At 41.7% G+C, this 288,358-nt stretch overlaps 17 protein-coding genes across 26 annotated transcripts in view; 6 read left to right on the top strand and 11 right to left on the bottom strand.

The window, feature by feature from the left end:
• Positions 1-39,797, bottom strand: part of LOC308326917 (rho GTPase-activating protein 26-like) — a 150,536-nt gene extending 110,739 nt beyond the window's left edge. For 2 of the 4 annotated variants that reach the window (XM_080779992.1, XM_080779995.1), the window contains exon 1: positions 17,580-18,360. In XM_080779992.1, coding sequence (XP_080636118.1) covers positions 17,580-17,733 — 154 coding nt within the window. In that variant the 5' untranslated portion in view covers positions 17,734-18,360. Of the gene's footprint in view, positions 1-17,579; positions 18,361-34,770; positions 34,824-37,044; positions 37,158-39,315; positions 39,408-39,711 lie in introns of those variants that run through there. The other 2 variants (XM_080779993.1, XM_080779994.1) reach the window with 2 other exon arrangements.
• Positions 23,448-31,343, top strand: ska2 (spindle and kinetochore associated complex subunit 2). The gene is made up of 6 exons (XM_080780754.1): positions 23,448-23,486; positions 28,355-28,441; positions 28,927-29,103; positions 29,739-29,805; positions 30,496-30,570; positions 31,089-31,343. Exons 1-5 carry the CDS (start codon positions 23,454-23,456, stop codon positions 30,513-30,515), a joined length of 384 nt encoding a protein of 127 aa, XP_080636880.1. The 5' UTR covers positions 23,448-23,453; the 3' UTR covers positions 30,516-30,570; positions 31,089-31,343.
• Positions 37,102-40,678, top strand: LOC308327569 (low choriolytic enzyme-like; the record flags this gene model as incomplete). Its single annotated transcript, XM_080781090.1, has 8 exons — positions 37,102-37,170; positions 37,349-37,352; positions 38,318-38,395; positions 38,662-38,820; positions 39,335-39,455; positions 39,744-39,922; positions 40,213-40,294; positions 40,537-40,678. The coding sequence occupies 8 exons, from the start codon at positions 37,102-37,104 to the stop codon at positions 40,676-40,678; spliced, it is 834 nt and encodes a 277-aa protein (XP_080637216.1).
• A 5,243-nt stretch (positions 40,679-45,921) lies between these two features.
• On the top strand, positions 45,922-52,775 carry slc46a3 (solute carrier family 46 member 3). 2 transcript variants are annotated; one of them, XM_080780027.1, is made up of 9 exons: positions 45,922-46,087; positions 46,778-46,973; positions 48,532-48,847; positions 49,346-49,497; positions 49,701-49,827; positions 49,982-50,101; positions 50,252-50,335; positions 51,203-51,359; positions 51,809-52,775. In XM_080780027.1, exons 2-9 carry the CDS (start codon positions 46,785-46,787, stop codon positions 51,885-51,887), a joined length of 1,224 nt encoding a protein of 407 aa, XP_080636153.1. In that variant the 5' UTR covers positions 45,922-46,087; positions 46,778-46,784; the 3' UTR covers positions 51,888-52,775. The 2 variants fall into 2 exon arrangements, with proteins under 2 accessions (XP_080636153.1, XP_080636152.1); XM_080780026.1 differs by having other exon boundaries at positions 48,532-49,497.
• Positions 52,776-53,503: 728 nt separating this feature from the next.
• Positions 53,504-66,513, bottom strand: stoml3b (stomatin (EPB72)-like 3b). Of its 2 annotated transcripts, none has more exons than XM_080779996.1 (7): positions 66,356-66,513; positions 62,251-62,357; positions 60,747-60,819; positions 60,322-60,404; positions 56,504-56,707; positions 54,535-54,669; positions 53,504-54,194 (listed from the first exon to the last, which is right to left on the bottom strand). In XM_080779996.1, the coding sequence occupies exons 1-7, from the start codon at positions 66,417-66,419 to the stop codon at positions 54,006-54,008; spliced, it is 855 nt and encodes a 284-aa protein (XP_080636122.1). In that variant the 5' UTR covers positions 66,420-66,513; the 3' UTR covers positions 53,504-54,005. The 2 variants fall into 2 exon arrangements, with proteins under 2 accessions (XP_080636122.1, XP_080636123.1); XM_080779997.1 differs by lacking the exon at positions 66,356-66,513 and adding an exon at positions 63,747-63,817.
• Positions 66,514-79,940: 13,427 nt separating this feature from the next.
• On the bottom strand, positions 79,941-93,541 carry proser1 (proline and serine rich 1). 2 transcript variants are annotated; one of them, XM_080780591.1, is made up of 12 exons: positions 92,828-93,541; positions 92,645-92,710; positions 92,216-92,284; positions 90,921-91,015; positions 90,673-90,766; positions 89,104-89,214; positions 88,804-88,905; positions 88,387-88,465; positions 87,927-88,019; positions 84,489-85,719; positions 82,900-83,044; positions 79,941-82,226 (listed from the first exon to the last, which is right to left on the bottom strand). In XM_080780591.1, exons 1-12 carry the CDS (start codon positions 92,870-92,872, stop codon positions 82,101-82,103), a joined length of 2,256 nt encoding a protein of 751 aa, XP_080636717.1. In that variant the 5' UTR covers positions 92,873-93,541; the 3' UTR covers positions 79,941-82,100. The 2 variants fall into 2 exon arrangements, with proteins under 2 accessions (XP_080636717.1, XP_080636718.1); XM_080780592.1 differs by lacking the exon at positions 87,927-88,019 and having other exon boundaries at positions 92,828-93,540.
• A 270-nt stretch (positions 93,542-93,811) lies between these two features.
• On the top strand, positions 93,812-109,201 carry vps36 (vacuolar protein sorting 36 homolog). The gene is made up of 14 exons (XM_080779511.1): positions 93,812-94,009; positions 95,427-95,495; positions 95,627-95,697; positions 95,958-96,072; positions 97,204-97,293; positions 99,744-99,830; positions 102,181-102,213; positions 102,544-102,621; positions 104,354-104,488; positions 104,617-104,682; positions 105,160-105,224; positions 106,658-106,742; positions 107,772-107,848; positions 108,259-109,201. The coding sequence occupies exons 1-14, from the start codon at positions 93,914-93,916 to the stop codon at positions 108,338-108,340; spliced, it is 1,149 nt and encodes a 382-aa protein (XP_080635637.1). The 5' UTR covers positions 93,812-93,913; the 3' UTR covers positions 108,341-109,201.
• A 6,197-nt stretch (positions 109,202-115,398) lies between these two features.
• On the top strand, positions 115,399-124,154 carry thsd1 (thrombospondin, type I, domain containing 1). The gene is made up of 8 exons (XM_080780009.1): positions 115,399-115,543; positions 117,940-118,060; positions 119,178-119,572; positions 120,142-120,787; positions 121,252-121,413; positions 121,648-122,053; positions 122,215-122,791; positions 123,270-124,154. The coding sequence occupies exons 2-8, from the start codon at positions 118,006-118,008 to the stop codon at positions 123,924-123,926; spliced, it is 2,898 nt and encodes a 965-aa protein (XP_080636135.1). The 5' UTR covers positions 115,399-115,543; positions 117,940-118,005; the 3' UTR covers positions 123,927-124,154.
• A 177-nt stretch (positions 124,155-124,331) lies between these two features.
• fgl1b (fibrinogen like 1B) lies at positions 124,332-129,633 on the bottom strand. The gene is made up of 9 exons (XM_080780060.1): positions 129,507-129,633; positions 129,297-129,394; positions 128,880-129,117; positions 128,499-128,658; positions 128,248-128,345; positions 127,976-128,064; positions 127,465-127,590; positions 127,285-127,349; positions 124,332-127,014 (listed from the first exon to the last, which is right to left on the bottom strand). The coding sequence occupies exons 2-9, from the start codon at positions 129,357-129,359 to the stop codon at positions 126,834-126,836; spliced, it is 1,020 nt and encodes a 339-aa protein (XP_080636186.1). The 5' UTR covers positions 129,360-129,394; positions 129,507-129,633; the 3' UTR covers positions 124,332-126,833.
• Positions 129,634-130,143: 510 nt separating this feature from the next.
• On the top strand, positions 130,144-139,058 carry tpte (transmembrane phosphatase with tensin homology). 4 transcript variants are annotated; one of them, XM_080779421.1, is made up of 19 exons: positions 130,144-130,326; positions 131,042-131,166; positions 131,560-131,646; positions 131,805-131,852; positions 132,047-132,196; positions 133,091-133,210; positions 135,213-135,312; positions 135,568-135,631; positions 135,751-135,815; positions 136,002-136,062; positions 136,315-136,396; positions 136,731-136,819; positions 136,997-137,058; positions 137,237-137,317; positions 137,599-137,704; positions 137,884-137,981; positions 138,123-138,218; positions 138,316-138,386; positions 138,740-139,058. In XM_080779421.1, exons 2-19 carry the CDS (start codon positions 131,117-131,119, stop codon positions 138,843-138,845), a joined length of 1,536 nt encoding a protein of 511 aa, XP_080635547.1. In that variant the 5' UTR covers positions 130,144-130,326; positions 131,042-131,116; the 3' UTR covers positions 138,846-139,058. The 4 variants fall into 4 exon arrangements, with proteins under 4 accessions (XP_080635547.1, XP_080635548.1, XP_080635546.1 ...); XM_080779422.1 differs by having other exon boundaries at positions 130,144-130,403; XM_080779420.1 differs by having other exon boundaries at positions 130,144-130,446.
• A 133-nt stretch (positions 139,059-139,191) lies between these two features.
• On the bottom strand, positions 139,192-151,514 carry smpd1 (sphingomyelin phosphodiesterase 1). Its single transcript, XM_080779419.1, has 9 exons — positions 151,328-151,514; positions 150,908-151,173; positions 149,856-150,176; positions 148,983-149,263; positions 148,170-148,343; positions 147,641-147,812; positions 146,919-146,995; positions 145,601-145,746; positions 139,192-141,822 (listed from the first exon to the last, which is right to left on the bottom strand). The coding sequence occupies exons 2-9, from the start codon at positions 151,157-151,159 to the stop codon at positions 141,410-141,412; spliced, it is 1,836 nt and encodes a 611-aa protein (XP_080635545.1). The 5' UTR covers positions 151,160-151,173; positions 151,328-151,514; the 3' UTR covers positions 139,192-141,409.
• A 567-nt stretch (positions 151,515-152,081) lies between these two features.
• On the bottom strand, positions 152,082-165,457 carry ilk (integrin-linked kinase). Its single transcript, XM_080780991.1, has 13 exons — positions 165,355-165,457; positions 164,502-164,676; positions 160,513-160,678; positions 160,237-160,332; positions 157,556-157,652; positions 157,244-157,327; positions 157,070-157,155; positions 156,819-156,928; positions 156,389-156,516; positions 155,958-156,079; positions 155,447-155,546; positions 153,389-153,519; positions 152,082-153,020 (listed from the first exon to the last, which is right to left on the bottom strand). Exons 2-13 carry the CDS (start codon positions 164,588-164,590, stop codon positions 152,871-152,873), a joined length of 1,359 nt encoding a protein of 452 aa, XP_080637117.1. The 5' UTR covers positions 164,591-164,676; positions 165,355-165,457; the 3' UTR covers positions 152,082-152,870.
• Positions 165,458-168,422: 2,965 nt separating this feature from the next.
• On the bottom strand, positions 168,423-170,820 carry timm10b (translocase of inner mitochondrial membrane 10 homolog B (yeast)). The gene is made up of 3 exons (XM_080780074.1): positions 170,550-170,820; positions 170,335-170,430; positions 168,423-170,157 (listed from the first exon to the last, which is right to left on the bottom strand). The coding sequence occupies exons 1-3, from the start codon at positions 170,586-170,588 to the stop codon at positions 169,327-169,329; spliced, it is 966 nt and encodes a 321-aa protein (XP_080636200.1). The 5' UTR covers positions 170,589-170,820; the 3' UTR covers positions 168,423-169,326.
• Positions 170,821-172,687: 1,867 nt separating this feature from the next.
• Positions 172,688-177,160, bottom strand: LOC308327567 (uncharacterized protein; the record flags this gene model as incomplete). Its single annotated transcript, XM_080781088.1, has 6 exons — positions 177,087-177,160; positions 175,350-175,463; positions 175,022-175,064; positions 174,758-174,867; positions 173,963-174,018; positions 172,688-173,128 (listed from the first exon to the last, which is right to left on the bottom strand). Exons 1-6 carry the CDS (start codon positions 177,097-177,099, stop codon positions 172,688-172,690), a joined length of 777 nt encoding a protein of 258 aa, XP_080637214.1. The 5' UTR covers positions 177,100-177,160.
• Positions 177,161-213,669: 36,509 nt separating this feature from the next.
• mtnr1bb (melatonin receptor 1Bb) lies at positions 213,670-240,166 on the bottom strand (the record flags this gene model as incomplete). Its single annotated transcript, XM_080780101.1, has 4 exons — positions 239,305-240,166; positions 218,149-218,267; positions 214,822-215,166; positions 213,670-214,071 (listed from the first exon to the last, which is right to left on the bottom strand). The coding sequence occupies exons 1-4, from the start codon at positions 239,486-239,488 to the stop codon at positions 213,670-213,672; spliced, it is 1,050 nt and encodes a 349-aa protein (XP_080636227.1). The 5' UTR covers positions 239,489-240,166.
• An 11,812-nt stretch (positions 240,167-251,978) lies between these two features.
• fat3b (FAT atypical cadherin 3b) overlaps positions 251,979-288,358 on the bottom strand; it is a gene marked incomplete at both ends in the record, with an annotated part of 105,817 nt that continues 69,437 nt past the window's right edge. Inside the window, 23 exons of the mRNA XM_080781087.1 lie at positions 251,979-252,736; positions 259,180-259,218; positions 259,377-259,385; positions 259,493-259,552; positions 260,321-260,377; positions 260,900-261,064; positions 263,750-263,981; positions 264,501-264,902; positions 266,485-266,641; positions 271,938-272,091; positions 272,394-272,910; positions 273,147-273,304; positions 273,495-273,626; positions 273,759-274,327; positions 274,558-274,835; positions 277,234-277,431; positions 277,541-277,684; positions 280,397-280,534; positions 284,881-285,095; positions 285,536-285,749; positions 286,556-286,734; positions 287,301-287,534; positions 288,142-288,295. Of these exons, the coding sequence (XP_080637213.1) occupies positions 251,979-252,736; positions 259,180-259,218; positions 259,377-259,385; positions 259,493-259,552; positions 260,321-260,377; positions 260,900-261,064; positions 263,750-263,981; positions 264,501-264,902; positions 266,485-266,641; positions 271,938-272,091; positions 272,394-272,910; positions 273,147-273,304; positions 273,495-273,626; positions 273,759-274,327; positions 274,558-274,835; positions 277,234-277,431; positions 277,541-277,684; positions 280,397-280,534; positions 284,881-285,095; positions 285,536-285,749; positions 286,556-286,734; positions 287,301-287,534; positions 288,142-288,295 (5,163 nt within the window). The remainder of the gene's footprint in view (positions 252,737-259,179; positions 259,219-259,376; positions 259,386-259,492; positions 259,553-260,320; positions 260,378-260,899; positions 261,065-263,749; positions 263,982-264,500; positions 264,903-266,484; positions 266,642-271,937; positions 272,092-272,393; positions 272,911-273,146; positions 273,305-273,494; positions 273,627-273,758; positions 274,328-274,557; positions 274,836-277,233; positions 277,432-277,540; positions 277,685-280,396; positions 280,535-284,880; positions 285,096-285,535; positions 285,750-286,555; positions 286,735-287,300; positions 287,535-288,141; positions 288,296-288,358) is intronic.
• On the bottom strand, positions 283,012-283,491 carry LOC308326915 (sorting nexin-3-like; the record flags this gene model as incomplete). Its single annotated transcript, XM_080779990.1, has 1 exon — positions 283,012-283,491. One exon carries the CDS (start codon positions 283,489-283,491, stop codon positions 283,012-283,014), a length of 480 nt encoding a protein of 159 aa, XP_080636116.1.

Here is a 288,358-nt window from a genome sequence, read left to right as displayed (position 1 = left end):
GTGATGGGCTTAAGCCAGTCAGATCTATCCATATATGGGTTCTACCATATCTCTCTGATATATCTGACTGGCTTAGACTGGCTTAGTCATCATGTTTAGTATAAATAAAGTTAACAGTGCAATGCCAAACAATAAAGTGTCCATTTGTCAGTGCAAGAAAGCGTAAGACACGGGGGGGACGATGTAGCGCGTAAGTAGTTAAGTGGTCTATTTCCAAAAGAGGCGTGCCGAGTGCAAAACGCACCATCATACAGCTTAATTCCCCCTATATTGCTGTCAATATTCACACGCACACACAAACATACGCATGCATGTGTTTCTGTGTGTGCTAAATTATACACTGTCACGGCTCTACTTTTAGCTAAAGAGGAAGTGTGCGAGCGATTCTCGAAGACGCTAATTCCCCTTTATTGCACGCGATGACAAAGTAGTAGTCAAAAACGCTGAGTGCTCTACAAACAAACACCTTGCTTCGTGTGTGCGAGTACCACTTCCTCAATCTGTGTGTTCGTTCGTTTACGAGTGTTTGTGAGGTTAACGCTAGCCTGGAGCAGTTCACAGAGAAACTTTAACAGTAACTTTGACAGTAAAGCGCGAATGAGGGAGAGACAGTAGTGACAGAGAGTATATGCAAGTTCCATGCCAATAAAGCCAATTGAACTGAAAATTGAGAGTGAGAATGAGAGACAGATGGAGGGAAAGTGAGAGCCCGTCTCTGTCGGGCAGAAACCTCGTACTGTATCTCCATTGTTATTTTTGTAAATGAATGCCCTACTTCGTTGTACAACTGTCACTCAAAAAGTAGTAAGAAATTGTCAATATATACAAGCTCACGAGTCACAATTTGTCGCATCACGACTCGCTGCGAGCTCGTTGTAGATTGGCTATGTTTGCCATTTTCAAACAAGTCTTTCTGTGGCTTTTGCAAAATACAGAACTAATAAATAAAAGGTATTAACAAGCACTCGTGACTAAATGATAACTACATTGGGTTCTTTGAAACACACAGGTACTTTCTTATTCCATTTACGGAAGAGTACGTACGAGTAAGTACATAATTATGTACAAAACTGTTACTTTTCAGGATCCAAATTAAAAAAAACACAAAAGTAGCAGATCGACATGCTCAAAATGCGTCGCTTCGATTCTCACCGCGTTTCGAGCTTGTGCATCTGCTACTTTTGAAACCTAGGACGTTTCTGCCCAACACGACAGCAACTAAATAGCAGGCCACATATGTTGTGAGCTTGTACTGTTATGTGGTCGCTACAGTATATTGGTAAATATTTGACTTCCCAAAATAGCGAAGGATGTGGTTAACTCTCTTACTTTGCATCAATAATTTCTGTTAAAACATAGGAGATTTCAGCCCGACAGAGACGATATACTCCAGAGGTATTAAGGTAGGCCAGGGGCATGCCCACAGTAACAGAGTAAAGGAGTGCAGTTTTTGGCAGCCCCCACAGTAGGTATGAGTGGAAACATATTGAGCTGGCAGCAGCCTGGTGTATCTTCAAAGAGCTGAGTCACTAGACTATTACCCATGCAGCAACGTAACTGAATAGCTCCACTTAGCTAAAATATTTACCAGCCACAGTCCAGTAGAACTGTCCAGGCCAGGCGAAACCCAAGGTCTATCTCAATATGTTTGCTGTAACTCTGCAGTGCTCGCTTTGTGACACTATCGGCAGTATGCCGGTACAGAATAACCCCTGTGATCTAAATATGTCAGGGTATTAATATTTGTATTCTACAGACAGAGAAATAATTCTGTCCACAAAATGTTGTACGTTTCCTCTGTGTATTGTGACAAGACCCAGCTAAGTCACTTCACAGTCTATTACATACTATATTGAAGACATACCCATTGATAAGGAAATCACTGAAAAGTTTCATTTGGATTTAGTAGACAAAAAACCTTTTGGCGACAGCCTTTTCGGTTCTTTTGTATACGGTAAGTTCCCTGGGTTTTGCAAACCACAGTGTGATGTAATCAAGCAGTTTGGGGTTTTGGGGACATATTTCATTACTAAGATCTGTCTGCAAGAAGCCCAGGCTCAAACCGCACGTGACATTTCACTCTACCACCGCAGAGCTGAAGCCTCACATGCACAGTACCTGCTCCAGAGAACACAATGCAGACATCACCAATTACAAACCAGCCCTGGGAACCTCACCCAATTCCTGACGAATGGGAACGCCAGGCTTTATGAGGCAATGCAGCTGGATCCCCAAGGGCTCAATACTAGGCACCCTCCAATTTTATGATCTACACCAATATCTTTGAATAGCCTGTGCAGGCTCTGGCGCATTGTGAGCTTGAAGATCTGCTATTTTAGCCGAATGTTCCCCCCGCGAATAGAATGGATGCTAGGGTTCAAGTGGTTAAGCCAAACTGTATAATGGCAATACAATGCTGAACTGTTATTAGAGGAGTTCTCTAAAAGAACAAACGTTTGCTGTCAGGATGGAATGGTTATTCCAACTAGATATAGTGAAGGGAGATGAATCGGAAAACACATCGGCATCGGCCGATTCTAGTTGTCCGGTTCGATTAATCAATCATCCGATTAATCGGTCTGTCTTTACAGATAAACAAGCCCAAAGTAACAGCTTGAACAGATCTACAAGCTCGCAATATTAAATATAAAGGTATTAAAGTTAAATCTGACTTGCCTAAGACACCCTGTTAGATGTATTTTAATTATACATTATGCAATTAATTATATCGGATATCGGCCAAAATGTCTCATCGGCACATCCCTTATATATATATATATATATATATATATATATATAAAATACACCTGTAACAGTGACTTAACCAGTATCCCTATTTTTAACATGTCATTGTTGTGTGTCATTGTTGCACAAAATGTTGTGCAACGACATACATGAAGCAGGGCTTACGTCCATTATAAAAAATGATTTAAATTTTTCCCACCTAGTTTTTTTGGAAACATGCTACTGGTTAATTTGATTAATAGAAAAATAAATCAAAAGAATAATCTTTGAAGAAAAGTGTCTATGGCCGCATCCGTAGACGAAATCCGACCGCTGTGGGATTTGTTTTGACAACAGAAAGATAGCACAGTGCAACCCTCATCACTGTGCACGACGTGCACGTGCAAATGTCTGCACAGCACAGACACTCTGCCTTGACAATGGGGAGGAGACAACAATACCAGCCGAGCCTGGTTCAGTTGTGGCCTATTTTCTTACTATCTCTCTCTCTTCTCTCCACCACTGGAGGCCAGGGAAACCCCATCTCCCAAAACACTACTCCTACAGGCTGGGGGGAGGGGGGAGCATCTGCCGGGAGAGGAGTAGGACGAAAGCTAGCCTACATCCTCCTGGTGGGGATCCTCACTGGCAGGTGAGGATACTACAGCAGTGAGTGACGCATGCAGATCACACCTCAAATACTCACACTCTCACAAGAGATGTACAGTATGACACACACACACACACACACACACACGTCTTTCTCCTCTTCTCTGATTTGTCTCTCCAGTGTCTCCATCCGAAGAGAATGAGAAGTAGATCTTTGAAGCAGGTCCTCCCCCTCCCCCCTCCTCCAACTCATTCTCCATCCCTGTCTTTGTGTCTCTCTCTCTAGCAGAGGGGCACATGCACTTGTGTTGTTGTGTTCTGTAGTTTTTGTAAAGACTGCGTCCCTCCCCTCCTTGGCTGAAAAACAGGGAATTAGTCATGGTCACTGTGTGTGTGTGTGTGTGTGTGTGTGTGTGTGTGTGTGTGTGTGTGTGTGTGTGTGTGTTGACAGCAGAGGCTGTCAACACACAAGTCAACACACTAGTCATTCTCAGAGAGAGAATGACTAGTATTTAACCTTATTACCCCCCCTTCCCCCCAACAGCACTATGGGCGATCTAGAGAGAGAGAGAGAGAGAGAGAGTCAAAGGGACAAAGACTGACTAAAGGCCACAAAGAGGGAGGGGATGCATGAACCTAAAGAGCTGATTATGATTTTGCTCATCCATGTGCGACATTGTACTGTGTATGTCCAAAATTGCTACTATTCAGAATAAAATTCAAACAAATCAACAGAAAAAATTGCAGATCTACAAGTTCAGGATGCTATGCGTTGTGAGGTTTTAGATCGGCCATTTCTTTCTACTTTTGTGAGACACCGTAATGGGAAGAAGAAGTAGGGTATAAATTATAAAAGAAATGCAATAATTTGAAATAATGGAGATATGAGATTTCTGCCCGACAGCAATGATATACTACTGCAATTTGTTGTCGTCTGTAGACGTGCACACATTCAGAACGAGAGCAACACACACACACACACACACACACACACACACACACACACACACACACACAATCTAATGACCTCCTTATTCCACCCAGACAACTGAAGGACTTGTAGTCCCATCATGGCAAGAGAGGCCTTTGTGAGAAGACACTGTCCTAGTTAGCCATTGAAGCGGTTTTGGGCCGCCACAGCAACGAAATAGTGACACTAGCAAATAACAGAACGTTGTGAGCTTGTACTGTAGATCGGCTATTTTCTACTACAGTATTGGTCAACTTTCACTTGCCCAAAATAGGGATGGATGTGCTTAACACAGGTGCATCAATAGTTTCTGTGAATTCCCTGAAGACATTCTAAAACATTACGTTTTTTTATTTTTGTTCCGCTTGTAAAACGACTTAAATGTGACGCATTGTGATGTTCCAGATCGGCATATATTTTTCAACTAAGATATTTAATGTAGACGGAGTGAAAACAGAATAGAGAGTATATTAAAGCTAATATATTAAAGTCTAACTCATGTTGATTAGGTGATGTAATGGTGATATAAAACAAACGGTGCCAACACAAACATTAAACACCATTAACAATAAAGAGACAATATGACGTATTGAGTCACATTATGACATAGATTTTCCATTCATTGTCAATGGCGTTTACAAAACAAACATTGTACTAAAGACAAACAGTAAACCTATATGAGGGGCTGGTCCCTAAAAACATAACATGGACAAACATTTAAAAAGAGCCCCAGCATGTATGTATGATGACGTGCAATTCATATAGAAAGTTAGAAGTTACCAACACCACACATGGATAAAGAAAGTGCCTTGGTGCAATCCTTAAAAAAAACCTTACCAGCACCGTTTTATAAAGTGCTGTTCCTCCAAAGTGCAATTATTGTTCAGTTCAGTCCAACGCTTTTTTCAGTTTGCCGGGTGGGTGGGGGTCATGAGTGGAAGAGGTAGAAAACAAAAACTCCCATTCAAAAAGTCCCATTCATCCCGTGCAGGCCTGCAGTTCCCTGTGGGTCGCGTCCATAGGCTGCTGCGTAAAGGCAGCTATGCCAAGCGTGTCGGTGCCGGAGCCTCGGTCTACATGGCTGCTGTTCTGGAGTATCTGACCGCTGAGATTCTGCAGTTGGCTGGAAACGCTGCCCGCGACAACCATAAGACCCGCATCAGCCCACAACGACGAAGAGCTCAACAAACTCCTGGGCCGAGTCACCATCACTCACGGCGGTGTGATGCCCAACATCAACCCAGCTCTGAGAAACAACTAGAAAGCTTGGCCGAAGTCAAAATGAATCATCGTCATTCATTTTAACGAAACCCACAAAGGCTTTCTTTTAAGAAGCACTTTTGCTTCAAAAGAGTAAAAGGTAAGATGTGTTCTCGCAGCCGTTCACACAAATCTGCATGTTTGTGCAAATTGAGTCTCTACTGTGAGTGAAGACCTCACTGGCAAGACTTGGAGGTTGAGCCATTGTGATAACATTGAGAAATCCAACCAAACTCCAGGACAAGGAACCAAAATCCAGGACAAGAAAGGGATTCCCACCGACCACCAGGGCTTATCTCCGATGGCATATAACTGGAAGATAGACACAAGCTGCCGACTAAAACATCCAGCAGGAATCCACCCTTCGTCTGAGTAAATGATTCCATAAGCTTAAAAGTTGGTTTCTTCCTTTTTTCTATATACAGCTTTTGTCCCCACACGTCTCAATATTTGCCATCGACAATGAAAGGAGAAATTAGGTCAAATGTCCGGCAAATATGACGTAAATTTGTGGCAACACAAACATTAAATGCCATTGACAATGAAGGGAAACTTTATGTCATACAGTATGTGGACGAGAAAATCGGCTAACCAATCACAAATGTTCATGAGATGATGTATGATGATTGATGATGTACAATGATAAGAGCACCACTTCACACGGGTGTGAGTCCTCGCTTACCGTATGTGATATGTCTTGCAAAGATTTAACATGTAGTTGTAGTACAACATGAGGTGTTAAGAATCCAACATGACAGGGAGCCTGGGGAATGTCATGATGACAATGAGCAGAACACAAGTACTGTTTTCCGCTGCGTATGTCGGTGACTGCCTCGGCCAATGAGGAATTGTGAATTTTTGGTGATCCCCTCGGCCAATCAGGGATTGTGGTGGCGTCGCTCAGCCAATCCAAGCAGGGAATGTGTATTTTTGGCATCGCTCGGCCAATCAGAGCGCAAGTTGGGAGCTTGCTGCGTATGTCAGTGGCCCTCTCGGCCAATTGGATTGGTGTAAGCTTTTGTGTGTTGTGTTGACAGAAACTACGACAAAAGATTTGATTGCGCTCGGGTGTAGCCCCACCCTTAGGCGTCTTACTGGTAGGTTGGCTATTCAGAAATACCAGATCTACAAGCTCACAGCGTGACACTTGATGAGATGAGAGCTTGTACATCTGCCAGCATCACAAGGGAAATGCAGTGAAAAGTAAACCCCTGGTAGAATACTGCAGTGATTCCCAAACCTTTTAGCCGTTGACCAGTGGTGTCATGCTCGTAGAACGCAGTACCATGCAGTACCACGATCGAAAATGTTTGTAAGATTTAGAATTTTGGGGAAGAAAATATACCGGTATAGAAATAATAAATAAAAAAACATCACGAATCTTCACTTCTGGGGGTTGCTGGCACAAAACCACTACAGATGGGACCTGCGGTAACATTTTGGGGGGTCCGTCACACTAAAACATTTTAGAGAGAACCACTGCTATGTGACTATGAGTGGTTAACCAACATGCCAAATTGAAGCTCACTTCAGTGACACGCTCAATCATGTAAAATACAGCATGAGCACATCTCCTCTGTGTCCATTTCTCTTTTCTAGCATGTGTGCAGCCAGTGTACTTGTTGTGAGTGCAAAAAGCACGTGTGGACATGAAAGAGACACGGGAAGTATAATTTTACCTCAATTCCAAAACCTCCTATGGGAAAAATAACCAGAATCACTTTGAAGGTAAAATGTCCCTGTGCGCGTGCATTATGCAACTTCATGTATGCATGTACCCCCCCCCCTCAACCACAGTAACACCGGGGCTCCACCGGGCGCGTCAGCGTTGCGTCTCTGTCACCATCAGGGAATGTTCCCTTTTTAATCAATGAAGGGTGGCTCCACTGCCCGCGTTGCGTTGCGTGACTGCATTCAAATTGCCCCGGTTCGTTTTTTGACGCACGCAACAGAGACGCAACGCGCCCGGTGGAGCCCCGCCGTTAGCAACATAAAAAATAAAAATAAGATCTCGCAGAGTGTGTTACATTAGCACCAATCAATGACATCTCACAATAACATGCACGTATTACCAAGAGCTGAATGCTGACCTTCTGACACTTGGGGGAGTATTAATCACCTGTCCTTGTTACTGTGTATTGCAATTTTGCTTTGGGAAAAAAAAACAGATGCGTTTCCATCATGCCACCACAGACCAGTTGAGAGAGAGAGTGAGAGACAGGACACAGAGACACAGAAACGTGAGAGGAAGACAACACTGAAAGACAAACGAGAGAAGACAGAAGCGGACAGAGAGAGGGAAAGACAGAAAGACAGACTTTCTGCGTTTCAAACACAGAGTTCATAGACATCTACTGACCACTACTCACACAGACTGTTGAACCTTATGTTGGCCAAACATTATCTGACTTGGCTATTGTTCACAAGCGCATCCAATTAAAAACAACATGTTTACAAAGTTTATACCAAGCTAACCATTTCCTATGTAGAATAGTAAGCCTATTTCAGACAGAAAATGCAAAACATTTATAGTTTCGTAAGATAGCCTTCCCTCTAAGTTGCAATGTAACACAGCTCTGTACATTTAAATTGTACATGCATTGTTTTGTTTTGATCGCTTTGTTCCACTTTCGCCTTGGCAATGTGAACGTATGAATTCTCATGCCAATAATAAAGCTCCTTTGAACATTGAGTGAGGGAGCAAATGGGAATTCCCTCTCCTGCCTCCTTCAAATTGTACACACACACACACACACACACACACACACACACACACAGTTCAGTTGGGAGTCAAGCGGCTTTAGGCAGGCCATTATCAGGAGTGTAATAATGGGTGCAGGCCCCTCACACATGCCACACACATGAAGCACACATAAGACACATCATGCTCCAACAGGCATATGCAACGTCTTCATCCTGTCTAGTACTGTATTCCACTTCCCAAACACTGGGTCGGGACAGTCGGGACTCGTGACTGACTGGGTCGTGATTTGTGGGTCACGGACACTTTTTTATGGGTCCCTTTATTTTTTCATGTGTGTTTTGAATTATTATTATTAGCATTACTAGAATTCGACCGGCCTTTGGCCGGACTCATTCTAGCGCCATGCCACGCCACGCCATCCAGGTGGCCAGTGTACTGAACCAAACTGTACCATAATGTACTGTACCATAATGTACTGTACCATACTGTACCGTACTGTACTGTACTGCACCGTACCGTCTATGCAGACGTCAGAATGATATGATATGATATAGTACTTTATTGTCAGTTCACACTGAAATTTGTCTTGCGACACAGCAGCCAAGTATGCAGAACATATACAAAACACAAAGAACAAGACAATTTACATACATAAAGACATGAGCAATATCCACCACTTAGATTATCCTGTGGCTACTACATCTCCTGATTAAGCCTCAAGGTCGACTGGTAGACAAAGGACCTCTTTAGATGAACAGATGAACCTATGTTAATCATATCGGCAAGCGCCAATAAACGTAAGTTAAGTTTATTCAGTTGTAGTTGTGTAGTTGTTGATCCGATCTACTCAAAAGGCTACTCACATTAGCTTCGGATGGCTATATGTTGTTAGCCATAACACTGGACTGCGCCATCTTGATTTGCGCGTGCACCCACGCTTTCAGTCGCTTTTATCTCTAATTCCCTGTCACGCATTGCTGGTCAAAACAACGCTTATTGCATGGAGCATAGCGGTCGCTCTAATGGCGCTGGCCTGTACTTCTCATCACCTAATCCGACAACACACACACACCATTCAGTCAACATCCGGTTCGTGTCGCGGTGTTTTGGATCTTCAAAATAAGGGGGGGATATCCTTGCATATAGTAATCATTATTGAATTAATCCTGGTGGCCAAACGGTTAAATATACTAAGAAATGACTGACATTTTTTCTAAATAGCAGAAATATTTCCGCTTTTTTATGTATGAATACCTTTCAACATGGAAAGGATTAGGACAAAAATAATTGATTATCTTAAATAATTGCGATTAGACGATTACGTAATAATTGTGAGTGACACCCCTACTAACTGCCCACAGCCCTAATCTGAGACACAGAACGAGTAGAAAACCATATACCATAATATCATGAGCATTAGTGAGGACCAATTATATGAAGATTAGTGAAGTGAAGTCATTCTTTAAGTGAACTAATAGATTTGATACGATTAAGCAAAAAAAAGAATGGATTCGATAGAATAATCACAAAGAAAATAATGGATAGTTGGAGCCCTATAGTCAAAACACTTCAGTCACCCTCTCACCATCGAGTTACTCCCCATCCCTCTCTCTTCACAATTCTCCGTCTGTGGTCTTGCTATCCTCACCGGGATTAGGGCTGACTCGATGGATGATGTCATCAGCGTCCAGTCGACAGTGATTGATAGCAATCAGCGATGGCTGAGACATGGTGATTGTTTCAATAACAGTGCACTGTGCACTGCAGTGCACTTAAAACAAATGTGAGGTCACATCACCCAACTCTAGCCCGGAACATACATACTGTACGCACTCTCTGGTTACACAAAGTAGAGGCCCCACGCACGCACGCACAGTACAGTCAGGAATGCTTTCTTTTATGTACGGAATAATAAAGAATACACTGCAACACAGGTCAACAGGCTATGACGCGCGCACATACATTGTTTAAGAGGAACATATTAAACCCTTAGACTGGCAGAATACGGTATCCAACAACCCCAACCTGGACAGCAGTCTCTCATGTTTCATGAGGCCAGGCTCTGAAACCATGAGCTCATACAAATGGAAGACAATCTGTGTGTGATGCAAGAACAAATAATGTCATCTTTTTGTTTTCACTTCGCACTGGCCGCACACACACGGCCCACGGGCGCCTGCATTCTGGCATGTGTACGCAACAAGCTGACAGTGTGTGACGGATCCATTCTGACGTCGTGAAAATGTGAAAGTGTTGCGTGTGCGTGCGTATCATGTGCGTGAGGTGTGTATGCTACAATAGGACAGGATAATAATAGCCTGACACTGAATCTGAATTTTCATTTCGTTTCACTTCATTATTCAGACTGAAAGCCCTCCATCATCGTTTGTTGTCTGACGCTGTCGAGTGACGGGGCTGATGGCCAATCAGCTGCTGCGATCAGATTTTCGAACGACACTGACACAGCCGTAGGCAGAGTCACCAGACATGAATCGCCAGAACATATTTTCGGTAATTCTTTTTGGGTAAATGTACACAAAATGAAGAGTATAATAGAGGATAATATCCCAGAGTGTGGTAAAAAATAAAAGAAATACTCTAGAAACTATAACATTCCTCACCCCAGGAAGGCCACGGTGACATCAACCCATGTCATTCTAGACAGTGATGAGCTCACTGTGAAAGGGGAAACCTCTCAATGGCAATCAACCTGCCTATGTATGGACACAGTACAGCCTAGCTTTTTAGAGGTCAGGAAATCAAACGCATTTATAGTCGGAAACTCTGGACCATCTTACTTGAAGAGAGAGACTTTAAGAGAGGTTTAAGTCAGAGACTTTGATGTTGTCTGTTTAAAGCCACAGTAGTTTGGCTCCAGGTCACATTTTGAATGTAGTAATGTTCAGTAACTACAGACTAAAGACAATAAATATTTTGATGGAAAAGAAATCTTCTCTCAATTCTTGTGGAGGAAAATCGAGATTCATATTTCAGCAAGAATCGTGCACGTGCAGCAGTACTGTTGTACTTTGCAGCTAGCAAGCCAACAGTAGAAGACTACTATATGTGGTTCTACTGGGGCCAAGCTCTGAGCGGGCCTGCTGGGCCAACATTATAGGACTAGTACTGGGCACTGTGGGCAGCTCACAGTAGAAGACTCGGTTGTACTCTAAATAGCCGAACTACAAGCTCACAAATCTACGCTTCATTTTGTGTACATTTACCCAAAATAGGGTCACCGGGTCTGTCTGTCTTTGTCAGTCACACTAAAGAAACAAGTGCTTTCCAGAAGTGTTCAAGAGTCTTCTGACACTCACTGTGACTGTCATATAAATGTGTGACTCAAGCAAACCCTTGTGTCCGCTGCTTGAAAACAGATCATGAATATCACAGGCCTTTTCTATTTTCTTTTTCCTTCTAAAACATGAGTTTCCTCACCACCGCGTGGTGTTTAATTTAAACACCTGAGGAACCTATGAACGTGTCTAGTCTGTGAGCAGAGAGACTAGGGTTTCAGCTGGCTTCATAATGACAGGTTCTTCTGAATGGCCTTACATGACATCTGGGTAACATGCATATCGTTGCTGCTGTTGGGCGGAAACCTCTTATCGACATGTTTTAACTTTAAACCGTTATGCGGCTTCCATCCGACAGAGACTATATAATGTAGGCCTACAGCCTGGAGACTGTGCTGCATTTCCTGAAAGCAGAGTGAGGTTGTGTGGCAACATGACCATCCAGGGTGTGTGCGCACGTGCGTGCGTGCCGTGCCGTGCGCACAATGCAGTATGTAATCTGTGTGGGCTAAGGTAATTTGTGCATGCGTCCACAGTGAACGCTCCACATTCATGTGTGGTTATGTCGTCACAGTTTGTTGTATGTACAGCATATTGGGCCTCAAGTTTGTGTGCTCTCGTGCTATACGTGCATGCCATGCTTTAAGGCCTGTCAAAACTATCACCGTACATAAGCATTGACGCAATCATTTCCATTCATCTCTGTATAAATGAATATAACTGTCTAGTTGTTGTTCCAATGTTCAATGATCAAAACAAAATTACACCGTTAATCGCAAATATATGAATGACGATTAAACGTCAACTAAGATTTAATGATCGTGTTAGCCCGATGTAGGCCACATGCAGCCATACCTCCATATTTTCATGCATTTCATGCATTACATGCTGCACACACTCAGACCAATGTGACATCTGGCCCTGCATGCAGTAAATTCACGGCCCAGACGTGGCAGACAGACCACAACGCCTCAAACACCAACCTCCCACATGATGTTACAGTTACTCCACATCTAAATCTGTCTATAGACCATGTACAGTTACAGTATATGTTTCTCATGAATTAGAATAGATTATTATTGCATTACTTCAAAGGCCCTGTCAACCTTGTCCTTTTTTTCTCTCTCTCTCTCACTGTATGATATCTGTCTTCTAATGTTCTAGATCTGCATGTTCAATGTGATACTATGAATGTATACAAACATTACTGGAGAATGCCACTTCTCAAGCCTGTGGGGTTTTTTTAGGCATTCTCCTTCACATTTATTGACTTTGTGTATAATTTTAAAATATTTTTGTATGTGGAAAATAAACAAACAAATATCTATCTAGATGGCTGATATGATATATACTTATCTATTATGAAAACTACAATACACTCTCTTAAACAGTGAAACCGTATACTAGCGCTCTGATGGCAACCATTGGTTATAATAAATCTATTATTCACAGATAAAAATAAAAATAGATACTGCAAACACAGCCTGTGGAACATTGTTGAATTGTGTCATTAAGGAAAGTTTAGTGGAGCATTAATATCGATCATGGCTTATATTATAATAATGATATCATATGAATAGGCGTTACCATGCCAAGACATGTAGATGTATCACTCTAATCATTATCAAATAATAATGTGTATCATGCTAGAGTAATAGGTAGCATATTAACTATTAATAATCTATACAGCCTTACAAGCTTTTTGAATAGGATGTTGGTTGCTGTCTCGTCTCATTGGCATGATCAGTAGTACAAGCATATCATTCTGTATCTGTATAGCATCTCAAAGTGTCCAAGTGTTGCGCCCAATGTTTATGTTTGAGCTTTTCTTTCTGCGGTAACGTGCATGTAGCGGTTACATGGAAAACACATGTCAGGCCTGTCGACGTACTGAGTGATGATCACTCAGCAATTAGCAGGCAGCTAACAAAACCTCATGGGGAGAGAGCCCTGGCTGCAACAGTCACTCCCTGCCTTCTGTCTGAGCAACGGAGTGTCGGTGTGGCACTAGATATCATGAGATGAATAATAATGTCTCTGTCAGGGTGGAAAATGTCCAAAAGTTAAAACTGCTACTTTTCAGGATTCAAATTCAAAAGCTGCAGCAAAAGTAGCAGAGCTCCAAATGCATCGCTTAGCGAACTGCTACTTTTGATGCTTTTGTGTGATGCTGAAGTATGATCGAGTAAGTCAGTACTCAGTAGGGCGTTCATTTTACGCTGAATCATTTTTCATCCATTTTTGTTGAACGTTCGCTTACAGTATTATGTCAAGAATAAGAATACAGCGTGCCAGGGTTCATTAGAATTGTATCTTTTACGTTTCTGTCTCAAACTACTGAATCATGCCAAATATTGTATATAAATCATCGCTACAAAACAGTCAATATTGCAGTTTGGGTAGGGCAGACATACAGTACAGTAACAGTATGACATGCCAGGAATAGCCATTGTCCAAATAGTTGTGTTTGAGCAGTCTGATCTGGCCTATGCTCCGCCCCACGCCCAGGCAGTGGGAGCAGCCAACAATAGTGTGGTAGGGCTTTTTATTGTAACACTTTTATTCAAAGCAGGGCCGCGGGTGTTGCCAGCCATGTACAACACTCGCTTTCAACAACACCCCTGCCACTGTATGCTTAGAACAGCACAATGGACAGCAAATGACTAATTTTCTTTCTCTCTCATTTACTGTCTCCATTTATCTTTCACTCACTTTATAGTAGTACAGTATCTCTTTATAGCTCATTCACGCTTTCTCCCTGTCTTGTCTATCACACTAGCTCTCTCTCTCTCTCTCTCTCTCTCTCTCTCTCTCTCTCTCCCCCTCTCCCTCTCTCTCTCTCCCTCTCTCCCCCCCCCCCCTCTCTCCCTCCCCCCCCTCTCTCTGTCTGACCTCAGCAAATCAGGTCATGCCGTTTAATTTCTAGATCTGACTGATGGACAATAGCAGAATTGTCCACGCAGCTAAAACGTCAGCTGACAGTGCTTTGTGTCAGAGGGCTAAGCCCCAAACCCAACCCAGCCTTTTATTGGCTTTGAGTATTGTTTTTAAACCATCCATCATACCTACAGGAGATAATACAGGCTCGGAAAGTTCAGGTAACGTTGCCAGCTAGCAGACTGGCATTGGACCACCCTGGACTTTTCCAGTGAATGATCCTATTCTGCCGTTAGCTGGCCAGGCGTGTTCCACCACACAGCTGTGTGATTTCCCCCCGTCTAGTTGTAACAGACAAAGAAGTGACAAATCCTTGTTGTGTCAATGTGTCCTTGAGCAAGATGTTGATTTAGGCAATGTGTCCCACCGACAGTTCAAGTCACTCTTGACGAGAGCGTTGGCTAACTGACAACGATACGAGAGGAATAAAACTAAAGTGACTTCAACGTCATCAGTCATTCAATGTAAATAACTGATTTACATGCAGGGAGTTATAACTCCCTGCAACAGACAAGACAAGATGAGATACATAATAAAACAAAGAGACAGATACAGACGATTCCAACTCAAACACCACACATCTCTTTACTGTATATAATATTACCGATGACATTATGTTTTGAAATTCAAGCAGCTATTCAAGCACTGCATTCAAAAGTCATGTGTTGTTATTTACATTATAAGCATTGGTTGAAGTCAGTTAAACACATTTGACTGTCAAATGCATTGAAGGATTCCCAGAATCGTAGTAACAGTGCTTCAAAGGCATAGATTGCATTTTTGTGCAGATTTTTAAATGCTGCCAGACTAGTGCTGGTTAACCACTTGGAACCCTAGCTTCTCTTTTCTGGGCATGTCATAATAGGCAAACATTTGGCAAAAATAGCAGATATACAAGCTCACAATCAGCCTCAACATCGCATGTTGTGAGCTTGTATTTGTTTTGGTGAAATGATTTGGTGCATAGGAAAAAACAAGTAATGATGACAGTCATATTTGTCAGGTGAAACAAGCGCTGTCTCCGTTCTCCCCCCTCCTCCCCCATATTATTATTATTTTATTTATTTATGTTTCTGTGTCCGCGGTGCGCTAATATTGTATTAGTAGGAGACACTTTCCCAGGGACCACTCACTTCTGCGGTTCGGGGCAGGGCTTAGGAGGCAGCCAATCATGAGTCATGACTAGGTCGCTACTATGTGATTGGCTACACAAGTTTCAGACTATACCATTGGCTTAGGGGGCAGTCAATCATGACTAAGTCGCTATTAAAAACGGGCCTGTTATATGTCAGGTTTCACCTGACAAAAAGAAGAGGTTGCCAATATAGAGCCCTGGAGCTATAGGCCTACATTATTGCGTGGGTCTTCCACTGGGTCTTCCATGGGTCCGGAACCCCTAAGGGGTCCTCAGAGTTACTATAGGGGGGGCCGCTAGATCTTTGCTTGATTGTTTTTATATTAACATTACAAACGCATCATCCCTCTTCTTTTGAACATTAGCCGAAAGTAGCCCCTCACATGTTTGTTTGTTCGTTGTGAGCTCCTTATAGATTGTCTATTGTCTATGTAGCACTTTGAGATTTGTTTCAAATGTAAAGTGCGTTAAAAATAAAATGTATTATTATTAGTATTATTATTTTCAGTGTAAAGGGGAAAAGCAGCAAACCAAGTACAGAGCCAAAGGTCAAGTTTAAGTATTGAGGGTTTAAGTGGATAAATGTACGAAATAATAAAAAAAATATTTACACAACAACGATGATAGTCAATGGAGCCATCTATAAACATTTTTATGTAGTGTGGGGGGGTCCCTGCTTCATCTCTGTCTCAAGCTAAGGAGTCCTTGGCCTGAAACAACATATGAAGACCCCTGCATTATAGGTTTTAACTTCAACTGGGGAAACATAGGACAGAAAAGGTGTAGGATGAAATACCCCCACCAGTCACAGAAAATCCGGCCAGTGGCCAACAGTGTGGAAGACTGTGGTTGTACTGGGCAGCGCCCAAAAGGTCAACAGTAGTGAACTGTGGTTGAATTGGGCAACACCAAAGTGTGCATGGGTGTAACGGTATGATCAGGACTTTACTGGCAACCTTTCCTGGCTACACACTAAGGTTAAAAACCACAGAGCTGTTTGGTTAACTGTTTGCTTAGATAGTAGCATAGTGTAAACAAACCCTGAGAGTGGTTCACTCAAACCCTGCATCAACGTTGTTTGGTCACAATTTTAGAAACAGGCTTTTCCTAGATCAAGGGTTCGCGAACGTTTCAGGCCGTGACCCCTCAAAATAAATCAACAGAGACAACAAGCACTTGGAATTGTAGGCATTACATTTAGTTTTTCTCGGTTCCACCGATAATAAACAGCTCGCAGCCTTGCACCACCAGTCATTGTGAGCTTGTAGAACGGCTATAGTTCCACAATGTTTGCCTCTTTCTTACAGAATATTTGACAATTTGGCATTAAAAGGGCTTAAGTCATTAAATTGTAACTTGAACAGGATACCCTGGCCTGTCTACAATTAATAATGTATGTTGGTTTGTTTACTATTAAATAAAAAAACAATCTTGCGTATTAGATTTTGGGAGCACCATCCTAGAAGTGTGTGTGTGTGTGTGTGTGTGTGTGTGTGTGTGTGTGTGTGTGTGTGTGTGTGTGTGTGTTATGGAAGGTGCCAAAAGTTATTAACTGCTGCAGATCATACAGTACTTTCAAAGTCACTATATCCACTATCTGTACATGTTGTGTTATTGTGACAAGTGGCAGTGTACGTAAATTACTGTTATATATTTACATTATCATGATACAACCAAATGCAGATAGCACAGCCCAGCAGATAGTAGAGCCCTGCGAACAACACCACTGCCAGTATGTCATTACAATGTCAATACTTGAATCGGACATGGACCAAATGCACTGGCTGACTCAGAGTATACAAATGGAACTAGTCTAGGACCCACGCAACCTGTCATCATGTCCCTTATCATTCTACTCCACACACACACACACACACACACACACACACACACACACACACATGCACACACACACACACACACACACACACACACTTTACTTACTTTTCAGTGCCTGGATCAGAGCCTTGCCATCTTTGATGAGCTCCTTGATGAACTTGTTGGTCTTGTCCAGCTCCAGTTCGTGAGACTTGAGTCTCTCCCTGAACTGCGGGCTGTCCAAGTAGCAGTCACTGAACTCCAGAGCGGGGAGCCCCATGGTGATGATGGTGACCCACCAACCGGCTTTACACACTGAGCACACACACACACACACACCACCAAGGTGGGGTGTGAGATATTTGACTTGGGCCGCTGCTGGTGTGGCTGGAAAAAGATGTAAAAAAAAATCCAATTACAAGACGTTGTTGCACGGGAGTTGTAATGAATATAGACAGAGGAACTCAAACATTAAAAGTCGCTTGTTCCCTCCTCACCCCAGTGCTAGCTTTATTGTGGCAATGGAACCGAACCACCTAAAGGATTCGAAATCGGGTCTCCTCTCCCGCGTAAGGGGAAACCAAGCTTTTCAGGCAAGAGAGGGGAAAACACTGAAACAGCAACAGGAAAGGTGACAAAAGGGGTCCTTGTGGGGTGTTGGTGGACTTCAGAATGGTAGAAGCCTTTTAACATGCAAGCCCAAACAGCATCTCCCCCCTGGCTGCACAACTAAGCCGAAATAAGTGTCTTTATCCGGGTAGGAGACGTCGAGAGGACCGGGACTGGGAGGGCTGTCAGTGTAGTCCAGGTAGGCTTATACATTCCTCAACGCCGCGTCATTGTGGACCGAGGACCGGGAGAGAAGTCAACGGAGAAAGAAAAAAAAAGCCCAGTTCTCTCTTCCTCCTCCCTGGGCGGTTTAAGCGGCAGCAGCACTGCTTATGCTTTTCCTCTGGATGTCCTCGCTCTAAAGCCTAATTTATTACACTCCGTCTCGCGAGAGCCTCGCGTTGACAAAAAATAACTGATCTACATTGCTATCGATTCAACGACGCGGTCGCGAGGCCAGAGCGAAACCGTGCTTGTAGATCAGTTCTTTTTGGCCACCGCGACACCGTCGTACTGCGGAGGATCAACCCATTTGATCGACAGTCCATCCCGACCAATGGCATGGCTGGAATTCAGTGAAGCTGAGCTGATACATCAGGCGTATGGGGATTCTTGGGGAACCGTTTTGTGCCTTCAAATAGTGGAACTGTATTTCAGTTCAAGTCATATTTGGATGTGACATTAAATTGAGATGGGCAACAGCCACGTGTCAATAAGAAAATTAAATATATACATACCGGTACACAGCAGTATACAACTGTATTACATGTTTGATATCTGAGTAATAATACTAGCAGCAACACATGATAGTTTGAGCATTTGTTTGTAGGCTATACTATTAAGTCTAATCAATTTTCCACTCAAAAATGTGGGTGGTAGTTAAGAACCAAATATCAATTACAATGAACGGGGTGTATAATTGATATTGATACCTTGGGTTTACACCTGACAGCACTTGAATTAAACAGATTGAAGAGAATCCTTAGTAATAGTATTCTATGGTACTGTGCAAGTTTGTCAGACATGTTCTCCGATGAGACATGAATGTATTTTTCTTAGTTTGGGGCCCACTAGTTGTGGAATATTATATGGGCGGATAAGGGGTTTTGCAAATTAAGGAACCAAGACTATATGACCATCAAGAAGATGATGTATGTATACGTATGTACTGTATGTATGTATGTATGCATATAAACAATATATACATACAATATATACATACATACATGCATGCATGCATGCATGCATGCATGCATGCATGCATGCATGTATGTATGTATGTATATATTGTTTATAAGGATCCCCATTAGCTTTTGCCTTGACAAAAGCTAGTCTTCCTGGGGTCCACACAGACAAACATTTAACATAGGCAATACTTACAATTGTTTACAAACACTAACTCAAAATAAAACATAGTAAAATAAAAAATAAAATAAGAAGAGAAAATAAAAAACAAAGAAACATAGCAAAACATCACTTTCAACACATTATACAAGCCAGTTGTATAATAATAAAATGATTGAAAGAAAGTCTAATCAATTTAAATAATATAGCCTAAAACGTTTCTGAGATTATTTCAGATAAGCTTGAGTTGGTTTAACTGGTTGTGTGGTCTTTGCTATAAGGAAGATTAGTCATTCTTTACACTATAATTTAAAGGCAAAACAGCAACCTGAGCCCATGAGCTGGAGACTTGTGTTTGGTTGGTGGGTTGGGTTGATTGCGGGAGGCCTCTGATTTCATTTCAAAGAGGGGAATTTTACCCGCCTTGGGATTCAGTGGGATTCGTTCCATTTCGGATTGCTACACTGCCATTTCAGCACTTACTACAACATCGGCTTTGTTTATTATTATTATTAATACATTTTGCAAAGATGTGTTTTGAACTGACTCTTTAAAGCTCATATCATGTGGATATATAGGCCTATGCACAGTTTTGTGAGATTAGAGTTAGAGATGAGGTAGGTGTAAAAAAAGAAGGAAAAAAAAGAAAAGAAAAAAAATTGTTTGACTATTGTAGAGAAAGAAAGCTTTCGCAGCCAGGAAATAGCAGATTGACAAGCCACAATAACAGAAAATACACTATAGAGCCCTGAGTGGTTAAGGTTTTTACCAAATCAATTGGGAATCACAAAACCGGTTGTTGTTGGTTTGATGGCATTATTATCCATGCAGCCCTATTCGCTATTTATGCTTGCATCGAGGCAAAGTGTGATTTGCCGGTTAAATACACTTGCAGTATGAGCATAGGAGGCATTTGCTGTGTTTCACCAGTTTCAATTGAAATGGGCCTCCACCCTTACGGGGGTCCTCCGAGCTCTGACTGACCCTCAGGTGTCAGTCAACAACCCACCACCCTTAGTTAGCTCCCTCTCGCTCACTCTGCCTTGCTCTCTCCCATGATGTTAAGTTACATCTATTTCCTGTTAATAAATAACCTGTGTAATATGTGTGGCATTGGGAGGTAAAGGGGAGACACTTTATTGTGACGGGAGGACAGGATGAGGACCGGTGTTGTTGCTGTGTAAATGTCGAGTGTAATGGCTGTGTTGTACTGAGTGAACAGTCCAAACTATTTGTATCAATACGGCTGTATCAACATAATTACTATGGCATAGATATATGTGGGGGCCTCATATTTGGTCTTGAAACGGGCCTCCAGATTCCTAAGGCCGCCTGCCCCAGAGTATGAGCTGTTTATTAATTTTATTTTCTCATAATACACATCATGACTGCTTCGTATACCGCTAATGCGTGAGCTGTGGGTGAGGTGTGAAAACTGCAAATAGATGCGCTGCGGCTACACATCCTCTGACATGATATGATCTAGCTGCATGCTCACTGCATGCTCACTTCTGTACTGATATGCAACCCCACTGAGGTATATGATACTGTATATAAACTATCCATCAAACATATAATCAACTGAATTTTCTACCTTCATTACACTAAACAAAAACTAGTAGTAGTAGTAGTAGTATAGTAGTAGTAGTAGTATACCCTGCATATGTACGTTTGGATATGTTTATGTAGCCTATGTATGTTATGTTTCTGTATCTGTGCATGCATTTGTTCACATAAGTATACATACACTCTGAAATTGAATTATAAAGCAAAATATCTGTATTATAACAAGCAGCACTGACCTCTTGTGGTTTCAAACTGTAAATGTGACACAAGCTATATCAAGTGGTATTACAAACTGCTGTATATACACTATACAGGTGTTTAGAACATACAGTATATAGGTTAGTGTTTCTCAATATTATATAGGCTATATCCCACTCAATATACTTCCATGGCATCAAATAAATCCACAACTCAACAGCCCACGAGGTAGAGCAGTCACCTGGGAATTGGAAACGGATTCCAGGCTCCTTTTGGCCTTGAGAAAGACATGGGAATCCATAACTGCTCCCTGGATGCTGCTCAGTGGCTGCCAACTGCTCTCAGAATGAGTTTAAAAGCATTTATTATGACAAATTCCAAGTGTGTGGAAATTAAACTTCCCCTTGACTAGGCTTACAAAACATTGCACTACTTCCTCTTGGCCATGCATACACAATACTGCTTGCATATTACAAGAGCAGGCCCAAACAATATAGTCGTGAGGAGAAAAGAGTTGACACTGACTAGATATCTACCCTGGAAAAGATAGAAGTCCTATCAACTCATCCAATGATGAACAGCAATAAACTTTGCAGAACATGGATACGGTAGTTGAATCCACGGATGTACTGTCTGTATAGTATATAGTTAAATATTTCTCCATCCAACCAAGGGTGCTGGAATGCCATTCTGGCCCATACATACACGTGGAATCACTGGATCTCTCACAATGAACATCCTGTGGGATAACCTGGAGCTTGTGGTGGATGGATAATCAAAACAGTACTGGAAAAGGCCAAGGAACCTAAAGAATCAATCAAATGTCTGGCTGCAACAGCAAGACCATTGGTCAAAATAGGAAAAATGGAAAATGCATTTTCATAAGTTCATATTACTGAAAGAAATAAAGAAGTGTCAAATTAAGTCAGAAATGAAATCAACAAATCTGTCTCTTTTTTCCCTTCTCCTCATTTTAGTTAGTCATCTATGTGGTGGTGGCACTGGGCAGGAATGTGACCCCTTCGCCACCCGGATGCAAAATCAAAATCATGCCCATTTCCCATCTTGAAGAAATAATCCGGCAAAACACATGCCAAATTTGGTGCACAACTGACAACTACAATTATTTTGTTTTTGTTTTTACATAATTACGAATGGGTGAACTAGCCTACAAGTTTAAAAAGTTGTGTGTTTTCTTTATTTTATTAATCACAAATAGGCCTACAACTACAAGTTATAAGACTGTCTCGAATGCAGTCTCAAATGCACGTACAATTTATTTAATTCAGAATATCTGAATTTCAGATAGGCCTACCATTTTGATGACTACATACATTACATATTCTCAGGCTGGTGATAGCCTGAGTGAGAAGACCTATTCAGTATGCATGTGCAGTAGGTCTACACTACAGTGAAAATGAGAGGCACATTTTTCACTGAACGCCCTGATGAGCCGCCATATTAGCGCCACCGTGTTCCATCCATGGCCGTTGTAACTGTAAGCAATGGTGGGAAGTAACTATACTAAGTACATTTACTTGTAGTACTGTAGTCTGTACTTAAGTACAATTTTGAGGTATTTGTACTTTACTTGAGTATTTCCAATTTCCAATACTTTTACTTGTACTCCACTTAATCTCAGAGGCAAATATTGTACTTTTACTCCACTACATTTATTTGAAAACATTAGTTACTATAGGTACTTTGATTATTATTACAAAACATACATGAAACACTTCCGGCTATTTAAAATTGGCTATTTTCAAAATATTTCATTTTTTATACTTGAAAACTTGAAATGAGACATTCTGCATAATCCATACTATGGCCTTTTTACTTTTGGTACTTTAAGACTTAGCCTAAAGTAAAAGTACAAAAGTATCGGCATCTAAATGTACTTAATGTACATTTCGATGCCGATACTTTTACTCAAGTACAATTTGAATTCCGGACTTTTACTTGTAACGGAGTAGTTATATATTGCAGTATTGATACATTTACTTAAAGACATTTGAGTACTTTTTTTGACCACTGACTGTAAGTGAACAACATCTGCTCTTCTGCTCTGCGTTGAAAATACTGAAAGCAACACCGGGCACCAATATGGCGCCCATAGTACACGCAACCACAACCTGGCCCCATCACTTCCTACGTGTAAGGTCACGTGTCGCTTAACTGACCAATCCACCGACGCGTTTCTTGACAGCCAGCCAATCACAGAGCGCGCAGTGGCCAGTGTCATATTTCTGGGACTGCCTGCCTGAGGAATGTCAACTATTCAACATGGAGACAACAGTTGGAAAGCTGGAGGCGCTGGTAAGCGTTTGTACAAGACTGTATTTTCACATTTCCCGAACCGTTCTTAGATAGATCTCGTTGACGCTTTCCAGCCTTTACCGACGATCTAAACGAGCGGTTAATGGCGCAGAGAAGGCGGTGGCGGCTCGACGCGGACGGACGGACCGACAACACGGCATGTTTTTCCTCTTCTCTCGCCGCGGTGATGTAAAACCCGTCCCGGAAAAGACGAAAACCGCCAAGTAAAGCGCTCCATCCGCTATTTTTTACGTAACGTTATAACGTTGCTTTACCGGCCAAAATAGCAACATTTTGTCGTGTGACATGTGTGTATTTAATTGCGTGGCCCGTGGTGGGACTTGTTTACTTTAGCCTGCTAAATACTTTAGCCTGCGTTAGCTCGGAAGGAACTGATATGCCATTGCCCGTGCGTTTTTTTCCCTCAGTTCCAGCTCCATAGCCAGGCACGGCGCCAGTGACCTGAACACCATCCATGACCGCCCGTTTAGACAGTTTCGGTTATAGACTATTGATTCTCAACCTGTGGGTCGGGACCCCCAGGTAGGTCCCACAGGTAACAGTGAGTCAGGTGACAATTTAAGGACCCTTGTCCCTTTTAATACCAAAATAGCATAACAAACTTTGGCCAAATTCTCAAATAATATAAGAAAGGATCAAAAAATGTCTTGCCTCAACTCTTACAGTTCCTATTACAAGTGCAGTCCCCACTGTTAAAATGTGATTATTTTGAGGGCTATGGCTTGAGAAGGTTGAGAACCACTGATTGTACTCCATTTTAGGACTGTGCGTCGCCTGCCGACAAGAACAGATCTGCAAAGTATAACATGGTTCTGGCCGTGGTGGGAGAAGTAGGCCATATCGATATTTGCAAAAGTAAAAGTCTTTGCTTTATTATTTATTATTAAGTACTGGCATTAATATAGTTGCAGTCTCACTTGCAATACAAAATGTTACTACTCGTGCAGAATGGCCTATTTCACGGATTGTAATACTAAAGCATTTGTGTCAATTAATCACTGATTTTGGAGCAAATTAATGAACAATGTTTTTAATTTATGAAAGTTCCTGGTATTACGTAATGAAATGAAGATCTTTGCTTCATGTGAAAATGTTTATGAAGCTTCATGTCTGACTTCCCTCCCCATTTACAGACTGAAAATGCCATTAAGTCACACATTCCTCATCAAGACTGACCATACTCGGAAGAACCTTTTGGATTCCAGGAATCTTTTCTGTCTGGCCAGTGCTCCTTTTATATTGTACTACTGGTGACCCCTCTTGAAAAGCAGTGCAATGTTAAAAGGGCATTGACCAGGAATAGTTTCAGTGAAGAGAGGGTAAAGCCACAAACATAGAGCTCTATTAATAGATAATGTATTAACATTTTCATCCTGTGCGGATCTCTGGACATTAGTAGAGCTGTACGTTTGCAAGTTTTAGCCAGGCCTACCTTATAACTTCACTGTGACTTATTCAGCCCTGCATCGTACCATGATGTTCGTGTACCTGTTAGGTCAACCGGAATTAGTTTCAGCTACAATGGAAAAGTTATGAAACCAAACCATGAGTGGTATGCTGCTAGCAGGTGCTCTGACTTCATTGCACTACTGTATTGGTCAGCTAGCAGTGCAATAGTATTGTCAAAGCATCTGAGAGCTGCACAGACCACAAAGTGTCCGACTACAGGCATCAAAACACTGAGGATTGCATTGCAAAGAGTACAGTATAAAGTGTGAACCATGGATTTTTTTCCTTTTTCTTATTGGCTACTGTGAGGACTGCAGGATTATTGGCTGCAGTGCAGACAGATTTATTTTTTATTTATTTTGTATTTAAAATGTTATGGGGGGGGGGGGGGGGGGGGGGGGGGAAGCCCACACAAATTGGTACTCATTCCATCTGGAGTCATGTGATCGAGGTGTATCAGCCAGTTTCATATTCCATTACGATTGTCTACAATTAGAACATTTTCAGTAGGGGTGCACACATCTTGAGTGCAGCTTCTGATTTCACCCAAATTTTACATTGTGGGGCCTCTAAACAACACGGATCCTATAGTTATTCCCTTAGTTGCAGATTGCAGAACGTTATTTCTTGTTACCAAATTAGATAAAAATGGCCTCAGGATTCATAGGACAATGACCTTCAAGAAGGCTTTTTGTAACTCCATACGGTTTGCCTGTAATTACTTTTTTAAAATGTGTGGGCAGGGCCTATTTCAAAAAAGGAAAAAAAGGATATACCATGAACGGAACATCCAGTCATACCCAAATTGGAATCACATGTTGAGGGGCCTCTTGCCTCCAATGGCGCACACACCTCCAAAGGCACTTTCACTTCTGAGCAAAGAGTGTGGCACAAACATTGCCGTCATACGAACTCTTATTTCCCCTGCAGCTTTGTGTCCTGATGGCCGCACCCCACAGCTGACTGGGGTAGGCAACCCAGCCTGGTGGATCTGTACTCTAAGGAAGGAACTCGCTTTTCTAGTTTTCTAAGCAAAAATATAGTGTGATATATATATGGGGAACCTCGATTGAGAAATCAGGAAACGGAGGCACTGAAGCCAAAGATGTTAATGAGAACCACTACCAGTTAGGTTAGTTAACTATTCCTACTTCTTTGTTTTGAGGCTCCAGGCTTCATTCATTGAACCATCATGGCACCTTGGACGCACTATGGATTGATTGATTGTGAACACGGATGGATTAAAGCAAAATGTTTTAATGTGCAATGCAGTGTTCTCTGTTGTACTTGACTTGCAACAAGGATAGATCCTAGGTCCTGGAACCCTATCAGTATTGCCTCTGCTGTCCACATTGTTCAGAGTAGTGCAATATTGCTTATAGGGTTTCAGTATTTAGGCTGAAACGTCTGATGCTGTGATGGGATGCTTCTCTGGCAGAAATAATTGAGACGGCAAGCCTGAACGTTTGAGAAGAATATGAAGGGCTCCCGTCTTAACCTGGCCTCTAGGGGTAGAAAAGGAGGCATAGCATAGTTTTGGGCGATATTATTGTCATTGTGCATTTAATAGTTTAACATATCTGCAATCATAAATCGTCCTCAGTTTGATCCCAGTGCTTTTTGGATTGCCTTCTGTGAGGTGCTGCTGTGAATCTCTGCTTGTGGTGTTGATGTATGCAGAAAGGTTGCAGTCAGTATTACATTGGCAATTGCGAATTATCTTATGTCACTCACAACTTGAAGAGATTGCCTAATGCCTATTCAGCATAACCACAGGCACAGACTGGGGTTTGAGTTGTTTTTGCACATGTCTTACTCTACAGTATGTTTCTCTTAACATCAATGGTACATTGTCCTTTGTGTTTTGATCAAGAAAGACTGAAGATCCCATCCACCCAGTGCGGGATGCACACAGATTAGACACACCAACGGGCAGACATGCGGAAACAGCGGTTAGGGAGGGTTAGGTTAGGGTTTGAGGTATGTTGTCGGTCTAATGACAGTCTGACTCGGACCAATAGTATGTCTAAAGTTAAAGCCTGTACCCCCCAGTGCTGCTAAAACAATTGCAAGCAAGTGCTAAAATGACAGGCCTGGCTTATGCAGACAATCCAACATCTAATTTACCTATTTGTGCAGAACATCTGCCCAGAATAGACACGAGTTGATTTGGTTAAAGCAATTCAATTGTGCCACTCAGTGGCTGTGCTCTTTTTCCTTTTTCAGATCTTATTGAGGACGGGAACCCCATTTTTGAGGTTTACGGTACCTTTTCAATCCGGGAAGCCCCTTTTGGGGTATTTGCTATGTAGCAACATAATTGTTTTGTAATTGGGTGCTGATGGCCTAAAGGCACAACCACACCAGCAGCCTAACAGCATGTCACAGGTTTGATTCGCAAGCCCGACGACCTTTGCTGTGTGTCACTCCCTGTCTACTATCCAAATAAAAGCAGAAATGCCCCAAAACAAAGTCTAAATGAGTTAATTTTTGCAGTTAAGTTTTGGACGAGAATATCACACTTATGTTATGTATGAACAAATCGATAAATAATCCTACATGTCACTCGAAGCATCGAATTGTTCATTGGATACACAGTTTAGCCAACATGACTACTTTGATTTATTGATTAAAATGGATTAGTCTGTCTCTGTAATTGTATTTAACTGCATGAGCCTGATGAAACTTGTTGGTTTTAAACAAATAAACATACTTTTTGCATCCCATTTGCCTTTCAGACCTCCTTTCTTTCTGTAAGAAATGAAATGAGTCATTATGTAGAAGTTTTATGATGATCCAGTAACTTTCAATCACCACCCATCATCACCATTGTCTGTTTATGCAGCTTCACTTCATGTAATGATATTGAAAGTCCTAATTTGGTTGTTGCTGTGTCCACCTTTGTTGTTGCTGTACTGGAGCATATCTATTGGGCATAGCAAAGGACAGCCACCACCCCAGTAACGACTAACGATCAGTAAACAAAATAAGAACTCAAATGAAACTAATCCTTATCCTACAGTGTATATACTGTATTTACCAAGTGAAACTTCTGTCACAGTCCTGTATTGCATTATTTGTGTGTGTATTCTTCTCATATCCACTAAATGACAGTTTTCAGGACCTTGACACAATAGCATTTCTATTGTGACAAACCTTGTTGGTTTCCTGATTAATAACTGGAAGTTCCAGAGATTTATGAGAGGGGACAACTTTAATCAACTAGGCTAATTCCCACAATAAATTAAGTGTGTGTGTGTGTATATATATATATATATATATATATGATTGAGGTACTAACTATTTGTGTCAGTGGTGTTTGTGGACTGATGCAGCTGGAACAGATAATCAGTGCAAAACTAGCATAGCATTAAGTCAAACTTTGTGCTCAGTTTCAGAAGTCTGAGGCTGATCTGGACTACATTGAGAAACGTCTGAAAGTGGATTTCATCACCGGCGCCACAGAAAGCGGCTCTTCTGTCAAGGTGATACTAATTATACAATTCATCTACTGTAGTGTAAATGGAATACTGTACAGGAGGAGAATTGCTATTCAATTCTATATATAGATAAAATGGTTCTGGCTCACTGTCACGTTGAGGCTGTTGTCTGCTGATGTAGACAGCATTTGATCAGGCTTAAAATAGCCAATAACGATAACGTGTTATTTAATTCTTTTTCATTCTTGTGGATGGGATTGGGACAGCTATTTTTATTTTATTTAAGCCTTAAATAAAATAACATTTTAAATTTTAAGGTGAAGTGACTCCCCCTTCCAAATATAATAATATAGTATAATTTTAAAGAACTAGCCACTTGTAGGTCCTTTATACTCAGGATTTCATTTACTTAAAAAAAAAAAAAAAAAAGGATTCTAAACATGATGCGTGGTGAGCTTGCAGATCTGCAATTTTTGCCTATGTTTGTCCTGCGGTAAACATGTTTTAAATAAGTTGTATGGCTTTTACAGGAAAACCCAGCGAGATTACTGGAAAACCTTGCGGCCATCAAAGCCAAGCACGCAGCCCTGAGCACACAAGTCAAAGAGATCGCTGCTGCACAGAAGGAAACAATGGACTCCATCAGAGAGCAGCTCGATGGCACTCTACACGTCATCGAGCGCTTCCAACAGACTGCAGATGTCAAGGTAGGCTGACCCCCCTCCCCCTCCTACACAACCCGCTGACTCGCAACCAAAGATTTGTGTTAACCTATTTTGACCTGAGATCAGATTCTATAAATGTCTTCTACATCCTGACAGTTTTCTGAAAAGGCTATGTTTCTATGTCAGTCGTTCTTCGATTTTTCAAAAATAGAAGACCTACAAGCTCGTAGCGCGCCACTCGGTGGCGCGCTATGAGCTTGTAGATCTGCTATTTTTCAATAGCTAAAGCATGACATAATGCTAACACCAAAAGGGGTTCCCACGGAAGCACTTATATGAAATAGTGAGCTTTAAAATCAAAGGCATTCTAATATACATAGTGTGACAAGGATTACAAAACTACTCTGTATTGTATTGAGCATAACAATACTGCTGTTCAAAGTGACTGTCTGTCATGTCATTCAAATAAAATTAAGGGTTTTTTTTTATTCAGTTTAATTGCTTCACCCATGTTTGCTAGATTTCATTTGGTCAGGTTGCGTGCAAGAAACATCAAGATAATGCAGCTTACACAAGAGTGCAGAAAAACATCATCTACAAGCCGACATGCTCTGTATATACCTGTTCATGCTACATGTTTTTGTATTATTTATTGCTACAATAATTGTTCTGTTTAGGTCCAGCCGTTGACAGTCTCGGAGCAGGAAGCTACAGAGATGGTTGGTTCAGCCGTCAATAGCAGAGGTAAGATTCCTCTTCGTACCGGTGCCAAATTGCGTAGTCCATCGTACATTTGGTTCAATAAATAACATTAAATGCTTGGCAGTGTTGATTTTGACAGCAAAGATTTATTTTAGTCACCTGGCTGACATTTTTAGTCCACGGTAGTTTTAGTTGACTAAATCTACAGTTGATTTAGTCGACTAAATAAGATTTTAGTCTACTAAATTAACAGTTGATTTAGTCGACAAAATGTATTCTGACGGGCCTTGATGCCATCAAAGGCTGATTTTCATTTAGAAAATAAAAAAATCTACGTGCAGTGAGCTTGTAGATCAGCTATTGAGTTTGACACCTGCACGCAACCATGATGACTTGTTTTAGTTCCACCGGATCTCTTCAATAGTCCCTCACTAAGATTTTAGACTAGTTTATTTGATTGTCAGTATATTTAGTCAAAGCTTAGTTTTAATTTAGTTTCAGTGAAACTAAATTATTTTGATACAGATTGGTGTTGAAAGTGCTTCTGCACTAAGTCACCGTGTCCGTGGTCATGTGTTGTGAGCCACTAACTAAGGGAGGTGGGTCACAAATTATGTCACCTGATGAAGACCAACTGTGGTCGAAACTATGGTCCATGTAACACTTTGTGTTTTAAACTAAACAACCCAAGTTGTATAATTCATGAATTAAATCGAATGTTTTTGTCCCCAGAAACTGTACCTTCATCGTAGAAACTTCCAGACAAGAGCATCCACCCAGTACGTCTACTGGGTAAGACTTACCCAGGTATCTAAACGTTCTATAAAAACAATTTGGACTAGTGATGATCAGTTTGTCTTCCCCCAATTACAATACTTATCTAGACAGATGCAGAGCCGTTTTCAACTGTATTTATTGTGAGTTATGTCAAGGGTACCCCCCCCCCCCCCCCCGATAAGCACTTCTAGGCATTTAGTTTGACTCGGTCCCACAGTTAAATATAAAATAGCCCACAAGATTTGCTATTTTCACAATGTTAGTTTGCCTCTTTTACGTAATATGACAATTTGGTCTTAAGTCACTGTTGCACATTAAAACCAATCATTTTATTCCGATGAAGATAGTATACTCGTGATTTTTCACATCGAACTATTTTTTAATCTAATGACAGATGCTTTCCTGGTTTTAATGGGTTGAGGGATTCTTTTTTTTCTTCAGTCAAAAACGTTTGGGAGATGTTCAAAAGATGTTTCAAATATTTTGTAGTTCCACAGCCTTTTCACCCATGTTGCTGAATTATGTGCTGTTCTTTCCTCTTTTGTCAGTTTGCATAGCAGCTCTGAACACCATCATGGGAAGTGGACAAGATGGGTCATGAAATGTACATCTAACAACATGAGATGGACAGAACTAAGTGACATGAGAGGCGAATCAAGAGACTTGAGGTGTATTATGTACCGTATGTATTAGGGCTGGCCCCGAAGCCATTTATTAGGGTTTAGATGTTCTACTTTTACTTTATTTTATTGTGTTCTCTCCATGGGTCTGAAAATAAAGGATGGAATTGTGGTGTTTTCAAACTAATGTTAAAACCTTTTATTTTAAGACTGGTGTGTGTGGGGGGGGGTGATCCATTCCACGTACCCAGTGTAGCCTGGGGATGGAGGGAAACTAAACTTAAATAGTTCCGTGGGCTGTCCTCTGTGATGGAAAAGTCCCTGTCCTAAATACCGCTAGTTCACTGTCCATTGCCATAATCGTTTAATGTTCATCGCTTGTTACGTTTTAAACCCATTAAGAGCCTGAGGACGATTCTACAAATGTCTTCTAAATCTGAAACAAAGTTCACGATTTTTCAAAAATAGAAGATATACTAGCTATGAGCTTATATCTGCTATTTTTGAATTACAGAATAAATAAAAAATGGCACAGATGTTTTGTCTGTTTTAATGGATTAATGTTTCTGCCCTGTCTTTAGCAAGTAGCAACACATTCGGACCATTTTGGTATCCCCTCAAAACTAAAGGCAGGAAAATGCAGAGTGAGTAGCCATGTGAGTCATGAACCAGAAAAGAAGTAAACATTTTTTGTTTTTTGGGGGGGTGATGGGTGGGGGGGCGATGGGTGGGGGGGCTTGTATGAAGTTATTTGGCAACTGGAATTGTGGAGAGAGAGTGGCACACAGCAAAGGTGGTCTTTGGACGGAGGATTTGAACCCGCCACACGCTGTGGGGCCAATCCCACACGCATGTACTGTAACAAAACTCACAGCATATCAGAAACTCATTCAACAATCTGCATCCATATGCCTTCACTCCTGTCTTCATAACTCCTGTACAAAATGAACAGCTCTAATGTGGATTATTGTAAAGTGTAGAATTTGATACATTTTCAGACACTGTTGGAATAGATGGATTTAAACTGTACAGTGCATTTTATATCTTCAACTTGACTGTTTTAATTATGTAATTAAAAAAAATGCAGTCAGTTCAACATTAAAAAGTCATGCTGTACAAACCCTTGTTTTTATCCTATTCTACTCATAGATTTATTTATGAATGACTCAAAGCAGAAATTCCCATGCAATGCATGCATGCAACCCTGCATGTTTGAGGTGTTGGACAAAGCGGTGATGGCGGCAGCCGGCAGCTCTACCAGTGCACCATCTAGTGGTGATTCCAAATATTTGGCTGGGACGAGGCTACCCGGAAGTAGTTAGTTATTCTGTGTGCATATAACCCATTGGCTATGACTGCCATCCAAAGTTTGTTGGCCTTGTAGGCACCCCAGCCTGGTAGAGACCTACAGGCTACAGTAGACTCTAACTTCACTTATCTAGTTTGAATCATGCAAGTTTAGATAAACCATGATATTTTAATGAGCCCCTTATTTAGGGAGGAGACCTGTTAAAGAATTGAATCACATGGCATTGACTTAAAGGAGAATTCCATACTAAAAGGCTTTATTACCTTTCTTTGTAGTTGTTACGTCCCCACCAATGAGGTCCAGGTGTTATTTTGTGCAAAAGCTCCTTATTGGCTATTTCCCCTACCGTAAGCCCTCAATGAATTGCATTGAATGGGGCTATGGGGTGTTGTGCTAATTCGCTTATTTCCATCGCTCAATTAATCTTTGTATATATCCTCTCTTCATAATGTAAATAATATCCCAAGGGTCACACTTTACTACTTATTTTGATGGAAATAAGCGAATTAGCACAACACCCCATTCAATTCCCATTCAATGCAATTCATTGAGGGCTTATGGTATGGGGAAATAGCCAATAAGGAGTTTTTGCACACAAAAAAAACACCTGGACCTCTTTGGTGGGGACTTAACTACAAAGAAAGGTAAGAAAGCCTACTAGCATGGAATTCTCCTTTAAAACCAGGAACGCATCCACTTTAGATTTTTTTGCGTGGTCTATTAAAAAATGGCAGATATAAAAGCTCACTTTGTGCCGCACTGCCAGCTTGTACATCTGCATTTTTTTTCCTTTTTACATTTTTGAAAAGATTTCTAGCATTTGTAGATTCGGCCTCAATTCTTAATGGTTTTAAAATGTATTTTAAGCAGTGAGTGGCTACTAGCTCAATCAATTTACATAGGCTACTGTTGATGGTCGAGCAGTTTGTGCATGCAGATACTTAGTTGCATGTTTAGCTTTCACATTTCCTGCCTATCTACTCTAGTCATTGATCTACAGTATGTTTGCCATCACCTTGAAAACCCCAAAAGTAGGTATGTTATCGTTATATCGTAGTGAAAGGCAACACATGCTCTGGAATGCTGCCAAGTAAGATGCATTCAAGTTCATTGTGTGAAAGTGTGAAACATGAAGAGTACATTATTGCATATCACCACTGTGGGGCAGAAATCTAAAATGAATGTCATATTTTATACTTTTTATATATTGTCATACAAAACTGGTTGAAATAGCCAAGCTTACAAACTGGCTAATTTCACAAATTCTGAAATCTTTTGAAAACCTTGGCCATTAATGTATGCCCAAAATAGGGAGGCTATAGGTTGAAAGTGCTTAAGTCAGTGTGTGTGTGTGTGTGTGTGTGTGTGTGTTTTATAAATACAAATTTAACCCATTGTAGCAGCTAGGGATTCATATATTATGAAATATTCTACGCGAAACACATTAACCATATACTGTATGCTGGACAATGTACTGAACAAGGTAAGGTTCCCCAATGTGGTACACCGGGTTCAGAATGAACAGGACCAGAGGATGATGTTTTAACGCATCCCTCACCAACCTTAATCCGGTCAAACTAACGGGAGGTTGAACCTTAGGGCAGCTAGCCCCCGGGAAATCATGATCCTAAAAAGTGGGGCTGAGCCCAAGGGCAGTTGATATAGGGTGAAGGCTTCAGGGCCTACTGGGTCCTCCAAACTAAACACAGCAAATAAACCAATCAAATGATCAAAACAATACCAATATGCATAACCAAAAGCAAATAAAGTAATTCAAGTAATCACAGCAAACATAATCTAATTCCAAACCATGCTGGCCCAGTATACACAAATGTCCTTAACATCACTATGGCCCAACAAACAATCTGGTAAACCCAGTCTCAAATACAAAACAGTGAAGGGTGGCCTGGGCCGTGGCTCAGCGGTCCAGGCACCTTGGCCGGTAGTCCAAGTCTGGCAGTGTACCGCGGGTTCGACTCCCGAACCCAGACGGCCCTTACTGCATGTCACCCCCCGCCCAGCCTACTGTCTGTCCCTCTATAAAAAATATAAAATAAAAAGGCGAAAGCCACAAAAAGACATAAAAAAAAAGAAAACGTGAAAGGTTGTATGTTTGGTTAGGTAGGTTAGTTGTCCTCCCAGTCAAATTGAGTCAATATACTCAAGGCTGAGAGGCTCCCATTGAATACACACAGGAGTGGCTGTGGTTAAACCAGGAAAGGACCTGGAGGCTCTGGGAGTACAGAGGATAAATTAACATTGTGCTCATGTCAAATACCCTCTTAAAACCCATTCCCCTACCTTACTGACTCCGGCAGCGTCCCAGCTCCCCCTCACAACACACCTGCCGAACACTGTAAATGGAATATAAAATGTCAGTAATTAAAATATATCCTCATAATCTAAATGAATTATCAAAGCATCAACAATTTTGTTCAAGTACTGTAGGCTGTACACCTCATGCCTCCATGCAGGTCCCCAACAAACACTCGAATCAGGCTTCTGGCCAAACATGAGGCCGCAAACCGGGTCACCCCTTTTAAAGGGGCAGTGCTACACAATGAAAAGTACTTCAAACTATAAAAGGTTTCCACCTGTCAACGATTTAAAGTGGTATTTCAATGTGAAACACTACTGGAGTCATTGTAATGTGTTTTTTTGGTTGCTTGATTCAATATTTAGATATTTGCTGTTCATTTGATCAGCCCATTGTGATGTCAAACGTTATTTTAACCATAGATTAATTAGAAACACGTCCCTGGTTCTGTTGAGTCCCTAATGCAGTGAAGGAACATTACATTTGAGTGCACACACACACACACAAGCACACACATTTGTGTGCATGCACATTTTAAATGTTTATTTATGTCCACATAATGAGAAGTACAGGAATACCTTGTACAAAGGACATAAACACTGCCAGTGCACTTTGACAGCCAGTTACAATGTGCATGGACGGCAAAGCATCGTTACATACAGTACAGCTGACATGTCAGACACAGGACAGCAGACATACATCATGGATAAAGGAAACAACGCTTCCTCCAAATTGAGCGGCTTCCTATAATGGCTGAAAGTGAGCAGTACCTCGCTAACTGCTTGTCTCTCCTTTTGGAAAGGCTGGCCATTTGTAAGCCCCTCACAACCAACTTATGCAGATGCCCTAGGCTGCCAAAGATAAAAACTTAAAGTTTACATCTGTAGCCTAGCTGTGAGATGGTCTGCACTAGCTGCTGATACTTCAAGGTTGTCTTTATTTGTCTCCCTTGGGAGAAATTTGTCTTGGAGACAGAGTCACAGCTGCATACAAATAACACATTCACATACGAAAAGGAAAAAACACCATGAAACTCCCAACATACACAAAACAGAGATATTGCACACATTCCCTTGATAAAGTGCAACTAGTCAATAAAGTGCTTTTGGCAATCCCTGAATCTATGAGTCAGCACTTTGGCACACACACACACACACACACACACACACACACACACACACACACACACACACACACACACACACACACACACACACACACACACACATACACGCACAGGTGCTTGTCTGCACATAAGTGTTATTTCACACGTTAAGGACACATGTCCAGTACGTAGGGAATATTCCTCTCACCTTATCTGCACTGCAGGCCTTTATGTAAGTACAGTACAGTATTTAAACCACCCAGGGGCATCACCCAGACACCTGTTCCTGTTCTGGAAGCACCGAGGTAAGATCTCTGCTGCTCTCTTAAAGCGCAAATAACATGCATTTTAAAACTGCTTTTAATATTTAATAATCATATTGTCTATGTCCCTCAAAGTTATTTCTAATGGTTTGAGCCTCAATCACCACTCTGATATAACCAGCCTTGTCAATTCTTTCTGGACTTTGAAAGCAGTTTTAGCTGCAGTACCACAATGTCCTGAGGTGGAGAGGGTGCTGATATGCAGATTATTTAATATTTGAGTCATTATAATACTCATGCTAGATAAAACCAGGCTTGTTTCCATTCCATGCTAGCTTGGAAAATCAACAATGGTGGACATTGTAAACAAAGTGGAAATGCAAATTTGGAACTGAAGACTGAAGAAAAGGAGGAATTATACAAAGTAGGGTGACATTGATGACATCACGATGAGGCCAAAATCAGTCGAGCTGTTTCTGAGAGCAATTTCCATTAAAACACCCATATGACATGAAGGCCTGATTGTTCAAAATTGGTTCTTTGTGGGGATAGAAAACACACATGGGAGCCCCAAAAACACAAAAGAAATTGAAAAAGTTTAATTTTATGTTATAGGTCCTTTAACTTAACAATGAGAGCTTTTCCCTGTTCTGCGTTTATTTAGTTTATTAGGTGCATTTATTTATACTGACTACTATGACTACTGACTACTACTGACTACTATGACTACTATGATGGCTGGTTTACCGATAACAAGAACATACAACTTCAAAGTAAGAAGACAGTGCACGATGCTGTACGTTTAAAAACTGGGAATGAATCTGATGTTAGCCAGTAAATTATTCCAATCAGAACCAATCTGAGCTTTGAAAAGAAAAACGCATGCTTACCAATTTCAATTGTTGTACTTGTCTGTCTGTCTATCTGTCTGCAGGTCTGTTCCAGTCATGTTTGTGTCGAGGTTCTCCTGGGCTGTGTTGGCCCTGTTGCTGGTCACGTCTGCCTGGGCTGAAGAGGTTCAGTATGAACACACACCCAAATGATTTTAACATAATCACATTATTTCATACACATTTCTGTCTGGAGTCTTGAGTAGGAATTGCAAAAGACACATTTGCACGGTTATCACACTTTTAATTGTGCATTTCATTCATGTATTTCTCTTTTTCCACCCATCACTGTGGCTGTCTACAGGAAGGTAAGGCATCTACAGTATATGTCTCAGTACATCATATCATGTTATGTGCATGTCATTCATAACAAGTACTATATCAGTGGTTCCCAAACTTTTCAGCCATGGCCCAAAACAGAAATTAGATATTCCCCCGGGACCGAAACTAGTGAAACTAGCAGATCGGCCATTTTCACTACTCACTACTCTAATTCATGGAATTTCTTAGATCTTTCTTTTATTTCTTCATGAAATTACTGAAAAACAATCATTGAATTTAGTTTTTAATTCATGAAAAGTTTAGCTTGTTTGGGAATGTTTTTTGAAAATGTTTTGAAATAATCATAACTGAAAACCAAATGTAGGGGAAGCAAGAAATAAGGGGACCCCTTATTTCCCTTATATGTTTGGGAAACAGTGCTGTAATGTACATGATATGAATATTGTAGCTGTAAATATCTTCATCAATTGTGCCTAAAATGTAGCGTGGCATTAGCCAGACTGATGATGTGGATTCACTGACACGTTGCTCCACGTGAAGCCATGTCATCAGTCTGGCTAATGCCACGCTACATTTTAGGCACAATTGATGAAGAGGTAATGCCAGTAATGCCACTAATGCCAGGCTACCTAAAACAGACATGCCAATAGGGATTAATTTCACACTCATGTCATGATATCGATACGTAGAATTTTGAAGTAACTGTACTTTACTGGAGTATATTTCCAATTTTCAATACCCACTCCACTGCATCTCAGAGGTAAACATTGTAATTATTTGAAAACTTTAGTTACTTTGTTGAATGAATAGTTGAATGAGTTTAGTTACTTTGTTGAATTTGATTATTATTACAAGTACCGGTATGCATTAAACACTTCAGTGGATACTTTGGCTAGCTGAAAATACGTGTTGCATTTTCAAAAGGTTTTTATACGTTTTGGAAAACTTGGGGCATTCTGTATCCAGTGCTTTTTTCATTTGCGTTGTGCAGATGCTGCTGTCATTGAGGAGGACACTTCTGCTGAACTATCAGTAGGAGAGATTCTGGAGAGAGCCAACAGAAACCGAAGTATGCAACACACAACACAATTACACACTATGACTTCATTGACACCAGTGGTGGAAAGTACATTACAAGTACATTTACTCAAGTAATGCACTTACCTTTGAGGAATTGTTAATTTACTGGAGTGTTTAAAAATGTCAATACTTTTACAACTACCACTACAATGATGAGTATTATTAACATAAAAAAATATTATCATGATTATTATTAATTAATTATATGTTTGCACTGTCCAATTACACACTTTCCCCCCCATGGTCATGTGACAGTCCGTGACACTGACGAGCCTGAGCTGGTTGAGCTAGACATCGCTGTCTACTCAGAGGCAGAGAAGAATGCTGATCCCTGCACCTCTAATGGCTGTATGTGGGGAAAGTGGACCGACGGAAAGGTCTACGTGCCTTACTACATCCAGAACAACCAATACTGTATGCACCACGTGTTTACTTCCTACCTTTATTAAATGTATTACATATATATATATATATATATGTATGTATGTATGTATTAACATACAATAACATAAGAGACATATAACATGGGAAAAGGATAAAAGTAATAATAATAATAAAAAGAAGTACAGGTAGTGCAATAAAAGTACTATAGTGCCTTCTTACCTAATCAGCAGCAGGCTGCTGAGTCAGTGTTCCTGGACGTGACCCGGTGACAGCTCTTGATAGGGTTTGTTAGTGCTACTATGATGCTGTTGTTACACACTTCCAGGAGTTGCATAAAAATCAGTTGCCTTAACAAAGCCTGACATTGCCAACAGAAGTAAACAACTGAATAATATCTAACAGACTCCAGTGTAGATAATTGTGATAGATTGTGCTCAGTTCCTTCTACAGGTAGTAGGCTATACCAGCTGTCTCTAAGCAGGCATCCCTTCCATGTGGTTTTATAAAGTTGAAGTGAACTTGAACTTGTTCTTGTTGTTGTCAGCCTCTCGTGAGAAGGCCATCATCGAGCGTGGTCTGGAGTCCTTCTCCTCGTTCTCCTGCATCCGTTTCAGACCCTACAGGAACGGAGACAGCGACTGGATCAGCATCGAGAACAAAGGAGGGTAGGACACCACCTTTTCATGTCGTGACACTGGTTTAAAATGGATGAATGTGACACGTCTTCATATGTGGTCTGGGGCGATAGTTTCAAAATGTTCATTCGTTTTTTTAAATGTTATTACCTTTTCACTTTATTTTTTCAATTCCAGTTATTTTTAGTTTGTTTTTAAGTGGGTTTGTTAGTTTAATTTGATTTAGTCCCTGTTAGGCTAGTGGTTATATTAAGATGTTTGGCTTTAGTATAGTATGATTGATGACCAGGTTGTCTGCATGTGTCTGTGTTGCTATAGTTGCTTCTCCTCCATTGGCCGTCGTGGACGTGGTCAGACGTTGTCTCTGGCTCGTCAGGGCTGCTTGTACCACAACACCGTCCAGCACGAGCTGCTCCACGCCCTGGGCTTCAACCACGAACAGACCCGCAGCGACAGAGACAACCACATCCGAGTCGCCTGGGAGAACGTCATCGAGGGTAAGAAATACTGTATAATGACTAAATCATCATTGGTGGTAAGACCTGACACATCATCAGTGGTAACTTAAATGTAATGTAACTTAAACCAATGGTTCTTAAACATTTATGTCAAGGATCCCCAAATGTATTGAGCCACGGACACCCATCTGAAAATCTTTTGTGCCAGAGACCCCCATACAAGACTGTTAAAATGTTTCCAAAATATTTCAGATTAAAAAAAAAAGTCTTACTGTAGAGCATCTGTATTTCTATGCTGCACATCTAGTGAAATCAGTCCTTTTTTTCAGACATGAAACACAACTTCAACAAGAAAAACACGCTGAACCAGGGCACTGGTTACGACTACAACTCTGTCATGCAGTACCATAAGTATGTACTGTATCATTCACTGTTGGCTGAATTGCAATGCGGCATAGAACACGGTTGTAAATCTGACAACATATACATAGGGTTTAATGACTTAAACACTACATAAACACTATATAGTTCATTGGGGGGTGTGTGTGTGTGTGTGTGTGTGTGTGTGTGTGTGTGTGTGTGTGTGTGTGTGTGTGTGTGTGTGTGCGCGCGTGCGTGCGTGCGTGCGTGCGTGTGTGATGTGGTTTCTTCAGGACTGCCTTCTCCAAGAACAACCGCCCCACCATGATCCCCATCCCCAACAGCAATGTGGAAATTGGGAGGGCCAAACAGATGGGCAAGAGCGACATTGACAGGCTGAACAGGCTCTACAAGTGCTGTGAGTACGCTGGCTAAGCCGAACAGTTGGCAGTTTTCTTTTTTGTCCCCGTTTCCTACATTTAGTTTAATTATTATTATTAAAATAAAACACGCCGATTAAAAAAAGCAGATGTTATGAATTAAAAACAAATGTAATGATTTGAGATCATATATATATATGATTGAGAGACATAACATTTACAGAATGTTGCTTTATGTTTTCAAATATGATTTAGGCTAATATATTATTGGCTGTGTTGACTGTACAACTGTAACTACATTGGACTCAACTGTTTCACAGTGAGCAACACCATCACATGTCTCGTTGCTGAACTTCACGTCACAACTTTCTTTTCCGTGTCGTTTAGAAACAGCAGAGAACTTGTGAACTTCCTCCACCATGCAGAGCAGACTGATGAAGGAACTCTGCTTGGAAGTACCAAACGCCACTTGAGTTTTTCATCAACAATAAACCTGACTCATGAAGCATAAAACATTTGTTTCTGCCTCATTATTCAATGAAATGATTTCATCTTTATGAAGCAGTAAACTGTGTGAAAACCTGCCACTGGAAACTGAAAAAACGATGAGTACTCCTTGTATGTCGTTGCTGTCGGGCAGAAACCTATTACTATATCTATATTCTAATGTTTTGTGTCTCTTCGTAAATGAATGCCCTATACGTAATGATCATATACTACAGAGGCACACAAAAGCTTCTTGTTTGATCTGCTTGTAGATCGGCTACTTTTTCTGTTTTTGAATTTGAATCCAGTTTGAAAACAGTTTTGGACATATTGAGATCCAAACATCAATATAACGAAGGAATGTTCAGATATTTGAGGCCAGCCCTAGTATGTACAGTATGTAACAAAACTCACTGCATGAGGAAAGTCACTCATTCAACAATCTGCATCCTTATTTGTAAAACATGCTTTACATAGATTGTGAATTACATTCACCCATTCATGCACCAATAGCAGAGGAAACCATGCAAGGCACCAACCTGCTCATAGGGAGCAATTAAGGGTTCAGCGTCTTGCTCAAGGACACTTCGACATTATTAAATACTGGGGGAGCCCGGGTTCGAACTGGGAACCTTCTGGTTTGGGATCCACTGCCGACCCTTTGTCTTAACTCCTGTACAAAATGGACAGCTATAATATGCATTCTTCCAAAGTGTAGAATTTGATACATTTTCAGACACTGTTGGAATAGTAGCATGGATTTACACTGTACTGTGTATTTTTAAATAACATTTACGAAGTGAACACTTATGGTTATAGATGTGACGTGTAAATGGCTCAATTGAATAACAACATTGCTGTAATTTGCATCAGTTGAGTCCCAGTTTCAATGTATTGATTTATAAACAGTATGCAGGCAAATGGTTTGGGATACTTGGACAGTGGTTTATCTGAGTTGAGTTGCTTAAAGTAACTTTGACTATCAACTTTATCTGACTAGTGACTTTGTCTGTCTAGTATTGTTTCACTGGGGAAACAGAGTCAGCATCATGTGGTGTTTGTAACAATGGCAAAAGAGCTTGTGGGCTGTTCTCTCCTTTTATACTGGTTGGTGATTTTATACTGGCCCAGGTGTGTCACAATCTCCACAACACGCCTACAATCTCTACTGCCACTCCCACCATCCATCATCAGCACTGGAAAACACTAACAGTGGATTATACACAGACCAAAACACCACTAGGGCCACATAGGACCGTAACACAGAGCTCAAACAGTTTTATGATACCATAGAAATTTTGTACAATTATTTTGGCCACAGCATTAAACGGTGGGCCATGCTGACTGGCATAATTTCCACAGAAAAATTGCTCTAATGAGCGTGGTGAAGCAGCGGGATTGAAGAAAGCAATGGAAAATGTAGTTTCATTTTTCTAGTGGTTCTCCAGACAAAAATATTAGAGTGTTAATGCTGTCTCTAAATTACTACAAACCAAAGACATGGAAATGCAGAAGGCCTCGAACTTGCTGGAGAATATGATAAAGGTCTTGTCTGAGTACAGGAATGCTTTTGATGAGGCAAAGACAACAGCACAGACGCTTGCAGACAAATGGGGAGCTCAGAATACCTTAGAAAATACAAGAGTAAGAAGAAAGAAACGTCATTTTGACGAGCTGTGTGAAGATGAGCGACTATCCAATGCAGAAACTATTTCAGAGTTAATGTTTTCAATGCCAATCTGGACATAATCAACCAGCTTTCCCAAAGATCCATTAGTATACGCGAGACCTCTCTCATGTTTGAGGCTCTGCACCCCATGACCCTCCAGCATGCAGGCGACGATGAGCTATATGAAAAGGCAAAACGTCTATCTGACCACTATACAACAGGGACCTAGCAAATGACTTTCCCACTCAACTCCTATCAATCAGGGTCTGTTTTAAAGAAGAGATTGCTAAGGAGTCCTCAGTGTTCCAACTTGCAAAAGTGCTGTTTGTGGATCTAGGCCCTTATTTATCAACGCGGTGTACACCCAAAATTGGGTAATTTTGGGTGTACACCGCGTTGATAAATAAGGGCCTAAGTCTATCTGTCCGCTTTATACCGCTGCACCTTGTCAGTGCAGAGAGCGCTCTCCATGGTGCTGAAACCTTTTTTCCTGTTGTATTCCACTATTCCAGGAATTTACAGAATTGTAACGTGTGAGAGATGGGATCTGTCACGGGGCAGCCCGTGCCCTTAGAGACAATATCAAGGACGTTGCAAATAGACCACACAGTTAAGTCAACTTGATCAATTGACAAACAGCTGGACTGGAAGTAACGGTTTTATATTGTACACATGACATTTTTAGTAATTAACACAATGGTTGAAAGAGTTTTAAATATTTATTTATATTTATTGACACTGAATTTGCATTGGTATGTCTGTCACCCGTCTCCCCTCTGCAGTGCTGGCACGTACTGTAGAGGAGGAGGGGTGTTTGTGCCTGTCTGTATTATGTTTGGTCTTGTTTATGTTAGGTTCTCTAAATGAATTGGACCTGTGAAATAGTTGAGTGTTTGTATATCTTGTATTCCTTTAATGTATATAGTAATGTGGAAGAATTACTCATATAGTTAGCCGTGTGGCGAGTTAACTAATGACCACTTACTTAATTAGAGGATGGTTTGCCCTACCTGTTTAAGAGCAGGATTGCTGCAGGTGGATGCAGTTCAGTCTCACTTGAGGCTAGGTAAGAGACAACAGGGGAGAACTGCCAGCCAGGGAAAAGCCTGTACCAGTTCCTGCTTGTCTCTTGATTGTATATAGTTTTTCACGTGTTTGTTTTGTTTTATTGGAATGTTGTTTTGGCCAGTATTATTTATTTGTTGACTCGCACTGCACTTTCAAGGTAAATAAAAAGCCTAAAAAGTACTTGTGGACCCATGTCTACTCCCTGGAGCCTCCGGCCAACAGCCAGCCTTATCACAGGATCATAGGAGAGAGAGCGATGGGAGACCCATGACCCAGCTTGGCTTCACAGTAGAAGAGAAGACAAAAGCAATTTGATCATTCTTTATTTTCGCCAGAAGAAAATCCCTGGCCATACGACAGAGATATCTATGTCCACACACAAACGCAGAAACGCATTGAACACAGGATAAAATCACTGCAGTAGCAGGTTTCAATTGTAGGCTATATTTATATTTACACTTATGAGGTGCCATATTTTTTAATGAAGGAATAAGTACTTATGAAGGAGTACATAAGTACTTATGAAGGAATAAGTTATTTTAAAAGCAACCTAAATTTTGAGTGGAAGTATCATTGTCTGTCAGCATGTCACACTATGTGCGTAAATCTCCAGATCCCGACTCTCGACTTTTCTCTCCATATAATTTCAAAATGATAGACACTTTACCATTGCTCTGGCGACTTGGCATGTCCTGCACAGAAATGAATAGCTTAGTCAGACCGCTATAGAAGTGTCCACAACCAGAAAAATGTATGTAACAAAATTTGAAACGCAATGTCGATGCCTTTTTTATTTTTTATTTTCTGTTTTTACTTTTTTTGTACGTTTGTGGTGTTATGTGTACTGTAAGTTTTTTTTTTCTGTCTTGTCTTGAAAATCAATAAAAATTTAAGTTAAAAAAAAAGAAGTGTCCACAACCAGTTGTGAGCTTGTAGAGTGGCTATATTTTCGAGCTGTAAAATAAATGTCACGTTATAATGGGGTACACGCTCACCACAGCACAGAGAAGCACAGCACATGCACATGAAGGGTTTGTGGATTTATATGTGTGTGGGGGGAAAACATTATTTGTAGATTAGTTTTTTGTTTGTAAATATTAATATTCTTTGCACAGTTTAAGTGTGCCTTTGAAACTGGATGTGAAACAAAAATACAAAACACATATTTGAAACACAAATGTGAAACACAAATACAAAACACAAATGTATACAAAACACAGATGTGAAACACGGATACAAAACACAAATCTGAATTTGTGGATACAAAACACAAATGTGAACCTGTGAGTTCACTCATGTGAGTTGCAAATCTGAACTTTGTCTGCCTGAACCTGCTCAGCAGGCTTTGCATCATTTGAAAAAACACTGCATACTATAAACACTTCATTGAACTGCATTGTTCGCTCAGAAGAGAGCAGCAGTAATCTCAAGCATTGCAACTACTGTAAATGCTGAGAAGATGGGTGTGGTCCATTATGTCTTAACTTGCCATTTCACAAGTTCAAAATGTGTACAAAATCTATTGAAAATAGCCGATCGGCTATTTTCAAATGGCCGAAATGTATAGGGTTGAAGTGGTTACCGGTAATGTATGTTTTCTAATCAAAATTAAAATCTCCAAAGTAACTAGTTACTAAAGTTTTCAAATAATTGTAGTGGAGTAAAAGTACACATTTTGGCTCTGAAATGTAGTGGAATAGAAGTAAAAGTATTGGAAATTGGAAATACTCAAGTAAAGTACAAATACCTCGAAATTGTACTCAAGTACAGTACTTAAGTAAAAGTACTTAGTTACTTTCCACCACTGCTTAACTCAAAACAATGTGATGGAACACAAACTAATGACTAACTTCATGATACCTAGTTGTGCAAGGATGTTGTGCATTGAAAGTAGCAGATCTACAAGCTCTTAATGTGTTGTTCTACCTTCTATCCATCTCCAAGTCCCTCCCTCTCTCTCTCTCTCTCTGAGCAGTGTGTTCATAGCAGCACAGAAACCTGTCTCTCTCTCTCTCTCTCTCTCTCTGAGCACTTGAGCAGTGTGTTCATAGCAGCACAGAAACCTGTCACCACTTAGCACTAGCACAGGTGTTATGACGGTATAGGTGTACAGGTGAAACACACCGCACACACCTCACCACGGCAACAACATTCCCTGGTGTATCTAGGGGGGGAATCAGTGGCGAGATGGTACATTTTCCACCTGACAAACAGAGACAAGAAGTTGCAGTAACATCCGAGGTAAATTATAATTTTTATAGACCAAATTAATTTCTCTGCTCTGCATATGCTATATTAATCCACCCACCAGTTTCACTTGACATTGTTTGAAGGGAGTCATGTCAATTTCTTAAAAACTTGTATTGTGTTGCTTTGTTTAGCCTAGCCGCAATTTGCAACTCTAGATTTATTTTTACAATGGGATGAATCTGTAGAGTTGCAATACCCTCCATTGCCTCCCCACTCATCCAATTGCGTTTGCGATCTGCTTGTCTTAGACGACGTTAAACCATAGAGCGTTAAACTCACCAACATTGCAGCTGTAGTCCAAGTTTGAATAATCCTCTTTCAATCTGCCGAGTTTAATTTTGTATAGCATAGGCCTAGCCTATGTGAGAAGAGTTGACTTAATGTGTACTATATAGCCTAGTTCTTCTTTAGACCAAATGATGCTTATTGCATGTCAACCAGTTTGGCCACGGCCAGCATCAGGTGTCAGCACCTGTTTACATTTAACATAATTAAGTAGAGAGAGAACACTGTCCCTGACCCTTGCATGCATATTTTGTGCTCAGGCTAAATCGTAATCTGTTGTAACTGTGCTAAACTACAGTATCAAAATATTTAGATATGAATGTTTAGTTTCTGTGCAATAATTATCAGGTATGAAGAAGTAATTCTCTGTTTACTTTTCTTTCTCTGCTGGTCAAGGTGCATCATGGGCTGTGTCTACCTGATAGAGCCCGTGATCGGGATATATGCATTTGCCATGTTTATGACCTACCCTCTTCTGCAGCAGTACGTCTATAGGAGACTGTGGCTGCAGCTCAGTGGTGCCCCCTACCCTATAGAGGAGAACAACACCCACTGTGCAGACAACTCCACAAACCTGACTTCTATACACGTGGTGAGGAAGTGTGTGCATGTGACTGTGTCTGTGGTTCTCAGGTTAACTCAGGTTCCTCATTGCTTGCACACAGGTCACTGAAACACTGCTACACATCTCGATATGTAAACAGAAAATATCGTATCGTTTTGCAATGAAAATAATCGGTATCAAATCGTTTTGCAATACTATTAGTACTTGTGTTCAGTCAAGGCGTGGGTTTGTCCATGTATTCAAATACAATGTCCATCTATTTGCCAGAGAATCGCTGTGTTTACTTATTTATATCCATAATAATTCATCTTATCGTCCATGTATCATATTGTCAACCATGTATCATGATACCTATCGTATCGCTGTTAAAATGTATCGTTATACCCCTAGCTGTTATGCATATTACAAATGGGTGTAGTCTACATAGCATATCACGATAGAACAGTGGAACTCAAAGCGAAGGACATATCAACATAACATATGCCTCTACAGTGTAACTGTACAAACATTCCCATGTCATTTTTCATCTCTGTGATAACCCAGACATCTTTGACAGCTGATACACCAGATGTTGTTCTTGTTGTTGTCCAGGGAAGTGTCTCTATTAGAGATGGCATGCACCTGTCCTTTGACCTTAGCCTAGACTAGAGGAAGCCTTTATGACCAAGGTCATTAAATATCAACCACTCGTACATGCTATCTCAATCTCAGAGCTAGGTTATAGGTGCAGCAGCAGACTATTTGTTTTCACCAAAATGTAGGAATTACAAACATTTCAAAAAGGTAGCACACACCAAAAAGGAGGGGGGCTGTATTTGATCATAATTGTGCTGTACAGTGAAATGTCATGGGGCTATGAAGAAAAACAGTATGGTGTTATCCTTGCTGTTGAATAGAATGAATCGTTGGTCCAATGCCAGGCCTACAATGGTAATCTGAACCTCATCTTCAACAATAGGAGTAGGTGTACTTTACCTTGCTTTGTTACCTGACCATGAGGACTGGAGGGACATTTTTCAGCTTTGTTTGTTCAGTACAGCTGGGAAATTTTGCCCTGGATTACTTTTGAGCCATTATCATATTCATTCAGTAGGGTTCAAAATGGTATTGTCTGTGTGCCTTCATGCTCCTCAGTCTATGGCCCCAAAATGTTTTAGTAACCTTATGGCCTTTCTTCTATAGCACCAACATAGTGGCCAAAATGTCCACTATAAATTATATCTCAAAATGTAATGGACAGACTGTCCAAAAATAAATTAATAATGCAATAAAGTTCTGAGTGCATTATGCTCCATGCTAAATTAACTCTAAACTATCTTATCCTTTAGCACCACACAAAATATCAACTTTTCACACACAACATATAATAGGCAGATTCCAGTTTTTCACCACCACCCTTCAGCAAATTTCCAGTTGGGTGTAAAGAGCAACGGGTGCTAGCGGTGCTTTTAGACTCGTAATAGTCTTGTTCTGCATAGTCTTGTTCTGCATATCCCTGCTTGTCTCACTTGTTGTTCTCACCACAGCTCCGTCTTTATTCCCCTTTTCTTCTAATATTCTCCTCTTTTCTTCCTCCCGTATCCAGGCTGTCCAAGAAAAGACATCTCTCTTCCACCTGTATGCCCAGCTGTGTTTCATCTTCCCCAGTCTGCTCTCCGCTCCTCTCCTGGTGTCCTACAGTGACATCTGTGGCAGGAAGGCCGCCATCATTGCCCCCCTGGTGGGAGACTGTCTCTTCGATCTTTGTTACTGTATTGTCAGTGCCTTCTCCCTCGATCTGAACCTCTTGCTGGGAGCTTCTGTCATCAGTGGGCTCCTAGGGGGCCCCACGGCACTCATTGGAAGCTGCTTTGCCTACGTGGCTGACCGCTGTGAACCAAGACTTTCAGCCGTAGGCGGAGGTGAGTCCAGAGGAATTTCCGAGGAGAAAACTGAGAGAAGTGGAGATATTTATGCAGTGATCGCTAGCACTGAGGGACATGGACGTATAGAAAAGGGAGGGTGTGAAAGTAGAAGGTGCCACGAGTTAAATCCACCATGTGATGAGGGAAGGGTTCGAGTTCGAGAGGCCAATGATGGCGATGGGAGCAGAGACGATGGTGTGGGCCCTGTTTATGCAGGCAGAGATGAAAGGGGTCGCACGGTGAGAATGGCCAGCCTGGAAATGATCATGGGGTTGCTGACTGGACTGGCGTCTCTATGCACTGGCTTCTTCATCCATGCCGCAGGCTTCACCTGGCCCTTCCTCACCGCCACCCTGCTCCACCTCATCAACCTGACCTACGTGCTCTGTGTCCTCCGAGAGTCTCTGAGCCGCACTCCGGCTGCGCCCTTGCCTTCGTCAACAGCCTTTCGTTCCTCCTCCACATCATCTTCATCATTCTCGTTGTCCTCGTCAGGCTCGTCTTCGCCGGAGGCCGGCAGCTCCCGCTTCCCCCAACGAGCGGTGCTGATGCGTCAGCTGAAAGGAATGTACCTGGTGCTCACATCAGGGACTCGCCGGAGGAGCATCACTCTGGGATTGATGCTCACAGCTTTTGCTCTCTATAAGGTAAGTCAGAATGGCTCAATACAGCTGATATTTTAAAACCCACCCACCCCACAAAATATATTTGATTAATTTCCATTATAAATGTAAAGTTAAACATTTCAAAAAGTATTAAACATAATATAATAATTATGGGACAAATAACTTGATTGGCAGTGTGCACAAGACATTTAGCAGTGATTGGTTTATCTCCCTGTCTGTCTCAGGTGTCTGCTCTAGGTGGTATGTCCATCTTTATCCTGTATGAGTTGAATAAACCCTTATGTTGGAGTGAGGTCTTCATTGGCTATGGTTCAGCCATCAGCACGCTTATCTACTTGGGCAGTTTTGCAGGTGAAGTGTTGAGTAGTAGTGACAAAATTAGATGCACACACAGGGCTTACAGAACCAAACTGCATAAACTAATGTTTAATGTGTTATGCTGGTATTACAGAACCCAAAGTGGAATCAGGTGTCAGTGTACTGAGTAACATTCAACCCTATACAGGTGTCACTGTACTGTCCCGCTGCCTCCAAGACACACACATTGTGCTTCTGGGTCTGCTCTCTGTCAGCGCAGGTCTACTCATGGCGTCTTTCGCAAAGACCACACTCCTTATGTTTCTGGGTGAGACAATGTGTGTCTGTCTATCTGTCTGTCTGGTATTTACACATATATTGTAATAGGGAATAAAAGTCACATGGTGTCATATGCTGATGCAAACATGCAGTCACAGTAACAGCTACAGTGTGTTCCCTGTTTGGTGTCGCTCCACAGTGAGGCTGCCACTGGTCCTTTCCTCCATGCCTTCACCTGTTCTTAAGTCCATGATGTCAAAGGCAGTACTGAGCTCTGAACAAGGTAAGAACACTGACTGTACGCTACAGTATGTGGAGTCTGGTTGATCCCTCCACTGGGCACCTCTTCATTGGAACTGAAGGGGAAACCATACAGGGTTGATTCATAGAGGGTTGGTTCTAATCCCACAGGACCTGAGCTGACACCCTTTATTAATAAATAGTATTATTGCGACTGTAGGTCGCAGTTTACTATGAAAATCAGTCGTGTAACCTGCCGTGTCACGCCTCCATATATGCTAAAGTGGTCAGGAGGTGCACGCACATCCCGGGTAAATTCACCGGGTGCTCGAACAAAAAAGAACAGACTGAAAAAGGAAGAATAAGTCTGCACACCGTTTTGAAAGCTCCCAAAAAACTTTATTTACCAAGGCGGAGTAAACACAACGTTCCTCTGTGGCCTTCGTCAGATACCTGATACGATGATACGTGTGTATGAGGCCTGAGAGGGAGAGAGGGAAATTGTGAGGGGACTTTCTTGCACTATATGCCAAGAAAACTGATTGTTAAACAGACTAGAGTAGACCATCCACCTCTAAAACGGAAGGATACTTGCTGAAATAAGTAATTTATGTTAGGAAAGGCTTAACACCTATTTTAATTTCATATACAAATTATATATTTTACAAATTTAAATAGTTAATTCACAAATGCATTTGAGCTGACATGTACTTTTTGTGTTGAAAGTTTCACCACAACAAGTACTTACTAAACTCAAGAGATTATCGTGTGTATGGCTGTACGTTGGCATTGGTATCTATCAGTGCGGATACTGTAATGTACATTAGCATTTATCACATACCCAGCCTTAATTTTCCCTGGGCTTGACATACAGCCTGAGGTAATAACCTTTACTCCCTCTGCGCTTCAGGTGCGATGTTTGCGTGTATTGCATTTGTGGAGATGCTGAGCATTGGAGGGGCATTGGCTGTGTTCAACGGCATATACGCCGCCACAGTTTCCTGGTTCTCTGGGTTCAGCTTCCTCCTGGCTTCTGGTCTTGCCATCATCCCTGCTGTTTTGATTAGGTGAGTGGGATCACATACAGTATATCATCAGTGAATCAACATGGTTGGAGGCACTGTATACCTGTAGGATTTAAGCTTTGTGGGGAAGCAGTCATTGTTCTAGTCCAATGCATGTTGAAAATGACAAAACAGAATCACATTTTCAAAAATATGAATGTATTGGCTGGGTCACTGACATGGCGTTCATTTTTTTGTGTCCATATGGTTTGAAAAAATTAATTACAAACCAATACAACCACTACTGTGTCTGCTGCACATTCATTTATTAGTCACCGACCCGTGGTCAAAAATCCTGCCGTGGTGTACTGTACTGTCTATTTTGGGGACATTCTACCAGATGCATACATTTTCACTTCTAAAAATCGTGCAGAAACAATATCTTGTGTATATAACCTATAGTATGTGAATTGACAGCTCAAGTGATGGATTGACTGTTGTGTTATCTCCAGAGCTCTAATGAGTTTCCATGTGGCTGTGGAGGAGGACATGACCAAACTTACAGATGAAGAGGAAGATCATAAGATGTAGAGGCGGAGAGTGGCAGAGAGACACTGCAGCTCCCTCAGTGGGACACAACAGAACACCAGGCCCAGCACACATGCACCTGGGTGCAACTAACAATGCTTGAGCTGGTGTACTTTGTCTTGGAGTACTGTAAAGGGACAGTTCACCCGAATCACCCCCCAAAAATACTTATTTTCTATCAATTAAACACCCCACCAAGCCTTGAATCATGGAGATTTTTGTTTTTATTTTTGTAACATTCCTGAGCTAATAATTTGATGACTTGCGGAGTATCCAGTAGGAGACTCAATGGCTTAGGAATGTGACAAAAACAAAAAGGCTCCTATGGGGTGAGTAGTCCATAGAAAGAAAAGAAAAATCATTTTTGTGGGTGAACTTCCCGTTAACAAAGGAAACAATTGCTAGATGACACCCAACAGTTGGTGGTGCGTGCCCAAAGGTGCCTTGGTGAGGAATAGTAAATCGGTTGCCTCTACTCAGGCAAGTGTCACGACTCAGACACTACATGTATTATGATGTTCATCTTATAGCCTCTGAAAAACATCAGCAGGACAAGTTTATTTTTTTAGGTAACACCCAACTCACAGAAATTGAATTGATGTCATAGGACTCAAAGCTGCCATCAATCTGAGCAGAAGAACCTCATCTAGGGCCTTCAAAAGGTGCAGGTCTACTAGTGCTCTTGTGTTGTTCTATTGAACGTTAGACTTCAAAGTACTCCAGGAATGAAATGCATTAAGTCTGGAGACTCAAAACTGGAACCTCTGAGCACAGATCTCTGCACCCAAACACCGTCACAGCCAACAGATCTCTCCTAATGCTAATAATGTATTCTTTTCTTCTGTGGATGGACATGTTTGTTTCTATAATAAAACTCATGTGTAGCATTTATCTTTCTGACAGCCTCAAAACTACTTCTACATAGTATGTCGTTTTTCCTGATTTATCAACTTTTTTTTAATGGTTGAAAATCATGAAAACCAACATATATAATATAGTATGTCGTCAAAGCATCAAAAACGACATACTAAAAACTAAAATATGTCGTTTTTCATCATGGCTATCCAGGGTTTGATGAGGTCAGTGTTGTGATCTTCATATGGAGGCTATGGATGGTTGCGTGACGTGTCACGAAGCTTGACTGACTGACAACCATATGGTGGCGTGACGGAACTTTTTTTGCAGGTTTTCATAGTAATCTGCGACCTATGGTCGCAATTAAAATCACGGAAAACATTATTGAACATAAGACCTTTTTCAATATTCATTTAATATTAAATATATTAGAGTAAATCATTTTAAACATGCACATTAAGCAAAATTGTAAAAAAAAAAATTAATGTGCAATGCAAATTGAGCCATGCATAATTTCACATCCAGACTTAAATATAATTTACTCGTATCACTTTGTGACAAGACTAACCTTACAATTAAATAACTGCCATAATGTAACAATTGGTCAGATGGATAAATGTTTACATTATCAAGCTGTTATTAAACTATAATGTGTTACAAAAGATCCTCAGACGATCCTGGGTTCAATTGTAGCCTTTTAACCACTTAAACCCTCTATTCTTAGTAAATAGAGGGCCAAAAATAGCCAATCTACAAGCTTACAATGAGCTTGTGGATCTGCTATTTTGGGTCAAATGTTCTCCGCAGAATAGGTATCCTGGGGTTCAAGTGGTAAGAATTAGCAGTAGGCAATGTATTACAGTAACTCCTGAGCTCCCATAGTTGCTCACAAAATCAGTTTTCTATTTTTCATACAATGGAAATGTAGACACTGTATGAAAGGTGCTATATTATAATTTATCATTTTTATTATTTTCCCCAGGACTGAAGTTGCTGTAGAGCACTGGTGGGGTCTGGGACCCCAGCGTGCTCCTGGGGGTCCCCAGCTAAAGTATTGACAATGAGTTACAGACCCTTACTGGTCTGTAACTCAGATTAACACTGAACATTGTACAGTGTAGATTGGAATGCCTGAGATTAAATGGGAAACAAAATGGGGGTCGTTGATATATAAACAAAAAGTTAGTCACTGCTGTAGAGAATTAGCAATTCTGAGAGGGTCATCATGGCCAATGAGTCTGCAGGATCAGGGCGAGTGGATCATCTTCACTTCTTCATAAAGTGACTTATGACATCCATGGGCAAGGGGAAAATGATGGTGGAGTTCTTCTCGGCCGCGATGGTGGTGAGTGTCTGCAGGTAGCGAAGCTGTAGGCCAGACGGAGACTCTGAGATCACCAGGGAAGCCTCCTTCAGGGCGCGGGACGCGTTCATCTCCCCCTCAGCCGCAATCACCTATACGTGAAGACGGAGAAAGAAACAATTGCGCCAGAGTCATACTTAATTGCGCACAACACGACGCTTTGTGAGCTTTGTAGGCCGGGTATTTTCGTCCGTTCTCGGTGCACAACACCGCCGTGCGACAGAGCATAAATTAGGCTTTAGGATGAGAAGGCTGTGTGGGCTTCTTTTATTTCGATGAGAGAAGTCCAATATTAAATGAGATATCCAATTATTTATAAAGGTCGACACCACTCACAAAATATGGATATTATTCCTTGGTTGTTGGTACTTGGTATACATGTGTGTAATTCTTTGCTGTTGACATATTATGCTGTATATAGTGTGAGTGTACCTTAGCCCTAGCTTCTCTTGTAGCCTCAGCCTCCGCAGCCATTGCTCTCTGAAGCTGATGGGGCAGCTTCACATCTTTAATCTCCACGCGCTCCACCTTGATGCCCCAGACATCTGTCGCCTCATCAAGGGTTGTCTGCACAAGAGAGCAAGAATCATGCATTAAAGCAATAATGTTGAGGTCGTACTTTTGACTTGTTTAGAAAAACAAACTGTGTTGGGTGCCTTGTATTCCAAAAAGCTGGATCAAAACCTCTTGAACTTTAGGCCCTCATTTATCAATGTGATTTTCGCCGAAATCACTGCAATTTTCAACATTTATCATACCAATGTGACTTTGGCATGATACATGAGATTTTGTGGGGGAAAGAATATATTTCTCACAAGAGTATGAATGAGGATGTGGCATGTGTTGTATGGCCGCAATATACAGTAGTAGCTACAGTATACATTACGGTAAATTGATTATGGGATTGGAAAACTAGAAGAAAAAGACTTGCATGCCACAAAAACTTGGATGATCTTTAGACAGAGACTAAGATAATATTGTTTTCCTTTTATTTGATCATGCTCATTAAGTAGGCATACTCAACTACTGTGCTCAAAGTGATAGGTGCAAAAAAGCAGCAAAGGTTTCGGTCGTATGACCTTCGTCAGTGCTACCAGTGGTTTTCTGGTTCCACTGAAAAATCTGCCATTCTAGTTTCCCATAGAGATTTACAAAAATATTTATATCAATTATTTTAAGCCTAGAATGAAGCCATCCAGGATCCTGGTGATTCATGACCATAAAACCTTTGATTCTGTGAAAAAAAAAAAGATTTAATTATATGATACAGGCCTACTACATTTAAATACCCTTTGTTTAGCTGATTCTTATTTTTCACATAAAGGTTTTATGGGCATGATTCACCATGATCCTGGATGGCTTGATTCTCGGCTTAAAATACGGTAATTGATATAAATATTTTTGTAAATCTCTTTGGGAAAACTGAATGGCTGATTTTTCAGTGGAGCCAGAAAACCACACCCACTGCTATGCCCTGTGTAAAATCACAGAGATGCAAATGACAGTAATGTCCAACAGAGGGCAGTGTTATGATTTTGTGCAGTGCAAGGCCTATGTACTGTAGAAACCAATAGACCGTAAAAAACAAACTTTGGACTTAAAACAGGTGGGTGACAGTTCAAAGCAGATCAACATCAAAAGGTGTTAGTTGTCACATGCTTATACAAGTATGTGAAGTGAAATGTTGGCTAACAATGTCCAACATATAATAAAAACGTGTAGTACTTTAGATGTGAACTTTGGATGTTGTGGATACAAATGTAATTTAAGTGAAATGAGTATGTCCACCAATAAAATAAATCCTATAAGATAACTGGTGTCACTGGAGTCAGAAGACTGATTCATAATTTGTGTACGGTTAGGAGAAATACCATTTTAGAAATATTCTACACTGCTTACACTAGCAACTACATTTAATTTTGTTGTAATCTGAATGCATTACACTCATAATTCCTTCCAGGGGCATCATATAGATGTTTTTAGGGGTTCTAGGTTCCAACGTTTTACACTGGTCAGACACAGAGCTTACTCAGGTTTTGATGTCAGGCTTTAGGTCGGTGGTTTAAGTCCAAGTGGTTAGGTCCGGCCGATCCCAATTTTGGAGACTTGGCCAACCGGAATACAAATGTTTTGACCGATATTTTGCCAAAAAGTGCAACATTTTCTAGTCAATTTGAAAAACACATTTTATTAACAACATTCAACCTGCCATCCCTATTTTGGGTATGTGATCATTATACAAACATTTTCACGAACAAATAACTTGTTTTTGAATAGGGTGCAATTAAGCTTATTTAAAAATCACGACACATTGGCTACGTAAGTGCCAATACTGATGTCATTAAAACAAAGTCAAATAATGACTGATGTATCAGTATCGGTTGGGCTCTGTATATTGTACCTGCATACTGTGAGAGATGCTCTCGCGCTCAGACAGGAGCTCAGCCAAGGTCTTTGTTCCCAGGACGTTTCTGAGGGTGGTCTGAGCCAGCAGACGCGTGGAGTAGTCTGCGTTGGCCACGTTGGCCACAGAGGAGATGGGGTCACTGACCCGGAAGTACACCACTCCATCCACACTTACGGTGACAGAGTCCTTGGTCAGGATCTAGGGTGAGACCACATGAGATGAAGGTGTGAGTCTGAGTTGATCAATCTACAGTTGCCAAACTTTTGTAGTGTCTCCCTTGGACCCAAACTTACAAAAACATATTATATTACCCCATTAAGACCCGAGGCCAATTCTACGAATGCCTTCTAAATCAGTAGTTCTCAAAAATATTCAGAAATAGCAGACAGTACAAGCTTGCTAGCTTGCATATCTGCTATTCTTTTATAGCCAAGGCAAGAATCTAAAATTACACAGATGCTTTTCTGGTTTTAATGGGTTATACTATGTAGTCAAATAATGTATTGTAACGAGGGAACTGCCATCCTATGCCCTGCTACTACAGTGTATTGTCCACAGCCTATTGTGTGTGTGTAGTTACTAAGCCTATGTTCTGATTGGGTCTCAGCCCCAGGGGGTTCTGGGTAGGTTATGTTCAGCCCGCCAGTTTAGTGTGTTATGTTCCGGTGTTCAATGAGTGTAGAGTCGTACCGAGGAATCCTCCGTCTCCACCCGACCACCACGGACAAGACTAACCCACCAAAGAGACAGTAGTACTAGTGTGAGTTTACCTGTACTGCTGCTGTATTATTGCCGACCTATGAAGTCCTGTTGTTATTGTGCCAACCTGTTGGAAGTACCGGTACACTGTATGTGCCGTTCTGCCAGTAAACAGCATGCTACTGAAAACCCTTGTTGTGGCATCATTCCTCGCCTCCAAACCACAGAAAGTTAGTCCACAACAAATGGTGACAGAAGTGGGATTTTTGTACAAGGACACAACTGCATGACTAGCCTGTATGCTAGCAATTGGAATTGTTCTGTGGCGAAGTTAGAAGACGTCTGTATACAACAACAAAGACACGTTCCCTCCCTGGAACTGCCTGGGTCACGTGACCGCAGCCCGGTCACTATAATAATTAAAAAGAGCAGATCTGCAAGCCACTGCATCATCTTTCTCACAGAAGACAAGCACAGGCTCACAAATTATCGCCGCCGCCGCTATAGGCCTATCTCCGCCTGGACAGGTAAAAAAATATAATAATAATAATAATAAAAATAATAAAAAATAAAAAAATGGGTGTCTGGAACGAAATCCTTATGTCCTTAGAGAGAACGGCTTGGGAGCATGGGTGGAGCTACGCAGAGAAGCTGGACGAGCTCTATGAGCAACTGAGTGCCTCCGAGTCTGAAATGTGCTTCGTCTACTCCCTGCCAGAGCATGTAAGAGAAGACTACATCCTTCTCACTGACCAGCTGACACTGCGTTACAGTCAGTCTGTCCCACCTTCTACTGTTCGTCATCACCAGGTAGGACAGCTGCAATTCACAACGGCCACGGCTGTGGAGCGGCCTGCTGCTGATGTAGCCCTTCCAAGCCACACCTCAAAAGTTGAACAGCAACATGGAAGTTTCGATTAATGATGCAAGCGGATCTGTGATGCCTCCGCAAGAGGGAAATGACACCAACCCCTTACCAGTCATTGCTAAGTGTGAGACCGGATCTGACTTCATACTGACAGCTGATGGAGCTTTACAAGAGGGAGGAGAGATGTTCATTGAGGGTGAGCCAGTGTCAAGCTACATCACTGGGAATTCAGTGGGGAGCAATACAGTCTCCAAAGTGCTTCTCCTGAACCCTCCAACCTTCCCACTGGAGCCAGCTGACCTGACCGACAGTGTACACTCAGGCCATGGCCTTGTGGACAAGGATAAAGAGATGCCCATTCAAGTCTGTAAACTGCCTCCCCTCAGCACCAACCCACTGAGAGACCCCTGTCTTGGGATCAGGGGAGCCATGGAGAACTCTCCCCCGCCCACCCTGGAATGGCAGCAAACAGTTGATGACATTGCTGAATCCGGTGAGGTGCAGACACCAGACAAGGAACCTCCTGACACCTCTGCTAGACAGCTACCGCCAGACAAGCTTCCAAAGAAACCTCCTCCTGATCTTCCTTTTCTACACAGCCTGCGTCCACCAGAGAGCCTACTCAACCAGCGTCCACCAGAGAGCCTACACAGCCTACGTCCACCAGAGAGCCTACTCAACCAGCGTCCACCAGAGAGCCTACACAGCCTACGTCCACCAGAGAGCCTACTCAACCAGCGTCCACCAGAGAGCCTACACAGTCTGCGTCCACCAGAGAGCCTACTCAACCAGCGTCCACCAGAGAGCCTACACAGCCTGCGTCCACCAGAGAGCCTACTCAACCAGCGTCCACCAGAGAGCCTACACAGTCTGCGTCCACCAGAGAGCCTACTCAACCAGCGTCCACCAGAGAGCCTACTCAACCAGCGTCCACCAGAGAGCCTACACAGCCTGCGTCCACCAGAGAGCCTACACAGTCTGCGTCAAAAGAAACCTCCTGACCCCCATACTGTGCTCATCCTGCGCCCACCAGAAAACCTGCCACGCCTGCATCTACCAGAGACTGTGTCCAGCTTACACCCACCACATACTTCATCCAGCCCGCAGTCAGCTGGGCCGGACAGAGGTCGGTCACGTGACCAAAAAGGGTAGGCCAGTCAACAGGCTTGCCCACAAGGATAGCTCGGATTGAACTGAGACATTGATCTGAGACACAGACTAAATGTTTCATGCACAATTATTGAGTTTTGGTTTTGAATAGGAGGGACATTTTGAGTTTCAGTAAATGACGAGAAGTTAATTTAGATTGCCTAATGAAGGAATTGGACAGTTTGTTTAAGTGAAAGTTCAACAATATTGCATGCCTGCTGTTTATTGTGTTGTGTGAAATGCTTTGTGTTGATTAATTTGAGATGAAGGTGCTGAAGGGACTCAGCACTCTAGAGGGGGGGTGGTGTAACGAGGGAACTGCCATCCTATGCCCTGCTACTACAGTGTATTGTCCACAGCCTATTGTGTGTGTGTAGTTACTAAGCCTATGTTCTGATTGGGTCTCAGCCCCAGGGGGTTCTGGGTAGGTTATGTTCAGCCCGCCAGTTTAGTGTGTTATGTTCCGGTGTTCAATGAGTGTAGACGTACCGAGGAATCCTCCGTCTCCACCCGACCACCACGGACAAGACTAACCCACCAAAGAGACAGTAGTACTAGTGTGAGTTTACCTGTACTGCTGCTGTATTATTGCCGACCTATGAAGTCCTGTTGTTATTGTGCCAACCTGTTGGAAGTACCGGTACACTGTATGTGCCGTTCTGCCAGTAAACAGCATGCTACTGAAAACCCTTGTTGTGGCATCATTCCTCGCCTCCAAACCACAGAAAGTTAGTCCACAACAGTATAATCTTATTAAATACACTATAACAAAGAAAAGCATTCACATTTTAGTGATGTTTTAAATAGCAACTTTTACATGATAAATCACTAAACCAGTGTAACTTTTCAGATCAGATCTGTCAATAGATTCTTCTGTTCTTTAGTAGCCAGTAAACATCGATTTAAACACTTTTAAATACAACCATTTTCACCCTGCCATCCCTATTTGGGCATTATATTGTGACCCCCCCCCCCAAAAAAATAGCAGCGTGGCTATTTTCACGATTCATTGTATGATTAACTATATAGGGTTTAAGTGGTCAAAGTAGCATTCCAATTTGCCTGCAGTGTGTTGTGTGTATTGACCATACTGTACCTCCTGTGGAGGGATGTCGAATGAGACAGTTCTCAGATCCACTTTAACAATGCTATCAGTGCATGGCAGGATAAAGAAAAGACCTGAAAACATCACCGGGAAAAGGTTACAATTATTACAATAATATCCTGTTTATCCCTTATTTAATTCACTAGAATTTATCTGGATAATGTCATAGATAGACCATCTCTGCATATATATCTGTTCAAAAAGTTTAAATTCAAACTGATTAGCTTTGCAGTAATAAAGGAATACAAATATATAAATGATCGCAATAGATTAAATTTAAACACTAAAGAGACTATTACGGTATATCATATGATCTCTCGGTCTTCTGATAGACATACAGTGCAGCCTAAAATCCTCATGCAGTACAAGGGTAAAAGTTCAAGACTAAAGTTAAATGGGTTTTTATTTATTATTACCTGGTCCTTTAGCCTTCCTGTCTGTGATGCGTCCCAGTCTGAAAATGACAGCACGCTCATACTCCTGCACAATCTGTAATACAAAGATTCAAGAGATTCACGATTAAACAAGATTTTACCTTTTAGAGACACAAACATCTGCTTTAGTATACAAACAAATGTTCCCTCTAATGTGCACCCGTGTGGTGCGCAGAACAAATCTTTGTATATAATAACGCACTTGACACCGTGTCCACCACCATGATATTTTTCCCAGAGTGCAGCGCATGTTTTAATTGTTTATAACGAGAGTGCAACGCTTTTGGAAACTCCAGCAGCTTGGCGTTGCGCTGGGCATTTACCTTGCGCGTGGAAGCAAGGCGCTTTCCTCTGCTTGCTGAGAGCTAAAATAATTTAATAATTATTATTATTAATTTCAACTTGGAAGGCTGGAAGCGCTACCAGGCTGGATTTAACTCTGAGTGTACAAATGTCTAAATGCACACATCATATACAATATGTAGACCTACATGCATACATTCTGTACCTTGTTACATACAGTACACACTACACATTGTTCTCCTACATTGGACTAGGTCTATCTTGTATTCATCATAATGCCTGTCACTTCTCAGCCAGGGATAACCAGACATGTTTCAATGTCAACATGTCAGTATACATTGTAATTTTTATTATATTTATTGCTTTTTCTCTTTTTGTAGACATTTTGTCAACATTTATTACTCTAGATGTGTTCACAATAATATATGTGCAAAAACAACATTTATTCATTATTATCACTGTAACCAAGTAATCTAACTGCAATTACTTACGTGACAGTTATTAGATTAGATTAATTGAATAGGCCATAACTTCTGATATGATCAAAGGGTTTGACAGGCGTGCATGGTCAAGGTGACCACAGTTTACCCAGTGTGTAAGTAAGATGTTGCTCTGCAGGTGCTCCAGTTAAGCTCAGAGGGTTTGGAGTGTTTGCTCAGACCAAAACTGTTTAGGGAACATTGCAGTACAACCTGGCAATGGTGTCCAACCGTGTGCCCTAGAGCAGGGGTTCTCAACCTGGGGTTTGCGGCCCCTGGCGGGGGGGGGGGGGGGGCCGCCAAATTATTTTGGGGGTCTGCAGATTATTTTTAAAAAGAAAAACGTTGAGAACCTGCTAAAACTGCTGCTAAAACTCCTGCTAAAAATTGTAGCTTAGTTGGAATGGAAATCTGCATAGTCTTGAAGCCTAATTGTCGCAGGACCGTGACGCTCTCAGAAAATAGATGATCTACAAAATCACAACGTGTCGAGTTGTGAACTTGTATAGATGCTATTTTCAGTGTTGTAAGACAGAGTATAATTGTTTTACTAATGCCTAAATCGTTATGTCATTACCACACCAACCACTTACAAATAATAGTGTGGACAGTCCGTACTACAGATCAGAAATAAATGGGATTCGCCAGTAGTCTGAACAAAGCAGAAAACTGTACAAAACACATGACACAATGAACTGACTCACCTTGAAACAAAACCAGATGGTGATGGGGAAAAGGCACATAGTAAAGAGGCCAGAGAGGATAACGATTATCCAGCCACAGCATCCCAATCCTGATCCTGTCTGGTCAGCTAGATGGAGGAAAAGAGAAAACAAAGTTGTGAGGAGAACTTCTAAAATATATGCCTGTGTGTCCTGAAAAGTTAATAGTGGTACAGAGTGCCAAATCTCAAATGAATAAAACAAATTATACATTTACTATTTTTACATTTAGTATTTGTATTTTTGGATACTTATTTTCCACTCCTCGAAATGCTTTCCAAGCTCACTTAATGGTCAGTCCTCGGAGAGGAAATGCTTTCCCAGCTCACTTAACGTCTTGAACCCCAGGGGGGTCCAGGGGGAAAATACACAACATCGGAGTTGGAGATCGATTGGGTCTCCATAATAATAATCTTTATTGTCCCAAAGGATATTCCATATTCCATATTCCACTCCATTGTCAGTCCTCGGAGAGGAAATGCTTTCCCAGCTCATTTAATGGTCAATACAAAATATATTTTGCTGTGAGATGGATACATTTCCTGTACATGCTTTCATAGCTGTCAGAATGAAAAAAGGTTAGCTGGTTTACTGTTTAAAGCGGGTTCAGTTACAGTAGAAGCAATGGTAAAATAAATAAATTAATTAAAAACTACTCCTTTTTATATCCCACGATTTTGTAACCCATTTTTCACCCCTGTGTCAATCATCTAATGTGATCCTGGGCTCTACACACCCTCCACCAACCTAGTCCCCATATATGGGGGACAAGGGGAGAGCAACGGACTTGAACTCATGCTTCCTTCATGCCTGAGTGTCCAAGTTGCTGCTTTACACCTGACAGGGGGGAGTTTCCCTGGTTGGACGTAGCGCATGGAAGGAACACGTTATTCCAACCAGTTCCTTTCCCCTCCAACAGGCGCCCTGGCTGGCCAGGGGGAGGCAGTTTAGAGACCAGGATTACTGCATGTTTTTTGTGAGGGTACCTACCCTAGGGGACACGGGGAGAACATGCAAACTCCACACAGAAAGGCCCTTTCGCCAACCCCGCCTTCGGGTATGGGCACTGTTGACGCGGAGGAGGAAACACGCCGCCAGCACCCACAGCGTCCCGAGAGGGAATCGAACCCAGGACCTTCTAGCTGTGAGGCGAGAGCACTACCAACTGTGCCACCGTGCCCCCACGTTATGATGTTTGTATTTCATTTGTTTGGTCAATGTTGCAATGTGTTGATACCTATTATTTTCTCAAGGCATGATGACTGAGCAGTATGAGAATAATGCCGTTTATAAAGAACCTAACCTGTGTCGTCAATGTTGTGAGGGGAGCAGTAGATAGGCTACAGTAACTATAATAACCCATTGACAATTTCAAGAAGTACTTTTGTGTAACTAACTTTCCATTCCAAACCATACCAATAAATAAATATAGGTCAATAAAACGTAACATAGGGGTTATAGGTGATCGAAATGCTTACATATTAATTCGTATTAAGTGCTCCAGAGTTTTCTCTTGACTTTCCATTTGCTCTGCCATCATCTGCTACACGAAAATGACAGGGAAAGTGGGCGTGTATAATCACATGCGTGTGTGTGCGCGCGCGCGTGCAGTGAGTCAGTCGTGATCACCTGCTAGCTTTTGTCGTTATGCGCCGATAATGGCTCTATCTTGAATGGGTGTGGCTTTGATTGTTTGAGGCCGAGTTGATTATCAACTAGCCTGGAAGTGGAACTCACCTATGCTTTCTATGGCATAGGGCGGCAGCTCCCGGCAGGATCCGCCGGGAGAAACTGCATTAGAGCGACAGAGAGAGAGAGAGAGAGGTGTGTGTGTGTGTGTGTGTGTGTGTGTGTGTGTGTGTGTGTGTGTGTGTGTGTGTGTGTCAATTTAACAAAGGTGCAGACGATCAGAAATCAGCAGAGAGTGATCGACGTTTGCGCTACTCTATGCCAACTTTGCCAAGGCATGATGCTAATTATTAATTAGCCTCGGAAACCCAGACGTTTTTATTTCCAGGGAGGAAAAAAAAGTCTGGGTCCAAGTCCACTTAAATTTAGCATATAGAGTAGCGCAAACGTCGATCACTTTTTTTTCCTCCCTGGAAATAAAAACGTCTGGGTTTCCGAGGCTAATTATTAATTAGCCTCGGAAACAAAAAAGTCTGGGTCCAAGTCCACTTCAATTAGTAATTATCAACAAACTTCAATGGAGTTCAACTGATCTGACGAATTACTCCATGTCATCATGACGACATGGGTTTTTATTATTGTGCAATTTTAAAGAACAAAAAAAAAAAGAATAGTAGGTCTAAGTAAATAGTCAACAATTTGAAAAATAAAAGTAATATTTGTTTAATTAATAGGCATATAACGTTTCATTACACCTTTCACTGTACTGTAAGCTACTTGTAGGCTACTGTAATTGACAAATTTAATGAAAAATTTATTGAAATTGAAAATAAATTGAATGTGATAATCTATATCTGTGTCCTATCGCATGATACTTACTGTATGTCAGCCATGTGTATTGACACTGTATAATGACTGTATTATGCTTTACTTCTTCGCTATTGTGTTTTTATTGCCGTTTTTTGCTGTGTTATTGTTGTGAAGTGCACAAAGACCCCTTTGGGTGATGTTGCACTATAAACAAAAATAAACTGAACTGAACTGAAACTGAATCTCATTAGACTGTATTTTCCTTAGATGACCAGGGCAGGCAGCTGGAAAACTTCTAATATTGAGGTGTAGGCCCTATAGGAGAGTAAATGTGGATTAAAATATTTTAATTTGAGGGGTAAAATCTAATTATGGCTCTCATAATTTCTACTAATTCCAGACATATTTAAATAAATGAGGGCCTAGAAATGATTTGGTGTTGTGTGATAAACAATGTTTATACAACAACAATATTTATATTGAATTCCATGAAGACAAAAAACTGACTAACATTGATGCGTCATTTTAGGTCACCAGGTCGTTTAGTTAGTGCACTGTTTCTCAACTAACGGTCCATAAACCACTAGTGTTCCATGGCTATGGCATGATTACAGGTGGTCCATGACTGTCTCTAATTATATATTGGTAGACCTGGGACAGAGTATGATGTCATTTTCTGTCTCCAACCTAAGCTAGCCCAATACATATTCTTCAGGTATATGCCAGTGTGGAAATATCAGTCTCACAAAGATACGTGATCACAAAAGATAATAATTTGGCTTTTACAGTAAGCTCTGGGAATTCTGCATGACAATTCTCCCAAGAACTTCACAAATCACAAGGGATTCATACTGTGACTCTTGAAAACATATGTGGACATGACAGTGTCCTTGTAGTATAGGCTACCTTTGGAATTTAAGCATAAGCCTCCAAAAATGACCACTGATAATGATAAACAAAGCAAAATAAAGTAATGGGAGGAAAATAATTTCCTATGTAGTCAAGATATATAGTTCTAATCTACAGTATAGCCTAGGGGCTCAGGCTGTTTACTCTATAGGTTATGGTAGGCTCTTCTTCCACATGACCCTGTCCAACCGGTTCGCTATCTTAAATAAGAAAAATTAATACATATCTGTAGGAAATTGGCTACTGTTACCCAGCAGCAAATGAAAACAGGCAACATCATGTAATTACGCCGTAATCAGCACCACAGCGACCCACACACACACACACACACACACACACACACACACACTCACTGTCACAGATGTGTCATGTGATGTGATATTCTGTATCTGGCACCGCTATAGCCTGCTGCCTTATATGACTATAGAATGGGGTAGCGTAGGCTAGGCTACGGTATACGGCTTCGGCATAATCGTCCGGTCCACACATGCACACTGTCACTGTGGCTATGATAGAGTTGGTAGAGTTCTGTCCAGAAAAGTAAGAGATCACATCAACGCTATAGAACACGATTACTCCTCAACTAACAAGTTGTTGTTGCCTATAGCCCTGTTGACTTGACAATATCAAAAATATTTTGCTGTAACTTTCCGTTCCAAACAATACAAATATAATAGGCTAGGACTAGGTCAATACAACGTTAGACAGGCCAGTGTTAATAGGTGATCGAAACACTTACATATTAATTCCTCAGTGCTCCTGACTCTTCTCTTTTGGCTTTCCATTTGGTCTGCCATCTCCATATGCTGCTACACTGAAACCGCTTCTCGAAAATGACCGGAAAGGTGGGCGTGTGTATAATCACTTAAAACGCATGAAGTGCGTGTGTGTAGCGGTGTGTAGATCGAGTCAGTCATGGTCATCTGGCTTTTAAAGCGTCGTTGTTGTGCGATAATGGCTTGAATGGGCGTGGCTTTGATCTTTGAGCCCGAGTTGATTATCAACAAACTGCGAATTCTATAGGAAGACAAACTGATCAAATTTCTCCATGACGACATGGATCTTGTGAAGAATAGAAAAACGGTAGTAAAAAAAATAGAGTACAATTTGTATAGGAAAAATAAAAAATAAAAGTAATATTTGTTTATAGGTTTACAGACTGAATTTTCCATTGACAATAGTAGGCCTACCAGCTGGAAAGAATATTGAGGCATAGGCCTACTATATAGAGAGCAAATATGGATACAAATAAAGGCCTATATTTTAAGGGTAGATTTAGCCTATGGCTATCATAATTTCTACTAAATTCAAAACATATTTAAATAGATGAGGGCCTATAGAAATGATTTCGTATTGTGTCAGTGTGGACTATAAAAACAGGACTTTACAATTAAAGTCAGAGACAGCAGTAATATAGAAGTCATAAGAGTGGAAAACATGATTTCAGATGGCCCTGTAGGCTTTTTCTGATATAATACCACCATGTATGAAGCCTGCACACCATACAGGTACAAAATACTTTCTTCATTGAAATTTCAGATGTTCCGATATATCTTTGATCTTCATCTGGCCATGTCCCATACTTAATGTAGCCTATAGCCTGTAAAAAAAAGTGTGCAGATGTTAGCTGTGGAAATCAGTATTCTTTTTTTGTAAAAATCATTCTCATTTTGTTTGTTATAGTGCAAAATCATATTTTATTTTAATGTTTTACTCTTAGTATTTGACTTTAAACATGGGGTCATCTTAATATCTAGCCTAATCTGACTTTTGTGTGCACCCCAGAATGTGTTTTAAGTTTCTAGATTCTATGTTTAGATATTTGATTTGGGGGGGAAAAAAGAAAAGAAAAATGCAGACCCAGAACAATATCAAGAGACCAGAAACAGAGAAGACCCAGAACAATATCAAGTGACCAGAACCAGAGAGTCAGGGACTTTTAAAGAAATACATTCTTTGGTAGACTTTTGGGATGTGTAGTTACATTGTCCACATTACATCCCAGATTGACTACTGCAACAGTATCCTCAATGGCACCACCTCCAAAGTCCTCAACAAACTACAACACGTACAAAACTCAGCTGCCCGTCTGCTCACCAGTACATGCAGGTGGCCACATCACAGGGAGAGTTTCTATTTTTGAGTGGTGCAACCACTCCCTTACGGAGCTATGTGTGTGTGTGTGTGGGTGGCTGGGTGCGTCTGAGCATGAAAACAGAATGGTTGTTTTTCACCACCTGTGCGCACGCAACCTAACACACACAAACACACACATTAACTTTATGATTTTGGGTGTCCCAGTACAGTACAGTGACAGTACAGTACAGTAGAGGGACCACCAAACGGTAACTCTGTCATTTCTCAACCGTTCCGGACGCGTTCCTGTGGGTCTGGAACCCCCGCCCCGCCCCCCCGCCCCCCCCCCCCCCCCCCCGGGACCCCCACACAGAGTTGCACCAATCACTTCACATGGGTGTGATTTCTTTTTTTATGTATCCCCTACATGGGCAAGTGGCGGGAGGCCCCCACCTTCACTTAATGCATCCCGCAGGTTAATATCCGAATACTGATTATTATTGATTTCAGCTGTTACAATTCCAAACATGCTAACATGACCATTAGATCAGGCTAGCTATGTTTTACTATCTGCATTGTGCCCTCTCAAAGTTTCCCACACCTGCCTTATCCAAAAACTTTTTGGATAAATTGCATTATGTAATACATGTGGCCCACTGCCCACAGGTGAAGTGGTTTGCCATTGATTGCAGTTGGTTGATTGAATTGTTGGCAATAGGCTAGCACAGTAAAGATGATAATAATATAATATGTGTATATAGAGATAGTGTGTAAGCCAATCAGTGTAGAATCACTCGTCTTGATCACATGACTACAGAGATCATGTGGATCGATTTGGTGAAAAAGTTATAGTATAGTTCTGCAGAAGCCACCCACATTGGAAAGTAATAAATCAATCTTACACTTTTAGGTCATCGTTCTGAGGTTGTGAACCCCCTTTTAGACCCGGACCGGGTTTGTCACGGCACCAATGTACCGGCAACCGGCATTCCAACCTGGCTCTCACACATATTAAGGCAAAGGGAATTCCCCATGGCTCGGGGGAGATATATCAGGCTGAGGTTGAGGATGATTAGATGAGTTATACTTTATTAATCCCCAAAGGGAAATTGAGGAGTTATAGCAGCATAATGTGACAAGATAAATAAATAAACTACTAGAAAGCAGAAACACAACAGACACAGGTGGACATTAACACACAAGACCAGGGCCAACATAGGAACATATGCATTGAGGGAGAGAGTTCTTATACATTTGCATTATACAGCCTGATGGCAGTTGGTCAAGCCAAGAGAGCCTTAATGCCACCTCCCCAGCACAGCACACCGCTGCGATAAAACAGAATGCAGAAGACATACGAGGTTGTTGTTGTGAGATACTCTGCTACATAAGCAAGCATACGACCTCCCGTAGTACCGCTAGTCCGACCGATTATACGAACACTATCACGACCCAAAGATTTTGATATTGTCAAGTCAACAGGGCTATAGGCAACAACAACTTGTTGAGTAAATAATATTATTCCTTACACCACATTTCGACATTGCAGAACGCTGTGACCACTTGGTCATGTTAAATAGTCTCTTGTTCCAAAGTGCATTACATTCACATTCACACACGGATGGCAGAACAGAAACAACCATGCAAGGCACCAACATGCCCATCAAGAGCGGTTATGGGTGTCAGTGTGCGATAAAGGGTGTCAGTGTCTTGTTTCAGCTTCTTCATGGGATTTGCTTTTCACTGCAGTATAAAGAAGCAACATCATCACACTTCACACACCATGCGTGTGCATTGTGAACTTGTAGATCGCTAGTCTATTTTCAAAAGATTTGTATAGATTTGAAAACTTGAAGGGGACATTCTGCATATTGAGTACTTTCTACTTTTGGTACTTTAAGTACTCTTGATACCAATACTTTTACTCAAGTCAATGTTGATTAACATACTTCTACTTGTAACAGTACCGTACATAGTTTCAGTATTGATGCTTTTGCTTAAGAAAAGAACGAGATGTGACACATTGTGAGCTTGTAGATCTGCTATTTTTAAAAGATTTGAAAACTTAATGAGTACTTTCTATTTTGATGCCAATATTTGTGTACTTTTACTCAAGTATTTTTTTTTTATTCCTGACTTTTATTTGTAACAGACTTTGGAAACAGGTGTTAATCACCGATCATGTACGTACATGTACATGATGGTTTTGACTCTTATCTTTCCGTTTCCATTGCCCATTCTCATGCATGACATCACAACTATGTAAGGTCTAAGACTGTCTCTAGGATGTCTCATCAAGATGTCACAAACTATCGAAGCTACCGTAACCATACCAAACCAAATAGTTTTGGCTTGATAGGTAGAACTGGTAGAACTTGATCTCCTCCTGACCTCAAGGCTTACGTCAGTCAGACGGCCCAGATGGGGCAAACCACAACCACATTAGCGGCTTCTCTGCCTCCCTTCAACCAATGTCACAATCACTTTAACCCCCCTATGGACCGGGCCGGCCCAATTCTCTAATAGAGCCGGTGGCCAGGCTGGCAGCCTACCGGTATGTGTTTTTTGTTTGTTTGTTTGTCTTTTGCGAGGGATTTTATTTATCTATTTATTTTTGGCCGCTCAGCCGGCCCCACCCTGCCCGGCCCTTCTGGCAAATGCCAGAATTGGCAGACCGTCCAATCCGTGCCTGTATAGGGCCACTTGACTCCTAGAACCGGCACTGCTCTGCTGTGTTTATATGCTGGTAGAATCTAAAGCAGCAGTATCAAATATTTGCAAGAAAAACTAAATAGGTCAAAATGGGCAGATTGTTTGACAGCCCAAATAGTCTTCCATTGGCCTTCATTGAGTTGAGTGACAGCTGACATGACAAGCCTCTGTTACGGGTCTCAGGCCTGCTGAGTACCTCATTAACAACTGAACCTGAATAAACAGGGATAAAGACGGAGCAATGAAAAGATTTGACGTGTTGCTTTTCTTTCCAGAATGTAACTATGGGGAACCGGAAGCTGCACTCCTTATATTAGGACCCCAGAGAACCCATGGGGTAGAACAAACGTTCCGTCCTCACTGCATGTTACACTTTGCTAGTGCAATTAATTCACAGTATAAAATGTAAACCTTCATAAAACGAAATTACTGGTAATCCAGTTGCAGTGTGCCGCGGGTTCGACTCCCGAGCCCGACACGGCCTTTACTGCATGTCTTCCCCCATCTCTCTCCTGTTTCCTGTCAGCCTACTGTCTGTCCCTTCAAAAAACCAATAAAAGGCGTAAGCCGCAAAAAAATATATCTTTAAAACGAAATAATTAAATAATTAAACAGACTTAGGTTAGGTTTAGGTGTGCTTCCCCGTGGGAGGTTAGGTTAGAGTTTGAGATGGTTAACATCGGTTGACTGCCTGTACGTGCGTTTGTTTTGATTTGTGAGTTATCTTGGCACAGTACCATGGGTATGTACGCATAACAAAACCATGATGCAACGATTGGTATGAAAAACATCATTGAAGCTGAGAAGGGCCATGCCAGTGTCGGCTATGTGGTAGGAGGAGAAGATGAGTTCAGATATGTACCAGTGCCACTGTCTGCTATTTTGTTTAAAGCTGCATTACACCTCAAGCGGACTGAAATTATTAAACCTTTTTGGGTGTCATTTTGTTCATAAAGTGCATGCTATTCTTGTGTGATCCTCAACACAGGATTTGATATATCCAGACTAAAATTATTAATATTGCCGCCACCACCAATAACCATGATAGTACAGCAGCTATCTGCACCCGGGGACATCACTATGCCAGCTTGTAAATGTGATGGACATTTCCATTAATATTTTACTTTTGCCACGGACACGCAAAACAAGTGATCAATGATATTACCAGAACACAAATGTATAGCCTACAGTACTAATTGACTCTTGACATGTCATAGTGTCTACTCTATTACACTGCGCTACACATTTTAAAATAAGTCATTTATCAAAACTTTTGGGGAAAAGCCGATCTACAAGCTCACAACAAATTACGGCATGTTGTGACCTTGTAGATCAGCAATTGTCCTTTCTTCTTAGCCTATAATTACATGCCCAAAATTGGGATGTCAGGGTTAAAGTAGTTAGCTATATAGTTACCCAACTTACCCAGCAAGACTGGGAAGTTATCCACTGTATACTGGCAGGTGGCTGTCCTGAGACAGGCATTATATGGGGCATAATGCATGGTCCAAGTATATTCCATGTTTTGGATTTCAATAAATGGGTCTTATACAGTAAGTAGGCTACAGTTGCAGTCCGAGAAAGGGACACTTAGCTGCAAAGGTGAATGGGTGCGCAGTATACTTCATATTAGGTTATTGCAGATGGCCTTTCAGAGGACAGTGTTACTTGGGGACATGAGGAGACAGGATGTTCTACAAGCTAAACTAGTTGTGTGTTTGTCAACGTAGCTTAAATAGTTGGTGTCAATTAAGGTGTGGTACTGGACTGTACTATTTACTTACCAGTTCTGCCCTCTTTAACAATGATGTCATGCCATGTTCTTTTCCAATGTGGTCATACAGTTGACTTGACTCACACATACCATGACAAATGTGGTACCGATATCGCATACAATACCACAAATCTCCTGCAACATACACACGTATACAGGGCAACTACTGGAAGACAATTTTGTTTTGAGAAACTCAATTAAAATACTGAAACAGGTGGGGAAGGTGCTTTCAGTTCCCGTGCTATATAAAGATAATCATTTTGCATCATTTACTGAGCTGAAAGAAGCATTTTCGCTCCCAAACTCACACTTTTTTCGTTAACTACAAGTTAGACATTTTGTTCAAAATCAATTTAACAATTTTCAAAGTCTACCTCAGGAACACTGTTTATATGCACTATTGAAAAAACATCCCAACTCCAAACAACTTATATCAAAATTTGTCTCGCTGTTCTCCAAACTCTCTAATCCTTCAACAAACCATATTAAGGCTGCCTGGGAGGAGGATATTGGACTGGAGCTGTCAGATGAGCTATGGAGCGAGGGGTTGAGGAGGATCCACTCTGGTTCTGTCAATTCCAGATTGCAACTAATCCAGTTTAAAGTCATCCATAAATTACACTACTCAAAGGTCAGAATGAACAAAATGTACCCAGCTGTTTCCGATATCTGTGGTAGATCTCCAAAGGCACGCTGGGCCACACCTTCTGGTCCTGCCCTGTTTTGTTCTGGCATAATATTTTTTCATGGTACAGCACGGTATATCATATTAATATTGTTCCTGATGCTTTAGCTGCTCTTATCGGATGCTCTGACGCCTCTCTTGCACTGCCATACACCATACAGCAGACGCTTATGCTCGGCACACTAGTAGCCAAATATTTGGGGCCCTATTACTGCTCACCTTGACTCCGCTGTGTAACTGCTGACCTGTTTCCCCTACTGTTCATATTTATATGTGCCCAAGTTCATGTTTATATTTTATATGTGTTGTTATAGGTATGTATATCTGTGTATATGTGTGTATATATATGTGTGTGTGTGTGTATATATATATATACAGATATATTATATATATTTATGTTGTATTATGTATTATATATTTATGTTCTGTTTGGCTACTGATATTCATGCCCTCCTGCTCTACTCTTTTGATGTCTCATGGTTGTGTTCATCCTATGACCTATGCTATCTTAACACGATAGGCCCCCCCACTCGTTTTATATACATTGCCCAGTCTGGTGTATGTGTCCTTGTTATGTATGTCTTGTTTGTCATGTCTATAAAAACCAAATAAAAACGAATTAAACAAAAAACATACACACGTATTAATGAGCATGTCATCCTGACACTATATATTTAAAATTGTGAATATTAAAATATATATACAGACATACGAACAACGTTCACTGGAGTTCACTGTGTTCTTGTGGAGCATTTGCTATAACAAAGTAGATATTCTAGACGCCATGAGTGTCAATGCTGTAACTTGGCATCTGCAATGTGATGCTGTTGCTGCAGGGTGAACTATGGGTAGCATTATAGTATAATTGATGCCTTACAGCCCCCCACCCCAAATCACCACCAGCCCCCACTGGAGGGAACATAGGGTCTGTTTTACAATGAGGGAACATAGGGCTGAGGGAACATAGGCTGAGGGAACATAGGGCTTGGGTACGGTCCAATAGGAAAAGCCCAAAGATGCATTCAACCCTCATTGTGTATTGCCAAATTTCCACAGCAGAAGGCAGAAGGCGTAAAACACAGAAGAGAACAGGTTACAGGTTGCAGCAGGGGGACCGCACCGACTAATCCAATCAGCGATCTCTGCCAGAGTTTTAATGTGCTTAGACAGACTGTAGTGGATTATGTTGTAGTCTGTTTAAATGTTATTCGTTAAGAGGGGGTTGATCGCCCACTATATACAGGTCCTTCTAAAAAAGAATTAGAATATCGTAGAAAAGTTCATTTTCTTCCATAATATAATTCAAAAAGTGAAACTGGTCAGGCCAGTTGGCAGGTCACTTAAGCACAGTAACACCATGGTCAGTACACCAATTACTAGTAGTTTTGGCTCTGTGGGCAGGTGCCAAGTGCTGCTGGAAAAGGAAATCAGTATATCCATAAAGCTTGTCAACATACGGAAGCACACAGTGCTGTAAAACATCCTAATAGATGGTTGTGTTGACTCTGGAATTGATAGAACACAGTGATGATTTGGGGCCATGCTATCTGCATGGTGTTCGTCTACTACTGACAGTGAAAACTTCACACTGGAGTCAACACAGCCCAGACCATGTATTGAGAGCATAAAGTAACATACTTTTCAGATGGTCGACATTTCTGTAAATATGTTCTTTTATTGGTCTCATAAAATATTCTAATATTTTGAGATTAATCTAGAATGTATATTTTTGAGAAGGACCTGTATGTTCCCCTCATGTAGTCTCACTTTGGTTAGCTTGTAAGTACAGTTCTGTTTGTCCTCAATCTTTTGGCCCGAGAATTAGTCTCCACCAGCCGAAGGCATGGGGAGAGAATGTTTTGCACTCCGTCCGTGTGTGTGTTGTGTGTCCGTCCGTCCGTTACCAGCAAATCTCCGGCACTGTTACTTAACCCGGTCGATGCCAAACTTTGCACACACACTCCCTGGATGCCAACGATGAGCCTCTGCCCCAGAACGGCCTGTTATAGCGCCACCATGGCTTTTCACCATTTTGACCTATAACTGCACCAATCTGCGTGAAAAGTTGCATGCACACTCCCTAGAGGCCAAGGACAATCCTTTGACCTGCATTTTTCACATCCGCCTTTTATAGCGCCACCAGGAGGCCGACTTTTGTAAAACATAGATTCTGTCCAAAAATTCCACAAATCGTTACACAGTATCTCTATCTATAGTCATGTGCTCAAGACGGATCTGTCCGATAATTCATATTCTATCCTAATTGGCTAACATTGGCTTTCAAAGTTAGCAGGATTGGCCCTTTTGAACAAAAATCCTCAAATCATGAACGCAGCCTGCAATTTACGTGAAATCTTTCACACACTTTCCTACTAGGCTGAGGAATATATCCCACCATTTTCGCATTGGCCTGTTATAGCACCACCAACAGGTGGATTTTTGCAAAACAGAGAAAAGAAATGCCTCAAATCATCCAATTGCATGATCAAAGCTATGAAATGGCACCCTTTTCACATTGGCCTATTATAGCGCCACACGGAGGCCACAACCTGACCTGGCCTGGTGGAGACCTGTGCCCTGAGGGGCACTTTTTGTAGTTTGTCATATTTTTATGGGAAAAATAAAATGCAAATTTTAAAGAAACTAATCACTTGTCCTGCTGTCTCTCTTGCCGAGCAACTCGGCCCCTGACACTGGGGCAGGAGTTACTACGGTACCCTCTATTAGCTTAGTAAGACAGAGTTCTCACATTCTGCCCGAATCCAACGTCTTCAGGCCGAGCCGGGACGGGACAGTTAGGACTGGGCCTTAATTTTCAGGCCTGTTGAGAACTCTAAGATGAACTGACCCATGCCAAAAGTATTTCATGGCTTGTGAAATTGCAAAATTTTGCTGGTACTAAAGAGGAATGAACCATTTCCTTTTTGTCACACCGCAAAGAGGTATGACATTTAACACGAGTGCTGAGACAGGAACTGAATCCAGGTCAAAGTGAGGCACTCTGTTTCTTAGAAAAAGAGGTTACACATTTGATGAACGCATTAAAGCAAAAGACAACTCCCAATTTATTGTGGTACTAAATGGGCCAAACTGTTTTAAAGTAGTCTATAACAGGAAATAACATTTTGAAGTGAATTGCATGTTGCAGCCTTTTTTGAAAAGCAAACACACTAAGGGCTCTATTTTTGTCAATGCTAAACCCCTTATCCCTATAATAAATATAAATAGCCAGTATACCAGCTCACAACGTGTCGATGTAGATTGGCTATTTTAACTTTAGTGTGGATGAAAATAGAGCCCTAAATGTGTGGGGGGAAAGCTACACTCTTCAGACACTAGGCATTATGCCAGTATGAATGGACCTTTACCTGTGAAAGTTACTGCCCTTTGTGGATGTATGTGGTTGAACCTAAGAATGCCATATTCTCATTGCAAACGCTTTTTTAAAGTCATGTCCAATGCACTGATACTCTTTTTGCACATACCTGCTGCTGTTATTGTTTATACACCTTGGGCTGTATTTTGCGTGTCTTAAGTACCAGGTCTTATTCCCTAACTTGAGTAAACTATAGAGCTGGAGGCGTGATAAATGCCATTTGGCTATTCTGAGTGTCCAAAGAGCATTGATCACGCCTCCAGGTCTTTAGTTTACTCAAGTTAGGGAATAAGACCTGGTACTTAAGACACGCAAAATACAGCCCCTTATGTCTAACCTCCTGCTCTCCCTACCCCTCTTCTTTCCTCTTTCTGAAAATAAGAATGGGGCTTGCACAAAAACTTCTTTACACCTGTAAAATGATGTGACAATAAAGTTGATTCTTATCACTATATGGTACTTCCCCCGAATTAATTTGTTCTCTAGAATGAATAACTGTTTTTCAGCCAGCAGTATTTGTATTATGCAATTACAGATTTGTCACTCATTTCAACAAAAAAAGAATTCATAACCCTTTAGTGAAACCACTGAATGGCAACAGGTTTTCACATACATAACAGCCCAAAAGCCAAAAACATTTTTAACGTACATTCAAGTAGAATGAGGTAGTTAGTTAGTTATTAAGTACTAATGTATCCAGAGACCGAAAATATGAGCCTGCCTACAAGTCACATACTGTATCAAATTTAACTTAATATCATGATACAGAGCCACTTCCCTGACAGATTGTCTGAAATTGTAATTAATAAACAAAGGGGCGTCTTTTTATGCCAGACGTCAGCCTTCTAGCAACATTCACATGACTGACCCACCCTTTACCCTTTATACCGTAACCGTATCTAAATTATTATGGTGAAATCACATATTGTGAAATCACATACATGTGATTTAAGCCACAAGGCACAGCTATGGATTTCGTAATAGGAAATTAATGAACAAAGGGGTGTGGTTTTTACATCATACTTCAACCCTCTCTTTTAAACAACACTCACATGACTGACCGCCCCTTTGCCTATTTACTATAATGGTGAAGTACATAAGCAACAGACACAGCTGTAAGGGCTAAGTAGGTTAAGAGATACTGGAATATTGACACTAGATGCACTTACCTGATAAATGCGTGGTCACATGGAAACAATTTCCACACTGTAGATAGCTATAGTCCTTCAGGTTCTGCATTTTCACTGGTAAGCTTCGACACAAGAGTGGGTGGTTCCCAGGATTGTCATTTGGAAAGGAGGGGGAAAGGGGGCACAACATAATGTAAAATGTAATTTCAATTCCAATTAAATTCATGAAATAAAAACATACTTTACACAGATATATAATTATTGTCAAAGTATTCAAAAAACTAGATTGGCTATTTTAACTAGGTTTTACTGTTGTAAAAGTAATTTCTCCACATTAAGGGGCTTCAGCCAGAGACAGCCAGGTCACTAAGCAATGCAAACCACAAAGATGAACAAGATGTGTGTCAACAGAGCTGTAGTGTACACTTACTTACTCCTCTTCGTCCCCTAAGGCTTCAATGAGCGCTCTCCATTGCATCCGATCCCTGGCAGCATGGTGAGCCTCTCCCCAGGACAGGTTCATCTGTTCCAGCTCCTGCGTCACAGTTCTGCGGCAGGTGGTTTTGGGCCTCCCAGGTTTTCTTTTGCCTGGTGGTGTCCATCTTAAGGCCACCTTGTAGTGTACAGTACACCCCACATTTGTGTGGCGGCCCAAGGTGACATGTGCATGCCCACTTTGCAAATCACTCTTGATAGATGCAGTGGATAGCTGAATCATATAAAATGGTCATGAGTAGAGGTGTGAGCATGAGTGACAATAGTAGAGTACAGGTATGTATGGTGTGCAACAAAGAACCAAACCCAGCCCAGAGGAGAGAGGGAGAAATTAGCTTCCCGTGGTAATTGTAAAGGCTGCCACCCAGCTGGGTACCATCGAGTACTCAGCTGCAGGTAGCAGGCAACAATTGTGACCAAATTGACAGATTTTTATGTCATGTGAAAGCTGGGAATCATAGCTTCAAATTGACATTGTAAGAGCCATGAATTGGAAATTATGTTTGGTCTATGAAATGAGTGGGCTGTCACTGGTGATTAATGTGGATGATTGACAGGCAGAGGGGCGGACCTGTTTCATTGAATACTTCACCTATAGTTCAACTGCTTCACACACAGTGAGAGAGAGGGGGTGTGTGGGAAGCCGCACTTTTGTTGACAATTTTGAGCGACTACGGGAGATTGATGTATAAATAAGTCGCTGAGAGGCGATGGGATGGGCCAGGTTGTCAGACGCACTCCACAAACAAAAGGATCTCGCTGGGTCCAAAACAATGCGTTAAAGGTGTTTTATTAAAAGGCAGGTGCATAACTGAAACGGTGCTCAAACATAAAGTAAAGTAGTCACAGCGATCCAACGTAAATAAATAAAGCAAAATAAGCGGTATAAAGCGGTCAACAAAAGTGCGGCTTTCCACACACCCCCTCTCTCTCACTGTGTGTGAAGCAGGTGAACTATAGGTGAAGTATTCAATGAAACAGGTCCGCCCCTCTGCCTGTCAATCATCCACATTAATCACCAGTGACAGCCCACTAATTTAGACCAAACATCATTTCCAATTCATGGCTCTTACAGACATATTGGTTGTTCTGGAGAAAACAGGCTTGAAAGGTTCACTTCTGTGGTCTCTAACATTACACCTAGCTACATGTTTAAGCATTTATTTCATATTTACATGTCGATTTCAGCTCTGACACTTATTGCAGACATTCTCTAGTATGTGAAGAGTCTACCTGTGTGGGGGCACGGTGGCACAGTTGGTAGTGCTGTCGCCTCACAGCTAGAAGGTCCTGGGTTCGATTCCCGCTCGGGACGCTGTGGGTGCTGGCGGCGTGTTTCCTCCTCCGCGTCATCAGTGCTCATACCCGAGGCGGGGTTGGCGAAAGGGCCTTTCTGTGTGGAGTTTGCATGTTCTCCCCATGTCCCCTAGGGTAGGTACCCTCACAAAAACATGCAGTAATCCTGGTCTCTAAACTGCCTCCCCCTGGTCAGCCGGGGCGCCTGATGGAGGGGAAAGGAACTGGTTGGAATAACGTGTTCCTTCCATGCGCTACGTCCAACCAGGGAAACTCCCCCCTGTCAGGTGTAAAGGAGCAACTTGGACACTCATGCATGAAGGAAGCATGAGTTCAAGTCCGTTGCTCTCCCCAGGTTGGCGGAGGGTGTGTAGAGCCCAGGATCACATTAGATAATTGACACAGGGGTGAAAAATTAGTTACAAAATCATGGGATAAAAAAATAAAAAGTCTACCTGTGCTATAAACACATTTTAGAAAAATAAAGAAAAAAGGTTCTCTCTGGTGAAAAGCTGGAATTTGCACGATGGTAGGCTCTCAGTCAAATCTGGTCACAATTATCTACAGGTAAGATTCTCTAGAGGAGGACAGGGCAAGAACCAGTCGGGGCCCAGCTGGTTATCTCAATGTTCTGCATGAGCTTAAAAACATGAAGGGACATTACTGTACAAATGTATTCTCTTTCACAAACATTTTATATCAGAGTCTGAGAAAATAGCATTTAAGGAGGCGAGCAGCCGCACAATGGCTGTCAACATAAGGAATGAGGAGTCTAACACAGCATTTAAGAAAAAGAAGTATATTGCTCACAAATGATACCTAGACAATGTGAATGAACCTACCGCAAAAAGTCAGTGTACAGTAACTAAATTACAGTAAAGGTTTTAGTAGTTGTTCAACATGCACACAAGAGATTCTTCAAGAATACAGATAAATGATCTCAAGTCCATACATGATTTAACATACGAGAATGGCATCAATTGTCCCAAACAAAAAAGGCTGCATATGTGCAGCCAAATACTGTCTCTATACAGTATTCACAGCTTCAACATTTTCAAAAACAAGTCTGTAAACATACAAAATATAAATCAAAGTAACATATCTCACACAGGTGCTACCGTGTTATTAATAAAAATAACAAACAGATACAAATTTAAAAATCACTTTACGCAACCACTGGGCTGAGACACAAAAATAGGTCAGGTGACGCGGTTGCAGAAAAAGAATTTTCCATCCATGTGGTCAAACCGAAATTTCCAAGGTTCCTTTTTGAGACTAGGACTACTGACCTACACTAGATTCCTCTACACCGCATGCATTCATGGTATGAATGTTTTAATAAGCTATGATGAGTCACTTACAGGAGGGGGGGGGGGGGGGGGGGTACACTGGGGACGGAACAGAACCGTATGAAACTACAGTAGGTGACTGCACCAACAATTTGTGTGTCCCATTGATTATAGAGGTACCCAGTGTAGCCCGGCCCTTCAAATACAGACCAGCCTATCAGACATTCATAACCAAACAAGATGGAATATAATTCATATTGAGAACTTTGCTAATTATTCTCAGGAGTTCAGGTTTACTATTATTTATATTTATTTTTTAAATAAATGTTACATTACTAATTATAAAATAATCGGTATAGTTGTGAATCTTAAAAATCGGTGGTGGAAAGAAAATTAAGGAAACACCACATAAAACGGACAATTAAAAATGTAAGCATTTATGTCACAATTGTGAATAAATGCAGTCAGGTTAGCCATAGTGATGTTCATTACCAGTATGTGTCAAGATGTAATAGGTGATGTCTGAACGATAAGCACCAATTGTATAATTAAACTTTCATTGCAACATAAGGCCAACAGGTTCCAAATGGGTGATTGGTGGCCCAGTGTATTAGCCAGGCAGACTGTCTCAAAAACACAATAGGACAAGTCACAATAGGACAAACCAGGGTAAAATATACCAGGAAAATGTTCAAATGGTAATTGCTGACTGACTGAAAGACAGGAAAGGACCATTATAAGTAATGTCTGAATTTAAGACATTACAAAACCTGATGTAAAGAACAAAACCTGGACACCTGAGCAATGGTAAAAGAAAAAAGGTTAAATAATAAATCTGATTGGATGAGTCACCTTTCATCCTTGCCCCTACATTCAAGTGGGTTAATATGGGGAAAGCCCATATGCCATCTACCCACAATGTCTATTGCCAAACCATATGGACATCGCATGTGAGTAATTTAGTCCAGCTGCACAGTTAATCAATGATCAGGAAATGCAGGGCTTTATAGGACTGGGTAACACTGTTAACTGATGATGTTCCGATGTCACACTTTCAAATTGAGAGCTTAATTGAGAACAAATGCCCCCCGCTCATCTGCTGAAAGACTTAAGTGAGGTGCTGGAGTCATAAAAGTATAATGATGAAAAAATAAGGTCAGTAGACCAAAAACTTGCAATATATCTATTGATTATGCAGATTTGAGTGTGCCTCCCTTAATTTTTTCATCAAATTGAGCGCTTAAAAATAAAAAGTGTACAGCGTTTTCAAGAACACCAGGACGAAGGCCAAAACCTTCCAAACATGGTGGCCTTCATGGCAGGGCCATGTGGAATAAAATGGATAATTCTATGTCTACAAAAGAAGTTGAAAATTCATATAATTATTTAACAACTAAGAAAATGCAACATATATGTATTAGTGATCCTTTAAATGAACGAGTGTTCACCTAATGGCAACAGAAAGGGGCTTTGAGAAAGTTCTCTATTCTTTCCATTGTAGTGTTCTTCTTAACAAGGTTATAGACTCTTATTCAATCTACAGTACTGTCCAGTGCACTACAACTGCTGAAAAAGGCTGAATGGTGGGGGGATAGAGTTTGCTAGCGTGAGTTAGTATTTCCAGGGCAAGAGTACTGCAGTGCGAGTCTTTTCACTGCCAGCCCAGCTGTGGATGCATGCCTGGCTGTAGTTGGAAGGGGTTTCCTGGGCCAGGAGGGTAGTTGGTGAAGCCGTTGGGTTGAGGAGGAAAACTCTCTAATGCAGACGCAGGATGACCCTGGAACAGGAGCACATGAAAGAAATAGGTTTCTGCATGTGTTTCAATTGCTTGTACTTGCAACAACAGATAAAAGACACTTTTCATAGCCAAAATATCCCAGGGCACACCTAGATATACGGTGAGTGCTACAAATGCTTTCATCACGTCGCGCATGATCAATAATACAGTTTGAGTGCATGCACTGCACACACATTAAGTTAAGAACGTCATCACACTGCTACCTCCCTCAGTGAGTGAGTGTGTGTGCGCTCGCACGTGCGTGTGTGTTTTAACTGTGTGCCTGTGTAGCAATCTGGCCACGCTGAATCACACACAGTGAACCGTTGGTTCAGCGCAGTCAGGAAGGACTCCTTTCCATAAACTTCACTTGAAAGTTATGTTTGGCAAACATGGATAAAGGCACCATTTACCATTTTTAAATCAAGACATTTTAGTAGTAGATGTAATACTCTTAGCTTTTCCACAAACGCTAAGAATATTTAGATGCAATAGTATATTGTTTAGACATGATGCTTGGTTTGACGTGCACCTGGTTTCCTAGTGACTTTGTAGCATGTCATTTGTTGTCTATTGTTCATATCACTTAACTGAATGCAAATTGACCAAATAGTATTGTGTGTGTGTGTGTGTGTGTGTGTGTGTGTGTGTGTGTGTGTGTGTGTGCTTGTACCTGCAGCAAAGCAGATTGCATGGCGGTGTTGTGGAGGCCACTAAGGGTGGCCGGGGAGGCAGAGGGAGAGAAGCTTGGTACCCCGGCGAATGGTGGCAAGCCAGGGAAGCCCCCTCCACCTGCTGGCTGGAGGCCACCGCTTAACCTGGAAACACAGTAATTATACTATCAGCCAACATACAGCAGAACACAGTCTTAGTCTTACTACATATATACATTTCTATCTGCATCTGCCCAGGGTCAGACAATAGTCAGCTACTAGGCAACTCCGGTGCAATCACTTTTAATTCTGTGATGTCAGAGTTGTAATAAAGTTAATGCAAACGTCATCATCATACTATAATCATCATCATATCATATATATACACAGCATACTATAATTAACCAAATGTCTGAATGCGTGTCTGTAGCATTCTGAAAATTATTTGGGCCCCCATATAGCCTGAATCAGATCCCTTCTCTACGTTTACTTTCAATGTATGAATAACCACAGAACTTGAAGCTATGTCCATGCCTTTGTATTGTTTTATGTTGCTCTGCAATATTTCTGGCATCATTTAAATACCTACATTAAAACTTTGTCAGTTTACATATTGCAGGAAGGAAACTACAGTATCTGGTGGGTGTAGGAAAGTCAATAAAAGGTGAGCCTGGGCTTGCAACACTTTGACAAGATCAACATTATGGTACATAGATATTGGTGCCATAAATCATCTTGCCCAGGCCAATTGTCATTTTGCTTTCAGAACATTCAGCTTATAGGCTGCTGCAATATTTACACAGCAAACCAGGCTTTGATATTGGTGAACCTCAACCTACATGCTTCAGGAACTAAAGCGCCCCTTTAGTTGCTGCTTTAACAACTTGTGGAACTATCCAAGTCAAGGCCAAGACCGTACAGTGTAATATAGTGACACAGGTGGACTTTGAACACTCATAGCTACCTACTTTATCTCCATAAAATACAAGATGGAAACATTTATCACCTCACTGTTTCCACCAAGCCGGCGTGAATCACTGTCATGGGATCTAAGGAACCCTTTGATGATTCTGAACCTTATTCCACTTTCTTCTCATAATGACCAGAGAAATGATAAGCCAATGTCTACCTACATACAGTAACTGGGATACAAAGACCTGAATTTATGTACACTAACAGTACTACAGTAGTTATAGTGTTATTCTATTTACCAGTTCATAATTTTTTTTATCTATTTTTGCAATACTGTGAAGCACTTTGTAACTGTTTTTGAAAGGTGCTACATAAGTAAATAGTTATACAACTATAAAATAATGTTTTGTTGCCACACTCCTTTCTAAGACTGTCATAAATGATACTACTACAAAGTCTTAAAATACAAAATAAAAAAAATCCCCATTGACCATAATATACACATGACGGCCATTTTGCTCTTTCATCACACTTGTGGGAAACTCCACCCTTGTTTCACGTTTCCCCCGCAGCGTGACCAATGACTATTTTCCCACGGTGGCCATTTGCTCTTATGCCACACTGGAGTTTCCCACCCCAAAGCGAGTGGTCGCCATGTGATTATGCTCAACAAAAGCCTATCCCCTCTCTGATGTACCCCGGTTGGAAGTTGGAGCTGAACGCAGATGCAAACCCTGGTAGAACAGGCGACGACGATGGAACACCAGCTGCAGCTGCCGCTGCTGCTACCGCTGCCGCCTGCAGTGGGGCAACAGACGCTACAGACGAGGACCCTGGTAGTCCCATGAAGGAAGACAACACCGGGCTCCCGGCGCCCGGACCTCCAGAACCCCCGAAACCTGGGAAGGTGGCATGGCTCAGTCCAGGAGGCAAACCGGGGAACAGAGAGGCACAAGAGGTGGGGAGGCCCAGTCCAAAGGGGGAGGCTGTGGCAGGGTACATGGAGGTCTGCGGGTGTGTGGTAAGGTTGCTAGTGGAAGCCATAGAGGAGATGGAGGAAGGAAGGCTGCAGGGAGGGAGCGAGGTAGACATGTTAGGGAAGTGGGAGAGGCTGGGGTAGTGAGAGGTAGCTGGGCTACCGGAGAGGGCTTGGAGGGCAGCAGCGGGGCTGGAGAGAGACCTCTGCGGGGAGCCTGAGGGGTGAGATAGAGCCAGGTAACGATCCAGGGCAGCCTGACTTGCACCCTGCATCACCAGAGAGCTAACAGAGGGGGTGCCAGAGCGAGATGCGCCCATGAAGGCAGACGGCACAGGACTGCCATGTCTGCTCAAGGCGGCTCGCTGCTGCTCACTGTAATGAGCCACAGCCTGTGCAGAATGGGCTGCGGAGGGTTTGCTAGGGCCCGGGGAGGTAAGAGCAGCGGGAGTGTGGGACGAGGTTCCGGATGGGGTGTAGCTCCGGATGACTCCGGAATGGTTACCAGCAGGGAAGACCGGTCCCAGATGGGGGTCTATGGAGTGTGGGAAGCCTTTATGTTGGGTAGAGTTAGAGTTGGGCTGGGGTAGCAGTTCTGGAATGCTCCGAGGGGTATTAGGCGTCCCTGATCGAACATGGAAAGGAGATGCAGGAGTCCCGCAAGGCGTGCCTGATGGGGTGTGGGCTTTTATGACAGATGGAGGGGCGGATGTTGTGTGACCGCCGGGGGTCGGAGGGCCCCCCTTGATGACGGAAGGGGACGGAGCGGGGGAGGGACTGAGGTTCTGAGAGGGTACCATGCCGGGGAAAACTGGAGTGATGGGAGTGGAGGGAGGAGGCTGGGCTTGGGAGGCCTGGTGAGTTGCAGGGGTAGAAGGAGTAGAGCCAATGAGGAGAGGTCCACTGTTGACTCCAGGGGTGGCGTTCTGAGCATTGCACGGTTTATTGTAACCTGTGGGGGAAGGGGGAACCAGAGTTAAATAATACATCTCAACCTGACATTAAATACATCAAAGGACCATACTGGTGATTACAGACACTACCACCGACTAGACCATTTTTGTTTTTTTAAACATTTTAGGAAGCCAATTTTTCTGAATCATTTCATAAATGGCATGAAAATGAACTCTCAGGAACTTGAAATATGCTTGAAATAGGTAATACAAGTATACACAATATAACGGTGCAGTTGTTTTTTCACTGTCACATTAAAAATATTGATTTATGAAATAAATGTAAATGTAACTTAATAACTGCACAATGTTGTTTTGTTGACTCAATTGGTCAGATAATTCAGTAGTTTTGTTTCATACACAGAATGTATGACAATCAGACCCTCAAATAATTAAGCAATTAGCATGAATATGGTCATTAAGTAAAACAGTATTTTACATAAATATAGACTAGCGGTGGGTATAAAATACCTATTTTTACCAGTATGATTCTTTGACCAGACTTATTTTTTTGGTCTTTGCAGATCAGCTGTGATATTAGCCAAACCAAAGTTAATTTCAATACTTTGGTTAGATGATCCCAGTAGACCAAAGAGTGATCCAAGAGAGAGCAAGAGAGACAGCAAAGATGAATAGCCAATTAGCCAATGAGCTTCCCTAATTGCAGCTTCTAATTGCAAACTCCAGCAGTTTTCAACATCGAAGGATATCCCATGAATTAACCAATTTGCAAGATCACGTATGATTTCCGTTTGTTTAAAAGCCATGCTGAGAGTATTTGCACTCTGATTCACATTTAATGTGTATGTTAGTGTAGTCTCAGGAACTTTCCCCAATAAATGAAATAAATGCTGCACTATTAACTGTGAAACGATTAATGTCAATTTTGAAAACTGGTGGGACTTGACAGCCCTTTAAAACAAAAGGTTATTCCAAAGCGATGCATGTTAAATGCCTGCAACAACATTAACAATAGTAAGGAATATACAAGCTACAGCATCAAGCATGATTTCAGGTAGAGAGAAGAAAATTGTTGGAGGTAGCACTTTGGGAAAGTGTCATAGTAGCTTGTTTACAACTGAAACTGTGCACCAACTTCCTCTTCAAAATAAGTCTACTTTCAAACATCACATTTGAGTTCCTTTTGAATGCCTGTCAGATTTCTCTACATAACTGTCTCAGCTGTTGGTGTGCAAATGCGCCTTGCATGCCTTTGATCTACGCGCAGAAAACATTTTGACGACGTATGTGCAGTTGTGCACTGGCACATCGGTTGTGTGCCCCCCCGATTATTAATAACATCTAAACATGTAACGTAAACACAACATGAACATAGTGCTCTTATTATGCATATCGCCGAGAAATATTTTAGAGTAAAAGAAAACTACGAATGGTTCAAGCCCATTAACCCTTACAGCGCTAGCATTTATTGAAAAATTAGGATCTAATTCACGCCAGCATTTTTTTCAGTCGAGCTCTTATTTTGAAAAGCCACATTTCCAGTTTACCGGAAGTAGTTTAACCTAGGAAGCTCAACGAAGCCTGGACAGGCCTCGTTTACAATATGAATCCAAACCGGGGAGCTCCATATCACCGGCTCTGTGCCGTCAAAGAAACGTTGTTTTGACCAAAAAGCCATCTGGGACAAGGAATAGGAGATACAGGCGATTGAAAGAAACAGATAGAATGTATTATTATGGTGACGACGATCTAAGATGGGCGATCCAGTGCTGTGCTAACAACATAGCTAGCTAACAGGCTAACGTAAGTAGCATTATGGCTCGGGCGAACGAATGCACTATAAAAGCGCAATTGCCATTAATCAACAGCAATGGCGGTAAGCGTAGTGTCAAAAAATAGGCTTCAATTGGCATTAATCAACGGCAATGGCAAAGTATTCATTAAGATTCGAGTGCCAACCCTAACGAGCGAAGGTTCGAACCCCGAATGTTCTGGGACAGCCTCAGTACGTCGTCGGTCACAATGAACCCAATCTAGCTCTAGTCTACTCCTGCAGCTAACAGACCAGCAGCTGGCTCATTCTTCACCTCATGAAGGCAGAAGCACGGTTGAGTAGCATACCAGGCAGTTAGGCAGCAAGCTTAGGAGTGTATTTGCTTTCACAACACACACACACACGCACACACACACACACACACACACACACACACACACACACACACACACAAACGTTGCCATATCGTACCTGCTACTTTGTGGGCGTAGCTGTAAGGGGGTGGAGGCACGTTGGCCGTAATAACCCCTCCCACAGACACAAGGCCTGCGTTGTTGTATGCACCTGAGTAGCGGTTGCAGACAACAATGCCCACCACACCACACACACAAACACAAACACAAACACATGCACACACTTGAGGGACCAGACACACGCGCGCGCGCACACACACAGCGCAGTGCTAACCATACCTCAACCCAGCTAAGATGGCAGTGGCAAAAATGCACCATGTGCCATGACAAAAAACATCAACCTTATTGTTATACCACTTTGTATCAATATTTTTATTTTGTAATGATCAGTCATTTTGGAACAACAGTACAATCAAATGGCATAACAAATTTCAGAAATAATATTTGTCTAATAATACTGCTTCACATCAGTTCCCTGTGTAGGGTGTGTGTGTGTGTGTGTGTGTGTGTAATCTTACTTGGTGCGATGGTAGCATGAGGTCGGCAGGGTGGGATGGGGTAGGGCACAGGCCGGTGGGGGTTGTAGGTCGAAGGAAACTAGAAGTGAAAATGAATATATAATGATGTAACCTGTTTTTCAGGCAGTAATAGAACTAAAATAAGGTAGCACATCACAAGGAAGCAAAGACCAAATAACATGTATAGTAGATAATTTATGTAATTAAAGCTGGACAATAGATATCAAACCATTACTGTGGGATTTAGTTACTGTGCCCCAAAAGTTGTATGTTGGTCCAAGTTCATATCAGTGGCAAGTCTAAAAAAAATCACACCTGTGTGAACTGAGTGGTTGCACCACTTAAAAAAAGAAAAGAGGAGGAAAAACCATTGGAATAGTAACTTTGTCATAGAGAGCTCCCCCTGGTGGTGCTTACAGGTTTGAACGGTCCAATGATCCGGGCTGCTATTCCTTTACCCTCCATGTTAACCTGGAGGTCCTCCTTCTTGTCTCCGTCTTTCTTTACAGGTGGGATTCCCTTTAAACAAAACAAAAAAACATTATTTAACAATATTAAATATACACTAAAGAGTACTCGAGGCGGGACACCGTCATACGAACTTTACATCTAAATCAGACTTCGGTTTCCAGGAGTACTTTGCTTAGAGAGCTATCTGATACATTTGTTTTCTTTTGACAGACACTAACTCATGATTGGTATAAAACGTGTACTTACAGGGAAAGTGCCGCTGACCAGGCTGGGTCTTCCTTTTGGGTAAGGATTCCCTGGTATCATTCCACATGAGGAGATCATAGCAACAGGAGCCTTGCAGCCAACCTTACACACCTTCAATACGGAAACACAGATACATGCCGTACGGTAAACATCAATACTACGTAAAAGAAAACATGATTTTTCTTTTATATACGCCTGTACTGCATGTGTGTGTTATGGATATGGCCATGCTGATGTAAATTAAATAATCCACACAGAGTTAAGCAGGTGTTGTAAAAATGATGTCTACCACTCGTTTTGGACTGCATTACACCTTAATTAATTGTGCTGTTCTGTTTCAACTGTGCAACAACCCTCCTTTTGTGGTGCCCCTTCCCTGGAAGAATCCCATGAAAAACATTGGGATCATTTAAAAAATATTATCTAGGGAAAATTGGATGGTATTGTTTTTGAGCAATTGCCGTTTGATAAATTGTCTATTCATGATTATATTCATGTATGTTGATAATGTATCTGAATGAAATAGGGATGGGAATTATTGATTAATTTATTAATTGATAATTAATACATTTTGATAACCAACCTTATTGATCAGATCCATTAACCGGTCTTTTTATTTTATTTTATCTGAGAATTAATTTCCCTCAATGTCTAACGGTTAGACATTGAGGGAAATTAATTCTGTATCAAAATGTAGATATTGGTTAGAGACTAGAGTCTAACCAATATCTACATTTTGATGATATACAGAAAGAATACAAAGGCATATTATGTCTTGTCTGTCACATCACATGCAAAAGCAGAGACGTTTCTGTGGCAAGGTGTGGGAGACTTTTCTTAACTGGCCCACATGCAGACAGCATTACATTCACGGAAAACCGCCCAATGATAGAACCACAGAAATTTCGATTAAAAGTTTAAAAAAAAACTTCAGACACACACATACACACAGTGTGTCTCCCACTTTCCCTCTTTATCGCATACACATTACACAACCCTGCCTCCTTCCATCCAGACAAGTTCCTATTTAATGAAGTAACCATTTTAACAACTCGGTCGGTGTTCAACCTCGCGCAGCCGTGCACACATGGGTCCACCGGTCTGACAGACATCTACTTGTAGAGCTGCATACAGTACATAGGCTACACATGAATAACAACTCTTTAATCGTCTCAGACTCGGAGACCTCACAGATGCGCAGTAGACGCTAAAAACAAAAGGTTAATTCTTCTATAGATTTATGTTTTGTCGAGGAAATTGGCATGCGTCCCCTAGACGTCTAGAAGTCTTGTGCTCTTGGCACATGACGCACAGCTAAAAACATCAGATCACTGCATGACAAATTTGAATTTGAGATAATAACAATGCAATTTGACAATACATACACTGTACTCCGAGAGTCGGACCTTAACTAGCAGACTATCTGTTTTGTTACTTCGGATGCTGTACAGTATGTTTGAGATGGAGCAAAGGTTGATGATGCATTGCACAGAGAGATTCAAAACTTAATAAGTAGTTTCTCTAGGCATAACTCTTCTGCACATGTGGATGTGTGAGCTTGTTTATTACCTGCTCAAGGATCCTCTTGGCTCGTTTCTTCTCCGACAGGTGAATACGAAATAAATCCTCTACGGGACGGTAATTCTGAGCATCCGATATATTCCTATTTGTGACAAAAAAGATCCCACAGTTATCAACCAATCGCTACCGATCAATCACTCTAAAGATTTGACTGAATTTAACTAACCATTACTAAGTCATACAATTTATATTGTATGTAGTGTTGGGGAAAGCCTAGAGCTTTAAAATGTACTCACAGAGCTATGAGTTCCAGGACCATCAGCTTGTCCTTTGAGAATGTGAAGCAGTTTAGGATATTGGCAACTTTGGTTGTAGGGATTGCAACCATTTTCTATGGTGTAAGGAAAAAGTATTATTACTAAAATCCGTTGGTTAAAAACAAACAAATGAAGAATACAAGGCCAGGCATCATAATCCCATTTAGAAAAGCATTTTTTTGTTTTGCTCTGCGTGCTAGGCCGGTGAGTGTTTTAGTCTGTGTGTGTGCGCGCGCGTGCGTGCGCGCGTGTGTGCGTGTCAGGGCTCGAGATTAACAGCATCCCGACGTCCCATATAATATGTATTTGGGAGTTACATCTATCTCATTCGGGCCGGTTTTTGACTAGAGAAGTTTTTGCACTGAAAATGTACATGTCGTGCGCATTGACGGGCAGCACGAGACTAGCAGCGCTGCACAAGAGTCTGACAGGTGAGCGAGCTGCCTCAAATCCCGACACAAATTCGATCAGTTTTGTTAATATAGCCCGCTGCAAGTTAATGTTCTGCTTGGCAGAACCTCATACTCAGTCACACACCCCACGTCCTCCCTTCCCAAGGCTGTGTGCTTGTCCTTGCCCTCGGGGGAACCGCATGTAATTCAGACAGGGCATTAGTCCGACATGCTGCCTCGGGCGTCACATCGCATGTGCCAACCAAAACAATTTAACCCGTCTTCCCAAGTTTTAAAATCACATTCACAATCGATGTATAGTATTAGTTACGTTAACCTGACGCTGCCAGATCCAAGAAGCTTGCTACACAAATTTGTTTCACAGCTCATGCCCAATACTCCCCACATCTGGCAGCGTCAGGTTATAGTTACGTAGGACAGGTTGGTTGATTAATATGAAAGCTATGTTCACCACAATTTACTACGTATTATGTACACTGAGGAATGCAGGAGATGACAGGAAGGCTAACTGGTCAAATTATTGGACCTCACTATGTTGTTCCATTCTCCGAGGTTCAGAATCAGACGCCGCAAATGACCTCAATTACTTTATTTCCTGGGATGAAAACAACTTCTTGGACTCCAATGTGTCTAAAGCCAAGGAACTGATCATTGATTTTGATGCAGCCAAAAGTGTGAAAACTGTCTCATCATATAAATAAATACTCAGCAAATACTTTTGCTGACCATCTCATATTACATGTGAACACTGTCTGATGCCAATATGAAGCAAGGGCTTCATAAAAATAACATCAATCAATTATTGACAAGCTGCTCAAAACGAATTGCCCCTATTGGGATTAAAAACTTGACATTACTCACATGTTGCAGAGCTTTCACAGCTTTAAGTTGAGGTTCTGCCCATGAGAAATACTTCAGTATCTCTGTAACCTGTAGATGTTAGAAAAACAAGTGTTTAACTTTATAGTTGGAATGAACTAGTTTCTTTCTCTGTAACCATTTAGATAAGGTTGTTTTCCATCTATTCCCTCCCCCCTCTTATACAAATTGTTGTCTGGTATATAGCCTACTTAAATACTTAGTTAAAACACACTACTGTACAGTATATGACAACACTACATTCAATAACATGACAATTCAACAATGTTTTACACTGGGGCTGTATGCATAAACAAACAGAACAGTGGTGACTACCCCATTAAAACCGGGAAGACTAAAATAATAGCATTTATACAAGTTCACAGTACTGTTTGTATTGCAGCTAATCAGCCGCTAGTGCAATGAACAAACCTGCTCACTGGAGAAATACCCGTGCACCTGTTCTATAGCCTTGATCCTCTGGTCTGTCAGGACACACTGAAACACATTTAAAAAAAATACATGTCATTTAAGTCAAATCATTAGCAAACTGTTTTGAATCAACTGTCAGCATCGGCGAATAATCCGATTCAATATAGACAATATATTGTTTACCTTTTTTATTTCGTCCAAGACGATGTCAAACGATTTCTTATCCATATTTGATAACTTATTTGCTACACCAACATTCACTTGATAAATAAGACTATTTTAATACCGTGAAAAGGAAGAGGAAAAGTACTTCAACACGTTAACACTTCCTCATTGTGGATACAATGCTGCACAGGCATTATCTGACTTCGAGCTGACTTCTGTATATTGCATACCGATAGCTATAGGTATAATTAATGAAGCATCATGTTCATTAGGAGCCGTACAGATTAATTACAACACTATATAATTTAGGACCATCTGCCAATTCCCTTTAGATTGTGAAACTAGATATACTATAATTATAAACAACTCTGCAGCAGCATCCTGTCTGAAGCTAACAACAAGCTAGCAGCTAACAGCGAGTTTAGCTCACACAGTTCCACAAATGGAGAATAAAAACACACGAAAATATCCCTGCATCAATTCAGGTAAACTCGCGTTAGATTAATTGGGTGTAATAATTCATACGGCGACTCAAAAATATGTACAAAGCAAAATTTCATAAGTTATAAGTCACCAAATAAAACGCTAAGAGAAACTATAGCGAGTAGCGAGCTAGTTTAGCTAGCATTTTCTATTGACAGCTGGCGCTTGTGACGTAAACAACATGGACCCTCCTGGGGCGCCTTGTAGGACGCCTGTAACAAAAACATATTGCTGTTATTTAAGGCAACTTGCTAGGTGGTAAAATATACATTTTAGTTAATTTAATTAAATGAACAATGCAATGCATCTGTATTATATATATTGAATGAGACACAGAATAGAAAGTTTTGTTCGTATCTTGTTGAGATTTTGTGCAGGCAGTATGCTTAATCTATGCTTCAGTGTACGCGCGGTGTAGTGTAGCGTCTGATAATATCCGATCTACAAACTCACAACACACCGCCTCAGCGATGCGTTGTAAGCTTGTAGATCGGATATTTCTGGCGCACAACACCGTCGTACCAGGCTCATAATATTTTGGGACAGTACAGGAAGTAAACATAGAGTAATGACAGCAGTAAAAGTGGAATAAACACAAGTTATTTTTTAAATGAGTAAAACATGGACAGATTTACATGGTCGAATGGTCTCCTGGAGATGAATGAGACGATGGTTATCCAGCAACGCGGCGTGAAATTATATGACGGGGATGATAAGGTAAGAACTTGGTACAGCAATGTTTGCAGACACAACGTTATAAACTTTCTCGAAAACATAACAATGAACAAAACCAAACGAATAAACCAATATCTATGAGTCAGTAATATGGATATTTATTTTACTTTAGTAGCACTGCCACTGCAACACATGTACTTTTATCCAGCTAGCGTGTAAAGTACTTAACATGAGTAAATTAATGGGATTATGGCACTTATTTAGCTATCACCATATGAATTAGATTTGAGGTATATTCTAACAAACAAAAACATACATTAAAGATGAATAATTCATTCAAAAATACATTATTACATCTTGCTCAGATGCTGATTAGGCTGCTATTCAAATAAAAGACAAATACAAATGTATTAAATGAAAGCCACCATGCATGGTACTTTTACTCTTATTCTGACTGCATACATTATTTTGATTAAAGAATAGCTACACATGTCAGTCTAAAAGGTAACAGTCAGTGATGTACCGGTAAATAGGTTTTCAATGTAATGGGTCCCAGGCCAGGACCCAGGGGCGGTCCTTTAGATGGGTCCCATGGACATTTTATCAGTACTGAGCACAGTATTGCATCCCAGGACCCCCGGAGGGTGACATGATTGCATCCTTTCTCAATTTAGTGAGTCTAAAGCCCTAACCACACCAAAGGGTCACCATGCAACTCCTTGGATCCAAAGAAACGGTTGCAAGGACGCTAAAACCGTCTCAACCCTTTGATGTGGTTTGGGCCATTGAATTCCATGCGTTGAATCACTAGGGTCAATGTGGGTCAACATGCAACAAGACATCACACCGCAGGGACAACGCTAAAACCGTCTTGACCCTTTGGTGTGGTTAGGGCGTAAGGATGCAGGATGCAGGGCAGGCTATTTGCATCACTGAACACTGTACTCTCAAATAGGTGATTTAAAAATAAATATTTCAGGCATATTTTTGTTCTATTTGTCCTATAATCCTACATGCAGGTACAGATGTACTGTAGTTGTATTGGCTTTAAGGTTAATGAACAATAGAAACAACACTTACAAATACTGCAGGTAATCCGATGATGATGATGATGTTGAGGGTAAAATGTTGAGGGATGGCTCACTCCTCTTTAGCACTGGAAAACTGGCAACGCCGATTAGTGCCGATTCACACAAGTTTCCGAGGTCTCCTACTGTAAAGTTGCATATTTGACATCTCATCAACACGCGAGAGACGTTATATTTGTCCGTGAACCAGACAGAGATACCAGTGCGTACCATGGAGAGTGGATTGACATCCAAGGGACCCTAGGGTGCCGACGTTCCAAATACAGAAAAGGTAATCGAGGGTCTGGAAAGGAGCTAACCGGTAGTCTTGACTCTTGCTATGTTGCTAGCAGAAAATGACCTCCCCCTGTCTGGTTCTCTCATTCTACCAGGCCAAGCTGGATGTTGGACTCACCATGCTCACCACCCATCGACTGATATGGAGGGACCTTAAGAACCATGTAAGAGAAGAGCATGGTGTGCCATGTACTGTGCTGCTCAAATGCCCTTAACAGTAGGCGAATTGGTAATTGTGCTTATTATTTAAACATCATTGTGCTGAGTCTAATGGTGCTTCTGTTGTCTTCTCTAGGAATGCTGCATAGCAATTCCACTGTCACAAATCCTCTTCTTTGAGGAGCAAGCAGCAGGAATAGGAAAAAGGTGAATGTTGAAAATACCATACTGTACTGTGCTTAAATTTACTGTAGTGTGTAGTGTACTGTGCTTATATTTACTGTGTGTTGATGTACCGTGCTCAACTGCTCATACTTACAGTATGTGCTTATACTTACTAGTATGCACTGTGCATTTTGGCTCTATCCAATGGAAAGAAAGAAATTGATATTGAAAATGTGCATAACAAATCATTAACCATGATGCTGGTGGAAAATTGACAACTGTACTGTACTCTTATCTTTCAGTGCAAAAATAGTCATCCATCTCCACGCAGCACCTGCAAACAAGGAGCCAGGTCCTTACCAACACAGCAAGTTTTCTTACATCAAGTTGTCCTTCAAAGAACATGGGCAGATTGAGGTAAGCATTTGTGAGAATGCCCATCTTAGCGGTCGGAGTGAGTACAGAGGCCTTTGGTCTGGTGTAACCATATGGTATATTTATTCAACACAATAACCAGGAACACATAAAGCACCTGATGCTCCAGTCCACCGCCTTTTATGCCCAGCTGAGATAATGAGCCGGGACTATACCATTCTACAGGGATGTTTGAACATACAATCAAATACATGACTAAACACACAATACATACATATATATAAATAACCTTAAGCCATACGAATATTATAAGTCTCTGTGAACTACACAAGGTATCATAATCCCTTCACACTACAACATAAATAAGCAATCACAACAGCACTTCGTAACACCTCTTTGCTATCCTGACATGGTCCAGCCCAATCTTTACTGAAAAATAAAACATCAACATTAAAACTTCACATTATTGCACTTCTCAAGCATATTGCACCTGCCCATCATGATTACCACACCCCAAACATTTATTTGTCTCCCCAGATAGAACTGATTGGCTGAGTCTTCGCTAACCAGGAAACAACAATGCATTAAATAATAAAATCATGACTGTGCAAAATAAACTACCAAAGTGCCATTATGCTGTGCAATTAGATCAATCATGGTTACAAAAATACAAATACATGTGCAAAATAAGTAACAGAGGACCTTTCTGTTACACTTTTATTTTTTTAAAGATATTTTGGGCTTTTGTCTGCCTTTATTGATGGTACACAGTGTAGAGAGACAGGAAACTGGGAGAGAGAATCAGGGAGTGACATACAGAAAAGGTGCGCCCACTGGGCTCAGGAATCAAACCCAGGACTCGCTGTGATACTGAGTGTCATCAGTATCATGTCAGGCATACTTGCCATAACCACTCCACTATCGGATGTAATGTAATGGAAAGACATTTTACATACATTTCAGTACTGCCAACACTGAAATGTTCAACTTTGGTACATTACATTGAAGGGATGTGTTATTTTGAAGGTTTATGTATCTCACAAATGAAATCAAAATTGACAGAAGTATAACACGATGTCAGTATTGGCTGGTGTTTATGTAAATATAAAGCATCAGATATCTAGATTGATCAGTGAATTCCCAGTATTAACAGAAACACATTTTTTACTGAAGTTCTACAGGAGGCTGACAGAGGAGATGACACGGAAGAGATGGGAGAATACACCAGCGTCACAGCCTATGCCAGCGGCAACCAAATCCCAGGTCAGAAGCTGCTCTTGAGCACAAGCCTCTTTCCCATCCCATATTAACAATAAACTCCTCTCCATTGTCTTGGAGTGCCGTCAAATAGTATTTTTAGCTTTGGAAGGCTCCTAACAGAGTTAACTGACCTGAAAGTATCTAAGCAGCTAGTTAGTCAGATTCTCTTAGCACTGTGGTTGTCTTTTCCTAATTCCTTCATGCCTTTCCTTGGCCTCATGCTTTCTAACAACACTGGCTATGAAAGGAATTAAGCTTAGAAAGGAAATAACCCTTTCTTTTCCCCTCTTTTGTCTATTTGAATGCACTCCTAGGGTTAGGTCAAAGAGATTCTATATAAAGAGGCGACACTCTCATTAAACCCCATAGTAACAACCAGCGCCCAGTGCCTCCGCCATATTGGTGTGATGACGCAACTTCCGGTTGCTCTAAAAAACATGGGTGCGTTCACAAATGCTCACCGGGAGCTCACTCTCATATTAGTTTGCATTGCACAGTGCGCTCTTTCCGAACGCTTCCAAAAAGAGTCTTTGAAGTCATTCTATTCCACTTCTAAGATTATCCTCTCCCGCCGCCATCTTGGTGTGATGACGTCAAAGCGCTACCGATGCGCCATCTAGTGGTGATTCCAAATATTTGAGAGTGTCGCCTCTTTATATAGAATCTCTTTGGTTAGGTGTGTGAACGGTAGATTCTGAAGTGATAAAGCAATGTTGGCTGTCGCCACAGGATGGCATCATTGTTCCTATACAATATGGCTCGACAGCTACAAACCACAATATTCTCAAACAAAATCTGTCAACTTTTATAGGTTTGTGTGTATCCCTAAAATGAAAAGGAATGGCAGGAATAATATTAATATTCCATTTTGGCCATGTGCAATAATTCAACTGCAGACATTACTGGTATATTGCCTTTTGTTAGGCTATTCAATATTTGTTTTAATTTCTTGAATTAATATTTATTTAATTAGCAATAATCCAACTGTATGGCATCATGCTAATGGGGGTGCATGGACAAAAAAGTTTGGGAACCGCTGGGTTAACCCATTTAGGCCTGACCTCGAAATAAATAAAAAATCTTATAAGTTCTGACAGTTTTCTGTCATGTTTCTGTATTAGTGGTGCTCAATTCACAAAAAGGGGTTCCCGCCCAAAATGGGTTTTAAGGTATCATCACATTTCACTATTTATATGACTGGCTTTTGCATTCCCCGTTTATCTGAAATGAGAAATGCATCAGCAGTAATTTCATTGTCAGATTAAAGGAGAAGTCCATGCTAGAATGCTTTCTTATCTTTCTTACTTTTCTTTGTAGTTGTTATGTCCCCACGTTTTTGTGCAAAAACTCCTTATTGGCTATTTTCCCTACCATAAGCCCTCAATGAATTGCATTGCATTGAATGGGAATTGAATGGGGCTATGGGGTGTTATGCTAGTTCGCTTATTTCCATCGAAATAAGTAGTAAAGTGTGCCGCTTGGGATATTATTTACATTATGAAGACAGGATATATACAAAGAAATTATAATTTTGAGCGATGGAAATAAGCGAATTAGCACAACACCCCATAGCCCCATTCAATTCCCATTCAATTCAATGCAATTCATTTAGGGCTTATGATAGGGGAAATAGCCAATAAGGAGCTTTTGCACAAAATAACACCTGGACCTCTTTGGTGGGGACGTAACAACTACAAAGAAAGGTAAGAAAGCCTTTTAGTATGGAATTCTCCTTTAACCTTGGAGAATGTTTTGGAGAATAAAAGGTTATATGTTAAGAAATGTGAGGCCATGATGCCTCGCTGTACATTGCATGGCTACTTACAGAACAAAATAAATAATATGACATGAAATGTTTTATTAGATTACAAAGATTCTGCTTCACGCTATGTAAACAGACGCAGAACCCTGGTCTGTTAAGAACAGCGGTCTTCTATCAGGCAATAACACCTTGATTGACCAATCAAAGTAGAGTATTCAACAACACTGTAATTAAAGCAGATAATTTATTAGCATTTAATTGCCAGTTGCTCACGTGAGTCACAAAATTCCTTTAGTTGCCAGTTACTTATGTGAGTCACAAAATTCTATGTAATTTACTTTTGTCCCCTACCTACCGGTATGTACAACAAAGTAACAACACGTAGTAAAATATTTTACCTGGGCACTTCAAATAGAAGCGTCTTACTCGTCAGCAAGATGCTTGTGGAGACGTCAGTCAGTCACCCCCTGCAATAAACATGCTCTAGTGTCTTACTTTGAGTAAAGTGCCCAGGTAAAAAAAAGTTTGTTGTGACTTCACTTCTAAGTTTTTGTATTTCTTTGTGTGTGTGACATATGCATCTATGTATTTCGGGTTTTGGCATGTGTTCCTATTTGTGTTAAGTGGTTTCTTTTTTTGTCTCAAATGCATTTTCTTCCTGGTGCGGGGGCCGGTGGTGGTGTCCATGCAGGCGGGAAGGACGCGTGCCGTGGGGATTGTTGGCATTGAGAGGAAGATAGAGGAGAAGAGGAAGGAAACGGACAAAAACATCTCTGAGGTAAAACGCAACTGATTGCGTCAAGGGATTCTTTTTTAGTTGCTCAGTGTCTGTGTTGCTGTACTCGCTGGCTTCATACTCCAGCTGAGAATCTATTTTCTCTCTCTCTCTGCTCTATGGGAGATTCCAATTGTAGACATCAAAGCTGCTTTGGCACTCAAAATTCTTCTTGGTGTGCCAGGTAGTGTGCCAGACATTACATGAATTTAACTTCAATTTCAATTTTACAGTAGGGTAGACTGTATGATTATAATTTATCTAAATATAGAAGTTTGATGCCTTATGCCCCAGTGGGTGAAGAGCATAAGTAGGTATTGTTTTTTTCATGTCAGTACATTGTGCACAATCATTTCCAAACACAGAAACTGTAATAATAATATTTAAACTACTTTCAGCCTGGCATCCCTATGTCTCACCGCTATCTCTCCCTACCCCTGTAGACTGTATACGTGTACCCTAACGTGCTACTGTGCAGCTGCTCTGTGTGTACACACACAATAGAGGTAGTTAATACTAGGTAGTTAAACTGCCATTGTGCGTGACTTGTGAACTCCCAATCTGTCCTCGTGTACAACCTTAACAATACAAGGCCAGTTTACTTCCACTCTTTGCAGTCTGGACATGAATCTCATGGGAATAATCACATGGAAACTTGGTACAAGGAAAACATCTTTCAGAATAGTTAGTTCTCTTTTGCTCACTGTTTGCCATAAATGCAAGCAGGCGATCTCCATAATTTCTCTATTTTAGACCCATTTCTAAAGTCTCATTTTTAACGTTTTAGATAAAGTCGTTTCTAACCAATTGATTTCCCATATGAATTTTAACATTGCTTTTGGTGTCCGCACCCTCCCTCCACAGCACTGGTCAGTCACTCATATATGATAGTCTGTTTCTAGCGAAAATGTAACTAATTCAGTAGCAGTAACAATAGCGTTTTCTCTCAGTCAGTTGATTCTTCATATCCATATGAGTGAAACGGCCAGGGTGACATGTTTATTTTCCAAACACAGTTCTTATATGAGGCAATCTAAAATCCCCCTATGGGGATTACAATGCAAATAAAAAGTACATGAACGCGTGGATTTGCGCCCTCTACCGATATTGACGTCAGACTTCAGTGCTCTATTGGCAACGGCATTCGCACTCGCAACATAAACGTTCACTGCGGACAATACTCAGTTATGCTTTACACTAAAACCAGGCTCAGGCAACATGTAACCTGGCCTGTCTCTCCGCCTGTGAGTGCCAGATGCGATTTAAAAAAAATACTTATTACATATGAAGCCCTAAATGGGCTGGCCTCTCTCTACATCCTTGAAATACTGCCCCCTCCTAAATCTGAGCGCATCCTCAGATCATGGGATAAGGCCCTCCTGGGGGTCCCTAGGACGAACCTTACCATCCTCAGATCATCGGATAAGGCCCTCCTGGGGGTCCCTAGGACGAACCTTACCCGGGGGGATTGGGCTTTTGCCACCCGGGCTCCTAGATTATGGAACGCACTGCCGGTGCATTTAAGGTTAGCACCATCCGTGCCTCTGTTTATTGATTTTATATACGCAAATGCTGCTTTTTGTTTGTGTTTATTCTCTTTTTCATATTGCTTTTGATCTTGAGCAACCTTGTTTTGAAAGGTGCTATATAAATAAAGTTCATTATCATTATCATTAAAGTAATAATTCATTATTATTAATAATAATAATCATCATAGTCCCCACTCTTTTGGGGTGATTGTCACTATATATTTGCACATACAGTGAAATGTGTTATCTGCATTGATTTAACCGATCCTTCTAAGTACCAGAAGCAGTAGGCGATGTGGGTGAATTCAGTCTTCATTGCCCAGGGAGCTTGGAGGAGTTGGACAACCCTGCACAAGAAATTGTGCTCTATTACTGAAATAAGTCAAAAGTCACTAGTCTTACCCACTACGTTTTAGCACTGTGCCAGCATATAGATATAACTGGAACCTTTGGAGAAAACTTCAGGTCGGGGATCGGAGGGATATTTCTAGTATATTGTAATGCAATACCGGAGCAACTGTGACCATTGTTGAAGCATCAACATTTGTGTCATGTGTCATGCTACAGTTAAGTTCATAATGTATGTTTGGAATGTCCACATAGTTGGCTTGATTAAAAGGGGAGCAGAGCATTGAGGAGCTTAAAATGTCAGATTTTAATGTCAGTGAGAGAGTGGGGGGGGGGGGGGGGGGTCGTGTGAGTCTGGGGGGTGTGCTCTGGAATTACATATAAATTAAATCTCTGGTCGTGTGGTTTTTCTGGTTTTTGAATTGTTTACATATTTTGTCCCTATCAACAATTTTTGGTTTCTACTTCCTTCTCAGGCCTTCGAGGACCTCAGTAAGCTAATGGTGAAGGTAAGAAAAACTGCTTTGTCATTTTCTTTGCTTCTTATAGCTGTTGATTCCTAAAGGAATTAATGGTCTTGAATGATCCACTTTACTCGTTATGTGTTGATGACTTCCAGCTGTTTAAGCCTAATTTATACCCCGCATTACGACGGTGTTGCTTGCTGACAGAACTGATTTCCAGAATAAAAGTGTCTCATTCTCAGCAAATGACACCATGGTGTGATGGAGTACAGTATATTAACCTTAACTTGGGGGTCATCGGAACCAATGTCGGCTACTGTTATGTGTCATCCGCTTTGTGCTGCGTTTTACCAAAACGGTCCTTTTCTCCAACAGGCCAAAGAGATGGTGGAGCTGTCCAAGTCCATAGCCAATAAGATCAAAGACAAGCAGGGTGGCATCAGTGAGGATGAGGTATGAGTCATATACCATTATGACATTCATAATCCTTCATGAGAGGTATAGAAGTGACGTCAGCATCAAGACCAAGAATACAAAATGAAAATATTGGTGTGCAGACATGCAATACATGCTCAAATATATGCAAGTAATACATTCAAATTAACACTGCTGTATGTGGTGGCATTTTGCATCACATTAACAACAAAGCAATGTATTGTTCCCCAATAGACAAAATAGTGATTGCGACTGAGAGAACCCCAATCTCAATGGCTGTCCAGATTCCATACCAAAAGTAGGTCAAGGTGACCTACCTACCGTACATTTGGTACATGACACTAGATCTAACCATCCTGTACCAAGTTTGGTCATTCTACTGTAGGCCTTGTGGTATAGGAGAAATGCAACAGATGAGATTTTAGACATACGGAAAGACAGACGGAGCACAAACCTATATCCTCCCCCCTCCACAGCTGTCCAGAGGGGGCACTAATAACAGCACTTGCCACTTAATGACACATGCTTCCTTGTTATTCCACAACCTATAGACCATTGTACAGTATATTGACAGTAAGTCATGTCAAAGCGGAGGGGATGTTACAGAAAAGTGATGCCAACAATAACATGGGAGGCCATCACTGCTGGTTTCCATGTCATCAGTAATGTCTCAGGGCCTGTATGCATTTTCACATTGCTGGCCAAGAGAGTTAAGCAAACTTTTTTTTAAGCTTCAGTGGCTGACCATGTGATGAGCTTTTGCTCTAAAATGTCCTCTTCTAATAAGCTTTCTAGGATTGAGGAGGTTTTGCGTTACCCACTTTCTTCAATATGGGACTAAAATAAATTCCTCAGGCCTGAAACTAAGAGTCTTGCATACTTGTATGCAAATTCCAGGCAGAGGTCCATAGAAGAGCCATTGTGCAGAAAATGGGGGTGTCTTATGTGTGTGTGTGCATAAACTCCATTCTTTTCAAACATGCCACTATATGGTCAATTTGACTGAGACATCGAGATCTTTATTGAAATTTGGGTTGTATCAAGGACATGGACAAAATGGAGTGCAGATCTCCTGCACTAGTAATAACAGCAATGTATGAGGATACATTTCTACCTAAAGCCATGAAATAGTAGTGCAGTGTATGATTACCAGTAGTCACGACTATGGCTGAACGCATGACCTCCTGGCGGTGATAATAAAAATGACATCATAACTACCCTAAACTATTTTTAATTAGGCTCTAAACTAGTCCATAGACTTGGCTGCCACATGGCGTAATTTCGGAAACCATGGGCTAAAACACAGGACATTAACATACCTGGCTGACTGTACATAAAAGCATTAAGACCTGATAAAGCAATAGGAGTAGATCAAATGACAAATATATATGGAGCCAGACAGAGATGTCTAGTCTCTGTAGTTACTGTATGTCTAGTAAATGCATGTGAAAAATATCAAAGGTCGGATGCAACATCAGATTGTGTGCAAATTGAGCGTATCTATAGCACATGGTATGAAGGAAGCAATTTATTATTTCATGAGCACTTCATAGGCTTTCAGACTCGCACATTGTGTTGTACAACCTTTTTTAAGCGTTTATTACAGTTTCCTTTTTAAATAATAAACAAAGAAACAGATTGAGAGATATAAACAGAGTGTGTTGTACAGCCTTTAACTTGACTCTCAAATGTCCTATAAAGTGTTTATTTCTGGTAGTTTGTGCATAAACAAGACGTTTGTCCTTTACAGACCATCCGGTTTAAGTCCTATCTGCTGAGCATGGGTATTGCCAACCCTGTGACCAGAGAAACACATGGATCTGGAACACACTACCATATGCAGCTGGCCACACAACTGGCAGATATGCTCCAGGCCCCTCTGGAGGTTTGTGTGCTGTGCTTATAAGTACATTAACTGTATATACCTTTTCTCTTGTGTGTATAATAGCAGATATAATATACCGGTACTGTACTTCTTTATATCACTTAATTATGTCTCACTCACTCTTTTAGGAGCGTGGTGGCATGATGGCTCTGACTGAGGTGTACTGTCTTGTCAACCGAGCCAGAGGACTGGAAGTAAGACGCTGAACATGAACGTTCCTCCCCAGGAACTTTAGATCAATTATCAGTTCAACGACATGCCTAAAACTGCAGCAAAACCCCCATTTACACAACGACTCAAGCAACGACACAAGCATGTCTCTAATAGTGCAAAGAATCTATTCCAGTTGTGAAACATGTCATGAACGTTAACTCTAACTCAACTAAGGTTGTCACCTGGTCCTGAACCTTTTCATGCCCAGGACCCCGTACCCCAGTACAGAAGTGTTTAATTGTCCATTATGCATGGGGAGATAAATGTGGAACATCCGATTAGAAAAGTCATTTTCAACATTATCTTCCTGCGTTAATTAATTTTAATTCAATCAGACCGTTCAATACGTTTTCCTACGACTGCCTCAACTTCCTTTGAGGACCCCTTGTGATGCATGGGACCCCACTACTGTGCCATTACATTCTAACGGTTGGCTCTTTCCCCACCACTTCACCCAGCTCCTGTCTCCGGAAGATTTGGTTAATGCGTGCAAGCTGTTTGAGTCAATGAAGTTCCCATTGAGGTGGGTTTGAACTTTGTTTATGTGTTTTGCATGTGTTATTTACTTACTAAGTCAAAATAACGGTAGTGGGTCGCATCACCACATGATGAAGGCTGGATAGCCGAAACGTTTGTCCCTGTTCAAAAATGCAATACATATTTTGAACTGAAGTCTTGGTGTGTGCGACCCACTACCGTTATTTTGATATGTTTTGAACGGGTAGCGCACCTACAGTCAGAGCACGGTGGTCACATGAAGAGTGATTTACTTACTATTCATGTACTGTACTTTTGTTAGTTGGATTGACAATTAAGCTGAACTGGATTGAAATTAATTGAAGTGGTTCATTGTGTTGTGTACACGCCTGCTTGTATGTTTTTATAGGTCAATGTGCATGTGTATTGGAGGAGCATTGAAGGGCAGTCTGCTGCTGGCGCCTGCTTCTCAGGCATCGGCCAGGCACTTCCTTCCTATTTCCTGTTGTTGGAAGTAGTCACACTGAGGCTGTGTCATTTCCTGTAAATTCCCAGAGATTCTGTAGAAATGCTTTCCTCTCCATGCACTGGCCTAATAACAAGTTAGCACACCGCAAATCTCAGTGTGTTCATTTAACTCTTGAGAGTGACAGTGTAATAATGGAACCATGTGGCTCCTTTCTAACACTGCCAAATTTTGCAGTGTGTCCTCTATTAGTTCTATCTGTTATGTCCAAGTTCAAATCACAATTTGTTGTTGTATGACAGAGAACTTCAACTTAGTAATATCCATATCTCACTGTTCTATGCTTGTTTTTCTCCATACATTAATAGCCTATTGGTTATCCTTTAATCATTAAGCCCTACTTTATACTTCACCGTACAGTCTAAAACAAAAATATACAACATATTATATACTGTATCTGCTATTTCTGCTACATTATTTTGGGGATTTCTTTGCACCTATAATGACATTACATTCCCAAAATAGTAATGCCAGGTTGAAAGTAGTTGCGTGTCGATGGATTTTATGAAAAGTATTTACGAGAGCTTTTGGATAAATCATAACGGCACTGGATCATTTTGGTTCTTTTTTTAACTTGTTTGACAAGTAACTAAATGTTTGCTTTATTTGCAAAGTCAAATAGCCCTATAGCTGCTATAGCATAATTTCTCGATGACATTGGTGCAGGGCAGGAACATGACAACACATTGTGCCGTTGTGTTGCATACAGGAACAACACTACTGTATACGAACTATATACACACACACAGTATCACTCAACAATTACGCATCTGTTGCTTGGTCATAATGAACAATCAGCCAGCGTGCCACTGCCTGCACCCAAGACCTGTATAATGTATACAATAATACCATCACACATATGCACGTTACAATATGAGTCCTTCCTCTTGTTTTCATGTCCATCGTCCCCTCCCTCACCCCATCTCTGTTCTTTATACTCTCTCTTGCTGTAGGTTGCGTGTGTTTGACAGTGGTGTGATGGTGGTACAGCTGCAGTCTCACAGTGAAGAAGAAATGATAGCTTCAGCACTGGACAACGTATGTTCTGACACTACCGTATAACATTACGCTGACATGGCCCAGCCGAGCCCCAACTCTGACCTCCCTGAAGCTCGGGACTCTGTAACATAGCGTTGTAATCCAGGACAGGGGCTGCTGGACGAATAGATGGATTATTGACCTATTTTCCATTGCAATTTAAAGGTATTGATGTTCCTGCAGATATCTGTAGCAAAAACGGGGTGATAAAATGATATTCCACTTCCAACTGTTTACATTTTTCCACTTCATCGCTACCTGGACAATGCTGCTGATTGGGAGAGCACTTCTTTATATTTATATGTTGTTTCACGGCAGAATATCATTTTACCACACCGTTTATATAGACATCCATAGGAACATGTCAACGCCTTTTTCAATTTGTGACAGAGTTCCAAGTTACTGCAGTGAGTGAGGTCACAGATGGGGCTAGCCTAGTCAGAACCCACATGTAGAAAAAGGGTACTGCCCATACAACCCATTTGAGTTTGATTAAAAAAAGGAAATTATGTGGATCTTTGGAATAGAAATGCACATGGCTCTAATGTGGGCCTCAGGCTTCATGTGACATCTATCTATCTATCTATCTATCTATCTCTAGTTTAGGTACTAATAAGTGTGGCACTGATTCAGCGGTTTGTGAGATTAGCTCCAGAGACACAGACTCTCTCATAGATGGCCTCTCGCAGATCCACTCTGTAAAAAAAGACTATAAATAAGGATGGATAATCCACACACTGAAAATTAAGATCCCGATAATTTAACCACAATCCTTGGGTCACATACTTTCTTTAGGTCTGATGAAGCCCAGATGTAGCTCACAATAACAAACTGACATATTTTCGTTGTTCTGTGTTTGGTTATGTCGAGCGAGGTGATGAAGTTACAAACAATGCTTTATCCCGATCTCGGAAAGGCTAAACTTAATTCATCCCACGACCCTTTCTGACAAGTGTCTACAATTATGTTTTATCAATTGGGGGGGAAAATGTGTGATGTCTCCCCTTTTCTTTTCTCTCTCTTTTGCAGGTGACAGAAAAAGGTTCATTAACGGCACAGGAGTTTGCAAAGCTTCTGGGTCTCTCTGTTCTTCTTTCTAAAGAGCGGTGAGCACTGAAAGACTGAGACTGCAGTGATAGTGTGTTAATTATTCTGTTGTTGCCAGTATTAGAACAGGTGTACTGTACTATACATACCATTACTGTCTACACTACAGAAAGTGCAATAATTAATATTTGTTTTATATTGTATATTATATTGTATATATGTTGACTCTCAACTACTTTCATCCTGGCGTGCCCAATTATATATATATATATATATATATATATATATATATATATATATATATATATATATATCTTTTTTAATAGATAATAGAGAGGTAGATATACCTGAAAACGATTCTGATAAAGAAAATAAACCATTTTCTAATATTCTCTGTATATGTCTCCTTTCTCGCTTTCTTTTCTGCTTTCTACTCTATCTTGAATCCCTCACTCTCCTCCTCTTCCAGGTTATTGCTGGCTGAGAAGATGGGTCATATTTGTAGAGATGATTCAGTTGAGGGTCTGAGATTCTACCCCAACCGCTTTTGAACAGCACACATCACAGCTGCATGGGACGCCAAGTTTGCATTTACCATGCAGTCCCGATCCATCAAATAACCCCGGTCAGGGGTCCCCCAGGAGGCTATCCTTGGCCACATCCTTTTTCCCTCTACACTAAATCTCTGCTGAAAATAGCAATCTACAGGCTGCTTAAAACACAATCCTATTATGGCATGCCCAGAATAGGGACAGTAGGGTTGAAGTTATTAAAGTTTTCAGAGACTCGGTCTGAACATCTGGTGACCCACCTTGTGGATCACAGTGACTGGACAAACTTTTCTATTGATGCTTTTTGCTCAATGTAATCAGATCTAGCATATTGAAGTCATTACCTCTGTCAATTCACGTGGTCCAGCAGAATGTCAACATTAATTGTTTGATGATACTTATCCAATTGTCTGGAAGTAAAAACAAAGTGTAGTAACTGAATAGTCTGTGTCTTTCTGGGGTCCGCTGTCTGCTTTCGTTGGTTACCCTATTACACCATATCTTAGTTTACTGAACCATGTTTTCTGTGTTTTAAGTGTGTTGAACTGTAAGCTATGGAGGCAATTTTCTACAGTCAGACACAATTTCTGGTGCGTTCGTCTAAGAATATTCATCCAAAATTAACAGGATTTGGGTAGGACTCAATATAACAGTCCTTAGAACAGTTATTTTGTTTGTTACAGTAATTGATGAATGGATTTTTGGTAATTGGTTAATGGCATATATATATATATATACACCTTTTTTTGTACTTCACCGAGATGACATCCTTGCATCTAAAACATAGTCTCTAGGCATTAAAAGTTACTGTTCTGCTGTACTGTAGGATAATCAGCCTCAGTTAAGTGTCATGTATCATGAAAGTTAAAGGAGGTTATGGAAATCATTTAATGTATTCGTCTCATTTATTGGTATTCTGAATTTGTGCCAACTGCAGTGTATTTGCCTAATTGTACTAACTTCCTCTGGTCTCTGGTTCGGGCATCTGGTTAGGATGCCTCTCGGGCGCCTCCCTAGGGAGGTCCTCAACGCACGTCCCACTGGGAGGAGACCCCGGGGCAGACCAAGGCGCAGTTGGAGGAAATACATCGACTCACTGGCCTTGGAACGTCTCGGAATCCCCCAGGAGGAAGTCACTTATGTCTGGAGCACTCTGGTGGAGCTGTTGCCCTTGCGACCCGACTACGGATAAGCGGTTGAAGATGGATGGTCTCTTGCTCTTGTAATTAACCCCTTAGGCCCTATGCCTATATATCAGTGATACTCAACCTCAGGCCCGTGGGCCACATCAGGCCCGCGGGACCATTATGACTGGCCCACCAATGAAAATCTAAAAAAAAGAAGAAAAACAAATCTGGAAAATGAAATAAAAATAAATAAATCTGAATGAAGTTATCTTTAATTACATTATTATAAGTAATACTATTAGAGTTGTACTATTACTCGAACGAAAATAAAAGCTTGGGGGGGGGGGGAAATGGTAATTGCGGAAATGGAAATTGCGGAAATTGCTCTTCACTTATAGCTATCTATTTTCAGGTAGATTGTTTTATTTTACTCAGTCAGCCATATCACTACTCATTTTTTTTCATGAAAAAGGTCATAGCTGGGTAATCTATTTTCAGGCAAATTGTGTTTATTGTATTTTATTTTACTCAGCCATAACAATTTATTTTCTGTTAACCAACTTGCTGGCTGGCAGGCAGGCAGACAGCTACTCATAGACAGGCAGACAGACAGACAGCTACTCATGGAGAATTGGACAGGCAGGCAGTCAGACAGCTACTCATAGACAGGCAGACAGACAGCTACTCATGGAGAATTGGACAGGCAGGCAGACAGCTACTCATGGACAATTGGACAGGCAGGAAGGCAGACAGCTACTCATAGACAGACAGACAGCTACTCATGGACAATTGGACAGGCAGGAAGGCAGACAGCTACTCATAGACAGACAGACAGCTACTCATAGACAATTGGGCAGGCAGGCAGACAGCTACTCATAGACAGACAGACAGCTACTCATGGACAATTGGACAGGCAGGAAGGCAGACAGCTACTCATAGACAGGCAGACAGACAGCTACTCGTGGACAATTAGGCAGGCAGGCAGACAGCTACTCATAGACAGGCAGACAGACAGCTACTCATGGACAATTAGGCAGGCAGGCAGACAGCTACTCAGACAGGCAGACAGACAGCTACTCATGGACAATTGGACAGGCAGGCAGACAGACAGCTACTCATAGACAGGCAGGCAGACAGCTATTCATAGACAGGCAGACAGTAAGACAGCTACTCATTGACAGACAGACAAATAACTACTCATGGACAGACAGACAGACAGGCAGGCAAAGAGCTACTCATGTTATGTTATTATGTTATTATAACAGCTACTCATGTTATGTGCAATAATTTGTGCAGTTATGGAAACAGCTAGAATGTAACACATTTATTTATTTACATATTGTGTGCATGCACATTGTACTTTGATACATTTTGCGAAAATAAAGCAATTGAAAGAGAGAAGTTATCAAGTATCATTAATGTCGTAATTTTATCTACTGGCCCCTGGCCCCTTGCCATTTTTGTAATGTGGCCCACAGGTAAATCTATTTGAGTATCCCTGCTATATATGACCAATGTTGTACGACAAATAGCAAAAATATAAGCTAAAGCTTGTAGACCAGCAAGTTATTATATTTATTTGGTAAGATTTTGAAAATGTTTGCCTATAATGAGTAATGGCATGCCCGAAATAGAATTATGGAAATGTCTCCCTAAAAACTACCTTTCAATGTGATGGTTTTACCCATGTTTGTTAATGCTAGGCATACAAGACAATACACAATAATGTGCCAAATCTGCTCTACAACACCAAACACATCATCACTTCAGTCGGCAACACATTGCAACGGTGGAGAATCTTGCTAAAAGTAATTCTACAATGTTTCTTACTTTTTAGTATGCCTATAAATTGCATTGCTACTGTAAAACTGCTGCTGTTGGTGATCTCCACCAAGAGATCATGTGTTCGACCCGTATGTCAGCAGCTAATCTTGCATACCAGGCCATCAGCGTCATATGTCTTGTGCTGTGTGCATGCTAACAGCAGGGACGAAACCTCCAATATCTTTCCAATTAGTCATTAACAACTAGGTCATTTTCTTTTTAATATTTCATTATCTGAGAGCAATCGTCCCACCAGGCTATGGATAAGAACTAACCAATCATCTTACTTTCTTGCATTAGGGAGGCATATCACAACTTTTGATTGCCTGGTGATACAAACATAACTGACAATTACTAACTGACAATCACAATTTCTCTTGTGATCAGCAGTGTTAATATTAATATTAAGACTGCTGATCACAAGAGAAATTTGAATGATAGAAATGTTCACAATTATGTGCAGGATCTCACTGCCACATAGTGTATTAGGCTATAACTTTGTAACTTCAGGTTTGTACTAGTGATGACAGCATGCAACACTACTTAGTTCTAATGTGTTTACCGTCCAAAGATTTGTCTCCACATAGCCCATCTCCTCTGGTTTCACCATGATAATGTAATCAGAACCTTTATTATAACCCCCTCCCCCCCAACCATGTGCCGTTTCGTTCTCACGCACATCCCCAAAACGTCATCACATGCTTCAGACAGAGTATGATGAAGAGAGGTAGACAGACAATGAATGTGTATGAGAGAGAAGGAGGAGGACAGTAGAGGATGGTAATCACATGCTGTCTTTCGTGGCTGTAGGTAGGAATTTAACCGCATACATCACTATCACTGTTATTATTTGGCGAGCCTCCTGACAAAGACTTGTGCTCTATTGAGCACACCTTTCCTGTTCAATTGAGGTGTATGACAAGCCACCTTTGTGTAGGGATCTAACATATGACAAACGTATGACACAAGAGTGTCAGTGAAAGTAAATATTGCCAAGAGTGTCTTACTATAGCTTTGATGATGATGTGAGCGTGCCGACTAGTCGACACCAACTGCAGACTCCTGGGTCACTGCCCTCCACTCCCTCCTATCCAGCATCAGGGTCTTGATTTCAGCGGTTTTGCTAGTTCCACTGTCAAGCCACAGTGTGACATAGGTGGTGCGCCTCTTACCCTTCCTAGCTGTGCCCTGGGTTGGCTCCCATAGTGTCAGTTTGCTTGCCACCAGTTCTGGAGCTGCCTGACACAGTGCCCTGCCAGGCTTTTCCTTCTCTCCCTGACCTTTTCCATGACCTGCAGCAGCCCTCCATAGAGGTCCACATATTGTGATATGGTCCACCCATGTGACATCAAAAGCCATTCGTAACATTCTTGTGTATACGTCGTACAGACACTGTTATCATCAGGGATGGTCAGGTGTGATCAATTGGCTAATTCAGGCCCTGTCCAGAACCGGCGATGCGACGGACTCAACGTGGGCAGTCTACTCCCTGTGCATGTGTGTCAAATTTGAAGTCGGTGGGGCCAACTGTTTCCGAGTTACGTGGATTACAGACGTACGTACATACACGCGTATAGAGACTTTTTAGTTAGTTATTGTATTAATAGACAAACTGTAGTATTGTGTTCACATGCAGAGTAAAATGACAAGTCACAAAGAATGCTTGCCTTAGGCGATATACTGTGGGTCTTTGAGAACATATACATTACTCTGGGGGGCATCACATAGGCACAATAAATACATCCTGTAATGAACACAACATTGTTATGGAAGGTGTACATAAGCACGAGAATGGATGAAAGGATGGAACGGATCCGGATGGTGGGGGTCCGGGGGATGATGGGGTTGTGGCTATGTATGAGCACTGGTTGTGTGTAGGGGGATGTATTCCATCTGCTACATAAACATAATGTAGTTTGACCCACTCATGCTCTAGGCCGGTCATTTGAGACCAAAGGTGTGAGTGTGACAAAAAATAATCCAAACACTCAATGGATGTGGTGGTGGTGGTGGTGGAGGAAATCGCCTTTAAGTCTTGAGGCAATCAGATGAAAATCACAATATTTATGATTCAGGGAAGTTGTAAATCGGACAGATTTGATCCGAACACTGGAAGATGGTTAAAAAGAAAAAAAATATGTGTGGCATGGAAGTCATCACCTAGGAGAGTCTTTTTTTTTTTTTAAGTCGCCTAATTCTCTCTATTCGAGCGTCTTAAAACAGAGATTAGCCAAACCCTTTGTTCCTATTGTGCACAGAGCTGAGCAGTAAAGAGGGTTTGCAGCTCCACTCCTCCGCCATACAGTAGCTTCCTGTTTTCCCTGGTTTGAACATGAGGGTCTGCAGAACTGTACTGATTAGATTACCCTGCCATGTGGTTCGCCTATTGATGGCTGATGGACTCAAATTGGCGCAAAGGAAACCTTTGAGCACTGGCTCAGTGCCAAGGTCATCGCATGCTAATAACATTCATACACACGACCATGAACTTAATTCAGGGGAGCATTCGCTGTAGCTACATGCAATCGTCCCTGTCCAAGCACGCCAAGACGGAGCTGACACGCACACTAGTGCATTGTCAGGTTAATTCAAGTCTTGACTGACACCCTGAGTGTCATCCTATCTCTTTGAAACCTGAAATAGTTTGTTGTCAGTGGATTATAACTTAGTCAACTTGTCATTCAGGTTATGTAGCCTGCGTGAGAGTGAAGCACAGATTAATTGTGAGAGATATCAATCGGTACAGACTGTACCAGTATAGGCTACACAAGCATTTTATGGCACGTTCATTAGGCCACATTCAATGTACCATAACACATTTTTATTTCTCTGCCTCATATGGCATACATTTGGCACATAATGTTTCTCTTGGCACTCATGTGTCTATATAGATCAGAGGTTCCCAAACCTTTTCATGTCAATTAAGGCCTCCAAATGATGTGTTATTAGGCTGCAGACCGACCCCAATTTTAAAAGATTTGGTGCCAACCCCATAAGAGATTTGTCAACACACACATATCAGATCTACAAGCTCACAATGCATCGGGTTGTGAGCTTGTAGATAAACAGGCCTGTACACAAATAGCCTAAAAACAATATAGGGCTCAAGTGTTTAAACTATTCCACATTTTGCTAAGGACCCCTGGAAGTTGGAACCCCCTAGGACACCTGGGGGTTCCCGATGCCCCACCTTGAGAACCAGTGGTGTACTGCCTACAATTCAAATGACTTGTAAAATACTGGTACCATCCCCATATGCTATGTACTCAGATGAATTGAAAAACGTGGACCATTGTAAAGTGTGTAAATGCTTTATCATGGTTCTTCCACAAAGCAATTACAGTTTTTGTACTGACTTTGTTCTAAATGTATACCCATTCTGCAAACTGTGAGAAAAAAGCCCAATCAATCCATCAATGTAACTTTGAAACATCCTGTCATACAAATAAGTGAGAATTATTTGCTTTGTCATTTAGCCATCCATCTTGCCTCACGTGTTTCTCTAGTCAGTTTCTCCCCCCAGGCAACAACAACAAGCACCTGTGCATTAACCTTATGATGACCCCGTGTGTTATTGCTTCTCTGTAAAGATAAATCCCGATGCTCCTCAGTGATTCACTGCCTTATAATGCACTGTTTGTATTGCCCATAAGTGCCCCCAGGTCAGGAGGGAATGGGGTTAGTTTTGGTTTTCTGTTTGATTTGGCTTTACTTTGTTTTTCCAACTTCTTTATTTTTGTTGACACTCACACTGCACTTGGTGGTGCAGCAGCAGCATTTTATAGGTGGCAATATTCTGAAAATTTCTGTCACCATGCCCATTCAGGTTTTATGCCAAAGTCCATTTTGGGATTTGCTTATCTTGATTAAATCTTCCACTTAGCTACTTTGAATCAAATGTTCCTTTACGTCCATATATTTGAAATTTCTGGCAGACATCTAGCATACATCAGACAATGCTGCATGCCGCTTCAAATTTAGCTCAATAAGCATGTAATTGGTGGTCAAGACAGCGTATCCTCAGAATGCGCGTTCATGTCTCTCTCACACGCTCTCTTTAACCACAGGCGCTCCTCCGACATACGCGGCGAGCTCTGTCATATTGCTGCCCCGCAGTAAGCTTGATCACTCTGAGATAGATCGCATTCATGCGTTTAATCAATCCTTAGTAGCCTATTCCTTAATCGTTATGATGATAACAGTAGATGGGAAAAGTCGAGCGGAATAATGTTGCGCTGACACTAGAGGAAATGTAAGTAGACTCACTATTCTTTTTTTCAGCTTTGTAAGGCTAAAGATAATTAGCTACCCGGTGAGAAAGGGGTGTCAACTGTATAGTCTCTCTGTATAGTACAACTTGAGCGTAGGGCAGATGTTTCCTGACAAAACCATGGGATAAACTTAATAGATTTAAGACATAGCATAAGAGACGTGAGACGTGTTATAAATAAGCAGTTGCGTGCATGGTGTCACCTTGTATCCCCATAGCCTACACCCTCGCAGTGTGTTAATGAATGATTTTTTATTAAACCCAGATGTTCAAGCACTGATTTTGGTTTTCTATCAAGTCACCAAGAACATCGAGATAGTTTCTGACAAGGATGGAAACATATAGCCTTCTGTAACTTAATAAAGACAATTGATTCTATTTGAGTCATATAGGCTGGATATCCCACAGACTATGGGTATGTAAATTATTATGAAGTTGTAAAATGTGAAAATTAATCATCTCCTCCATGCTCAACTTTGAATGATGACTAAGAAAAATTAGAAAACAGGCCAAATGTTTCCTTTCTGATATACTTTATGCATTTAGTTTATGTACTCACTCACTCACTTCTGGTGTACACACACAGTGACACACAGTCAAAAATGTCAGTGTTCATTTAACACTGATTCACTGAGAGTGGAAAAATGTCCCATTGCAGTTGGACCCTTAAGGCTATATGGATCTATTTGGATCAGTTACTGTCTGGGGATAACAGAGGATTTTAGGCTACGTAACATGCGTGGGGTCCCATGGAAATCTACAAAAGTATCGTTTGGCAGAAATATTTGGCCATTAGGCTGTAATGTTTTTGTATTTAATTAGAATTTTCAAATTAAATAGCTGGGAGAGCTGAATCATCCCAAGTGTGGTCTATGTTCATATAGAGTATTTCGATTAATTAATCTTCCAAAACAAAGAATAAGTCAGTGTGGCTGACAGCAAGCTAGCCTTGAAGTTATTCTGGCAGCATATTGTTTCTGATACGAGCACTGCATGCATGGATGGAAAAAACACAATGACGGAAAACATTTCCATTGTGTTTTGGCAACATCCTGAGCATTCAATGGTCATAAATGATGGGTGGGTGGAAGACCTTCTGTTGCACTTGTGTGCACTTCTGAACCTACTGTATACAGTAGCAAAGACAAAGGCAGAAGAAGACACTGCTGTGGATAACACAATTCTAGCTGTCCTGTGGCTCATGTGGTATATAAAAGAATGCACACTTGCTATGCTTGTAATTTGCTATGTAGCCAACATTGTGTTGAGACGGCCATTATAAAGGTCACAGGTCACCTGCTTCATCATCATCGTATGTCACTTTAGACAAGTGTCAGCTATTGGCATGGGCGATAATGACATTCAAATGAGCCTGTCACATTACATTAGAAATTACCGTCAGTAATGTGACCGTGATGCAGCCTTTAAGACCGTGAAAACACAACATTTTAGCCAGTGGTTCTCAAGTGTTGTCCGGGGACACCCAGGAGTTGTTGAGGGGGTTTCCAGGGGACCCCAGTAAAATTTGCTAGCACCGTATCCAAATCAGTTTAACTACATTAACCCTATATTTCATATTTAGGCTATTCAAAAATAGCCGATCTGCGTACAAGCTCACATAGCATTGCAATGTGACACGTGACACACGTGACGTGAGCTTGTAGAGCTGCTATTTTTGACCTATGCACAGCTTTGTGTGTGTCTGTAGCACAGAATGTGATGATTTGATTAGCTGATGTAGGATGATAAGAGCACCCCTCACTTCACACAAGTGAGGGGTGACACTTTTAATAAAGATCACACCCGTGTGAAGTGAGGGGTACATATCATATATTATATATATATATATTGAAATTATTTATTTGGAATACCCCTTGAGATACAATATCTCATCATATGCATCATCTCATTCTCGCCAATCACAATTTGCGTCCTCACTTATCAGTCTTCACTTTTATCTTCAATGTTTGTGTTTAGACAAACCCGGAAAGCTGGGCATAGCCAGAGTAATATAGTAAGAGAGTGGCGACACTAGCATTGACTCTCATTGTAACCATGGAATGTGGAAGTGCTCATTCTATCTCAATGGGATAGTTCCAATGTTTGGAATATAGCCCATAGCACCCTGCTTTGCGGCGCGATCAAAGCGGGGCGCCACTCTCTTACTAGATTACTCTGGGCATAGCGCCCCTCAAAAATGTATAATAACTCAACTGTTCTCTAATTGGGGCCCCTGGAAAAAATATTTTAATACAGGGGCCAAATAAATATCAATTTGGGGCTCATTGACATGAAAATGTTTGAGAACCACTGATTTAAGCTACGTATATCATGATAACTAAACTGGTTATCCTCACTGTGTCCTTGTTGATTCCCAGAGCTGTGGGATGGTGGATGAGGAGGGTCATGTGGTGTAGGAGAACTCAAGAGGCAACGCCATCGGGATGCCACAGGGTTCTGTCTCACTGCTGCCATTCCTGCTGTTATTCACAGGATATGGTGAGTGCCTTACGTTACCTGAAATAAACACACACAAACGCACGTGTGTGTTCCCTAAAATTAGATCAATTTAAACTTCTCTTGCATGATTACTATGCAATCTAAGTGTCTTTTCTTGTCTGTCAATTGAAACTTGTGTTGTAATATAGTAAAGGCGTAGCAATATCTAAAAATACTGTATGCACCTGTGTTACAAACTCAAATTGGTGAGAAAGGTTCAGCTATAAATGGAAAGGGGGGGGGGGGGTGGAGGTAAATGGCAGGTCAGTCTTTTCCTGTGCCTACACCCTCCTTTGCTTTGTTAGGATGTGAGTAACACAACAGTATCTGAACAATGGTGTTTAAAGCAATGCGTGGCATTGCATTGAGATACAATCACGTATAGGCCGCAGTACTTAGTAAAGAGAAACAGGAAAACAAATAGCCTTGATAGAATGGGTGTATACTTAGTACTGCCTATTAGACTGTTTTATCAAAGCGAACACAATCCTTAAAGCACAGAAAAACCTCAGACGATATAAAATGAGCAGTGTGAGTCAAACTTTAAGATTTCTGTAATTGGATCAATCTAAACTGTGTAGTCCCTATAACACACTGTATTTTAAGTATTCAGTGTGAGAGGACCTCAGTGGAAATAAGTCTTCGGACTTTACTGTGAAATCCTTGAATCGCTGATTATAATGTTTTATTATGATTGCTTTTCTAAATTCAAATCAAAATGGTTCTCAATGTTGGGTCTGAGTAAATGGACCCTAATGGGTCTTTAACTCCAAGAGTGTACAAATGGAACCAAATGGACCCTTACAGGTCCAATTGGTTCCATTTGAGCTGGATCTTGTGGGTATCTTGTCCGTTTTTGTTCTATGCTTCTAGTACAAATTGCCCAGTTTGGACAAAATAAACTTGACGTTTGTGCCACAATGCAGTGGTTAATACATTATTGATAGTTAACTCTTAGAGTGGGTCCATACTTTGGTTCCATCTGTACACTCTCAGGCGTTATGGGGGTCTGACTGTGGCCTAATGCATACCAAACTGGGGGTCCTTGAAATGTAAAAGTTTGATAACTACCGTAGCCCTGAAATGTGTCTCATTGTGTGCCTGTGTGTCCATTCAGCCATGGCAGGGCTCAGCCTGTGGCCCTCCCTCCACGTTGCCCTCAGTAACGCCAGTGTGTTTGTGGACTACAGCACAGAGCGCAACGCCACAGACGTCCACGATGTCATCCTCTCTCTGGTCGACACGGAAACCAACACCACGCTGCTGACCAGAGCCCTCCCTGACAACCAATCGGAGGGGAGGGTAGAGCTCAACTGCTCCTGCTTCCTGTACGCCGGAACATTCCGATTCCATCTGAGGTGGACCAGCATAGCCACAAACGCTCGTGTTAATGGGTCAGGGGACAGTAGCACGGACACCACCACCTACTGGTGGAGTCCTGAACTGCAGGTGCAGTGGCCCACTTTTCACATAGCAGTGGAGAGGGCTGGAAACCACTCAGGATCTTTCCAAGTAAGACATTGCATTATTATACTTTACACTACAGTGTTGCTATGAGGAACACTGTCTGATCGCTAAAGCATTTGATGTTACTGCTTCTACTGATTGCAGACCATTTACAATGCATTGAACTGAACATCCAGCACTTGGTGTGAACGGCAGTGTAGAGTTGCACAAAGAATGATATAGGGCTGAAGTGATTAAAACAAGGGAAATACAACACTCATGCCATATCATTATTGACTACAAGAACTAAGTGAACTATGTCATGCCATGAAATATATTTCATAGATCTGGATTTGTTTCCATAAAAACTATGCTCTGGCTCGGTTTCAGATATGGTTCTCAGAACCGAATCACTATTTGTTATGATGACCCCCTTCAGGGGTGGTTCTGGTTCTGGAAACTTAAACAACAACAACAAAACATCACAGAACGTCACAGGTTCTGGACATTTTCAAGTTACCATACATAGAAATTACGTAGAAATGACTATCCAAAATACCAATAATAGTCTCATATCATGATATGGATATACAGATAATAAGCCCTAACTCCATCCTTCTCTCTCCTCCCACCAGGTAGGGATATCCACCAATGAACACTTCCAGGGCTGCTCATCCGTCCCAAACACCGCCCTCTTCCTGGAAGTCAGCTACATGGAGTACAACCAGATCGGCAGAAACAGCATCGACAAGGTCCGAGTCCGTACGCGCCACCCGATCACAGCCGTCCGATCTCAAAGCGTCCAGCTGCCCTGCGCCTTCCCGTTCACGGAGAAAGACTTCATACGAGTGGCTTTGCGGTCCCCGCACACCGCCCAGGAGGTGAAGAGCTCGGGGCCGCTCTACCTGTCCCGTATCTTCTCCTACAAGCTGCTGGTGGACAACGCCAACACGTACAGGACTGGGTGTGAGGGAGCGATGACCATCAAGCTGGTCACCCCGCCCTGCGCTCACATCAACGGGAAAGTGTTGCTCTATCAGGACGGAGGGGTTGCAACGGGGGTCGTGGGTCTGTCCGGGACGGGGGCAGGGGGTACTGCATCCGAGGAGCCCCCCTCTCCGCCGCTGGCTTTTAATTGGCTGACGCAGGGGGAAAACGAGACAGAGTTTAACTGCTCTGTGTTCTACCCAGGAAGGAATAAGTACTGCTTTCGGTTTGTGTTTAACTTCAGCCGCTCTCCAAGCCCAGCACAGACCTGCCTGGTGGTTCACAGAAGCACAGGTGAGATTCAGCATATTGGCCATTATTTTCCTTTATGACGACATCTGTATTAGCAATGAGCAGCTTTTTGAAGGAATCAACTGAGTGCTTTTCTTAATGCCAGTGTTAAGCCCAGACCACACCAAAGGGTCGGGACAAGACTGTTTTTACGTTCAACCACACCAATGCAACTCATTGAGTTGCAATGAGTTACATTGGTGTGGTTGACCTTAAAACGGTTTTGTCCCAAGGATTCCCTACCGGTGTTGGTTTGGGCTTTAAGTTTAGACCATTCCACAGAGTGGGAGCTACGACTACAAAAGGCACTGTTACCTTTAATGTGACAGTCAGTTCTCCATTACGCCGGCTGGCACGTAGGGCTGCAACAAAGTTTCTTCACTTGCAACTGTCTTTGGCCATCTTTAGTGGCGTTCAGTTAGTTACTAAATAATCCTCAGTTTGATTGGTTATCAATCTGACTACAGAGTCATGGGGCCCCTGGCTGCCCTGGAGCGTGTGCAGTGTGAGCTGTGGAGAGGGGGTGAGAGAGCGAGTCCGCGAGTGTCTGCTGCCCTCTGGTGCTGGAGGGCTGCAGTGCACAGGCATGGTGAAGGAGCAGTCTCTATGCTCCCTGGAGGAATGTGCGGGTCAGTGGCTTATTTTCTTTACTGTCATTTTTTGTTGTTTTCTTTTTCCCCAGATCCATTGTAATTTACATCCTATTGTGAGATTTTAATTCGGTTATTTTTGCCATTTCCATTTTGTCTATTCTATACAGATTTGATGTGTGTGCCAGCTTTAACAAAGAAGAGATTAATTAGGCTATTATTTTGAAACGGAATCAGAGCTTTTTACACGATTGTCTGTCTTCCTACCCTCAGTTTTGCCCCATCCTTCCCCATCCTTGCCCCCCGTGGCTGTCAGTGGTTCTCTGCTAGGAGGTAACCTGGTGGCAGTGATTGGGATCTCCCTGTGTCTGGCCGTGATTCTGGCTACCATCCTGGTCACTGTATGGAGAAAGGTCTGCCAAACCCCACCATGCAGCTCTGTGCGGCGAGGATCCATGCATTCCCCCGGAGGACGCAAACTTTCTGACGAGGCATCAATCTGCGGGCACAGCCTCCAAAGGCCCAGTCTGTCAGACAGCCAGGGACAACAAGGCGGGCTGGAGAAAGAGAGGCTGTCCCTCGCGTGTCAGCCTCTTTCACAGCCTCTGGTTGTAGCTCTGCCGCAGGATCCAGAGAGGCTTTCTCCCTCTGGGCAGAAACTGCTTCCACCTATTTTTGGGTTGGTATAGAATCTTGGCTGTATGTACACATATACAATACATATACCATATATATCACACTGTGCAGAAAAGTACACTTCAACACAAACAATTTTGTGTTTAGCACATGGATGGCATTTGTAACATCACCTAACAGTCTTTTGGTAAACCTCTCCCGCAGGTACCGCCTGGCTCAGCAGCAGCTGAAGGAAATGAAGAAGCAAGGTTTGAAGGAGGCAACCCTGCTGTACCACGTCTCCTCCAGCCCCGTCAATGACACCCTGCTGGAGGCCTCGGCCTCCCCTGCACACTCCCCTGCCCCTACCACCCCCATAGCGTTCTCTGCATCTGCGCTGTCCGCCAGCACCTCCGTCCCGCTGGACCTCCAGGAGGAGGGAAATCTCAGTCAATTCCGTATCACCGCACCGTTCCCCGAACCCAGGACGCTGATGGTGACTTCTAGGTCCACACCGGACAGGTTGAGTCCCAGGGTGGAGCTTGTCCTAGTGCCCAATGTTCCTGGTTTTGGGCCTGGGGGGAGCTCAAAACGACATGAACGCACGGCTGACTGGGTGGAAATGGTGGAGAGGAGTGGGTTCGGAGGACTTAGGGGAGGGAGAAGTGAGACGGGAATTGGAAACCCCCATCGGGGGAATCAGAATTTTCGCCGGGCTTCTAGTTTTAGTTTCAATGACCCCAAACATCAGCCACCACCCTCTGCCACCTCCAGACAGTTCAGAGAGAGGAGCATGACCCAGGTTAGCTATTCAAACTTAAAGCGATAATGAACCTTGGATTATATGGCTACCTGGGCATGGTTTAAGTGCAAATATAAATCTGTTGCTTCTGTGACTGAGGAACCAGATAAGTGGCATTTGCATTCACTGTCATTGGAAGGACAAACGTCTAAAAATCGTTATTGCTCAGGTTATTGGTGACCTATTGATTTCGGTTGTGCTAGCTAGAGAACTTCCATCAAGGGTATTATAATATGAATACACCCTTTTAACATACCCTAAAATAACATTATAGTATCAGTATCTTTATACTAAAAGTGTGAAAATATTTTGACTCATATCATGCCCAGGTAGTAGCTTACAGCCCACGGTTATACACAAGTTCAACCAATCACCTTACCTTTGCCACCTACATAGTACGTCGCATTACTTGCTAATATGTAATTCAGCATGTCTGTAAACTACTGACCTATACATCTGTTCACCTTGTCCTCTCCAGGTGGCTTCCCGGACCCTCCCCGAGGGAAGCTGTAGGACCAAAGGAATCAGGGAGAATGCCCACTTCCCCTCCTACCCCATTCCAGAGCAAGGTGTGTCGGAGTGGCCCAGCACCAAATCCAGACCCAATGGAAATGAGCTGCGAAAGCCCTGGGTGGATATGCCTGGGCCGTGTATCAACGGCCAGGTCAAACACATGGGGACAAGCACTGCAGCGGTCTCTGTGCCTGATCTGCACACTAAATCAATCCTCAATGGCACTGGGGAACGAGCAAGGCGACAGAGTGGTGGGAATAGAGGTGGAGGTGATAGCGGTGGGGCCGGAGCTGGGGGGACCTCAGGGATCGGTGGCCCCCCTGGTGTGGACCGCCTCCTGGGTTTGGATCGCACAGAGCGGGCCGAGCAGAACTGGAGTCGCCGCGGCCCGTCTCCCATCCAAAGGAACATCCTGGCCCGTAAATTGAAGGAGGCCCAGTCCTGCACTGCTGCCCCCGGCCACATGGGGCGCCAGCGCAGCTCTACTTTCAGCATAGCGTCCTCGGAGAAGAGGAAAGGTCGCTGCCACTCTATGGACTACAGCAGCAGTGGTGGCTCCCCCTATGGGCTGAGTGAGGCCGAGCAAAAGATGATGGACCTGGACCTTTCCTATAGTGGGTGAGGACAACTAGAAACAACACTATTTAAATGTAGAGACATTATGAAAATGATTGTGTGGGGGAACATAATACTGTAAGTATCTTTCTTATGCTCTCAAAACAACCACAAGCCTATAACACACAATGTACAGTACACATGCTGAGGCACACTAATGAAACAAAATCGCTCTCTCTGTTCCGGGGGAGAGGGGGGGCAGAGCAGCTCGCAATTCATTTTCAATGGGAGTCACTGCAGGGTTTCACAGAGCAGCTCTTGAAAATGAATCTCGAGCTGCTCTGCCCCCCCTCTCCCCCCGGAACAGAGAGAGCGATTTCGTTTTAATAGTGTGCACAGCGCCATACACATCCTTGGGGATCATATGGGATTGGGTTGGGATTTTGGGAGATCGAACCCTATGGGGTAATTTTAGACGTATGAGTTCTATAGTTTCATAAAATAAATCCAAATTGAATTAAAACAAGAACCTATAATTATTTTCATTTTTATACCCGATGTGCCAAGTAGGCTACATTTAGTTATAAAGAAAACTTCTAGCAGCCTCAAAAGTCAAAACATACTGTGTATGCAAAACACTTTTTAATCTCTCTTATTTGGTAAGATGTACAATAAAGCAACCGTAAAACATTCACACCCTCTTTGCACCTTTTAACATTTTAAAATGTTTATTTGTATATTTATTAACCACGTTTCTGTTGCTAAAATATACATACAGTCACTGTATAGTGTAGTAAATTAGTGTCACAAAAAGCATCTTTACACCACCAGACAGACCCATTGAAAGTAATGACGTAATCATGTGGTTCATGCATCTTCATCAACACCCATTATGAGAATTCAATGTCTGGAACTACTTTATAGCAGTAAAAAGATTAAAGGCACTGGATAAACTTCTCTATTATTTACAGCTCAGAAACCGTTCGTCAGATGAAGCTGACAAAGATGTAGCAACATCAAAACGTTAAAAAGAATATCAGTTACTGTACTCCTGTGCCTTGGTGGAACTCTCTCTGCACTAGGTTACCTGATGGCAAGTGTTACTTTGCATTGGTCTTGTTTCGTCATCTCTGACGAAACAAGACCGAGACTCTGGGCACACCTAAATATTTGTTGTTCTTGCTATGCATAAAGAAATGCCATACATTCCTAAATGTATTTTACAAAATGGGCCAAAGAAATTATTTGGGAGAAAATATGTCACAGCGACATATTGATATAGTGATAAGATATTGTTACATAATGTATACATACATTTTGAAACAAATGTGATTTCTTTCTTTTTCTAGTTCAACAAATGTTTCTTTGGCAACAGTAATATAGCTTTCACTATGTTAGTGCTATATTCAAGGTCTTGTGCACTTTTAACACCAGGGGCCAACAACGAATGTGTCTTTGGCCACTGACTGTCCGTGCTGGGCAGGTTGTGTGTTCACTCTGTAATCGAGCAAGGATAGAGAGGTAGGTAAAAAACAGGGAGAGTGAGTGTTTCGTGCTCACTGCAGTTCTCGGAAAGCCACGCTGTGATTGGCCAGTAGTCGAACAGCCACAGAGCTTGGTTGAAAACGCAGAGGTCAAGGCAGTGACGTATCATGGCCACAAAGCACCACCTGAACCTGCGCACAAAGTTGTGCACTCCATGGGCACAAATACATTTGCATTGTGGGTGTGGAATTATCTCAAATAGATTTGTCAAACCCACAGGCACACTTAACGACTTACTTTCAAATGAACCACTAGGGAAAACAGCCGAAGTTCAATGTACTTTTGACACCGTTTATTTATCAGATTTCTGTCCAACAGCGATGATACAGAAGGGAAGACTATTGTGGAGCTTGCTCTTTCCTGTGTCATTATGATCACATGCTCACACACTGTTCAGAGACAATTTGAATGTATAGTTTAGGAGGTGAAATCATCTGTCCACTTTTTACTACATGGTTTTGGATTCCTTTCTACATAGTAGCATAGTAGAGCCACAGTTTCCAACAGCTCCGTTTGGAACCTCAATATCTATCTACGCTACTACGCTTTAGCTCCGAGATGAGGTTCCGTCCTGTGATATCCCTGCAGAGGTCGAAATGGGCTCTAGCTGCGTCGAGCCTGTCCACAAACAGTGGATTAAACCCTTTTCAGAGTATTGTTTCCAAAAAGTAAACCTATCAGAACCGAGATACAGTTGATAAATGAATGGCCGGCACGTAAACGTTTTAGTCAGGGGTGAAACAACTGCTTAAATCAGGCTTTAAATAAGAAATGTGTTCTGGTCAACCCCCGTTCGCATGCGCAGTATTGCTTCCGTAAGATTGCATTGGGAAAACTAGGGAAAACATGGTACTGGCTGACAAACAACTGCTTTGTAAGCAGTTGTTTTACCCCAGACTTAAAAGTGCCGGCCTTAAGTTTATCAACTGTATCTCGGTTCTGATATGTTTACTTTTAGGAAACAATACTGCGAAAAGGGTTTAATCCACTGTTTGTGGACGGCTCGACCCCATTTCGACCTGTGCAGGGATATCACGGGACGGAACCTCATCTTTGAGCTAAAGCGTAGCAGTGTAGATATTGAGGTTCCAAACGGAGCTAGTTACCAATTGTGATAATATTTCGAACAAACACCAGGGAGGAGCATTGTTAACGAGATGCTTTTTGTTTTATTGTTCAATCCATATATCATACTACTACTTTATAATTCATGTGCATACAATGAAATGCAATATACAAAAGTATATTTATATTTTTATATAAGCTTATGTAGGTTTAATTTAGCGATGCAAATGAGGGGTAAATAAATGAAAATAAAACATACACAGTATATAACATGTAATGTCCTCATTTCTCTGATTTATAATAATGCACTCTGTTTCATATCGCAAGGGTTACACTCAACGTGAGATCTAGAAATAAGACTATTTCAGTCATCTCCTGCTCCACTTCCCATGCCGTCTAAGAACACCAGGGGGCGCACCTTCATTGTGGTGTGTCTGAGGGAATACCAAAGGCCCTTCCAGGTCCCCCACACCACCCCATTATCCAACTCGCCCTTGTAGTCTCCACCACGGTAGAACTTCCCGTTGAGGTTTGCAGCATGACATCTGTAGGTAGGGTCACATTGTACACGCAGTGAGCTAGGCATTCATAAATAACAACTGCTGCACAGTATCTGATTGATAGCAAAGAATTCCAAGATACATATCATTCCCAAAAGGTGCACAACAGGATAGAAAAATCACATTCCAATTGGTCAATTACATAAAATAAATTACAAAATGAACACCTGTGCAAACAGTTCCATCAGACAACACTGCCATCAGGGTTTTGTACAAATTGATCATTGCCAATGGGCTTGATTCTAAGTATCTCACCTGTTATACCACCAGCCAGCCTTATTCTCCTGGGCACAGCTGCCTTGGATGTAGCGGTCATTATCCTGTTAATTATCATACAACATTATAGTCGTCAAAACAACAAGGTCCATCATCAACTTCATCGTTGCTGGTTCCACAGTGCCACTCGGTGCCAGGGGATATTCCTCACTCACTAACCTGGTCCCTGGTGCTGAACTGCATGCCACTGAGGCACCCAGACCACTGGTCCAGCATGCCCGCTCCTCCCGTCAGAGCATCTCCTGCTCGGCCACTGTATTGCCCATACCGGAGACGGTATTTATCCTGGATGGAAGGGTTACAAAAGCAAACAGTGGTGGAGATTGAAACTTTGGAGGCCGTGAGACAGCTGTCATCTAAAAATAAATGACACTTATATAATTAAAAGTCATTACTACAGCTATGTAAGTGGATATTGTGCACATTTTAAACGCTACGCTGAATACATACAATATTGAAATTTATTTCAGAAATTCTTTACTAAATGCAATGCATATTTGCAATGCACGCCTTCCTTTCATTTTCTCATATATTTATCCGACTCATCCATCATACAATAATAACAAAACAGCAGGTTAATAAGGTTAATAAATTCAACAAATTAAGGACCTCTCTTCAAAAAGGCATCACATTTTCAAATAACTTTCTACTTCAAACAATTGTGTCTTACCTCCTCATTAGAGATCCTGAAGTCCTCATAAAAAGCATGATTTCTCTCACCATTCCAGTCCATCAGTTCGATCTTCACAAGGTTCTTACCTTCAACAACAAAAGCAAACAGAATGCCAGATGTACGGTCTGTACATTCTCCAACCTGTATTGTTGGTGCACTTCAACACCAGTTCCACTCACCATTCAAGAGGATTGAGAAGTAATATAAACAGTTTATATTACAAAGAAAACAAGGACAATCTCAAGAAAAATTGCCAATAAGAAAGGAACCTTCAGTTAGCAGAGTGTGAATATGTTCGTTCCCCAGCCAGAACTCATCGTTCCATTGTTTAAAATCACCAAATCCATCTCTGTAGTCCACCCAGTCCCTAAAATTAGAAGAAAGAGTTATGTATACCAAAAAAAATCTGTAATCTGTATTCAAACTCAGGCCAGCAGGCGAGGTGTTGTCTGTCCAGAGGCAGACATGGGACCTCACTTTGCTGTGTTGAGAGCGAGAAGTGATGGAGTGACTGATGTACCTGTTGAAGTCCACTCTACCATGGCGTCGTCTCTGAAACACAGTCCAGCCTCCGCCATCCTCCATGTCACAGTAAACCAAAAACGGCTCATGGTTCACTCTGGGCCTGATCCGGTAGAAACCACTCTGTGGTCTCACTCGGTCGTACAGCTCAGAACAATCTAGAAAGATTTTATTTTAAAAGTATAGATTGAAAAACATACACAAATAATCCAGATAATAAGACTACCCCTACAGTGTCTTGTGCGCCGCTTTACACCTTATGACTTTTACAATTTTGACATTTTGAAAATAGCCGATCTACATCGACACATGTGAGGTTGCAAGAGAGCCCTATTGTGCATATTGAAAGAGAGTTGAAATGTCACTCTGACATTCTCACCTTTGTCATAGACAACTATGTTTCCTGCAGGTGGAAGGGTCACCAGCCCAGCTTTGTCATCACCAGTGACATTGCTGGTGGGGCCAGAATCTTGGCTTGAGTCCGAGTCCGGGTCATTGCCAAGCCGAAGGGGGAGGAAGTATTTGTGTGTTTGCAGATGTTCAATCTGCCATGACCCAATCAGGAGTTTGTTTTCCAGTTTATGAATGCTGCGTTTAATATCTGCAAGGTCACAGTCCTAGAATTAAAAAGATATATATAATATATGGTTATATTATTATAACAGATGAACTGTTTATCAGTTAGTCTATCAACTTTAATTTAAGACACAATGATGATAAACTATACTTTACTTTTTACGAACAGGATAACGCAAAATAAAAATAAAACATTAGTAGGTCCACAATCTCCACATACCGAGGGCTGTAGGGGTGTAGAGGCAGTTGAGCACACAAGGGCAAGCAGAAACAGCACTGACATGACGGCTACGAATTAGTCTCTTGCACAACATCAGTCTGAAAATTACGAAGAATATATTTAAAAGTATGTTTATGAATCAAATAAAAACATTGACAATTGTATTAGTAAGGAGAAAATGGCAAATACATTCTCACGCAGGCTGCCTACCTTCATTCCATAAGTCTTCTTCTTTCCATTTTCTCCAGGTGTTTCTATCACAGTGTGTTCTTATTTTCAGTATTATTTATAGGTTGGGCAGGTTCTGCATGGTCCACATTAAACCCAGTCAATTGACCTCATCACACGCTGAACTCAGATCAGTTTTTAGGAGCTCATCCCATACCAGGCTTGATGATTGTGGGAGGGGTAACATGATCCCAGATCTGCCCATGGACACTTGTGTCTCATGTGTGCAGAGGTGTTTAAAGCACACACTCCAAGTCTCCATTCCTTTCATACCAGGATGAGTATGTAGGCTATTGTGCAAACTAAGGAAACACAATAGAAAATCTTTCATAGTAGGATATAGACTATATCGTTTACACTGTATGTGCACTAGTTTGTGATATGGACTTATGGAGGCAACCCCCATCACAGCAATAGGGAATGCAATGCAGATGTTATTGAAACCAGATGTGGTCGATGAGAGTAGCATATAGGCTGGTGGAATATTTACATAGCTACTCCAGATATTTTTTGCCGAGACACTAGAAAGATAGAAACAATGCGCTCTGGTTCTGTGTGCAACAGAACTTGATGTGAAAGTGGTAAAAACCCACCCAACGTCTGTGGGGGGGCGAGTGAATCACAGTTGTGAGAGGAAAAGGCAGAGCTTTTTATTGAGCTTCAGGAAGTTAGAGAAACCGCTACGTTTGCAGATTGAGAAGAGAATGGATGGAAGGGTGGTCAACCTTTGAACCGCGTTCCTCTGAAGTCACAAGACAATTCCCTCGTAGAATCATATTCACGGATGTCAATAACTGCGACGGTACGATCGCGGAGTGGGAATTCAGAACTTGTTTTGGATGCTTATTTTGGCTTACATCGGGATAAACAAAATTTAAGGTACCCTTTCGTCCCAGATCACAGATGAGCCTAAACCCGAATGGTTTGTAGCCTACTGGTGAATCTCCCTCGACTTAAACTTAAAGTTACTTACTCATCTTTCTTTTTGTTTGTAGTGTGTAAGCGATTGTCCTGCTTTGTTAACCCGCTTGTAGACGTGCAGATCTCTTTCTTGTTTGTCGTAAACAGCGTCATATCTGATTATAATTAACGACACCTGCAATGCAAACATGATCTCATACCTGAGAGCAAATCGTGTGTGTGTGTGTGTGTGTGTGTGTGTGTTGCTATAGTAATGTTGATGAATTGGATTGATTTAAACTCTCTAGACTAGTACACACTTTACAGTCGATAATACTTTCTATATTCATGTTATTTTATCAGTTTTTGATTATTGCAATCTTATTTCTATTTAAATGTAGCATGCAATCTGTCAGTGGGATGCTTGCACTTGCACTATAGCCTAGTATGAAATACTCTTTTGAAATACACTCTGAAGTGTGTGTGTGTGTGTGTGTGTGTGTGTGTGTGTGTGTGTGGGCGCGTGTGCGCGCGCGTGTCGCAGCGTACGTGAACTTCATGTGTGTTGATGAAAGTCAGAGCAATTAATGAGCAATCACTTGTTCTCCTTTTCACAGGTTCTGATTATTGAATCCGGAGAAGCCTTTGAGACCACAGTGAGGAGAGGAGCAGAGCAATAACACACAGAAACCATGTCCTCTGTCCATTTCAGTCCTGGGTCGGATTCCACCGATGTTAATGGGTATGTATGTACAAAGAACAAATATTACCAGCATGGTCAACCTTTACTCTGTGTCTGGGTTTATATGAGTAATACATTTAGAATGTTTTCCCAGTATCATAAAATACATGCATCTGTACAGTCACATTCCAAAGCATGAATGTACTGTAGGCTATAAGTATCAGGTGCACTGTTTTACCTTCCATTTCCTTATCCCGATGCACATACATTCATACAAAGTCACAACTTGTCTAATAAGAAACTGTAATAATAATATAGGCACATATTTTACAAAGACTTGTCTTCACTCCCAGAGTTACATTTTATGGCTCTAACAATTTACGTGTCTATATCCTACTGTATCCATCAATCTAGCATCTGATCTACTTGTCTTGAATATTTTTTCGACATTAGCATAAAAAAGATTGATAAGATGGACGACGCTACAGTGGAGATTGATGATGGGAAGGATAAGAGTGTGGAACCAGACACACTGTACCAGTAAGTTAATTCATTCTGAACTGGAGATCTCAAGTTTCTGCTCAATATTTGTTCTACTACTACAGAATACCTATTCACTTCCCCCCCCCCCCCCCCCCCATAATTACAGTATGTCTGTCTGTCTGTGTCTCTGTCTGTTTCTGTCCCCCTGCCTGTAGTAACATCCGGAAGAAGATAGCACCTTTTGTTATGTCCTTCGGATTTCGGTGAGTGATAAAAGGTGGTGTGTGTGTGTGTGTGTGTGTGTGTGTGTGTGTGTGTGTGCGTGCGTGCGCACACTCTTCATATATATCATAGTATCGTATATCATAGTCTTGGGTAAATGTTGTCGACATTGCTGATGCTAATGATCCTAATGTTGATAGGGCTGACCTGTGTGTATTTTCATTCATTCGTACAGTATATTTGGTTTGGTACTGATCATAGTGGACATCGTGCTGGTGATTGTAGACCTGTCAGTGCCAGACAGCAGAAACACATTAGAGCCTGTGTCCCTCGTCATCTCATTCTTCTTCTTTACCGACGTGCTCCTACGTATCTATGTCGAAGGGTGAGTAGAATAGAACTTATTTTATTTGTATTCAAATATTATTTTATATTTTATTATTTATGTGTCCATACTAATGTTCATGATAAAATACCACCATTTTCTTCTACTCAGCCTGTGTCTCATAGGAGGGCTGTGGGCAGTTCAGAAACCGTCCACTAGTGACATCATCGTTAGGAAGATTTTATTTTCTTAGAGAGAGAGAGAGAGAGAGAGAGAGAGAGAGAGAGAGAGAGAGAGATGAATGGATGAAGTTGATGGGCTGTAAACATTACCAGATGAGCCTGTGTCAGCAACAAGACAGCTTCTAATGCTGATTAGCTTTTAAACAGGAAGTTATGCACAGGAAGTTGGACAGGAAATGGACATTGTTGCTTTTTTCCCTCCGAAACCACAGTATATCTTTGTCTATGTCTATTGTCTACCCTTTAGACTTTAGAAAAACTGTATTATAATGTTTTGTGCTTTTATTTTTTTAGAACTAGAAGCGGTGCCCGTTGGGCACTCGTTTACTTGGAACAATGCAAGTTGGAAAGGCATGCCCCACCCAGTTATTATGTCTGTCCCTTTTATGCCCATATATGGAGTTATTTGTCAGGCATGCCCAAATATGGATTCTATTCAGATTTCAGAACATCATTGTGATGTCAGAACAGGCCAGCTCCATATGTATATATTAGGGTTAGGTTTTAATTCAGGTGTTTAATTCAGTGATTCAGGTTTTACGGTTTCTAATGTGGGCCCTGGGCAGAGGCTTTTCTGGACAACCGTGGGTCAGACCCTAGGTTTTAAAAAGCTTTTTAAAACCCACTTAAAAATCTTAAAAAGCACTTTGAGCTTCTTGTCTTTTGTATGAGAAGTTCTATCGAAATAAATATTATTAATATTGTGTTTCAGGTTTAAAGTGTACTTCAAGTCCACGCTGAACATCATGGATTCCTGTATTGTGGTCATCACTCTGGTGGTCACTATGATCTACACCTTGTTTGACATGTCGAGTGCCAGTCACATTCCCAGGTAAAGGCAGTTACATGTCGAGTGCCAGTCACATTCCCAGGTAAAGGCAGTTACATGTCGAGTGCCAGTCACATTCCCAGGTAAAGGCAGTTACATGTCGAGTGCCAGTCACATTCCCAGGTAAAGGCAGTTACATGTCGAGTGCCAGTCACATTCCCAGGTAAAGGCAGTTACATGTCGAGTGCCAGTCACATTCCCAGGTTTATTTAGCGAATGCAAAGTCCTTAAGCCAAGCGGTTGCCTCCTGGTCTGCTGTATAGAGCACCGAAGTCTGACGTCACTTTCAGTAGAGGGCGTCAGTCCCCAGGTTCATGTATTTGTTTAGTTGCATTAAAATCGCCATAGGAGGATTTTTAGATTGCTTCATATAAGAACTGTGTTTGAAATGTCACCCCGGCCGCTTCACTCATATGGATATGAAGAATCAACTGACTGAGAGAAAACGCTAATGTTACTGCTAGATTAGTTAGATTTTCGCTAGAAGCAGACTGTATCATATATGAGTGACTGACTGTTGCAAACGATACAGAGACACCTCCCTGACAATAACGCCGAGACAGCTTGTTTATTTTTGGACCACAACGCTTATAGTAGACGATGTTAAGATCACCCCATGTTATTCTCCATAGAGAAATTACTTCCGCGAACCAGGGGAATCGAAGGGATGAGCGAGTTACGTCAGGACTTCGGTGCTCTATTGAGGGTGATTAATCCTCCTTCCAGTCTTTGGAGAAGACAAACTTCTATGATGTGCTCCATAGTTTGCTCCTCACCACACACACACAGTGGGCTTGGGCTACTGCCCCATTTGTTGCCACCATTAGGTTAGTGACAATGGATCAGCGTTCACGTCGCGTCCTCCGTCAGTACCCGGGCTCGCCCGGGGAAACTAATGATCCCACCAGCAGACTAAATTCTAAGAGACGACGCCTGAGAGCCAAGTCAAAGAATCCTAGTCACAGTCCCAAAGCCGACAAACATTCCCAGGTAAAGACAGTTACATGTCGAGTGCCAGTCACATTCCCAGGTAAAGACAGTTACATCGCTCTTTAGTTACTGATAATTAATTAATTAATTTATATAGCACTTTTCTTGTATGGAAATGCAGCTCAAAGTGTTATACAGTTATAGCAAAAATGTTAAATCACATAAAAGAACTAACAGCAGCAGAAAAGTGCTGAACGATACAGAGAAGCAGAGAAGCAGCAATCAATTACAATGGCAACAAAGATGTAATTGTTTAATGCCATATATTACATGAGATGTGAATTAAAAGCTAGGTTGAAGAGGTGGTTTTTGAGTGGTGCAACCATAGGGTGCAGCACTCCAATGTGTGCCTCTGGCTGGCTGGCTGCCTGTCTGTGTCTGTCCGTCTGAGCACGGAAATAGCGTTATAGCGTTTGTTGAGTCATTTCTCAACCGTTTCTGACGTGGGGCAGCTCACCGGAACCGGGCCGGGACCCTGGTCACTTTCCTGTGGGTCTGGAAGTTCCAGGGACCGTCCCCCACACAGAGTTGCACCACTCAGTTCACACTGGTGTGATTTTCTACTCACACCTAAAGATGTTGACTGCAGGACAGGTATCTGGGAGATGGTGCTACTTGGTGGTCAAAGATTGGATGAGCCACAAGGCTCAACTATGCATGACTCTAGGTTGTGTTTGTTTGGAATAGAGAGTATATACTCCATAAAGGTTCAAGGTTGGACTTTATTGTTACATCTTGTGTACAGCTACATAAGAGTAAAACTTAGTTTTGTTTGGCTAACGTTTTCCTTTGCCCGGTTTCACTGGTTCTTATCAGTTCGTTCATGTATCTGATTTTTCGGGGAAATAAGCTTTTTTTGCAGTCTATTTCTAGTGGCTTTGAGGCTGCAAGCTGGTCAAGCATTATTTACTAGCAATTGAAAGTGAAGAGAAGTATAATCACTGATAATAAAGTTTGAGATAGAAAAGAATGTGCCGGTATCTCCTAATGGTAACATTCATTCTGCACTCCCCAGGGTGGTGTCGTTCCTGCGTTTTCTGAGGATCCTCATCTTGGTGAGGCTCTTCAGACTGGCTTCTCAGAAGAAAGAAATTGAGAAGGTCACCAGGAGGATGGTGAGGTCATTGCTATGGAAACATAAGCTATTGTGAATACACAGTAAAGTAAAAATAAAAAGGAAGGAATAGTTATACGACGTCATATGTTCAGTAAATCCACTTTGGACTAAAGTGAATGTGTATTTTCTCCATTTGCTTCCTAACTATCTTTATTTGGGGACCCCTTGTTGCGCCCTCAATGACATTGAAGGGGCAACAAGGGGGTCAACACGTTGAGAACCAGTGGATTATTGAGCCTTTGTTTCCTGACAGGTGTCTGAGAATAAGCGGCGCTATCAGAAGGACGGCTTTGATCTGGACCTTACCTACGTCACAGGTCATATACTACATGCACCGTTTTGATAGACAAAGCAAAACAAAAACTACCGGTATATATTAATAATTGATATTGATTATTGATGTATTTAAATAGTACTGTCTTTGTTTTCTCTCCAGACCGTGTCATCGCTATGTCTTTCCCGTCTTCAGGGAAGCAGTCTTTCTATAGGAATCCCATCGCGGTAAGAGGTTACTCAAATGCTTGCTCTTTAGTGATTGATTTTAATCTTCATTTGTTAAGGACTGAAGAGTACTCCATAGCTGCTCTTGAGGTCAAACATCTGGATGAATGTTAGGACATTGTCACAGGTACATACGGATACAAAGAAATCGGCATAGGGGTTTAAATCTGCCCTTTCTCCCGCTAGGAGGTGGCCAGGTTCCTAGACGCTAAACACCAGGACCACTATAAAGTTTACAACCTCTGCAGTAAGTTTGCAATCCTCTCAAACCCTGAAGAGTTTCCTGAATGCTTTGTGCTAAAGTATACATGGTATGTATGTGCTTGATTTACTGAATGAACATCAACACCTTATCACCTAAAACTGGAGTATGAATTTAGTGTTAATGTATCCATTTATAAGTGTAGAAAATGAATGTGTACAAGAGTTAAATAACACAGGACTTTACAGTGCAGTGTGTCTGTGTGCTTTACTATAATATATATTGTTTCTTTCCCAGGTGAGAAAGGCTACGACCCCAAGTTCTTCCACTACAGGGTGGAGAGAGTATTCATTGATGACCACAACGTCCCCTCCCTGGAGTGAGTAGTACTCTGTGATGTGTCACTCCTATGACACCATTTCAAAAGGTCTGGTTTGAAATCTTAATGTATCTTGTATCTTGTGACTGGAGACCTGGCCTTGGATTACACACCCAGGTCTTCTTTCACTTGCCTCACACGTACTGTCCTGTGCTCTCAATAAAATAACTGAAAATGCACTCGAAGAGATGTTACACTCACACCAGCATGCTGTAGGGCTAAACGTTGACCTTGTACTGTGACCTTTACCCTTGTGTGTGTGTGTGTGTGTGTGTGTGTGTGTGTGTGTGTGTGTGTGTGTGTGTGTGTGTGTGTGTGTGATAACCTGTCTCAGGGACATGCTGAAATACACAGAAAACGTGAGGAAATGGATGTCTGCCGATCCAACGAATATCATTGCCATTCACTGCAAAGGAGGAAAAGGTAAAAGATCAAAGCATCCCATAAACTGTAACAGTCATCATCCAGTGGTGGTTTGAACCCTCAACACCAGAGATGGATCACTTTGAATAAAAAGTTCCTGTTGTGCATTTCAGTCTCAGTCTGCCCTCTAGTGGCTAAATCCCTAATTGATAACACTGATGCTCTAACTTCTTACAGGACGCACAGGAACATTGATCTGCACATGGCTTATTGATAGTGATCAGTCTGAGAGTGCACAGGTAGGACTCATGATTCATTTACGCTCCATTAAATGTATGCTCCATTAATGCATCAGGCCTTTTTTCTTTTCTTTTTCTTTTGTGTTAACGTAAACGTATACAGTAGACAGTAGTCCATATCCCCAATGAACAATGGAATGGTTAAAATTGTACGTTCAACTCTGGCTTTGTCACCCAGGACAGTCTTGATTATTTTGGAGAGAGGAGAACGGATAAGAGTCAGAGCTCAAAGTTTCAAGGAGTGGAGACACCCTCTCAGGTACGAGGAGAACGTTACTTTTTTATATTGATCATGAAATGAAATCTTTCTTACAGCTAATTTGATGCATGTCTCTGAAACGGTCTGGATAGTGTACCATGGTAATGTTGAATATTGAAACATTGTTCTCACCTCTTACACAGAAGGCCTTTAAATTGAGCAAGGGGCAGGAGTTTGTGCAACTTGCTGAGAGCAAGCTATTAAATGCCTTAAATGCCTAATCAACCACCAGATGGGGATGTAATGTTGGTGTGTGTTGCTGTATGTGATTCTAACCACAGAGCAGGTATGTTGGCTACTATGAGATCATGAAGACAAAGTTCAACAGGCAGCTGCCTCCACCTCAGAACCTTAAGGTCAAGAGCATCCGCATCCACTCCATAGCAGGTACTGTAATAATAAGAGCCACATCAATATTAATAATTATTTGTATTTGTGAATACATGCTACATGATTTTTTGAAAACATAAATGTTTGCGTCAAGTTTCATGCAATGGTCCATTGTAGGAAATGCCCTTTTTTCACTTTATGTAATATTTCTGTTTGCTTTTTTTGCTGTTGCTCAGGTGTGGGCAGAGGTGATGGCAGTGATCTGAAGGTGAAGATAATAGTAAGGAAAGAGCTGGTGTTTCAGGGCGTGTGTGCCAAGCAAGATAACTGCACAGTAGGTCTCTCTGCCTCTCTCTCTCTCTCACACACACACACACACACACACACACACACACACACACACACACACACACACACACACACACACTACCCTCAGGTGTGAATGTATTGATTATTTTTTGTGTTTGTTTGTCAGGTGTTTCCTGATGTGGGCAGCAACGCTGTGGTGATCAGCCTTCAGAACGGGCCAGTTGTACAAGGAGACGTGAAAGTCATGTTTGAGTCAAGTGCAGTGAGTCCTTGCATTTACTTTACAGTATAGAAAGGTATGTTCACCTTTACAGAAGACTGTAGATATAATGATATATATATTTTTTAATCACCCCCAGGGTTTACCGAAAGGTTATGAAGACTGTCCATTCTACTTCTGGTTCAACACGTCCTTCATAGAAGACAACAAGTATGCTCACGCACAGGCGACTTCGCTGATTTGATACTGGTTCACAGAATATGACTAAAAACACTTTCCAGCATTTACAATTTACATAATCTGGTCGAGTTTTTCTCCAGCCTACTGTACATACTGGAGGAAAACGACATAACTTTGTACATACAGTACTTTGTATACATACTGTACATGGCATATAAGAGCTTTTCACCACAAGATTCAGGTTAAAAATCATCAAACTCGATCGAGCTTGAAAGTTCCGGACTATCCTGATGTTATTTCCGTTACAGATCAAGCGAAGCTTTCACATTTTATTGATGATGGCAAACAGTGTTTATTGTTCTCCCTCTGCATGTTATCTACAGGTTGTTCCTCTCCAGAGAAGAACTAGACAACCCCCACAAAGCCAAGACCTGGGACCTTTACAAGGAGGACTTTGGTGTCACAATGTTATTCTCAGAACCTGAATAAACAATTGAGATGGTCAATCAAGAGGCGTATCTTCACAAGTTACCATGCTTTTTTTAATTTACTGACATAATTGGTGACACCTTTTGTATATACTGGGATATTCTGAAAACATCTGAATAGGAAATCAGAATCTCAACCATGGTGAAAGCATAATAATGAACATAGGGCTGTTTTCAGATTCATGCTGCTATTGATAAAACCTACCTTTCCGCAGCCCTCATTAATTTCTTGAGTCGTGAACTGCTCTGAAGCAACCACTACCAGGAGGACCATTGTGAATTAGGTGTAGTTTGACTCATTACATTGTACTGAGAATTAGAGGAAGTTTAACGTGGTTGCATAACTTCATTACTTGTATGTTTAAAATACAAATTAAAAGCTCTGTTTCATACATATTCCAGCCATACACTAGGTTCTGATTTAGTAGTTGTTGGATATTGCATACTCAGGTTTTAATCTCCCCAACCTTTCTAAATCTCCACTACTAGCCAACTGACACCATGTTTCCACTAATATTCCTACAAAATGCTAAGCTTCTGATGGACTGTAGATGGCAATTTAAAATGGTCAGTTTAGACCTTGGGATGTGTGTTATAAAACCTAAATATAATCAACATACTCGACTCACTCATGGGTACTAGCTAAACCGGTGTGAAAATGTACCACTAGAAATTACTAGCAGTCTGAATAATGTGCTGCATCCTGTTGTACATTTGTTTTGTAAATGATCTGTATTTCTATAGAAAAGGGACAATTTAGAGAAAGCCATGTCAACACTAATGACCCGGCAGTGTGTTTATAGTAACTAGACTTTAGAATTAAGTTCTATACGGTACATGCATTGTATAACTGAATATTACAATATGAAAGAAATATTCACTCTATCACACTGACGTATGGACCCAAATGTATTGTATTGCATGTGGTTTCATACAGAATTACATTGGAGCTCTTTTAAACAGCTTTTTTTTTTCTTTTTGCATTTACACCAATTTAACAACATTATTTTCTGTAGAGACTAGATATATAAAATTACATTCCATGTCACTTCAACCACTCAGGAAGCATCATGTCAAACTCATTGTACATTTCTACATCTTCTAAACATCCACCTGATGCAAAGTTGAATTAAAGTGCATATCTGAAGGGGGCAATGTCTGTCAAATCTCCATTGAGCTTTAAACACAGCAAATGAAAAACAAACAAGAAAATACATTTGAAATAGACACTAAATGAATGAAATACATATGAAAATGTAGTATTTTCATAAATATTTTACTCCCATGTGGCAATTTTGAGGTATGAAGTGCTTTGCTGTATGAGGGGACTACTAACAATTTCCAAGCATGTAACTTTACAATGTAAAATGATTTGAGGAGAGGACCGTTTAACACATGCATCACAAGTCACAACAGACCTGTTCATTGGAAGGAAATGGCTTTTTTCCCCCTTTGCTAAAAGCCAATAAATAGAAGTGGGCCTTGTGCATAAAGGTTATGGCTTTCAGGATGAATGTCATCACTTCCCTATCTGTGCCTTAATGTTCTTATCAACACAGGGTAAGTAGTACAGGAAACCCTGGAGTACACATTGCAGTTGGCAGTGGGTCAGGAGGAGGACCCAATTATTGGGCCAATCTAGACACTTGACATTTTAATGCACATCGTCCATTAAGCTACACCAATGCCCCAAGCAAAACGAGGAAAGTTCTCATGCCCATCTAATACAGACACCCAGAATCCATCCATTGATCACTAAACCTCTTACATTCATGAAAAGGCAGGGGAATGATCTCACGTGATACTGTGTGTCATATCTCGTGATCTACTTACACATTCACTCCTATCACTTATTCTAAGGCTAAATAACGTTGGAATCGCTTGAGAGATGTCTACTAGCTTAGCTGACAACAGAAGGCAAACCTAATGAGTAATGATATCGATAACCACTTGTCTTAAAAAACATCCTCCTGACCTTTTAAATTACACGAGAACTTCACTCAGTATTGTAGAATATACTCAACATCCTGCTGTCTAACTAACTCACTACTACTTTGCATCCAGGATTTTATCCAGGATACATCACTTTTGATCTTTGACATTTCAAAACATGGCTTGAAAAACCTAAGGCCACTTGACAAACAGGCTTCCGCTGCAATGTGATCAACAAAAAGAACAATCTTAGAAAAATATTACTGAGAACAGCACAGTATGAGATCCAGTGCTGGGAGTCTCTTCAACAACTAAGCAGACGTTATTTCAGATTTTCATGTCCTCACAATAGAATGATAGGATTCAGATTGCAAAATCGCCCTTTAACAAGTTCCTGAGGTGGAGTCTTGATGAAGCAAGAATCAGAATTGAGCTGCTAATGTTATGCTACTGGTTATTGGTTCTTACCCCAAAAAGAAATATGAACCTACAGATTAACACATCTATCATCAATTTCCCTGAATTCCCCTCCAGCGATCAATCAATACATGTTTATTTTTTGGCTTGTCTTTCAACGAGGTTTTCATATATTATTTATTCACATATTCCCGGCCAAATTTGAATTCCATCTGATCAACAGAGAGTCTTCCTGGCAAAACCATTCAACAGGTCGCACTGTTCCAGGTCCTCGTAACGCCCGCTTCGCAGGAAGCAGAGCGTCGCGGTCTTACATGTTTCTTTGCAGGGCTGTGACACGTGACCTTTGTGTCTCAGGAACCAGAACTTCTGGAAAGCCTTGTCATCGTTGAGGAAAGTCTTAATGAGCCCATCCCAGTCAGAGGGTAATGCACTGGACAGGCCGTAGGCCTCGCTGGCTCTGTACAGCAGGTTCCATTTGGGGTCGGGGACCGGGAGGTGAGACAGCCCAACCCCGTGAGGCCCAGGCTTGTGGTTGGCCTCCGTCAGGTTGAGGATGTACGTTTCGTGGTCTAGCACCAGCCGAGAGCTGCCCTTGTAATTCCCGTCCATGAGGTAGACGCGATAACCTAGAAAGTAAAAGTAAATGCAAACCTCCTAATTATAGTTACTGAATATCTCATCATTCATTGACAAACGCACCCTCCCCGCTCACCTTTCCTATGACATTTCCATTAGGCTACAATATTTGCTAGTAAGGATAGTATCCATTTTAAGGGTAGCAAAGCTCAGGAGGTTCCATGTTCTGGCTCCTCTAGGCTTAGTGATGAAGTGCCCCTGAGCCAAGACACTACACTGTTCCCTGGGTGCTGTTCAAGAGTTTCCCCAATTCCCACAGCTCCTAATATATTGCTAAAATAATTCATCAAAGTGTTCCCATAATTTCTTTGAGCAGTATAGTTAGGATGGGATAAATGCAGAAGTCAAATCCAGGTATGTACAAATGTGTAATTGCCCTGTATCTGTAAGACAATTTATGAGAAAAAGGAAGCAAGGAAAAGATTCATGTCCACCAAGGTCTCTTGCATATGAACAGGCAGTTAACGCTTTCAACTGATAATGCAAGTACATTTTTACAACACTGCAAGTTGTAAAGATAGAAACCGAAAGTAAAAATGCCTCATTGTATTGTTTTATGCTGGATGTACTGTAGACCAGTGTGTTTCTCAATGGGGGTACGTGTACGTACTAAATTGGGTATGCCAGAGAAAGTGGACAGACTGTGAACCTAATGGTGCGTTCACACGGGCAGATCAAACGGTGCAAAGACGAGTTGATTTGGAGCAGCTACATACATCATTGAGTCTTTGCAACGTCATGTCGTTGGCTTCCATTGACAATGGTTGACTGCATCTTTTACATCTGCCCGTGTGAATGCACATAACCAATTAGACCAGTTCAGTAGAACAATATTATGAACCAAAATGTTGTAGTCAGGTTTGAGGACCCCCTCTAAAACGAGATGATGCATCTCAAGGGGCTTATCCTTTAAATAAAAGCTACTTGGATTCATAAATCAGGGGTACAGAAACAACTAGAAAAAGTGCCCTTCTGGGCACAGGTCTCCACCAGGAGGATATAGGAGTGTGTCAGTGTGTGATGTTTGGCTAAATGTTTAGGAGTAATATAAACATGTTTTCTTCATTTTGTTGAGGAAATGCAGAGCCAGATCACTCATAGCATCTCTGAGGATAGAATTCTGGATGAGCAGTTTGTACAAAAAGGCCACTCCTGAAAACTTTGGAAGGCAATCTTAGCCAATCAGTGTAGAATCTGAGAAATCCAACAGACTCGTCTTGATCAAATGACTACAGACAGAGATCATGTGTACCGATTTGTGTGAGATTTGGATGAAATCTGTGTGACTAACATAAACAATGTGTTTTTCAGAAATCGGCCTCATGGTGGCGCTATAACCGGCAGATGTGGAGGGATGCAGGGAAAATGTTTTTCCATGGCCTCTAGGGAGTGTGCATACATAAGTTGTATTACAGATTGATGCAGTTATATGTTATAGCACCACCAGAGGCTGATTTGGAACAAAATGAGTGGCGTGTCGTCCACAGCCTAGTGGAAATGTGAGTGTATAATTTCACGGAAATTGCACACTGTGATTTGTGGCATTTTCCATTTTGTTGGAAACGGACCAATCATGGGAGCTTTGGAAGCCAATCTTAGCTAATCAGGATGGAAGATGGGAAATGGTGCAGATCAGTGTTGATCACATGACTATGGAGATAGTGTATACCGAATTGTGTGATGTATGGATAAAGGCCCTCATTTATCAATCGAGTGTAAAATCTGCCACAGATTCGAGTGCAGGTTTCGTAGTACACCCACGTCGCCACGGCATTTATAAAGTGATCGCAAACAGCTGATCCTTCCTTCATTTAGTTCTGACGTTAATAAATGTGACGGCTGAAATCTATCTGGCACGCCCTATGAAATCAAGCCTCGCCCTCGTTTTTGCGACCTGAACCACTGCTATACGATCTGGAAACCATGGTTACCGTGCCTTTCTGCCCGCCTCACCCCCCTCTCTCATACACACAGACGCACACACGCTGCACACACACGCAACTTGCAAGCCCAACTAACTGGTGTGTTGTTAAATAAATAAAGAACGAACACCTGCATGAATTAAATAAAGTTGTAGGCCTACCCCGTCTGTTTCCCTCTCACCTCTCTTGCCTGGCTGTCATGTTCACGCACGCACGCACCTACATGACACATCGACATCGCATCGCCATGAATGGAATACGTTTGGGCTGGCCTATATTAATTTTACCCATTCCTAAGTCCAAAAGTCCACCAAGTCCTGTGGGTGACTCAGTGATGCCTGCATGAGAGATAGGCTATCATGTCGTCAAGGCAGTCATAATCAACGTTTATGTAGTGATTTGATCATTGATGAACGAATCATAAACATATGGATGAAGGCTTGCCACTTGCGCTGGTATGTGTTGGCGACGCACGCCGCGGTCCCGTCCTCCCGACCCCCGAAAATGATCTTGCTTTTATCTGAACTGTCAAAGCACTTATTTAAATGGTGAATGATTAAGCCCCTTACGCCTATAGCCTGCTACTTGCAAATAGGCAAGCTATGCTTGTCATTGTCACTTGGAAATAAAGGCGTGCAGTCTATTTATTCCTTTTTTTATAATATCATAATCACATATGCCGCATCACTGGCATTGCATGCTCCCAAATCATCTCACAAGTGCGCTCGCATAACAAGGCCAGTAAAGCACTGGTTGATTAAGCACAAACTAATACATTGTAAACATGTTATATTGTTTTTAATTGCGCGATTTTAATTACTTGTAAAGTTGGAAATCTCTCCCTTTTTTTTTTACATACACATACCGTTTTATATTAACATTTTAGGAGTGAAAACATATGTTTAGATGCCTGTGACAGCGTGTCAGCAGTTCAGACAATGCTGCTCCGCTTGTGTACGACAGAAAAACAGCCAAGGACAAAGCGTACGCCAGCTGCCGACCAGACGCGAGTAATTTCGGCGTGCACCCATATTTTGGCGTACGCACGGTTGATAAATGAGGGCCAAAATGTGTACGAGTAATCTACAGAAATGCGTTTTGCCTAAATCGTCCTCATAGTGGCGCTATAACAGGCCGTTGAGGCATATTTGGGGCATCCAGGGAGTGTGTGTGCAAAGTTTGGCATGGATCAGATAACGGACAGACGGAAGAACGGACGGACGGACACACGCACATACACGGACGGAGTGCAAAACATACTCTCTCCCCATGCCTTCGGCCTGGTGGAGACAAAAAGCCGGTTTGAGAACCAAAGCTGTAAACAACCTTTCCAAGCCGCAATACAACCTTTGTTCCACAAATCTATGGCTTCCTTGTTGTTCGTCACTGTGAACTCACTTTCACTTCACATCTGTCCACGACCTCCCCCGCAAAACCCCTGATCTAGACCAGGTTTTCATTTCAAAGAGTGGTCCAAGGACACCCAGGGGTCCTTGATGACCTTTTACTATAACTCCACTCAGCTGAAATTACAGTACAAAACATGTTCAATAAGTGACCTTTTTAAGCCCCTCCGACGTCTGACTTTCAGACATGACGTCATGTGGCAGGCTGGCAGCCAACTCTATGGATTTTTAATATTTGTCTTATTCATGCCTCCCGTCAATAATAAATGACTATTCTAAAACTGTGTTATTGTGTCTCACCAACACCTGTAACTTCTTCAGTAGATCTGGGCCATGAGTAATGTGATGTCTTCAATATATCTGGGTCATGAGATGTCTTCAGTATATCTGGGTCATGAGTCATGTGATGTCTATACAGTATATCTGGGTCATGCTCTCACCTGGGTTGAGGTTGATATAGGTGGTGACACTGGGAGCGATGAAGGCCACGCCCACTGGCCGAGTCATCGTTGCCTCGTCGTAAAACATCTGGAACTCATCCAGGTGTGTATGGCCGAAGAACTGTCCAGTGATTGTGCTCTCATATCTGGAGCATAGAAATGTACACAAATCACCAAGAGTTGTTTGTTGGAACATGTAAACCTTGAATTTTAATCACTTATAGAGCTCGATAGTGTTGTGTCAACAGTGAAAACATCACATGATGCAGCTTTCAAATATTACCCAAGGTCAGCTGTTGGGGAACTGACATTTGGAAAAGATCAACCACCCCCAAGGCAAGTAAAAAAAATCATGAATAGACTAAAAATGCTGATGATAATCTCAGGGCTGAAATATTTTCCACTATGTACATAAATCTAGTTTTGCATCCAAACATCCTGCATTTTTTGTCAGTGTGCAAGCTTTGCTACTGGAAATATGCTAGCTTTTCTTGCATGTGGCTCAATCTTTTGTAGCTCATGGGTCAAGAGTGCAGACCTTTCTAGATTATTGGCAGAACTAAAGGCGCACACTATACATGGACATTCGACCAAAAGCACAGAGGAAGTTGACTTTGGGGAAGTGAACCAAATACGTCTTGACAGGAAGTCATATACTATTTGTAAACTGTCTGCATCAGTTTGTACCAGTTCAAACAAGATTAAAAAAAAAATCTAAAAGTACCTAAAGTCAAATCCCAGTAAGCCATTGGTGATTGTTAATAAATAAGTTTTACTCTTATGTACCTGTACACAAGATGTAACAATAAAGTACAACCTAGAACTAGCTATGTCTAACAGTTTGATGTCCTCTATAAAAACAGCAGCAGTAGTGCTGCTCAATAGCCTCAACAACAGTTAAAGCAAAAGCCATTAGCTTGGCTGGGTTGTGCGTTGTGCTCTGCGAGGACAGATGTGTGAAGACATCATGTACAGTACATTCATGATCTCATCATAGAATAGATATTCACTGTAGTGTACAGTGTACATGGTCCCGTTTTAAAATATTGGTTAACTTATGCTGCAAGGAAAATCATCTTGGATAAATGAGAAACCACTGACAAAGAAGCATTCTTGGCTAAATAAATAATTTTATACCACTGAGCTTTGCAGCCACTTTATTACATCCAGTCATCCACCTGCATATTTGTTGAACGTGTGTAGTGTGCATTTCTGTTCAAGTCTGAGTTGTGTCCACTTGTAACATTCCTGGGCTGTATTTGTTCTTAGTTCTGTAAAAGAATAAATGTATTGGAAGAAAATTAAGTAAACTAGCTACCTGTTGATAATATGATAGTAGTTCCAGCTCCAGCTGCCCAGACAGAGCCCAGGAGGGATGTGACCAATGATGTGCACCTAAGCCAGGGGGAAGAAAAAAGGTTCAAATAATTTCGTTCTCGTTCACTAAAAAGATTTGTTCCAACGATTTGTCCACCACTTCAGCCAGTGAAAATGTTGCATTTTGCCACAGACTGACTGAACCTCTGAAAATGAACGACTCGAGGAACGATAACGTTTGAGGAAGTCCAAACTCGTTTCCGTTCACACAAAAGACATCATTTCGAACTAATTACCTGGCTGATGCCAGCTACAGTACAGTGGATGGCCTTCTAGTGTCATCAGTTGTGAGCTCATTATAATTACACATGAAATCAAATTAGGAAAAGAGTAAGTTCATTGGTTGATAGAGGTTGTGAGTACAAATGTAAGAAGTTGCAAAGTCAAATCTGTGGTTTAGTTTACAGGTTAGTTACAGAAATGGGGAACAGCTGAATGTCCTTATTGACTCATGTTGAAACCAGAACTATACTGTAGCGGTTTGCCATCAAAATACACAAATCAAACCCCCACAAACTGCATGCAAGATACAGCAACCGAGCATACCTGGTTAAAATGAAAGTGAAAGCCAGAATCTTAAACAATAGGTCTAGCAAAATGTACTTCCTATAATAATGTAACAACTCTTTGCCTCCCCTCATTGTCCAACATATTCCTTCTCACCTTTTCTCCTTTGTCCTCACTGGCCTGGAGGATGTGGACAAGCCACTGCAGCTGGTTTGCAGGATCGGTTGAGTTTACCATCAGCCAGAAATTCTCACGAGCACAAAAGTTCATGTTGAGGGACACCACTCTGAGGCCAGGCTGGACCAAGGTGGTATAAAACCCCCCATATCTGGAATTAACACAAACAGTAGCTAAAGTTCATATTTCAAGTGTAAATAAAGAAGTGGAGAACTAACGTTAAGGTCTCGACCACAGATTAAATTAACTCAATTTAAAAGTGTAATTCGTATTTATTAACATGAATGATCTTAAAGATTTTTTACTTTGTTATCCGTTGTTTTACTCAGATGTATGTACGTAACGTACATTGTTTATTTTGACGGAAGTGTAGACTTTGTGCACCCATTCGAATGAGGAAATTACGTGCGCAGAGACAGTGTTAAGGAGAACGCCTAACTCTATGGACCAGAGCTAAATGCAAGTTCCAAAATAACCCTTTCAATTTCATCCATATTAGATTATTCACCGGAGAGTCTTCAGGGCCTCCTGTGATAGCCATGGGGCCCATTCCTTGGCCATGGTGTCATACAGCCAGGATGTGGATCTGTTGCCATGGATAAATGGTGGAGGGAAGCTGTTCACTGGAGTACTCTCATGGTTCCCTATGGCAGGGTACACTGTTACATTGGGTCCCAGGTGCCTGGAATTGAGAGGAGTGGGTTAGCAAGTGTGGTTTACATCAGTGATTCTCTAACTTTTCAAGGATATTATATCCATTATACCACAGACCCGCATTTGATATGATTTTTTTTATCCCCGAGACCCCAATATGCAAAACCCTCATCGCAAATAGAATACATTTATTTGTTCCACTTGTACACTATTTGAGTTACAGATCTGTAAGGGTCCATTTGATTCCTGATTGATCAATTACAAGTTACCCATGGCTTACTTACACATGTGACCCAATTGAGGTAAAAAACAGGTCAAACTTTGTCTGCTATTTGAGGTTAAACTGAGTCAACTGCTCCATCATAGAAATCCAATTATAGTTGTCAATAATCAACGGCAGTCAATTGAGACTGCAGCTGGTTAAGACTGACAAAGATATATACTATCAATAAAAAGGTAGAAAAAGCCCAAAACATATCTGACAGATAGATATTGATATTAATTTGATCAGAAATTCACCTGATATTGTCCATCCATACATACATACATTTTTATGTAGTTATTTCATAGTTTAATATTTTCTGTAAATCACAGAGTCCTGCAAGCCTATGCATGAATTGAAAGAACTAATAAAAAACACAGTGTTTAACAGTGAACATGTTCTTACTTGTGAATAAGCCTGGAGATGGTTGTGAGCTCAGAAAGCTGTTGTTGTCTGGTCTGAGACCAAACGTTGTGTGCTGGAATATCACCGGTCCAGTAGACCCAGTCCCAGGGCCCAGTTCTGGCAGCATTTTCCAGAAGGTTCTCCACGGTCCATAGAGGAAGGTCACACTTACTGTATGTCCCCCAGTACCCAGCCTCTCTACGATACCATCTAGGGGACCCTGACTCATTACGGCAACACAGAGGGTCCTTACAGTCTGCACTGCTGCCCACTGCATACTCCTGCATATGGAAATGACCAGAGAATTTGTTTCATTAAAGCATGTAATCCGTGATAAGCTGTGACTACTAGCACTCGGTTTACACTTGAACATTTTGGATGGAACGACTAAATGGCTTATACTAATTTAGTTGCATTGGTTGCAGCAATGAATACAGAAATGGTCACAATTTGTTCAACAATGAATTCAGGAGAGATGCACCAAACGCACATTTCCTAAAGGTTCAGTTACATAACATGGATTCCTTTCCACACACATTAGATCCAGACAGTATGCCATTTTGGACACAATTCAGGCATTTATGACGCTCTTAATCCAGTGGTTTACAGTACTTCAAGTGATTTACAGTAAGCAAGAATAGAACAAGGTAATACATAAAATGCATAGAAATAGTCACCAAGTATCATAAGTAACCTAACATCCATCTAACGCTATGTCTACATAATAATACTATGCTATTTTTTAAATTGCATAATAAGTGACACACACACACACACACACACACACACACACACACACACACACACACACACACACACACACACACACACACACACACACACACAAACACACACACACACACACACACACACCTTGTCCCAGTGGACATCAGTAAGGAACAGGACCCTGCTCTGAGGAGACCCAGGTTTGGGTGGAGTCGGAGGGGTAACGGGAGGCTTCGGGACCTTAGGCAAGGTGATGTTCCAGGGGGCGTAGATGTCAAATTTGCCACAGGATGGTCCCACAAGCAAAGCACATGCTTCAGAGGGCCACAGCAACGACTCCTGCAGGGCTCGGATAAAGTCTTCCCTAAACAGCTCCGTTATCTCGCGGCACACTCGCTCATCAGCCAAGTGAAGACGAATACATGCTTCACATATGGCGTGAATCACACGCTCTTCATTTGTATCAGTCTAGCAAAGGCAAGAGAAAAGGTGATTGTAGGGAGACATAAAGAGAAATAAATTATTTGGGCAAAACATGAAAAGTAGGTTATAGCCTACTTTGATTAACTGAATTAATTGATTTCACAGTATGCAGAATGGGTACATTTCAAACGAAAGCACAAGTCAATAGGCATACAATACTGATGTTTCATTTACTGATAAATAAACCCCCATTTATGGTCAAATAAAATAGTCAAGATCAGTTATCTCAGAAGCCAACTGTAATTTATTTCTCCAATGATACGTTATTAGATTATTACAAATAATACAATTGAGTTATTAACCTTACTGATAAGGTTGAACAGTCTTTTCATTTGATTTGGAAACATTACAATATGTTCCGTCTGAGCGAATGTAACCACCACTCGAGTACACAAACGTAACATAGCCGTGGAATGTTAAAAGTGCTGCGGCTGATAGAAAAATGTCAAAGGTTATCATTTGTGGTGCATAAATTGACATTTCCTCTAACTTTTAAATTTCTGCCAAGTTGAGTAGGCCTTTCTTTCAGAAAGTTAAGACAGGTCCCAGAATTTACAAAACAACTTTGATCTTTGTGTCATTTAGCCTACACTATGAATAATAAATAATTGAATTAGTGCATCTAGTATAAATTAACATGACAATTGTTTTACGTGAGATATAGGGAGGATAAGCGTAACTACTTATAGATTACATAACAAACATATGATATTTACCAGGAGAGCGATATCAACAATAGTAAAAACAGCTTCGCAAACACGACAAGTGATGTTCCTCCAGTTGAACCCGACCGTGAGGCGGCTGACCTGCTCCATGAACACCACCCCACCTGAACTTGAACCAGGGCCACCCTGCAGGTCCTGCTGAACCGGGTGACAGGTCCCAGACAGAATCAACATTAAAACGAGGGCAGCGCTTAATGTCATCATGGTGCTGCTAAGTGCAGGGGGTGTCGAACAGAGCCTCATTCTTACACAGCGACCTGCAGAGGAAAGAGCAAGATATCAGGAAGGAAACTAATCTACAGAGTTGAGCTTGTAGCATCTCTCTGCTGTTTTTGAGGCATTTAGATATATTCTGCTGAGTGCTGAGTGCTGCTGTTGCTGTATGTTACACAACCAATAACTTTGTCGTACCTCCTCCAAGTTGGATTCCTGTTGGCGTTGACACTCGTGGAAGTGTGCCGTCGTTCGCTCTTGTTCGACGGGGTGAGGTGATAGTGCAGGAACTGATCGAGGAACAGGACCTCCTCTGGGTCGTTTGTTGTGGTCGTGTTGCTGCTGTGCACAGTGTTTATGTAGACAGAGTGTGCTCGCTGCTGTCCTGTGGAAGGAACCTGCTGTCCTGTGGAAGGAACCTATCAGCTGACGTATCACGTGATGATTCACGTCACACAAAGAAAGAAGACTTTGCAGACCGGGGTCTTGTCTGACCATTTACAAGACCTGATGACAATCAATCAATCAATTATCACCTATTCAACTTAATTCAAACAAGCGCTCACGTATACAGTAGGCTATAACATGCCATCTCGATCCTTCGTGGGCATTTTTGACAAAATAATGTATACCCCGATCAAGGGAGGGTTTTATGTTTTTATATTCATTCATTTGTACACATTTAAATATACTTGATTGAATGGATATTATTATATATTATAATATAATATCAGCCAATATATATTGGCTGAATTTGGCACCATAGCACTGAATGTCTGAATCTAAGGAGAAATCTGATGGGTTTGTCTATGAAAATCTCTCAGTCTTGTCTTGTGCAAAAACACCAACAACTACAGGTATAAAATAAAACACGTTATGACTATGAGCACATTAATGATCAGCTTGACAGAAACAATTATTCCCAATATAAGAAATTATGAGAACACGTAAATGTCATAAATATAAACTTTTATTGCATAGATATACATGTGTTTATGGCATATTTATTCAAAACTTTGTTCTGCATACATTTCTCTGGCGTAATAATTCTTTATGAATCATTGGTTATACTGTCTCCTTAGTTCCAACATCAAGCATTTTTAGCAAGCGGCAACATTTCAGTGAATATTAAACACATTTCAGCCATAATGAAAGAGCAACATATGGCAAAAAACAACAATAGCCAAATGGCAAATCCAAATTTAAATTAAGGAAAGCAATACACCATGATACTTTTGGTTCAGTGGCTTAAGTGGTCTTGATGGCATTTTTGGTATTTACAGTGGCAGATATAAGTGATTGAAGTGAGAGTAAGGAAAGAGAGAAAAAAAGTGGTTTGTTGATTATAACAGTGGTTCTCAACCTTTTCAGGCACGACACCCCCAAAATAATCTATTTGAACTGGGGACCCCCCCACCCTGACAAGCACTTGGAATTGTAGGAGTTGAGGCAGCCGCATTACCTTTAGTTTGACTCGGTTCCACAGATAAATATTGTGAAAATAGCCTATCTACATGCTCACAATGCCTCATGTTATTTTCACAATATTTGCCTCTTTCTTTTATTATTTTGACACTTTGACCAATGTTTGATGCATTAATGGTTTATTTTCTTTATTTCTTTTCTCTTTTAGGTATCAAAAAGGTCTTAAAAAATGCATTAAATGGGGGACCCTAACCTACAGGACGAGAACCACTGGATTATAACACTGTTGGGGCTGGATGGACGGCTGGAGTAGTGTTCATTTGTCCTGCATCTTCTCCAGGATAGGAACAATCATGTCAAACTTTGGCCTCTTGGCAGGGTCTTCGTTCATACACAGCCTCATCAGCTTACAGATGTGTGGCGAGATGCCCGGTGGAATGGTGGGCCGCAGACCCTCTAGGGACACCTGAACAGAGGTGAGGTGTGGATTAGGATTGGGAATCAATAATCCTGTTTATCTCGTTCTGCATCATTTGCACAACGAAGGAGCAATTAAATAAAAGCACTTGAGGATTTTTTTTTTTAATTTCATTGTAGTTTTGGCGTGTGTTAACACCATTTAGTCATATATAAATTATAATGGGTGAGCTAAATTAAATATTTAAAAATTGCTGATATGCCAACAAGATTATTGTGAAATCCAAAAGATCTATATAATATGTTACAATGGCGCACGCACGCACGCACACACGCACACCCACACACACACACACACACACACACACACACACACACACACACACACACACACACACACACAAACTTGTGACTTACCTTCATGCCTATCTCCATGTGTGAGAGGTCTGCGAAGGGAACTTCTCTGGTGACCAACTCCCATAGTAAGACAGAAAAGCTCCACATGTCAGCCGACCTCCTGTTAATGTCCTCCGGTCTTTTCTGGAGAGCTGCGGGTGAGGAAACGATGAGTTGATGAGGACAGGTTCAGACTCAGAGAAAAGACACAGGTCAGGTTGGTTGGTAGTTGGACTTGTTGTTCACAACTGGTTACCTTTTGTAATGACATAGACCTGCTTTCCCATCTCTGACCAACATATCGCAAAGAGCAATTGTCATGAGATTTGCTGTGTAGCCTACATTCATGCCCCCAAGAGGAAGATGCATCATCATTTTGGTATAAAAATGTTGGCATAAAAATGTCCGGCCTGTGCCGTGGCTCAGCGGTCCAGGCACCTTGGCTGGTAATCCAGCCGCGGGTTCGACTCCCGATCCCAACGGCCTTTACTGCATGTCATCCCTCCATCTCTCTACCCATTTCCTGTCAACCTACTGTCTGTCCCTCCATAAAAAATATAAAATAAAGTAAAAAGCCACAAAAAAACATTTTCATTTTTTTTAATGTCCTAGTAGCGAGTGGCACTATATCAGGCCAAACTGAAATATCTGTGGTCAACCTACCTCGGTAAACCATTTTTTTTGTTTCTTTATTATCCTTTATTTGTGCAAATGCTGAGTTATAAAAGGTTTGAAGTTATTGGTCACACGCAATGTTTAGTCTTGAGTGCAGTGGACCATAATATTTTCATTACTTCAAGATTTTCATCACCTTTTCTTTTCTGTTTTATTTTGACAGGACACTGAGTAGAGACAAAAACGTTTGGAGAGAGAGGGGATGACAAGCAGCAGGGAGCCTCCTTGGGTCAGATTCAATCTGAAGTCTGCTGTGGAAAGGACTATACTATAGCCTTATTATATTTATGTGGTATGTGCTCTTACTCTGTGACCCACAAGCGTGCCCCAATAACATTTAAATAGTCTTCTATCAAAGTGGGTTCTTTGTCCACAATCCTGGCAGAACGGCAACTTCTGGAGTTCTGGCTGAGAACCACTGGCCAAGAGGTTAGAAAACTGGACTCTAGTATGTCCAGAAGCCTGCTGCTTTTAATCCCTGGAGCACAATCTGCAAAATTCCATTCAGGGTAAACTAAGTGAGAAAGCAGAGAAACACTCTTCCTTCCCACAACAATGTTCTTGAGAAAATATCTACACAGAACATAACTCCTGCAGAGGCAACTGCACAGACATCCATGAAAGATCCATCCATGCTCAATCACACTATTTGAGTGAATAATTTCTAAATAACATTTCAAGCAGCTTAGGGTGCAAGCCCACAGTTTTCAAACAAAAACCTCTCTGTTCTGGCCCAGACGGTTAGCTCAACCGGCTGCTGAGCCAGCCTGACAGCGTGCCGCGGGCTCGACTCCCGATCCCGACAGCCTTTGCCGCGTGTCTTCCCCCCATCTCTCTCCCCATTTCCTATCAGACTACTTTCAACCAATAAATAAAGGCAGAAAAAGCCACAAAAAAAACTCCCTGTTCTTGCAAAAGTCCTGTTTTCATTCCATTACCACACGCAGCACAGACAATAAATGGAGCTTAACATACTCTAGACTAAATTATACAGTGTGTTTCTCGCTCACCAACTGTCTGACTCATATGGCCATGAGCAGTGCTTCCCAACCAATGGGCTGTGGTCTAAAACTGTGCCGTGCAGCTTTCTCAAATGGTCAGAGAGGAATAAGAGATGAGATCATTTTGTGTGACCTGTATTTGACTTTTGTGACTTAACTAGGGGTGTAACGAACCCCTTTTGGTGTTTTACCCCTTTTGGGCTTCTTGTTGCTGTGTACAGTACATTGGCAACATAACATTTTTGTAATTTTTGATTTTCAGAAAACTTAGGTCAGTATTTAGAAGGTGTTTTTAGAATCGGAATAGTCCAAATGGTGAGATGGCTAAATTTGGTTTTGAATGTGAGAGGTATAGCCTTAGTGCAGGGAGGGAAGGAGGGAGGTGATGCAGAGGAGGGAATACCTTCAGGAGCCATCCATGCAGGACAGTACATACGACCAGGACATTGGAAGGAGAACTTTGCATCCGCCATGCTTATCCTGGCGGTCATGTCTTCATCAATCTGTCAGTCAATCACAATAAATAAGATCAGCTAAAATGATCAAAAAGGTTATGGGGCATGAGCATAAATAATGGACCATTGTTCAGGAAAGAGTATTATGAACACAATTACAATAAAATATGAAATCGCAAATAAGTAAAGTAAAAATTTAAATAAATATGTGTATGTGATAAGTGTATTCAAAACTCATCTAATTCAACAGTGAATTAAGACAGCAGAGTAACAATGCTACATAATTGAACTGTGTAATACAGTCATTTGTAATAATCACTTATTCTTCAACATAGAAAAGTGAAAATTACATTTACAGAATTTACTTCGTGGTTTGGTATGTAAAAAAAGAAAAGAGAGAGAGAAAAAGAATGAAAATCAATGATATATGCTAATAGTGAGGGCCCAGAAGCGTCTTACCATGATGTGCTTGCTGTTGAGGAACAGTCGTGAAACCATTGGTTCTAGAGTATGGAGGAAAGCCATGCCACTGGCAATGTCCAACGCAAACCTCACGGCTTGAGTCTGATCTACCACCAAAGCTGTGAGAGGAGAGAGGCCATATTTTGAATGACAGGTGGAGTTGATAGAGGTGTACATTTGTCAAGTCTAGCTCTCTAACTTAACCCATTTTGGGCGGGAACCCCTTTTGGTGTTAGCATTATGTCATGCTTTAGCTATTGTAGGTCTGCTATTTTTGAAGACTGACATAGAAAAACATAGCTTTTTCAAGAAAACAGTCAGGATTTAGAAGCAGAATCGTTCCCAGGTCAAAATGGGTTAAAGAGTGCAACACACACACACACACACACACACACACACACACACACACACACACACACACTACTCACTAGTGCCCTGGTGCAGTATGCTGTGGAGGGAACCGTATGGCATGAAGTGACTAATGATGATGGGGTGAGGCGAGGGGGGGGACTGACACGCCCCCAGTACAGGTAGAATATTGGGGTGAGAAAATATCCTAGAGAATGGAGAGAAGGATGGAAAGAGAGTCAGAGAGGACAAACCACATATACCTTGCCATGAATATTTACTTTGTAGTGCCTGGGAGCTTAATATGCATGCTTTTTGTATGGATATTCAATTTAACTACCATCTTCAAAGTTTATATTGTTTTGTTTAAATAACTAATGCCAAATATGATTAGCACTCTGAGGAGGGAACCAATTGTGATGTCACTTAGAGGATTACAAACCGTAGACACAAACCAACAAGAACTGACCAAACTGAAGAGCCACCGTCCGGCAGCTGATGTGTAACTACCTGAGTTTGGGATGCTCCTCGTTAAAATCTCGGCTCTTCCTTGTGGTCCAGTCTCTCACCTGCAGCACCTTCACGACGATCTCATCCCCCTGCCAGCGACCCTGCCATAGCTACTCACAGAGAGCAGAGAGACAGAGAGAGAGAGAGAGAGAGAATAAATAGAGAATTACTCGTTTGTTACTAATGTTTTATCATAGTACTGCAAATTAACCAGTCGAAGCTGAACAAGAACAGACAGAACAAGAACTGACCTCTCCAGACTGGTTCTCATTTATCTTGGCCAGGAGCGATAACTGCTTGTAGTCAATCCCGGCCTGCTTGTTCAGAGTGCCGTTGCCTGATGAGAGTGAAAACAACATTGGTCGATCACAGATATTGATTTTGTTGATGAATGATTGCGTTAAACAGAATAGCATGCTACTCACGGGGCCGTGTCCGCATGGTGCCCTTCCAGAAGGTTTCCTTGTAGGGGACTTTGGTCAAACTCAAGCCCTGTTTCTCTGCCTTTTCTAAGAACAGCGTGATGAACGGAAATTAATACAAAAGTACAAAAACAACAAACTTTACTTATATGTCCCTTTTCTAAATCCACTGTAAATGCACTGTAAATGTGCTTTAATCCAAAGGTAAAACAAAACAAAAACAAAGTATAGAGAGCATAAGAACCCTTGGGAAATGTGCATAAATGGTCAGACGATAGAAATAACCCCTGGGATGACCCTAAAATGACCTCTGACCTTGCAAGAGCTGTTGTAGGTGGGGCTTGGCCTTGTCCATGGGTGTCTGTCCATACCTGTTACATATGCACACCTGGGATCCACTGCCCACCAGGTCCTATGGGGGAGAACAGAGATACATTTACCACCTTCACCGTGTCATGCCATGTTCCACAATTTTCAAAATGATAATAATAACAATAATAATATTTTATACATCCATGCACGCACGGCGCACGCATGCACGCGCGCGCGCGCGCACACACACACACACACACACACACACACACACACACACACACACACACACTATGTTGTGCGCTGCCTTACCCCATTTTTTACTATTTAGAAAAACATTTTAAAACACTAAAAATAGCCAATCTAAATCGACAAAGCTTGTAGATTGGCTATTTAAAATATTGAAAAATGTTTTTCAGCAAGATAGGGCCCATAGTCCCACCCCATAGAAATTAACACACACATCACTAAGTTATCTCTTCTATGATGCAGGGAATCAATCCCCTGAAGATCCCAGTGACAAAAGTGAATTCCCGCGCACAAGATCAAATGTGCATTGATTCATTTATTTAGGGGACCTTTCTCGTCTAGACAAGTTGTCTTCTTGAAAGTCCTTGGGACTGCAACGCCGACTAACAGTAAAGTAAATCAATCAGTCCAGAGGTGAACTTGAATATGTTCTGGAATGTACAATTTAGCCCTGCCAGCTGCAGGCAGCGCTCTAAGGATGGTGATGGCGGTCAGTGCATCCAACACCCAAAAAAGATATTGTCTTGCTATGGAAATAATGGAATGGCACTTATTGGTTTTGCCATGGCCTTTGCACTAGTGCCACCCTTGGGCCAAAATAGACACTTAGATTTTGTGAGATAACTTGTGTGTTATCTCACAAAATCTAATGGGTGGAGTGCCATGGAACCTGCTCAACAATTTGAGTGATGCCATGACCTGTCCTCTAGCGCCATCCTCAGGCCAAAATGCCACTTTAGCACACAATATCTTACATTCTAATAGGCAGATTGCAGGAGGATCTCTAATTATTTTGCTGACCCCCATGGCCTGTCCTCTAACTAGCGGCACCCTTTGGTCAAAATTAGGAGCAGCACAGCATCTCTAGGGCTGCTAGTGGGGCTTTAGACACTACTTGCCTTGTTTTGTGAAACAGAGACATGATAGAAGGTAGAGTTCCCACACATTTCTTTCCAATGAATTTCCCAAAGATTTCTGAAACCTTTCCATAATATTTAACCCAATTTCCAGGTCTATATATCTAACAAGTCAATAACAAGTCTCTTCCTCCTATGTGCAAAAACATAGAATAGAATATAGAACGGTATAATTAATTCCATTCCAATGTTTGCATGGGTTGTTGTCTTGCCATACTACAAGAAGCACCAATAGGACCTGGCCTTACATCAGGCGTGAAATACGTGCGAACACCAGCAGTCTGTTGAGCAATGAGCACTGAGGCTTGGAGTTCCAGATGCTTTTTGCCCTGGTTGACCAGTGCCAATTCCCTCATGTTCCCAAAATCAAATGTTTTGATACATAACTTGCAGCCAGCTCGATTTGGGTTCTCACTTTAGCCAGTCTCATTTGTAACAATTGTAAGCCACAAATTATTAAAAGCACATTTCCTCAGCATTGTGGATACTAGTTAATATTATAACAAAGAGTTCAATTGCTTATGCTTCATCACTGACGATTCACGTATTGCACTCAAGAGATAGGCACAGGTCGATGTCACGTGACAAAGGAACAGATCTACAAGCTAACTATGCATCACGCTGCAGCACGTTGTGAGCTTGTAAATCTGTTATTTTTGTCACGTCTGGTATACATTAGGCTGCAATCACGGAACTACTTATGTTACATATTATGAAACAGATCAAACAAAATCAATGGCTAAAAACAATCCATAGCCATATAATTTTTTTTCATTCATTTTACATTCCAAACCTTTTCCAGGACTGGATTTTTTTTTGTCATTTCAAAATATTTCCCGGAATTTCATCACCCCGGGAGGAATAAATCACTAACTCAGTGTTTGTTTTGTTTTCAGAACTGCTTGTGTTGAGTTTAATAAGAAAGTGGTCAAACCAACTACCGTATCAAATCCTGACTCAGGACCTGTGTTGCACATGAGTTCTCATGACCCTCTCCTCCCCTCTTCTGTCTCTCCACTGTCATATTGAAGCCAAGCAGAAATATTCAATAATAAATAACCTAAAAACAAACAAACCCTAATTTCAACCAAGTATAGTTCATGTAGTTATTGTTGTTGGGAACAATCCTTAATTCCCTTGTTATGGTGAAAATCTACTGCAGTAATTCTTTCTCTCCAGCAGAGGGCCATTTCAGCCAATAGATGAGAAACCAGAGTGGTGTGTGCTTGTGTCAGCATGGGTAGACTTGAGCCGACAGCCGCGGACAGAAGAAGCTCTGTTTTACGTCATTTCCAAGTTTTTAGACAGCTGGTGGATGGAAAAGAAGCTCCACCCCCGCGGCTGACTGCCGCGGAGGAGAGCGTTTCCGGGAATCTGTCCGTCGCAGCAGTCAGCCGCGGGGGTGGAGCTTCTTTTCCATTCACCAGCTGTCTAAAACACAGCTTCTTCTGTCCGCGGCTGTCGGCTAAAGTGTGCCCATGCAGAGTGTGTGTGTGTGTGTGTGTGTGGGCGCGTCACCTCTGCCACTTCGTCCTGTCCCCAGAAGCAGGCATAGTGAAGTGGCGTGTTTCCGTGTTCGTTAACCGTGTTGGGGTCTGCTTTGCACTGAATCAGCTGAAACAAAGTGTTAAAGTGTTAATATCACAAGAGTTGTTTACAATATGAAAATATCGCAATAAAAAAAATAGAGTCTTCGTTCACAGAGATCTGGGTGTATTTATAGTCTATGGTAGCCCCCCTGGAGTGTGCGAGCGTGCGTGCGTGCATGCGTGTGTGGGTCATGCCCATGCATACCTTAGCCACTATGTCTCTGTGTCCGTGACTGGCAGCGAGGTGTAACGGGGTATCATCACCCCTGTTCATCACATTAATACGAGCTCCTCTCATGATGAGCATGTCAACAACTCCACTCCTTCCCTCCCTGCACGCCCAATGGAGAGGACTGAAGCCATGGTCATCTCTGCAGCAGAGAGGGAGAGAGGTGCAGTAAGTGAGAGAGTTGCATAGAGAGACAAACAGATGGAGAGGGAGAGAGAGATTTGATTTGCATGCCTCTCACAGAAAAAAAAACACACACACACACACACACACAATAAAGTCTGTGACCATTTCCATCATGGCTTAGACATCGCAGAGATGAGGTAAGACATAAGAGAGAAGGAGAGTTAGATGGGGGAAAATATGGGAGAGGGATGGGTTAGAGAAAGAGGGAAAGATAGATTGGAAGAAGCCAGACACAACAGACAGACAGACAGACAGACAGATGAAGGAAGACAGAAGGAAAGAGAGACAGAGAGACGGACCAGCTTAAGCGCAAAATCAACTTAAGCCCACAAGCTGGTCTTTGTTAAAAACTTCGGTCGCAACACATAAAAGGTAATGGAATGTTAAGAATGCTGTACGATGAGGGGAGAGGGCAAGAAACATCAGTGGCGGTGAAAACAACATAGAAGCCCCCTCAGCCAAACGTGTACACGCAGGGGTGGGCTGTCTCACTCTGACGTCGGAGAACAGAGACCCTCTGCTTTCGGCATCACTTTACATCCCAAAGCAGATCAAATTACAAAATACTATCTGGGTAGTGTTCCCGCTCACATGGACCTCCCAGTCTCCCTCCCTCCCTCCCTACCTAGCTAGCCATCTTTATTTAGACATAAGTGCATAGTTCCTCCTTATCCTACCCCGGCACCTATTTCCATCTGACCCGGAGTCGCACAGCTCTGCGAAGACAGGAACGTCTGTTGATTTTGTGTACGCCACTCACAAACACACACTTTAAATGCATATTTCTAACATTTGCACATACACATAGAGTATGCTTGTGCACGTGAGCACACGCACACACTTGCACGCACGCAGTCGCGCGCACGCACACACACACACACACACACACACACACACACACACACACACACACACACACATTCACACGCATAATGCACTGGCCTAATCTTCCGTGGACCAAGCTACCACTTATGTGTGACTTCCCCCCTTTGCCTGACAGCTTTTTCCTGACAGCTGCTGGTGTTTCTCACAATCCACTGTCAAGCCACAATCTGCCCACAATGTTTGACAATAAAACACCAAAGACTTAGGCAGAATTCTCAACCTCATTTGCCACTATGCCTCTATATTAGCCTGTATGTCTAATAATACACAGGGAATATCATTTGGTTCTTCACACTGTAGTAAAATTCTCTGCCCAGTCAGGCATCTGCACAGCCAGTTCTAGCTCTGACCGACCGCATGTGCTATAAACAGACAGGACAGGGGGAGAGAAAACTCAGGAATGACAGAGAGGAAAGTACACAGTGGAATCCTTGGCAGGCTATACATTCTTTCCCTCTGTCTGAATCTCCTTCTCTTGCGCACACGTATGCGCATGTGCACACGCGTGTCCAACCCCCCCACCCCCCCTCAACACGCACACACACACAAACACAAACACACACACACACAGGCACACACACACACACACACACACACACACACACACACACACACACACACACACACACACAGACAAAGGCCTTTGGCTCCAGGGGGAGTTCCGGAATGGCATTCATGTTTGTCTTCGTGGTCTCAAAGTCTTGAATTCCAAGACTTTACGCAAAAAAAAGCAGAGCAGAGAGCATCACTACCATGACTATTATTTTATGCCATCAACACGTTATGTTTGTCCCCTCTAAATGAGGAGAAAACAGTTTAATTCTGCCATTCCTAAACCCGCTTTGTTGAGGCTCTTCAAAGTACCACAACAAAGTTACAGCAATCAACCAAAAAAAATAAAAAAAAACTCAGCCCCTTCCCCGAGGCAATGATGACTGATCTCTCATTATGTTTATGTGGGAGCTTTCTAGCTAGCTAGCTAACTGGCTGACAGCGGGCCCAACCCTGCCCTGTATGGTGCTGCAGAGAGAGAGGAAATGGTCTTGGCCACTACACAGTTGGCCAGGGAGCTGCGTGGGCCTGGACGTAATGCAACGCCCAGACAAACTGCTCATATATGGCCTGGCTCAAGAATGAGACAACCCAAGGCTGAGGATTTGCTTCGCTTTAACTTTTTCTCGGAAGCTGAACTTTCTAGGGAGGTTGTTGCTCTGTGATCTCAACCCGAGATAACTGCAGCACACAAAGACAATTCAGTCTTCTGTGGGTTTGGAAAACTGACAATGATAATGTGTCTTTTGGGATTTTCTGTGCTGTCTCTGGCAGTGGAGGGGAGGGGATAGAAGTCTAATTCACTTTTGTCATTAATTAGTTTAGTTTTGCCTGACAACCTCCTGTCCTGTATTACTCCCCCATTCCTTCCCTTATGTTCCCCCAATGCATGAACAGATCCTAAGTTTCCTCGTTTTCTATTTATGGCGATGACATCATCAGAGCACTAGCAGAGAGATGGGGAGAAAAAGAGTGGGGAGCTGAGTAAAGTCTGGTGACGTAACATACAGCAGAATGTGGGGATCCAGGGACCCGTGCACAATATGGAAACTATTCCACCTCCTCTATTGCGCCAGGGATCCCTTTCAACCAAGCACACACATACACACATGCGTGAGCACGCACACGCACGCATGCACTCTCGCTCGCGCGCGCGCGCGCACACACACACACACACACACACACACACACACACACACACACACACACACACACACACACACACACACACACACACACACACACACACACACACACACACACAATTTAACCACCATACCAAATGTGGTACGACACATAGCAAGTCATCAGTCTCTCTCTCTCTCTCTCTCCTCTGTGTTAGTTTATTCTACAGAGTAACACTGTAGACTTGGCCGTGCTCTGAAGTCTGTTCAGTTCAGTTCCAAGTTTCTTGGTCTACCATCCATACAATTTGCACGTTTAACACCGTGGCCAGGCCATCAGATCCAGGGTTGCACTGTGCATATTGCCATAATTGTTACTGGTTGTTAAAAGTACATATAGAAAAAGTAGGCTGGAAACCTGTCGTGTTTCAAAACACATTTTCAACTATGATAAATTACTTGGATTGTTCTTATGGTGTGGCGTGGCTCAGTGGCAGCCTGGCAGGCTAGCCGTCTATCAGAGGTCCAACTGTCTATTTGGAAGTGTGAGTCTGTTCGCCTGGAGCTTATCACGCAAAGCGCTAGACCAATCTGTGCCAAATTTCTTTGCACTTGTTTTTCACATATATGTTTATACTTAACATATATGTTTATACTATAAATAATAATAATAAAATGTTATAATAGATTTCAAAGAAACTGAAACCTTTCCATGTCATAGGTTACTGATGTTATACACGCCATTCCCGTGCGGATCCACATCAAGATTTTTGTCAAAAGAAAAGGTGTCATGTTTAGTTGTTATACAGTTGAAACAAAAAGCATGCATATAAGTATGGTGTCAGCAAATAATAATTAAAATCAGTGCCCATCAAGTTCATTACTATTGTGTAGCTGTCAACATCCACTCCCTTATACAAAGTGTGTGTGTGTGTGTGTGTGTGTGTGTGTGTGTGTGTCTACTAGTGTGTATGTACTAGTGTGTATCTACTAGTCTAGTACACTCACTAGGACAGTTTCGTGACTATTGTCATTTTACTTGATGATTAATCGTCATACAAATAATTGTGATTAATGATTTCATTGTATTTTTGGCATTGAACACAAAAAAAAACATTTCTGTTTGGCTTTTAGGCTTCGTGCGCAAATCGTCCGCAGGACAGATCTTCCAATTAGGTGATATTATGTAATAATTGGGACAGGTGTATTTATGCTCACCCCAAGTTGAGGTCATTTTCTGTGTTATCCAACCACAGACGAACAGCCACAGAGTTGCCCTCTCGGCACTGTGTAAAGATGTCATCCATGGTGGTATGTTTTCCCTTATGGCTTTCCTTTTGGACTCCCTCTCCCCCTTCTCCACCTCCCTCTCTCGAGATCAGGGGCAAGCAGCCTGAAGAGAAAAAAGATAATGTGTTATACATGAGTAATTAGACCACTTGAAGCAGAAGAAAGCTACCTCGGTAGATTTTACATACATCTCCTCTCTTGGCTGCAAGGCTCTGTTGGGGGCTTAATGGAATTGGATGAAATTACAATTAGGCTGAGTAGGAGGTTGATATGTGTGTGACTGTGTATGTATGTATGTGTGTGTGTGTGTGTGTGTGTGTGTGTGTGTGTGTGTGTGTGTGTGTGTGTGTGTGTGTGTGTGTGTGTGTGTGTGCGTGCGTGCGTGCGCGTGCGTGTGTGAGAGAGAGAGAGAGAGAGAGAGAGAGAGAGAGAGATCTATCATCTATCTAGGGCTAAGGGATTGTGTTTGTCATCCTAAGTCTGTGAAAAGTTGGTATGTTGTTATAGAGTAGCAATTACTCTATCCAACTGAACGTAATGCCGTTTATCCTAACCCCCCAGAGTGTGTCGACTCGATCTACAGTAATAATATGAACGAATAAACACATTAAATAAACATTGTGTGCGTTAATCCCTCCGGTTGGGGAGGCCTATATGTTATACAGGAAAACTTTATGAAATCATTCTGTCGTCCAGACCAACACTCGTCCACTCGAACATCATCAACCAAATTAAGTCATACGTAGAAACAAAACAAAATGCAATTTCTTTAAAGACTTACCAGTGCCAAAGCAGTGAGGATCGGCTTTCTCCGATAAAAATCGCCCGCCCGTCTCCCGAAATTCTTTTGAGAAGAAGACTGCTGTGTCCACGCCCCACTCCTCTTGTTTGATGTAAGCTACTAGTAGTGAGGGAGAACTTGGCCGTTCTACAGGAGACCAGCGGCCCGTCAATACAGTCATCTTAACACGCTCGTCATAGCTTACAACATAAGCATATAACTTCCGGTTGGTGGACTTCAAAACAACAACGAGGTTGACTATAGGGTTTCTTGATGAAGAAATTATTATATTAAAAAAACACTGTATAACTTATTAGTAATGTGTTAATAAATCATAATAATAATAATAATAATAATCCTCATCATCATCATCATCAAGTGACTAGAAATTTGCTTGGATCAGTACAAAATGCACAAAAGATCTGTGATTAAAATCATTTCACAAGCCAGCTCTTCTTGGGAAAATACATTCAAAAAATATTTTCCCAGAATATTAATCTATAGCAGGGGTCAACCTTTTTGTAATGTTTTTATTTTATTAATAGGCTAGTCCGTTTGCCATATCAACATTACATTTAATTTCCCAAATATTTTAATGTTCACTCACAATAACCCAGACTCCTTCCCTGTCAGAGTTCAGAGTCTGAATGAATGTAGAATTATACTGTATGTGAAGGAGCTCAGGTAATCTGCAATTCTGCATGAGGGGACTTCATTTCATTGACTATATTGAATGAATTAATACATTTTATTTGTATATGTAAAATTATTGTATTAAAAAATCCTCTCCCTCACACATATCAAATTATCAATGCCAGTGAAAAGCTAAGACAGGGTACCTACTACCAATGTATTAGGGCCACAGATGCCAAAAGCAGATCTACCAAGTTCAGAGTTAACCTTTGGTACCTTGAATTTGGGGAGCCTATATTTGCGTTCAAATAAGCTGTGAAAAACATGTCTAAACTGCACTTGACTTGACAGGCACCCCTTTACAGTTACAATAAATAATATGAAAGTCACTATAACCTAACTAATTTCTATCTCAGTACCAGGCAATGTAAATGGACATTGTAAAGCATATACGGTAAACAAGCATTTGGCAGTGGCACATAACTGACAGTGGCTCACAGGGGCAGTTTGCTGGTGTTATAATTAATATATAATCAACACACACAAAACACATTTCTCTGAACTTCGTTGACCTTTCACCAAACAAATACCCTACCTGCAGTAGCCATGGCCTACTAGATCATTTCCCATTTTTCTTTTCAAACAATGTGAGGTCAAATTAACATACTTGTTTTTTACTGTGCCAAATGTGAGAAATCTCACTCCACAATCACGACATTGTTAAGGCCACTTTATGATTAGTCTATATATTTTTTTAAATGTTTATGTTGTAGTAAACCTAAAATCTTATTTTGAAGTCCATCGTCAACCATGCAGGTACGACTTGACGAGCGTATTTTAACTATAGTCTTCCTATAGCCTGGATGGTGGGTCTCGCTGTGATTGGGCAACCACTGACGCCCAAATAACTGTACAGTAAACATTCATGATGACAGCATCGGAAACAGCCAAAAATAATGACGGTGACGGACTCGGAGATGAATACTCACATAAACATTTCAAAGTATGCTATGTATGTAGCCGTACTGAACATAGAATAGATAGAACACGTACACCGAGATCATGTTTAAAAGGAGACAAATTAAAATAACCTCGAGTTGCATTTCTATGTATGAAAAGTGCTGTAAAAAAGTCTGATATCGCATATCAATAATAATGTAGCCTATGTATAATATAGCCATTGACAATAGGTATAATATTGAATTTAATCAATGATTGACCCTGTATGATGGTGCACTGCACTCATTGGGCCCATGTAAGGTACCTTCTTCCTCATTCGGATATCGGATTCCATTTGGAAGATATGTATTTTAACTAAAACAAAATTAACTATTGCCATCTGTTGCTTAACAACCACAACTAGCCAATTACAGCCCGAAGATCTCTGGCATATGGGATCTAGATTTAGACTTCTGAAATGTATAGAAGATGCAATACTGTCACCTGCTGGACATAATAGCTGCTGACAATTAAAACCTCCACAAAGTAGGTCATACTGAGATAATCTCCATAAAACATCATGTATGAATCATTCCAGATGACCTTATGTGAATTGCCTTTGTATGATGTGCTATACAAACACTCGCCTTGCCTTCTTGCATATCATTAGTTGTAATCATATCATAATTGTAATCTTGTGCCATCAAGACACTTGAGCAAGACACTGAACCCCTAATTGCTCCCGATAAGCAGGTTGGTGCCTTGCATGGTTTCCCCCGCCATTAGTGTATGAATGTGTGAGAGTGGGCGAATGTATGCACAATCATTGTAAAGCGCTTTGGATAAACGCACTATATAAATGTATCATTTACCATCAAAGACATCTTTGCTAAGTTTCAACACCTGCACAGGAATCTGTGTTGGTGATACGATACTGCTCCGGACCTGATGTATGCAGTAATTGCAGTAACACTGCAGTTTATATCCACACTCAATTCACAGGATCACACATTTTGAGCAGTGAGATTAAATTACACATGTATTATATGCATATGCATAATATACATTTTGGTTCAGTCCTGTCAATCAGTCGTTTTTCGAATTTAAGCTGTGCACGTTATCCTCTCTGACAGGGATTGTGTTGACGACGTATAAGGTCTAATTCAGCAGCCACAAGACTGCCAAACACATCGTTTAATAATACTGGAACACAATATTCTAAATAGACCTCCCACACGCCTCAAGGATTATAGTTTCAGTGTATTCTATCTTAAAGGAGCAGAAATGTTTTGAGCCATGACATGTGATCTCTTTCACCATGCAAACAAGGTTGCCTAAAATACCAACTTCTTACAAGCATTGGTGCGTGATCGTCTCTAAATGTGGCAACAAATATGCATTGTGCCATTGGCAAAACGTTGACTTGCTCCCTGGGCAATATTGTGGGAATACTGTAGGATTTACAGTATGGCCAAACACATTCTGCATTCAACACTAAGAACAAAATTGACCACTTGGACCTTGCACAATGATAATTTTGTACTTGGAAAAGTTTACAATATGCAGTAATGAAGAGCGAATTGTGCTGTTGTAAACATATCACAACATATTTTTGAAGTCAGGCCTTCATGTAATTTCAATCCATTTATTGTTGTTATGCATTATTTATATTTTTAAGCAACGTTGTGTTAATGTCTTAGATAGCATCACTGTAGAATAGATGGTGTCACGAGTCCGACAGTGCATATTGTCGTCTCTCTGGCTTATCTGTCCATCCATATACCGGTAGTCTGCAAACAGACTGGCTTTGGCAGGTGTAGGTGAATTGATTGGTGCAGCACGGCAGCACCAATCATGTGAAGGAAAACGAGACTAGTTGTGATTGACCGTGGATGAGGCTGATGCTCCAGCTCTTCTGCCTCGGAGAGGGGCAGGGCAGGCAGAGGGACAGGATATAAAGCACTGACCTAAAGCCCTCACACATTTACAAATATTAAATGTTGGCTCCTGGTGGCCTTGACGATCCAGGGGGCTCAATTCATTGTATTTAAGTGCAGACATCTTGTTGGCAAATTACTGTAATCATCAATCTATGAGCTGTGGCATTACACCATGTTGTAGAGGAAAAATACAGCCAGGGACCTGCCTGCTTCATACATAGTACAACAGCAGTATCCCAGCCTTTTCTGGATCAGGGCCCACTCGAAAATCTCAAAAATCAGCATGGTCAGATGGGTGGGCAGCTTGCATTTTTAGAGGAAGAATGCCATGAAAATGTTGTTAAATAGATATTTTAATATATTATATTGCCATTCAAATTTTCCAATTATTTGGAGGCCCACTTGCAATATCCTCAGTCCACAGGCTGGGAACTACTACCGTATACTACAGTGATGATCGCTACTTGTCTGCTGCTGGTGGAACCTCTTGGGGTCTCTCTGTGACCGTTACGCTCTCTGTGGCTTTAGACATTACAGGAACCGCTATTGTTGACACAGGTGATGCAACAGGTGTTGGCAGCGTAAGCATAGGCTGAACAGATGCTGGGGAAACCGAGCTTCCAGATTCAATCTGCACTCCGCCCAAGAAAGGAGGCAGCTTGGTGACATTTGGAGGTGTTTCTAAAGGAAGGAATGCTGTGACCCCTGGTCCAGTCACATTTTCTCTAGTAAGTGCTGAATGATTAACTGTGTCCATTACAGGTGTCAGCAGCGTGGCCGCAGCCATTTTGCTCTCTGTAACCAGTTGCACTGCAGTGGTGGATGCAGAACCAACAGGACCCAGCTCAATGGAAACATCTAATGGTGTCGATGTTAAAAGTGGACCAGCCACCTCTGGAATCACAGTGGCTTCACCTAAAACAAAGGAACTTGGAGGAGACACTTCAGGCATATGAGCTAGTTGTCCGGTTACATCGGCTAATTGAACCAGCCCCACGTCAGTCACAGATGGAGAGGTTAATGCAGGCGTTTCTGAGGACGGAGATGGTGTGATGATCGGGATTTGAGGTGCTGGTGAGCTTTCAGCGGCACCACCACCCAACTCCTCCCCCAATGCTGGAGCTGAAGCTCCAGCTGCTGCCGCCTCTGCCGCCTTGGCGTTCTCCGCAACCTTGGCCTCCATCTCGTCCATCCGTCGCTGAACCATCTTGGGCATCAGCTGCACGTAGGTCCCCATCAGGCGGTGGTTGGATCGGATCAGCTTCCCAGCACAGCTATCCACACATCGCTCCTGGGAAAAGATTATGTTGATATCAATCGTTTTAGCTACCATACCGACTGTAGAGTAACATTTCAATCATTCATTATATCCATCTATAACATTATGTACACTCTGTTATATTAACAATGAGGATTTGAATGCATTATTGATATATTGTAATCATCAATTGTATTTAATAGTACCCACCTCGTCCAAGGTGAGGCTTCTGTAATTAAAGTTGCTGGAGCATCGCCCGAAGCAAATTTCTGTCATGCGGTTGTAAACCATCAGGAAATCCCGTAACTACGAGAGAAGACCATTGCAGCAGTGAAATTGAATGCATCAACAACTCGACCATAATTCAGTACAGTTTGCTGCTGTAGAGGTTACTGCACGACTAGATATTCACACCGATTACTTACGTTTCTCAGCTGTCCAACTTCGGTGAGTTCGGTCTCCATTAGGGCTACTTCAAACGTTATCGACTGGTGAGCTTAAATGTTAATCTAACGTAAGACAACAATTGTCTCCAGTATATAATAAACCTACCGTCTTTTATCGAAATGTAACGAAGAAAGTACAGCCGACGCTACAAAATGTAACTTACAGGAGAACTAATATAATGTAATGTAAAGGTATTCTTGTGGTAGATTGGTATAACATGACTTTCACATGGACGCCGCCATCTTTCTTCGAAACAGTTGAGCAGTCGGACACGCCTCCAGCTTCCGCGTGACGTGAAAGAAAGCGTGACGTGTATGTTTAAGCCACGCCTAAACTGAAGCTTGATCATACTTCGTCGCACGACGGTGTCGCGCGTCGAAAATAACATACGTGCCACAGGCTTCATCCGATTTTTTTTTCTAAACCTTCCTTCGATGTGAAATGACTTGAGTCACATAATTATAATTATGTTCCCTTTGTAATGTAGTCAATACAAATACAGATTTTCTTTGGATATATGTGAGACCGATGATTGGCTTAATGTTTAATGGTCCGGGGACCACCAGTGGGCCTTGAGGGGGTTCCAGGTGGTCCCCAGCTAAATGATGGAGTACATTATTGTGAAACATCTGCATTACTGCAATTAGAGAATTGTTATTTTGATCAACGTTTGCATGGTGTGCATGGTGGTCCATGGATCAAATGCCGAATAATGGGCCTGGGGATGAAAAAGGTTGAAAACCACTGGTCTATATGATCCTAGATGACTTGCTTAATGCTTACTGTAAATTGCTCTGGAGAGCGTCTGCCAAATGCCTAAATTGTAACAAATAAATACATTAATAATAATAATAATAATAATAATAATAATTAATAATAGGCCTAATAATAATAATAAAGACAAAAAACGTTTTAAACCAATTTTAGTATAGGTTTGAATATATTGTGAGATAATGTCTGTATATACTTTATTTAACTAGAATAACTATACAAACAGCATGTCCCATAACAACAGCAACAACAACCTGAAACAACCTTCTCAATTACATCTCTTGTGTAACATCTCTTATTTACCCTGCCCTGGTACATGAATTCACTTTATTCACAATTATAAAGACATACATTTATTGATCCCCATGGGGAAATCCAGGAGCAACAGCAGTAGCATAAAAAATCTGGATAGTTACATGTCAGAGTAGAGACATATTAGATCAAAATAGGATATAAAAAAAAGGAAAAAGAAAAGATGCAACCACATTTATCTAATAAAAAAGTGGCCTCTCAAGGCGTGGCAGTCGCCCACAGCCATGCAACATAACCTATGACATGTCAGGTTGTAAACCAGGCACACCTAAACAGCAGAAGTTCCCATATACTTCTGGGGTGAGTAATGGGATGTATACCCACAAGCAGGCACTTAAACCCCAGTATTCGTATTGGGGCTTAGAGCTTTAGATGAAAATAGCAGATCGACAAGCTCATAACCTAGGCTGTCACGCTACGTTCTCGCGTCGTGTTGTGAGCTTGTCCATCGGCTATTTTCAGCGATGTATTTGTAAGGGTAGTTTTAAGGCACCATACTTTTTTACTCTGTTTGTTAGTGAATTGATTCCTTTACATCCAAATGTAAGTGTGTAAAACGAAGTAAATGGTTTATCTGGGATGGTGTGAGAGCCCCGTATGTTTTGTCTATGTTACTGTTGATTGTTGTGTGTTTGTCACTTTCATTGTTTGTGTGTTGTGCCTGACGACCCCCTCGAAAGCAAGATGATGCTTCTCAAGGGATTTATCCTCCAATCAAAAATTGAAATGAAATTATTTGGCTACATTTAGCATGGAAATACTATTACTTGAGTACAGTGTTGGCTACTCTACCCACCCACTGGGTCATGATGCAGGCAAAATCAAGCAAAAAAAAAAAAAAAAGAAAAAGTACATCAACTGTCAGCATGTTCTCAGGCATGCCTGATTTATACTTTGTCATACAATGGTGTTGCACGCCAAACATTGCAGATCTACAACCTTGTGGCACGTTGTGAGCTTGTAGATCGCCTTATGTTTGGCATGCGACACCGCTGTGCAACAGAGTTTAAATTAAGCATTAATCTAGCAGTCATCATGGGTCATCTCCACCTCCACTCTGTGTCTCTTCTTCCGCAACATGACTGCCAATCGAGCAGCCCATCCCTCCCTCGTGCTCCATTCTGTCCCATTCTCCCATCCCGTCCCAACCCCTCGGTTCCAACACTACCCTCTCTCGATCCCTCTCCTCCGTGGCCTCCAGGGCCAGCTGTTGGCTGTTGAGGTAGATGCTGTTACTCGAAGCCACCGGGCTGCTGTTTCTGACCAGGAGGGAGTCCCCCGCCTCTGTTTCTACCTCCAGGAACGTGGCCATCACAGGGGTTGTGGTATTGACTAGCGGCTGGCAGAGCTGGGCCTGCAGCTGGCCCTGGGTCCAGGTCTGGGTCTGGCCTTGCTGGGAGCAGTGCTTGTGCTTCCTGCGTTTCTGGGCCATGTTCAGATTGATTGAGGCGTAGTTGATATCAGGCTCCACAGGCTGGCATAGGTTGGTGGTAGAGATGGAGAAAGGCTTAATCAGTGAGAGTTGTTTCCATGTGAAAAGTGAAAAGTTTTTGTATATACAGTATGTTACAATTTTCAATTCTCAATTTAGGCATCTTAATCCAGAGCGATTTACAGTACCGGTAATCAAGAACAAAACATGGTAATGTTGTTTCTATTGAATCTATTCTATATAATTTTGCACTGTGTTTTTTTTTAAGTTATTTTTTCATTTCTCACTGCATGTTATATATTTTGTAAATGTTGGTGTTTTATTCTGTTACTAATTTTAAAGTGCCTTATATTATTATTTATATTGACTTACTTTGTGCATGAAAATAGAATAGAGAATTCACAGATTGCAGACATGCTGTTAAAAATAAAACATATAGCAATGGCAATGTAAACATCCTGCAGCACAACCCTGATGTTGCAACAATAGCAGGGTTCCTTTTCAGTAGCTCGTAACATCCTGTGGCTTGTAGACTCTCATGCATTTCAGAATGGGGGGAGTTTATTTTTAGATTCACTCAAACATATTTATGGTGTCATTGACCACAGTCTGTAGCTTGTACATCTGCTATTTTAGCTTAACATTTACACCAGAATAGGGATGCTAGATTTCATGTGGTTAAATGTTTCATCAGACTTACAACACACATCACAAGGAACCTAAATATTACATAACATGCTTTTAGATCTTAGTTGTACTGTATGTGGTAGCTGCCATGCACAGCGAAATCCTGTGTTCATTCAATGCTGTGTGTAAAAAACTAAATTTAATTAAACTGAGGATAGGCTTCTTCACAATGTGCAGGTCTTAACTAACCTTTGTGATGTTGTTTTGTCTCTTGGTCATCATCTCATGGCACACATCATCAAAATCTGAACAAAGTAAACACACAATGTTGTGATGACATTCAGTTGTGTACAAAATTTATTGGATTTCATCAATTAGCATTAAAAACCTCACTAGGAATATTGAATAGCTTAGCCTATAATACATTCTAAATGTACTGTGGCATTTGAAACGATTAACCCTTCTGACATCCACAAAGGTAGTCAGACTATTACTAGTACTAGTACTACTATACACAGAAAAGGATGGGCTCACTTCCTATACATTTTACGATATTACCATGCATTTATCAGTAGTTTTCATAGCAGAAATAGCCGATCTACAAGCTCTGCTAGTTTAGCTATTTTAGAATTTTGAATGTAATACATTTATATCTACTGATAGCAAGTGAAATACATGATTCATAACTTGTTGTATAGTTAGTTACAGTACATATAGCCATAATGATGTGTGGTTATTGTCACAAAATCAAAAGGCACATCTGGACTTGTACCACGTCACACCGTTTAGGAACTACCGAATTGTATTGAATGAATGTGCTCACCTCCACGCTCGTGCTTATCTTACCATAAATACAGTACATTAGTATGTTAAATGAATGAAGGTATGTGGGCTCACCTCCTACGTTTTTGCTGATATCCATTAGTATGTGTTGAATGAATAATGGCATGTGCTCGCTCGCCTGCTACGTTTATGACGTTGGTGCTGACCAATGTATTACCATAAATACATTGGCATGGTAAATGAACGAAGGTATGGGCTTACCTTCTGCATTTGTGTTGATATTTCCATAAATAAGATTTTCCTGCTCAACGTAGTGATTATCATGATGATGAAAATGATCAGAAAGTTCCTCAGCCTCAGCCAAGATGGTACTAGAAATAGTTGATTTATACAGGTATTGTTAATATAAGAAATTTAATGTTTTCAATTATGTCTGAATGAATAATGGTCTGACTTTATAAAAATTCAGTACAGTTTCATGTACAGTGTCACTTGTGTGGTGGTTGTGCTCTATGAAATCTTTACCTTTGTCTTTGATGTGCCTGCACATGTAAACGCTCATTAGTCACTGTAAAAAGAAAAGTGAAATGTGAAATTAGCTAGAAACTATGTGGTCGATTGGTGGTCAGAATTAATTAGGTAATAAGTCAAGTAATTTAATAATGTCAATAATAATGATCTTCTTTGTAAAAATTATACTTTGTTGTACACCCTGTTGTACACCCTTATTTTTGGGAAACGTGAAATGATGAAGTATACATTAGGCTTAAGAAATACTGGAAATCACTCAATGGTCATAAAAGAAACCAGTCAGGAGATCAGCTCAGAGGAAAGTGTGTGTAATTTGTTATACCTTTGCGTGTGGCATTCCTGCGTCTTAGGAAGCAGAGGAAGACATTGAGAAATGTAGACAGGAGTAGGGTCAGAGCAGTCAGGGCCAGGCCCAGCCAGACACCTGTGCATTGTTCTGTATGGAACAATAAACTGTAAAGTAAGATGCTCTGAACCAGTGATTCTCAACCTGTTTAATTTCAAGGACGCCCATGTTGATATGCATTAGGCCACGGACTACATTAGAGGGTGTACGTGAATGGCAAATCGAGTGGCAAAGCGACAGGCAAAGTGAGTTTAACATTGTTTAAAGTAATTTAATGCAATTAGATAGGACTTTTTTTGTTTGAATGCATGGGCTGTCAAGGCCAGAAAGTAGTTTATTGCCACTCAGTAGGCATTCCTGCATAACTTCCAGGTTTGATACCCTCTATTAGGCAAATAATGTATTATCTCTACACTGTATAATCAATTTTTATATATTTGACAAATGGAACCAAATGGACCTTCAAACATCCATTTGGACTAGCTATCAGAGTTACAAAACCATATAGGGTCCATTTGGACACCTGGTGGTCCTCAGACCTATAGGGTTGAGTTGCTCTAAAACAGCACTGATGTTATTACATACCAGCATTCATGAGTTAAGTGTTCTTAAGTGTAAGAACACTTGTAATGCAGAGTCAAATAGGCCTTGGCTTTAGTGAATCCTCATATTGCCAAATAACATCGTTCTGGAGGGATTTGTACGGTGAATACCCTTTTCAACCGCAGAACAAGCTTTGCTTACAAATACAATCAACCAAAATCTAATCCAAAAGCTTCTGAGCCCAAGAATTGTAATCCCTATCTGAGTGGATCAGATTTGAATCTTGGGTGTTATTATTTGATTATTCAAATGTATGGGACAGATTGGATATAAAAGTGAAACAATGGATTTTTACTACCAAAAGTCCCGGATTAATTCGAAATTGGGATTAAAAGTATTGAACTCTTTAGGAATGATTTGACAATGGGAGACAAGAGCTTAACCAAAATGGTTTTGTTTCTACAGATATCTGTCTCTGTTAAGACAGTGGTTTATAGTGTGAGTTGGGCTCACTCTAACGTACCAGAGGGTTTGAATTCCTTCCAAGAGAGAATCAGAACAACATACATTCATTTTTCTAGCAGGGTCAGAGTGTCAGAGGCTCTGAACAATATATTTACATTTTAACTGACACTCTTATCCAGAGTGACCTACAACAAACACAACCACAGGAGCAAACTTTACCTACCTAACAAGCAACCCAAATCAACAACCTATATGTTTTACTCATTAATATAAAAATATAAAAATAGCATTCAGAAAACAAACAAAATGGCAACAATAATACAGAACTACCTGGGATTCTTTTAGCTGAATAAAGAAGAGAAGAAACCTGTCAAATAAAATTTCAGAGTCATTGCGGCTGACTTAGAAGGATTTTAAACTGTACGGTATATCAATCACTGTGAATTAATTTAATTCAAATTTAGTCTCTAGGCCTACTACACCCTCAGAGTATAACTTGCGGGGAGAAATTATTTTCTCAGTAGCCCCAGTAGCCACAGATTCACAACAAATTTGCAACCAATTTGTAACCAATTCTCGAAAGGTTGGCTCATGGGATTAGCTCTATTCAACTCAGTATGTACAGTACATGTCAAGGTAGCACGTGTCTATAGTTATTTATATAGCAATATTATTATTATTATTATAATTACATTCTGAACGTACCCATTTTAGTCATATTCCAGCCTTGCTGAGTATTACAGGGTATTATCTGTCTGACTCTGTTCTCTCAAGCATCAGTGTGTGGTGTGTGTGTGTGTGTGTGTGTGTGTGTGTGTGTGTGTGTGTGTGTGTGTGTGTGTGTGTGTGTGTGTGTGTGCGCGTGCTCCTTTTCAGTTACAAACAGGAAATAAAGTAACCTTGTTCTGATGCAAGGGATGATAACCATCTAAAAATGAGTTTGTTATATTTTTTCCAGTTTATAATTTTGTGTTTGTATTCAGTGTTACTTCAGTAAAAAATCTTACATACAGAAATAGAGGAGTACAAGTACATTGCATGGCAAAACCTTACTTTAGGATAACCTTTTTCGTGTTTTTCCATTTCCGACCACAACAGCGAAAGCAGGATGTCTTGGTGCATGAACAGGTCATATTTTTGTTTCAGATTGAGATATTGAAGCGTATGCAAAAGACAAAATGTGCTTGAAATATAGGAAAAAAAACCTGGTTGCAGTAGGTAAGACAAACACTAGAATAAAATATAGAATGACAGAAAGAAAGAAAGAAAGAAAGAAAGAAAGAAAGAAAGAAAGATGAAAGAGCAAAAGGTGTACGTACGTGTTGACCAGTCTTCCCATGTGGCTTGTGGTTCCTGCCCAGTGTGATGTTATACTGTGGTAAAGGTGTGTAAACTGTAAGTCTTTGCTCTGCTTTGAGATTAGGCCACAGCCGTGACATTTGTCACTCACGACAGAAATGACATGCATATTCAGGTTCATATATGTGCATATATATGTGTATATTTAGGAAATATATAGCTTATGCAATGTTTATTTCCATGTGTGTGTGTGTGTGTGTGGGGGGGGGGGGGGGGGGGGGTCTGCGGCAGCTAGGTCAGTAGGTAACAGAGGCCACATGGCTTTAACTAATTTAACCCCCATAACCATCTAGTTCTACAAGCTCACAACGATGCAACGCGTTGTGCAATTGTCTATCGGCTATTTTCCAAAAACATTTAGTTATGAAAATGATTCAGACACAAATCTTGTAGGTCCCGTGCAGGGGACAGGCCTCAGAAGGTGGTTTATACATGCAGGGGACAGGCCTCCGAAGGTGGTTTATACAGGGGACAGGCCTCCGAAGGTGGTTTATACAGGGGACAGGCCTCAGAAGGTGGTTTATACATGCAGGGGACAGGCCTCCGAAGGTGGTTTATACAGGGGACAGGCCTCCGAAGGTGGTTTATACAGGGGACAGGCCTCCGAAGGTGGTTTATACAGGGGACAGGCCTCCGAAGGTGGTTTATACAGGGGACAGGCCTCCGAAGGTGGTTTATACAGGGGACAGGCCTCCGAAGGTGGTTTATACAGGGGACAGGCCTCAGAAGGTGGTTTATACAGGGGACAGGCCTCCGAAGGTGGTTTATACAGGGGACAGGCCTCCGAAGGTGGTTTATACAGGGGACAGGCCTCAGAAGGTGGTTTATACAGGGGACAGGCCTCCGAAGGTGGTTTATACAGGAGGGGACAGGCCTCCGAAGGTGGTTTATAAAGGGGACAGGCCTCAGACGGTGGTTTATACAGGAGGGGACAGGCCTCAGACGGTGGTTTATACAGGGGACAGGCCTCCGGGACCATCTGGAACACCCAGGAGGGGGTTCCATGTACAAATAGAACCAAATGGACCAGTTAGGTACATTTTTGGTTCCATTTGTACACTCTCAGAGTTAAATTAACATATATTTTACAATACAAATTGTGTCCCAGAGATAGGAATGCCGTGAAATGGTGGTCGGTAGACTCATATGCATGTCAGACTGGGGGGGACCTTGAAATTAAACGGGTTGAGAATCACTGCTAGAGCCGTAAAAAAATCTTCTCTTACGGGGGTCCCTGACATATCTTTTCAAATGGGGGTCTGCGGGCTAATTAGGGTTAATTTGGGGGTCCTTGACATGAAAAGGCCGGGTTGAAAAATACTGCCCTAGAAAGTAGACGCTCCAGTGAATTGGTAGTATTATTGGTATTATACCTGTAGCCTAGTATAGAAGCCATTTGCTATGAGAGATGCTATTTTTTTTTATGGAGCACCAATAAACCATTTGAAAATAGAATATTTAAATTTAAAATACTGTCTCAGCAGAAATTTGTAAATGTATACACAACCCTTGGTTTTATGCAGGCCTGCTTTTTTATTGAAGTGATGAACAATGAAACATTAAAACAAATATGAGTGAATATTAACTAATACTTATAAAATATTTATTTTTAAAATCTTAATTGTTATTACTTATTTTTTTTAAATAGCCAAAGGGGGAAATCTGCGTTGAGTCCATTCATTTGAGCACAGCTGACAGCAAATCAGACTAGTTAGGGAGGGAAGCTCATAACTGGGATTGAGCATTTGGTTTATATTTCTTAAAAAAAAAGCATAACTTTTGACAGGAATGTGCTAGAGACTTACTTTTTTTTGGACAGACTCGTACATTTATTCTCTACAAGTGGGGGGCGGGATTAAATCATCTCGCGGGCCGTATGTCTGACATGGCTGAAGTAGACGCTCCAGTGAATTGGCAGACACTCCCTAACCAGGCTTCAAGCGCGCTCTTTAAAACCCTCCGGTAGCCACGCCCCCTCCCTCTGCACACACACACACCCACCCACACCAAACTTGTTTATGGTAAACAGAGTGAAAAATATAAACAACTTATAATGTAACTTTGCACTCCATGAAGTGGAGTAGTCTGGCGTGTTAGGAAGTGGAAACTGCTCAGTCACAACACTGTGTGACAGCTTGAAAGAGAAGTTATCTTCATAACAACAAACTGGTGTTTTCATTCTGCAGGTGAGTTAGCAACCTATGCTAAGTGAGCATTAACGTGCGTGTGTGTGTGTGTGTGAGAGAGAGGGAGAGGGGGGTGAAATTAAATGAACAAACAAAGGTGCTTGAAGTGCTGTAAAGTGTTACCTGAAAGAATTGCACCTGAGTTAGCTACCTATGCTAAGCATACTGTGTGTGTGTGTGTGTGTGTGTGTGTGTGTGTGTGTGTGTGTGTGTGCGTGAGAGAGGGAGGGAGGGAGGGACTGGGTGTTGAAATAAAAAACAAAGGTGCATTAAGTGCTGTATGTGTGCATGTGTGGGTCCTATATATACATAAATAGAATAAATATATACAGACACAATGTTTTGTTTGGGGTGTCACAGGACCAAATCCTTGTATAAAACTGAATTCTTCTTAACTGTTTACCAATGATGGTTTAACCCATTCTGACCTGACATCAGATTCTAAAAATGTCTTCTAAATCCTGACAGTTTTCTGAAAAAGCTATGTTTCTGTGTCAGTCGTTGTTCGATTTTTCAAAAATAGCAGACCTACAAGCTCATAGCGCGCCGCTATGAGCTTGTAGATCTGCTATTTTTTAATAGCTAAAGCATAACATAATGCTATATCACCAAAAGGGGTTCCCGCACAAAATGGTACTGTAGGATAATTCGATGCTAGAAGGCTTTCTTACTTTTCTTTGTAGTTGTTACGTCCCCACCAAAGAGGTCCAGGTGTTATTTTCTGCAAAAGCGAGTTATTGGCTATTTCTCCTACCATAAACCCCCAATGAATTGAATTGAATTGAATTGAATTGCATTGAATTGAATAGGGCATTGGGGTGTTGTGCTAATTTGCTTATTTCCATTGCTCAAATCATAATGTAAATAGTATCCCAAGCGGCACACTTTACTACTTATTTCGATGGAAATAAGCGAATTAGCACAAAAATCCAACCCCCATTGTGGGCTTATATATGGGGAAATAGCCAATACTTATACTCAAAGCTTATATGGTCTCTCTCTCAACCTGCTCCACAGGTACACGGGCCAGGGTGACGACCCCAGATCCCCAAGATCAGCTTCTTCTTAGCCCTGACATGCTGTGAATGCTGGACCCTATAGAGCCCTGACATGCTGTGAATGCTGGACCCTATAGAGCCCTGAAATGCTGTGAATGCTGGACACTATAGAGCCTATGCCCTAAATCCCTGACCACGACATGCTGTGAATGCTGTACCCTATGCCCTAAACCCCTGAATGCTGGACCCTAGAGCCTATGCCCTAAACCCCTGACCACGACATGCTGTGAATGCTGGACCCTATGGAGCCTATGCCCTAAACCCCTGACCACGACATGCTGTGAATGCTGGACTCTATGGAGCCTATGCCCTAAACCCCTGACCAAGACACTACAGCAGAATGCTTGCTATGTGCTGTGTAGTGCGATACATCCAGACCAAGGCTGAGTGAGAAGATCAGGCAGCCAGGATAATGAGGCTGGTTGGGGGCCATTGATACTGGGAGGAGAAGTACTGCATGGCCAGCTAGCCAGTCAGATGTATGGAGGATGGAGATGAGATGACTGGAGTCTGGAGGAGCTGCTGGAGGTCTCCTCATGAACTGGAGAGAGAGAGCCACAGTTTTCCCCTGGCATCACTACAACTATCTTATGAAGTCAAGTGGAAGAGTCGACAGCTCAAGGTATGAACTTTGTCTTTTTCTTCTTGGCTACTGCTTGTGTTTTTAATGCGTGTGATTCAAGCTGGTGTGCTATTGCTGTCATTTTGGGACCCATTGACCGGGTGGCAAATGGCAATGGAACTGGTTCTGGCTCTGGGGTTGAATGCTATAGTCATCATGTGAATCTAGAGTTTGTCTGTTGTGTTGTATCTGCTGTACAGTATGTGAGTTCAGTTGTTGTACCAGGGAACAGTATGTGTGTGTGTGTATGTGGCTCTTGATCACTTCAATAATCCCATGAGTGAACTTGCTATTTCCATTTGGTTGGAGATGGAGCTTTTGGGCTTTGACATAACAGCCATCAATTCCAATGGTTAATTTTCAATAGAAGACTGATTGACATTAGTTGATGTATGTTGTTGCGTGGTCACTGAGGTTCGTTGTGAGTCGTTGTGACAGGGTGGCTGTATTGGTTCATGACTGGCATGGTGGCAAAGAATGTCCCTATGTAGGTCCTTTCTTTCTTTCTAGTCCATGGACTTTAATGTTTGTTTAGGGCACTAAATGGCAACGTAAGACATCATGTAAATAGTTGTATTTGCTACTCTTCTCTGCCAAGAGGCAGCGTTGGCCGAACGGTTTGCAGAGCGATGTTGATATCGGAAGGTCGCTAGTTCGTATCCCCGGACCGGCACGTTAAAATTACCACCGCTGAAGTGCCCTTGGACAAGCATTGAACCCCTACCATGAAATGTTCTATGAGCAGGGCCTGGCTGTAAACAAGTTCTTGAGCTTAGTCCAGTTACCCTGGGTAAATATAGTAACTTCCCTTTGCCTGTCCTGAGCCCATGCAGGCAGAGGCCTTTTTGGGGCAGTTCTGGTGGTGGGGCGTCACACGTGCGTCTGCTTTGATATGTGTTGTAAAGCAGCAAACAGTATGTTTTTTTACAGCTGCTACTAAACAAAACATAATGTAAACACTTGCTAAATTGAACCTCAATCAAATGCTCGGCTAATATTATTCATTCTTACCTTAAACGTGAAAAAATGGCGAAGTAAAGACAAGTTGAAAGTTTGTGCAGGTGCTGTGAAAATGGCGTCTGATGTGAGGACACAGGAGGACTACTTGAAGGGGGAAAAGTTATTGAAGGGGCGTGTCCAGGTTTCCAAGGCTTAATTCTGTATATTTTACTGGATTCTGACCATTTTGTGTGGGTACAGAACAACATTGTTTGGAATTAAGTAAATGAGTCCATTTGAGAAATACATGCACACGTTCTTGTATTATTAACAAGAGATGATTCTCACAAAAAACGTAAATGTGTCTTGTTAATCATAACAGATTTAATCATGTTACATTTACTGTTCCTAATAACCATTTACCCGTAAATATTAATGCATTTTGACCATTGTGTGTGGGTACAGAACAATATTGGTTAGAATTGAGTGAATAAATCCATTGCATAAATAAATGCACACGTTCTTGTATTTTTAACAAGAGATGATAATCGAAATACTTGACATTTTCTTGTAAACGAACATACTTAAATGTGGCTTGTTAATCATAACAGATTGAATCATGTTACATTTACTGTTTGTCAGATCCACTTATATGAGTGCAGAGTTACCGTGTGGGGGTCCCAGGGGGTCCCTCTACTCTACTGTACTGTATTGTCACTGTACTGTCACACCCGAAATCACGTAATGGCTGCTAAAAACTCAGCTTCCCATCATGCACCTGTGCACAGTGTGAAGCTCAACAGCGCCACTTTGTCACCTGTTGGTACCCTAAACAGACAGACATATAGGGACCCCAGGCAGGCAGGCAGGCAGGCAGGCAGGCAGGCAGGCAGGCAGGCAGGCAGGCAGGCAGGCAGACAGACAGACAGACAGACAGACAGACAGACAGAATGACACGCATAGGGAAACCAACCATAATTATAATCAAAGATTTTGATTATACACTGCATGGAATCAATGCATAATGAAGCAATCACTGCTTGTGATTAATCAGCAGCCATTGCCCATGTAGGATAATACAAACTTGTGTTAATGAATTGGCTCTCAGGGTCGGCATCCGCCTTCACACTGTTGTGATAACATCAGTCACTGCCACTCACTGGAAACTCCTGAGGTATTAAAGATGTGTGATAAGATCCAAAATGGAAGCACGCACATCTCAGAAAAAGTTGAACAAAAAATATACATACAGAAAGAAGGTAGGATGTCCGTTTTTTGGTTGTTGAGGAGTGTTGCTATGTCCAGCTGAGGGTTTGTGTGAACACAAACATTGTGTAAACACAAACATGGAATGCCATTGACAATGGATGGCCAGCTTTGAATGTTTGTGTGAACACAAACATTGTGTAAACACAAACATGGAATGCCATTGACAATGGATGGCCAGTTTTGAATGTTTGTGTAAAGTAAACACAAACATTGAAGACGAAGGTGTGATTTTAGTTACATTTGGGAATGTGATGGGATGAAGTGTCTTGTAGCCTATCAATCTCTAAGACACCTGACTTAATATTTTTAAGAAATTGCAAGACAGAAGGCAAAAATGAGTATTAATTAATTACAAATTAGTATTAATGAATTAATGCCATTTAATTCATTTTTTGGGGGTTCACATGCAAGGTTCCCACCGACAGCGATGTTACTGTATGTGGTGTCAGGAAGTGGTTAGACATGCAGGCAATGTCTGGTGGCTTGTTAAATGTGTCAACAGCATCCTGCATACGGTGCTGAAAAGTATACAGCGAGTAAAGAAGTTACAGGGTACAAAGAAGCAACAGTGTTAATTTAACTGTGTGAACATTTATACATATGGACCCGTTAATCCCCCCCCCCCCCCATATGTTTATTGGTAGAAAGTTTCAACAAGTTAAAACAGTTTGAACATCATTTTTTCCCCATTTTCTCCCTCACCCCATCTCCCCCCCACAGTTATCGTCATTCTTTTCTTTAAGATAATTATTAAAAAAAAAAATAGGGTACAGACACATACACACAAAAATATATATTTTTTTGTTATATTAGTAAAAATGGAGTTGAATCGGAGTTGTCATACATCACCCCCTATAGCCTATATGATATACTCCTTTATAGACAATTCTAGCATTATGAGAAATCATGAGGAAGCAAAAACAAACGCATAGTATTGACTCAATTAGTCTGTCGGAAGTACTCTTAACATTCTCAAAATAGGTAATAAATGGTTGCCAGCTAGAAAATAACCTTTCTCTTGAATTGTAAACTTTATTTTTTCCAATTTGAAAAACCCCATAATATCCTTAAGCCACATAGCTATAGAAGGAGTTGGGGATTTCCATCCCAAATTCCCAACAATATTCTACGTCTTGCTATCAGTGTGGTAAATGCCACAATATTAGACAGTTTTTGGGTTAGAAGTTCAAAATCTGATGGTACCCCAAAAATAGCTATCTGGGGTGACGGCTCCAAATGAACCTCACATATTTTAGTCCAATAGTGTACCAGCTTGGAGCAAGACCAGAACATGTGTGTGTGACTAGCTGGTGAGAGAGCACACCTATCACATTTATCATCAATCTATGAAAGACTTTGAATTGAATAAAGCCTAGTCTAGCACATGATGTTGATCAATAGCCCATCCCACCATTCATCAAGAAAGGTTTCTGCCACTTATTCCTATTCTTGTCCATAAGGAGGCTGTTTAATCTCATAAGAGATTGATAAATCACTGAAATATGGCCCCTTTGCCCAGGATGCAGTATTAGAAGGTTGTCCCATATAAAAATCAATATCCCTCCTACCCTGAGAAACCAGCGAATAAACATTTGCATATTGATTTTTAACAAAGTCTCTAATTTGAAAGTATCGGAAAAGATTATTATGGGGTAAATCACATTTGGTACGAATCTTTTCAAAACTACTGAATATATTCTTCTCATAGAGAAGACCTTTCTCTTTCCACTGTTTGAAAGCTGAGTCTGACATAGAGGGAGGGACTAGGTGATTGCCAAGTATGGGACAATATATAGAGCCATCTTTAAATTAAAAGTGGGAGCGTAACTGTGACCAAATCTTAATGGTGGCACTGGCAATCACTACTGGGTGAACCCGTTAAATTAACACCAATCTTTGTGTTTTCAATTCTTACTTGCCCTCCTCACTTTGTATGATGATATTGAATGGGCCCCCAATTGTTTGTTTTTTTCATTTTTCCAGTCTTAATTTGTAACTAAAGCTTTCTTTGAAAGAGTTCTTTCAGGTATTTGTTTAATTTAACAAACCTATTTTTATTTGAAACATTTTAGAAAGTTGTCAATCTTCCAGTTTATAAGATTCAGCCTCTCTTTGGAATTTTCTCCAATTTTGGCTTTTTGCAGTGAGACAGGCAAATGACAGTACGGTAATGTTGAACACTGTATAAAAGAGGTAATTTCCACATGTTTGGACAGTCGGTGTGTAACTCCCTGCCTCTGCATCACCAACCCTCCACAGCTGTAAAGAGTATTTCTGTGAAAGAGGGCTCTTGTCCTGAAGGTCAAAGCACAGACATGTTGACAGGTGTTAAACTTTAATGTTCTGAGAAGTCAACAAACCTTTTCTGACACCCACTGAATGGAAATTACTCTTTACCTCTTTAGCAAAGAGAGTGATACTCAGCAGTAGGGGCATGCCTACTATGGATGCCATGATGATTTGTGCACCAAATGAAATGAGAGGTTGAGAGAGAACAGGATGAGGTGGCAAGAGAAGGAGAAAGCAGGGGGAGAGAGATGGGTGATGTCAAAGAAAGAAAGCGAGAGAAAAGGGGTGGGAAGAGAGATCGGAAAAGACGAAGATATAGAGATCACATGTGCAAAATGTCATTTGTACACATCATAGATCCAAATGATTAAATTAACATTGAATACAACTCTGTAGATAAGCCTCCGTACCTTTAGTCCAATTGTAGCGAGCATTGAAGGTAGTGTCCACTGAATCCACACACAATCTTTTTGTATGATATATTTTTGGGCTTTTTGCTGCCTTTATTGGATAGTGTTGTACACTACAATATGGGGAAAGAGATGGGGGGTCGTCGGAATCGGGAGTCGAACCCGCAACGCGCCATCATGTGCCCGGACCGCTACACTAGCCACCCAGGCCGTCACACTCAATTTTAACACCTAATTGAAACAAATGTGAGAGAGCGATAATGTTTAATTTAAACGGAATTGTTATATAAGGTTAATTACATTTGAAGAAAGGGGCTTCTACAGCACAGGTCTGGTGCATCACAGGAGCGGGACAATGGCAACAGATGTAGAAAGGAACTCACTGTATCAACTCAGATTAATTTACTGCCCTTTTTTATTCATTTGCAAAGTACAATGAAATGGGGCTAGCACTAGCCGGTCCCATTTCATACTTTAATAAAAAAAAAAAGGCAGTAAGTTAAAGCGGCATTATATACTTTTTAATGATTCAAAGGTAATTTTGTCCAATCATGACGTTATCCCCTGAGCAAACAGGCATTATTAGCTCAATGGTACTTTTTGAACTTTTAATCACCAGACAAATCCCATTCATTTGAACAGAAATGTCCATTTAACGATAGTGGAGCCAGATCATAAAAATGTTGACATTAGTAAAATCTCTACAAAAATACAATTTACAATTTAGGCATTTAGCAGACACTCTTGATCCAGAGCGACTTACATTATAGTGTAAATAATATTTACACTACAGATATTACAGATATTCTATTCAACAAAATGCTCATACGTTTCTCTACACTCCACGTTTCTCTACAATCCACTAATCAAATCTCAATAATGAACTGCACGTACACATTTTCCAAATCATTTTCTAGGCATAGTGCACTCAAAAGGTATCTTTAATATTTTATCATACGCAGGACCTGAATGGAAACTAGATTTCTTCTTGATATCTTGTTTGACTGTACTCTGCACTGTTTACATTTCTGCCAATAAAGTATTCAATCAATCAAGCATAGCAATTAACTAATTTAGTAGTGTTATATCTTTAAAACCAGGGAAGCTTCTGTCATTTTAAATGTTGCTATGTATACAGGATTTTTTTTATTTGATCTTTTTTGTTAGGATGTAGAATGCGTTTTTTAAATCGTCCTCAGGTCTAGGTGGGTCAATGATGGCTTATTGGCCACAAAAAAAGCTGCTTTTACCATGTTTTCACTATATTTCTACTTGACATAATTTATTTTCATCTGAGAGAATTTGATCTTAAAACCACATCCTCACCTTCTGAACCATGAACAAATCCTTGTGACAACTATGTCCTCTTACCTTTTACATTTAGGTTTGTTTCCGTACAGTACTAAGGGAGCCATGATGAAAAATGGAGATGTCACACAGATTGACTCCGCTGTCATGTTCCATGTTCCTCTCTCACACTCTGCTAGGGACACTGACATTTAATTGGCATTTGGTCATCATTCACTAAGTATCTATCTACATACACAAGTATCTATCTACATAAGTGTCTCGCGATTCTGACCCACAGTGGCATTTACTGTATGGGAGACCTCCTCCACACTGTGGTGTGGAGCCCTGCCAAAGCAATCACAGAGAGAAAGCAGAGTGAAAAAGACAAAATTATAATTAAGTAAACGCAATATCATGCCCCAGACCAGCTCATCTCCTCATAACCCAATGTTCACATCAATGCTGTTGAGTGAAAATGTAATTATTATTTTTTGCTTGTACTTGAACTTTCAACCTTTATTACCTTGCTTGACACCTTGCGGCACATAAAACCACTTTGATGTTTGAGAAACAGAGAGAGAGAGAGAGATAGAGCGCTGGTGTGAGAGACAGCAGCAGGGTTACTATTCAGTTAGTTCATTCAGTGTAATATCAAGTGAACTGATCGATAGTCCAAGTTCATTGAGATTTGGAAACAAGCACAAATTCTAAATCCATTGATTTATGGACTGTCGAACGCGAATGAGATGTAATTAAATGCAGCAAATTAAATGGTCTGACTTCAGAAAAGGATTCTATTCATTATGCAATGAAAACAAAATGGGAAAACAATCAATTCGAGCACACACCCACATAATCTGTGCCACTATTTTAGATTGTGATAATAATACTACTATTAACCACTTGAAATAGCACTTTTCAGAACATACAGTGCTGACCATCAGATAATAATATAATAAAACAAAAAAGATAAATAAGATAAACAACAACAACACCACAATGCTTTATGTCGAAGGGAGTTCCAACCGTGTCTCTAGCCTATGGCAGGCCAGTCTGGTGCATCTCAGACAGTTTAAGCCCTTATTTTATTATTTTTAAGTAAAAAGGCGACAAAGTTTCGATGTTTCAGTTACATCTTCGTCAGGTCAATGCTTTATGTATAAGATAAGAGCAACAAGTAATTTGGTCTAAAGATGAGAGATAAAACTTGCCTGTCTTATTAACAGCACCATCTGCTGGTTAAGGTGTACAGTACCTTTCTTTCTGAGCTCAGTCCTGAAATAAAGGTTTAATGGGCTTACTGACACTAAACTCATTCAACTAATTAAATTCATTATTTCGAATCATAATCTACCTTTGCAGTGATCAGAATATAGAAGCAGGTTTGCATAGTATTATTTATGCTGCTATTAGGCTGCTGCATTATACTTAGCTATAGCCAGTGGTGGATATGTTTGTGTGACATGTGGAATTCATTAATATGGACATTTAAAAGGAAATACAGCGTGATTTCATATACATCCATGGTGTTTATAAATCATTGTGTTAAAAGGTGTTTTGTTTGTGTGGTTTAATTTATAGTTTTTCACAGTGGGGTAAATAAAGAGCCCTTGTGAACATCAGTTGGAGCGTCTATTCTGCATCAGATGAAGATTGTTTAGGAGCAGTTTATTTATCATTTATTTGTAGGTCGTGGTTTCCATGCGGACAGAGAGCAGGGCTGCACAAGGCAATCGAGTCTAGATCGGCATAGACTCGCTCTTGAGGGCTTCATAAGTCTTGTATTGAATGTATACTTGTGGACCCTATATATTGTGGACCCTCTCGAAAACGAGATATTGTATCTCAAGGGGTATTCCAAATAAAGAATTTCAATCATAAGCCACTTCTACTCAAGGCTGCTTAATTTCGGACGACACTTAATATGGCGCAGCCTCACGTGAACGTGCATACCGAGTGCAAGTGCACTGTAGGGCGAGTAGCGAGGAGGCGGTTTCAAAAAGAGGGTATAGCTCCTCACCACTCGCCCTACACACTTCTGCTCGGTTTGAGCATAGATAAGGCACTGGGATTTCCCCTCCCATCTCTATTATTTATATATCTACTGTATGCTCAAACCAAGTGGAAGAGTGTAGGGTGAGTGGCGAGGAGCTAGTTTCAAAAAGGGGGATAGGTCACTACTACTGCAAGTGGGCGTGAAAGCCAAGTCGAGAGAAAATAGACCTGCTGTGCTTACACAGCAGCTGGTAAAAAAAGGCTTAAAACTGTCAGGGCTAACAACAGCTAACAGATGGAAACAGCAGCGAGACAAATGTAAGGAAGACACAGACCACTTCTGTGACACACTGGACCGGACCTGCCTTCATCTGGCTGAGGCATGGTGGAATTCCCTTATTTCTTCTTCAACCGGAGGAGTGCCTTTGCGAGCATGCCTAGTACCTGACTGCCTATTCTGGGTAGTGCTGGGGGGGCCTGAAAGACACAGTAATTGGTCCCCAGACCCCATGAGTCTTGACACGAGCATGTGACACGAGTACGAATTGGGCTTAGATAACTGGCAATTTGAAAGTATAGACGAAAGTATAGTGAAATGATGCATGCCTCTGCCAGTGCTTTGTGGTAAAATGAAAGCCTTTTGCATCTTTGTTACATCTCACAGTGACAGTATCCCATCCTCTTTGGGGGATGTTACACACAGGTACTGTAGGCCTATATGTGCTCCCTTTCTGCCATCAAACACATAGGCTACTGCCTGTACCTCTATCTCTTTTTTCTTTTGTCAAGTTATATTTTGGGGTTTTTATCTGAGCCTTAATGACAGACATAGTGTAGGTGCCGGTGGTCAATAAAACACACAGAATAACAATTCATTATATTATTATCGCCCCCAGGGGGGACCACTCTCCCCACTCCCCACACAAGAGGCAACTCGACTCTTGAGGCTCAAGTCCGATTCAACGGACTCAGTCCAACTGTTCCGAGGTCGCTGGATTTGAACTGGGTCGATTTGGTGGCCAGAAATACGTGGGTCAAAACATTCTGAGGTCCCGGATTCAACCAGGGTGGATGTGTTTCAGGGCGAGTGTTCTTGTATTCATAGGGACTAGATCGTCTGAATATAAAAATTCATACAAAATATTTCTTTTGACAGTTGCTGATTTACTAGAAGGCAACTAGAACCAACTTCAACTTTAAAGGAGAATTCCATGCTAGAAGGCTTTCTTACCTTTATTTGTAGTTGTTACGTCCCCAACAAAGAGGTCCAGGTGTTATTTTGTGTAAAAGTGCATTATTGGCTATTTCCCCTAATATAAGCCCTCAATAGGGGCTGGGTTTTTGTGCCAATTCGCTTATTTTCATCGAAATAAGTTGTAAAGTGTGCTGCTTGGGATACTATTTACATTATGAAGAGAGGATATATACAAAAAATATAGATTTTTGAGCGATGGAAATAAGTGAATTAGCACAACAATTGCCCCCCAATGCCCCATTCAATTCAATGCAATTCATTGAGGGCTTATGGTAGGGGAAATAATGCGCTTTTGCACAAAATAACACCTGGACCTCTTTGGTGGGGACGTAACAACTACAAAGAAAGGTAAGAAAGCCTTCTAGCATGGCATTCTCCTTTAAAGTTGAAGTTGGTTCTAGTTGCCTTCTAGAATTCAGGGACAGGTTCAAATTCTTCTGCCCTTTTGTTGTCCCGGAAAACTTTGCTGAAGGACATTCTCTGTGTGCGTCCAATTGATCCATCCAAAACATGTTTACAGCGACAGTAACCTTTCTTTCAACCTTCCCTTGTTCTCTTTGTTGTTCTATTCAATGACGTATGTCCTGGAAAATGGCACCTTGAGTACATTTATGAGCGTCTGGGCAGAAATGCTTTCTGCTGAACACAACAATGAAGCAATAAAAAACGCTTTGCAATATCAAACTTCTCCAACATTTCAAACTTGTGGGAGAAACGGGAGAGATGAACTGAGGATGGAAGGTTGTAGGCCTACGGATGAAATTAAAAGATAATCATAATGGGCTTCAGCTTCACAAAAAGGTTAAAACTAACTGAATAACAAAAACTAGTTGAAATGTGTTTTAGTTAGCTTAGCTGAAATAAAACAAGGCTTTACAATGTTAAACACAGAAATGGTATTGTGTGCTAACAAAATAAACTAAAATCCCAGAAGATGTCTTTGTCAAATTATTCTACATAATAAATAGCCTAGCATTTTGTGCCAGTTTTAACTGTGAATACATTTTATTATAAATGGTGTTATTATTACACAGTACCTTTTCTGACCTTTTTGAATCTCGTCCCTGGCAAATACCTCATAAAATAAAAAACTAAAACAAAGAAAACTAAACTATAGCAAACCCGCTAAAACTAATTAAAATGGATAAACGTTCAAAAGGAAATAAAAATGAATGAAAATGAGAAAACCTTCATAACGTTGTTTACACCCAACCACATTGTTTATAAGCGACATGATGGGTTACATGGTTAAGGTAAAGGTTTGACTCCTGTGAGTCCTGCGTATACCAAACGTTTGTCCAAATGTATTGTAGCTCTTGTCCATATAGCCTGTAATATGTACTTAGACTTAGTATTGAACCGCACAATTATGAAAAGTACTGCTAGTAAATTAACCTAAACATTTTCCCTAGAAACTAATGCTCTGAATGGCCTGTTCGTGCGTGTGTCATTTTGTTTACACATTTTTGGTTCTTGGTTTCAGCTATTTTCATGGTTGTACTTTTTCCATTCCTACAAATGTGTATTGGAGTGCAAAGTCAGTAAATATTTTGAGTAGATCCTCAAAACATTTACTTACGTAATACGTACGGTACAGTGCTCAAGTGCATGTAGCAGATGTGACTTAACTTTATTACTGTTCACCACCGGTGACGACCTACGTACTACGTAGGTGGCCTTTTGTCCATTGTTGTTGACCCAGCTTCTTCTAACACACAACTTGACCTTTGACCATTCAATAATTATGACAGTGTGCGGCCTCACTTCTTATTCTGTGTCACAAACGTGGGCTTGACCTTATGGCAGTGAATGTACAGTATACCAGGAGGTTCCTCAGGTGCTCCAGGTTAAAATTAAGATCATTATCTGTTGCTCCTCATCTTCTGCTATTATTGTACAAAAGCATTATTCAACCTGTTCAGTTGTACTGTTCTGCATGTTTCTACACCATATTGTCCATGCCTAACAGGAACAAACGTTTCAGTATTACCCGTATTGCTTCCAAGATCATCAGACTTCCTACACCCACACTTTCTGATATGAACAATAAGGCCATCACACGGCTAGCACTTTCAATATCAAATGACACTGATCATCCTCTGTATCGCTTCTTTAACCTCATGCCATCTGGACAAAGATACAGAACCTTGCCATGGAAAAAGGTCCGTTTTAGTTAGGAGATTTGTCCCCTCAGCCATCGTGGCATTAAACAAACTGCCCCGCCGATAGGATGGTTCTGTACACAGTGGGGAGTGGGGACCTCATGTTTTTTTGGTGTAATGTGCTCTGTGTTGTTCACACAGATTGTTAAGACAAATATCCTTCGGGACAATAAAGATTATTATTATTATACTAACTAGCCAGTTAAAGCAACAGATCCAAAACGAAGCAGTTAAACTTTACTGTGTATCCTGAAAATACTTTCTATTTCTATACTTACATTAATTAAATATTAAGATTTATGTTGCACTAATTAAATGCAATTACATCAAGTAAAACAGAAATGAATGTTTCAGACTGTTGTGGTAAACTTACTTTTTACAAAGCTATTAAAACAGGAAGCATGTAGCTATATCTTTCCCAATTGTGGAAACAATAGGTGGTTTGAAATAATAGAGGTTGTGAAACAAATCATGAAGTCATAGTTCAATCAGTTAAAGTTAATGTCTTTAGTCATATGGGGGGAATTATTCAGTGGGGAGTGATTTGAGGAGCAGAAATGTGATCTGTATAGAGACGTTAGACTTTATTGTCCCACAAGGGTAAATTAATTTCCAGTAGCACTATTACAACAGCACGCATGACAGCAGCAATACAATAGCAATAACAATGGAAAAAGACAGACAGCAGTAGGCCTACACATTGACCTTTAAGCAAATAACAAAGACAGAAAGAACAAAATAATAGTAGAACTGATCATCTCATCCGCTCTGGGTCCGAGGTCGTTATGGTAACAGGTCATATAACTGAAGACTGTATTCTGTTTTATCCAAATGAACCCTAGCGTCCCTGACAGAACAGGGGCTCCCTGTTCTGGATCAAACATACAGCAAAAAAGGCAAATCTTCAAGCCCATAATTTGGCGGATTGCAGTGCATTCTAGAGGGGGGAAAGGCCTACAAGTTGTAAATGAGCTGCGTGAAAAGAGTTAACGGGCAATTATGGGCACTATGGGCTCCATTTTTGTCTCATCTTTCTAAAGCCACTATTTGGGGATTTAGGGGTGGGGAAAGGGTGTTCCCCCACTAAAAAGTTGGTATTTTGGTTACCTGTCTAAATCCCTTAAACACCTCCAGGCATTACCCGTTATATTATGCATAGGTTTGGTTTGGGCATTGCAATAATTAAACCAAATTTAACCAATCACCAGTCCACGTGCCATTGCCTTTAATAGATCCCTTATCTGTTGCCCGTTAGTGCTATATTGCTTCATAGCCGCTGCCCTGAAGTCTCACTGTGTTTTTCTCCACACGCATAGAGCCAAGAACACTCGTCTTTTCATTGAAAGGTGTTTGTAGAATTAAAATAATAAGGAAATTAATGTTAAAATGGATTGAACTGGGTCAAGATGTAAATACCAACTCTGATTAACAACGTAACATAGTATTGCAGCAAATATGTTTAGTGCTGACCATGTGGGCTGTGACCATGGAGATCTGAATCTAAAGTGGAAGTGAATGCTGTAGCATGAAATGAGTGTATGTGGTAAACAGAAAACAGGTGAGCCTATAAAAGGTAAAGTTGGAAAGTCAGTCTGTCTTTACCAAATAAGTGTATATAGGGTTTAAGTAGTTAATTCATCAATTCTTTAATGTGTCAACTTTTACAAAAAATTGATAGCCTGCTAAGTTAAACTTGCCTGCAATAAAATCTTAAAGAGTATAATTTCATCTCTCTGGTGGCCGCGGACGAACTTTGTGAAAGGGAAACGTTTAGGTCTTGGCATGCTGAAGAATCTGAAATGTTTGCTCTAACCGTTACCACTTAATAAATGAACATGTCCTCTGAGTAAAACTAGACTAAATACTAAATATGTTACCTAATGGGAACCTAAACTGATGTGAACTTCACTTCAGGTCACAGTGGGGTGCATTTTGGTGGAAGAAGGGAAAGCATCAGGAAGTAAGTGATTAAAAGTCAAGCAGCTCCACTCACATCAGCTTTAAATAAATGTTTTAGCAGTGTGATGTATGCTTTATAACTAAGGGCTGGGCTCTTAGAGGAGAATCTGATTCAGAGTCTTGCATTGGGCTATCCTGTGAGACACGTGTTACCCTGTTATGGCACGCCTGTGAAATGGGGCCATTCATCTTACAAACAAGCTCTTGCGCTCAGTGACCCAGATTCTGAGTTATAATTTAGTGAGGTGCCTTATAAATACTCAAATGACTTAGACATGCTGGAGTTACCTAACCTTTCCTTTCATATGAAATAGCTCTGTATCAGAGCCATTCAATCTTTTGTTCCATGGCTTGTGCTGTAAATGCAGACCCGCTGGGATTCTTTGCCACAACACTAATCCAATATAGAGCCTCGGGTTTACACTGAATCAATCCAGTATAAACTGTGTACTCAGGTGTGTACTCTAGTCTTTTTCATTTGCCTTCCATTTGTCTAATAATAGAACAGATCCGACATCCGACTCCTCGCCTCAAAACTCATGAGATCATAAAATCCTTCTATAGTATATTTCTGTACCAAATTAGATTATCTTTCTTTTTATGTATTTTGTGTAGATCATATCAGATACAGGTGATGGTATTCCTGCTGGGCATTGCTGCCTGACGCACCTCCTCCAGTGCCGTTTGAACAGGTGTGCTGTGAGACCTCACTGAACACCTCTGTGGGCCTAAACGGGTCATCAACTGGGGACCACCATTCATCAACGTTTTGCTCCTTTAACCCCAGTACGTCTCATGGTGGCGGAGAGATGGCAGGGATCTCTCCCTGCCACCCCCTGCTGATGGCCTAGGTGTTTGTCCCCCAACTCTTATGCTTCCTCCTTAGCCACAGCCAGAAGCTGCCTTTCTCCGCCTCCTCAGCCAGCTCTTTCATGGCTTTCCGATGGCCTGCTCCTGTGCATGTAGAGAGCAAAGAAGAATCAACATCCTTCTAGTGGCAAATGCACTCCCCCCCCCCCCCCCCCCCAATTGATCTAGCTGCTGTTCTTTTGCTTCCCCCTGTGAACCTGTTTACTTTGGAAATCTTTACATTGATCTTCATCTTCTTAGAATCCATCTTGTAAATGACATTGTCTGTAGAAACAAGGCTCTCTGCGGGTGTCAGTATGGATTCTACTGATGAGAACATACACTTGCTTACGCACGCACGCACGCACACACACACACACACACACACACACACACACACACACACACACACACACACACACACACACACACACACACACACACACACACACACACGCACACACATACACACCTGCCAAGTTACATATGTTAGAGTGCTTGAGTGTTCAGTACGTGATATGCGATGATATCAGTTAACCTATAATTTTGCTTGCATAAGTGTGCAGAATAATCTCATCATGACATGTTTATATACATCATCGGAATGGAAAGGGTCAAATGAAATGAGAGTTGTACCATTTCCAGAGTGCAGCTGTCCTGCCATACACACAGGGTGGTAATTTCATGGAGGTCATGAAGGCCATGGCTATTGCTCTCCCCTCAGTTTTGCCTTATATCCCTCAAAATATGATATTCCCTGAGTAATGGCAAGTTTTCCGTGAGCCACATGCCTGGCCAATAATATTTAATGTATAATTTAAACATCACATCCGTGTGAAGGAGATGTACTGTATGTACATGCATGAGCCGGTAAAGTAGTGTAAATGTGCATCAAGCTGATCTTCACTCTGCAAGTGAAAAAAAAGAAAGAATATTGAAAAAGGAAATCAAGGAGGGCTGCCTTCCAGCTTCAATGGCAAGTTATGCAAGTATGCTACAGCTGAGCTTCCTTTTCAGGGAGGGATGAATAGAATGAATAGAAGAGATTAAAATGGGAATAAGAGAATGAAAGATATCTTCCCCCTCTTCAGCGCAAATTGTTCACTTTTAAATGGGGAGTGAGGGAATTTTAATGACTCACATTAAGACAATCAGCAGTACTCGATCAGTCCAACTGTGTCTAATTTCACGTTCACTAACTCGACTTATTAACACTTCTCTTGGCTTAGGCACGCGCGTACTAAAATGACAGCACCTTGAACACAGCAAGCAGGTGGTCATGCTCATTATTTTTTTAATCACTCTCTAAGGGGGCAGAAATGACGGTCAACACTTCCAGCTGATGCCATTAGTTTTGACATTTTCACATTGAATTTGTCAAATGCAAGGTTGGAGGTTTAGCCAGTTCATTAATTGCCTTTGGATTTACAGTTCCGTATTGTGTAAGCATGCCTGCATGATTCCATCAACATCCTGCAAGAGAAACCTTTATATTTTCACTTGCATGATTTACCTCCCAAAACGTATTCACATCAAAAGCTACCACTAATGGATCTACACATACCGTAAGTCCCTAGCCAAAACACAGTACAAGAATACTGACGTAGACTACTGATGTATCATGCCGGATTAAGAGTTGAACTTGAACATCAAACAGAATTTAACCAATGCATATAAATAGTGGAGCAACAAACATTTTATGTGACTACTAGCCTGCTTATAAGAGAGATCTCAAATTAAAACAGCCAATACAAAAAAAGTTGAATGTACTTTTTTTTCAATAAAAAAATATCAGAGATTCAGAGAACTGTACTGCAGCTCACAGGTAGAGAGCCACAGTCACCTACAGTAGCAGCCTAAGGAATACAACCTGTAATTACTTTTTTTAACCGTGGGATGGAGGGGCTTTATATACATGTGGAGGTGACCCGATTGGAGGTGGCTTGATAGAAGGTGGAGGATAGAATGGTAGCTGCGTTGGAGGTGTGGTCCTGACTCCTGGTCCTGAACTTCAGCTATGAGCTCCATTTAGTGTGGTTGCCAGAGGAAAGCAGACTTTATTCCGTATGAACCTTTTAGGGTCCCTGTGGTGTCATGTGGGTCAATACATCTTCATCATTATACTGTTTAGCGAGCTAAGTGTGGTCGGTGGCTTTAAGAGTAGTCTGAAAGCAGCATTAAGGTCAGACAGCAAGGTTAAGTACTGTAGCTGTTCCTCTGCTTGCAAAACAGCAGACCCAGACAGCAAGACATGCGGTTCCAAGGTTTAACTCTCTCTCTGTGTGTGTGTGTGTGTGTGTGTGTGTGTGTGTGTGTGTGTGTGTGTGTGTGTGTGTGTGTGTGTGTGTGTGTGTGTGTGTGTGTGTGTGTGTGTGTGTGTGTGTGTGTGTGTGTGTGTGTGTGTGTGTGTGTGTGTGTGTGTGTGTGTGTGTGTGTGTGTGTGTGTGTGTGAACAGCCAATCTCCAGCACTGTTGGCGAAAAAATCATAAGACCGAGAAAGCCACTATCTATTCATGTTCAAACGATAATTAGGCCTGGGTACACAACAGTGTGCACCTATAGGCTACCATTGTGTTTTGCTTTTTATCTTAGAAACTGTCAGCAATGACATGAAACAGGAGTGTCCACATGGGTGCTCACAGGAGAAATTGAAAACACACCAGTTAAACAGCAGCGTTTTGTTTGTTTTGTTTTATCTTTCGAAAGCCGCCAGAGACAGCAAATTGGGATATCAAAGGAGATTACATATTGCAGTTTTACGATGTCACACTACCACCCACATCAAGCCGCAACAATTGCTGTCCTTTGTCAGGCATGAGGCCAGACAATTATAGAGCAGTGTTTTTCAAAGAGAGGTTCGGAGACCCTTAGGTCCCCTTTTAAAGCTCCAATCCGTATGATGCATAGAGACCAATTTCTACCTCTCATGCAAAACAGAAGCACTACTACCATCTCCAACCACTGTGCTGTTAGTTATCTTGAATTAGCATGCTATACCTAACTTTTTATTCATTAAATAAGGCTTGCAACTTTACATTAACACAGAGGACCGTGTAGACTAGTAAAGAACGTACTGTCCATACAGTACAGTTTAAATAAAGAGTTGGCTGGCTGGAGACCTTGGGTCCAAGGCCCAGACCCAAGTCATGCATGTGTAACAGCTAGGGTGGTATGAATTTAACTGTAGCCGTACTACGCCACTTTTTCTAAACAATGTATTCATTGTTTAGAACAAGACCCAGACAGCAAGTACTTAATGACTCCTCACATACAATAGATAAAAGGCAGGCAGAAACGTGTTTACCAAAAATACAAAAAGGGTTTAATTGGCAAATAGTTACCTAGTTAAAACATTTCATCAATAACCATCAAGACAATTCAGATTCAACAATAAGAATAAAAGGGGGTTAATACCACCATGGATATACAACAAGTAGAATGCATGCATATAGGCCAGTAGGCTACTGTCCAATGGAATATATTAAAATTGTATTCTTTGGTTGGTTAACTAATTAACAGGACTATAATTGAAACAAATACTGGTTCACAATAACACCAGGCTAAGGCGACCTGACCTGAAGACAACCTGTGGTCATGTGGTTGCGCACCGGGCAGTGGTCGGGTTGTAAGTGGAGAGGAGTGTGTGGGCTACCCAGTATAGATAATGTTCTTCGATCCAAAGGGTAAACACCCGCAAAGCAGCAGTGTGTGCCGGCCCTGAAAGCACAAGCGGCCGTGTCAAACTACTATTTAAATGCAAAAGTTCACTGAGGCAAGAATAGAGAGTTGCACAGTGACCTACCGCTTTAATGAGTGTGACACGCACCGTCGTGATGCCCACAGTGGCAGAACATAAGACAAACTGTGACAACAACAAGATTCCATGTTTATATTTCTGTGGCGTCAAAGACACCAAATTACTGTGTATACGGCAGTGAATGCTGGACCCTGAAGCCAACACTGCAGAAGTCCCTTGACGGGTGCTACACCAGAATGCTGCGTGCAATACTTAACATCAGCAAGACTGTACATGTTACTAACAAGACTCTGTATGAGGGATTACCAAGGGTGAGCCAGAAAATAGCAGCCAGGAGAATGAGACTAGCGGGACACTGCCAAAGGCATCAAGAACTGCCAGCCAGCAAACTGGTGCTCTGGGAACCAACACACGGGCATCGATCACGAGGACGTCCCACGCTAACATACGTGGATGTACTCAAGAGTGATGCAGGAGTGCAAAGTACCAATGGATAGGCCAGATGTATGGAGAACCGGGATGACTGGAAACGACGATGGAGGGCTTGTCTGAGGACGACCTAGAGAGTGGATAAAGAGGACTGTCAATATACCTGGGTGGCGTGGTGAAGTTTCACCGCACGCCACCCAGGTGAGTGGGTCGAGTGTAGCCCAGAGGCTAATATAAAGAGACAAGAATCAGTAAATTCAAGACCAACAAACAATAAATGTAGGTGATCGTTTAAAGGGCAAGAAGAGAAACGTACCTACACCGATGTGCACACTCAAGTCAACATGCTGTCACCCGATGGGACAGCTTAGTTTGGAATTCCCACTTCAGTGGAATAACTACCAGCCATGAAGAGTGTGGCGTGGCACCCACACGCAGAGAGGATGGAGAGAAACAGGCACGTTTGTTTGAATCGCAAGTCACTCTTTTTTTGTCTGTGTGTGTGTGTGCGTGTGCATGTAAACGGTGTATGTGTGCGTGTGTGCGGACCATGAGGCCAATTTTTGCTAAATACATTTTATCCATGCATCACGCAAATCGATATACACTATCGCTATAGTCATGTGATCAACACAGATCTGTCCCATATTCCATCCCGATTGGCTAGGATTACCTTCCAAAGCTTGCAGGATTGGTCCGTTTCAAACAAAATGCCACAAATCATACTGGAGTCCGGGGCATTTTGCACACACCTTCCCACTAGGCCGAGGACGAAATGCCACATACAATTTTTCAAATCACTCTCACGGTGGCCAATTCTTGTGTTTACCTATAACTGCAACTATTTGTGTACAACTTTGTATGCATACTCCCTGGAGGCCAAGGAAAAACCTTTGCCCTGCATTTTTTACATCTGCCTGTTATAGCGCCACTATGAGGCCGATTTTTGCAAAACACATTTCTTAATATTACTTGCACAGATTTTATCCATACATCACACAAATCAATATACACTATCTCTATAGTCAAGAAATGTTTTATTAATTATAATAAATATAAATGAATCAATTCACATAGTAATTATGATTTCCCTCACTATCCCTCCTGGCACTCCGCAATACAAATGGTGTGTATACAAACAAACATTATTTTGTCTGCTATAGTGTCTGCTAAATGCCTACATTGTAAATTGAAACAGATGATTCCCAATGGGAATTAACCCAAGGGAAAAGAAGACTTTTCAATCAACCATTCACACAATGCTTCACCGGCTTACTGAAATGAAAACTAAGAGAAAGTGCTGCGACTCTCAATGCAGGGGTCAGGGAGGGCAGTGGTGCTTGAAATCGACCCTTATGAAAGCCATTGCAAAACGTGATCAAGTTGTTGTTGTATTACCTATCTATGGCAGATGAAATAAAAACACCTGGGTTTCCTAGGCTACTATGGCAGTGTTGGTCAACACAAATGCCCTCAATTTATTTTTCACTGATGAAGGGAGGAAAGGTGGATGTGGAGTGGTTGATACTGATTTTTGTGGGCATGCAGTGAATGCATGAAACTGACACTGGTACACACACACACACACACACACACACACACACACACACACACACACACACACACACACACACACACACACACACTTTACACTTGATGCTACTTGTTTCACTTCAAACTATCATTATATCTTTATCGTTTTCCACAGTGTGGTTATAGGTATGTCAACATTTCAATCGCATACTGTGTGTTGTGCACAATATTGTACTGTTTATTCTTTTTAATTTATTTCAAATGAATTACACTTTTTTTTAAAAGCTCAACCAAGATGTGTGCAACTACACACAACCATGCCTCATTTGCCAATGAAAAAATACACAATCCCTGATTGGCCGAGCGACGCTACTTGCGCACTCTGCTCGCCCAAGTAATAATCAGTAGTATCGGTACCACAACCAAACTCACTCCAAATGGTGTGCGCCTGAGTGTATACACTGTATATGCTGTACTGTATATAGTATGTTATGGTTACTCTGGCTTGAGTTGCAAATTGTTCTTTTTGGGTTGGAAAATGTTTTCAACGATGGCGTCAACCAAGTCATCCAGGTCCTGCTGTAACTGTGCCACATCACTGTCTCCAGGGCCAGCACAAAGCTCTGTGTAGTATTTGATCTTTGGCTCGGTGCCACTGGTTCTCATGGTGGCTACACCCCCTGTGTAGAAACAAATCGCTGGGTGTCCTGATTTAATGGTTACAAATACCCCCAGGCGTTCTAGGTGTTAACTGTTATAACTACCGCTATACTTCCCCAATCCAACCCTGTGATGCCGAGTGCAAAGCAGGGATGGCATTGGCAACTAGGATGTGCATAAATAAGAAATCATTACATTACTTATAAAGTGTGGTTGTTAATACATGTTTTAAAACACAGGCTTTGTATCTAATACCAGAACGTTCGCCCTGGGCGCAATTCCGGCGATCTCTGAACGATCTCTCTTTCTACCTGCATGGTATTTCTATAAACGTAACCTCAGTAAACTATAAAACTATAACCTTATTCTTAACCTTAACCTCAGTAAAGAAAAGAAAAGAAAATTCACCAAGTAATCACATTATTCTTTGTCTGTGCTTTGTTCATAAACACCTGACAAACATGATGTCACTTGGAGGAGTTGAGGGAGAGAGTTGTTGACTTTCAAATGAACAAAAGCCTATGATTAGATCCCATGTACTGTAATTAGATTCCAGGCATCTAGACAACCACTTGTCGCATGGGGTTATGTAAGAGATATTATGGAAATCTTTGTAAAGTTATTGGGAGTCGGATAGACAGTTCGTCTAGCAAAATAATATATGCTGGCAGATCACAAAGGGGGAGGATCAGCTCCTAACGTCCCAGTATTATGATAATTTGACATTGATCATACTGTAGAGTGTAGAATGAAAAATGGGCATACCCCTTTTAACATTTTTAGGCAATTGAAAATCACTGGTTATGAAAAGATTGCAATAATGATCTATCGCCATCCAATTGATTTCCATCCCCGGCCGGGGATCAAACCCCAACCTCCCAGTCCCAGGGCGAACACTAACCACAAGGCCATTGAGCTGGCCATAATGTGATCCTAATGTCGAAGGCATAAATAACCTCTTGTCTTCAGCCTAGAGAACATATTGTACAAAATGTGTAATGGGGTAGTATTTGTGAGTTTCACCAGGAGGGTGAACACTCTATCCTTCCCAGTTCTGCACCTTATTAACAGGTGCCGCGACCAACCTGTAGGAGTCACTAATGCATTATGCCTTATAATGCATTATTCAGCCTGTGTGATTGCTTTTGTAGAGGGGCGGGTTGCCGACTTAAACAGTTACAAATATATAGGAACCATACTGTATACCATATACTGTATGATCTATCTGCCCATGGTAACCCTGGATTTCACTGGGAACCAAGTGATCTCTCTGAACTGGTTCCTACCTACAGCATATGCGATTGAATATTCCTTCTGCACCTATATGGGTACTATATTTGGATAATGTGCTTGCATGTGCAATTCATACCACTTTTACACAGTTACATAACCTCCTTGAGCATGCATAGTTGAAATGGCACTACTATACAACATTGACAACAACAATGAAAATGTTTTAACCCATTCTGAACGGGAACCACTTTTGGTGTTTTAACTAAGCATTATGTTATACTTTAGCTATTGAAAAATAGCAGATCTACAAGCTTGTAGGTCTGCTATTTTTTTTTTATCGTAAAAATGCGGCACAAATCTTTGAATATATATTCTTTCAGAACGAGTGTCTTTTTTATTTCGATGTCAGGCCTAAATGTTTTAAACAGTACACTCAGCTCCTTATATTTAGTAGCATCATGATTGAATATGATTTGTATGCGTCCATATTCAAACAAGCTGTAGTTTGTCTTGACTGGCTGCCCTCGTAATCTGGCCTTCACGCTGTATTTGTTTATTGGTACCTAAAAACGGGCGACTGTGGCTCAGGAGGTAGACTCAGAGCAGGTCGTCCAATGATTCATGGGTTGGCGGTTCGAAAATTACCATTTACCTTCCCCCACTCAATCAACACCAATAGTAGGCTACTGCAGGAGAGACAGGTGTCATACTAAACACAATTCACAATCAACAGAAATGCTGTTAAAACCCAGGTACCGTCCTTTTATAATTCATTGTTGGTACAAATGATAAAATAAGAATAACATGCAACACTAATGACCTCCAAGCTGGCTTGCTGTAAAATGGAAGCAGCTGGGTAGTGTATATGTCTGTTTGTTCCTCTTTAGTCTATACGGCACGGACTACCCTGTGACAGTCATAGTTTTAGTAGATTAAATCAACACGAAAGTGTACCGGTACTCTTTGGAGCGCAGATCTCCACCAGGCCAAAAAGCCTATCCAAGGCCAAGGCTGTGTCAGTTATGGGGTGCACATGACTCACGCGTGCCACAAACTGTTTGCGTTTGTGGCACGCCCCATGAGCAGAAGTGAAACCGGTAAATGTGCTCTCTAGAGGCCTATCAAATATCAACATGCCATTCCAATTTTGGTATTATTGTGTTGTGTTGCGTTGGGTTGTTGTTGCATTGCATTCATGATATATGTTTTTTATAAGAAATAGGCCCCGCACACAATTTTGTAAATGTATTTGAAAATGGTATGTATCAAAACCCTGTTTGACGGTCATTGTCACATGATGCATGAGACATTTGTGTCTAAATTGGTGAGAATAAGTCACATTTTTCTGCAACTAACGGTTGCAGACATTTTGGGCAGACCCTGTTCATGATTCGTGGCAATTTTTGCAAAATTTGGAAGCCAATCGTAGCCAATCAGAAATAAACAAATCAGCCCTGCAATTTTACTCATATGGATATGAAGCATAAACTGATGGTGGAAAAAGTAGCCTATTAATTTATCCAAAGAGTAATAAGTAGTAAATCTTCTCCAAACACATGTAGGCATTATCAAATGTAACTCAATATCCTATACACAGAGTCACATACCTGACAGAATGGCAGACTGATTTGTTTATTTTTGGAACACAGTTCTTATATGACGCAATCTCAGATTTTATACTTCGGTGACCCAGGGATAGCATGGGATAGAGTGACATCAGGACGATTCAAGAAAATCTTGTCAGGCAGAAATGGGTGTGACCTACTGTATATTGGCAGTTGTGTCATGTTCCAAAGATTGTATGACAGGAGTCAGGACGGTTCAAACTTCAAGAGTTAATTAATGGCCACATTTTGAAGAAGCCTGTTATTGCGTCACCATGAAGCTGATTTTAAACATTTGGGGTGGAGAGGATACAGATACAGCACGGTGTTATTGCGTCACCATGAAGCTGATTTTAAACATTTGGGGTGGAGAGGATACAGATACAGCACGGTGTTATTGCGTCACCATGAAGCTGATTTTAAACATTTGGGGTGGAGGATACAGATACATGAAGCTGATTGTAAACATTTGGGGTGGAGGATACAGATACATGAAGCTGATTTTAAACATTTGGGGTGGAGGATACAGATACATGAAGCTGATTTTAAACATTTGGGGTGGAGGATACAGATACATGAAGCTGATTTTAAACATTTGGGGTGGAGGATACAGATACATAAAGCTGATTTTAAACATTTGGGGTGGAGAGGATACAGATACAGCACGGCCAGGTGCAAAACCTCGTCCCCGACCGTTCTGGCCTGGCTGAGATAATAGTTTCAATAAAAGTACAGAAGTTAAATTTGGCTGAAGAATAACATAATAACTTTTATTATTCACAGTTTCAGAGGAAAACACATACAACACAGTTATTTTTTGAATTGTCAAAACAAGCCAACTCAGGGTTGAAATGTCAAATGTAGTTACATTCCACCTTGAACGATACATGGCATGATACAAGACAAAATACTTCGGTCCAGTGGTTTGTTCTCAATAAACACAACACTGGTCATAAATAACAACAAATATGACAGCATGCACATTCATCACTCACTGTTTGCACAGGTTTTACAATAGACATTTACCTGGCCACCACAACCATAAAGCTAAATGTTCCACTTATTAAAAGCATTATTTTCATCATTGCCCAGTGTAATGCACCAGAATAATAACAGAAATGCCCCCCCCCCCCACCCCCACACACACACACACACACACACAACAATCTATGACACAAAATTCACACCCGTGTGAAGTGAGGGGCACTCTTATCATCATACATCATCATGACGTAAAAGAGACACTAAGCCGATTTGCTCAGACACTATGACGTAAAATTCTCCATGCATTGTCAATGGGAATTTACATTGTGTAGGACGAAATTCTACACTAATAGCTGAATATAGGAAGGGCTAGCGCCCCTCAAAAAAAGAAACTGGAAAAGTGAGAAGTGATATACAGTTACAAATACTGCAACACAATGTTCGGTTTCAAATGAAACAAGGAAAATGAAATACTAAGTAAGTTAAAAATGTAGCACTTCCTGGTGGCCTGTTAGTATCTAAGGCAGTATTTCCGTATGAAATAAGACTATAACGCATCATGTCAATACTTAGTAGGCCTATAATGTTTGTCACATCTCCAAAGACCAGTAATAACTCACTCCAACAATAATTCATCCAATGCTTTACCGGCAAATTAAACTTCTGTAATGTACGTTTAAAAGAGTCCTCAGGAGACCTGCATTATTTTGTTCAGACAATGTGACTTCCTTCCTTCTGCATGTCAGTGTGTGGGCATGGGTTTTCCTTTTGCTGCTCTCTGCTATCTATTGACAGGTCCCACCCATCACCAGATTGTATTGTCCGTGGCAATGCCTGGCCAGCCACCGTGAGCCACGCACGTTTTAAGTTGCTGCTGTTAATGCCTGTGATTGTTAGACTGCATTGTGTATTTTGGTATAGTCTTTTGAGACTTTATTGTGTTTCTTTTGTTCCTATATCAAACACTTGTGGATTGCTTTTCAATATAGCTGTCCTTTACTAGAAGTGTACAATCTATGCTGTGAAGTTGTGCCCTTTGAGAAAACATGACTTGAAGCTGCGTCAGTTCAGTTTTTAACTCAAGGGCACCCTGTTTCTTCCATTTAATACAGTATAAATAAAAACGGCATACAGATGAAAAGTCTATGGTATTTTCAATGATGCTAATTGAATACACATATATATATACCCAGATAGGTTTCAGGGGAGTTTTAGCTGCAACCTTTTGGTGTTAAGAGGTATTGTTACAGTAGGAAACAGCAAACTAACACATTCCATTAAGGTCACGTACCAGCACTTGTCTATAATACATTATGGGTAGAGAAATGGAGCAATAATACAACGTTCAGTACGGTTGAGGCCACTTGTGGATTTAAGAAAAGGATGGAATAAATTACACAATGACAACATTATAAATTCGAAGAGTTAATTAGAAGAGTGATTTATAATATATTTATCGCTATTATGGTATTTAGGATGGTTATCTTTTAATTGTATAGTGGGTATTGTCATACCTGATTTTAAACATTTGGGGTGGAGGATACAGATACATGAAGCTGATTTTAAACATTTGGGGTGGAGGATACAGATACATGAAGCTGATTTTAAACATTTGGGGTGGAGGATACAGATACATGAAGCTGATTTTAAACATTTGGGGTGGAGAGGATACAGATACAGCACGGCCAGGTGCAAAAACATCATCCTCGTCCCCGACCGTTCTGGCCTGGCTGAGATAATAGTTTCAATAAAAGTACAGAAGTTAAATTTGGCTGAAGAATAACATAATAACTTTTATTATTCACAGTTTCAGAGGAAAACACATACAACACAGTTATTTTTTGAATTGTCAAAACAAGCCAACTCAGGGTTGAAATGTCAAATGTAGTTACATTCCACCTTGAACGATACATGGCATGATACAAGACAAAATACTTCGGTCCAGTGGTTTGTTCTCAATAAACACAACACTGGTCATAAATAACAACAAATATGACAGCATGCACATTCATCACTCACTGTTTGCACAGGTTTTACAATAGACATTTACCTGGCCACCACAACCATAAAGCTAAATGTTCCACTTATTAAAAGCATTATTTTCATCATTGCCCAGTGTAATGCACCAGAATAATAACAGAAATGCCCCCCCCCCCCCCCCCCCCCACACACACACACACAACAATCTATGACACAAAATTCACACCCGTGTGAAGTGAGGGGCACTCTTATCATCATACATCATCATGACGTAAAAGAGACACTAAGCCGATTTGCTCAGACACTATGACGTAAAATTCTCCATGCATTGTCAATGGGAATTTACATTGTGTAGGACGAAATTCTACACTAATAGCTGAATATAGGAAGGGCTAGCGCCCCTCAAAAAAAGAAACTGGAAAAGTGAGAAGTGATATACAGTTACAAATACTGCAACACAATGTTCGGTTTCAAATGAAACAAGGAAAATGAAATACTAAGTAAGTTAAAAATGTAGCACTTCCTGGTGGCCTGTTAGTATCTAAGGCAGTATTTCCGTATGAAATAAGACTATAACGCATCATGTCAATACTTAGCAGGCCTATAATGTTTGTCACATCTCCAAAGACCAGTAATAACTCACTCCAACAATAATTCATCCAATGCTTTACCGGCAAATTAAACTTCTGTAATGTACATTTAAAAGAGTCCTCAGGAGACCTGCATTATTTTGTTCAGACAATGTGACTTCCTTCCTTCTGCATGTCAGTGTGTGGGCATGGGTTTTCCTTTTGCTGCTCTCTGCTATCTATTGACAGGTCCCACCCATCACCAGATTGTATTGTCCGTGGCAATGCCTGGCCAGCCACCGTGAGCCACGCACGTTTTAAGTTGCTGCTGTTAATGCCTGTGATTGTTAGACTGCATTGTGTATTTTGGTATAGTCTTTTGAGACTTTATTGTGTTTCTTTTGTTCCTATATCAAACACTTGTGGATTGCTTTTCAATATAGCTGTCCTTTACTAGAAGTGTACAATCTATGCTGTGAAGTTCTGCCCTTTGAGAAAACATGACTTGAAGCTGCGTCAGTTCAGTTTTTAACTCAAGGGCACCCTGTTTCTTCCATTTAATACAGTATAAATAAAAACGGCATACAGATGAAAAGTCTATGGTATTTTCAATGATGCTAATTGAATACACATATATATATACCCAGATAGGTTTCAGGGGAGTTTTAGCTGCAACCTTTTGGTGTTAAGAGGTATTGTTACAGTAGGAAACAGCAAACTAACACATTCCATTAAGGTCACGTACCAGCACTTGTCTATAATACATTATGGGTAGAGAAATGGAGCAATAATACAACGTTCAGTACGGTTGAGGCCACTTGTGGATTTAAGAAAAGGATGGAATAAATTACACAATGACAACATTATAAATTCGAAGAGTTAATTAGAAGAGTGATTTATAATATATTTATCGCTATTATGGTATTTAGGATGGGTATCTTTTAATTGTATAGTGGGTATTGTCATACAACTGATTCATAGGGTAAGAGCTGTTTAGCTAATCTGATCATCTGATTTAAATAATACAAATATGAATGTCAAATGTAGATAATAGCACTGGAAATGAGAGATTTAAATTGTATAGCTTTTTAAATAATATTAAAGTCTATAATATGTAATTATTCCAGGTGAGAGGGGAATACCAAAATGGCAAGATACTGTAGGCAGAAAGATGAAGCTTAGTTATCTTGAATACATTTCTGATGACAGTACAACACAATTAAAAAATGACCATAATCTTAATTTACATGCAGTGGAATTCACTCAGTCAAAATAGGTAGCTGAATTTAACGTTTGTGTTTGGCCGACACCCTGATCTGTGGATTTAGATGTGCGCAACTTCCAAACAAAAAATGACCGCTTACAAATAATAATACAACAACAACAAGGCAACCTAGAGGTAGTGCTGTATTCAAGACATGGTCAACAACAAAACTGGTTGGGGAGGGTGGCCCAGTTTTCCATTACAGAGACAAGTTGCTATAACGGAAGGCAATTTTTGATCTGTGGAATGGAAAAGCTCATGATTAGGTATAGCAAGTCATAAGAGTGTCAAACACCTTACTATTGCTATAATAATGAGAGAATTAGGCTTTCTACAAATCTACATACTTTTGGAAATAATACCACCTGTATTTAGGGTCAAAGACTTTAAGGATCTATTCCCTAATAATATTTATAGTCATGAATAAAGCCAGTAATTCTGTTTTATTGTCATTCATATAAATGTTTGCCATAAAATCTCATTCAGTGTAAGATTAAGCTTTTATATTAAAATTTAAATTAAATAAAAGGAATGAAAATACACCCGCACACTGTGTATCTGCCTCGGTACTTTCTTAAATGCAACGTTTCGGTCCCTCTGGACCTTCTTGGTCCGGAGCAGATACAGTGTGCGGGTGTATTTTCATTCCTTTCATTGATGTCCACTGGCCGATCGCACCTGTGCATACGCCTGACTTCTAGGCGAAAGCGAAAGCTTTTTCCTACAATATTAGATTAAACAAAATTACTTTTTTCACAATCGCAAGCTGTCATTGCTTAAACTGTCAGAACTGTCATTACTTAGGAAAACGTACTTAAAAATAACGCAAGTTAAATATTATTGCTGCTAGTAATAGTAGTTCGTGGAATCATTGTTCTTGTTGAATAAATGACATTTAATTAATTTTGTGGGCTTTAGTGAATACGTCATTCAGAGTAACAAAATGTCATTCAGCGTAACATCAGTATTATTTATTAAAATGTAATTACTTTGTTGACAAAAACAAATATCAAAGGATGAAGTTAAAGATAGTTTCATAGATTTATGATTTATATTCAGTGTAGCCATTTATATTATAAAGTTGTCTTATAATACCTTAAAATGCCATAGTTAAAAAATGACATACAGTTATCAGTGTTCATACAACAATTAAATATACCGGACAGTGATACATATTTTCATGGGTCTTTGACCCATTACAGTATAAGTAAGTAAGTAAGTAAGTATAAGAAAAATAATTGTGTGCATAAATTACTCATATAATTAAGTAATTATTCAAGTACTGATGTAATTAATACAATAATAAATCTGAGAATGAACTTAAACAGCACCCTTTATACTTTATTGACAGTAAATCTCTTAAAACTGCAATAGCCAACTATGGAGAAATGCGCAGAAAGAAAATCATGAGTGGTTTTGGTCCAAGACTGAGTCAAGACAGAGTACAATTGCATGCGAGATCAACATGGGACCGAAAACCATTAACTCATTCGGCACCTAGATCGCCTTTTGGCTTATGCGGAGGGACGTAGTTTTTAGAATCGTAATATCTCGGATTCTTCTTTTTGGGTCAAAACAAGCTTGATTTACGCCTCATTTCTCTAAACAATATGATCCTCGGTTACAAAACGTATGTTTTGGGTGAATTAAATAATATTCGCGGCACCCGTTACATAGCGAAAATTCACATTTCTGATTCTCGGCTTCCGAGTGAAACGGCTTTCAGAATAAGATGCTGTGCCTATTAAATGACTGGATGGGGTCCTGAGACACCACCAGATGGTGCTGTTGGCGGTAAATGGTTAAAATGTGGTCTAGAGACCAGACTACAGCTCTACCTCTGGTGAGAGAATGAATGATATACAACACTGTTTCTCAACGTCTGGTCAGGGGCCCACAACTCTTGAGGGTGTACAAATGGAACAATTTTTTTATGTGTTCGTTTAACTCTGACAATGTGACCTCTTATAGACTCTCACAGACATTTTTTTAAAGAGAAGTTACAGCATAACTTGATTCTATGAAGTACAAAATGGAAATGTTGTGATAATTATACATGAATGTACAAAATGCTAAACTATTGCTGCTGCCAAATAGTTCCCATAAATCTAGCATTGTTTAAAGGCGCCTCATTTTCATTAATATAGCACAGCATAGCTGTGAAAATAATAAAAAGTCCCCCCTGTTTCCTAGAACTGGAGGTATGAAAAAAATCATTAACATTGTGAATCACATCTTGATGACATCATCAAGATGTGATTCACAAAGTTAATGCTTTTTTTCAGCTCTAAGGTATAATAATGACATATAAAATGTTGAAAATGAGTGGTATTCCCCTTTAAGTAAACCATATTGTACCTTATGTGACAGATAACAAGATGGCAGGACGGTGTAATTTGTGATTCAGCTATCAAATGTCAGTACAGTAGTTGGTCATATAAAAGTAGAGCTGACTTAATAGCTATATACATTAATACGTTGCACAACAGGTCACTACTGTACATATGTACACACTGTATCTCTCACACAAAAAATGATCTGTGCAACTTTGCTGAAAGATAAAAGCTGAGCTGTATTCGGGATACATTTTTGGATACTAGCACAACTTGAGTTGTCTTCGTATAATCCATTACTGTACCATCAACTAGGAGTACTCTAATCTCATACTAAGTATAACTACGTAGGTGAAAGGGTTCGTTGAAGCAGTAGTACTTTATGTAAAGTATTACCCCCTTTGAGGCTAGTTACCATTGAGGTAAAATTTTAGTTGTAGACGTTAAAATCTACTTAATCTACTTTTCTTGGCATGGAAAAATATAGATTTTTGACTCCCTTTAAGAAATGTTGAAGTCTTGTGGAAAAAAATGCAGAACATAATTATGTCACATCGGATGCAGTGGTTTTCACGAAGAAACAAACACGCAGCGCCCATGTTGAGTACCGTAAATACATAATATGTACATGTGTGCCCATCTGTGCAACCATGGGTGTGTTGGCCTTAGCATGAGGTGTGGTCATTCACTTTGCCATCTTACGTGGAGTGAGAAAAGTCAGAATGCTTCTTGGACCAGTTCAGACCTGGTCTTAAGTCAAGTCTAGTCTAAACACAATCCATTAGTGAAGCTGAAACTGGATGGTTTATAACCCTAAATTGTAGCCTAATTCTAAAAGGATGCTAAGGGTAGGAAAGTCATACAAACAACAGTGATTCACGGATTTATGTCTAATTTGGGCCAAAATGGTATTCACTTTGGGCCAAAATGGTTATGCTGTCATAACTCACTGCATTAACAATTAATTTTGATTCTTTCTAGTTTTCCATAAATTAGCAACAAAGCCCATAAATACATAACATAGTAGGCCCTTAGAACCAACATTATTGATCATGACTTTTCCAAAACAGTAGAGATTAAGAACCAAAACTATTTTTGTTTGTGTATTTTTGTTTCACATTGCAACCACCATGTTCTGGGGTAGCAGCGGCTAAGGAGTTAGTGTCCATCTTGGAATCAGGCATTTTCCCATTAGATTTACCAGACTCCTCCTGGCTGCGCGGCCTTGCATGAAAATACATCGTAAAGCTCTTTGAAGCATTGGAAAGTCTAGAAAGACAATTTATAAGCCTAATTAAATTAGAGAGACTCGTTGTTGTGGGGTGGTGGAGGAGGTGACTGCTTGCTCCTCACACTCTTGCAGTCTGTGACGGCTCGCGACGTCTCCGTCACGAACAGCCGAGAGGACCAGACGGACGTGATGATGCGTTTGTACTCCTTCCTGAAGTTCCTGTTGAGAAGCCCATAGATGATGGCATTTAGACAGCTGTTGAAGTACGCCATGAAGTAGCTGACCACAAACAGCCACTCAGGAATGCGCGGCGCCACGCGATGCGGGTCTATGGCGACTGCCAAGCCAATCAGGTTCAGGGGAGCCCAGCAGATGGCAAAGAGCACAAAAACAACAAACATAGTGATGAAGTTCCTTAAGTCACTGGGCTTGAGGTGGGGACTTTCATCAATTTTCACTTTGCGGCGTACCTGGAAAATATGAAGATAAGAGATTAGACCGTAAATGATTCCACAAGATGTACACAGTCACAGTCACGTGTGCTCTCTCTCTCTCTCTTAACGTGTGATCAAAAATGCCACAGCTCGCCTGGTTATCAAACCAGCCAAAGTTCTCACATGTCACATGAGTACAAAACTCTACTGGAATGACTGACCTGGTTATCGTTATTATTACTGAGTATTATGATTATTATTATGTTATATCTTTAATATAGAAAACTAATAATTTGTTCCAAATAATTTGGATGAAGAGGTAATACTTTTGGACAGAGGTCTTAACCGTCTGCGTTGGAGTAGCTAAACGAAAAGCGCTCACATATAGTACACTTGTGTTGGACAGTACATGCAGCCACCCACCCACATGCATAACTGTACAGTTAATTGTCCACAAAACAGCTTAATAAGCACGCCCACTTTGATAGGGTTTCTTTGTTGTGCTTTTTTCAACTTTAAATTTTTTTTCTCCTTAAATGTCACAGTAGATAAAGTAACACAATGTGTCACTTCGTGGTATAAGTATAATTAAGTTGGCCTATAATTAATACAAAGTAATTTCTTTGTATATTCAAGTTATTTGTCATCATCTGCCCTGTGCAAACAGAAATTATGCATATGTGCTGATAATTAATTGTCAATTTTTAAGTTGTAATTGTCACAGCCCTAGCATAAGATGCCATTCAATGACATTGTGGGGTGTAAAAACCTACAGCACAAGCCCACCTGAATCACTAGCACCCAGATACGCAGGTAGCAGAAGGTCACCACGCCGATGGGGACCAGGAAGTGAACGACCACTACTGCCACCGTGTAGGAGCTGCTGACGGTCTGGGAGAAAGTGCAGGAGTAGACGCGAGGGTCGTAGCGCAGGGAGCCGACAAAGTAATTTGGGAGGATGGCCACTACCGTGAGGCACCAGATTAAGGCGACGAACACCAGGGTGTTGCGGTAGCTGTACAGGCGGCTGTAGGAGAAGGAGTGGCAGATGTAGCAGTAGCGGTTCACCGCGATCCCTGCGATGTTGAAGATGGAGCCGATGACGCTCAGCCCCATCAGGAAGCCGCTGATCTGTGGACAGAGATCGGACAGGTGAAACTCGTCACTGGTGAAACAAGCTTGTTCAGAATGTGGATTGATTGATTGATTGACATATCTGTCAAAAGCATCAAATACAATAAAGCTCAAGAGATTATATTGTCTCCACCGGGCCGAAGGCTTGGGGAGAGAGTATGTTTTGCACCCTGTCCGTCCGGCCGTGCCTCCATTCGTCCTTCCGTCTGTGAACGGCTAATCTCCGGCACCGTTGACTTGCTCGCAGTGAAACTGTGCATAGACTCCCTGGATGCTAGAGCAGAACCTCTGCCACCAGGAGGACGATTTTTGTAAAACACATTTCTTGACAGTACACCTACAGATTTTGACCAAACATCAGGCAAATCGATACACTATCTCTATAGTCATTAAACGATACAGGTCTTTCAGATTTGTCATACGTTTTCATACTTTCATACTACTGGCTAAGATAGGCTTACAAAGTTTGCAGGACTGCTCCGTTTTGAACAAAATGCCTTAAACTCTTAAAGCATCACAGCGTGCGATTTCCATGCAATTTTGCATGCAAATTCCCACTAGGCCGAGGAACACGTGCCACATTTAAATCAGCTTTGTATGCACACTCCTTAGAGGCCAAGGAAAAATCTTTGCTCCGCTTATTTATTAATTTTTACATCTGCCCTTTATAGCACCGGAGGCCAACGTATGTATAACATAACGTATTCACTCACAGCAGCCACCACCGGAAGCCTATCTGTTCTGTTATTGGATGGACCATCTCTTCGGGCTATTGAATTGAAACCATGACTACGCAGTCTGGGAGATGGGCCCTAAAAAAAGCTGTGCCTTGTGGCGGACTTCAAAGGCATTCCTTTAAAGAGCCGCTGAAACTTTGATCTGTGTGCTAATATCCTGACCTAAAACGTAAACATAAAGTGCTTGCATGCGTGTGTTGAACTGATTAAACTGCTGAGACCCTGAAGTGCATTTATATATCTGAAGCAACACCTTAAATGGATTTACTTTATTTATATGATGGGCTAGATTGCCTGTCAAACAGGCAACAGCATATATGAGAAATACAGCAGTGAGGGATTGGAATATGCATGGCTGTCAGTAGGACAGTCCTGCCTGCTTGATTCCTCTGGACTTTCATCTAATGAGCGAGTGGAGGATTTGTTTTATTGCTTTTGTAGGTACAGTTTAAATAAAGTAGGCTATTATCTAATATCTAAATGTTGTTATGTTGTAGGTATGGATATGTTATGAGTTAAAAAATAAGTCGCCCCCCCCCCCCACCCCCAACTGAGAGGTTTGCCAAAGACATGCAGAAAAATGTAATAGTCGATAATAAATACATTCACACAATATCCGGAGTAAAAGACAACGACAAATAACAAAAACAGCATAGGTAATAGGTTATAATGGTCCAGCTAAGTATTCTGATTTACCCTCATCACTGACAAGCTTGATGTAGCCACCCACTTGAACATCTTCTTTACAAACATTGCAACAATGCTGGTTAACAAACTGCCCTCCCACTCTGGGCGTTTTGGTTTAGAGCACATCAAAGCCTTCTACAAAAACCTTGGTGTTTGTAAAGATGATTTTAAAATGGCAATGGTAACAACCGAGGAGGTACTTAAAAAACTGAGTGCCCTCCAACCCCACAAGGCCACTGGCCATGACAATATTCCCTCCAAATTTCTCAGAGACACTACCTTTTCCATAGCTCCAGTCATCACCCACATAGTTAACCTCTCCATCAAACAGGGACAGGTCCCCCAAGATTTTAAACTGGCCAAAGTAACCCCCCTGTACAAGAAAGGGAGTAAATTAGAACCCGGCAACTACCGCCCTATTTCTATTCTAAGCTCCATCTCGAAAGTGATGGAAAAAATAGTCTATGAACAGGTTGAAAAGTCTGTATGGAGTTTGTGCTTAAAATGTACTGTAATTCTACAAACTGTTAATAAATATTTCAATCAATCAATCAATCAATCTGTCAGTTCTTTAGGGTCTTGAAATTACTGTAGCTAATCGAGGTAGTATACGAGACACATGCTCATCTACACCCTCCCACATGACCAACCAAAGGAGGCATAATGACTAAATTGGGGTAATTTGCATATTGAAAAGCCTAATGTCTGTAATGTAATGTCTCCCAAGAGGTGCAGAGTCATCAATAAATCTACACCCCCCCCCTTGAAACAGACCATCATGCAGATAATGCAAATTGGTACGAAGCAATAACACAGTTAATAAATCTGGCACTCTGTAAGAAGAAATGTATCAATGATGCCTGGTGACAAGCCAAACAGGACCTGGCAGTATGGGTAATCTATCTATTTGAGTGATCAGTGAGCCATTTATGAATTGAGAAACTTCAATATTCTCTGTTGGTCATCATGACGCATAACAGTTTTGTTGGATACAAGCATTTAATGTGTAAAGTTCTACTAAAATATACAGTATATATATTTTTCCATCTTGAGGGATTCGTATAGTGTGTGTGTGTGTGTGTGTGTGTGTGTGTGTGTGTGTGTGTGTGTGTGTGTGTGTGTGTGTGTGTGTGTGTGTAACGGATGTCTACAACTTTACCAACTTATTTTGTAAAGTAGCAGCTAGCCTACTAAAGCCTACCTACATTAAATAAACCTGGTAGGAGTAGCCTACTGTCTACTCTACACAAACCATATACCACTTTTATCTGACTCCAGATCAGTGGAGCCGCCCGTCAGGATTCACAGCAAGTGCATACACAGCAAGTCCCCTCTGGAATTTGTCAATTTGCTTTATCTGGTGTGCGCTTGACACAAGTTTGCCAGCGCTAACATAGGTAGGGCCCAACACAGCCCACAAGATGGGCTGTGGAGAGAATTTTCCTACTGCAACCACTCTCTTGTGTGTGTGTGTGTGTGTGTGTGTGTGTGTGTGTGTGTGTGTGTAATGTCATGATAGCATGGTAGATTGGTAGAATGATGGAGGTCATCTCACCATGCATTGTGTGTCCCCCAGTGACCATCCATCATGAAAGAGAGCATAGAGAACTAGAGGGTATGGGTAGATCGCTGCTACAAGGTCTGCAAACGCCAAGCTCACCACAAAGACGTTACCTGTGAGGAAGAGAGGGAGGCATGCTTTCCATTAGATAAGATTGTGAAGAGACGGAAAGGGAGGGCAGAAAGATGGGATCACATTACACGTGTAGCGTTGACTTGAATCACAACACATTAACCAAGCTATACTGTACTGTATTGTGTGACAAACAAGCTCACAACATGCCATGATGTGTTGTGAGCTTGTAGATGGGCTATTCTTGCAATTTCTGAACCAAAATTATTTTATTGCACACACGCACGCACACCAAATTATTCCATTAAACGCATTAATTCTGCACTGTGAACATTTTACAGATGTCAAAAGCTGGACATGATGTGCTAGAGATTCGTTATCCAATATCTAAAGAAATAATTGGATTGAAGTTCACACCATTGTGCAAATGTGAACTTCAATCAAACATTAATTTGGGAATACAAGGGATGGTGAGTCTAGCCCAACCTTGCGGTGAGGCCGGCTCATTCATTTGAAGCTGAATAAATAATAAAAGGTAAGTAGCCAATAGAGACAGGAGCCTACATATATGCTTCTGTAGCATACCGTTATTTGATGCCATATGATGTACATGAAGTACATCCCCTGGACATGATGCTAGTACAGTATGTCACAGGGACTTCATAGCCTCAATCCAACCCTTCTGGTTCTGAGTGACAAGCATTGGGTGCCATTTTTATAGTCTTTGGCATGGCTGGGGAATTCACCATATTCACACAGCGGCAATTGCTATTAAGTTAATTAAATAAACCAACCCGCAAATATCATGTGAGAAAAATGGCCGCTGCATGTGTGTATAGAGTCAATTGTCAATCTCAGGGACGACACTAAACTACAAGGCAATTGCTCGGATCGCCACCATCTCTAGTTGAGACTGAAGTTTATGGCTGCACTGCAATTCATGAGGCTTCTAGTAGTCTACTGTCTACTTTAGAAATAAGTTGTGAAGCAATGTATGTCATTAACCCGTTCAATCCGGGCAGCGCCGTCGCTACGTATACGCACAATACACACTGCGAGTAGGGCAACATGCCGAGGGGGGCAACAAAATGTGCCAAAAAGTGCCGTTTCTGGTGTGCACGTGTGCCGCCACCGCGTCTGAAACGGTTGACAAATGACAGAGCTACCGTGTCGGGGTCCCTCTTCTGTACTGTACTGTACTGTACTGGCACACCCGAAATCATCATATATACAGTTAATGTGCATGTGTGTTTGCGTTTGGTTGCGCACAGGTGGTGAAAAACAACCACGCTGTTTTCGTGCTCAGACCCAGCCAGCCAGCCAGCAAGCAAGCCACACACACACATACTGTACTGTAGATCCGTAAGGGAGTGGTTGCACCACTCAAAAAATCTTCAAAAATCTGAAGAGGCTACTGGAGATTGGAGAACCTGATTTGGACATGATCTGATGCAGACAATGTCACTATGACAGAAAGAGAATATGGGTCTGGCCACATTCATTCACCCCATAATCTCAGTGGAAATTGGGGAATATGTTGTGAAATAAAAAGTCAGAAAACTGGAATGTGGGAAAATGCCTTATTTTTACATTTTCTTAGTTCAAACCATTCCATGATTTCCCCATGCCCACACATCTGTGGGCTCTCTGTCTCTCTCTCTCTCTCTCTGAACAGAAACAAGTCGCGATGCGGCCCCTTCACTTCACACACACACACACACACACACACACACACACACACACACACACACACACACACACACACGTCACACACACATGACTTTGTCCCTATAATGTGCACGCAAGAGACGCCCAACACACCAGTATAGAAGAGAGATAGTCACTCACTTGTTGTAACTTGTGGGGGCTATATTGTCTTCCATAAAAAATATTTCGAAGCGATGTTAAACTCTGCATGGCTCATTTCCATGCGTCACAGTCAGGGACCCTGCTGACGATTTGGTGGATGGTGTCCACTGGTTACCATACTACTGCATATAACAGAGCTGCATGATCTCATTGCAGATCGGCTATTTTGCCGTTTGTGAGGACGCACACATGAGCGCGCATTATTACGCGCCGGAGCCGCGGAGAAAATTGTTATTTATAATGTAGTGAAATGGAAAATAATGCGTGTGAAATGGCATGTGTGGCGTGGTGCGTGGTAAAGGGTTAACTTGCATGCCTGTCACACTCAAAGGGTGAGACTTGGCAGCCCTGCTCATAATAGCAATTTTCTAAAGCGGCTCTGCCATGTAATAAAGCACGCCCATGTGTGCGTCCTCGCAGATGGCGAAAGTAGCCGATCTGCATGAGATAACGCAGCACTCTCGTTGGGAGGGGGAGCAGCACAAATAATATGAGAGTATAGTATAGTATAGTATAGTATAGTAGGGCATTGTCCATGTCCCTGGTATATGCATACTTGCCATGCATATACATGACTAATATAATGTATAGCTCCGACATACATATAGGTATGATGTCTGTGATATGAAATGTGAGCTTAGTTTACCATAATCACAGTAATCCTTAATGCATCAAGGAAGGCAATTATGTTTCTGCAACTGTCAAATAGGTATTCTACATCTATTCTAAGATGAATGCATGAATTAATGAATTAATTAATTAATAAGCTAAGTTTTGTGCATCGTGGCCCTCAGCATGGCACCCTACACATAATGTAATTGGGGAACCTGGTTTATACTGTGGCCCATCTAGCCTCATTAACTAAAATCTGACTATAGTTTGCCATAGCTCTGGAGATTGTTCATGACTGTCCTCTGGTGTATGGTATCAAACGCTTTTTTGAAGGTGATCACAGCTGACAGGTTCGACTCCCTGACACCTTCCAGAATCCTCCTCAGAGCCAGACTATTTATGTGCGCAGCAAGAAAGCCATTCTGTGAGTTTCTCAGCAAATGTTCTAAGACAATTGTTAGCTGTCTTGGCGACTAGTGAGCTTAAGCTGATGCCTCGGTAGTTGTCCGTCAAGTATGGGTAGGTCATGTAAGGTCGCATTCACACCTCTAATTCGGTAGACTCGATGCGAATGGGCGGATTAGTTGCATCATTTTTGCATATTTAATTTGCTGCGTTTGCCTTCACACTGCGCTGTCATCCGCAGCAATTGGAAACGCAGCAGGGACCTTTGTCAATGTGTTCAATTCATAAACTACACAGTGAAATATATATATGTTAAAAAAGTATATACTTTGAGTAATAGTTTAGGACATAAAGTGATGGTAACGTGGTTGCAGTGTGTATCGTCGGGAACTGGACGTGTGTGTGTGTGTGTGTGTGTGTGTGTGTGTGTGTGTGTGTGTGTGTGTGTGTGTGTGTGTGTATTGACTGCGTAATAACGGATGTCTACAATTTACCAACTTGTTTTATAAAGTAGCGGCTAGCCTACTAAAGCCTACCTACATTAAATAAACCTGGTAGGTTAATAGGAGTATAGCCTACTGTCTACAGTACTCAAACACACATACCACTTTTATCTGACTCCAGATCAGCGGAGCCACCCGTCCATTCCCGGTCCAGGTCTGTAATACGAGCACAAACACTTTATGCAACCTGCAACATTGTGCAAATGTGAGATGGAACCTAATCACCTCCATTCCCTTGCTATATATCCTGTACAGTGCATTGTTCGCGTGTAACCTTCAGCATAAGCCTATGATGGTCTGGCCATATTTCAATAAGGGCTTCTATCTCTTCATTAGACCATGTGTGTACTGTGTCCACGGGACATCTTAATAATGCCTTCTCCTTCCTTCTCGTGTGCCAAATAGGCAAATACCAACCATTCACTCCCTATGTTTAATGCGATTGCATTCATACCTGCAGTGATCCGCACTCTGCTGCGTTTTGAAGCGAAGCGAAACCCCGGTTTTTTGAGTAGTAGAATGTGGTTCTTTGGTGCGCATTAGGATGCGATTGAGCAGCAGGATTCGTTTTATTCGCAGTAAAGCTTTCTGGTGTGAATGCGACCTAAGACTGGAGCTATCGGGTCATCCTCCTGCTTGGTTTCATTGATGAGCTTGCAGCGCTGGTTATTCCTTTGGATAACTCTGCAACCTCCCTGAGTATTTGGGTCAGCTCCTGTTGTTCCAGTGTTCCAGTAGCTCCTATTTATTCTGCTTATACTCCTCCCTCAGACCCTGATTACTATAATAAACAAGCAATTAATTGCCTTCAATTGCCTTACTTCCTTACTTCCTTCCCTTCTTGCAAAGACTTTCTCCTCATTTGCTTTTAAATATATTTTTTAAGAGCACAGTGATCACAGTATGAAGTTTGTGCTTGATTACTTTGAAAAGGTTTTGTCAACTAAAGAGAGAGAAAACATTACGAAGCCAATTCCATTGAGAGAAAAATTACCAAGCCAAATCCATTTAGATAACAATTACCAAGCCAATTCCATTTAGAGTAAAAGTCTCTCTTTTGTAAAGTTTAATAATATTGTGCATACTGCAGAGAATCCGGTTTCACAGAACTTTAGAGTCTTTTCAGAAATGCTTTTAAATGCTATACCCTGGGATTTTAGGTTTTAGTTACTCCTTTGAGTTCCTCCTGGAACGTCCCTATGCCAATTAGCAAAAAATGCTTTCCACATATAGTAAATATCTCAAGGCACTCTCACTTTTTTCTATATTTTGGAAAATGTATGTAAAATGTAAATGTATGTATTTACAGTAAGAAAAGAAAATGCAACACAATAAAAAATTCACATTTTCACCTATAATCACGGCCCAAATACACCATGTTCAAAAGTGGTTAACACATATTTTGGGAGGTATAGAATTGGCTTCTGTATTAGTTAATGAGTGCACACAACTGATCAGTTGTGCAGTATATATTGCAGTAAAGTGCGATTGTCCCAAAATCCCAAGACACACCTTGAACTTGTCTCATGGCACACTGTTCACTTCTGCCGACTTCTTGGTGTAACATCATGTCCCCAGGGGGTGCTGAAGGTCCATGTAATCCTTCTTTCACACATTGTTGCCAATGTCTGATAGATTGGAAGAAAGCCCATCCAACCATCACAAAAATGTCTCACTACATTGGGGTTATTAATCTGTGAGAGTGTTCCAATTTGCTGCTATAATAATAAATACATACATTTCTAGTGAGTGAAACTTACACTAACCTGGCTCATTGGAGCAGGGGACTTGAGTAATGTATATAGCCCAAGGTGAGACATATTGAAACGTGCTTATTCAGCACCACGGAGAGAGGCACAAAAACATACACATTCGGTACACAATCTATTGCAGTGATTCTCAACCTGTGGGCCGGAGCCCACTGGTGGGCATTGCAAGTGGGCAATCAAATAATTGGCAAAATTTAAAAAATATATAATTTTAATTGTGATACCGATGTACCGAAGTGTACTATGTTACAGTAATCTGCATCTGAGGTCAGACGGGTAGGCCGCAAGTGGGCCCCTCCCGTATCGTCATCAATAATTTGTATTACCGTAATCAGCCATTAATAGTAACAGCTCTCTCTCTCTCTCCTGGTTGGAGTAAACCTGGATAAGTTTACTTACAGTACAAATTTTAAAGTATATACTATACACACACGTCAAGTATATATCAACGAACTTGAGCCACATGAGACACAACCGAGTTGCCATGTTGAACGTTGCAAAGTTGGCTTAGCCGACTCAGGGCCATTCAAGTTGTGAAACTAGTAAATAATGTTCTGGTGAGAGCGTTTGCCCCGACTGCCACTCAAAGTGGCTACTGGCCAATCACAGCGTGTCCTTGCACAACCCGCGTAGGCTTTCGAGGGACGCACCCAGTCAGAACATAAAGTTGTACAATAAAACCCCAACAGAGCATACTATAGTTGTATAACCCAAGTAGAGCATACTAAGTTACAAAATGAAGTTGTCTCAAGGATAGGGGAAAGGAAATTGCACTCATATGAGTGCACATATGTTGCTCAGGGAACCTTGACACGTAGAGTGAGTTAGCCGACTGTCTGATTCCCAGACAGCCTTCCACTTAGCTCCGGCCGTCTCAATGGGAACATTGTCATTGTGTTACACTCTCACTTCCTCTAATGCTCTCTTTCTGTCCGTCTCTTCCCCCTCTCTCACACACACACACACACACCTGAGATTTATATGAGTTTATATGTATAATTTCATTATATACAGATATTCCACTGTTACTTTCTTAGCTTACGCATGTTTCATGATAAATGCTTTTTATGTGATGTATTCCCATGCTTTTTTTGTTCTTGCTTAATGTAAATCGCTCTGGATTAAGAGCGTCTGCTAAATGCCTAAATTGTAATTGTAAATTGTAGATGACAGCTGTTCACGCATTTTCAATGTACGTTACAAAGTTATTTCACAAAATACTGACATAAAATGGACTGACGAGTGACGACATACTTTAGCAGACTGCAGGGACAGAAACTCCGGTACTGAAGGTTACAAAATCAATTCAATTCACTTGCTCCCTCTTTCTCTCTCTCTCTCTCTCTCTCTCTCTCTCTCTCTCTCTCACACACACACACACACACCCACAAACATAGATGGACTGACAACATGGCAGTCTGCATTTGATGGTTCCAGATAAAAAATAAATAAAGCACAAGGCTTGAACTTGAAGCACAATAGACATTTTGCAGAGAATAAAAGGCTAGTGCATTTGACCTGCAAAACAAAACTGAAATGAGCACTAGAACTGTAATGCCAACTTAAGTCTGATTTATTGTACTTGTCATCTGGTGTGCATGCTCCTGTATTGTCTTGTGCAAAACATTTAAAAACGCCAGTGCAAGACAATACATTCTGTATTATCTTGCACTGCTGTTGTTAAATGTTTTCTGTGTCCTCTTTTTCATTTGCCGCATAGCGGCCTGAACATCTACTCTACTCTACATGACGCAAAGCATGGCCAATCAGATCCTTTTTATAAACAGGAATCGTATTCTCGGTGAGAAAGGTTTACTAATTAATATAGCCATAATAATGCATGTGTTACCTAATTATGTAACATAGTGCAACAGTTTATACAGTAACTCAATTATTTTAGAATTTAATGCTAAAATCTACCTCTGAAGTCTGATATAATGGACATACAACCTGCATAATTATCTCAATTGAGAGGACATAAAAAAAGCATGCAAAATCACAAACTGCATATAATATACTGTACAATATAAACATGACATAATGCCATGGAAACCATCAAAAGTGTTACGCAATCTCTCCGTTCATGTGATGCTCATGCAATTATGTACAGTAACAGTGTGGCGGTTTATATTTCAGCTTCATACAGTAACACAGTTTCATGGCTGATGCGTGTATGTATGCAGCCTTGGGGCTTCTTTTCCACTGCTGGACTGCAATATTTAGCTGTTGATTGTTTTGCGCTTATATTTCATTTCTCAATTTAGGCGTAAAGGTGTTTGCTCAGTAACCGGAGCCTCCCTTTCTCTCCAGCTCGTTAATAAACAGAAAATACCAGTAAGACGTCTGAGGGCTGCATCCGCCTATAGGTCAGTGGTTTGGGGACCACCAGTGGTCCTTGAGGCGGTTCCAGCCAGGTGGTCCCCAGCTAAATTATGGAGAGTTGGTAACCAAATGGACCCTTATAGATCTTTAAGTCTTGAGAGCATAACATTTACGCTCTGAAAATATAAATTATTGTCAAACACCTGCATTACTTCATTTACAAGAAGTCTACACAATTAGATAATGTAGAATAATTGCTATTTTGATCAATGTTTGCCTAAAGGATATTATTGTAGACAAAATCGTATCCAACGACAACAAAATATTCTTTCGTTTTGGGTCTGAGAGGCAAAATCTCACCAAATGGAGGTCCGTGGCTCAAATGCTGAATAACTAATAGCCTTGATATGAAAAGGGTTGAAAACCACTGGACTAGGTGACAGCAGACTGCTGGGCGAGCGCTGACGCTTTGGCATGGGGGTCAGATCAACATATGGAATGAATTCTATACTGGCCATATATGGAGCGTGTATTGAGTGTACAGTGTTTGATGTAGTCAGATCAACATTATATGGAATGTCAGAACAGTTCAGCTCCATATATGGGGATCTAAGGGTGGCAGCGGGGGCAGTGTCTTGAGTCTACAGGGTTTGATGAGGGCCTAGTTAGGGCCGGGCCTTAATTTTTGGGCCTGTTGAGAACTCTAGTGTGGCAGCAGAGCAGGGTCTTGAGTGCACAGGGTTTGATGAGGGCCCAGGTAGGGCCTGTTGTAGTAGAGCCTTAATTTTCGGGCCTGTTGAGAACTTTAGTTTTCGCCGGCTGCCGGGCATGGCTGCACAAATAACTTTGGAGCAGGCCCGTCTAAAGTTGAAATGGACAGGTATCAGATGTCAAATGAGAGACATCGAAGAGGAAGGATGCATGGGGAATGTGCGAACAGGTCAGCTCCATATATGGAGATCTAAGGGTTTTAAGTTTGAGGTCAGATGTACAATTGATGGCCAATATTGATGACATCAGGGCACTCCATATATGGGCAATCCCATATATGGTCTTAATATTGATGACATCAGGGATCTCCATCTCTGATGATGTCACGAGGCATGACCGGGGTGACCAACCAACCAACCAACCAAACAATCTGACATACTGACTGACTGGCTGACGGGAAATGCATGATTTCATAGTAAATGTGACCTTTGCGGTAGAAAAAAATATATATTTTTGGATAGGTAGCCATTTATCAGCTTAATTTTTTATAGTGTTCCAGTTCCAATTTTGTCTAATCATTTCATTTTGTCATCTCTTCCAATTTCACTAACTAAATATGTATCTTGTCTGAGTTCTCTATCCTGATTGGATACAATTGGTATCCCAACCTGAAAATATTTTTTCGATTAATAAAGTGCTGGAGAAACATGGAGAAAAATCAAGAATGTTGTGAAAAAATCAAGTAGAACGGGTTGAACGGGTAACACACCTAAAGTCAGAGTGCAGTGGTCACATGAAGTGTACAAATCAAGTGAATCATGTCTCGGATGTCTTATTTCAAAGTGCAGCATATCTCATGCCGCGGACATCAGAGACATCAAAATCACATGTAAATTGCTGCTTTTTATAAGGGCCTCTTGTACGGTTTTACAGAGATGTATACAATAGGATAGTGACATTCAGCATTCAATGTTGTTATGGCTCTATGGTGTATGAATTACATTGACACATTTATTTATTTTATTTGACCTTTACTTTTACAAAACGTTCCTCTGAGATACAAAAAGATCTCTTTTACGAGACAGCTCTGTTTAGGGTAGCAGCAAAACACATAAAGCCTAAGATTAAATATCCCATTTAGAGCAGGCAACTCATGTACTGTATATGTGCTGTTTGTACAGTACTTGACCATCAGGTCAAACTTCATATGAAATCCTGTGTCTGGGTGAGACATGACCTTTAGGTATTGGATGGAGCGCGCGCACCACAGGTATAAGAAAGACGTTCTTTATTGAAATACTGACAATTTAGTCCAGCACCCAGCCTGTCGATGTGCGTATTCTACGTCTGCTCTGAGACATGACCTTTGACATCTAAAGGTCTCAATAGAAGAGCAGGGAGACAAAATACAACCAGATGTAGGGTGCCCACCTGACGACCCCAATGAAACCCTTAGCCCCTTCCTCCCACCACCAGGCTTGGCTCAGGGAGGATGATTTTTGTGTGTCTCTGAATGTATTGATGAACTGGGCGATGGGCCCTATTGTAAACAAGTGTAATGCCTTTATAGTGTTGTCCACTCACAGTTAACAGTTTTTGTGTTGAGTTGTGCTTGAAAATCAATCAATTATTGCCCCTGCCAGTGGGTGTGAAGGGTTGCTGGTTTGGTATGGTGGACGCCAGAGATGTCATGGAGTCTTGGGTGAACTTTGTTCATTGTCACGGTAATGACAAGTTCTGATGCCGCATGTGCCGGGCCGGTGATTCGCTGCACTTACTGGTAGACATTGCCTCAACCAACTCTTTTGTTTCTGATGTTTCTGATGGTATAAACGGATTGTACGGACCCCATTCAGGTATGCGGTTAGGCGCAAGCTTGGCTCAGGGAGGAGAACGCCCCTGCCATGCAGAGTTCAAGGCACTTTGGATAATAACATCATATCCTGTGTTTGTAAAACAGACATACCCGGTAACCATAAACAAACCTGATATGCCCATACATTTATGGCCGTTCCGTCCCTGGCAAAGTCAGTAATGAACTATACACTCTCACTCTCTCTCTCCACCCCCCCGCCGTCTGTGTCTCACCACAACTCAAATCTCTGCTACTCACTTACTACTCTCTGATAGAGGGTTGAGCTGAGATGAGATCAAAGAGTGTGCATGTGCATTACAGCAGTCCTTTGGGGTTCACAAAAAGGCTTTGGTGAGGGAGTGCTGCATGGATCAGGAATCAGGAGAGTGATGGTGGGTACAAGATATAAGGAACGATGAACCTTTCCTCCTCAATATATAAATATTCTTTGCCTTAATGCGTTTATTAATCCTTCTTGGTGAAATAACAATAGGGTGAGTACCGGTATAGCCTAATACCATGGAAAGCATCAAAAGTAAAACAAAGTAAAACGCTGAGCTAGGTGCTATACTCATCTGTATGAATCATTACATTTGCTATGGTCCAGTGCTGAGAGCCCCCCTCCCATCACACCTTCCTCTGAAATTGTGCCAAATTAGTAATAATAATTACTGCACAACATTAATGTGCTGGGTCATCATACTGTGTATAATCAGTCTGACACTAGCAGAGAGATTCCTTTTCAGTTTCACAAAAACACTCCATATTCTTTGTGTCCATGTACAGTAATGTACCAGCCAGCATTACTCTCTTTCATTACATAGAATTGTGTATTCTTATTCTTATGACAAAAAAAAGAACGTAAAAAGAATGAAAACTTTAGTATAATAAATTATGATATATTCCATTTCACCAAAGTGCAGCCTTGTAATGGTATACTGTATATGGCTCTGGGCCATTCATGTCTTTGATCAAGAAGCGTGGCATTTAATGTAACATGTGCAACATTTACGCATTGATCCTGTCAGGACCACATGAATACAAGTGCAAAAATCTAGGAATCCATACATAGCTCACAGCCATCTACGCCCCTGGAAGGATATAGATAGTATAGGCCTACATTTATATACAGTATACTTAAGCATACACTTCATAATACAACAAATAGCAAACACTCTGAACACATCTAGTGTGAGCTTGTACAATTTTCACTATTAAAACAATATATGTTTTTTGTAAAAAATATGCAGCAGCATGGTGTGTGTTTGTTTACAAGTCAGATACTGTAGTTGGCCAGCTGTACCAGTTTACTGTTATGTGGCTTATTTCTAATGTTTTCAGATACATATTTTAGCGTGATGATTAAGTTGAAACCGAGTAATACACTGTCTGGATGAATAAAAACGGAGGATTTCTGTAATCAGTAGCAGCTGTGCTGCACGGATGCGCCGATATGGGGAATTAAACGGGTGAGCTTCATTTTTATTGGCTTTTATTGATGTGGGCCTCGACACGTCATCACGCAGCACATTTTCGTTTTCAGGAAGTAATAAAACAAATATTTTTATGGACTTTTGATATAAAAACACAGAAATGAGACCAGGATTACTGCATGTTTTTGTGAGGGTACTTACCACACTTAGGGTACCTAAGTGTGGACTCTTCATAATCCATCTGAAGAAAGAGAGGATTATACCGAGACATTGGAGATGGAGCCACTTGGAGGGGGATGAGGGGGGAGGGAGGGAAGAGGCGTGAATATTTTTTTTCCTGGGAATTGCACTTGTGTCCTATGTAATGTATACATAGAAATGCTGTTTATACTGTGCTGCTTTTTCCAAATGAAATAAATATTATTAAAAAAAAACGAAAAACGTATTTTTTCATTTCACTACGCCTCATCATCAATCATGGGCATTCCCTCAGGATCAGTTACTTCCCTCTCATGACTTCCTTTGGAATGGGTTTATCTCCCATGACCAGCGTATATCAGATGAGTCATCCCATGATCAATTACATAATACAGTAAAGTGTAAAAGACTTTCAGCATGCATGCATGCTCTCTCTCTCTCTCACTAACCTGCTGATTCCCTCCCTCTCTCATTTATACTTAGACCGGGTAAAGAGAAAATGAGAGGCATTGTATGACCATGTAAAAGTCTTGTAAAGCCTCTCTCTCTCTCTCTATACAGTAATATAATATTCCTTGTCGGATACTTTGACAGGCCTTCTAAATCTTCAAAATGTGTTCAAGGCCAAGGAAAAACCTTTGACCTGCATTTTTCACATCTGGTCTTTATAGCGCCACCAGGAGGCCGACTTATGTAAAACAATTTATTTATATTGCTCTTTCAGATTTTATACAAATCTCACGTAAATCGGTACACATGATCTCTATAGTCATGTGCTCAACGCTGCTCTGGTTGATTTCTCATATTCCATCCTGATTGGCTAAGATTGACTGAAGTTTCCAGGAGTGGCCCGTTTAGTACAAAATGCCGCAAATCATTAACACAGCGTCCGATTGCGGTGAAACTGTCCACGCAAATTCCCACCAAGCTGAGGAAGAAATGCCACTTGACATTTTTCCAAAAACGGTCCTATCCTGGTTGAGACCTCGGGGCACTTTTTCCCTAGTTCACCATCTTATCTTCCATTCACATTCTTTATTTTATCATCTCTCCTCTTTTGTCTATTATTTCCTCATCGTCCAGCAGGAAAGATCCCTCGTTCTGTTCACCTCTATACCCTGCAGGCCCAAGGGCCTGGGAAATGGTTACATAAGGCTCTTCCGCTTATCTAAGTACATGTATAATGCATGGTAGACAGGGGGTACTAGCACAGGCAAGGGGATTTGGTAAGGAATAAAACACAAAAATGACTGATCTTTAGCTGAAATGGTCCATCAGACATCGCTGTTACTGAAATGGTCCATCGGGCATCTCTATGTTAAGTGAAGATAAAAATGTGAAAAGTGTCACATCCAATGAAACGTGTGTGTGTCATGTGTGTGTGTGTACTGGGTCACACTAGTCTTAGCACCAAGGTAGTGATTATAGCTAACGGAACGTGATTGTGATGGCATATGACAACCGTCGGTCCATCTGTGCCTCTTGACATAATAGGAGCTCGTCACACTTAATCTTACTGGCACCCATTTCAATATTGCACAATGTTCTTTTCTATTTTGCATTCCCTTCCCATCATCCCACAGTACATGCATTCGTATGCAATTTGTAACAGGTTCAGACTCAAGCTCTTCACTTCTCCATGGTGGCCAATCTTTCCAACTGACTTTCCCTTTGTCTTTCCATTATCTGTCCTATTGCCAAATGGATAAACCAACAAATGACCCCAAGCTTAGTGAGGGAGATATCACAACACATAATGTATCCAATAGAGATATGGAGCAAGCAAACACTCATACATAATGTAGGATAAATCGTCTCAAATACGAGACAAGCCTGTAGCTCAGTTTAGAGCAGAGCAATTTAGAACTGCAAAAACATCTCTGGCAGTCATGTCCAACCATGTGTATGCCTAAATACCCAGTGCACTGAAAAAGAGAATACAGTCAAACCAGAGATGAAAGCATTAAAGCACATACTGTAGGCTATCCAGCAAAGCCCCATAGACAAACTCTCTTAGCCCATATATAATGGATCAATAGAAGGCCAGCTCTACCATTTACCAGGTCTCCTAGTTGGATAAGAATACACAAACAATATGACTTTCGAGGGCTGTATTTTGTGTGTCTTAAGTACCAGGTGGCGTGGTCAATGCTCTTTGGCCACTCAGAATAGCCAAATGGCATTGATCACGCCTCCAGGTCTTAAGTTAAGTAATAAGACCTGGTACTTAAGACACGCAAAATACAGCCCTATATAATATTATTTATGGAATAATGGGATATGTATTAATATGATCACCACATGCAAATTTCATGCTTAAAATTAACAAATATAAATCAAATCTGAGGGCGAAAACTGATCTCTGGTCTCTTTTTCTTTGATGATAACTACATCAACTCCTTTTCTACATAAAATCATGGTCACAGAAGGATTCAGTTGCACAAACCCCCCTTTGTTTTAAAAGGAAAGTAGGCTATGCTTTAATTGTGTTGGCCATTTTTTTGTTGGATAATCTGTCTAGTTCTTAATAATGTACAGACAACAATCAATTCTGATGCAGTTTGATTTACTATGGTAGCATGCTTTGTCCATAGGCAACAATGACTCAATGTATGTAATAAATAGCTTTAAAAATAACTATTCTGTTAACACTTAATCTGCCAGCATTTATTAATAACTTTGATATAATTCATGCCAGCATTTTCCCCCTTCTTATTTTGAAGAGCCAAAAACCCAGACCGGATGTTGTGATCTTATGTTAGTGTGTGTGACGATGCATGATCACTTCCTGTTTACCGTCCGTGATGCTAAAACATGATGGAAGATGACATCGTCAGCTCTGGGCCGTGGAGTAAAAACCTTGTTTTGCCATCTGGGACAAGGAATAGGAGATACAGGCAATTGAAAGAAGCAGATAGAATGGGTGTGTATCAGAGCCCTGCACGGGCCTAAAATATAGGCCCTGGCCCGGCCCGTGCCCGTGGAGTTAAGGCCCGGCCCGGCCCTAACCCCGTTGGCCCAGCCCAAAGCCCGACATATTTTTATTCAATATTTCAAGAATGCGCGCCGCCGCCGCGGTCGCTCTATTGGTGCACGGACGCAGCAGCAGCTACTCACTCACAGCTGCACTATCTGGCGCTCTGATAGACCCACATTAAGGAACACAAGAAGTCAATAACACACAGACATCACACTAAAAAGTAGCCTACTTAATTATAGTTTTATACAGTAACTGCTGCGCAGCACGTGCACTGTCAATCAGCGCAACGCGTTGTGAGCTTGTAGATCGGCTATGGCGGACTCACGCTGCATTATAAAACCCAGAGTAGACGGACAATAATACTTACGTTATGTATCTTCAGTTTCTGCAATGTACAAACAAATCCAACTTTGTTTAGTGTGGTAATAATGCCCTTGCAGTATTTAAATTGTTTTTATTGCGGACTGCGGAGCTCCTGAGATCGCCCAACCGTCCCCGGGACCGCATGGGGGGCGGGTCTCTGGACCGTTGAAGTGTATTCGCATACGGATCGTTCCAATGTGAATGCATGCGTACCTAAAGAAGGAAGTGGACTGTTTTTATCTTTTAGAACGTGACATAATCTAGTCGACGAGCCAAGCGTCAACAAAAAAATCACACCCGTGTGAACTGAGTGGTGCAACTTCCCCCCCCCCCCCCCCCCCCAAAGTAAAACAAATAATAATAATGCTAAAGTAGAATCCATAGCAAACTAATAAAACACGACACTGGAGCACAGAACTGACTGACACAATAGCAGGCAGACTGACAGTGAAGTAAGGGCAAAGAGGCATTGCAAATTTGCAATGCAGTGTGTCTGGATTTAAAGTATTGGAGACAATGTCGCAGAGTTGATGGTCAGTGTCCGTGCGCGCCAGCCATCAAGCACATCGCCACCTGGAGGGTCAAAGTGTGTTATGCAAGTGTACCCGAGTACGCTGTTGAATCTCGGGTAATGTGAATCATGGCCTGCGGGGACCAGGCAACTGTATTCGGAAACACTCTCAGTGTGAATCCCCTATATAAGCCCTGCTAGATTCCCCTAGAGGCAGCTGTGCTGCTCCTTAGTCCTTACACCTGACCAGGCCATAGTAGTTTGAACTCTATTGTACAATATATTCGCTGGAGGACACATATGATATGACCTGTGATGCCCTGTGACCCTTACATCCCTTGTTACGCAGGCCTTTGAATATAATTTGGAATGTGTGTTGGACCCGGCATACAGTTTGCCTACAGGGCAAGTGAGGGAGCGGAGCTACAGCTACCCTGCTAAGTCTTGTACTGAGGCACCTGGAGGAAAACAAGAACCATGCATGTTTACTTTTTATTGATCTAACCAATATCCAGGCAATCAAAGATCTTCGCTTATAGATACGTTTGGGAAATCTAAATTCAATGTGTGGGCTCAATTTGATTTAGATTACCAGAGGTTGCAGTAGGCAGAGACCTCTGACTAACCTTTTATCAACTTTTCTTCTACTTTCAATTGTATTCAGCCACAGGTTCTTGCATGCTCGTATCTCATGTATTGGCCTTTAAACAGCATTGACACTTATTTTCCTTAATGTGTTGATCAATTGTTTACTTAAGATGTATAGGCACCTGAACCCCCTGAAGGGTGCCTAACGGTTGAGATAGGATGGAAATGGCTGGGCTTGCATGCTGTGTTAGTGTATGGTAAACAGATTGAGCAGAATTCTGTGTACGTTGGTTGAATAGACAGAGCAGCATCTTGTGTATGGTACTGTAAATACTGTACTGAGCAGCCTCTAATGTGTATCTCATGTCTTCTGTCTTCTGCTCATGTAAAGTGTCTTGAGACGACACAAAATTTTAATACATTTGAATTTAATTTAAAAACATATATATATATATACATATTGTTTGCAGGTTAAGATTTTGGCCAAATGGTACTAAAAGAAAGGCCCTGGGGTCACTACCAGTAGGTTTCATTCTTTGGGGAGCATGAAGGTGCCCAACCAATTCCATGGCAATCTAGCCAGTAATTTTTGCGATATCTTATTTGGGATCAAAGTGTTGGATGGACGGATCAAAAGATGGGCCATCCATCACACCTATGCTTATACAGCTTAATGTACAGCATGTTGACTGTGGGACAAAATGTGCTAGCAAGTGCAAGAACGTAAACCAATATATATATATATATATATAATGACCCACAAATGTTTTCAGTAGTAACTGCACAATGTGCACAATGCACATTCAGGCCCATAAATGTTTCAATGCAAACAACATATTTTATTTAAGATGGCTTAACCAACGCATTTCACTTAAGAGTTTCATCAGGCTCATGAGGAAATATTTGTGGCACTTAACCTATGCTTGTTTATGGTTTGCTGTATTGTCTACAGCCGTGTGGTGGAAGCTGGTTCTTGAACTGCCTGGAATAACTTATAACAAATTATATAATATGCTTATATGTATAAGAAAAGTGATGTTTCTTCTTTGATTCTTATTTATTCATGTTGTAAAGGGGAAAAAAGCTGTATAATAGCGAAGGTCGCAGATTACTATGCAAAACCTGTCAGTCCGTCCATCACGCCTCCATATATGGTTTTCAGTCTATCACGCATCGTGACACGTCATGCCACCATATATGGCCATAAGTCCGTCATGCCTTGTGACATTGCTCCATATATGGCCGTCTCCATTATGAATAACACAACACTGATTTCATCAAACCCTGGATAGCCATACATGGAGACATTACCTAGATCTGCATATATGGAGCCGGGCAGCAACTCTACATCTGACCTCAAACCTCAAACCCTTAGATCTCCATATATGGAGCTGACCTGTTCTGACATTCCATATGTTGATCCTACCCCACAAGTCCTTCCTCTTGGATGTCTCCCTTTTGACTGATACCTGTCCATCCAAACTCTAGACGAGCCTGCCCTAAAGTTATTAGTGCAGCCGGCGAAAACTTGTGTCCTCAATAGGCCCGAAAATTAAGTCCTGGCCCTACCTGGGCCCTCATCAAACCCTGTACACTCAAGACACTGCAGCACTCACCCAGCAGTCTGCTGTAACCCAGGTGGATGCATGCACGCGACCTCGCCCTTTAGGGGTCCGTTCATAATTCCAACATTCCATCATTCCGACCATAGAGAGATGAGATAGAGAGTAAAGAGATTTGCTGTGATGTACTCTGATCTTTTGTAAGTAACACCATCAGTAATACCCTTCAAAGACAATCTCAGGGGAACAACCCTGTCTTCTCCTCCCACACTGTTTCACACACAAAGTTAGAGATTGCATTATGTGTGAATGAAAGCAACTTCACGCACATCCCACCAACGCACAAACATGCGCATAAGCATGGGTAACGCAATGCAATGAAACATGAAAGACAGGAGCCTGGGTCAAAGCAAACAACATGTTTTAGCAGAGGAAGCTGGGGTAAACATCTGGGGGCACATGTATAAAGCATTAGGATAAAACTGGCAGCTGTTCTGCCACCTCTATGTCTATGTCTGAATCAGTTTGGATGGAATTGTCAGCACATGTTCAATATACCAATAATGCTAACTGTGAGGGAAATTCTTCATGGAAATGACTTGAAGTTGTTGTGAGTAGACATTTGTCAGGTAGACACTGACCTAGGAAGAATATTGCTGCACTTTAGAACCAACTGTGGACAGTGGTCACATGAAATAAGTGATCTGGAGACTGCAAGTTGTCGAACGCAACGCGACACAACGCATTCAGTGGAGCAATACGAGTGTTGTGCTCTGACTCTGAAGGGATTTAATTCTGGTGTTAGTTGCAGTGCAATGGTAAATTGCGGTGCCCTTAGGGGTTGGACAATCTATGTGGGTGACCGTACTTATCATCGATAATCAAAGCCTAAAAAGTATATATAATATATAATTATAATACTGTAAATAATATTATACCATTCTAAATAAAATATGTTGTTCAGTATATCTGACCACTTGTATTGACTGATGAAATATTTGCCATGTTGTGCAGTAATTATAGAAAAATGCATCGTAGAATCAAATCAAATACCTGGTGAATTGTAATCGAATTGAATTCAACCAGCCAACCCATTTCTCCGCTCCCTCCATTTGCTCCCGGTCGCTTCATGTAGACATAGCACTATATAGTATATGCATAGTTGCGAACGCAGTGAGCACTTACTATGAGACCTAGCAGATCATGTCTGTCTGTGTGTGTGTGTGTCTGTCTGTCTGTGTGTGTGTCTGTCCCGCTATACGTCCAAATATGGAGTGTGTTGCATCAGCAATCACTCAGCTCCATATATGGGCACAAAAGGGGCCAGGTCCACATATACAGTAACAGCGGGACAGACACACAGACAGACAGACAGACAGACATGATCTGCAGGGTCTCAGCTGTGTTCGCTTCCCGCGTTTGCGCGTCTTACTGGTTTCATTATACACTGTTAGGTTTTAGCTTTAATACGTATGATTCATGATGACTTTTTTATGTATATGATGTTTTACCATGTTTTGGTTTTTTTCTTGCTTACTGAGCGTCTGGTAAATGCCTAAATTGTAAATTGTAACTGTGAGGGCCGTGCCAATGGATTTGTTTTTACGTTCGGATACCCCTTCCAGGCCTCATCTAATGTTACCCATGTGTTCTCCTTTATTTGTGAACATAGTACAAATACTGTACTCTATGGGAGGACTATATATACAAGTATTCTTGTACCGGTGATAAGGCTTGTTACAGACTGTACCTTTCACAAGTCTTTTACACAGTTGAAAGGTTTCTTTGATCGTCATGTTTCATAACCTGAATGACCCTTTGGTGCTATCCTTTTAGAACAAGTGTTTGACTGTACTCTGTTGCTGCTGTTTGCATTTCTGTCTAATAAAGTATTCAACCAATCAATCAATCAATCAATAGTTGAGGTAGCTCCTCTCTTCTACTGTTATGTCAGGCATTGTGTGTGGGCAAGCCTTTATGGATGTTTTTATTGGACTTTGTGTCAGCCTGCCATTCCCACCGAGCCTGAGGCAGCCGTGCATGGGACATAATACGAACACTGCACTGCCCAAGTTTATTATTATATTGGATGTACATTTGTTTTACAAATGAGGGCCCAAATATATACAATTATTTGTATTTATACATTAAGGCCCAATATTTCTACAAATGCTATACAACTGTCTAGCACCATTTACACTCATTTTGGGCCTAAACAACAACTTGTAGTATAACTGTAGGTCTGATAATGATGTCAAAACTTGACTATTGTAACTCCCTCCGTACTGGCCTACAGTATCGGCATAAGCACCTAAGCCTCTCCAATTGATCCAAAATACCGCAGCTCTCTTGATCTTCAACCAGCTAAAATTCTCACATGTCTCCCCCCTTCTCCACTCCAGAGTACAAAACTGCTGGCATTCAAAGCAACCAAAGGTATGGCCAGCTCACTCAGATCAGCCAACGCAGGGAAGCTGCTAGTACCCTCACTAAAAACACTCCACACGTCCCAAACTCTTCTCCGTTCTGGCTCCAAAACTATGGAATGCAATGCACTTCCCACCATTGCAATCAGAACTGCACTCACTCCCAGTCGTAGTCTGAAAAATGTAAACCCACCTCTTCAGCCCGTAGCACTTGCTGTAGCACTTTCCCTAGCGCAGACGACCTTACAGGCGTATGCAAAGGCTCAACGTATCTAACTTAGATAGCATTTCATGTAGACATAGCACTATAATATATGCATAGTTAGTTTTATTATATAGATATTCCACTGTTCACTGTTGTGTGTGCACGAGCGAGCTATTTTATCTATTTTTACATTTGCATAGCTTAACAGATAAGAAAGTAAAAGTCATAGGCTACTACAATTTTTGTAATCTTTTTTTTCCCCGCCCAGTGTCATTGTCTAGTCTAGTGTAATCCTGGGTGCTAGTGCTACACTCCCTCTGCCAACCTGGGGAGAGCAATGGACTGAATACTTTGCATAGATTTTTGCTTTTGACAAAGTAAAAGTAGGATTTGTTTCCCATATGCCAAAAGGCCCATCTTTTATTATTACTATATAGGTACTCCAACTTCAACTTGCATTTTGTTTTACGATAAGAAAAAAAGGACAGAAGTAGCATGTGCTTAAATTCATATTTAGAAAATGTTTCAGATGTTAACAATATCTGAGATGATGGAATGATGATGGATGATGATCATGGAAGGGGAACCTTCTGGAAAGCTTTATGAGCAAAGTTAATCAACTTCAAAATCTCAAAAAACGGTCAAAAGAGTAGAGTATACAGATTACCAATGAGTTGCACTGGTGTGGTTTACCTTAAAACTGGTTTGTCCCAACCCGACTCTTTGGTGTGGTTTGGGCTTAATTAGGCTACAATCAGTTTCTTACCCGAGTTCCTCAGCTTTCGGTTCCTGAACACAGAGCCGATGACAAGCAGGTTGCCGAGCACGTCCACCACCGTGGTGAAGATCAGCACGCTGGCCAGGACAGCTATGACCCAAACAGGCCGCGGGTTCCCCTCCAGCCTGTGTGGCTCAGTCCGGTTCTTTATGAGTGAAAATGTCTCAGGCATTAGGCTACACTGGCCAAACCCAACATATAGGCTACGTTAGAAAAAACGCCGGTAACAGTGTTTTCTAACTCAAACGGGACACCCCGCCATGCAATGCTTCCCTTGCGCACATCAATGCGCCAAATTGTTATTGATGGTTAACATTTACTTGAACCTAAGGTTCCTAATATACTTAAACTCGTAGCCTGCTTTAATCTAACAACCTAAATCATCCAATTTGCCATAGGACCAAAAACGGGAGCGCATGGCCAGTGCGCATGGCCAGTGCAATGCCTATATGGGCTACTTGACGAAAGAGAATACATTATTCTCTAAATATTGAGTCCATAGCCTACTGATATTCCGTATTCTATCTCCGACAACTCACAGTTGCCGATATCAGCCGCGGTCTTGATGCGCACGTTGTCGATGCGATGGGTACAGTATAGCCTTGTTCGTCCACTCCGAGCGTCTGACAGTTTTGTTTGAACACTTCAAAATGTAATATCGGCTAACCTGGCAATTAAGCAGAACATTATATCCTCCCTTAAGCTGCTCCTTGCATTACATTCCGCCAAACCTGAAAAAACACTTCGATGCAGGCCAGGGAAACGGGCGCTCTGTGCGTCGCGCTTTGGCACAATCACTGACTGTCACTGAACATCAAGTCCTCGGAGATAGATTCCACCTGCGGGCTGAGGTTCAGTCTCACAGCGGTAGGAGCTTCTCTCTCCCGTCGGCTCTCAGTCTCACACTCAAAAAGGGCGATTACTCAGAGCGAGCAGCCAGGCTGGTTTATATACCCCGGGTCCTCCTCTTCACTCTGATCTGAACTTGAACTTGGCTATCTCTTTTACGCATCATGTTCAAGTGGAGTAATTACGCTGACATGCCTCGCGCTTAAATAGGCACATTCCTCCCAGCGTCACTTTTCTTTTTCTTAAGTAATGTAATGTCACCACATCGCCCTGAGGCGCTGTAAATGGTTATTCCCCAGCAATGTGTCAGGTCGCTTTAAGCCTATACTGTACTCTATATGTAGCATACCTCACAGTCAGACCAGTCGGTACAAAAGTGGACATAATTAGTCGCTGACACACACCATTATTTCACTCTTACGCAAAATGCAGCCATGATTGTGCAGTGCGTGCAGCTGTAGCATATAATTGATGTATTCCATCAGGTTATTGATTGTGAATGATTCATTCACATTAAATACTAGGCTAAGTGGACTAATTAAAAGGCCCTGGTTGTGATTAGGCTAATCACAGGTGTTGCGCTCGCTGACACCTATATACTGTATACTGTAGTGTAGGGACTATTTGTGTCTAGACAGGGAAACGCATGGCTAGATGAAAGCAACCCACACACATGGGCGCAGTGGGCGGTCAAGTTCTACCTATTGGTCTACTTTACTGCGGCCACCTTCAAACAAATATGTTTTCATGTTGACTAAAGGCTCATCTGACGCCACAGACTGCAGCTGATCAAAGGTTTATCAACCCCATGATCTAGCCTACCTCCCTAGAGTCTGTCTGGATCCTGGACCTTTTCTTCACTTTTCTTCATGCATGCAAGACCTATAATCTTTCACAGCTTTTGTACTTTACCACACCAATGCAATATAAATGTATTTTATAATATCATCATCATCATCATCACTATTATTTTTTACATTTTCCCAAATAATAAAAACATTAAAATAGTAATTCAAAAAACACGGTCTCGCATAGAAGGAATATCAGTCGCCAGGACCATGGTGTTTTTGATGAATCCATCATGGGTAAAATGGAGTTTGAAGGTACAATACAATACAATACAATACAATGGGTTTGTATAGGAAGGAAGGGGGTGTGTCTGATAGAAATGGATATCAAATACTAAATACTGAATCAAGTAACTCAAAAACTGTCTGGGGTGCTCACAAAAGCCAGAGTAGATGATAAAAAAACATGCTTGAAAGTGAAATATCCCTTTAACACAATGCATTTCTTTTTCACCAATTCTTTCGGGTTTAGGCATTTTACTGGAGCAGGTCAGAAAACAGCAACAGGACAGATTTACATAGAACATGTCCTCAGGCAGGAAACGAACACCGGATGTTACAGAGATGTGGTCAATCAATGCATTAAACTGGTTGATTAGTTTCTTCTCAGAATAATGTGTGATATGAGTGCTGTGGGTAAAGCTCTGGGTGCATGGAATCAGATGGATGGACGTGGGCAACTTCTGACGTGTGCAAGGTCATTCATCTGCATGCATCATGTTAGTGACACAGACAGGCGTGACCAACTAGACATTGACACATACAGTACAGCTACATACTCAATACACCCACAGTATAATGTATGCTCAATCATGCACATAAGCCTGCACACACGCATGCCCTATTGCCCTCCCAACCCCCTCCCCCCCCAAACACACACACACACACACTGCCTTTTAATATTATATTGGTACCATATTTTGACGTATTCTATACATGATGTTCTCTTTTAAAGAGAACATGTAAAAGATTACAGGTACAGTATTATCTGTACTTTTGTTTCATCTTTACTGTAGTATTGCTGGCAGCTGAATTCCCCTTGGGAACATTAAATGTCTGTTTGTCTAGACACAGTTTTGTAGGTGTTCAGCCATGTGCATTAAATTCCATTGCCAGCTCATAACTTCATGCTTTGCTATGCCTCTAACTTCCAAAACAAAATAGATAGTCCTCACTTTTTCTCACTTTTCTGTGAGGACCATTTGGTCCATACAAGAATATACAAGATACACACACAGTTTCTCTCTTTTCACCCCTGTCCCTCCGTGTGTTCGTGTCGTTGGACTGTTGGACCAATCAGCGTGAAACTTTTCACGTTTCACGCTCACGTTTCAGTTGGCCAAGTCGCTCTTCCCCAGATTTTTCATATTGAGCTATATAGTGGCACTATAACATGGCCCTTCACGTTTGACTCTTAAACCGTAGGTACAATAAAAACCTTTCTTTCCAACTCCCATTATAGGCAAGGCCCATTTCGGCCTGACATGATTTTCCTCCATTTTCTCCAAAACACATTTGTCCATAACTGACACAAATCGTTGCGCATTATTTCTGTAGTCACGTGATCAAGCTGTATCTGTCAGCTTCAGATTCCATTCAGATTGGTTACGATTGCCTTTTGCATTCAGACCGTGGATTGCCTGAATATACACATGCGCATGCACACTCCCGATGAGCAGGTTGGTTGGTACCTTGCATGGTAGCCTCCATCGTCTGTGTGCGTGCGTGTGTGAGAGAGAGAAGGAGAGGGAGAATGTAAAGCCTTTTGGATAAGGTTGACACATGCTGGCACTAGAAATGCAGACCATTCAGGAATACAGACAACCTGGTGATGAGGCACAGCTTGCTTGGATTAACCATTGACTAGTATACAGTAAATGCTTGCTCAGTGTAGGCCTACAATAGCATGGGAAGTATGATAAGTTACAGTCTGCATTGTTAGGAACAGCAGTTGATTCTTGGTGTAGACAGACTTTGTTGGAAAGAACTATAACCCCTCTCTTCCTCCTTCTCATTGTGATCTGTCCCACCTCTGTGTCCAGAGTAGCCTACTCAAGTACTAATAGCACTTTTTACAATTTTACTTTATACTATTACTCCACTACATCTCAGAGGAAAATCTTGTACCTTTTACTACACTACAATTATTTGACAGCTTTTGTAGATTCCAATAACCACTTAAGCCCTATTTTATATTTCGTCTTTTCAAAAATAGTCGATCTACAAGCTCAACACGTTGCAATCCGCACGCAGGCACACAGGTATGCATGCATACAGACACTCTTACTTTGAATTACATCTGGGGGCACAGAAAAGCAACATGTATGGCCATTGGCCATTGTATCATGTTTTTATGCATAAATAATGCATTTGATTAAATAGCTTGTGGCGTCAACTACAGTAGGTAAATAGCATACCATGTCCACAAGTGTGCGTGCGTGCGTGTGTGTGCGCAGTGCACTGATGTTTTCTGAGGCAGATGCACTGCAAGCAGCACGGTCAGGCTGGAGAATACACAGCAAAATCCTGAGTGTTAATATAACTCTAAGTGTACAAATGGAACCAAATGGTCAATTTGGTTCCATTTGTACACTCTCAGGATTTAACAGTGTGTATAATCCTGCATGGGCATGTAGTGTAATCATGCCACAACACCACCTCCCAATGAGCAGGAATTGCAGAATTGTAATCTGTCCTCTCTTGCCCCCCCAATCCCATCCTATTCCACCCTACAATCCAATCTTTCTCCTAACTTCCATGAGCTATCCATCGCTTTCCTTCGCATTTTATGTAACCACTGTCTCTGCTGTGTCTGGGCAGACTCTGGGAGGAACTATGGTGATCTGATGGGTTTGTAAGTGGCTTATAGATGCCTCCGTAGTGTAAACACCACCTGGTTCTCTCAAAAACCGGAAGAGCCAAAGGGTCTGTCCTTCGACTGTACGCAGGTGTATATGAAGTACAAGAGTTCAAATTAACACATGGTTTAGGCTGTGCACATTGCTTTGCTCTGTCTCTATCTCCCTGCCCTTCATCTGCCCCATTGCGGTCTCTGTCTGTCTGTCTGTCTGTCTGTCTGTCTGTCTGTCTGTCTGTCTGTCTGTCTGTCTGTCTGTCTGTCTGTCTGTCTGTCTGTCTGTCTGTCTGTCTGTCTGTCTGTCTGTCTGTCTGTCTGTCTGTCTGTCTGTCTGTCTGTCTGTCTGTCTGTCTGTCTGTCTGTCTGTCTGTCTGTCTGTCTGTCTGTCTGTCTGTCTGTCTGTCTGTCTGTCTGTCTGTCTGTCTGTCTGTCTGTCTGTCTGTCTGTCTGTCTGTCTGTCTGTCTGTCTGTCTGTCTGTCTGTCTGTCTGTCTGTCTGTCTGTCTGTCTGTCTGTCTGTCTGTCTGTCTGTCTGTCTGTCTGTCTGTCTGTCTGTCTGTCTGTCTGTCTGTCTGTCTGTCTGTCTGTCTGTCTGTCTGTCTGTCTGTCTGTCTGTCTGTCTGTCTGTCTGTCTGTCTGTCTGTCTGTCTGTCTGTCTGTCTGTCTGTCTGTCTGTCTGTCTGTCTGTCTGTCTGTCTGTCTGTCTGTCTGTCTGTCTGTCTGTCTGTCTGTCTGTCTGTCTGTCTGTCTGTCTGTCTGTCTGTCTGTCTGTCTGTCTGTCTGTCTGTCTGTCTGTCTGTCTGTCTGTCTGTCTGTCTGTCTGTCTGTCTGTCTGTCTGTCTGTCTGTCTGTCTGTCTGTCTGTCTGTCTGTCTGTCTGTCTGTCTGTCTGTCTGTCTGTCTGTCTGTCTGTCTGTCTGTCTGTCTGTCTGTCTGTCTGTCTGTCTGTCTGTCTGTCTGTCTGTCTGTCTGTCTGTCTGTCTGTCTGTCTGTCTGTCTGTCTGTCTGTCTGTCTGTCTGTCTGTCTGTCTGTCTGTCTGTCTGTCTGTCTGTCTGTCTGTCTGTCTGTCTGTCTGTCTGTCTGTCTGTCTGTCTGTCTGTCTGTCTGTCTGTCTGTCTGTCTGTCTGTCTGTCTGTCTGTCTGTCTGTCTGTCTGTCTGTCTGTCTGTCTGTCTGTCTGTCTGTCTGTCTCGCTCTCTCTCGCTCTCTCTCGCTCTCTCTCTCTTTCGCTCTCTTTCGCTCTCTTTCGCTCTCTCTCTCTCTCTCTCTCTCTCTGTGCTTTCTCATGCTTTCATGACAGACAGAGATAGACAGGGAGGGAGACAGAAGGAGACAAAGAGAGGTAGTGGAGGGAGAGGGAGATGGAGAGACAAAGAGAGGTAGTGGAGGGAGAGGGAGATGGAGAGACAAAGAGAGGTAGTGGAGGGAGAGGGAGATGGAGAGACAGATAGAACAGCGGGAAAGTCCAGATGTGCATTTGGAACGTGTTGCGTAATCCCTGTCAGAGAAATAGTTGTCTAAACCATGAATGAAACAGAATGTGGTAGAGCTTCTTCTTAGAGAGTGTTCACAGCATCTCTTCCATCTGTTCAGCTGCTTAATTCTGTGTGAAGATTATCCTCTTCTACCACTCTTCTCTTCTGCTTAAGGAAGCATGCTGAACGGTTGGGAAGAGAATGCATAGATTGCATCCATTTATTTTCATCCATGTATTTATTTCACTCACTCGGTGCCTTGCTCTCTCCCACAATGTTAAAGTTACACCTATTTCCTGTTAATAACCTGGGTAAAATGTGCAGCATTGGGAGGTAAATGAGAGACACTTTATTGTGAATGGACGACAGGATGAGAGGTGTTGTTGCTGCGTAATTGTCGAGAGTAATGGCTGCGAGCGATATTGAACAGTCAAAACTATGTGTCAATACGCCTGTATCAACAGAATAATTATGTCATATACCTCATTTGGTCATGAAACGGGCCTCCAGATTCCTAAGGCCGCCCCTGCTCATCAATACAGCATGGAATTATGGACGACATCTTATATTCAACAACAATGAAATATTCTAAGACAAGTGTCACGGGGCACTTGTACAATATATATTGTACAAATGACATTGTTATTATTCCACACAATGATTGCAAGAGGTTTAAATATGTTTATATTTGTATTGACACTGAGGTTGCATTATCTGTCACCTGTCTCCCCTCTGCAGGGCTGGCACTCCTCTATAGATTGGAGGGTGCCAAGTACTGTGGAGGAGGAGGGGTGTTTGTTCCTTTTATGTTGCATTTTCATTGTATTATGTTGTCTTAGTAAATTAAATGTAGTTGAATGTATATTCCTCTAAAAGATAGTAACGTGGAATAATTACTCGTAGGCCTTAGATAGCCATGTGGTTGAGTAGATAATTTACCACTTACTAATTAGGGGATGGTTTGCCCCACCTGGTTAAAAGCAGGATTGCTGCAGGTGGAGGCAGTTCAGTCTCACTTGAGGCTAGTCGTGAAAACAGGTTAGAACTGTGAGCCAGGGCCTCATCGCAGGAGGCATTTAAGCCTGTAACAGGTACTGTTTGTTATTTTCTCAAGTGTTCTTTTTTGTTTCCTATTTGTGGAACGTTATTTTGGCCAGTAGTTATTTATTTTTGTATTTGCACTGTCTTTTGGAGGTCAATAAAACTACTACAAATACTCCTTGGAGCCGCCGACCATCGGCTGGCATCATCACAACAAGTTTTGGGTCTGCAGACGGTGCAGAGACTATACTGTATGTCATCAAATGGTGGCCCGTGGCTTAAATGCAGAATAAATAATTGACCTTGACATGAAAAGGGTTCAGCCACTGCCCTAGAAAGTAGACACATTGGCACACACTCCCGGAGCAGGCTTCAAGCGTGCTCTTTAAAATCCTCTGGTAGCCACGACTGGGTGGCAAATGGCAATGAAACATGTTCAGTAACCGTTTCTGGCTCTGGTTGGCCCTGGTTGACTTGCAACAATTGTGTAACTGGCCTCTGATTTATTTCAACAGACAAATGTGTTTGTGTATGGAGTCCCATCAGTGTGGGGGAGACCCCAGCACTGCACAGAATATGTTGTTCTGTTTACAAACTTGACATTTCAACTGACCCAGTAAGGCCTGATGGAAATGCAGCTTAGTTGAGAGGATTGGAGTTTAGTTGAATGTAGTTACAAGTTTCGTGTGAGTGTGACTGTGATGCGGTAAAGTGACAGAGGAAAAATTAAAAAGGCAGCCACCGTAAGAGGAAGGGTCTGATCCTTCAGTGTTGACTGTTGAAAGATGCAAAGTGCAAACCTACATGCTGCAAGGTATGCCTTGGAGGACAGCTGACTGACAGTTACCAGATGGAAAGGGTCTTGAGCCAGATACAAAAAATCCTACAGGACAAAACACATTCTAGGGAAGAAAAGAGAGAAGCTCAGTTTGTCTACGTACGTACAGTATTTAAACTTGAGGTGGTGGGCTATGTCATATTGACGGCACATACAAGGCAAATACAAGCTTAATCTAACCCTGCTGTGCCATCTGTTTGGCAGCTGGCTACTATATATACAGTACATAAGGCTACGTTGAATTATGTACAATAACATAAGATAATTATGGCCACGTGCAGTGTGTGTATAGTGGGCACTGTGCATCCGGTAAAATGATCAAAGAGATTTTTGGAGGCGTCCATCATGCCTCATTTAGAAATGTAGCACATAAAGACCTTGAACCTTGAACCTATGCACATGGTCATGAAGAATGTTGGAGAATAAGTAGATACATATTTGCCTATTCAGGGGGGAATATTTTATACACATCTGTGAATGTGTATAAAATAAAATTTGATTTCCATGTGTGATGGCATAAGATGTATAAAGTTAAGTAGTGCATGCGAACTGGATGCATTTTTGTATGTAAATATTATTTACATACAAAAGGGTTAGGTGTGAATAAGCTGCCTAGGGCACAACTGGGAATGTTTGTGTACCAAAAGAATGGCCCTAAAAAAATGGCCTCTATTTACTACCATTGCTCAGACTGTAAGAGGGCTCCCAGGAGTAAAATGATGTGAGTGTCAAAAGTCAAAAGCTATGTGCCACATTGGTTATTTAAAGGGTGCATGCACTATACACCCTTGGTCTTATGCAATTGGCTATAAGAGGATTTATGTTGGACCTTAACTAGCTAGAGGCGCAAAGAACAGCTCTGTGGAGGATAACTTGACCAAAAGAAGAAAATCTTCATTTGCATGGTCCTATATACCCGAACAGTATAGCCTGCATTACATGGCTACTTGGGATGTCTGTTACTAGGAACCACAGGCTTGGGAAGCTCAGCTTTTTGCTTGCACGTGACACTGACTCTGTTGTATTTGTTTTATTGAGGGGTGCTAGCCCCTCCAATGCATGGATTTCCGAAATTACGTCATAGGCCAGCCAAGTCTATGGACTTTTAGTGTTTGTCGAGGGCCCAACTACAGTATACATTTCAAACTCTGGGCACCCCTCACTTCACACGAGTGTGATTCCTTTTTTTGTATTACACTTTACAGTACATTGATACATGTAGTGATGAAAGGGAATGCGAGCCAGTCTAGTGTGATTTATGTTGCTTTGTTCTCACTGGAGGGCAAACAAATGTCCCAACACATGACAAATTGTTAGTACTGACTGAGGATCTCTCCTGCAGTAATGAGTGTCACTGATGTCTGTTTGCGTTTCACACATTGATGCGTGCACTTGCACTGTAGGCATATGTAATAAATAAATAGAGGTTCCGCCGTCTCCATGCAGTTCTGTCTCGTCACTTTCAGTTTGAGGTTCCTGTTAGGAGGGTAGGAGAGAGAATAGAACTGGAACACACAAGGCAACATTTCATTAGGTGCTGTGTCCATCCATCTATGACTGGTAGAAGCTGGCAGTGACTACCCAACACGTTCATTACAAAACAACAACATATGGGACACAAACAGTTGGTGGAGCCATGCCATCCCTCCTAGCCTCGGTCCCAGGCTTACTTATCTGCGAAAAGAAAATCCCTCCAGTGAAAACTATAACACTTGCCAACATTGTAGTATTTTGCAATAAGATATCAGTGTACTTTGTTCTTAGATTATTCTTCTAAATCGATTAAGATTGCGATTGCCTGACCCCATAGATGGGATGGTGACTGTTATTGTACTTTATTGTCCAATATTACTGTGTGTGTGTGTGTGTGTGTGGGGGGGGGTGTGTGTGTGTGTGTGTGTGTGTGTGTGTGCGCGCGTGCACGCTCACATATTGTTTCCATTTTATTATTATCCTGTCTGTGTGTGCAATTATTGCATTTGTCTACTATTTTTATTTTTTATTTCCTGAGTTGGCAACACATACTGTAATGTCCAATTGTTTGTCTTATTGCTTTCTGTATGTCTTTGTCTATTCTTGTTCATGAAAAATGAATAAAATTTAAGTTGAAAAAAAGGAAAAAAGATTGCCATTGCCATTTGGGACCTCAGTGGTCTCATTTTGGACTATGGGAAAATTATAGTGTGCAGACCCGGATTTACCATATCGTGTTCAATCTGGGCACATACCCATTACCCAGGGGACCCTGAGTGTGAAAGAGCCCTCCACAATTTAAAACAGCTACCGGTACATCCACATTTCTAACTACAGAAGCCATGTCTATACGTCTAATAATGGAAACTAAATAAAAATGTTCATCCAAATATTATGTCTGTAATGCATCCGTAATTGTGTGCTTTCAGCATGCTGGAACACACATTTTCTATGCACAATTAAACCTAGACTAGCATATCTCCATAACGTCTCATTTACTTCCACTATCACTTCTTCATTTATGTACTTAACAGGACTCTTGTTTTAAAATTACAATTATTTTTTTGGTTGGTTTTATACTTTTATTTGGACATGACAGAGGAAGAAATGGTATTCATATTGTTCATTACTGAATGACCACATTAAAGAGAGTAGGCCGTTTTTAGTTCTGGGTGTCATCAGGAGTCGGGAGAGTCAGAGGGCGGCCGGAGAGACTTTGGCCCGGGGTGGAGAGGATTGGCAGCCCAAACCAAGAGGGCGGCCCGGAGAGACTTTGGCCCGGGGTGGAGAGGATTGGCAGCCCAAACCAAGAGGGCGGCCCGGAGAGACTTTGGCCCGGGGTGGAGAGGGTTGGCAGCCCAAACCACTTCTTCCATGAGGAAGAACCCTAAAAGCTACAGACTGCTGTAAAACCTGCAAGGAGGGTTTAAAAATCTTTCAGAATGAGATGTCAGTTCTGGTCAGATGAAGGAGGAGCCAGGCCCGGAGGCAACCCACAGTGTTCCTAGTGTCACCAACACCCGCTGCTAACATCTCACCAACACCCGCTGCTAACATCTCACCAACACCCGCTGCTAACATCTCACCAGCCACCCTAAGGCCCAAGAGACAGTAGCATGTCACTTGAACAAAGGCCGGATGGAGTCTGATCAGCATCGTTCGGGTCGCCAGGAGGACAGGTGACCAGAAACACCCAGTGACTCCATTGCAGGAAACAACACTGATGATTTGTCCAGGTTTGTGCATCAGTAGATGTTTTATTAACAGACAAACATTAGGGCCATTTCTGCATTACATACTGTACAATGAATACTGGTGGGGACAGAATTTGTAGGACATTTGTTATATCCCTTTTCCTGTGGCAAGAAACAATCCCATCTGAAAATATTTCATACTTTTGTTATAATCCTACCTGTGGCCCACGTGGCACCATCTGTCTCTCTCTTCTGTTACTCTGCTGGTATCCATCTGCACATCCATTCTCCTGATAATAACATTTACATATTTTATACAGCACTACGGTTTAAAGGTCTATGGACTGTGACTTGTCATTTAGATTTTGTTTTGTATTATGCTAAACTTATAATGTTCACTAAGCTGCCACCATCACGATGACAGCCATTAATGCGACTATGCCATTTATATACATAGTAGCTATGTATATTTGCATATTATAGACTGTACAGGATTAGTTTTATTTAAATGCTTGCACACTAAACATTTGATGAAGAGGTTAGCTAGCTATTTGGCATTTATAATATTAGGTACTGCATGGCTATTGTTCATTTTAGCTATACAGTATACTATAGTAACTACAAATCACCTGATTTCTTTGTTTTTAATTATTATCCAAAGTTCTTAATTATAACGTGCCTGAAAATTAAATAAATAATAAACAACATCTTACAGAACTGCAACGCTGTCGTTTCCAATGGATCGTGTCCAGCCGCTTAAACAAAAAAGTGACACTCTTCATCAACATTTTATTACATTGATTTGTATTAAAAATGCAATTTAAACCCCAATGTGACTAGTTATAAACAGGCTTGTGGACAACTGTCTAAGTAAATGGGTTACTTTAATAAATAATGTTATGATAAATATGTAGATAAAATGTATAAAAATCACACCCAGTGTGAAGTGCCATGGATTATGTAATCCAATTTTTACGTCACTGAAATAGACTAATAGACACACGGCAGCTTGCCCCGCTCAAAAATATACCTGCATTGTAATAATAATGGCACTACTTTGGCAACCGGTGGCACATTTGTTTATATTAATTAAAGGAAAAAGTGTGTGCGTGTGCGTGTGCGTGTGTGTGTGTGTGTGTGTGTGTGTGTGTGTGTGTGTGTTAGCGTGCGTGCATGCGTGTGTGCGAGAGGGAGGGAGAGAGATGATTAAATGGATAATTTATACAATACCAAGTCAGAAAATTAACGACAATAATCCTTCCTTATTTGAATGATAATAGATAATAGCTGGTGCACCTAACTAAAACGGCATAATAATAATCCTCTAAACTTCTAAAGCCACTAATCTATCAGCAAGTGACTTGAATTGTATACTGTATGGGTTTCTATTGGGGTGTGTGCAATTATAACAATGTTTCTGAATGTTCTTCTTTGACAGACTTGTCTTGTGTTGGACCATGTTTCCAGTGTTGTAGTACAAATGTCACAAATCAATCAATATTCCCAATATCAATGCCATGTATTCTGGTGCTCACTCCCCAAAGGGGGACATGGGATCTACTGGAGAAACGGGGGTGGGATGTTGCTCATCAAAATCCATCCCAGCTTGCTGTGGGTTCTGATCCAGTGGATGACCTCTTTACACGCATGGCCCTCCTGGCCCTAAGAGACACCAGGCTCAGTAGTCTCTCTAACTCGTCCCCACCCAGACCTCCATGTTCCACCTCCTCTGGCCCTCTCCATTCCCCTGCCTGCTGCTGTGCCTTCCAAGCTCGGAGCGGGGGCAACAGCTGGGCCTGGTGCAGGTTGAGGTCCGGGGGACTGGACGTGGACGGGTGTCCCTCGTGCGCCCGGCGCGTTGGAGGAAGAGTGTCATAGGCGCTCCCTGGGTCTTGGTTTTGCTCTGCATCGTGACTGGTCTCCATGTACTCCTCGTAGATGCTTTCTTTGCAGCCGTTTGTCTGTTGAGGGTCTTTGCTCTTGTCATAATTTGTCCCCGCTCCTCCCTCATCTCTGCCTCGGCTGCCTGAGTGCCCCTGATCCCCGCCGTGCCTCCTCCTTTCGTCGCCACGCGTGTCAGGTCCAGGTCTTTTCTCCCACTCGCCGGACTGGTTCTTCTCCCAATGGCAGGTCCTCTGACCAACCGAGTCGTACCTCCGATCTCTGCTGTCTGTATCCCTGCCGCCATTGCCTGTCACTCGGTAGTCCAGCTGGAGTGAATGCCTGCTGCCCCGTCTGATGGACTGGTGGCTGTCGCTGTGGCCATAGGAGGAGCCGACCTCCAGCGGATGCAGGCGTGACGGGGAGAGCCAACTTGTTGTCTGTCTGCTGGAATCCCAGCAGTACGCTGATGGGGAAAGCGTAAAGAGATGTTATGAGGACAAATTCCGTTACATGTGCTGTGTGATTGGAGAGATACATGCTTGATTACAAATGGGATATGAATTCAGAAACAGGAAATTGATATGATATATGCTATGATATGATACAGTACTTTATTGTCAGTTCACACTGAATTTTGTCTTGCGAGCCAGCAGCCATGTATGCAGAACACATACACACATTTGACATAGCACAAAGAACAGGATTCTGATTTGATAAGCCAAGTAGGATCAATGTGAAACATGATTCCGAGTTGTATGAAACAAACAATACGGCACACATGTACTGTACATCCACTCACTAAAAAAACAGGTGCTGGGCCGAGGTCAGAATCCAAAAAGAATAAAGTCTGCACACTGAGTCATGCTCCAAACCTTAGAGAGGTATTGGTTCCTTTTACATCATTGGACATGACCTTTCGAGCCTACCGGCTCTTCTTTGGAGCATGACCCAGTGTGCAGACATTATTCTTTTTGCAAAGTGTATGTCAACCACAACAACCAGTGCAACAAATCTCCAACCAGTAAAATATAATTCTCATTCAAGTATGATGTGTTGTGGGAAGCATCTATTATATTAAATAACTTGTGACTTAAGATACAGAGATACAAAGCTCAGTCCACAGACAGAATACAATATTTGTATCTTTGTAGCTAAAGTTGAAACCAGCTCAACTTTTTTGTAGCTTTGTAGCTCTTGCTGCTTTTGCAGCGGCTACAAATATCAGATGTATTTTCCTGTCGCTGACTGCCTGGCTTCAATTAAAAATAATGGTAGCTTTGTAGCTGACAGTGTGAACATAGGACCAATGCAAATGAAAGACATATACTGTGTATCCCTATTCCCTGACATAATTTTATAGCTAAACGGACAGAATTCTATTTTATTTGAATGATGAAACCCAGCTGCCATTAATATTTGGAAATGGAAATTGCGGAAATTGCGGAAATTGTAATTGCGGAAATTGCGGAAATGGTTGAAATGGAAATTGCGGAAATGCGGAAATTGCGGAAATTGCGGAAATGGTAATTGCGGAAATTGCGTAAATGGTGGAAATGGAAATTGCGGAAATTGCGGAAATGGAAATTGAGGAAATTGCGGAAATGGAAATTGCGGAAATTGCGGAAATGGAAATTGCGGAAATGGTAATTGCGGAAATTGCTCTTCACTTATAGCTATCTATTTTCAGGTAGATTGTTTTATGTGAAAAAAGTGAAAAAAGGTAGTCGACGTAAACACAAACGCACGCACGCGCACACGCACGCACGTACACACACACACGCACACACACACACACACACACACACACACACAGAGACTGGTAGACAGCAACATTGCATTGCAGTCTTTGTATGTCACTGACTTTAGCCGTTACATCTCTTTGTTATATAAGGTGCTGTTGTAGAAGCTTATATAACCACCTTAAACAGGGATTGCATACTTCACATTCCATCATAGTGGTAACAGGTATTGCCTGCCTTTATTTAAACATACATCATCTTGTTATAAATCAAGAAGCTCGGACCATGCATGCCCTTTGCTTGGCCTAGATACGATTCTCAAGTTATATATACAGCTCACAGCTGTATTCACTTAACACGGAGGCCTATGTCATACTAAAAGTCAATATTAAATTATTTATGTCTTGAAAAGTATATTTATTCTTCTTGGGGTATATGGAATCGATTCTTCAACGTCATTCTCAAACTAATATTGTCTGAATGACAGACGTAGTGATAAGATTATATTGTACATATACTGTATATTTCACTGGAATAAATAAACAATCAGCTCATGATTGAGAGCATTATTATTCAGTGTTTGTGCAGACTCAGATGCTGTAACATAGTTTGGACTTGGATACAGCTCTTTTGTTTTTGATAGAGCACAGTTTCAGTATTTTCCCATTACAATACTCTCTCTATAGTCTCTGTAGTAGTGGGCTTAAAGAGATATTTCATTTGGGCTCATTTTAACAACTGTCTGGGCCACTACTCTGCCCCAGACAGTTTTTAAGTCCAAAGAATAAATGGAAAAGGTTATTGAAGTTACAATCGGTTTATATCAATAAATTCTGAACAATACTGGGGGTGCACACAAAGGGAAGAATGACCCCAAAAATGTGAAATTTCCCTTTAATAACAGATGATGCAATACACTTAGTGAGAGACATGCATTAACGTCATATTACTTTCGCTAAAATATCCTCCCTCTGGAGGAATGGAATTATCTCCAAAAAATATATTCGTGCAAAGATAAGGAAAGTCCTAACAAATGTATTTGTATAGAAATGTCATACACACATTTATTCTACACGCCACAGGGGATTCTAACCCGCGGGTCAAGCACTTAAATTCGTCTACGCCTAGATTCTACTCTAGATAGACAAACGCCTCAACAGCTTTGAACCTCAATTGTTCAGTACCGGTACTAACCTCTACACATAAAACTGTGTTTATTATTTAGGGGGTCCTTATCAATACCATCAGAATCAACCATAATGCATAAAATAGAGAGAGAAAAAAACATACGTAGCCTGAATTGTTTTAATATAACATTAAAGCAAGCTGCATGCCTCACCATGTTTGTCTTAACAAACCTTGCTTTTGGCCCCAGACCACTGGGATTAATGATAAGAAATATTTCAAAATCAATCCAATGACTCACTGGAAAGAACCCAGTGCAGAGATCTGAGAATGTTCTGCTCAGCAGGGTTCTGCTTTTTAGTTAGAACTCTAGCAGCTACATTCTGATGAGCTGTAGCAGTTTTTTGGGGGTCAATTAATACCTGAGAGAGGACCATTATAGTAGTCTCACTTGCTGGAGCTAAAGGCATTAATATGATTATATAAATGGTGCATTTACAGTATAGTAAATGGTGCATTTATTGCAACCGTAGGACGCATTTATTCTTTATAACTCAGTATGTTTAGAAGTTTAGAAACAGTATATTTGTGTGCTCGTGATAACCTACATTGTTTACTATTCTTTTTTCTGCATTATGTATAATGGCTCAAGGTTACTTTTGTAGGTGTTACCCCACACCTCCACACAGTAGGTGAGATATGGTTTTATAAGGGTGCAATACAAGGTGTACAGTGATTTGAAATTTAGAAGGTGTCTTATTTTGCCCATATATGGAGCTGACCTGTTCTGACATTCCATTATGTTGATCTGACCTCATCAAACCCTGTACACTCAAGACACACTCCATATATGGCCAGACCTCATCAAACCCTGTACACTCAAGACACTGCCCCCGCTGCCACCCTTAGATATCCATATATGGAGCTGACCTGGTCTGACATTCCTTATGTTGATCTGACCTCATCAAACCCTGTACACTCAAGACACGCTCCATATATGGCCAGTACAGAATTAATTCCATATATTGATCTGACCCCCCATGCCAAATACCAGCACTCGCCCAGCAGTCTGTCGTCACCCAGGCGGATGCATGCACGCAGGTCACTTCTCGCCCTCAGGACGTCTTACTGGTATAGCTTTACATAGATTGTGCATTATACATTCACTCATTCACACACACACACATTCCGATGGCGGAGGAAACCATGCAAGGCACCAGATGAATCAGTACTTTTAAAATACATGCTATAAACCAAGTAGCTCAGGCCATGCCTGCCTTTTATTTGGCCAATATATGATTCTCATTTGTGACCTTTATTTCATAACAGCTCACAGATGTATTCAGACAGAGGCTGATGCCCTCTATCAAGTTATTAAGAGTTGATATTAAATTATTTATATCCAGGAAATGTAATAATGATTTGAAATTGTTCTCCAATCATAAATTATTTGTCCATTGAAGTTGTCTGGTGTCAAATGAACCGTTTTTCTAGGCTGTGTCACATGGACCCCAGCAGGAAGATTAGCTGTCGCCCCGGTGTCAGCTAATTCCATTCAATTAACAATCCATTCAATAAACAACAAACACATGAGCTAGAGCACAGTTTTGCATCTCTCATTCTGTTTGAGCTTTTCACCACACTTATGAGTCATTACTGACTCGCTTTGACAGATTTATGGGAACATTAGAAAACAATCATGCAAAGTTATCATCAGCCCTTCATTCCTAACATGCTGGGTTGTGCTAGTTCATAAATCAGAGACATTGGAAGTGAGTCATGCATTTATTCTATTCTGTTCTGTTCTGCTCTGCAGGCAACCTGGTTTCCAGCACAGACTGGAGAAGTTTGAAGTTCACAAAGCGTGAAGAGGCGTAGTGTTATCCAGTGGTGGAACAAGTATTCATATTTTACTTAGCGAGAAGAGGCATAGTGTTATCCAGTGGTGGAACAAGTATTCATATTTTACTTAGCGAGAAGAGGCATAGTGTTATCCAGTGGTGGAACAAGTATTCATATTTTACTTAGCGAGAAGAGGCATAGTGTTATCCAGTGGTGGAACAAGTATTCATATTTTACTTAGCGAGAAGAGGCATAGTGTTATCCAGTGGTGGAACAAGTATTCATATTTTACGTAAGTAAAAGCAGCAATTCCACAATATAACAATACTCTGTTACAAGTACAACACCTCTGTTCAAAATGTTACTTGAGTAATACAAAAGTATTGGCATAAAAATATACATAAAGTACCAAAAGTAAAAGTACTAAAATGTTAGAAAATAGCAGATCTACAAGCTCACGCTCATGCGACGCATTGTGAGCTTGTAGATGTATACCTGCAAAGTATAGTATCACTAAACTAAAAGAAAATACTTCAGCAAAGTAAAAAAATAAATAATAATAATAATAAAACTCAGTACTTGAGTAAATGTACTTAGTTACTTTGCATTGGTGTTATCCACAACCCTGCTAAGTAAAGAAATATATTTTCAACCAGAAAGGTGCACTCAGTAGAATGCAAATCTGACTAATAACAATAGCAATGTATGCAGTTCCATTTCTACAGACCCCCCATGGAACTGGTGGTGCCGCATGTGATTACCAGCTGTACATTATGGCTGCTTCCCTTCCTCTCTCATACATATTCATTGCCAACTTCTCTCCGATGATAAAAAATAAAGTGTTCTTTCACTTTAGTCCTATTTTATACTATTAAAAAATAACCAATGTACAAGCTCACAATGGGTCGCAATTCGACATTTACTTGTAATAAAAGAGTATTTTTGCAATGTGGTATTGCGTATTTTTTTTTTCTTTTTCACCAATGGAGGGGGCTAATCGGGACACTCCTCACATGCACACACTTAACCCTTCCTCTTCTGAACTCCATGTTATAATGAGTTCTCAGGAGAACCTCTTGAAATACATTAATTCGTTTTTAATTTGTTAAGTCTATTCCATTAGCACTATTAATTTGGTTTCATGAGGTGGTTCTATATTTCTCACAAAGTACTCATTAGATTTGCGCTGTAGCTACAATAAAGGGAAAACAAAAGAGAAAATCAATTTGGGGTATATATGTATAGTGCCCATGCAGTGCCAACACCATAAATCAATTTATTGTTATGATGGGAAGCATGTACAGTAATCTCATGCTTCCTCCCCAGTCACTCTAACACTACAGTATCTTTATGTCATGTACACAGTGTACCATGGAGTTAGGTTTCACACAGGCATGGTCCTCTGACAGGCTCTCTAACAAACATCAATGTCCTCTTTGCTGTTGGTAGTGGAGTTGAGTCACCAGACCATTGAGCCTGAGAGGCTCCGCCTATGATCACAGATAGAACTAGAGTTACAATGCGTAACCATCTGCTTTTCTTCTGACTGTGAATCTCTCAGTTGTTGTGCTTTGTTTATTCAGATAGATTGGTTGATTCATGGATCTGCTAACTGGAACACTTTTATCTGCTCCCCTGTCATTATGCGCTCTGTTATGTTTGTAAAAACATTGTTGGAGATTACTACCTTGTCGGAGATTACTGTTTTCATTCATGAAGTGTTATCTGTTCTGAAGGACAAAGCTGAACATTTACTTTCATGCATGATGCTATGTCTCAGTGTGTGTGTGTGTGTGTGTGTGTGTGTGTGTGTGTGTGTGTGTGTGTGTGTGTGTGTGTGTGTGTGTGTGTGTGTGTGTGTGTGCGCGCGCGCGTGCTAACATTATGTTCTATCTTTGTTGCTTGCCTCACTGGCCGACGGGCGTGCCTTCCTTGAAAGGAAGATATTTCTCTCTTGTTAAAACTTAAGATAAATGAATGAATAAAAAGCCAAATGTTATGAAAGAAATTCTGGTTAATTAAAACTTAATTATGAATTGCAAAATAGCGAATAAAACAACAACTGATGCCTGAACACGAATCAGTGGATCAGATGAGTACACAAAGTATCCAAACGAGAATGGAAATTACTTTGATCACTGATCATTGTTACATAGCAACAGAGACACATGCATGTCTGGAACAATTGTGACACACTCACCAGGGCTGTTACTGCTCTGTCCTCTGTCCAAACCTGACACTATGACGTGACAGAGGAGAGAGAAATAGACAAAAGGTAGACAAGACAAAGAGAGAAAAGAGCGAAAGATTTCAATGGAAGAAGCAGATCTGGTGTCACTTGATGTAGATCGTATTCGTATCACACCAGTTGAATACTATAAGACTGAAATTGCATACGGGTAAAGGCTGCACAGAAGAGAACAAAAGAACAAAAGAGACGGAGAGAGCAGTGCGTGCCAAAGGCAATTCCTTTGAATTGTGTTTTTGGTGGTTTGTTTTCGCAGTATGTATACCTTCACTTTCAATGCTGTCAACAGCATCATTGACGAGACGTATTACTGTCACTATGGAAGCTGCATGGGGAGAGAGACCAGAATGAGAGGGGAGAACGTGAGTGCATTCATGATAAGGGTATTATTTCATGTGCTGAGGCTAGGGCAGTAAAGTCCAGTGTTAATTCAACTCAGATTGTACAAACATAACCAAATGGACCCATAAGGTGAAATAACCACTCAAGACGTTAGATGTCACAGTGTGGTTACAGAGCTGGGGAGTGTAGCCTGCCGTCTGCATGTATTTCTCTAGTCTCACCGGCATGCTTGTGTAGTGTGTATGCTGTGTGTCTCAGAGATGTTTAAATCTGTGCCTCTGTATCTGAGGTCTGAGGTCTGTGTTCAGTGACAGTAATTGGACAGCAAATGATGTACAGACACTGCACGTGCACACACACACACACACACACACACACACACACACACACACACACACACACACACACACACACACACACACACACACACACACACACACACACACACACACACACACACACCATCATTAGTGTGGCCACCGTGTTGTATTTACAGTAGCAGCATGGAAGTATACATAATGTTTATGGAAGAAAATAGTTCACTGAGCTCAAGGGCACAAGATGTTCCATTTCATTAAGGAGCTGAGCCTTCTACTACTATCGTTTCTGAAACCGCTTTTTTTGTAAAAGCTCTTGTAAAGTAATGCAAAAATATTGAAAGAGAGTAAAAGCACCTCTCCATGAATAAAGACGGTCCTAATAGTCCTCAACATGAACACATTTGAGAACCACTGCTTGATTGGCATCTTACCGTTGTCATCAAACGACTCAGACGTATAGGTTCTCTGGGAGACATCAGAAGTGGTGCCTGAGAAACATGATGTCACCTCCATGAGGTCCGTCCCTTCCACTGAAAACGCACGCACGCACGCACGCACGCACGCACGCACGCACGCACGCACGCACGCACACACACACACACGCACGCACGCAATTCAATTCAATTCAATTCAATACTTTATTGCCATGTCAACAGAGTTGATTGGAATTTGTTTCAGTGCACTAAAAACATACATACGATACATACACATATTCACATCACATATGGCCCTTATTTATCAACGCGGTGTACACGGTTAAATAAGGGCCATAATCAGACAGAACACGATACAAAAGTACAGACATCATATGAGGGGGACCAATAAATAAGAAGAATGCAAAACGTTATAATTCATGTTGCAAATTCATCACAGTTCATCGTTTTACAAAGCAGCTTCACGCTGTAAAGTGCGAGTGAAAAGAGGGTCAGCATTCAAGAGGCGAACAGCCTCGGGATAAGTGCTGTTCTTAAAGCGGGAGGTATTGCACTTTAGAGACCGGAGTCTCTTACCTGAGGGCAGGGGTGCGAAAAGAGAGCAGGCAGGGTGGGAGGGGTCAGCGATCACCTTCTGCATCCTGCGCTTAGTGCGTATGGTGTAGAATGAGGAGACGGATGGGAGGTCGAGGCCAATGATTTTTGACGCTGTGTGTACCACCCTTTCCAGCCGTTTCCTCTCTAAGTACACATGTTGTATAACCATCCAATATGTACATCCAGTAGAACCTCACTGTTCTATAGTATATCCATTTTTGTAATTCAGAGGGGCCCTATATATCTGGGGGTAGCGCAATTATCATAGCTATTTAACGACTGAGGCAGTTTTGTGATCTTTTTCGTAGTTGGTCTTAAAATGAGGTGTGACCTGGTGCAATCAGGGTGCACTGCTGTATTTCAAACAGTATTATTGTTGTAATTGCTTTAACACCTACACTGCATAATTATAGTGTCACGACTCACTAGGACTCCACATCTTGTAAACTTTGTTGAGGTGTGAACTTATGGTTATTTTCAATCAATGCATGTGCGCGTGCACCTGCTCCTGAAAGATCTTTGGGGGGATGCCGTACACGCACGCACGTGCGCGTGCACAAACCACACACAACACACACACACACACACACACACACACACACACACACACACACACATTACATGACTTAGTTGAATGCGTGATTCTGATTGGTCTATCGCAGAATTCAAAGGTGTGTTATTTCTGGATAATTACCGCTCCGCTCTATAACGGACAGCTGCCTAATCAAACCCTCGGAGCACCTGCTGCGCCCGCTTGATTTACTGCTGTTTCCAACATGACAGCCATGTAATCACACACACAATGTCATTTACAGCTAAACATTGCTTTAAAAATGTTTTTGCAAACATTTGAGCGAGAAATAGACGAAGCAGTACCTGAAAATGGATTCTAATTGATCAACTCACTTCCTTGTTTTCCGACAATGCTGCAGCTGGGCAGAACCTCATAACCTGCACATTCAGGGTGATTAACCACCTCCGCTTCGCGTCGGTGGTTAAACCCCCGGTCCATCAATTATCTCCCGACAATGACCACCTAGGCAGAAATGATCCCTTACATAATGAACGCTGTCCAATGAAAGACTAATCAAAGAGCACCTGGCTCAGCTAAACAGTAAAAACAGTACACCCACCCAAGACAGGCTCCTAGTTACATTTCAGATTTGCTCGGCCCCTATTAGCGTGGCCTTAGATCCTCAGATAGGGCCCTCCTAAAAACTCATTACCTGGGGGCGATCAGGCTTATGCTGTCGGGGCAGGCAAGCTGTTATCCCCTAAAAGTTTGTTTGCAGATGATTGCTTTAAAGTTGTTCTCTGAAGATTTCTCCTATATTTGTTTTGTTTGTTTGCTTTGTTTGCCGTTCTTTTAGTCTGTAAAGCACTTTGTAACGTCTTTTCGAAAAACCCTATACAAATAACTTCATTTCAGAATGGGGAGAGAGAGATGAGAATGCTGTCTACTATTTACTGAAATGGAAAAGAGATATCTTCATACCTTGTGTGAAAATAAAAGCCTGGGTACCGAGTGTAGAAAACAGAAGATAAACGCTGACAATCTGTGCAATCCTCCACTTGTAGTGGGGCGCGCGCACACACACACACACACACACACACACACACACACACACACACACACACACACACACACACACACACACACACACATTCTCGATAGGCTACTCTTCTTGTCAGAGCCAGCTGTCAGTGTGAGATGTACTTAATATTAATGCGTTGGCATTGCTTGACAAACTAAGTGCAGGGATGGTTTATGAGTACTTTTCTCATTGACAAAAAATGCTGTGGAAGTTTGTATGAGACACACTTGTGTGTAATAGCTGTCGGACGGCATTGATAAAGGAAACATTATCCAGCCTGCGCTCAGCGTGCACTCTTGCCCTTCCATATCCCCATCATGCGGTCTCACCCCCCCCCCCCCTGCCCCCTGGCCCAGTACCAAGTTGTTCCACCAGTTCCACCACTAGAAAGTTACTAGTGACTTTGTAGATTATTACCAAACATACATTACCCAATTTAGCCCTACATTCTGGCCATTTGAAAACAGCCGGAATTATGAGCTTGTAGATTTGTTATTTTCAAAAGATTTTAAAACATTTTATGAATTTGAAAACTTCTGAAATGCAACTTCTGCATAATGAGTACTTTCTACTTTTGGTAGAAAGTACATTTTGATACCAATACCATTAATAGACGTTTACTTAAGCAAAACATTATCATAGAGCAGTCATTAGAATGGTACTCCCACTCTATGTCAACCACGTCAATAGAGAGAGCACCTGCTGGAAGTTACACCACGGAGTGCCCACTAAGCTAGTGAACATCCTTAAAAACAGTTATTCTGGAATGACCTGTAGAGTAATACATGATGGACAGCTCACAAACCAGTTTGAAATCAAGACCGGGGTCAGACAGGGTTGTCTCCATTCCTGTTTTTACTAGTCATTGACTGGATTATGAGAACAACAGAAAAATGGAATTGGACATTATGGACACAGCTGGATGACTAAATTTTGCAGACGACCTGGCACTACTGTCACATAACCACCACCAGATGCAAGACAAGACCAAAACACTTGCAGAGACTTCCGCACAAGTAGGACTTAACATCCATCAAGGAAAAACCAAGAACATGAGGATAAATACGACCAGTGCAGAACATACAACAAACATGCTTGTTAGTGCACTCCATTCATCGCTGCATGTGTGCGATCAAAGGGATCACTGTGAAATGCAATCAGTGTGGACACAATGGATACATGTATTATTCATTCATTGATTTGTGTGTTTTGATGAGGCACATGATGTACTCACCCTGTGCACTGTTAGGTATGTTCGTGGTCTCCAGCTCATAGGCACTCTCTTCCCATTGGTCCTCCTCCCTGTCTGCCTCTCGGTCCCATGATACTTTGTTGGGGGCGGGGCTATGTTCTGAGCGACAGGGCGATGCTGATGGGAGATTCGGTGCCACGCTGCACACGGCCACGCCCCTCCTGATGGCCCCGCCCCCCCGGCTATGTGGGCCGTCTGACAAGAAGCTGCTCAACTGATGGGAAGGACGCACACACACACACACACACACACACACACACACACACACTCATCGAGCTGTCCTTTAATGCAATGCATTCTCACACCCAGGTTGTAATTCGGTGACGAATTGGGCATCATCTAATCTCTCAAGAACAGATTCCGAGCTGTGCTACTGAATCTGTCAGCAGGTGATTCAGAATGTGTATGCATTGTTGTTAGTGGGAATGAAAACATAGGCGCCCCACAGGAAGAGGAGGGCTGAGGGCAGACCAAAAGGGCTAAGATCCTGTTATCCACATTCTTGACACACGCCCCCAGCCCCCACGGCCGGGATCGAGCCCAGGACCTTCTAGCTGTGAGGCAACAGCGCTACCGACTGTGCCACCGTGCCCCCCTCCTGCCTGGTTTTAAATGTTTTACTGGCGCAAGATATTAAGATTTGGGGCGCACACACACACACACACACACACACACACACACACACACACACACACACACACACACACACACACACACACACACACAACCATACCTGACTGCATTCACTGGACATAGTCCTGTCTCCATCCATGCTGGCCTGGTTGCAGAGCCCTCCCGGCAGTGGGGAGTGTGTATTGGGCCGCACCATGACCTGAGGAGGCCCTCCGCTCCCCGCTCCATAGCAACTGGCGCTCAGCGGGGAGCCAGGGACGCGCATGGCCTTGAACTCGATCCCTTCTGCCCCCATGCCGGTCTTGCGCAGCATGAAGCTCGCCTCCGTGGAGATTGCCGACACTCCCATCACTGCCCGAGTCCCCGGGCCGGGGTCTGACTCCTTCCTGAACGTGAGCTTCTTCCTGAAGGCGACGAAGAGGACGGCCAGGAGGATGATGACGAAGACGAGGACCCCGATGCCGATGATCTCGCCCGGGCCAATGTAGGACAGGAGCTCAGCCTGGGAGCAGTGATGTCAGTGTTATACAGTACTAACCTTATGACTGCTTGTTTTTAACTGATATAGTATATATATACAATAAATAAACATTGAAAGTATAAAGGTGGAGTATGTTTTATTATTTTACATTGTTCAATTTATATACAGCTAAAGAATATGATCTCAATGAGGTTTTTTGTTTTGTTTGAGGAATGATGCACCAGAGCATTCCAGAGGAGGTGTGTACAGACTACTAGACTAGAGATGTAAAATGAAAGGGACGACAGTTTTGATGTTCAACTCACGTTCTGCCTGCAGGATCGTGCAACAATGTTATCTATAGAAGTGTGACTAAATCCAGCTTACAAATAATGAAACAAAGCATACTTTCATTCTGGTTCTTTATTTCCAACCCCTTGTTGTATAGCACTCGCGTTCATTAGTGCGTGCATGTGTAAACCTAAACTTGGCAGTGGCACACTGCACACTTGTAAACTTTAAATTATCCGTTGAAAGCAGTGCATCGTCTGCTCCTGAGGAAGATGGCTTTAAGTTCTTTCATAAGTTTTGGGTATCTGTTCCTATCTTCAGAGTACATGTATTGAAGGTGCACAGAACAACCACTAATTAAGAGCATGGAGAACAACAACATAATGACATTTACAGTGACAACCATTCTGCCCTTTCCCTGAAAACGATACAAGTCATGGTGACTTAATTAGCAGTCCAAACTACTTCTTGAGGTTATTGATTGGTTTCCAGTGGCTTTAAATGGTGCTACCGCGGGGATCTGAAATAGTCACGGATTAGAAGGCAATTAAAGGACTGAGAGTCAAGAACCTTTATTGAAGTTAAACATTTGTATTTAAATCGAATCCTATCCTATCGAATTCTATTTACATAATGTGGATCTTGGACCTCAATCTCGGATCGTGGCCAGCTTGTGACATCAGTCTTCTATGACATCAGTCGTCTTCTATGATAGCCTAGCTATGCTCCAAATCTGGCCACGGTTTCAGTCCGATCAGAGCTTTGACTTAATAAAATTCTACTTCAAAAAGTATAAAACATAATTATGTGAAAAAGGAATTCAGCGGATATATTTCTGTGGCCTACTGGCAGTGTGCACAAGACGGTGATCAGTCCTTCAAATTTGTACACAGACACACACACACTATGACCCTAATAAATATATACAGTTAAAAAGTCTGGTTCATTTACCGTAGTTGGTCCAGCCGAACCCCTCTATAAAAGCACCAAAACCAGAGCAGAACTCCCACCACGGGACTCGGGCAATCAATTAATACAGTTGACACCACTATATTAATGGCAAGTATTTCATACAACTTAAGTTAGAAGATTGTGAACTATCCTTTTAACCCATTCTGGGCGGGAACCCCTTTTGGTGTTAGCATTATGTTATGCTTTAGCTATTGAAAAATAGCAGATCTACAAGCTGATACAAGCTTGTAGGTCTGCTATTTTTGAAGAACATAGCTTTTTCAGAAAACTGTCAGGATGTAGAAGACGTTTTTTGAATCTGATCTCAGGTCAGAATGGTAAACTGAAAACCTCTGTAGACTTGCGAGTATTGATACTATACCTTTGTGTCGCCCCCTGGCTCGCCTGGGCTTTGATCTTCACACAACTGATCGCCATACACATCAGAGCAGTTGCAGTAGAATGCCCCAAACGTGTTCACACACTCTCCTCCGTTCTCGCATTCTTCCAGCTCACACTCATCTACATCCTCATCACATCTGCAAAAAGAACATGCACAAGACATTAGGGATATTATACCCATCACATCTGCAAAAAGCACAGGCACAAGACATTATGCATATTATACAGTGGGTGGCAGCGATGAATGATGGCAAACCTGAGACATGCAAATACAATGGCAAGTACATCTGCACAGTTAGGGCATTTTCACACTAAACACCTTTTATAAAGCATAAGTGCTGCCTACAGCGTTTCTTCCTGCTGCAAAACAAAAATATAAGATGGGGCGGGAGTGAAGGGGGGCATTGTGCGATCGAATCTATGAAAAGTAAAGTATAATATTGATAACAAAGTTTGAAACTAGTAGTTGTACAGTAGGTGCAGATAGGAAATCAATCAAGATAGACCAACTGCATGTCATATTTCTCGTCTAAAATGTATTGATCACAAGCTGTCAAACGGACACCGAGTGCCTGTGTTTATCCTCCCCTAGCCTCAGCTCAGTACCGAGCGAGGCTTTCATTTTCGTTGGAATTGGGCTAAAAAACAACAGTGTTCTCCACTGTTTTCTACCGGGGAGGGGAGGAGACGGGGGGGGGGGAATCCACCGCCTGTTTTCAACCAGCACCGGCCCCTCTAGATCAGAACTCCAACAGGCTGGGCCAGGCTAATCATCACCTGCCCCTCTAGATCAGAACTCCAACAGGCTGGGCCAGGCTAATCATCACCCGCCCCTCTAGATCAGAACTCCAACAGGCTGGGCCAGGCTGCTCTCACCTCGTGGCGGTCAGTGCTCCTGTAGCTTGCTCTGCCTTTAGCAGTAGGCTGATACTTGTGAATATATTAACCACTTGGACTCTATACTTACTGATCAGAGTTGCACTGTATTTGTTGTCAATTTACGCCAAATATCTTCGTCTTGAGTCGTGAGCTTGGACATAGGGTATTTTACCCCCCTATTTTACCTGCCTTAAACAACTCCACAATGAATATACTTATATAACATAATTGTAGGTATAATATAGTGTTTTTGTTAAGCAGAAGATTCTGAGGGATGTCTAGGACTCTGGTGGTATAGTTGAGGGATGTCTAGGACTCTGGTGGTATAGTTGAGGGATGTCTAGGACTCTGGTGGTATAGTTGAGGGATGTCTAGGACTCTATAGTTGAGGGATGTCTAGGACTCTGGTGGTATAGTTGAGGGATGTCTAGGACTCTATAGTTGAGGGATGTCTAGGACTCTGGTGGTATAGTTGAGGGATGTCTAGGACTCTATAGTTGAGGGATGTCTAGGACTCTGGTGGTATAGTTGAGGGATGTCTAGGACTCTGGTGGTATAGTTGAGGGATGTCTAGGACTCTATAGTTGAGGGATGTCTAGGACTCTGGTGGTATAGTTGAGGGATGTCTAGGACTCTATAGTTGAGGGATGTCTAGGACTCTGGTGGTATAGTTGAGGGATGTCTAGGACTCTATAGTTGAGGGATGTCTAGGACTCTGGTGGTATAGTTGAGGGATGTCTAGGACTCTATAGTTGAGGGATGTCTAGGACTCTGGTGGTATAGTTGAGGGATGTCTAGGACTCTATAGTTGAGGGATGTCTAGGACTCTGGTGGTATAGTTGAGGGATGTCTAGGACTCTGGTGGTATAGTTGAGGGATGTCTAGGACTCTGGTGGTATAGTATAGTTGCTTGTGGGTGTTTCTGTTGCATAGTGTTCTGGTTTTGCTGTCGTGATTGGACAGCATACAGTAGAAGCAGTAGTCCTGATTGGACAGCATACAGTAGAAGCAGTAGGTCCTGATTGGACAGCATACAGTAGAAGCAGTAGTCCTGATTGGACAGCATACAGTAGAAGCAGTAGTCCTGATTGGACAGCATACAGTAGAAGCAGTAGTCCTGATTGGACAGCATACAGTAGAAGCAGTAGTCCTGATTGGACAGCATACAGTAGAAGCAGTAGTCCTGATTGGACAGCATACAGTAGAAGCAGTAGTCCTGATTGGACAGCATACAGTAGAAGCAGTAGTCCATGTCATTACATTTCTGAAAAAGTTCAACTATTCTCAACTTTTAAAAGTGCTCTCCTCGGCAGGAGCTCTGATTCGTGCCTTCTAAAAGCGGCCCTTATGCGGACGCCTTTTGGACATTTTCTTTACAAGATGCCTAGTGACTGTGAATACGGCCTCAATCAATGTTACACTATGGGGATAAAAGCAGAACAAAAGACAGAGGAAATAAATATATAATGTTAAATTTGCCTGTGAGTTTTTTGACTGTGATTGTTCCCATCTTCATTTCCTTTGCCAAATCAAGGCTTTTTTTTGTTATATTTATTGTTTTAATCATGTGCTGATTCATTGGAGCCTGCCTGGGTGCATACTGTATGTTAACACCCACACATACACCCACCCAGACACAAACACTGCACACACACACATACACACACACACACACACACACACGGGCGCACGCACACACACACACACACACACACACACACACACACACACACACACACACACACACACACACACACACACACACACACACACACACACACACACACACACACACATATGTATCCCACTGTGAAAGATAGGAAAACAATAGTTTTTCCTTTCAATAATTTCTTTTGAATGGGAATCATTTTAGCTGACTGAACAGCAAATCCAAAGAAAACACATTTCCATTTATTTATTTACCCTTGCCAGCTGACAATAACAACCAGGAAATGCCTGGTGAATAACTGAATTGAATATGTATTTCCAATATCTCAATTATTCAATGAGATAAAGTAAGTAAGTAGCCTTGCCGAGCCATGGCCCATATGGCAGGAGCCTATCTCCTGTAGCGTGAGGCAGCTTGATGTACAAGTACACCCCCTGGACATGACGCTAGTATGTCGCAGGGACTTACCCCCAATCCAACCCTTGATGCTGTGTCAAGCAGGGAAGCATTGGGTCCCATTTTTAGAGTCTTTGGTATGACCCGGCCAGGGATTGAACCCCGACCTCCCAGTCTCAGGGTGGACACTCTATCACGATTCCACAAGGCCACTGAGATGGCTATCCAATGAGATAAGTCTCTGTAAACCACAGACTGACCACAACAAATGTTATTACCGGTATGTATTTTCTATTTGGTTGGTTCAAGTACTGTAGTTCAAGTGGTTTAAAAGCAAATTTGAAAGTCAATGCTAACTGTTGATTGCAACAGTGGTTATGCATGCCAGTGGCAGGAACAACACAAACAGTGGGCGTATTTTTCTGGCTTCTTTGCCACAGACAACATTTCAGTCTAATGGTTTTTTAAGAGCAGTACTTGTTGGTATTGTTGGTATCACAGGACTAATAAAACACTAAATGAAGTGAATGACCTCATAGACTGCAACACAAGCGGTACTGAATTGATCACCACACAACATGACCATACATGGTAACAGTTAATGGTCTTTATCCAAAGTGCTCAACAAGGTGTTGGTTACATTCAGCCACACACCATTGGCAGTGGCAAAGCAAGGCACCAACCTGCTAATCGAGAGCAGTTGGGGTTCAGCGGTTTGCTCAAGGTCACTTTGACCTTGACTGAAGCTGGACCTTCTGGTTCCCAAACGGCCGCTCTTCCGCCTGAGCTGGACCTCATTATTATCAACAGGTTAGTGGTGGAGAGAGTTGACAGCTTCAAGTTTGTAAGAGTTGTGAAGACAGCCTAATGCCTCCACACTACCTCAGGCCGGCATGGTGTTTAAGTTCCTGAGTAACAGAAGCACTACTTACTGTGGGTATTCTGACTTGAAGTTTCACTGCCTGGTCCCAGCTGCTATGGCAGCTGCTATGGCTTCAGCCCAGGGGGTGCCCAGAAGATCTGCGAGTGTGATTTTTCGTTCTATCCAGAACCTCTAGGATATTTATTTATTTAGTGTTAGCCTTTATTTATATAGGTAAAATCCCATTGAGATCCAAATCTCTCTTTTACAAGGGAGCCCTGTTCAATATCCTGTAGGATCAAAGTGTGTGGACCTGCCTGTCGGAATGGCAAAGAATATAGCTTAGCCTCAAGGGCACGTCAGAAAGAGCGCATAGATCCAGACTTTTGAAAAAGGAATAATGGTTCTCTCTGACCCATATACACAGTGACTCAGGAAATAGAGCGGCCGTCTTGGAATCTGAAGGTTCCAGGTTCGATTCCCAGTTCCTCCTGGAAAAAGTGTTGAGGTGTCCTTGAGCAAAACACTGAACCCCTAACTGCTCCCCATGTGCAGGTTGGTGGCTTGCATGGTTTCCTCCGCCATCACTGTGTGAATGGGTGAATGTAATTCAGAATCTATGTAAACAGCTTTGGATAAAAGCGATATATACATGCCCCATTTACCATTTGTAATGTAAAGCGCTTTGGAGAAAAGCGCTTCATAAATGCAGGCCATTTAGTAACTTATGGTGGTGGCAATGCTAGTAGAACTTTGATATTGTCCAGCACAGTTCTCACAGGTATACTAACGGTGTGTCACTCATTTGGTTTTGTGAAGCAGATCTGCTCTCTAGTGGTGGCTACGCTGAACAGCTGAGGGAGAACAAGGGTTATTTCAAAGGCGATTTCAGAGCTGTAATTAAGGAGGCTGTTAGCACTGATTGATTGAATTAAAGTAGAACCATTACATTACCCCATGCAATAACAACTGAGCCAGCCTACTGACACCATGCTAATGTGGAGTGGAGTGTGTGTGTGTGTGTGTGTGTGTGTGTGTGTGTGTGTGTGTGTGTGTGTGTGTGTGTGTGTGTGTGTGTGTGTGTGTGTGTGTGTGTGTGTGCGCGAGTGTGCGTGAGTCTTTTTTAGTCAACCAGGGAGAGGGAGAGAGAGAGAGCGAGAGAGAGAGAGCGAGAGAGAGAGAGAGAGAGAGAGAGAGAGAGAGAGTGTGTGTAGATTATTCTTCTAAATCGATGAAGATTGCGATTGCCTGACCCCATAGATGGGATGGTAACTGTTATTGTATTTTATTGTCCAATATTACTGTGTGTGGGTGTGTGTGAGTTTGTGAGTGTATGAATGAATGAGTGTGTGTGTGGGTGTGTGTGTGTGTGTGTGTGTGTGTGTGTGTGTGTGTGTGTGTGTGTGTGTGTGTGTGTGTGTGTGTGTGTGTGTGTGTTAGCTATAGAGAGAGAGAGAGAGAGAGAGAGAGAGAGAGAGAGACAGACAGACAGACGCAATGAGAGCAGATGTCCGAAGTGACAGTGTGTGTGACAATAAGCTGCGGTAAACATCATCATGACTGCATGAGCGATCTCCCTCTAGCACTGAGGCTTAACAACAGCTCCAGCTTGACTGGAGGTTCTTACATAAGTCCTACGAGGCCTCTGGGACAGCCACAGATGAAGGCACCGCCCACAGGCATGCAGTCCCCTCCATTCTGGCATGGGTTGGGCTCGCAGGATGTTAACGCTGTCTCACAGCGCCCCCCAGTGTATCCTGTCCCGCAACTGCATGTGAATCCTGATGGGACAGATAAAAACGTCATGGAAGGGTGTATTTATAAGCACAGCAAATAAAAAAGAAACAAGGGCAGAGACATGCAATATCAAACCAGGGACCAAGCCCACCAGAAAGAGTGAGACCTATAAAATGAGTGTAATATAAATTATAATAAACTTGAACCTTATATAGTAGATATAAATAACATGATAGCGTTGGTAAATTGTGTCAAAGGATTACAGACATTAGTAAATCCCAGAAAATGGGCTTCATGTGAAGTGTTTCTAATATAAATGAGTATAAATCTTCCTACAGCCACAGACCTCCAGAGGACAGGCTGTTGCAGATGGCTCCGTTGAGGCAGGGCTGGCTGACACAGGGGTCTGGATAGAGCACACAGCCCAGCTTGACCTCGCTGAGACCGGCTATCTCAGCATAGCGGCTTCTCTTGTTCTGCAGGGGCAGCTCATTCCCATTCAGCACCAATGAACCCAGACAGCCCTGGAACCCGTCTTGAGCCCTCGGCGGGCCCCTGGCGCCTCCCGGGCCCTGCATCCTCCTTGGCGGCAGGCTCGGTCGTTCACCCGGCCTGCCTGGGGGCCTGACTTGGGCCCCGATGAAGAAAGTCAAATCGGGGGCCAGGGGCCATAGGCGGACGGGGGCCCTGGCTGCTCTGCGACGCTCCACATAGCTGTCGTCCAGCGACAGGAGGGTGTAGTTCCGTGTCAACTCCAATGCTACGGCATGCCAGAGGCCGTCGTTTATTGGTCTGCCAGAGATACCCATGATGCCGAGCGTGTTGTCGCAGTCCAGCTGGAACCAGAGACGTCCCCCCTCAATCTGAGGGAGAGGGATGAAGGTTACGCTTCATAGGAACAAAGAACTCTCACTACTGTCTCATTCACTGGCAATTAAAACACAGTAGAATGTACAATACAGCTGTGGGCTGTATTGTATTACTGTATTGTACACATACAGTACATAACTATGTATTTTTTCACGTGCATGTTTAATATGCATTAAAGGACAGCTCGATGATAGTGAGTGCGTGCGTGCGTGCGTGCGTGCGTGCGTACCTTTAGCATGGTGCATGGGTTGGCCCGGGTGAACATAATGACTCCCCTCCCCTGCAGGGTTCTGATGGTGAGCCCAAGCCTCATCTCTCCAGTCAGACCACTCCCTGTCAGCCTGTACTTGATGTAACTGTTCCCAGAGAAGCTCAGAGAGGTCTGGCCTGCTTGGACACATTCACACAACAAAATAAAGGAAGCGAGAACATCAGTGATTAGTGATTACACAGAGAAAACATTAAGAAATAATAAACAAATGTAATGGACAGGAAAGCACATAGTTGCTGGTGTCCAGTTCAGACTAGTCCAGCATTCTGCATGCCTCTCCAAGGCCTAAACATACTGGTACTGTACCTGCACACCGGTCCATCTTGTCAGGCTGACACTGGCAAACAGAGGGCGCTGTTGGACCAGAGCGAACACATTGCATGTCCACTGGACATGTCTGACCCTCGCACGGTTCCATAGTCGTGGGACATGTTCCTCCTGTTTGGACGGAGGAGGTATAAGTCTGGTCTTAAAAAACAGTGTGAAATTGTGAAATCAACAAAGGAATGAACAAATTAATCTATGAATTGACCAATCGACACAACAACTGGCTCGGTCAGTTATGTTTACCGGGACAGGTGCAGGTCTCGATGCGGCTGAAGCGTGGCGCCACCAGGCTGACCCTTTCCGTGCTGTAGGTGACCAGAGAGTTACCCTCCATGACCAGGCTCTGCTCACACACCCCGCCGTCGCCACACTCCAGCTTCCCAGAACAGGTCAGCCCCACCGCCACCGCGCCAGCAAGGACCCCGCGGATCTGGCCCCGTGTCCCGGCCTCTCCCAGCCTCAGGGCCAACTCCTGGGGCGAGTAGAACCCCCCCAACTCGCCGCCCCGTCCCGCCGTCTCCTGCCTCTCCAAGGCTACGAGCAGCTCCACGTCGGAGGTGCCCATCACCGGCTGCACGCCGAGCACACGGAGCGGATCCTGGAGGCCTCGGAGCCACTTCCAGCCGGCGAGGCTGCGTAGCATTGGCTTGATCTGGCTGAGGTAGCGGCTGAGGAGGTCTTCCGGGGACAGAGAGCTAAAACGCAAGGTCAGGGCACTGCGCGACAGCATGTCTGTCACCTGCTCCACTTGAATAGATATGTCTGCGATCACGGCGAAGCGTCCGTCGCTCACTGTAGTGTTCATCTGGTACCTTAGTGGGGAGAGAGGTCAATGACAAACATGTACAGTAAAGCTCTACTAATAAATGATCAATTCTTCTCTTTTAGAATGACCACACTTGCTTTTTGTATTGTTTTTGTTCACAGTTGCCATTGGCAATTTTGTGTTCACTGTAAATGCAAGTGTACATCGTATAAAGGAATACAAATCAAATAAGATAATCGAGGGTCTGGTCCGGCGGTGTACTGTAACTCTACGTACCTGCCAGGTTCCAGCCCCGGCAGAGCCACAATGCTTCCGTCCTGTCTGTTGATCTGAAACAAGCTCTTGGCGTGGGGCTTCTGTGTAAACGACAACACGTCATTGGTGTCTCGGTCCATCGCGTAGAGCCGACCGATTGGGCCGCCCGAGAACACATCGGTCAGCATAACGATGAAGATCTCCAGGGGAGACACGGACGGCTTGTATTGACTGTTCCCGATGACCCTCAGAAACACCCAGGAAGAGGAGGTGAGACGTGGTTTTCCAGAGTCACTGGCCTAGGAGAGTGAAGCAAAATAACATCTGTAAAGAATAACCTGGTACTCCCTGAAGATTCTGAACCAGTTAGTTCTAGACCTTTTCTTTATACTATGCAATCATGTTATCTGTATTGCATTCAAATCATTTTCCCTTTGGGCACGTTCTTTTTTTTTTACGTATCTTCCCTTTTGTACTGTTTTCATACTGTGCTAAATAAATAAATCAAATCAAATCACACAACATTATAGCCCCTGCCTTTGTATACACCCCTATAGCTCATAATCTATTAATTAAACCAGATATTACGGATGGCGTATTTTCAGATTGGAGGAGGGGACTGAGCTGCATTGGAGATCTTTACACAGACAATAGACTGGCCTCCCTAAAATTATTTGCCATTTTTTACTATTTTAAAACATTTTAAAATACAGGTAGTTCAAATGGCTGATCTACAAGCTCACAACGTGTCGATGTAGATTGGCTAGTTGAACTATTTTAAAATGTTTTAAAAGATAGTGTCTAGCTTTTCTGCTGCCTTTGGGGCGTTGGTGGACTCTGGTCAACTCAGAAATGCATGGGCTGAGGAGCTGGGCATTTCAATATCAGATGAGTTGTGGGAGGAGGGCCTGTCTAGTATTCAGAGCTGCTCTATCAATTCTAGATATTGCACAGATTGCATCTTTGGACTCATTCTATCCCTGCTTTCTGATGGTCACCGATCCCATTTATTCCACCCATGTGTTTTTTCTTTTGTGTGTGTGTGTGTGTGTGTGTGTGTGTGTGTGTGTGTGTGTGTGTGTGTGTGTGTGTGTGTGTGTGTGTGTGTGTGTGTGTGTGTGTGTGTGTGTGTGTGTGTGGCAAAAAAACATATACGTAGCTATAGTATGAAGTCAAGCCACACATACACAGATACAGAAGGAAATGCGATTAAAATACTTTATATCCAGTATGCCAACAGAGGGCAGTGGTAGTCCATGTTTGCCTGTCCTAAACGTTGTCCTGTATTTGTTGGTACTGGCAGAGCTGTGCCTCTGCTCTTGGCCAGTTCGCACTTGTAAAAGGGACGTCTCAATGTGTTTATTTTACTGGTTAAGGTTAATACAAATGTTTAAAGGTTAAATCATTATGTTCTGAGTAATAATTTCTATAGAGTGTTTGTTCTGCAACAGAAGTCCCCAGCTTTTTTAATAAACAGAAAATACATTTTAAAATGATCCCTGGCTAATAAGCCTTATATGCATTAATACACTTGCATAACTAAAATTAAAAACACAATTTAGAAGGGGACAACTTGAGTCGCAAGTTGATGATGTCATCACAGGACAAACGTTTTGGCTATCCAGCCTTCAACACTGATGAAGGCTGGATACCGAAACGTTTGTCCTGTGATGTAGAGAATACATCTTTTGAAAGTATATTCTTGGTGTGTGCGACCTCTTCACCTATTCCAATACAAATATTTAAAATATTATTTTGTGGCTCATATTAACCTTGTTTTAGTTAATAGATCCATTCCATACATTCCATAGGGCTGGACCACACATGGACATGGCATCAACTAGTGACGTCCCAATTTCACCTTTGTTTCAATCTGTATCTTTTTTGAGACCCCTATTCTGATTGGATAAACCCGCTCTTTTTCCGCTCTATACCAAATCTCTTTGTTTGGTTGTATCCTATTTTCGGTAAATGTTTGCCTAAGTGGTATAAATAAAGTCAGGTGGTGGTGAGAATTTAAAAGCATGAATACTCAGTCATAATAGACCAAAGAACACCTTACCTGTACTTCCAAGGTGAACTCCCTAGGGGCGTCAGGACCAAAGAACACCTTACCTGTACTTCCAAGGTGAACTCCCTAGGGGCGTCAGGACCAAAGAACACCTTACCTGTACTTCCAAGGTGAACTCCCTCGGGGCGTCAGGACCAAAGAACACCTTACCTGTACTTCCAAGGTGAACTCCCTCGGGGCGTCAGGACCAAAGAACACCTTACCTGTACTTCCAAGGTGAACTCCCTAGGGGCGTCAGGACCAAAGAACACCTTACCTGTACTTCCAAGGTGAACTCCCTCGGGGCGTCAGGACCAAAGAACACCTTACCTGTACTTCCAAGGTGAACTCCCTCGGGCGTCAGGACCAAAGAACACCTTACCTGTACTTCCAAGGTGAACTCCCTAGGGGCGTCAGGACCAAAGAACACCTTACCTGTACTTCCAAGGTGAACTCCCTAGGGGCGTCAGGACCAAAGAACACCTTACCTGTACTTCCAAGGTGAACTCCCTCGGGGTGTCAGGACCAAAGAACACCTTACCTGTACTTCCAAGGTGAACTCCCTCGGGGTGTCAGGACCAAAGAACACCTTACCTGTACTTCCAAGGTGAACTCCCTCGGGGCGTCAGGACCAAAGAACACCTTACCTGTACTTCCAAGGTGAACTCCCTCGGGGCGTCAGGACCAAGCACCCTGGTAGACCTTAGATTCCCCATCTGGTCCAGGGAGACATATCTCCCCTCGTTACCAGACGCGATGCGGAACTCAAATGGAGGGCCGTTTCTGGAGGAGTCCATATCACTGACGGACAGCTTCAGGAGACTGGAACCAGCAGGCTGGTTTAGCTGAGGGTATGGAGAGACGAGAGCTGGAATAACCACGTGAAGAAAAACACATACTCTATGTTCACATAAAAAAAAGAGAGGTAGCGAGAAAACACACAATCACTTGTACCTGAATAATGGCTGTGGAGTTTGGAGGTGTGAAAACAGGCAGATTGTCGTTGACATCAGAGATGTTGATGTTAACGGTGACAGTGGAAGACATGGCAGGAGATCCACTGTCAAACGCCTGCACTGACAGAGAGTACCTGGAAACCTACAGAACAACCACAGATCAACACACAGAAAGATCAACTCAATTCCAATAGAGTACCCGGAAATCTATCTTATTAGATTGGAGACATCACCAATCTAGGAACCCATCGGCAAAAAAAAGGAAAAAACAACGCCCGTTGCTGCTTGTTTCCTTTGTATTCGCCTCTGGAGGCAGCGCCCAATAGAATGTGGATAATATAGGATGTTGGTCCACCCTCAGCCCTTCTTTTCAGGTGGGGTGCCTATGTTTTTATTGTGTCCACTAATCCCCAATGTTTACACGTTCTGAATGCCCCTGCTGACAGATTCAGTAGCACAGCTCGGAATCTGTTCTTGAGAGATTTGCTCAACAGTGACAGAGAGTACCCGGCTGAAACCCTACAGAGAGATCAACACAATTTTAATTTAGTTTAGTTTGAGTTTCTTAATCACTGTTACCATCTTAAAGGGCATCGTAGCCACACATTTAACAAAAACTCCCATCCTTAGACCCCTAACCTTTGAAGAATGGGAAAAACATTTATTGGGAAGGATCACAAAAAGAGTGTCACGATATCAGTCTGTTGAATATATTTTATTATGTAGTGATGTCCTAGTGTTTTCTGTTTTCCCTAGTTACTGTTTCCTGTCTTGTCTCACCTTACTAGTTTTCTCCACCTGTGTCCTGTTAGTCTCCCAGCCAATCCCTGTGTTGATTGTTAGGTCTGTTCACCTGTGTATTGTTATCCTGTGTCTACTTAAACCCTAACCTCGCCTCACCAGGCTTCCTGGTCTCCGTTTCAAAACTCTGTATGATCCTGTCGGGAGCGGATGATATCGTTACGTCATGTTGTAGTATTGTTTTGTAGTCGACAGGCAGGAACAACAGGCGGCAACTTTATTGAGGGAAAAGGAAGGTTCCTTCCTTTTCCCTCAATAAAAGCTCTCGTAGCCTGTAGCTACGCCCAGGCTACTTAAACACTCAGTTCCTTGTGTTCCCTGCCAGATCTTAGATGTTGTTACAGTGTTCAGTCCTAGTTATGTTCTCGTAGTGGTTTTTGTATTCTCCTGCATTCTCTTGTGTTCCTGTGTTTTGGAGAATAAATCACCTACATTTGACCTGCTCTGCTCCTGCTCTGTTTCTGCAATTGGGTCCTACATCTCCTGAATCGCACCGTGACAAAGAGATGACCCCTTTCCAGGGAGGACAGGCATGCAAAAGGTGCCAAATGGGCAATATTCAAATGTAAAACAAACTAAAAGAACAAAACAACAGTTGTCCATTCTGGTATAAAGTAATGGTAATTTGTTATACTCAGGTATTAGCACTTAGCAGTGCTGTATAAGTAAATAGCTTCCCAAGCCATGCATGTGGACCAAAGGGAAGGAGCCTATGTTTCCCCAGCCATGATGTATTGCATAAGTTTAGTACACACGCATGACAGTAGTACTATATGTTGCAGGGACTTACCAACAATCCAACCTGAGTGCCAAGCAGGGAAACATTGGGTCCAATTTTTAAAGTCTTTGGTGTGACCAGGCCGGGGATTGAACGGGGATTGGCCTGGTCATTACTATCGATTGTTGCCATGAGCTAGCTCCCAATCTCATGGCAACTATCTGCAAGGCCACGGAGCCCAGCACAGTGCTCCATATTGATATTTAATAAAACACAATGAATGAGGTAGGTCTATATCAAAGGCCAATAAGGCTCACAAAATACGATGATGTCTGATGCAGATCAGTTGAGGACACGCAGCCATGACCAAGAGTGGAGCAGGACCATCAAGGGATCAATAAAGTCCCACAGGCCATTTGCCGAGATCAATATCATACAAACCAATACAAGGAGGGCAAGTCTGGTAGACAGAGCATAACAAAGCTGTTAAACCATGGCTACTGGGAGGGCCAGCCGGCAGACCACAGTCGTGTGACTGACTCAGACATAAACAAACCCAATACGCCCATATATAGGAAGGTCACTATGACTCAGACAAAACCATAAACAAACCTGATACGCTCAGCTCACCCCATATAGGCATAAAAGGAGATCTTGTTGTCCAGAGCCAAGGTTCCGACCACTATCCACATATTTGGTCATGTGCATATATGGGACTGACCGACTTCAAACACGCATCGGCAAGGGGTTCTGGGCAGAGACGACGTATAGACATATATTAGCAAATATGGATATCCAGTTGTACAGAACCACCGATCCAATCAATATGCCCATATATGGGCAAGGACATCAGGGCTCTCCATATATGGGCATAAAAAGGGAGACAGACAGACGTGTACAATGGGTACTCTGACAAAGCCCCTGACACTATGACTCTGATGAATTGAGCGGATCTGCACAAACTGGAAAGTTCATAACTGTCCACAGCCCACCTCTGAGACAGAATTATTATTTATCAATAATCATTATTATATGAAGGTAAGGTTGAAAAAGGTTGAACTGCTCTTTAACAGAATTCACCTTACTGCCCCAGGTCCCTGTTGGACAACAGAGGAATGCAATGCCTTTTCTAGTAGGCTAGAAGCATTACTAGAGGTATAAGTACAGGCCCGGGTCCCCATAGACCCGGATTGAGGAACAGTGGCATACATGCATAATGGCACACGTCCCTGGTGACCTTGAGAGGGCACACTGGCATTTGTCTGCTTCAGCCGTGCTCATGAACCAGAAAATGACTATCGATTGTTGATGAGACACTTGAAGATGCATCCTTACCAGCTCCCGGTCAAGGCGTTTGTTCACGTTGAGGAGGCCAGTGACCGGGTCGATCCAGAACTGGTTGGTTTGGTCACCCTTCAGGATGGAGTAGGTGATTCGCCCGTTAACTTGGCTGTCCAGATCCTCTGCCAACAGCTAGTATGCACAAAGAGTCGGATATGAAAAAGAAAAACAATATACAGTATTCTTTCTAAGAAAAGAAAAAGTTTGTTTATTAAGTTGTTTATTAAGTTTGTTAATTGTTTATTTTTTGCATGTGTGTGTGTGTGGGGGGGGAGGGGGAGGGGGGCGATATTGTAATATTTTTTTTATTCTGTTGTACACAGGGGAAGCTGTAATTCGAGGTAATGAAATACTGGACATTAAATATGTTGAATGTGTCTTGAGTATAACCCAGCATCTGGATATTAAATTGCAAGCTGTTGTTATGGTGAAACAAGTTTCAAAGCAATAGAAAACAAATTATTCAGATTTACTGGCCACAAATGCCAAGACAAATTGAAACTCCCAGCAGGGTAGTCAGAGTGGAAAACCAGTGAAGGAAAGACAGTCACTGTTATGATTCAATTCTAAGTACTGGACCCTCGACACCAATTGTTATGATTCAATTCGAAGTACTGGACCCTCGTCTGGTTCTGACAGCCCGGTCTTGTGTGTGTAGGCTGAGGTTGGTGTGTGACGACTCGGTTGATTATTTCCTTGGTTCGGCGGCGGACAGACAGACGGGCCGGCCCGGGAGAAGTAATTAACATGACACGAGACTGGACACTCTAACACGTTCACAAAGTTTACAGAATCATATATAGCTCTGGATCCACATGTCCTAATGACGTGCCACTGAGACATAACAATAACAATCGGCTAGCAGCAAGTTGACCTTGCTCTCTGAGCTGTCTCCAGTGGCGAACAAGAAAGTCAGTCCGTTACTCTCCAGGCAGTACACAATGCATATCAAGTACATTGCATATTCACGTACAAGTACCTTGTACAAGTACACAGCATGTTGTATACTAGAACAGTCACTACTGTATTTAACAGACAAACTTCAATCATATTATTTTGTGGTTGCGTATATACCTAGGCGGGCAATACGCACTGCGGGTAGGGCAACACGCCGAGGGGGGAAACTAAATGTGCCAAAAAGTTATGTGCACAGCAGCAGGATCTGACTTTTTGAGCGGTGCCAACTGCCAAACCACTCCAATGACTGACCGTGTGTGTATGTCGCTATGTAGGTCTGTTTGCAGTACGGTGTAGTCTGTTTGTAGTGCGACCTCAACAGCTGCAATACCACAGGTTGGCATACCTTCATGTGGTGCCAGTGGGCTTCACAGTTCACACTGAGCACAATTATAGTTTTTGTGTACAGTACAGTACAGTACAGTACAGTACAGTACAGTACAGTACAGTACAGTACAGTACAGTACAGTACAGTACAGTACAGTACAGTACAGTACAGTACAGTGTAACTATAACAATCAATGTACAGTTGCACCTTTCAGTTCATTCAGGTGTTTCTCTCTTTTTCATGACGTTCAGCACCTCATTGATTGCACTCTAGACAGTGCTTGATTGTCCATACCTGGAATTCACTCTCAACATGGATTATTGTTGCATAATGAGCATTATGCATAATGAGCATTCTTCAGGTGGGGATATAATATATCTATGTTGTGAATTATCTGAATGGCAGCCTCTGGTGGACATTTCCCATTCCCTGCATCCACAATGACACAGGTGTTTGCCATCACACCACTCAACTCAATGACCAATCACAGTTTAGGTGTGCCCTATATAAGCCATCACTCACGCCACAGCCCTCACTCAGTCTCCAGCCGTCACACAGGCAACATGCAATGCAGAACCTGCAGCTCTCATTGAGTACCCGACAACACTGCTCTGCAGCCATGGCTCACTGAAGACAATAAACTGCTATTCTGTTGAAATATACTCTCTCTGACCGGAGAAACTTGGGGATCAGCTCACATCCAACAAACTAACCAGCAGAGAATATTTATCTATCTAACCATAAATACACAGAATCTCAGCGCATGTCTCGATAATCGTCTGACCCTAGTAGTTATAATATACTGTACAGTATGTGGGACTGTTGCAATGAGAACATTTTTTTAAGCCTGGTCTGCCTGTTGCCAACCAGGGTCGTCATTCAGGGTAAGGCAATTGCCACCCCTTTCGAATTTCAACTAAAAAATATCGTCTTCTGTTAATATATCCTCCACCTCAGAATGTTATTTAAATGTTTTTAGATCAACACTTAAATAAACTTGTTTTCTTTCTGAGACCATAATTATTTTGGGCATGTCATTAAAAGTGAAATTTTAAGGGAATCTTTTATTTTTCTTTAATTTTAAGGGAATCTTTTCCTCAAAAATGGCAAAATTAGCTGATATCTACTAGCCCCCCCAACGCATCGCATTGCGATTTGTTGTGAGCTTGTAGATTGGCTATTTTTGCTATTTTTGAAAGCGGCTCAAGTGGTCACTTGTCTGCCATCCACAGAGAAATTCTTTGCATTTGAGAGAGCTTTGAGTTGCGGGGTTGAGCTGGGCTCCCACATCGGGCCAAACAAAGCCATCGTGTTACTTTTAGGTTTATTTAACTTTGGAAGGTGTGTAGTTTTTGTCTATACATTTGTACTGTAGAAACATGTGCAGGAAACGTTCGTTCTGGACAAGAGGGTGACTGGCCACTTTGTTGAGAAACTGCTCCAGGCCTTGTCGCCGCTCCTCGATGAAAGAGGCATCAAATATTCCGTCATCTCCTCGGAATGGGAGCTGACGGGTCAGCGCTTTGCCAGGGAGAGGGGGTACCACGACCCTACTCCCTCTCTTCAGCTCTGCTCTGAGCCACTCAAAGTCACTGTATCGCCTCTGGACACAGGACTTCTTCAGCTTGAAGACGGGCAGGTTGGTCTTCAGGCCGATCTCATACGTAGTGAATTTGGTCCAGCCGATCACTACTGTCTTCGGGTTGCTCACCTCGACCTCTAAAAAGTTAGCCGGCGGTCCATACACCTCATTTAAGTTCTGAGGCTTGGAGACAGTCCTCTTTGTTGCTATGGTACGAGCCATCATGAAGTCTGCCAAACCCACTGCTGTGCTGTGCTACTCACTCTCCTACTACTATATAAAGTTGACATAGCGGTATGTGATGTCAGAAACGCAGAAATGCTCATATATGGACTGGAGATGCCCGACATCAGTGCAAATCGGCATAGATATGAAGAGGAAATGCCCAACGTCAGCGTAAATCAGCAACTATGCCCATATGTGGATTGGATATGCCTGACAGCAGCACACAGTATGCTGTTGTTAGGCACCAGTTTCTGTTTTGTGAGACTACTCTTTTTATTTTATTTTATATATATATATATATATTGTAACCCATTTTTCACCCCTGTGTCAATCATCTAATGTGATCCTGGGCTCTACACACCCTCCACCAACCTAGTCCCCATATATGGGGGACAAGGGTAGAGCAACGGACTTGAACTCATGCTTCCTTCATGCCTGAGTGTCCAAGTTGCTCCTTTACACCTGACAGGGGGGAGTGTCCCTGGTTGGACGTATAGCGCGTGGGAGAACACGTTATTCCAACCAGTTCCTTTCCCCTCCATCAGGCGCCCCGGCTGGCCAGGGGGAGGCAGTTTAGTGACCAGGATTACTGCATGTTTTTTGTGAGGGTACCTACCTTAGGGGACATGGGGAGAACATGCAAACTCCACACAGAAAGGCCCTTTTCGACTACTCTTTTGAGGGCCCCTCCTAGGCACAGCTTTGTGTGTTTGTACCACGGAATGTGATGATTTGATTGGCTGAGCACTGAATGTGCTGATGTATGATGATAAGAGCGCCCCTCTTCTTCTTTTTAACCCATTTCTTTCACCCGGTGCCATTTGCCTAAGCTGTAATCCTCTCCCTCTGCCAACTTGATGAGAGCCCCGAACTGAGCTTTATCACTTGACAGGGGGGAGTTTCGACTGTAGGAAGTAGCGTGCGGAAGGAACACATTATTCCATTTCCAACCAGTTATTTTCCCCTCCATATAACATGTATACAACGTCACAATGTGACATAGCTCTGTTTACTGTAACACAATGCTGTACCCCCTCCAACTGTATTATACTTTATCCATTTTAGTTTTTATTTAGTTTTTATTATGTGTAAGGCAGAGAGAACAAGAAGGGGGAGAGAGGGAGATCCCAGGTTTCTGAGACACAGATTGAGTAGATGAAAATCTGAGGTGAGGACCAATTATATGAAAATGATTACAAATGGGTGCTCCTTAAATTAATGCATTTGATATACTTTGACATTTCAATTAAAATGTACTTTTTTTCTTGTCACATGTAGCATTTACATGTTACTGATAAAAAAACCCTGATAAAATACTGATAAAGATACTGGGAAAAAAAGATGCCTATACATATATTTGCTGTATATAAAGTATAAAAGGAGTACCCTGGTTATGGTCTGTCCGATATTGGCGTCCTCGCTGACCAGGACGTTGTAGATGCCCTGGCTGAAGACGGGGGTGTTGTCGTTGACGTCCATGAGCTCTATGGTTACCATGGTAGCCGCGCTGAGGGGCGGGGTCCCGCTGTCCCATGCTTCCACTGTCAGGTAGAAGTCCTTACACACCTCAAAGTCCAGGTCGTCAGCCACGGAGATAGAGCCTAAAATGACACGCACTTGCTGGTCATTTTTCACTTGCTCGGACATAAGTATTTGCACACACGCACACAAATATTGTACAGTATGATGGGCATCCATAACGGATGATTGGCCGAAAACAAAATTATGAAAAAAATCATGAGAAATCATGAAAAGATCATGAAAGAATTATCAAGTACAGAGCCGACCTCGGTCAACTAAGTATTAATTTATTAAGTATAGAGGGTGGTTAATTGCCCAAGAACATAAAACGTACACTTCTATACAGGTCTTTGGACTGATTTCCATTGACTACGGTCATTACCTGGCCTATACACGTAATTTCCAGAGCTCTCTGTCCTTTCCAGGATATTTTTGTGAGTATTATCTATTTGGTAAGTACAGAAGTACAAGAGCACAAACCTTCATATAGATTTGCGTTGTACGAACCCCCACAACGTACCCACAGTCCTGTTTAAGCTGAACTTCCCCAGTTCATTGCCAGAGCGGATGTTAAAGGTGATCTGAGCGTTGGGCCCGATGTCCACGCTGGTGGCCGACACGCGCAGCACCTCAGTCCCCAAAGCCACGTCCTCGGGAACGCTAACAGAATAGTCCTTCCTTTGGAAGACGGGGGCATTGTCGTTCACATCCAGGACAACCAAGGTTACTTCAACCTTAAAGGACACAAAACATAGAAATATATTGTGATAAATACAGCATATTTATTATCACATACCCAGCATTTGTCTGCCATTGGTGAGGGGAGTGATATATAAGGAAGGATATAAGGGCGACATAAGCTTCCCCTGAATGCCAGCTTGACAATAATATTTTGTTTGCCAGTGGATTCCCTTGTTTTAATCAAATTCCCCTTTCTCTTTGGCTTTGTGAATAAATCAGGCTATGGATATGTGGTAAACAAATTACCATTGGCCTAGTATTATCCCCGCCAGCCAACTCATGCTGATAAGCAGTAGCAGGCCAACAGGAGCTCGGGCTCTTTTGGGGGGCGGGGCGGAACGGTACGGGGGCTTTCACATAATAAGGGGACTGCCAAATGCCTGAATGGTGCTTATCTTCTAGTATAATATTGATTATATTATAATTGATATTATAATCATGATGGCTGGAGCACCTGTGTCGGTCCTTTCCCAAGCCTGCCTCTCATAATTTCCATTGTTGTGTTTTGTTTTTACATTGATAACATGCACCTCACATTAAGCAATGTGTAGGCCTACTTTCATACACTATTGACCTGACTTCCACACCTCATTATACAGCATGTGTTTGTTATTAGTTACCAGTATCTTTTTCAGTTTTGTTACATTCTTTGTTGCAACCTATATGAGCTGATCTTACATACTATTACTATACTGTTACAGTACTACTGACTGTCTTAGTATTATTTTGGCATGTCTTTGGCATTATAGTAGCATGTACTGGTTGAACTGCAGACTCATGATATACCCCAGCCACCCACCTGTGAGGAGAGTGCCCCCAGCTGTCCAGCCTGATCAGTGGCCTGGACACGGATCCTGTAGGAGTCTTGAACTTCTCTGTCCAGAGGCCTCTCCAAAGCCAACACCCCGGACCTCGGGTCGATAGAGAAGAACCCATCAGCCGAGTCCACCAGAGAGTAGACCACTGTACGATTCAAACCTGGAGGAGACAGGGAAAGATCACACAGACAGACAAAGATGTTGTTGATACATTGCTTCAGTTTTACTGTCCATGGTCATGGTAGAGTATGGGGTCCTTATGGCTGATGGCGAGGTCAGAAGGTGTGAAGAGAAGTTGCAATGGTTTCCAAATTAGGAAATCAATTCTTGGTAACATATTTTGAAAATATATTATAATAATGTAAGACAAACAATACATTCTTTAAAGTGCCTGGGCAGTCAGTAGGGCGCTCAGCCTTAGAATGGCAAAGTTCTGTGTTCAATACCACTGGGACAGTGTGTGAGTAGCACAGCAAGTGAAAGTTCTGTGGAAAGTTCTGTGTTCAATACCACTGGGACAGTGTGTGAGTAGCAAGGCATGTATTGGCTGCTGAGAGTAGGTGTTCCGCTCCCTTCACCTCAACATACAATGCATTTCTCTGGTCTATTGCTTTGTATGCCCTCGTTGCTCTGCTGGCACCGTCAATAAGCCACTTTGACCTACAGTACTTAGTTATTTACTTAAATTCTATATCTATCTAGGACAAGATAAGGGGGTTGTCTCACCTTCATCTGGGTCACTGGCCTGCAATCGGATGAGCAGGGCTTTGGGGGCGGCGTTCTCATAAACATTAGCCAGGTACTGGGTGGAGGGAAAGGACGGAGCGTTGTCATTTACATCCAACAGCCTGAGAGAGATGTCAGAGCGGCAGAAGAGCCCACCTCCATCAGTTGCCTGGACGATGAGGTTGTAGCTGGCTGTCGCTTCCCGGTCCATAACAGTTGCTGTACGTAACTCACCTGACATAAAGCACACAAACGACTTTATTTGTATTGTGTCTCAAGCTCGATTGGTTTTAACTGTGTTACTACTTTTCAAAACTAAACTAAACAGAGTTTGTATAAGAAAACAAAAATGTACTTAAGAGTGTGTGAGTGTATTGAGTGTATTCTGTGGAAAATGTTTACCGGTATTCAGGAATAACGAACATTTAACCAGCAGTAGCGACAGACAAAAAAGAGCTACAGTTTATAGTCAAAGGGCTCCATCTTGCGCCACCGTTATCCCTAAACTTAATTGCCATTTCTTACTATTTTGAAAAACATTTTAAAATAGTTCAACTAGCCGATCTACATCGAGACGTTGTGAGCTTGTAGATTGGCTATTTTAACTATTAAAAAAATGTTTTTTGAAATAGTAAAACATTTAAAATACATTTAGGGTTAAGGGGTTGGCGCAAGATATAGCCCATATAGTCACTTGTCAGATAATGAAAAAGGTGGTAACTTATAGAGATGACACAAAACCAGAGGGTGAAATGAATGTTTGTACATTCAGTGCTTAGAAGTAAGAGGCTAATATACTTGAAGTGAAAAAAGTGTTGAGTGACACTTCTCTTAACAGTACCAGTGTTGGCATCCATGTAGAAATCTTCCACTCCGATGCCAAACAGTGAATATTGGATCTCGGCACCGGAGCCTGAGTCAGCATCTGTCGCTCCCACTGTCAGGACGCCCTTGTTAGTGGGAATGTCCTCAGGGAATGACGCACTATAAACTGCCTGCACACACGCACACACACACACACACACACACACACACACACACACACACACACACACACA

This window comes from Protomyctophum bolini, assembly GCF_963924005.1.
Source record: "Protomyctophum bolini genome assembly, chromosome: 13".
Lineage (NCBI taxonomy): Eukaryota > Metazoa > Chordata > Actinopteri > Myctophiformes > Myctophidae > Protomyctophum > Protomyctophum bolini.
The sequence above is the reverse complement of the archived record's forward strand: the minus strand, read 5'-3'. Positions and strand labels throughout refer to the sequence as shown.

What these genes read in the sequence shown, in the direction of transcription:
- ska2 (XM_080780754.1), top strand. Translation starts at nt 23,454, where the DNA reads ATGGAGACAACAGTTGGAAAGCTGGAGGCGCTG. An exon ending in TTGGAAAGCTGGAGGCGCTG is followed by an intron (nt 23,487 to 28,354) that starts GTAAGCGTTTGT and finishes GCTCAGTTTCAG; the next exon opens with AAGTCTGAGGCTGATCTGGA. An exon ending in AAAGCGGCTCTTCTGTCAAG is followed by an intron (nt 28,442 to 28,926) that starts GTGATACTAATT and finishes TGGCTTTTACAG; the next exon opens with GAAAACCCAGCGAGATTACT.
- slc46a3 (XM_080780026.1), top strand. Translation starts at nt 46,785, where the DNA reads ATGGGCTGTGTCTACCTGATAGAGCCCGTGATCGGGATATATGCATTT. An exon ending in CTACTTGGGCAGTTTTGCAG is followed by an intron (nt 49,828 to 49,981) that starts GTGAAGTGTTGA and finishes AACCCTATACAG; the next exon opens with GTGTCACTGTACTGTCCCGC. An exon ending in ATCCCTGCTGTTTTGATTAG is followed by an intron (nt 51,360 to 51,808) that starts GTGAGTGGGATC and finishes TGTTATCTCCAG; the next exon opens with AGCTCTAATGAGTTTCCATG.
- stoml3b (XM_080779996.1), bottom strand. Translation starts at nt 66,419, where the DNA reads ATGGAGATGGCAGACCAAATGGAAAGCCAAAAGAGAAGAGTCAGGAGC. An exon ending in GAGCACTGAGGAATTAATAT is followed by an intron (nt 62,358 to 66,355) that starts GTAAGTGTTTCG and finishes TCCTCCATCTAG; the next exon opens with CTGACCAGACAGGATCAGGA. An exon ending in GCATCTCTCACAGTATGCAG is followed by an intron (nt 54,670 to 56,503) that starts GTACAATATACA and finishes TCTCTTGTGCAG; the next exon opens with ACAACCCTTGATGAGGCGAC.
- proser1 (XM_080780591.1), bottom strand. Translation starts at nt 92,872, where the DNA reads ATGGATAAGAAATCGTTTGACATCGTCTTGGACGAAATAAAAAAG. An exon ending in GGTATTTCTCCAGTGAGCAG is followed by an intron (nt 92,285 to 92,644) that starts GTTTGTTCATTG and finishes TAACATCTACAG; the next exon opens with GTTACAGAGATACTGAAGTA. An exon ending in AGCTCCAACTTCCAACCGGG is followed by an intron (nt 83,045 to 84,488) that starts GTACATCAGAGA and finishes CTGTGTTTCCAG; the next exon opens with GTTAAGCGGTGGCCTCCAGC.
- vps36 (XM_080779511.1), top strand. Translation starts at nt 93,914, where the DNA reads ATGGACAGATTTACATGGTCGAATGGTCTCCTGGAGATGAATGAGACG. An exon ending in CGGACAAAAACATCTCTGAG is followed by an intron (nt 99,831 to 102,180) that starts GTAAAACGCAAC and finishes CTTCCTTCTCAG; the next exon opens with GCCTTCGAGGACCTCAGTAA. An exon ending in TCAGTAAGCTAATGGTGAAG is followed by an intron (nt 102,214 to 102,543) that starts GTAAGAAAAACT and finishes TTTCTCCAACAG; the next exon opens with GCCAAAGAGATGGTGGAGCT.
- thsd1 (XM_080780009.1), top strand. Translation starts at nt 118,006, where the DNA reads ATGCCACAGGGTTCTGTCTCACTGCTGCCATTCCTGCTGTTATTCACA. An exon ending in GCTGTTATTCACAGGATATG is followed by an intron (nt 118,061 to 119,177) that starts GTGAGTGCCTTA and finishes GTGTCCATTCAG; the next exon opens with CCATGGCAGGGCTCAGCCTG. An exon ending in CTGCTTCCACCTATTTTTGG is followed by an intron (nt 122,054 to 122,214) that starts GTTGGTATAGAA and finishes CCTCTCCCGCAG; the next exon opens with GTACCGCCTGGCTCAGCAGC.
- fgl1b (XM_080780060.1), bottom strand. Translation starts at nt 129,359, where the DNA reads ATGTCAGTGCTGTTTCTGCTTGCCCTTGTGTGCTCAACTGCCTCTACA. An exon ending in GGTAGAGTGGACTTCAACAG is followed by an intron (nt 128,346 to 128,498) that starts GTACATCAGTCA and finishes TTCTAATTTTAG; the next exon opens with GGACTGGGTGGACTACAGAG. An exon ending in TCACACTCTGCTAACTGAAG is followed by an intron (nt 128,065 to 128,247) that starts GTTCCTTTCTTA and finishes TTGTTGTTGAAG; the next exon opens with GTAAGAACCTTGTGAAGATC.
- tpte (XM_080779421.1), top strand. Translation starts at nt 131,117, where the DNA reads ATGTCCTCTGTCCATTTCAGTCCTGGGTCGGATTCCACCGATGTTAAT. An exon ending in TCTATAGGAATCCCATCGCG is followed by an intron (nt 135,816 to 136,001) that starts GTAAGAGGTTAC and finishes TTCTCCCGCTAG; the next exon opens with GAGGTGGCCAGGTTCCTAGA. An exon ending in CCAAGCAAGATAACTGCACA is followed by an intron (nt 137,982 to 138,122) that starts GTAGGTCTCTCT and finishes TTTGTTTGTCAG; the next exon opens with GTGTTTCCTGATGTGGGCAG.
- smpd1 (XM_080779419.1), bottom strand. Translation starts at nt 151,159, where the DNA reads ATGAGGCTCTGTTCGACACCCCCTGCACTTAGCAGCACCATGATGACA. An exon ending in GAGGCCCTGAAGACTCTCCG is followed by an intron (nt 147,813 to 148,169) that starts GTGAATAATCTA and finishes TGTTAATTCCAG; the next exon opens with ATATGGGGGGTTTTATACCA. An exon ending in GTGAGGACAAAGGAGAAAAG is followed by an intron (nt 146,996 to 147,640) that starts GTGAGAAGGAAT and finishes CCCCTGGCTTAG; the next exon opens with GTGCACATCATTGGTCACAT.
- ilk (XM_080780991.1), bottom strand. Translation starts at nt 164,590, where the DNA reads ATGGATGACATCTTTACACAGTGCCGAGAGGGCAACTCTGTGGCTGTT. An exon ending in CCTACAACAGCTCTTGCAAG is followed by an intron (nt 157,328 to 157,555) that starts GTCAGAGGTCAT and finishes CGCTGTTCTTAG; the next exon opens with AAAAGGCAGAGAAACAGGGC. An exon ending in GAGGAGCATCCCAAACTCAG is followed by an intron (nt 156,517 to 156,818) that starts GTAGTTACACAT and finishes TCCATTCTCTAG; the next exon opens with GATATTTTCTCACCCCAATA.
- timm10b (XM_080780074.1), bottom strand. Translation starts at nt 170,588, where the DNA reads ATGGAGACCGAACTCACCGAAGTTGGACAGCTGAGAAAC. An exon ending in AAGTTGGACAGCTGAGAAAC is followed by an intron (nt 170,431 to 170,549) that starts GTAAGTAATCGG and finishes CTTCTCTCGTAG; the next exon opens with TTACGGGATTTCCTGATGGT. An exon ending in GAAGCCTCACCTTGGACGAG is followed by an intron (nt 170,158 to 170,334) that starts GTGGGTACTATT and finishes ATCTTTTCCCAG; the next exon opens with GAGCGATGTGTGGATAGCTG.